The sequence below is a fragment of the Anser brachyrhynchus genome (assembly GCF_964034855.1).
Source record: "Anser brachyrhynchus genome assembly, chromosome: 3".
Taxonomy (NCBI): Eukaryota; Metazoa; Chordata; class Aves; order Anseriformes; family Anatidae; genus Anser; species Anser brachyrhynchus.
This window is the reverse complement of record NC_137696.1, coordinates 92,774,100-93,044,712: the sequence shown is the minus strand read 5'-3', so window position 1 is coordinate 93,044,712 and position 270,613 is coordinate 92,774,100. Positions and strand designations below refer to the sequence as shown.

At 39.5% G+C, this 270,613-nt stretch overlaps 4 protein-coding genes across 19 annotated transcripts; 1 reads left to right on the top strand and 3 right to left on the bottom strand.

The window, feature by feature from the left end:
* Window positions 1-8,063: 8,063 nt before the first annotated feature.
* COX7A2 (cytochrome c oxidase subunit 7A2) lies at window positions 8,064-11,805 on the bottom strand. The gene is made up of 4 exons (XM_080584067.1): window positions 11,675-11,805; window positions 10,513-10,602; window positions 9,098-9,182; window positions 8,064-8,285 (listed from the first exon to the last, which is right to left on the bottom strand). Exons 1-4 carry the CDS (start codon window positions 11,690-11,692, stop codon window positions 8,227-8,229), a joined length of 252 nt encoding a protein of 83 aa, XP_080440193.1. The 5' UTR covers window positions 11,693-11,805; the 3' UTR covers window positions 8,064-8,226.
* A 5,519-nt stretch (window positions 11,806-17,324) lies between these two features.
* TMEM30A (transmembrane protein 30A) lies at window positions 17,325-31,619 on the bottom strand. Its single transcript, XM_080584066.1, has 7 exons — window positions 31,140-31,619; window positions 25,715-25,831; window positions 24,967-25,074; window positions 23,824-23,911; window positions 23,219-23,362; window positions 21,411-21,617; window positions 17,325-18,822 (listed from the first exon to the last, which is right to left on the bottom strand). Exons 1-7 carry the CDS (start codon window positions 31,602-31,604, stop codon window positions 18,629-18,631), a joined length of 1,323 nt encoding a protein of 440 aa, XP_080440192.1. The 5' UTR covers window positions 31,605-31,619; the 3' UTR covers window positions 17,325-18,628.
* A 5,563-nt stretch (window positions 31,620-37,182) lies between these two features.
* FILIP1 (filamin A interacting protein 1) lies at window positions 37,183-167,305 on the bottom strand. 7 transcript variants are annotated; one of them, XM_080583766.1, is made up of 8 exons: window positions 167,208-167,301; window positions 160,340-160,509; window positions 97,904-98,182; window positions 79,976-80,149; window positions 78,033-78,211; window positions 50,206-53,011; window positions 45,166-45,223; window positions 37,183-38,005 (listed from the first exon to the last, which is right to left on the bottom strand). In XM_080583766.1, exons 2-8 carry the CDS (start codon window positions 160,376-160,378, stop codon window positions 37,965-37,967), a joined length of 3,576 nt encoding a protein of 1,191 aa, XP_080439892.1. In that variant the 5' UTR covers window positions 160,379-160,509; window positions 167,208-167,301; the 3' UTR covers window positions 37,183-37,964. The 7 variants fall into 7 exon arrangements, with proteins under 7 accessions (XP_080439892.1, XP_080439893.1, XP_080439894.1 ...); XM_080583767.1 differs by lacking the exons at window positions 160,340-160,509; window positions 167,208-167,301 and adding exons at window positions 113,373-113,513; window positions 141,518-142,041; XM_080583768.1 differs by lacking the exons at window positions 160,340-160,509; window positions 167,208-167,301 and adding an exon at window positions 141,518-142,041.
* A 164-nt stretch (window positions 167,306-167,469) lies between these two features.
* On the top strand, window positions 167,470-260,530 carry SENP6 (SUMO specific peptidase 6). Of its 10 annotated transcripts, none has more exons than XM_080583775.1 (24): window positions 167,697-167,864; window positions 199,946-200,039; window positions 206,496-206,559; window positions 207,730-207,872; window positions 212,984-213,085; window positions 217,105-217,125; window positions 224,873-224,943; window positions 226,102-226,241; window positions 229,267-229,669; window positions 230,787-231,019; window positions 233,486-233,656; window positions 234,342-234,384; window positions 238,506-238,685; window positions 241,603-241,829; window positions 242,428-242,531; window positions 242,624-242,740; window positions 243,593-243,715; window positions 243,968-244,060; window positions 249,030-249,463; window positions 252,449-252,552; window positions 254,638-254,726; window positions 256,898-256,966; window positions 257,046-257,196; window positions 259,333-260,530. In XM_080583775.1, the coding sequence occupies exons 1-24, from the start codon at window positions 167,810-167,812 to the stop codon at window positions 259,540-259,542; spliced, it is 3,441 nt and encodes a 1,146-aa protein (XP_080439901.1). In that variant the 5' UTR covers window positions 167,697-167,809; the 3' UTR covers window positions 259,543-260,530. The 10 variants fall into 10 exon arrangements, with proteins under 10 accessions (XP_080439895.1, XP_080439897.1, XP_080439898.1 ...); XM_080583773.1 differs by lacking the exon at window positions 167,697-167,864 and adding an exon at window positions 179,056-179,335; XM_080583769.1 differs by lacking the exon at window positions 199,946-200,039 and having other exon boundaries at window positions 167,470-167,864.
* The last annotated feature ends 10,083 nt before the right edge of the window (window positions 260,531-270,613 follow it).

The window sequence follows — 270,613 nt, the reverse complement described above, 5'->3', positions numbered from 1 at the left end:
TTGTCAGGCATCATACTACGCCCAATATGAAGGGTTCCCCACTAAAGGAATGATGATACACTGGGGAAACCAATCACTAGAAAAATGTAAAAAAAAAAATAAAGAAAGAAAATGTTTAAAAATCACCAGCCACTGGCTGCTACTTGCAGAACACAGAAGTCTCTGAGTTTGATTCAAGTTACGACGAAAATTTAATTGCCATGAGTTACCTTACATTTGGTAACCCTTCAACTCTTCCAATGTAGTCACTCCCTACAAAGAAGCAGATGATATTAATCCACATCAAGGTGTGAAATGGTGCAGTGCCAGGCTCTGAAGCTGAACATTTTGCTAATTCTTCTCAGAACATCTATATTAATAAAATACAATTATATACTGTGACAGCAGGGTCTGTGTAGGTGGTATGTAGGCTTATGGAAAAGAAAAGCTTGTGCCTGCAAGGACAAGACATTCAAAGTTCAAGCTGCATAACCTAACGAGTGACCTGATTACATTGTTGCAGACAAGAGAATAATTAATGATACTGGAGGAATTTTAAGGCTGAATGCCTTGTCATGAGGCTGGCCACTGACGCTGTCCTTCTCTCCCCAAGAGGCACAAAAGGCTTTAAGTGGGAAGGGATGCGGCGATTCCCCTGGCTGAGGAGCAGGTTGGAGCTGCCAACGCCCAGTTTGTGCTGCCCTCTCTTCCTGATATGCATCTTTCCAAGGAGGTTTAGAGGATTTACATGTCAGCCCCAAACTTCCTGCAAGTTCAGCAGGACAAACAGTCAAAGGCTTAAACACTCTTACCAGTGAATCTGATATGAATGCTTGGAACCGTAAGAAATGAGGCTGGAAATGATAATGAAAGGCCATTTAGTTCATCCCCCATTATTTAAAGTACACTAAGGCTGCAAAGAGAAATCCTCCATACTACTACACTTTGAGAAGCCATCTCTTAATGGCTGGCAATAGCTAATAACTTGTTTTGTCACCTATCACAGGAAACTCTTGTTGATGAGCATGGAAATTTTGACCTTTTGTGGGGAAAAAAATTCAAGCAAGCAAATCAAGAGTCAAGCGCAGGTATTAAAGGTATCTGCCTAGGAATCACCTGTCTGGACATTTATGAACTCCATACAAGCTAACTTTAAAAAAAAAAGAAATTTGTTTCTCCTGCACAACTCATAATTGTCTAGAAAATAAGGGGGAAAATACAAGGAGCAAAGCAATGCAGATTTAAACTGCTACTTTTTAATGCAGCCTTGTGGCTGCTGCTTCCCAATATGTTGAACGCTGACAGTTCCAAATACCAGAACATAAGATTTATTTGGATTATAAATAGATGTTGCCCTGTGCTTCAGTATCAGAAGCACTCTGTTGTGTAAACAGAAAACAATTGGGTTTTGTTTCTGCTATTAAAGGTTACTTGAAAGCTCCTACCCACACTGTGCTGGCAGCCTTTTTCACCTGTGTCTCTCTCATGCATCAACACCTCCAGAGTTTGCACAGAGCCTTCGCAGGACACTGTTAAAATGTCTCCTCTTGTGTGCCCTTTCCTCCACTCTCTTGGATGCTTTCCCTCTGGCCTCACTACTGTGTCAGTTTTTAGTCACTCCAGTTTACTGAATATGTCTCGTTTCTGGCGTTGTCCTAATTTCTGTTGTGATGTATTCTTGGTCTGCAGAAATAGGCTTGCTGCTAGCACTTTCTTTCTTGGTTTTACAAATAATAAAAATAATAATAATAATAATCTGCAATCCGCATAGCATTATTAAACAAATAGCTTTTCATGTACAAGTTACAAAGCTACACTCCGAAACACCACTCAGCTTTACTCCGTCCTGATCCTCTTCTCCAGTTAAGAACAGCAGCAGTTACGGGATGAAGTCCCTTTCTTTATGCTAGAAGTAGCTGTTGGGACCTTATTTTCTAATAAGAGCTGCAGAATCCCCTTCTCTAACCTCTGGAGAGGCTGTGAGGGCAGAGGTTGTTGTGCCCCCTGACACGTGCCTCACCATCGCAGTTTTGCTGCTCAAGGACATTGACTGCACCCATTACTCCGTCCTGCACCATCACCCCAGGTAACATTCAGCTCTGGGTTAAGACACTCACGTTTAGGTGCCTGCACGTGAACCCAGCACCTAAACTCCCACCGTGGCTGATGAAGACCCAGTTAACAAAACCAGCAGTGCCCGAGCAGTCTGGCCACCCACCGTCCACAGGACCTGGCTCAGCTGCTGATGCCCAGGATGCTCTGGATGGCTCCAGGGCCAAGTTTAGGCAACTGGATTGAGCACTTTTACTTTCTGTCTCTGGTATTTTTGTCAGCCAAGTCCTTTGTCCATGGCATGCTCTGCAGTCTGCTCATCTAAATACCTACTCACTGGGAACCTGAATGAGACCAGCAAGTGGGCCTGATGTTGATCAGCAGTTTGTTGGATGGTTAGTAGTGGTTTGCAGTCCCTACCCATCTGCTTTCAGCTCTCAGACCCCAAGAGAGAGGCAAGCATTGTGACAGAGGTTATGATAGCCTCTGTAAAATACATCATATGCAACTTCCACTGCCTCATCACACAGATGATGTGTCTCCTGCTCCATTCCCCAGTGTTGTGACTTCCTTTCAGAAAATGTGTTTACACCCCTCAATTAATTAAGCTGAGGTAACCAAAAGTTGCCATTCCCCTCTTCTTTTCCCAGAAATCCGGACACATGTTTGAGCACTAGTTCCAGAAATAATAAAATCCTTCAGAATTGTTGTCGTAAGATTGTTTCTATTATTTATATGGCTTTAATAGAAGAGAATTTCTTGGTATTGCTCTTCTAAAAAAATCAGGCTATTTATGTAAATGCCTGAATATGAGCTTAGGAAGCTAACTTCAGGCACTCGGTTCAGAAAATCGCCGCCAAAGGGAGAAGGTGCACCAGCCTCCCAGCGCTGTGACACAGTGGCCCCAGGGCCATGCTCCCCGCACAGCACGTATTAGCACACCCCACTATATTTAGCAAAATGTGCCCGGCTGCTCCTAAGAGGTCACTGAATAAACCTTGATAACAAAGTTGGCCTGGTTCCTTTGGGGCTTGTAGCTTCCCACTGGGCAATAGAGATCGTTAAGATGTTTTAATTATATAATTCCCTTTTGCATAGTGTTGTGGTAGATAAGATTGCAAGCGTGTGTCAGCCTTTCCATTATAAATTTCAGGTCCCAAGGCATTAGTCATCCAGAGTAAGTGCTCATGTGGAGATGAAACAACGTGGAATCGTTTTGATACTAAATAAACAGAGATAATTCAACTAGTTAAAGAGCACGTTTGTAGCTTAAAGGTCTCGCAGAAATCCCAGCCTCCTCCTTGCACTCCTGAAGGAACAGGAGCTGCTCAGGGGGATTGGGAGCCAGCAGGTGAGGCAAGCTCCAGCAACACTGAATCTCCCTCCCTCTCTTTTTCCAAAAAGCATCCCTGAATATCTATGCATAACATTACTGTCACGTTGATGAGAATGAAACCAGGAGATTTGCATAAACCTGCTTAGAGGGCTCTTCATTTGGTAGTACAAACATCAAGGGCAGATCGCATACTTCAGTTCCTGCACAACCCAGTTTTCTTAGTATAAATGGAAAACTTCTGTGGAAAATGAAAGACAGCCATCTACAAGTATTTAATTTTTTGCTGCTGTTTCAGATTTTGTTAAAACCGGACAACAAACCACATGTCTCTTTCAACCCTGAGAAAGTTCTCTACCAAATGTTTAATCCAAATAAATTAAAAGACAGTTCAAGCTGTTTCTGGGTCTTTGTGGCAGCTGACGCACTTTTGGATAAGCACATATAAAGCATCTCCCCTGAATACCTTATTGTTCTTTGCAAGGAAAACTTTCCTCTGCTGTTGCTGGTGCACAGGGATCTGCATCTGCAGGTGAACCTCACAGACAGCCTTGAGAAGAGAATTATTTCTTAATACAGCTCTAATAATAAAGATTTTTTTTTGTTAGACTGATATATCACAAGACACCCTACTCCACTCTATTTTACATCTCCGTTAGCTATCAAACGAGTATTGACTGCAGAGGAAAAAGAGCACCTATTCTGCAATATACTTATGAAGCAATACTCCAAATTCGATCATCTCATTTGGAGTTTGTAACAATCATATTTCGGAAGTCTTAAATCAGGTATCTCTAAATCTCCATACCTCTTGTTGTATTTTCTATTATAGTTTCTTCTAAATTCTGCTATATGTAAAGCTTATAAATCATTTGATCTTACTTGATCATTCCTTTCCATGACCACCAGACATCATCTCATCTTTCCTGCAACCAGCAAAGATTTGACAAGACAGGGTACAGACAGTTTATCCAGAAAAAAAATAAAAATAACAATAATAATAATAAAAAAATATTGGTTTTAACAGTAAAATATTGGGGAGGAAGAGGAAAGATAATTACAAGCAGGAGAGGAAAGATCCTTACCTTTCTGAGCGTTCAGATTGGTGGGCTAGAAACTCGTAGACAGAAGCCCTTTAGGAAAGGACGGGCTCATCCATCTTCAGTAGTTTTCTCTAGGACTCCGAAGGCTATCTGCAATGGGAAAGAATATTTTGGTCACAGGCAGCGGCACTCCCAGTGGAGCTGAGACCAGGACTGTTGGGCTGGGGACTGCGAGGGAGACAGACATCTCTCAAGTCCCTCATCAGCCCTACAAGTGAATTGAGCTTGCCACAACAACACGGGGATCCTGGCCATGTAGCTTTTGCAGGGTGGAACGAATCTTATTGAGAAAACAGAAAAAGCCTGTGATCAGTTCGCCTAATAGAAAACCTGTGACCAATAAGAATAAATGTCGAGAAACATTGAGACAAGACCAAAATGTATCTGACAGCTTGTCAGCACTGCCCACTGAGCGTAAAGTCCTGAATACTCACATTGAGAAAACCAGCACAGCACAGCCAAAGGATCCCTCTCAGGCTGTGTTTCTGGACTAGCCATTATTTTTACAGCAGCTCTGGCTGAGTACTCTAAAAATAAGTGAAAGGGCTCAGGCAAGTAAGATTAAAAAGGCGTTATTATTAAAAGGAACTTAAAAAAAAATCACAAGTATGCACATGAAAGATATGTTGGTTCTGACTTACTCATCACCTGCACACCTCATTTAGGGTCAAGTCAGGTCGATCAGATTGATTTCACGTGTCTTTGATTCATGCTGGCAACTATGAAGCTCAATCTCCAGCTCTTTCATTTGTAACAAAATTGGGAAAGAATGGGAGAATAACGAAGTATAGCTTAATGTGAAAGATGCCAAAATAAATTCAGCATGCCTGCTTCTTGTTCAGAGCAGCAATACCCACAATGTAAGCAACATTAGAAAAGTGGTATTTTTACTCTAGGATTTGGGAAAAGAGAAAAAAAAAAAAAAAGAAAAAAGCACAGATAAGATCACACACTTAGAGATCTCTGGTGTTTTCCTCTGAGTTTGTGAACATTTTTTTTCATGCTGTCTTTTAGGAAGCTGGCGCTGTGATATTGTGTATTATTAGTCATCAGACTTCAATTGGGAAATGTTTGTGTGCGCCAGGCCTCTTGGGTTTATACATACCTTCAGCAGCCAAGAAAATGCAGCCTAGGGCACAGTTCTAGGAGTAGATAGTCCTGAGCCACCTTCCTGATGGAGAAAGTAAAACATGGTCTGTATGTCTGGAGTCCCAGAAAGGGATGTTTAACCTAGAAAAACATTTTTTTGGATTTAATTTTCATGTTTCATCTGTCTGATTACAATTCAAATATCCACTTATCTTACAGTAGCATGAACATTTTTTTTCCTCCGTTCTGCCAAAGCTGGCACACTAGTAAGCTTTCTTTGTTAACCTTAAAACTATGCAAGCTTAACAAGTTAAATAATGAAAAATAGGGTGGCAGAAATGGCGTACTCATCGCCTATCCAGCAGAAGGCATTCTCTGTATTTTCGGGGTGACATTTGGAATAATCCAGCTCAGTGGAGGCCAGGACAGTGTTCCCTGTCCTCAGCTCCAAGAGGCTTTCCCATCTTCTCAAGTGTAACATCACCAAAATCATAGCTACCATTCCCAATGACATGAAAAATTAAAAATAAAGGTTACATGAACCAGCAGTTCCCGTTTTGGGAAACCGAAAATACTCCGCACACAAATCAAAACAGGGCTGCAGTAAGGTAGCAATATTGCATATCGGCTTAATGCCTAGCTCCAGAAAATACTGATGGAAGGGCAGTAACCACAGGCTGAACAGGGGACGGGCATTTCCCTGCTCACCATCGGTGGTCCGGTGGCCCCGTGGGCTGCTCCCACCACTGTGGCGCTCCTACGGGGGCACCAGCCCAGCACCAGGACCGCGATCCCCTTCAGTACAAGAGTGTCCAATCTGGGCCCTTCATTCTTTAAACAGTGATTCCCTTGCCCTCGTTGTTGGCCTTCAGTGGTAAACATTTCCCTCGTGCCTGGCTTTGCTTTGACTTCCGAAACAGCCTCTTGTCAGCAGGCAGCTTCTGGCTCAGTTGCAGTAACACCAGCAGGCTCCGTCTATAAATCCAGGTGACGTTGCTGCACAAAGACCTTTCTGCTGGCTTGCTTTGCGCTGCTCCCCAGCAAAGCTGCTGCAACAGCACCACTCACAGCTGCTGAGCTGCAAGAGCAAGGATGGCTGCATGGTCCGCTAGGTTGCACACAGAAACGCACGTTTGGCTGCCAACCTCATCACAGGATCCTTATAATTTATGCTATTTTAAAACATATTCCCACACCCCAAACCCTGCATAGAGACTACCATTGAGGGGTAATCCCTCACACACCTTTTCTTTTCTTTAAGATTTTTAATTCTGCTCAAGTTCTGAGCATACTGCCACTTCCCTTCCCGGTTGCCTCAAGTTTACAAGCATATTCTGGTTCTCCAGGAGAGCAATGAAAAGTTTTCAAACAATTTAATCCAGAAGAGGTTTAAAATAGCACTGTAATAGGAAGCTAGATTTTTGTGCTGATTGTCACATTTTGGAAGAGCCACTGTTTCTTGGAGACAATGGTTTATTTTTATTTGAGAAGCTTTTTTTGTTGCACAGTCAACATCAGACTAGCAAGGATGTAGAGGGGAAAGAGAGGATTGTTTGTTATTGTAGATGGCAGTAACAGAGGCAGACACTGACTGGAATTCTGAGATTCCACCCCTGACATGTGCCTCTCACCTCCCTGGATTATTAAAATGTTCCACACGTGGAATCGCACGGTGATCTTGGGGAAAAATCCAATATATGCTATGAGAATGGTGTTTCCAAAATATACCCTTCTGGGATATGGCCCAACATTTCATTTCCACCTCAGAGTGTGGGACAAGCTGAAAACACTTTTGAACGCTGCGCCCCTGCCAATTATCTGGATTGTTTTCCTTCAGACAATCAAGACAAGTTCAAGCACACATAATGAAGCACAGGTAGGTAGCAACTTGACAGCAAGGTTACAAAGGTACATTGTGTTTAGGAACATAAAACCGAGCTAGGATGCACAGCTAACACTGGTTCTCAGAAACGCTCTTCCTCAGTAATTGCAGTAAGAGGCATGAGGGTAGCGTTTAAGTGATTCTCATGTAACTCACCAACTTAAAGATGCTTCCTAGAAGCAGTTTTTTTTTTTATACCAGGCATTCCCACCAACAGCATTAGCTACTTCACATATAACAGTTGTCCCTAAATACATGATAACAGCCAATAGTTACTACTGGTTATCTGTGGGAAATCTCCCAGCAGCTGGAGTTGTTAGCAAAGATGCAGAATTATCAAATCCTCAACATTAACTTCCATGTAGATTTAGTCTAATTCTAATAATTTATTTCCAGATTAATTTGCTCCACTAAAGCAAGAAGATAAAATTCCAGTAATAAAGACAAGGTATCACTTTCTCATGCGGATTCAAGGCATTTAACTCACCTTCGAAGTACTAACATAAACCACATAAACGAAAAGATGCTCACACAATTCAGAGCTCTGCATACTGATCAATTCAACGTACACTTCCTGGAAGTAAAATCACTCTAACAGAGAATACATGGTACAGACCACACCACCTCAAAGCAACATAAGAACTGCTTTATTGATTGCAGTTAACATGTTACAATTAAATTATGATTTCAAGCATTAATTCAGATGCTTATAGTAAGTATAAGCTGCCATCATAGTCACATGGAATTGGACGAAGAGATGCTAGTCACTGGGACATCTTGAACTGGAGTCATTTCTGCTTCTTGGGCATTGAAGCTACCATCAGCTCATAAAGAACATACCCTGTTCCTGAAGAAAGAAAGAAAAAAAAAAGATTTTCATAATGCTAAAAGAATAACAGAATTTCTTTCAAGTCAGCTTTCCTTTCCCAGTTTGTTCGTGAAAAAATATTTACAATAAGCGATTTGTATTTCAGGGGAAAAAAAAAAGTCTCTCCACAGACCGTATGAAAAACAAAGGCATAGAAATAAAGAAGTAGGGAGAGGGATGTTTGCAGAACCTACATAGATGATAAGAGTAATGGTTACTCATTCTTAAGGTAACTCAACAGAAAATCCTTTGGATATCGGTATAGTTAATTACAGGCTATTACAAAACCATGCAATAAGCAACAAAGAACTTAAATATAGGCAGTACCATGACGTTTGGCTATATTCTGCTAGTCTTCACAGCATGTGAAACCTCAGTAATTCAACTATCACGTAGCACTAAAAAGAGTCTAACTAGTGAGAAAACCGGTATATGTATAACTACATTTTACTCCTTTTCAGAGTAAGTTTTCTTAGTTATTTGTGCTTTTTCTAACATTTTTACATGAATTCTGAAGGAGTACTCGGCACATAGCACTATTAGTCAGGGTGGGGGGAAGGTTTCAGATGAGAAGACAAAACTGATAAAACAAATACATAGTAGATCTAGAGGTTTTTTTTTTTTTCTTCTCTACACGCTTTTTGCATATTCTAAAGAACAAACTTAAGGAACCAAATAACTAATTTAGAGAGGAAGGGTCGGCCATGTTGGAAATAATACCAAAAAAGTATTTTTAGTATTAGAAGGTCGGAAATTGTACTAAAGCGTAGATGTTTTAGTATTAGCCTTACCAAAAACTGAGAGACCCATGGTGACTCTATACAGCAGCCCATCCATTGCACCACCTTTAAGATACACTGGGAGGCCATTATCCTCCTAATGGAAACAAGGGACAAAATGAAACTAGTTAAATACAGTTCTTGCAATATTGCATTAACGTAACTAGAATTACGTGGAACAAGGATTATTTCCCAAAATTATCTTCACTACCCACAAAAGACTCTGAAAATCTTAAAAACTTCATATAGATTCAGCCTTGTCTTTCAAGTTTTCACTCTGCTATCATGTGAACACTTGCTATGCAGGTGTAGTAATGGTGTGCGTGTTCATTTTTAAAACAGTGACCAGCATATGCTTGAACAATTGAGACACCGGTTGCCAGCCCCTTCGGGCCCACAGGTTACAATTTCCACCCCTAGAAACTTCCCATCAGCCTCCAGAACAGTCAGGCCTCACTACAGGGAACAGAAGCAAGGGGAGGAGCCTCTCTCTACTGTTCCTGCTATCATACAGGAAACTGTTTTGCTCAACCTGAAGTGAAACTCCCTGGACACTGGATCCACGTGATCTTAACCCTTGCTGGCAAGTTTATGCTGCTCTGGAATTCCAGCCTGCCCCTAGTGCTGGTGATATATAGCTCTGTCCAGCTGAACTTGCTGCTGCACAAGAAAGGAACTGCAGGAAGAAACAGTTCTTGGCCAGACAGGTGACAGACATAATGTAGAAATCACCCACTAGCAGAAACAGAACCTCTGACCTTCCCCATCATCAACATCCTGCTTCTCCCTAGCTGTCAGTGAACACTGTGCTCTTCAGGTAGTGTCCCATCAAAAATGGCCTTCTCTTTCAGGTGAAAGAAAAGCAACAAGACACAAAAGCTATTAAAATGTTAAACTATTTACACATTTCCCCTTTCACGTTCCTAAGTTCAGACTCATCTACCCTCAATATGAAACTACTGCTCCAGGTTGAGGCACACAGTTGTGAGTACACTCTTAAGTACCCACCGCTTTGGGATTTGCAGAACCACTAGTTCTCACTAGGTGGCCTATCAATCAAAAAGAAATGCATTCAGAAAATATTTTTAAAGATTCAGTATTTTTCTAGGAGAAAATCCAGTTCCCTAAAACTTTCCGTGTTTTCATAACTGGAAAATATAATAATGTCACACCCTCATTATGGGGCTCAAAGACAATGTATTTGCAAGATTAACAGTTTGATTTTTCAGTATAGTTCTGTCCTCTCAATGTTGATCTTTATTTGTTCTTAGTACCTACTCCTCCGGCCCATTTCAGAGTATTCTATCATATCTTTGTACAGTACCCACTACTCATAAGAAACTTTATTCTTTATAAGCAATATATATGCAATTACAATCTACCAAAATCTTGTTATTTTACAAGGCGATACAGTGTTCACTCAATACCTGGAAAAGCTTCTGCTTCTCAGGAACTCTGTTTTCAAGCTGCCTGCGTGAAGCAGTGCTTATGGTCCTCTGGGAAATCTGGCGAAGATTCTAAAATAAAAGATAAACAGCGTTTTAGAAACAGTGAAAATTTTCAGCTATAACCACAATGGCATGGAAGTGGAGGAGGCAGCTTCAGAATAAATTTAAAAAAAAAAAAAAGGAAGAAAAAAGCTTCACCAAAAAACACTGATTTGAAATTCAGTAAGTCCTCCAAGAGACTACTTAATAGATGAATTGACTGGCTACCTAAAAAGGAACAACTCGAAACAACTACTTTCAGTAAGAAACAACAGATTTACAGATCTGCAGCATACAGGTCTGCAGGTCTTCCACGTTAGCACCCTTTGGGGGGAAAAATCTCTGCCCCAACCCCTCAGACCTCAGTTTTAGGCACCGTTTGCTGTGACAGCCCCCTGACTCTAGCACTGAGGGCTGGAGATGATAAATATTTAAGACAGCTGTGTTGGTGCAGATAAGCATCTTCCCTCACAGCTGCAGCTCAGCAGCTAGCACAACAGCTGACCTTCAGAGGGCTGCAGAAGGCAACGTTACCTGCACAGCTCACAGACACTCAGCCAGGACGTGTTCCTGCTGTGGAATTGCAGAGGTGCTCAGGGCAGGCCACCAAAATGAAATTCTTCTGGTGGGTCAAGATCTGCCTGCCTTAACGTGCCACGTCTCAAAATTAATTTAGCTGAATCTTTCAAGAATCTCTATGCTTTCAATGGTATCCCCCGAACGGAGGAGGATCTATCTCCCTCCTCCCCCACGAAATAACACCACCACCCCTACAACACCACCACCCCTACAATAACCACCGCTGCCAGGGGGCAGGCGCATGGACGATGCCGGTTTCAAGTACAGGCCCTCTCCCCGTCTCCCACCCCAAACAAACACACACTAAAAGCTCTCCGTTTTAAAAACAGGCAGGTTACGGCAGCGGCCTAGACCCAGCGATGAAGCTGCGGTCCCCTCAAGCGCTCAGGGCCGGTCACTAGGTGGAGCGAGCGGGACGGGACCCGAAATGGCACCGGGACCGCCGCCAGCAGCTCACCCCCAGCTCCCAGGGGAGCCCCCTGCCCCTTCCCCCGCGCCCCCCGTGCCGTGCTGGGCCCCTCACCATCAGGCTCCGCCACATCGCGGCTGTTGGTCCCGTCACCTCCCGGCGGCAGCGGCAAGGGCAGCGGAAGGGGAGGCGGCCCCGGCGGGAAGCGGCCGGGCCCACAGCACCGCCCCGCCGCGCACAAAATGGCGGCTTCCAGCGCCCGGAGGGTGAACGGGGAATGAGTGCCCCGGGGCTTTTCCCGGTCCCCTCTAGGTCAAAGGTGGTCCTCGGTGAAATTATCGATGCAGGCCGGCACCGAGGAAGTTTTTGTTAAAAAATTCTGGACCTGGAGAGGGCCGGAAGGGTAGCCTGGGAGGGTACCATACAGACACCCTAAACATCCTCGGGGGTGCCCCATCCCTGGAGGCGTTCCAGGCCAAGCTAGATGGGGCTCTGAGCAGTCTGGTCTAGTGGAAGGTGCTCCTGCCCATGGCCGGGGGTAGAATTAAATGATCTTTAAGGTCTTTTCCAACCCAAACCATTCCATGATTCTATGATCCTCCTGGGGGCAAGGTGCTGAGCTAGCCTCAGCTGTGGTCAGATCCAGTCAAGTGGCTTGTAGGCTCCTTGGGATAAACGCAACATCCCTCGTTGAGCTGCAATACATAGGAAGAACAAAACTAAAACACACACCACCCACTTCCTCGAACTTTATTAGTAGCAAGGATATTGAGTATTCTACATAAAAAAAAAAAAAGTTCACTTTCATGATTTACAATCAGAGACAGTGAGGTAAAGCCAGATTTGTATGAAACGCAAATCTATTTGAACCTAAAGCAAGCAGCTGTTTGCCTTTTAAGTAAGCCCTCTGACAAGCCTGTTTTCTGCATTGCAGATTCATCCCTTTAACTTCATCTTCTCACGCTTCATCTTGACCCTGAAATAATGCTGTCAGGAACACTACTTGGTGATTTTGCTGCAGTTGCAGCGCACTCCAATTTTGGCATTACACTGCTTTTTGCACTGGTGCCAAACCTCATGATGAATAATGTGTGTCAAAGACAGCAAATCAGTGTTCAACCTAGCATAGAAATAACAAGGATCATATCTCAAAGCACAGCACTTCTCAGTCTGATGAGATGCCCCAGAGAGAAGCTATTTAAAAATGCAAAGATGGAGGAGTATTTATAGATACAGCCTTAGCTGAGTATGATATTAAAAATACCATTTAGATAGCATAGTCAGGGAAAAATGATGCATTGTAAAAAATAACTTGGATGCATTATTTATTAAAGTTTCCAAACACTCAAGCAGTGTATTATAGAATAACACTTAGAATACATTACTACTACTGTAAGATAGATTTCCATTCATTACTCGTGAAATCTTTCATAAGTGCGTAATTCATATTCTGATTATTATATACTTGGTTTTATTTAAATACTAGTTAAATTATCATAATTGGCAGAGCAATTATTATTATTCTGCTGTGTGGACTATCTCCTGATATGTTTGAATATTAGCTTTAGTGCTATTGCCTAGCAAAATACACTTTACAACAGAAAGGCCACACTTAAACTTGGTATGTGGGTTAGATACCAATCAAAGCTACAAGAGTGTTGCTTAGAGCAAGAACTATTGTTCTGTGTTTGCTGTTTTGAGAAAAAGAACTTGAGTGAAAGGAAGAGAAATGGCAACCTGCAGGTAGGGATATTTCACTAAAAGATCAGACTGCTTTTCCTTAACAGGCTAGAGTAACCTTTGCATGTGTTTTATTGAAGAACAATGAATTGTTAATCGTCACTTATTGTTAAAAGTTCCATTTCGGTTTGAAAGAGCATGGCCACTAATCTATTTGACTAGTAGTTACTAGCATAATTTTATCTCTAAACTGGTAATGGAAGGTATATTAAAAAAAAAACACAGCCAAGTTAGCATTCAATCTGCCTGTAGAAGCAGAAACCCCTGGCAGAATGATAGGCGAACATGACAATCTTTTTTTAAAAACTTCTGGAATCTTGCCTGCCCACTGGTTCAACTTTTTTCTTGCAAACAAAATAATTGATTATCCCAGTCAAAATCCATGTTGCCTATGAGAGAACAAATTATTTGCTAAATTATATTTAGTTGTAGAATACACTAGAACTGCATTAAAAGAACTTGATGATGTTACAGTGTAAGCTCTGCGTTGAGGTTTGTGTGGGTGTTTTCTTTTGTTGGACTGACTGGCAGTATATCATCCTCCATTCTTAGATCAAGTCCACAGCTTCCTAGGAAACACTGCTTTAAACACTGCATAGGCAAGAAGCTTTCTGGGATGTTGCTGCATGGAATCTGTTTTCAGTGTCAGAGACAGCAGCTTGAAAAGACAGCAAGCAGGACCAGATATGGCTCTGAATAGCCTAACTTGGACCTAACACCAGTCTATGATTGCAGTCAGAAGTCAGTCAGAAGTTCCAGTGTAGTTAGTACTTGTTTTCCCCAAGACAGCAGCTTTGTATCATGATTAACAGAAAGACAGGAAACTTCTAAGGTTCTTGGGGGAATGATCATACATGAGAGAACAAGGATTTGTTCCAAAGTTTACAAGCATCTACCGTGAAGCTTACACTAACTTCAACCACTTAATTCTGCATATATTCTTGGAAACTAATTCTGGACATATGGTTGGAAACAATTATTTTTTCCACTGCTAGCATGATCCAGTCTTACATACTTTCACAACAGACTTGATGTCATTAATTCCTGTCCCTTTAACACTACTTAAAACATCTCACCATTTCACTTTGTAAAATCCAAGCACAATCAATTATAATTGTACATAACTCTTTAGTTCAGTTCCTTCAGGTCATCTTTAACTGAAATCAGGGTTTGGGGAAAAAACTCTACCTACTTTCTTTCAAATAATTTTTAAACTTTTTGAGCTTCATTATTTATTGATTCATTATATTATTCCTACTCACTTTATTTCCAACAGAAAATGGGAACATTTCCAACAGCATCTTCAGACAGAGCAGCATTTGGCATTAACTCAAATTACAGATAGCATTATTTTATTTCAAATGCTGGTTGAGCATGTTTGGAACTGGAGACTCAGGGGAAGGCAGTTTCTTATTTGAGACTCAGGTCATATAAGGATGCTAATTCTCAGACTTATACTAGTCACCTGTCTAAATCAAAACTGTCAAGTGTTGACATTTAAGGCATAGAAGGAAATACACTAATTAGAACAGATTCTGTAAGCTGCAGTGCATGATATTTTTACATGAAAATACTTCTATATTTTTACATGAAAGTACTTCTGATCTGAGGAAGAGATGCAACTGGGCTATGTCAGAGCCCATAAATTGACTACACTGCTATAGAGACCTAGGAATAAGAGTAGCATGAAGATCCACATCTTTTCCTTCAAGTTTGGAAGAAGTTTTTTTTGCTAAGCTTTTCAACACATGTAGTCATGAAAGACTTTTTTAAACTCATTGACTAGGTCAACACAAACCCTCAATGGACAGGCTTGATTTATTTTTCTGGTTTATTTTGGACATTCCTGAAGGCCTTTGCATTGTTGCCCTCTTCCTTTTTAAGTCATTACAACTAGTTCAGTTGCAGGGAACAATGTGAGGTAATAAATGCAGAATTTCTGTAAGACAAAAGATAAAGGCTATGTAGGACCAAAGTTAAATCACAAATTTTCAGGCAAGATCAGTCCTTATGACATATAGTTTCTGAAGACAATCATTTTCAGCACTTCCAGATTACTCCATGGTTACAACCCGTTCATCTCCAGCTGCATTCCAATCAGTAGCTTTTTAAGTAATTGAATGTATATTCTACATTAGGCTTAGCCATATTTTTCCATGGGACATTTCAGCTGAATTCTGGACATGTGTCTACAGACATCATAATACTGATGTTCCCTCCCACCGCAGCTACAGCATTTGAGAAAGGTGCAGTCAGTAACACCTGCTGTGAATCCAGTGCAAACACCAGTACCTTCATTGTGCTATTTGACAGATTCAAGAAGATACATATGCCTGCCGATATTACTTAACACGAGATTGTCGTGGCCTTTCATCCCACGGAGATTTCTATAAAAAGATGAGGCTTGCATTCTTCAAGGTTTAACATTCATACTTAAAGCAAAACCAGGCTGCTGGGAATCTCACTTCAGTGCTGATGTGACCTTGGGAGGCAAAGGCTGTACAGGATCCTTCACATTCAAGTTATAAACCGTTAACTAACTCTTCTTTCTGACAGAGTGCAACCAACAGCTCCCCACATAGCCCAATGCAAATAAAAAATATCTATCCAAGGGGACAGCTTGTTTTGTTAGTTATGTAGACCACATTGTAGACACAAGACCAAAAGGTCACAAGAGAATTTGTTTGGAGAGCTCCTTCAAAAGACAGAGACATATCCTAGCTTCCCAAATTACTCTCTCCAGGAAAGATTCATTCATAAGCAGGCTCGCCTCGCACCAGCTTCTTCCAGGAAGCTTATGATCTCCCACACTTTGGGCACTGCCTCAACTGGATGAGGCTTGGAAAGCACGTAACTGGCACCCAGAAGGGAGAGGGGCACTGCTCTCTGTTTCTGAGCCCTAGTAGCAAATACCTCTGAAAGATGCTATTGAAGTGCCAGGTCACAGGTGGTCAAATAAAATACAACACATGACACTGAAAACTAGGACAGGAACACTGCCCTGACAAGTGTCAGATAGGGACACTGCAACTTCATCTTTGAACATGACTTAATGGCAACTTACAAGAAATACAAAATCCACAGATATCAAGTTATCTACATGTCACCAAGGCAAATTAGTCAGAGTAAAGTATGAGTTTACAGATTTAACCTAGTATCTTAGCTTCTATAATTATTTTAAGCTCCTCACGCATACTGTTCATCAGGAATATTGCCTGACAAGTATTTAGAGCTATAAGCTCTGAGAAGACCTTTATTTGTAGCAAGAACCAAACAGACAGCAATTCTTACCCCAGTGCACTTCATTAAGAAGATCCAAACAGCACTGACAGCCACATCAGTGGTCAACAAGAAAAAGGAAAGGCATTAAAAACATTTTAAGGTAGAAAAATATTTTGTTTTCAATTTTGAACACAGCCCAAAAAGCAGCATTCCCAACTTGGAAAAAGAAAAAGCTTATGAACAAAGCAAAACATTTACATTTCAAGTGACAGTTTTAAAAAGTCAAAATATTTTAATAACCAGTAATTGCAAAACATCCCCTTACTCTTGCTACATTTTGGACTAACAACTACTCTACAGATGAAAGCCAGCTTAAGATTGTGCAAGTTTTCTCCCTTGCAATATACAAATGCTATACACCCTTATCCTATAGTTCCAGCAACATAACTACAACACTAAAGTCTTGAGTATTTAAAAGGCCTATGGTGCGACATTGTACTGTGCAAACAGATTATTATATGCCATTACAGAAAGCTAGCACCCTGGAACATGGCCCCATTCCATAGTTTATAGAGCGCGATACACTTCAACTGCTAGCTGAAAAAGATTACACAAATAATTCTGTAAGAATAGTCATGCATTTCTGATAAATTAATAGTGTTGTTTAAAGCCAACTATAAATTAAGCTACTAAACTTTTTGTAACAAATACAGTCCCGGAAGTACAACTCGCTTAAACTGTAATTCTCAATGTCTTTTCATCCAGATGGAAATATGTGCATGTTCAAGAACAAAAAAATCTCTTAATAAATGGTTTGCAGAATTTATTAGGTCTTTTTAATATACTCAATACTTTATCAAGCTAGTTGCATATAATGTGATCTCCACCATATACATTACAATTTCTGTGCATCATCCTAAAAAAAAGTAATATTTTACAGATTACCATTAGTTTTGAATTTACCTAAAAGTGAACCTTTCTGGAGTTTGATTTAAGACACTAGCCTGCATATCGCTTCTAACTGCAATATTTAAATTACATTTCACAGCAAGCTCAACCTGCATTTGAATAACAGAGGTTACTGTCATCTCAACTTTTGAATTCCTAGTTTAGTATCTCAACACTGCAAGAATTTGTGGCATTTATTCCAAAGAACAAAACAGAATATTTCCTTTACAACAAAGCCTGCTCAGCTCAGAATACATATACTTCAAGAAAATTAGGGAACTCCTTCAGTGAAAGGAATTAACCCAAATCTGTGAACAGAAAACACATTTTAGGTTCATCTTGATTAATGCTTGGAGCTGCTCTTACAAAGCAAAACCAGCAAGCACAATAGGTAAAATAGTATTTGGTACAACAAAGCAAAGCAAACTACCAAAAAAAGCAGGTTCTACCTGCAACAAACATTTCCCTGTTTGGAACAAAATTTAAGAGGGACTCACACAGATAATTAACAAATAGGCTTTCTGATACCTTCATAGGATGCTAGTTTACTGGCCAGGCACATTTGTTGCAAATATAAAAGGAATTCCAAGTGTAATTCACACTGCACTTCAAGGATTTAACATAACAGAGGTGGGTAGGACCCAGGAAAAATATTTAACTTATATAAATATATTAAAATTTCAGCCAGAAATGTAAGAGTCCATGCACACAAGACAGTAAGTTGAAAAAACATTTAAGACTTGACTTTTCTTTTCAACAGCACTGACACCTGAAATCTGCTAAGTTAACAATTTAAAAGGTATCTTACAGTCTCTCTCCACACAGTCCGTATGTACTGAATCATCCTGACATTACACAGCACATGAACAAGCAGCAGATGCATCAAAGGAACCAGACAATGTGCATCAAGTGGCCTGCCCAGTTAGAGGCAAATATCAGAAAATTGTTTCTGACAAAGGCAGAGATGTAATCAATAGAGCTAATTGTATACCCGTCATTTTCAAGAGTTAATCCGCAGCAACGGGAAAGGGGACTTTAGATAAAAATTACGTACCCAGTCTCTAAAGTGAGATTAACAGAGATTTGCCTTTCAAAAACCGGGCCCATTCTGGACTGGCCTTGATGCACATGCAGTACATTTGCTTTCAGAATGCAAGATTAATTGGGAATGTCTGCACTAGTGTTTCTATTTCCGTATTTGTGATGGATGATCAGCAATACAACTCCTAAGAAGAAACATATGGACCCAACAGTGATGTACGCAATTCCCAGAAAGGGATTTTTGCCTCCCATCCATGAGATGGTGCTTAGGATCATCCTCTTCCGTCCATCAAAACTGTATACAGGATAATCTGAGACACGTATAGGAAAATAAGCAGCACATTTGCAAACTTAGCTTTATTTTGTCAGGCACATTAAAGTGTTTGACCATCTCAATCATGCTCCAAGTACTAACATCCTTCTTGGAATACTGGAAGTGAAAATAATAAAAATTTAGCTGATTTTTAGGCAAAGACTGACCTAGTCACTGTCATCTGCTCCAAGAACAATGTCACAGTACAGATGTCAAGCCCTTTTAAGGGAAGAGTAATGCATGATTTGTGGGTTTTTGAGAGCAACTTCAATAAAACGAGGGAAATCCAAACTAGTTCTTGAATATATTTCAGTACCAAATTTTTCTTACTGACTATATTTTGATTCAGTTTTATATGCACTCCCTGCTGTTTTGCAGCAAAGAAAAATACTGCAGTAGCTATTTAAATTATCATTAAGAGTTGTCTGATTTTAAGAATTCAGTAGCTATGACAACACACCTCCTCTAGTCTTCTGCACTTCGACCAAGTCTTTTGTTTGTCCTAAAAGGAATGGCTTACCTATACCTGATCCACAGCTCTGGCCTTTTTCTCAACTCTAAAGTCAGTCTGCCCTAGGTTACATATTGTCATTATATCATGACAATAACAGATTGAGAACGTATTCTCAAATTTGTAGGCAAATACCTCTGTTCTTTCCTGTGTTTCTCTCAGTTCCTTTACAGTATCCAAGCCATGTGATTTCCCCCTCATTATAAAGCTAGTAATTTAATTTCATGCATGGACTTGAGCAATTACACTGCAGAGCAAATCTACAAATAGATAGTAACCTGACAACAGTACACAGCCACAGAAAGATGCAAAGCAGGCCCCAAGGTCCTGAATAAAAGACAGGTAGTAGGGACTGCAAGGTTCCACAAACGAACAAGATGTGCAATAAAAAAGGTGAATGAGCCTGACCATATCCCTCTGAGCACTCAATTGTGCGAAGACAACACTAACGTCCTCCAAAATTTGCTGATATAACAGAAGGAAGGGATAACATGCAAAGGGACCTGACAAGCTTGAGAAGTGGGCCCATGTGAACCTAATGAGGTTCAGCAAGTCCAAGTGCAAGGTGCTGCACCTGGGTCAGGGCAATCCCAGGCATGAGGACAGGCTGGGAGAAAAACGCACTGAGATCAGCCCTGCAGAGAAGGGCTTGGGGGTTCTGGTGGACAAAAAGCTTGACATGAGTTGGCAGTGTGTGCTTGCAGCCCAGAAGGCCAACTGCATCCTGGGCTGCATCAACAGGGCAGTGGCCAGCAGAGCGAGGGAGGTGGTTGTCCCCCTCTGCTCTGCCCTTGTGAGGCCCCACCTGGAGAGCTGCATCCAGGTCTGGGGCCCCCAACACGAGAAGGATGTGGGGCTGTTAGAGCTGGTCCAGAACAGGGCCACAAAGATGACCAAGGGGCTGGAGCACCTCTGCTATGAAAAGCCAGAAGAGCTGGGGATGTTCAGCCTGGAGAAGAGAAGGCCCTGTGGAGACCTTATAGCAGCCTTCCAGTACCCTATAGCAGGTTTACAAAAAAGATGGAGAGTGAATTTTCACATGGGCAATATAAATGATAGGACAATGATAGGACAAGGGATGACAGTTTTAAACTAAAAGACAGAAGATTCAGATTAGGTGTTTGGAGGAAATTCTTCACTCACAGGGTGGTGAGGCACTGGCACAGGCTGCCCAGAGAAGCTGTGGATGCCCCATCCCTGGGGATGTTCAAGGCCAGGCTGAATGGGGTACTGGGCAACCTGATCCAGTAGGTGACATCCCTGCCCATGGCAGTAGGGTTAGAACTAGATCATCTTTAAGCTCCCTTCCAACTCAAGCCATTCTATGATTCTACAAAGTTTTACACTGATGTCTTCTCTAAGATTAACATCTCCATTGTCTCCTCTCAAAGGCCTCCTCTAAAGAAGGACTGTTTTTTTCCCTTTGTGGTTGCGGTCTCTTTGAAAAAGAAAGAACAGGGAAAGAAAAAGAATGCTTTCACCCTTGCTAAAGCCATAATGCAGTTCTATGTGAACTACACAATAGTTTAAGAACATTAAAATTGAAGTTGCACTTACATTAAATATAAGCCTAACTTTGAGTGAAGAAATTGCAGTAAGACTACTAACTTCAGTCATTCCTATATTTGATCATATCTGAAGATCCTGCAGCAGAATCCTTCCCCTCCTTCTCCTGAGGAATGTGATATACTTTCAGTTAAAAATGAAACAAAAAAACACCTCTGGGGCATCTCTATAGCATGATACTTTCCAGAAGATAATCTGACTGGTTCAGACAACTCCAGACTTCACATGGCTATCCTGAAGTCAAACTGACTCAATCATTTCCCATACAAAGCTTAAGAACTGGGAGAATTTCATGTTCTAACAGAACAAGTTAATTCAATAAACTTGCCTAGAAGTCAGTCAGTAATTTTGCTACCCAATTCTCATTACCAGTTTTCAAACACCACTCACTACCATCTTTTTAAGAGACGGTAAGAAAAGAAGCTCATTTGAGTTGGACTTTCACAGGTGAATACCCGTGTAATCCAGCCAACACCCTTAGCAGCTTTAAGAGTTTTTTCAAAGGATACTGTATGTGATTTCCAAAGAGTATTTTCCAGCCTGCAAGGTAGGCTGTAAGTTGTTCTTCCTTTCAATGAGACGATACAGCTTGCGAAAAGTTGGCAGAGCAGCAGTACGCATCCACACAATAAAGTCTTCGTTGATAAAGCCATTGTTGTCAAGCTCTGAGTCCAGCATATACACTGGCTTGGGCCAGTTTACAGGCTTCGTCGTGCCTAAAATTAAACAAAAATAAAGTATTGCAAACATAGGGCTAAGTGACACAATGGATCACCAAAATGCATTCTAGTATTACACGTATTAAGTTCTAAGTTGTATGAAAAGCCAGGTTGGGTCATTACTATTGCAATATTACTGGACTGTTCAAGAACTTTTTATTTGCACAGAATCAGGTTGGCTGAGGTTGGCAGGGCCCTCTGGAGGCCATCTGGTCCAACCTCCTGCTCACACAGGGTCCCCTGGAGCAGGTTGCCCAAGACCACAGTGGGGTGGCTTTTTAAGGTATCCAAGTCTCTACAACCTCTCTGGCAAACCTGTGCCAGTGCTCAGTCACTTAAATATTAGTGCATATCCATTTACTCTCACGTATTAGGGTAAGGTATCTGCCTTGTTAAGAGTAGTATCACTTGGTAATATATAATTTGTCTGTGACTAAGAAAGAAATCCACACCAAGTTAAACTTACAGCAATAGCTTACATACCTTGCATATATACACAAACCCTAGAGTCCTGAGAAGATTGGTTTTAGACACTACCAACTAAAGGAACTTTGATTTACCAGACTGTATTTAACCTAACAAATAAGAGAAATCTGTTGCTTCTAACCACAAAGAATCAGATTTTTGAAAACTCTGCACAACCTACCGGTAGAAAAATGTAGATGAAAAGTCTATATGAATAGTTCGGTTGAACAATTGCAGGATTTCTTTTCAAGTTAAAACCATAAAAAACCACAGCAGTGCACATACTAAGCTTTTCTCAGTATTCAAGGTATAAAAAGTTATCAGAAATAAAAAAGTCAAAGTATTATTTGATATTTCCACATCCCAAACAGCAACTAGTAGTAGAAATATCATTTAAGCCAGGAACCTTCTAACCATCATAAAGGAAATTGGACAAGCTACCAAAGCGAAATGCCAAAAGAGACAGAAAAGTAAAAACTAAGGAACTAATTGCCATGAACAGCACTAAGAAACAAAAGAAAAATCTATCCAATTGCTAAGTTTAAAAATAGCTTTCTATTTGAATACCTGTTGGAATAATGTCAGTGCAATCACTTCATCTGAACACATTGAATAATCATTACCTGTCAGATGTGTACTACTAGAAAACCCCCATCAGCTAATATATTTCTGTACTAATAACTTGAAAGCTGCAATGGAACAGGCTTCCCACCTCCTTTACATAATCAGGATAAAGCATAGCTGAGATCTAAATAGCCCATAAAGATATTAGAACTGAACAATACACAAAACAGGAGTAACTGGCCTAAGTTGATGTCTAACAATCAATCCGATGCCAACCGACTGAAACAGCTTTTCTGAAGCTTCAGAAAGATTAAATAAAAAGATGTCTTAATTTCACAGCTTTAGCTATTACAGTAAATTTAGGAAAAAAACATACTTTCACATTAAATTTGCAGCATTCATTGCTAACAGACAACTTTTCTAGATAGAGTAGTCCTTAGTTTGGGTTTCCTCAGAGAACCACAATATTTTAAAATTAGCATATTTACTAAAACACAGTGAGGTAAAAATCCATGGGAATCAGTATATGTTTGAAATTTTTCATTCTTAAAATTTCCCATCCTTCTTACCTTGGAAAAGTGCAGTTAAGTTATTCCCATCTCCTGTAGGATTCCTGAACTTTACATTTTTATCTGTCCACCATGCAATGCCTTTTTTAATTAAAGTAATAGGAGTCCTTGTGTCATTATCAATGCGGTATAATTCCAAGGTATCTAAGGAGAAAATCAAATTGGAATGCCAGATAGAGAAGCTTTCATTAGATGAATGATCCTGATAGGCAGTGAAACAATTATCTCCAGGAGAAAACAAAACAAAGAACCGGAACAAGGCATTTATTACCTGCCTGCCACAACCAAAAACTGTTCTTTTAGAAGCCATGTATATTAGATAGCAGTGTGTTAAACATATATAGTATCTTTAAGTCTATTCCACAGCTGTAACAGCCTCTCACAACAGATTTCAACCCCTTGCATACTATCAAATTAAATTAGTTATTAAATTTTGGGAAAAAAAGCAACAGCAGTACAAAACAAGATATTTTGAGCTATGAAAGAGCATTAATTCAGAAAACAAAAAAGCCAATGTCGTCTTTACTCAGAACAATCTTCAACAGCACAAGAAATACACAAGATCATGAAAACATTTAAGTAGTAACTTGGAAGTATTACCATACCATTGAACATACTGTTGGCAATAGCCCCACAGGGAGCAATGGGTTTGTCCTCATTCGTGCGGTAAGGCTCACATTCCTTGCTTGGATTCTGACAGTTAAAAAGAAAAGAGGCAGATCAGTCTGTGCTAGTTTATCTAACCAACCTGTTGTTTACTGCAATACCTCAATGTGTACATCTTAAATGTACCACGATCTTTTCACAAGTTAGATTTACAGATACCTCAGTGTTCAATGCTAGTCACCATGATTCATTTTTTCCTTTATAAGCAGGAACTTATAAACTAAAACGTGAATAAAGTCAGAATCCCATAATGGGCAATCCTAAAAAACATGAAGGCTTTGCTTGGAGGCTGTCAGGATTTTTATCTTTTAATATAAACAGTTTTCTAACATCAAGTACTCAAGTATTCGTTTAAAGGACTGTTTTTTTTCCAGTGTGCACCAGTGTTACAGAAAATAGACTCTAATAAGAAGCCAAGCATAGCAGAAAATGCAAAATGTTTCAAGGACTCCAATACCATGCCAATAACACAAGTTAAAAAAAAGCCCCCCAGAATCCAGTGTCAGTCACCAGCTGTAATTTCTGGAAACTATTCCCCATGCCTCCCCCCCCCTTTTAAAAAAAAGCTTACATATAAAAATTGAGAATAATCTTTGATGGAGCAAGGACCCAAATATATTTCCATTCCTTGCAAATATTACATTACCTAAACATTACACGGTGCTTTCAGCAGAATACACAGTATTCTCCAGTAATGCTAATGTTCAATATCAAACCTGAGTCTATAAAAACAGACGCGTTTAGCTACACTATCCAAACTAAGTACTAGGTAACTATTTTATACTGAAAATGAAAGCTTCAGACAGAACAGATACAGACAGGTAATACTGACTGAAGATAACATGACAGTTTAGAACTATTCAATTTTCAGAAGTGTTCAAAGTACTGCTCTGCTGTCCACTGAATGAAACAACTGCTGTGAGACTACAACATTTTAAATTTTCTGTAAATCAAATATGTATTCCTTATTGTTGTCTTCTAGTATGCAAAAATTCTAGAACCTCATTATTATTAAACTATGTGATGATTTATGCAATTGTCAGATGCTAATTGCATATTAATATTGAAGTATGAATACCTACAAGTAGTGAACTGTTATCTCCATTTAGTTGGCTGTCATCTCGAGATTTCACATAGCGACGATGATTTTGGTAGAAGTTGGAGAGCCCATAATACATGAACACATTACTCTACAAGACAGGGCAAGAGGGGTTTTAATTGACACAACGGATCAATAAAACAAACACTAGTTACCTAAAAGCTTAAACTGTGTTTTATCTTATAGCAACATTCAAAGTAGGAAGAGGCCCAATTCTCTTCACACTGAGTACACAGATTACTATTCCAACATAACCTGGCATTCTGAAGTCAAACAATATCAACACTCCATAAACCATCAGAACAATATTCATCACTACTAATTGCAGCAGTTATCTTGTCCAACGTTAAGCACATAAGCCTCATTATTTGCTTTAACTTTGCCAGAAAGCACACATCTGGTATTGCCAGCTCCTGCTGAACCCAGTTTAAGTTGTGCAGGAATAGCTGATCTACTTGCCAAGCACATGACACACACCTAGGACATGGCCAGTAAATCCAGATGTGTAAAACACAAGCATCCCATTTAATAGTGTACAATTCTGGATAAAGAGAGGCATTAAAAACATCTCATCTCTGCTACTGAAAAGATAAACAACAATCAGATCCAAATTCAAAGTACTACTGAAAATAATCCTTTATGGTATAAAAAAAGTTAATGCTATGGGGATGCAGCTTTCCCATCAGTTAGGAAATAAACCACACATACTGTTCCAATTTCACTTTGCATACCTCAAATGAATGTTCCAGGGTGAAATTGATGGTGCAAGTACAAGGCGGTGTGCTATCCCAGGAAACATTTAAACATTTGTAGCAGGGACTGGAAGGGTCTGTTCCTGTATAATCAATCTGTAACAAAAAAAAATCATTACCTTAGAGTAGGGAGAATAAAGAAAAACAATAAGCTAGAGAGTTGATGTGATATTTATTTTGCAACTTTATTGCACCTCAGTTCCAAAAGCCCTTTCAGACCTGCATGATGATCAAGAGATCCCTTCCAACCTAACAATTTTGTGATTCTGTCTATGTGCTTTAGGGACATGGTTTAGCAGTACACTTGGCAGTGGCAGGTTAACAGCTGGACTTCATGATCTTAGAGGTCTTTTCCAACGTAAATGATTCTATAATTCTACGATTCTACATATTCCGTTTGAGCCTCAAATGGATCTGGCCCCAGGGTGGGCTGTTACCACTGGGAAAAGAAGAAGAAAAACCAACCCAAAACACAAACACCAAATACTCAAGACAACATCATGTTTCCAAACACACACGCTAGATAAAACAAGCAGATTTGGGCTATTACTTGCCTTCCAGAGAAGTTAAGTTTCTACAAGTCTACCTAGATATTTAATAAAAAAGTTTCTCATGAGAGAACTTGCTTTGCTGCCCATATTCAGACATTGAATCGGTCAGAAGGATTTTCCAAAAGACCAGTTCTTAAAGACCAAGAACTCTCTTAAAATAGGGAAGATGAAGACACTAATATTGGTCAGCCAAGAACAGTAAAATCCCAGCAGATGAGCAAGACAATCACTTAATTTAGCTTATTAGAATATCTGTATTTAATAGCATAGCTACAAGAAAAAGTAGCCTGAACGTATGGATTTCAAATACCTATACAGTATAAATAACATATCCAGAGCAGCCATGCACTTATTACTTATTCCACAGCCCTTGCCAACTGAAGTCTCTTGACTGCATTAGCTTGCTTTCTCATTTACAGCTCCAAGTGTGTGAATGCCAGGGAAGAATTACCTTGTGTTCAGCAGGTTAGCTCCATGTGTAGGAGGAGAAAGCTTCTATCTGCCTATGAACTATGTACTTAAGACACAGGAGCTTCCTATCAAGAATTAAAACTCAGTCCAACACATGCCAAGTTAAGGCAACAAACTGTTTTACATCAGTATCATTTGAACTACAACTCCTGCATTTTTTTGAAAGACCACTGCAAGTGGTTTGTCCTGATTTATGCCTGCAGTCAAACATTACTGAGAATTAGAACGATTTATAATCTGTGCTAATGTCTGTATTAAGGTTAAATAAAACAAGTAGTTTCAAGGTTCAAGGAACAACTGAAGCCTATTTTCCTCTGGATCTTCTTCAAGGTCTCTCCTCCCGTAGATTCTGATATCTGTTAAAAAACAAGCTGCAGCCCTTCCTTCAGCAAAGACATTTTTATTAGCCTGTGTTCTGCTGCCAGACTTCTGACAGATGAGACCAATACCCTAAACAAGCCCAGCTGAAACAAATCAGCTTCAGAAGCTATTAGGTGAGGGAGAAAGACTCACCTTACCTTTGCCTCCTTCACCGAGCTCAGAACAGAGTTTGTGCTGACCTAGAAACAGCACTGCCTCAGCAGTCCGCAACAGCTCTGTTCAGCTACAGACCAGACCAACACAGCTCTAAACAAACGATGCAGCTGATTTGTTTATTGATAACTTGCTTGCCATTTTCCTGCTTTAGTGGGGGAAAAACATTTCCTTTAGAAAGACCTTAAGCCTCCGCATCCTGAGCTAGTTCTTCAGTTACTGCAGAAGTTTTAGATCATGAACAAAACTCCAATACTTGAAGGTTTCAAAAGATCTAAAGACTTGACTTTTGTCAAGAATTCACTACATCTGTGGAGTATGAAATTGTTGTATATCAAAATGGAACAGTGCTTCTGACCAATGCTATCAACTTCAAAGGTAACCAGAAGCCTTCCCGTCCAGTAACTGCAGACTTTTTTTTTCCCTGCATTCACAGTAGGTTACATTCAACAGGCAGCTAAACTAAAGGGACACAGGCAGATTTGCATCACCTGACAAATAATTAAACCCTTACTCTGAGAACTTAAGAACAGATTTACCAGGCCAAGGCAGAAATCCACCTGACCCGCATATACCTACTGGTTGTTATCAGTCACCCATGGCCTCTCAGGCTGTTGATGTCCTTCCCCCATCAATTTACATTTTTGTAGTGAAGTAACACAGCCATTGTGTATAAATATTTGCCAAGCCATCTGTGATTTTGTAGACTTCACACACTGTCACAAATTTATCCTACTTCGCTTGGCCACTTGTTGTGTAAAAGGCATCCCACAACCCTGCTCCTCTCCAATACCCCTCTCTGTAGATTTCATTTAGTTCTGAGTCACTTCTGAAATGGGGTTACTGGAACTGCACGCAGCGCTGAAGATGTATGCAACAGCCACGTACTTTCTTTCCTAGCTTTTTCCTTCTTCATTCCTAGCAATGCCTTTAGGTCTATTTGGCATTTTAATTACTTCTTAGCAATTTACATCAGCAGTCACAAGGATCTCTTCCTAGGCAAAGGATGTACAAAAGATAGACACTTATGCAGCTTTTTTCCTTATTTTTCACCCAAAGGAGCAATGTTCCTGATAGGCCCTACGTAAATGGTTGTTTATCCCCTTTGAAACAGTGAGAAAAAGCTTGGGAACAGCCAACACAAAAAAACTATAATCCTAGTGCATTTAAGCTTTTGGATATCTTCCACATTCAAATTCAGGAGAGCTTAAAGGAAATCAGTGGAAGAGCTACATTTTGCTGCTCAGTCCTTGCACCTGCACAAGAACAGCACAGTTCTCAGAGATGCTGATGGCTGCAATATCTAGTTCCAGGGGAGGGCTGGGGAGGATTTGAACTGTACACAAATAGGTATTTTGTGGACGTAAGTTACACATCGTGTTCAATTCCAACACTCCAAGTCTACAGGCAGCTACACACACACAGGCACTGAACAAGCTGGCTGTTGTCTGAGGTGAGTGTAAATAACTACCTCTGCTTCCTCCCCCAGTTACATTTTTAAAAGAGCTTAGTCACTGCACCCAGCTTTTACAAATAGCCTCCCAGCACTGAACTGACAGCTACTTGTGAAGAACACTGGGAGGTTACTACCAGAAGCCAGCACACCAAGCAGGGACCTAAGCTAGACATACAGGTGAGAGCTGTGTCTCGAACTGCATCCCTCCCCGGTGGCCAGAGCCACTTAGATGAAGTATTTTACTGACCAGTTTTGTTACTGAGACAATAAGGCCTTTTCTGATTTAAACAGCCCACCACCATCAGATTCATCTGGAGCTATCTGCCTTTAAAAAGGGAATCTCCTTTGCTGTGTATACCTACGTGTATGTAATACATATATATGCACAAACATACTCCTGCTCCCCACAATTTTTGTATAAAAACACTTTGTAAAAGATGCATGAATGAGCATCCCAGAACAGAACACAGGCTTCCTCCTTTCTACTTGCACATCCTGTTTGATCACGACATCAAGCTCAGAAGACAAGAACTCCGTTCCTCCTGCCCTCAGAACATTATGACCTGACTTTGGAGAGCTGCAGGTGAGGTGGACAGTAAATGATGAACACACTTAATAAAACAAACCCCTTTCCAACCTTGACTACCTTGAAATTAGCAGAAGGCTGCCACCTGCCATCTGGTTTCCAAATATAAATGGCCAACACAGCTTCATACAGACAGTCTGACTGCACAGGGGAGCATCAGTCATCCCATTTCACCTAGGGCTGTCAGTACTGTATGTGTTGGGTGGGAACATCTTGTTTGTGGTTCCTACTTGAGCTCCACAGGAGTACAAGACTGAGCTGCTCAGCAACAACAGCATACGACTGAGTTCATACACAGCAGGAATACAGTCACAAGGACTCAGGTGAAACTGTTGGATTTCCTGTCCTCACAGAACCACCAAGAACCAATCGTAAGGGAGATTTACCCACTTGTTTTATCTTACAATCAGCATAAGACTGTGTGTTCCCTTAGTAAAAAAAAATGGCTATCTTAAATGCCATTGTCAAAAAAGCATTAGCAAGCTTTCTTCTTCCTCAGTTCAGCGTCCTGTTGAAAACAAGCACTTGCACTACCCTTAAATACGACTATAACATGACATTAAAGGCCAACATGTCCATGACAACAGGACAATGCCCCCTGCAGCACCTGTGCCAATTTTCTGATGTCATGCATCTGAACATTTACTCATACTTCCAGGCAAGAAGGAACTGATTTTCATGAATATCCTTACATACAACAGTTAAACACTGAAAAATACACTCCAGATTTTCATTTTCCACTTCATCTTTTCATTGAGTGGAATTTTAGTTTTCACTGTAAAGAGAAAATGAACTTTAAAGTAGTTTTATTGTAACACTGCATATTCCAGCAAATATACAGAAAGATAATATAATTTGCTGTCTGCCTCAAGATTTTTTTAGTTAATTTACTTTCAGCATCACACTGACATCACTAGTCAAGCCGCTGCTTTGAACATCACTTACTGGGAAGAGACAGCTTACTCTGACAGCTAAAATGACTGTATCCACTAAATTGATGTTCTCCAATATGTCAATACAACAAACAGCTACAGATTTTATTCTGTGTTTTTCTACAATCAATCCTGGTTCCATTAACTTACTGGAACTAATAGCACCTGTCAATTTCCTTTTCAAGGTTGTCTCTGAGCCCTTTAGGTTGTTTCCTCACAACACAAACCGATTCTATTATCAAACAGACTTAAGAGTGATATACAGATTAGTTTTGGGTTAACCCTCAGCAGCTTTTCACAGCAGTGGCATGGTTAATTATAAAAGGCTCTTAGTTTTTATAGGTATAATTAGAAAAGGCTACACTCTCCAGACTTTGTTTTTTTCAATCCACCCCTGACACGCTGGCCTCCCACGCAGCACCTGAAACATTAAGTCATTTGTACACGTAAGAATTGGAGCAATACACTCACCGCAGAGTTCTACCTCGAAACTATATTACCCGGGACTGTTTAAAGATGTAATACCCATACTTCTAAAGTTAAACTGTTTAAAAACAAACTGTTTGAAAACATGCTACCCACTACTGCAGGACACCCCAGGTGGGGTGCGCACACTCCCTGTCCTGCCTCGCCGAGCTGTGTGTGGGGTTAAATCCAGGCGCTGACCTCCCTGAAAGCCCACTGGGGGGCACCGGCTGGATCACCACGACCTGTTTGGGGGACACTTGAAGCTTTTAGGGCGCAGATTGCTAAGGAGCAGGTCCGTTAGGGCTGGAAGGACCCCGAAGCCCAGGGGCTCGTTAGGGCTGGAAGCCGCCCGCAAGCGGCCTGGCCCAGCCCCCAGCCCCCAGCCCCCCCCCCCCCCCCCACGCACCTCGTACTCGCGGATGTTGTTGGAGGTGACGAAGATGCCGATGCCGATGGGGATGAAGATGAGCCCGATGACGAAGAAGGCCGGCAGCACGGTGCCCGCCGTCAGGATGGGCTGCCAGGCGGGCAGGCGCTGCTGCTTGAACGCCGTGTTGTCCGGCTTGCGGCTCTTCACCGCCCCGCCGCCGCCTCCCCCTCCTCCTCCCCCTCCCCCGCCTGCCCCCGGCGCCCCGCTGCCCCCCGGCGCCCCGCCGCCGGCCGCAGGGTGCCCGTCCGCCTCCTCCTTGGCGCTGTAGTTCACCGCCATGACACCCGCCCGCCCCGCCGCCTCCAACGCCCTCGGCACGTGACCGGCCCCCGGCACGTGACCGCCGCCGGGCGCTTCGTAGATGACGCAGCCCCTCACGGCCGCCCGGGGGAGGGGGAACGGCCGCGCGCATCCGTTTATGGCGGGGGGAGGGGCGCGCATGCGCAGTGCGGCTGGGCGGGTTTCCCGCCGGGCTGTGTGTGAGGGAGGGCGGTGTGGGGCCGCCAGTAATGACCGCTGCTCATTAGGCGGGCGGCTGATGAGGAGGAGGCGGCGCCAGGCAGCGCTGTGCTGACAGACTGTGTTTCTCGCTCTCGTCAGCACTTCCCGTTCAAAAATCCGCCCGGGCTGCGGCCAAATCCGCCCCTCCGCAGGCATTTGTGTGTTTGTGTGGCCTTAAGGAGAAATAAAATTGAACAGTTTCACAAGCACGTCACGCAGTCGGTGCTTTTTGGGTGCCTTTGGAACGGCTTTCCCCCAAATAAACGCCATGTGGCTTGTGGGGCCATCCGAAATACCAACGGAGAGCGCTAGGGGGAGCAAGTGGCCCGTGCCGACGGTGCTTGGGCGCCTTGGGTTTTTAAGCACCTAAAATTCTAAAAAGACTAACTTTGGGGCCTCAGCAATCATCTAGGGCTCCAAAATGAATCGTTTTCTTTGTGGCATCTGTGCCACAACTGTATCTCGTTCCTAACACATCCCTCACAGCTTCTGGTGGGCCTGCCTGCCATTGTCGTTCCCTGTAGACAAACCCTTCACCCTATTACAGCCCTTTTCTGTATTATCTTTTCTCTTCTGTCATCCGCTACAGCGGCTTGTGCCCCCTCAACCCCCCCAGAAAATCCAGTGAGGGAATAATACTGCTTGTAAACCTGTGCTGTGAGATGGGAGGTAACTGCTAGCCTCATGCTGCCAGGTCCAAGAGGACTGGCAAGAAAGGGCACATTGAATTCCTGTGGGAATCTGTGACTTTTTAACTTCTGCATTTTATTAACCACTCAGGAAAAAGCATTGAGGGCTGATCACCTTTCCCCCGTGCCACCCTGACCCTGCCTAGACACCCAGCATCTTCATGGCCTCCATCAGTGAAGGACCACCTCAACCACTGACAGGGCCGAACACAGCCACTGCAGAAACTTGGTGGAAAGTCGTCCATTCAGCCTTGCAGACACACACAGGGCACCACAAGCCACTGCATTTTGCAGTCCTAATTGGGATCGTGCTGGGAGCTTTGGCACAAGGTCCATCAAACAGGGCCTGCCATCATGGAACGAGACAACCAAATACACCTTCCACTCCTGTTCTGCAAGCAAGCGGTTACGCTGGGTACGGGCTCTGTCAGCCCATGGGAGCAGCCACATGAGTGATGCAGGGTGGTGGGCCTCAGTGACGAAATACGGCACCATCATTTACGTGGAACAGGCACGATAGGGGGGCACTTCCTAGAGGATTTTGCAGGGAGGTCCTCTGTCAAGAAACACAGGCTGGTGTGAAAGTTTTCCTTCAAAAAACAGCATACCGCCCAGGGGACTAGACTAAATCCAATCGAAGGAAACATCAAATTAGGACTAATGGCTGAGGGACCTCAGGCTGAGGGACCTCAGGCTGAGGGAGTTGGGGTTGTTCAGCCTGGAGAATAGAAGTGAAGGCTATGGGGAAGGCCTTATGGCGGCCTTCCAGTACCTAAAGGGGGCCTACAAGAAAGCTGGGGAGGGACTTTTTGTCAGGGAGTATAATGACAGGACAAGGATTTTAAACTAAAAGAGAGTAAATTTAGATTAGCTATAAGGAATAAATTATTTACTTAGAGGATGGTGAGGCACTGGCACAGGTTGCCTAGAGAAACTGTGGATGCACCCTAGAGGTGTTCAAGGCCAGGCTGGATGGGGCTGTGGGAGGTATCCCTGCCCATGGTAGGGGGTTGGACCTGGGTGATCTTTAAGGTCCCTTCCAACCCAAACCATTCTGTGATTTTATGATTCTAACGAAGATGTGAAAAGGTTCAGAATTTTCATGTACTGTTCTGCTCCATTTGTATCAAATGATGTGCTAATGGAGTCATAGCCACAAAGCCAAGGATAAAGCTGGGAAATGTGTAAAAAGGAGAGAACAGGAGAATTTCCTACTTTCCAACCCAGTAGAATCAGCTGCCTTTGTAATGCTGTCAGATTTTGAACTGGCTGCATTCAAAAAGGTGTAGGGTACACATACTTCATGGCTGAGTCCTGATTTTGGGACAAGTATTACCATATTGAAAAAATAACTGAAGTGAGTTGTCTAAACTAGTCTTTGCTCTCCATTCAGTATGATGTGAAAGAGAAAAACAAGTTAATGTACCATGCAGATCAGATCTTATGGTGAGTGCTACCACTATTATTAGCCAGTTATGGCTTTTTTTTTTTTTTCTTTTTTCCAATTAGTTGTATCACAGGGCATATGCTCATCTATAAGCTTAGCCCACACATATATTTTCATTGTAACAACAAAGTTAATTACAAGCATGTTTTTTTCTTTTTACCAAGATAATCGTATTCTCAGAACCTAAATATGGATACAATCACAGGGTGTATCTTAACTCCATTCTTTAGAGAAATAATATCAGCATGAATACTTCAATATATTGGCATTACTTTATTGCCCATAACCTAAGGTCTTGGATGAATATTATTCTGTAGTTTTATGCTAGGGGAAATTAATTTATATCCAGGCAAGTCCAACTAACATAGTTCGTGCTCATGAAATTTTACAGCGAGGTGCTGTGCAATATAGTGTGCCTCATACTGGTTTGTAGGCAGTTATAAGAAAAACAGATATGGAAATAAATACTTACAAAAACATACACTTATAACGCTCTTTTTTAATATATGGTATGGCAAATGGATTTGTTAGGCATTAACTTGGCAATGAGTGGTGCAGGCATATTGCATAGTCAAGACCTCAGTGTGTTACACTTACTAATCTTTAAGACAAGGAAGAAGCAAATACACATCAGACTACCTAAAACCAAATGCTGAAATTACAAAATTGGAATTTGAAAACTGAAGTATGATTTTGAGGGTACTAAATGAGCCTTAAAATTGTACAAAAATTACAAAAATGAATGTATCATGGTTAATCTAAACAACCATCAGTTGGCACTTACTTTTTAATTGAATTCTATTAAGCTCCCATAAATGATCTTCTTCTGACACTTACCCTATAACGTTGTCCATTTATTTCTGGAAAAAAATAATTGATGCTCTTTAAAATCTAAAGAAATAAAACTCCATGCTGTTAGAACAACTAAAGAATAGTCAATTAAGGCAAATAAAACGCATTAACTGCCGAATGGATTATTTCAGTGAACAAATATACATAGGTGAAATCAAGCATTAAATAAAAAGTCTTTGGCTTAAAATTAAATGTTACTGTTCAGAGGAAGAGCTAAAACGCAGCAATTCACAGTAGAAAGTGGAACATTCAGGGCAGTAACCTCAATTTTCTATTTATATCTTGTTTTCTACATTGCAGGTGGTTCTACAAAGCAGGTAGTTTTATCTCCTCTATGTCCAACTACGTTTCATGACGAGGCAAATGGAGAACTCAGTGGCTGTAAAAGAGTTTTCCTCTAGAAATCAAAGTATTTGAGATTTTTTAATAGACGTGATATTTTATCACTTATAATTATACTAACACAGGTCTTTCAATCCTCTGTAGACAGTAAGAGTTCCTTAAAGGAAAAGCTGATCTTTCACTGATTTTCAGTTGTTTAAAAGCTACTGGTATCTGTAGTCCCAAGTAGCCTCTACATTGTCTTAGTCTGAAAACACTGCATGATTACTTTCTTTAAAATTGTAATACTTGTAGAAATTAACCACATTTTCAGTCTACATTGATACATTTCTTCCTGAGAATTCCCAAAGTATCAGCTAATTATATGACTGATGCACTTACTTTACTTGTTTTAGATTCAAATCCAGATTAGATAAGTTAAAAAAAATGCCCAGGAACATAAATGCACTGAGGATGAAATACTCCTGTCAAAGCACCCTTTGCGCACAGGAGTTTTACTGACCAGGCATTTTAATGAAATAGTTTGCTGCTTGCCAGGTGTCAGATCAGAATTTGTTATTCTACCTGCATAAACCACTACTGATCTTTTATGACCAGCGTTGCCATTCTACTAATCTAAAAAGCTGCAGTTCATCTACGATATTTTAAAATCTAAAAGATTTCAAATACACCACGACTATATTTATGCTTTAAACAAGTCTTTATTTTTTAAAGCTTAAAAATGTAATGCATTTGCAAAACCATAAAAGTTTAAGTATTTGTTTAGGAATCATAAAACAAAAGGGGACAACTTGTACACACACTCATACTGAATCAGCTTTATATTAAAATCTAGACAAGGAAAATATTTTCTACTTTGATTGGAACTTTTTAAATCCTGTCTCAACTTCAAAGTAAGATTGTATTATATGTTGCTCATATGTAAAACTTTATTTCAGGCATGTCACTGTCACTTTCAGATAGCTGGCAGTTTCAATCCAGGTGAGCTCATGGGTAGTTCTGGATTCACAAGCGATGCTTTAAAACTAGAAGATTTGGGTCAGTACTATGTTCATTCCACTGCACAGTAAATTGAAACGTGGCACATACTAAACATGATTCACCCAAAGCTCTATTACTCTCTGAAAGCTGGAATTCTTCTCAACTCACTCTAAAATTTGACCTACAGACACAGCTACCTAATTGGCATACATTGTCAGTTGTAAAAAAAAAAAAATTAAAAAAAAAAATTAAACTTGATGTACCAGCTGAAATCCTGGTGTAGTCAAAAACTATACCAACAAATGAGTTTGGCAAGTATAAACAGCATTTATTTTGTTTAGATTACACAGTAGAGCTTTATTGGCTATCTCCTCCCAGTGCAGATCAACTCCAAGAGAGTTCATACAGGTCCCAGAATATCCTGACTCTCTACAATTTAAACATTTGATGCGGAGCTCATATCTAGGAGAGAAAAGAGCTCCCATGGTTGGCAAGCAAACTAAAGCATGAAGATCAAATTGGCTACGTACCAATGCGTTATTCCAGCTTCAAAGGTAACTGGCCTACTCATCTCAGTGGGACACTGAGTTAATGCACTTTTTCTGGCATCCCACATCATATCTCCTGCAAGCAACGCTGCTTTCTCTTCCAAAAAATAGTTTCTCCCAGTAGTTTCTACAATTAATAAAAACCTGTGGTATTTTAAATATGTGCCCATGACTTAGATTAAAGATAATTTATTATGAAATGTGTAAAAAAAAAGACCTGGCATGGGTTTTATCCAGCTTTACGTGTAATTCATTCAATAATCATTTTAAGTGTAGCTGCCACAGAAGTCTCTGGGTGCTATTTGAAAAGCTACAGCCACCAGTGTAAAACGCTGAGTTCACCACATGGCATCTCATGTATACAGTCCTATTAGTCTTGCACTAAACAGTCTGATCATATCAACCAAACCTATCTGCCAAAGCAGTGGAAGCACCAGGTTAGCACAATTATGTCATTGAGCACTTGGTGATGGATCCCTCTTCGTATCATAAACAGTATTATAGTCAGTTTTACTAGGTGTATCACTGTGATACTGCAGTGAAATACCCGTCAGAAAGTCACTTCCAAAGCCATACATTCTGTCTCTATAAACAAATGCGTATGCAAAGACTGTCAACATTAAGAAATTAGAGTTAAAATTGAAACGCTTACATTTGCATAGTTGTGAAAATTTATTAGTTACAGTGTAGTGAAAATCAACTTTTTTGGTACAGGCAGAATAAAAACATACATTATATAGAAAAAGAATCACAGCTTTAAAAACTGGCTTACATTGTTTAAAATGAGTAAATCTGGTTGTATTTCAAGACATTGGACTTTAACAGTTAATAGTTTTATGCCAAACCATCACACAGTGCAAGAAATATTCTGCAATAGTACAAATTCCATACAGCAGTCTTCAGAGTATTTAGTCTCACAGAATTGTATGGTGGCAAAAAAATTGCGCTGAGTTATTTTTCCATTTAAAAACAAAACATTGTTGAAGTTAAATTTTTCTTTCTTTACATACTCTATATTACAAAAATATCGAATTGTGAATTTGACAGTGTATTCTACAAATAAATGCGCCATGGACATCAGGAATTGCAACTTCGGGATAGTTACTTTACAAAGTGTATTATAAAAATAAATTATATAGCAAACATCAAATGAAATCAAGCGCGTGCCTTAAGCTTTGCAAATAAAAGTGAAATTCAGCTGGCAGAAAGGCTGCTTTTCTCCCTGTATCCCGGCCTGTATCTTTCAAAATATCAGCAAGGCCCTTCGTTCTTAAAGCTCTACCAAGATAAAATACATAAAATGTAATGGAAGCAATAAAAACTTCCACGACGAATCAGTAGCACAAGTGACCCTGGTGTTGATGGTAGAGAGCTTCTCCAGTGATCCATCCAACTGGTCAGGAGGGCAGTGCACACAGAGAGAATCTACTGGGCTGGTAACTCATCTGGAGCTCATGCGTAACTGGTGAATGATGACGCTCTCTAAAAGAAAAGATAGCAAAACATTTGGTTTTATGAAGCTGTAGACAAGTTGCAAGTTACTATAAAGAAGAACAGTTACGTCGGCAATGCATTTATCTTCAAGAAATATCTTGCAGACTTAGTCTCACATCCCTGTTTGGTTAAAAGTGCCCTGACTAGTGCTACAAGGGGAAATTCTGTTTGTACCAGGAGCCCTCGGCTTCCACTTCAGTGTCAGGACCACCACTTGGTCATCCATAGGGAAAAAGAATAATATAGTTGAATATTGTATAGTTGAACCACAGGAACCCAACAGTTCCAGTCCCACACCTGCATCAGGTAGAGGATGGGGGATTCTTGCATCCCATCTGAGCAAAGCCATCAAAAACCAGCTGGCAATTCTGAAACAGGGATGAGAAAGACGTATGGGCTCATTTCCTGTTTTTAACTGAATTTTGCATCAGAAACCTATGCTGATTTTATTCAGCAGGTCTGCATGAATTACGCTATTGACTTTAATGCACACAAATTCCAACCACAGTATGCAAAACGAAGTGTTTGCCTTGTCTTTGAAAGGCTGGGTTTAACGTTGCTCTGTGTAACACGGGAGCTCCCTGATTAATCTCTAGACTCTGCTGAAATACAAGGTGATCACCTGGTCTTTGATTCTGAGTACACTGCTCTGACAGGCAACATTTTCTTTCTCAATAGCCTGAAGATTTTTCGAAAAGTATGCAACCCAAGAAATTACATTAACCATGTCTTTATTCCCTTTTACATTTTTCTTGACTTTTGCCTTTCCCTGCAAATATTTGCAAGGTGCTTGAATTAGTTACATTATAAGAAGGAAGAGAATCGCTGTTTTTCATGTACTCGTCATGCCAGATCTTTTCCACTAGATGGCAGATTCCAGTTATGCTTTTCACCCACGTTGAACTAGAAAAGCAGGACTTAAGGCGGCATTCAAGAAAGTACGGTATGTCAGATGAAATAATAGAATTGCCTAAGTAAAAGCATTTCCTTTTTATATAATCTATCAGTAAAAATTATTTTCAAAAATATAAGTATACCTGTTCTCAGAGATTCAAGCAATGAATATGAAAGAACCACAAACTACAGTAAAAAAAATTACCTTACAACCAGTGCTGTTCTCTAACTTCAAGCTCGTGAAGATGATGGAACAAGCTGCATTTACTTAGTATCAGATTATAACCTCAGGTGAAATCTCCCTTTTACTTCAGTGGGAGTCATATGAACTCTATAAAAACACTTCCTTAATATTCAATTTGCACATTCTCTATTAATCCAGAGTTTAGTTACAAAATTCTAAGAACTAAATGGGCTGCAGAAAATATCATCTTCCTTGCAAAGGCTCAATTACTGAATGAACAGCAAAAATATAATAGGTTTCTGAATCAGTCTTCCTCCTACAGTCCAAATATAACAATTTTGCAGAAAAGAGTAGGAAAGATATTTAAAAATATATATATCCACTTCCACTATTAATTTGTTCATTAATTTCTTACCCACATGTATATGTTTGCAAGTATTGTTTTTTTCTAATAATTAATTTTGTGTTGAAATGTTATATATGTAATGTATATATATTACATACATACTGTAGTAACTAAAATAGGTGCCCAAACAGTTATTAAACTGAAATTATAGGAGGGTAGATTTTGTCAGAGTTCTGCAGGAGTAACCTCTGTGGGAATACGATATCTGTAGGATATGATTACATGGATTTTTCTAGGGTTATAGGTCTGAACATTTCAAGGTGCTGTGAATTCACTTAAATGCATCTGAATTTATTTTAATGACAGGAAAAGAGAACCAAGGTATGTTTATGTAAAAATGCTAATTCTGATTTCAGTCTCCCCGATGTAAGCCGGAATTTCTCAGGGAAACACAGCATTAACAGCTGGCCTATCAAAAACACCAATTCTCATAATGAACCACATCAACTGATATAATTTTTATATATGAAGTTTAATTTCTTCTTACAATATATACAAACACCACCAAATGATACAGAAATGTATGTACCACAGAAAGTGCACACCCAAACAACAGAAGCAAATCATGTATCAGCATTTCTATTTTTAAAATCCTGTTGAAAAGGTTTTTTAAAGGGAGAAACCATTTATACCTGAATGATTTGTACCTGAATCTCAGAGCTGACAGCTCTGAATCTGTGAGTATTTAACCCTGATTGCATCTTCCAAAAAGCCAAGTTAAGAGCAGTGTGCAGGTAGCAAGAGAGATTCAAAGTGAAGTTAATATCTATGATTAGAAATGTTGGATATGGGTCTGAAAGAATGAGCTCAGTCAGAATTAAGGGAAGAGGATAACTCACAGTGACAAAGGGGAAAAAAACATTCCCCTAAATGAAAACGAGTTCAAAGGATGAGCTCACAGAAACTCCTGCCAGCAAACTACAGGTTTCAAACTGACTCAGTGAAATCGGCCACTGATGTGTGATAGGAACATGTAATTGGTCTGAAAATCGTCCTGACTGCTGCAGCTTGTGCCAAGCACCTGAAACGCAGCAGGGTGGTGACTTGCTCTCTCTGAAGACACATGCTCCAGTTTCTGATCAGAACCACCGAATAGCCGTGTAAATACTGAGCGTGTTTTAGAACACATGTAGCGCGTCTCAGGCAGTAACATGAATTTTCAGTGGTGACCGGATTCAAACGAGGTCTTTGGCACTGCTGTGACTAGGCAATGGGAGGAGGCATGGCAAAGAGGAGCTTTTCTGCCAGCTTTAAATGTTCATGGCACCATGGTCTTGCTTTTGCCAAGCTGGCTCCTCTACTGAAATTAAGAGTTATGTATTTGATGCCTTGTCATCTTTATCACCCACAGAGAGCACGGAACTCAGCACTGGATTCAGAAAAAAACAGCATGCTGAGCAGGAAGACACTTAAACCCAGCCAAGAGGGTAATGCTGAGGACAAAGCTGTAACTTCTGAATCCTGCCCTACCTCTGAGGTTCAGGTGTCTTGCTAAGCCTTGCCAGAGGCTCCTTCCTCGGTTACACACTCATAGGCCATAACGATCTCATGAAAACAGAAAATCAGGTCTTTTCTCTCAATGTCTTTACAATATTTGAAAATCTTAAAAGACAGGGAAAGAAATAGAAATTTTCACTTCTTACACAAATATTCCATGGTAAGCGAAGTGTTCCATAATATGTGGGCTGTAGGTTCAATTTTACCTGGGCCTGAAGGGATTCAAATCTGTGTCTCCCCTGTTTCAAAGACCACTGTAACCACCACTACTACTCTGAGGTGAATGCATTTTGCTTCTGAAACTGTTCCACTTCATTAAAAAAATCAATATAGAGAAAAAGGGAAGGGAGAGAAAGCATGAGGATGAGTAATCCCTGATGGTCACCTGGCCAGAGGAAGATTGGTTTCTGCACTGTAATCCAGTTATGTAAAATACACAAAATGAAGCCCTGTAAATAAAGGCCTGAATAATTTCTTATGGATTTGTTTCTCACAGTCTGATCCTTTGGTACCAAGTGAAATCTGAGGTCTGAGCAAAGCTTGTCCTTGTGGCATTTCTGCCGTCACTCTCTTGTGTTTGTTCTTTGATATTGTGTGAAGGTGAGCTCATGCTACATTCTTTCGTGCAAGGGGGTTCTGCTAAGGTCTTGCTCCTTCTCTCAGTCACCCTCTTCATTAAACTGGAAGAACTTCCTCTTGAGACCTCTGTTGCTTTGTCAGGTTGAAAGTGGTTGATATGTTCAGTGTTGTTCATCAATGGAGGACAGGTGGAGGGATGGGTGAACACAGACAGATATTTCATCTTATAAACTTTCTTTTCACAAAAGGTCAGGCTCAAAAAAGCAGCCTCTGGAACAGAGACCAGAAGCTGGGGCGCTCCCTGATTCAATATCCTGACCACTCAACCACCACTCTCTTGTTTCTGCTCAGTGAATTCTGAAGTCCTCCGTTCAGCACAGCACAGCCTTTACAGGAGGGAATGAGAATGCCATCTTCTTCCCCCTCAACTGTCTGTCAGTGCTATTGGTGAACATTTGGAGATGATCTAGGTTTGAGTCTTCTCAGATACCGGTGAGAAGGGGGACCTGTCTTGTACCTTTGAAAGACAGGTTCAATCAAAAGCTTTTTTAAATAAGCCATCTATACCCCTGCGAATAGAAATACCCCCTTCACACCCCTATTGGGAGTCTTTCACGGTTCTACATCCACTTTAATGCAGCCACCGGTTTCCTACACCTTCCCTCTTTCTTTTTCTGGCCCAAGAGCCTTCAATTATTAAGACTTCTAAACTATAGGCTCTCTATTTTTTTATTGTATCATCTTATTTTTTTCTGCCTTTAAGAAAGAAGAATCTCAGGTCAATTAAAACAGATGTTAAAAAATGTGCAGTACAACTAAATACATATTTTTAGCTAACAGTCAAAGTAGTTGCCTGATTCCAACTCTCTGGACTTCTGCTGGGTTGGCTATGGAGGAAAAGTTCCTTTTTGTTGTGCTGCCCCTGGGAAAAATAACAGGATCCTTGGTCTGACCTGTCTGGAATTTCTCAAGTCTGTCTCATAAAATCCTACTGACTCTACAAGAGCGGTTCTTAGCTTGTGCCTGCAGTTCTGGTTCAGTTGTGCTGATTTGCGTGTCCTGGATTTCAGGTACTTTAATTCTGGCTTCTTTCTTCAGGTGAATTAATGTTTTCGGATGTTATGCAAAACAATTTTTTCAACCACAGGCACACATAGAATATTGTCCTGGGTATGGCAACAGTTAACTAAGGAATAGCTAGTTTCTTTGAAAAAATTATTTGAGAAGGAGGGCTTAAGCCAGCTGTAGCTCATCACTGTATCAAGCCACATTAGCTTGGGGCTCATGTTTGCAGTATTATTTAAATGACTGTTTTGAACTAAAGACTTGCTTCAGTGCCAGTATTTAGAGTGACTATCCAGCTAAAAGCTCTTAATAACGTGTTTTCTTCAAATATCTGCTAAAAAGTCTATCCTACAATAAGAACAGTAAGATCTCAGCAACCATTTATTGACAAATTGAGGCTTTTAAGTGATAACACTTAGATGAGAGGATCTGATGCATTTCTGGCATGGTAACCCACACCACTTGATAATTCCAGTTTCCAAGTTTTATCCAAAATACTCGAATGTTATGAAAAATGCTGCTAATATGAATCTGATTTGCAGATGTCATAGGATCCAGAACCTTAAAATTAGCAGGTATTGCAGGTGCTACACACATGTAGAAATGGAAGCCTGTTTCTTTTTGTATGTGACAGCAGCTTTTACATCACAGACAAAGTGTCCTTCATGTGAATCAAAAAATGCCAGCTTTACTCTGGGATAATGGCCATATCTGGATCTTAAATTGGAGAGCATTGCAAAGCGCAGACTGAAGACTAAACATTGCTTGGATTGAATATAATTTTGCTGACCTTCTGTGGCAGATTCTTCCATCTAATTTCTTCTCCCAGACAGAAAGCCATTTAATATTTCACCCACTGGTGCATTTTCTTTTCTGTGAATTGTATTTATTATTTATTCGTTGTCTTCCTGCCTTTCCTTCCAAAAGCTATTCCTAATCATTGGGTCCTTTACAGTCTTCCGTGGTGGCTGAGACATACAGGCTTTAAAACCCTTATTTATCAGCCTGCTCAGCTCAGTCTCTTTTGTTTGCAACTTTCTCCTGTGAAAATTGATCACTTAATGGAAATGCTCTTTAATAACTTTAGTGTTATTAAATAAATAGTCATAACAATCATCAACATCCACACCATTTCCATGCTGGAACAATTCCTTAAAACATGCTTAAAAATGCAAACATGTAAATGAAGAAATCGCAAAGAGAGAAGAAAGATGAATCTCCATGGTATTCTTAGGTAGTCTGTATTTAAGGCAAAATATTTCAAACAAATGAGAACTGAGAATAACTCACATACCAAACCCTATCTCTCTGACTGCCCGTACACAAGCTGTGTCTTTAGATAGCAATTTGCTGCCAGCAATCTGTGTTGACTTCCCCTCTAACATCTGTGTTGACTTCCCCTCTAACATCCCCCATAAGGATGCCTGGGAACTCAGGTTTAACTATAGAGCACAAGTCCATCCAACAAGGAAAACTGCAAACCTAATGAAGTCAACTGAATGACTTGCTTCATAGACTTCTGTGGTCTTTCAAGCAGGTACAAATGGACTGTATTGATTTTGGCCAGATCGATGTTTCTCTGAAGCTCTTTTTAAAGACTAAACACTTTTTGGCTCACTTGCCTCCATCCAGCCTCCAGAGCTGGCAGTAACCCAGTCAAAGTCAGAGAATGGAGACCCTGACTGTAAGCACTGACTGCGAGCGTGGACCCCACTAGGGAAGAAATACACTGCTGCTTAGTGCTGCTGCTGCCTGCATTGTGCAGCCTCCATACCCCCTTGGATTGTGTCACCGCCTTGAGAAAGCAGCTCACAAGTGAGAAATGCTTATTTATAGGAGAGATTCCTAGAGAGAAGGCTGGTCACAAAGTGTGGTCCTTTCTCTCTGCCTCTCCCTCCTGCACCTGAGGCACGAGCTTTTATTGAAATAAAACCTCAAGGGCACTGCATCCTGGCATTGCATCCCTGGACAAGGCAGCAGCTCAGAAATGGCGTTACAGGCAGGTGCTCCACCCAGTAGCCAGAGTGGGAAGTGATCTGTTAAGATGGGAGACAATCTGTTAAAAGTGACCGATCTTCCTTCAATCTATTTAAAACTGATCGAGCCTATCATTAAGAATTCCTGGGCTGGATTAATAACTTGGTGTGGTTGCCCGTTCTCCCAAGCTGAACAAGTTCCTGGCATATACCGGTGGCTTTTTCCCCCCTTCATGAAGGAAACAAAAGGATGTTGTTACTGAAGTAGTCAACGCACACACTCATTAGTTTGTTGTAAATGACCGGGCTTCGTTAGTATGGGCAAACACAGACAGGGGGCTGAGTTCGTGGTAGCAGTAACACCTGCAGAACATACCATACCCCCTGAGCCACCGTCATCAGCCCTGACCCCCGCCCAGGGAGCCAGAGCTGCTGCCTGAAGATTTCTTCAGTTCTATTTTCATAGACTGAGTCTCGGCACGAGGCTCGAATTTTGTCACATTTCCTGCTCCTGGGGCTGCCACTACTGGCTTTCCTGCTTTCATACCTTTTGACACAGGAATGCGGGTGGGTGTAGGTCTCGGGGATGACCCATCCTGTCCTGTCTGCAAAAGAGAGACATAGAGAGAGAGAAATGACGTGAACTGAGGATTTTTGCTTCTCATATGTTCTCATCATACACCTTTCATTTACCTCTCAAGCAACAATGTCACAAATCATGCCTATTAGCAAATTAATGCTCGCATTTGAAACCTGGCAGCAGCAAATGCTACTAGAGCGGGGCCGAAGGTACAAAATCAGGGTGAAACTAGTTTTCCAGAGCTGAGGTGCAGCATTTTGGATCAGGATGTCCTAAGGACGGGAATCCCTGCAGAACTGATTCTGCAGCACAACACAGTGCAGGGCTCACTCAGAGGCTACTGAACCACTGGCTAATGCTGAGCCCTGACTAATTGCCGTGTTTTCAGAGGTGGGACAAGATCTCTCAGCCACGTAAATAAAATTGAACTTTGCTCTCCCGTGGCTGGAGCCACTTACTTCTGCACCGGGAAGTACGGAGGCAGAAGGAAGCGAATAGGGCCAGGGCAGAGACAGGGCAAAGATTTGGATTTCCTTCTCCTGCGGGAGGAAGGACGTGGGAGCCATAGCCACGACCTGTTGACCTCTGGCAAAGGAGAAGCAAGCAGACCGCATTTCCAGGCCTACCGCAGGGCAGCATGGAGGTGGTCACTTTTGCCTTGACTACAGCCTACCTAGCACACTGATCCTCAAGTTAGGGGACATCAGAGAAAAAAATTAAAAAGGCCCAGAGCAATTTTTAATGTTTATTTCTTCTGGAGGGAAGCTGGTTGAGGGCCCGAGCCCTCTGCACGGGGCTGGCAGATCCAACACAGCAGCTACCAGGGATCTGTGCCCATCCGCAGTGCCAGCTGGCGGCCAGGCAGGCTATCCCACGGCTTTGAAAACGGCAATCCACAGATCGGTTCAGGCAACCAAATCCCACTGTGTAAACATACAAGGAGCACTTGGATAGGACAAAAAGACTCAAAAGAGCCAACTGGTCTTTTCTGGCCTGATGATGTTGGCCAAAACTGGAAGCTAGCCCTTATGGACCGCGACCTAAAAGAAATACCTGCAACCATGACAGTCCTGAGAGGAAAATGTGCATTTACCTTCTGTAGTTTGCAATATAGACACACGTTAACAGGGACAACTTCTGTATCAGCTGAATGTCAAATTTGGCTTTTTTCTTTTCAGACAGCAGTGAAGATTTTGATCTCACAAAAGGCAACACTTTTCATAAGATCCTGAAATCCTAGCGAGATCTATTTGCTAAATGACTAAATTCTGCAACTTATGGCATATAAGCAAAATAACACTAAGCTGCTGAGGAAGATTGGATTAGGGGATTCTGTCAATTGTAACACGTATTTGCACATTTACTTTAAAATGCTTTTTAAAAATGCTCCACGAAGGAGCATTTTTCTCTCTCGAAGGATTTCCAGCCAGTAGCATCAGAGCCGTCTGTCTGCATCCTGAGCATTCAAAGGAAAGCCATTCCTTAATCTTCTAAGACCAGTTCAAAACCCTATGTGTACACAAAAAAAAAAAAATCACAATTGGAAAACTTGAATGCTGTCTGCCTGGCAGGAAGGAAGCCATTTTCAATAACTAAAAGCAACATTTACAATAGCAGTCTAAAGGCTAATATGGAACTCACATGTAGATGTCAAAACAAGTTAGGTCCATACAATTCTGTAAGGCAAAACATGCAAATGCATTCCATCAGCCTTGGAAAATATGTCAACATCCCAGGGAACCCAAATGACAAACATCTTGTGCTCCCTGAAAGAGCTCCACAGTGTGTAAACATGAGGCAATCAAATGAAGTAGCTGGAATCTCAGGCATTTCTTCAGCTTTATTCGCATGTTAATTATTAGCTAAGGATTTGGGTGCTTTCAAGTTACTCATTTCAAGCCTAAATCACTCAAAATCACTTTGAAAAGAACTCTTAACTTGTTTTAAATTTTTTAGTTTCCTTCATTGTGGCATACAAACATGTTGATCATGTGGAAGCTAATGCCCGCTTCACAGACGGCTGCAAAAGCATTTTGTGTTTGCTAAGCAAAGAAAAACAGCACAAAGGTGGCTCTTCAGCAAGACATCCCCTTGTGCAAGCAAGAGTGACGGCAGAAGCAGGCATGAGACGCTGGGAGGCTTCAGTCATGTCTGAGGCCGAAACCCCAGAAAATCCACTCGATTCTTGGGCAGCCAGCACGAATTGGCAGTGAAGCAGCTCCAGAGGAAAGCAGGGTGAAGTTGCCTGGCTGTGAGCTGGCTGTGCATGGTACTGGAGCAGTGCAGGCAGCCAGAGCCAGGCCACTGAACACATTACTGCATTCTGACCACGGGACGAATACGTGCAGCCACCAAGCTGTTTGGGTCAATAAGCAGAGCTCACTTGCAAGTGCATTAATCAGTGAGGTTGGACAGTTACATTAAAGGGCAAAAAGCAATTTGAATGTACACAACATTTACTGTGTTTCAGTGGTTTGTAACAGATCCTGCGTGGTGCGTTTGATGGATACACAAAAAGAGAGCTTTCATGCACATGTTCACTTTGGGGATATTTTAATAACAGAGGTGCATTTTCAGCATTTGTTCTTGATCAGATCGGGGAGCTGCTTACCCTGGACAAAAACAGTTCAGTTCAGCGGCTGACACAAAGGTATCCAGTGCAATTTGAGATGCTCTGGGCTATTCAAGCTATCTGCACAGGGCTGGTAGATAAGAGGATCTAAGGAGACCTGCAACCTCTGATAAAGCAGCTGGAAGTTAGGCAGCCTACTTGACAGCACTTTAAATGGCATGAAAGAAGTATGTTTAGACAATTGAATACTGAAAGGGTGGGACTTGAGACCTAGGCAATAAGTGCAGCCAGGGGAGCCCAATGGACACCTACGAAGAGCTAAATTTAGATGCCGATCTCAACCTAAATGCTGCCCAAATGAGAGTAGTCTTATAGCTACTTTAATGTGTGCCCAGTGAGCACTGGCACCCAACAGCCTCTCAGCCGTGCCCTGTGCCCTCGGTCACCAGAAGAGAACCAGAAGAGTTGCTGTAAATCAACAGTAACGCCCCGTAGTCCTCCACCTGCCTACCTGCTCCACCACAAAACCAGTCTCTGGCTTTGGACTGTGAGGCAGGCAGACATCACAGGTCAGGCTGAATCTTTGAAAGTACCATGTGTGCACCTTAAAATTAACTGCTTCCGTGCCTGCAGTACAGAAGATGACTGTATAACTTCAAATTGGAAAAAGAGTCACATGTTTTCAGATATGAAAACAGTAACTGCAAATTTGTTGTAGCAGCAGGTGAGAGCTAGAAACTTTGAATTACTTTCCCCTTTGGATCTTGGTACTGTATTAGTACATTGTACAGAGCATCCTGTGTGAGGAGAGCTTAGAAAAAAGTAAAACCTGTAAGCTAAGAAAGCAGCTTTGTATTGGTTTGTCTTCTTTGATTTTATGAACTCACCCCTTCAAAATGGGATCAATGTTGGTTTCTTCTAGTGTTACTGAGTAAATGATTACAACTTCTTTTTTCGACACGTATTGCACGTGTTTATAAAGCAGCCATTTGCAAAACAGATGGTGAATATACAACTCTTCTTCTTTTTTTATTTTTTTTCATAGGGAGGAAAAAGCACATTTGGGCTTGTTAGAAGTTCCCTGGTAATTTGATTAGGGGTCTTAAAAAACAAAGGAAAGCATAAGATAAAGTAAATCGCATCGTTGAGCTATTTTCCTTACATTCCAAATCAGGGATGAAGTGAAGAAAGAAGCCGCTTTTTAGCCAGTTGAAAACAAAACAAAACATTTTTATGTGTTATGGTTCAGTGCATCATCACAGAAGGGACAGACATCCAGTAATAAAGAATGAGGAATTCTTTAAAAAAAAAAAAAAAAAAAAACACTCTACCACAGTCTATTAAACACGAAGAGGTGGCTACAAGCTCTGGTTCAGAAAGAAGTACCCACCTATAGCCAAAAACTGGGAACAGACACTGAGGGAAACATTAATCTATGTTTACTCACTTAAAATAATTCTACCCCAAGCATCTGCTAGAAGCTACGGTCTAGCTAAATGAGATTTTGGACTAATTCAGTACTGCTGCTTTTATATTTTGGTCAAAATCTTCTTTCCCAACTAAAACAATGCAAAATGATGTCCAAAGCCTAGTAAACCTTGGAGGGAGGCCTATCAAAAAATCTTGTCCGATGTGGTTAAATACAGAGGTGAGAGACTGATTTAAATTTGATTTTCTATGAAAAAGAAATTAGGGAACCACCACAGAGACACAGAGAGAAAGCAGCAAAAAATAAGGTCCCTTCCAACCCGAGCCATTCTATGATTCTAATATTGTGGAGGAAGCACCATTGTAACACAGCCCATATAAAAGCTGAGAACGTCAGAGGAACAGAAAGAGCTTTAGTATTCACTGGCTGAAAAAGACTTGGAGCCAAAAGCAATGATACCATGTCTGGCTATTCATTCCTTTGGAGTTCAGTACAGCAGATATTAATTAAATTATAAATGTAAGGGGATTCTACCAAAGAAATATCTGCCTGCACGATCAGACTCTAAAGACTCTCCAGCTGGGCCAAAACCCATTAGAAGTATTTTCAGAAGTCAGAATTTGCACTTAGGAAAAATAAAAATATAGTTTCTTGCTCTGTCATCTCCATCATTCTTTGTCCCTCTCTTTCTTTCAGTTGGAATTTTACACGATTGACATTATTTTCAGTAATTTTGCAGGAACTTCCTTTCAGAGTTACTCATTTGGGAGATAATGCCAAAAGTATACTAGTGTCCAATGCTGGCATAAAAATATCCATTTCCACCAGAGAGGAATCAGGTAAATTCTGAATTTATGTTTAAGCTTATATCTGAAATACATGTAGGGAAGTTAAGAGTTTTTCTCCTCTTCCCACCCTTTCCCTGCCAGTGTCCCAAACCCAAACTATGATCTCCCTTCTCCTTAACAGAGACTACAAAATGAGACTATGAGACCATGCTGCTTACCACTGACTGTGTTCCTCGTGTGGAAGACGTAGTAACAGGAGTTATAGTGATAGTACTTGTCACCTTGCTCGCTGCAGGTCGCGAGGACAGGTTGTTCCGGGGCGATCGAAGGACGGTTCCAGTGACAACTTCCTTCTCGGCTGCTATGTTCACTGGTCTGACTGTTATCACAGGACTTGCACCATCCAGCGTGGCACCAGGAGAGCGTTTAAACTGGGAACCTAAGTGGATGTGGATTTTGTTGTCTTCTGTTGTAATAATGTTGGCATTGGCGTTGTATTTCCGGATTGGAGTTGGGACGGTTTGTTTTTCTGGTGTAACTTTGAAGACAGCCCTTCCCATGGTCGTATCTTGTGACTGAGGAGAAACAGAGATTTCTGTTGGTGCTGCGGATGTCGATACTGTCATAATCTGAATCGGTGATGCAGGTCTGTCAACAAAGGGTGCTCTCCCTCCCTCTGGAGACTTTTCTCTGGAGAATGTTGTTATAGTGACGGGAGACATAGAACGGTCTGGGCCCATTGGACTTTCACTGCCTTTTCCTTTTTGGGGCATAACATTTGGAGAAGGAATGATGGTTATTCGTGGCTTCTGATTTCCCAAAGTAGGAATGACAGTGGTACTTGAAAAAAACTCCTCTGAGGTTGGACTGGTTATCTCCAAAGTAGCTGTGCTGTTCTCATGATCTGGTGTCACCCGAATATGAAGAGGCTGACCTTGTTTTGGAGAAAGGACAACCTCCCCAGGATGTGCTGGACTACCGTGGGCTCGGGTTCCTTTATCCGGAGTTGCCTGAGCCCCAGTTTCCCTCTTTCTCATCCATGGTATCCACGATTTCCTCATTGCAAGTTCATTTGCTGCTGGAGGATATCTCTCAAGGACTGAAGAACGCTCCATGGGTTTCTTCAGACCTACCTGTCGCAGATTGCTCATGATGTGATTCTCTTCCTGGAAGGATTTACGTATAAACACAGCTGGAGTTTCTTCTTCTGCTGCTTCACTGCTTACAGCATCTGTTTGCACACCAGTGGATGTCACAGGAACATCGACTATTCTTCGTCCATTTATGCTGGGCCTCAGAGCACGGCTGTAACGCTTAGAAAGCTCTAACTCTCTTGTTAGGTTCAGAACTTCCTGTCCCATGCTCTTGTTTTTATTTTCTTCTTCCATAAACCTCTGCTGCAGAACCGAGTAATCAACCTGAAGCTGAGAAAGTTGGTCTTCTTTGTTCATCAGCTCATGGATTTTCTCCTTAAGAGCTTGAACTTCTGCTTTCAAATCTCTGCTTTTAGCCTCTTCCAAACGAAACCTGTGCCTCAACTCTGCCTCCTGGCTCACTGCTTCACCTTTTTCTATTGCTTTGTTTTTGGCAATCTGGAGCTTCATCTCCTCCAGCTGTTGAGAAAGTAAGTTAGCTTTATCCTGTTCAGTCCTAAATTTCTGCTCTAGCTGATCATATTCATCTTCTGTCTTCATCAAATCTCCTTCAACCACTTCCAATTGTTTGAGACGTTTTTTCAGTCTTTCAATTTCAATGGTAAGCTCCTTAATCTTGTTGTCCTCATGACAACCATGCTCTGGTCCTTTTCTGGCTCGACCTCTCGTAATTTCTCTTTCTACTTCCTCCATACCATCAATCCTTTTCTTTAACAGGTCAACTCTGCAGCTTAGTTCAGACGATTTTTCTTCTTCACTTTTCAGTTTGCCAATCAACTCATCCCTTTCCTTTGTCAAACTAGACACCTTATCCTCCATTTCAGATTTCAGTTTCAAAAATTTCTTACTTTCTTCTATCAGCTTCTCTGTTACATCCATAACTTTCCCTTGTTCAACTTTAAAATTCTTGTTTAGACCCTCAACCCTTTTTTCCTCCTGTTTTATTTTTTCCATCATATTTTTCCGTTCATCAACCAACATTACAGTAAATGACTTCAGCTTTGTAAGGTCATCTTTTAAGCTTATTTCAGCCTTTTCCAACTTACTTTCTGATGCCTCAAGGTCCTTCACTCGAGTCTTCACCACTTCCAACTCATTTATCAAATCCTTAGTTAAATTCTTTTCTTTCTCCAAGTTTATGTGTAGCTGGGTGCATTCAGACTTACTTTTACTGAAAGCCTCTTCCAGTTTCTCCAGTTCTGACATTCTCTTCTGCAACTTTTCCACTTCAAGTTTCAGCTCTTTACTATGGTGCTCTTCCTCTTGCAGTTTATTTTTCAGCTCTTTACACTGGGATTCGGTTTTTGTGATCTCTTCATCTTTTCCCTCCATTTCAAGCACACGCTTGCGAAGGTTTTCCACTTCTGCCATTAAGCTAGAGTTCCCACATTCCCCTTTTGCTATTTTATCTCTTAGTTCTTGAAGTTCCTCCTCAGCTTTTTGAAGACTTCTGTTAGTTTCTTCTAACTCCTCTATTCTGCGAGTCAACCCAACCAACTTAAGCCTTAGCTGTCTGTTATGTGACTCTTGATTAGCCAGTTTAGCCGTCATCTCCTCATGTTCTTGAGAAAATGATGACGTTTTGTGTTCAAGTTCTGTCTCTAACTTCATCAGTTTTTGTCCATCCTCTTTTGTTTTTGCAGTAATGATTTTAAGCTTTTCTTCTTCTTCCTTTAGTTTTTGATTTAAATCTTGTATTTTCTGGCTCTGTTGACCAAGTTGTTCAATATGCATTTGTCTTTCATCCACCAGCATGAGTGCAAATGACTTGAGCTTGACAAGTTCTTCTCGTAGTTTACTAAGTCTCTTTGTATGTTCTTTCTCCTTACGAGCTTGATAGATCTTCTCCTGCTCAAGAAGTTTCTTCAACCTGAAACAAGTTATTACAAAGGCATTAAACTAAAATATATTCATATTTGGCACATTTCTCAGTTTGGTGTTTTTCTCCATTTTTAACTAACTTTCATTTTATTAGGATTTTTTTTCTCCATTAATAACTTAGGTAGTCTTTCAACAAGTAACTACCTATCAAACTTATATTCCCCAGTCTATTTTAAATTATAAAAAAACAGAATATTATACAAAGTCATCTAGAATTCTGAAAAGCAGTGAAATTTTATATATGTATACATAGCAGACACATCGGTTTTTAACTCCTTTACATTTATTTCTCAGCTAGGATGACGTTGATAAGGGTATATCGGGACAGGTATATCTATTCACCAATCCATTTATACTGAACTTTTTTTACAAGGTGATTTCCTCAATAATGTCTTACATACATAAAATATGTAAAATAATAATAATAAAAAAATAAAAATAAAAAAAAAAAGAAAGAAAACTAACGCAACCATAGATAAATGGATCGGTCCTGGTTATAAATAAACCAGCTGGACAAAAGATTATGTTAGCACATGACTGATAACCATCTGGGCATCCCAGGCATAAGAAATCAGCAGTAAGAGAAATTTGCTAGCACAGCAATTAGTATGTTGAGGTTTGTTCTCCCTGTTGCATTTCCATTTCCAATAGCAGATTTTGACTGCAAGGGTCAGACTTATCAAACCTTTGGCTACAGCTAACCATAGTTGGAAAATGCTCTCCTTTATAGCCTCTAAAGCTGTATTTTCAGACAATATAAAAACACAAATCAGATCTATCCTCAGAACGATAATATAGACCTACATTTTCCAGCATGGGAAAATGCATTACCCATTACCTATGCAACATTTCAATGGGAAAGTGATAGGTATTTTGTATCTGTGATTAATAGTGAGAATACATTGACATCAGCACAAGACATTTGCATTGACAACTGCACATATTATAAGCACAGATTTATGAGGATGGTGATCCTCAACTGATAAAGAGGTACAGATAACACAGGGATATATCCCCTACTAATATAAAAGCTTTACTTTAAAAACAGCAGTATGATTTAGAAAAGACACAGGTATGCATGCTGAATTTACCGTGAAATTACATGTTTTTCAAACCACTGTCAAAGCACCTACAACTCCCATATAAAGAAGCATAATGTTTCAAGTCCACTTGCTTTGCTCACCCTAGGCCTGAAACATTTAAACTTCTTTTAACTGCGACAAACAATGAGGTGATAACAGGAGAGCAATTTGCCACCACAATTTCACTTGTAGTAACTGAAAGATCCAAATCTTAGCAAAGACTGACTTTAATCAGTACTGCTATGTAAAATGCTGTACTGTACGTGGCGGTGGTGAAGCACAGGTACACACTCCTCTCTGCTGCCCCAGCAATGAAGTGGTGCAGGGAGCTCCGGGGCACAATGCAAAACACCAGCGATGTCTCCCGGAGCGCTCACCTGAACTCTAAACTCATAAAACCAGCCACATTCACTTGGTTTTCCAGCAACTATTAATGTTTCACTCCTTGTCCCTCAGGGACCAGAACGAACAGGAACTAGAATGCAAAGCTATCAGAAAAGAAAAGGAAGTCAGAAAGCAGGACAGGATGCAGTAGGTAGGGAAGGAGAAGGCTGAAGAATGCTTTTGAAAACAAGAGTCGGATAGGATGTGGGAGTAAGAGAATAGTAGGAACCAGCAGGAGAGGGAAAAACAAACAAACCTTGCAGCCAACCTTGCTGGGTCACAAAAAATCTCTTTAGTTTTGGCAACTCTTTGGAAAGGACTGAAAAGACATGCTGGCATATGCCTCACTATGGGTCACGTTAGAATGTCAAAAGGTAAAAAAAGACCTGCTGCCACTCACAAAGCGCTCCCTTTTCACACCGAAGGAGGAACTTTATTAGCATGAAATATATTCCCTCCACTCCATCACACTGCTTCATGCAAAAGTTTCTGCCAAGAAGCCTCTCTCTCTCTCCCAGGCTACATTTATAAAGAAATAGGATGCGTGCTCTCACATTTTTTTTTTTTATTTTTTTTTTTTTGCCACAGCAGAACAGTGGGAACTAGCCTGGTGGAGCTCTCAACGACCCAGCTCCCAAAGTCATGAACATATAAACAAGAATGTGAGATCTTTAAAAAAAAAAAAAAAGAAAAAAAAAGAAAAAAGAAAAAAAAAAGAAAAAAGAAAAAAGAAAAAAAAAGAAAAAAGAAAATTTTAAGGTGGCCCTAACAGAGGACTCTTTTGTTCTCTTTTAAAAAATCTTCCCTTTTGAAAGCCTATGATGCTCAGAAAATCGTGTATGATTTTGAATTCCTCAGCTGCTCATAAAGGGCACGCAATTTTTACCCAGCAGTTGCTACAAGTGGTACATTGCAGCCAGGATGCTATGCAGAGTGCAAAACAATTCACTGGCCACACAGTTATTTGAGAGCCTAGTGGGAAATGCTGCTAAGACAATCCCTCTTTGAAAAAAACAAACAAACACACAAAAACCAACACCTGATTGATAAGCTAAGACAAAGAAATGCCAGGGATGAGATGGAGCAACTGGAGAAGAAAGAACATTAGCCCTGTCACTGCCGTGCTGCAGCTCTCAGGAGAGTCAGCACTGTGGAATAACTGGACTTGCACCTCTGGGAAAAGCAAAAATACCATAACTGTGCTAATACAGCTAAGTAAATTAGCTTACATATTGCATGTTGAACAAGGTAGGAAGCACCGTGGAGCATTTTATTCTGCCTCAGCCTTTAGACAGTGAAACCAGACTGCCTAGGATCTGGCAAGTGAGGTTTCACAGAAGTACGACGATACTTGATGACACTTCTGTTTTCCACGGCCAGGGAAACTGCTTCTGTGAGGGATGGATGGGAAAGCTGTGCAGGTGCCAAAGGAATAAACAATATCTACAGCTTTTCAGTGAAATTTCTAACCACTATAATAAAGTTGACTTGAAGCTCACTCCTGCTTTTGTCTGCTGTACAACTCTCATACCTCAGTGGCTAAACTGGAATTTCAGCAGGACTGCAAAGTGATGTTGCCCCATCTTGACCCTCAGAACTGCTTTGCTACCAGGCTTCTCATCTGACTGCTGCTGCTGCTGCTCACGTTTGCTAAGTGATGCCGACCTGCGTGAGCTCCAATGCAACACTGAAAGCACCTCAGAGACTCAGAGCACGTGTGTCCTTAATGTATTATCCGGAGCAACTGCATTCTGGGTTGTCAGGAGGTTGAAAACACCTGCACTCAGGGTCAAAATAAGCAAAAAAGAAAAGAGAAAAAAAAAAGGCAAAAAAAAAAAAAAGCAGCATTTTAATAATGAAATGTGAGCTAGTCAAAACACTGACAAGTCAACAGTTTGGTACTCTGAGTCCAGTCCCTGTATTTTCTGTCTTGGTTTGCCTTTTTTTTTTTTTTTAAGATGAGGAGAAATATTTTGATAAAATTATATAACATGCATTCATCAATAAGAGTATGAAGGCCTCAAAAGACAGACCACAGTGGGGATGAAGGGAAGGCAGATCTGCTCAATGCCTTGTGACTGCTTCACCATAACACCTGCTTCTCAGTGGAAAGTACTGATGAGTTTGGCGCAGTACTCTCCTTTCCCCTTTACAGTAAACTCGGTAAATACAATAGCAAATCCTTATGCCCAATTACGTGCAAACTGTTAGCTGCCTCAGTTAAAAACATCCTGGGACAATGCCATTCCCTAATTTTGTACCACAACAGCAGATGCACCTGATCCTGGTGCCGGGGCAGGACGCGGGCCTACTGAAGCTTCTGGCACAGCCTGGCATGGTTTGCGCCATGACAGCACAAAAAAGACCACAGGATTAAGAACAGGAAGATTTTCATAAATCAATCTCAGCTTGCAGACATAGGAGTGGAGGAAGAGCAGCTACAGACTTGATTTTAACCTCCTCCATGAGCCATGTGCTGGAAACAGTCAGCAAGGGTGGAGGTGTAAGCGGGTGGGCACCAGGCCCTCCCTGCTCTCCTTCCTGCGGGTTTGGTGCTGAAGCATTTTATTGCACGAGGTCTTTCTGCTTCCCCTTCCCTCCTCCACACTTCAGATTGTCAGAAGTGGGCTGGGATGCTGATATCTGCCAAGCCCTGTCCCTCCAGGGATGTCGCTGCACTTCTTTTGTTATGGTTATATGTCTATGCTTTGTCCTACCTGTCCCAAATTACTTGCTCAGGCTGGGGCTAATCACTCCTTCAGGTCTAGAAGGCATTTTTTCCATATAGGAAACCTGGCCAAAACCATACAATTTTCTCCCCTCAGCCAGATGCCTGCTGCCAAAAAGTCTGGCTATTGTGTCAATGTCTTTGTAAGAGACAGTTCTGGATTACAGTGCAGACTCGGTTTGTAAAGACGCACGTTGGGTATGTTGTGAAGAGGTCTCCAACACAGGCAGGGCTTCAGCCTGCTGCAAGCACTGCTCCTGCCTTATGGGGGGGCCCTGACTGTGCCCCGAATATGGGTGACAAAGGACGCAGACGGCTGTCCCTAGTCCTTCCACTGAGGAATGAACAAGGGCTGAAGGGCTCCTTGCTGGAATGTGCACTGGATTAATGCTGCTGGTTAGCCATCAGGGTGGTTTAACGTTCCTTTAACTCTGATCAATTAATTGAATCACTAAAGCTACAGACTTTGTTTAGCCATATACGCTGTTTTTGCTGGTTTATTTCTGCATATTTGGTCACTCGCTGAGACGTGCAGGAGGAACCCCACAGTACCATTTTCACAGCGTCTTGTCTCAGACTTGAGTGAGACTCCAACACAAATTATAACTTAGACCTGGAGAACAATGTTTTGGTGGTTTTGAAAGACACTGCGATAACTTCATACCAGAAGAACTTAGATGAGCATTACTGGATTTTAGATGGGACTTTATTTGTAAATGGTAGAAGAAGTAACAGCAGCAAGACCTGAGCCAAAATCAAGCATTAGTTCTTGCCTACATTTGCAAAAAGATTGCAAATAGTGATCAGTAAGCATTTTCTTGCTTTCTAAAGGACCATAATCTTTATGAATGTATTTGAATTATAATCAAAATAGCAAACTGGGAAGTATAAAAGCCCTTCCTAGCACTGACAGCTGATAAGAGAGCAATTCTTCAAGATGGCTTACAATCTTTTAAGAAAATACAAAGAAGTTTCAGTTATCCAGGGCAAGATGCTCAGTGATTTCCAATAAGCCACTTGTCCTCTTATGGAAGCATTCACTTGAGAATGTTTAAAGCAGAGCATGTAAAAGTGAAAAGCCCCCAAAACATTTATTGAAAATTATACCGGAGTTTGCACTGCATTTTCCATTTCCATTTGTCAGAGTACTTCCATCAAGGTATGAAAAACATCACCAATGACTGCACAATCTTTCCCACCTCTAGGGCAGAAATGGGCACTCACCTATGCGAGGAAACCCTGGTAAGGCAGAATATGGTGGCAGAAATGAGCGGTTCATGTGTGCATCAACATTTTGGCACCACACTTCAGCTGTGCTAGCCTAGTTTAGCTCCCCCCAGTGCAAGAAGACTAAATAAAGCTTTCAAGGTATCTCCAAGTGTTTAATGAAGAACCCACAAGAGGGACTAATGCAGAGAGTAACCCAGAGAGATGTGAAGAGGTATTTCCTGCACTGTCAAGCCAGGGGCACCAGAGGGAACATCAGATAGAAGGATGGGAAGGAGGATGGGAAGCAGGTAAGATCTCTGGAGCACCTTTTAGCTAAGCTTATACGTAGCCTGGAGGTCCACAGAGCTCCTCACTGCTGCTCTAGCACAAAGCCACCTCGGATGTCCTTCTCCTGTAGTACCTCCTTCACCATTTCGACTCCTAAAAGCTTGTTGTGATGCGATGTAATGACTTCTACCCTGTTTTGTGTGTGGCTGGGAAGTGAGGGTTAAGAGAAGCACACTAACGAGGATACAGTCACTCCAAGGATAAGCTGACTGGCAGCTGGTGAAGGCTGCTTCCTCCACACAGGGCCAACTGCACCACTTGGCAGCATTTCTGCCACTCACACAGCTGTCCTGAGGAAGCACTGGGCAAGCAAACACCTTCACAAGCTCCTCTCTCCTGTCTTCCCACTTGAGCCCTCAAGAGTTTGGTACTGCATTGGTGCAGTGTTAGACAGACCAGACAACTTCCTAGCAAGAGCTCAAAAGCTGCTGCCCATTAGGTGATGTGAGGGGCTGAGTGCTAGAATCCAGAGAGGACAAACACCACCAAGAGGTGCTTTAACTTAATAAAGCAGTTCCCTCTTCATTTTTTCTTTTCTTCCTTTTTTTTTTTTTTTTCTGTTTAATGTACAACAGCTGATTTTGAAGATTATTTCTATGGCCACTGGGAAATTCTCCACTTCTCCATTTCTGACTGCCTCTGTGTCCCAGCCACCAGGCTGAGATTCAGGGACTCTGAGCACCTACAATTTCAACTCAAACCAAGCAGAGGCCGAAGGTGGCCAGGCTCCCTAGGAAGCAAAAATCAGGCCTAACAACACTTAAGCTGAACAACTGAAAATTAGGCAGCTCTTTCAAATCATCAGCTTCAGGCCTGATTGTAACTTATACACTTATATGCATCTCAGCTGACAGAAGAAACATGTGAATGAGATCAGGTCTCAGGGCAGGAAAAGCAATAAACAAACTACATTTGTGCTCCTTTCTCCTTTCTACTCGTCAGACTTTAAAGCCAACTAACAAAGAGGCATCTGCTTGTTTTGCCTTGCTACAGAACTTCCCGAGATGCTGTTCTGTTATCACAGGGTCAACTATGAAAACAAATAAAACTTGTTAAAAAAAAAAAAAAGTTATCAGTTCTAGTGGACCTAAGGACACGTTTTTGTGGCTATATACTATGCAAAATTAAAGCATAAAAAAACAACAAATGTATTCTTCACTGCAGAATTAACTTTTGAGAAGTGATTGTATAAAATTATACCAAAAGCAAATTAATCCTCTTGCTATTTCAAAACTACATGACAGTGCCCAAATTATATCATGGAAAACATATTTTTTTATGATTTATGAAACTGATTGTCTTACATTGACATTGATTGTCTCACACAATGATCTTTTCCTATTTTTTTTATTTGTATTTTTATTTTTTTTATTTCTAACCCTGATTTTGTACAAATGAAATTCCCCTGTGCCAAAGCAGTCCGTCGGTGCCGAGGCTGTCTGTCAGTCCACACGGTGAGTAAGGCAGGAGAAGGAACCCTTACGAGGTTCAGTGCCCCACCGACCTGCCCGTACCTTCTCCAGGTAAGGAACGCACCAAAGATCTCGACGAACAACAGAACAACCAAAACTTGCTCAGGGAATGAAACAGCATTACAACCGGACAGGCACTTTTTTCCCACCCCCCCCCCCCGCCCCCATCCCAATTAAGACACCCCCGTTAATTTCCCAGCCGGGAGGGAGGGCGAGCAGAGCATCGGAAAGGAAGGCGCCGCGCTCCGCTCAGCGATCGCGCTCGCCAGCCCCGCGGTTGTCCTCCCCTGACCCCTCGGGGCTCAGTCCTCCCCAGGAAGCCCCAGGGCACCCCTCGGCACCGGGGGGGCTCCCCCCCGGCCCCAGAAGCAGCTCCCAAAATTCCCCCTCCCCGGGCAGCCCCCGCTCCCTGCTTATGCCGGGCATCCAGCTCGCGAGTGGAGTGCGCACGGATGGGAGCTGCTCCAATTAAAAACAGTAATAATAATAATAACAATAAATAAATAAAATAATTATTAAACTGGCATTATCTTACCTTATATATACTTTTTTTTTTTTTTGGTCTTTTTTTAAGCTACCGAAAGGAATAGCCCGCAGCCCCCGGCGGGTCGGAGCCGTCGCTCAAGTCCCCCCGCCGTGTCCGTGCCGTGTCGCTGCCTTGTCCCCGCGTTGTCCCCGCGTTGTCCCCGCCGTGTCCCCGCCGCACGGTGCCGGCCGCGGCGCCGGTCGCGCTGGCTCGGGGCAGGGGAAGGGGTGGAGCGGGGAAGGCGGCGGCCGGGCTGCGGGGCCGGGGGTGCGGCGGGGAGAAGGGGGGTGCAGAGGGGAGGGGGCTGCCCTGCCCTGCCCTGCCCTGCCCTGCCCGGCCCGCGGGAGGCTTCGGGCAGCATCTCCTCTTAGTGGTCTTTTGCCGAGCTCAGGACCCGACAGGCCCCCTCCGGGCTTGGGGTTGTGGGGTAGTGGTTAAGGATCCTCGGGGAACCCTCACCAGGATGCTTCCTGCTGCTGGTAGGGTCAGCTGGTGGAAGCACGAATACCTGAAGACAGTCCCCTGTGGACTTACTGTGTGTGCCTATCTGTTCTCCAAAATTCATGCAGAGTAGCAAGGCCAACCGAGAGTATGCATAAAGTCTGCAAAGCACCATTCTGCCCACTCCTGGCATTAAAAAGCCCTGCAGCAGCACCTCTGTTCCCCAACCAACATAAAAAAATTCGGGGATTCTTTCCATTTGCCATATGACTCCCTAGATTGGCCATGGTCACCTCTTCAGTCTTTACCAGGAGAACTAGAAACCATTCTTCCCTTCCCTTGCGCTTCCCATTTCCCTTCTCCTTACCCCTTTTTTTCCTCTTCCTCTTCCCATTCCCTTTTCTCAAGAAGCCTGTAATATCCCAAAACACTGACAGCTTATCATGTCTAATATTATTATCCACAAAAATGGACCAGTGTGTGTCTACATTTTTGGGAAACTATTTAATTCCCTGTTCTATCATTATTTTTACTTAGGACCGTTGCCTCTCTGTATATGGGTTGGGCAGTGCTCGTTCGCAAAGCGGGTGCTTAATGACTGATGTTATAGTCTTTATTCAAGGCCCTCTTTACCACACGCTCATCAGAGTCTCAGCTGAGCACAGAATTGCCAGAGAAAACCACATACACAGTGGGAAACACTACAATAAATATCCGCCGTTGGCACCCAGAGGGATCGCCAGAAGCATTTCGATCCTTTAGATCACCTGCATAAAAGTCTGCAACCTGCGTTAGCAAAATAATCAGTAGCAACAGCAGGTTGGCAGCCTTGAGGCAATCCGTACCAGAAAGGTGCGGAGCACTTTGCAAGCAAGTTGCTCAGCCATCTGCTGGTGGACGGGTTGGACCGCGATCAGCAGCAGAGAGCAAGGCCTCTGAGGAGGTTGCAGCATCACAGAATGCTACCACCGCTCACCCTGGTGCGAGCAGAGTCCCAAGGAAGCCCACAGCATCCTCTGGAGGGTGCTAAATCATAAAAGAACAGAACGGTCGAGGTCGGAAAGGACCATGGGGACGTTTAAGAGCAGGTCCAGGCACAGGGCCTGCTCTACCTGAGTCTCAGGTGCCTCCAACCTCTCTGGGCAGCCTGTTCCAGGGCCTGCCCAACCGCATGCTGGAAGATACTGAAATTAGGTCGGATCACCGACACAAGGCGATATGTACCACATACACTGCCTCATGACAGTCACTGGTGGCACCTGTGACCACCAGCTTGCCCCAGAGGGCTCTTACCCCAGACGACCAGCTCTCCCAGCTTACTCCATGACTTAGAAATAAAAGCGCAGGGAATGGAACCCAGACACACAGAAGTCATCTGGTTGTGAGCCAGCAGATGCGAGACTTGTAAGAGAAGGCACAGCATGGCAGTGGCATGCCTGCCCAGCCTGCACTAGCTGAGGTATGTCTGTGCCCCCACTGGACCTAACAATTAAAGTGTTCTCCACCACCAGGCCAACTGCTCCAGGTACCACCACTACAGCAGTGCCAGAGGTACAGAAAACATCATGTAGGATGTCACAGCAAAGGCCAAACAGGCCTTCAACCTCCACAACTTCTACTGACCGGGAATTGAATTGTGTATATACATAAGTATAAAGACACTTTGTGTGTTATTATTGCTCAACAATACCATCACTTTTAAGTCACATTGAAGGCTGGAAAAATCTAACTTGCTCCCCAGAACGTCATGTCTCTTTTTGTTTATGCTTTCATTGGGATATTGGGATGACGTAGTCCAAGAATTCCTGACTAAAGCAGCACTTGCAACATGGTGAGGCCAGATAAGAAAAAAAAAATTAATAATAATAAATATATAAATGCAGGGGACGAAATAGCTAGGAATCCCAAATTCCAGCTCACCTCTGAAAGTCAGAAGTTGTACTGTGCATCTGGCACTGTCTCTGCCATAGAGGAGAGTAACTGGGAAGCAGAAGATGGAATTGGTTTAACTGTTTAATGATGTGCTAATAGACTACACATTTCTTTGATATGTTGCTCTCTTTAAAATTCACTGAACTGTGCACAGCAATAGATTTCTCTTGTAGATCGTAGAGACTTGTAACAAATGATTGCCTTATTATAAAATTCTCTGTAAACAGGGCTTTGTAATCTTTCCAGCAGACTACCCTACTCTCTGTTGGCTCTTTATCTTCTGTGTAGAAACATATGTAACATTTACAAGGAAAGCAGCCCTTGCAACTCTCTCCAAGTTTTCTATCATCTAACAAAAAGTCCAAATATTTTTATTTGTACAAAACAGAACAAAGCTTTTCCTGAGTTTGTGTTTACTTATATACATGAAAAAGTACCTTGTGTAGCTTGCAAGACTGTTTTTGTTGTTGTTGTTGTTCATAAAACCTCAAGAACAGTGAAAATCTTCCATCATTTTTCATTTTTTCCTTTTGGTAGGTCAAACTCATCTGTAAGTCAAACTTATCCTCCAATTTCTACTCACCCAGTTGCCTCCTCTGAGCATAACATACTAATATGAGTTCAGTGGCATCTTGATAAAATGTGAAAATTTCAAATATCGAGGGAGGGGAGAGGTTGATATTAATTTGCTGCTGAAGATATGGTGAACAAGGTGATACACTGTGCCTTCTGAACACAAATAAATAATGAAGATAGATGTAATAAATTCTTGAAACATGACTTTGTAGGAAAAGCCTGAGAAAAAGACTTCAAGCTGGACCCTGTGCTGTTATATCTCAGGCAATACATTTTATATGGCTTACGTCATGCACACTAAAAACTTCATTTGGTGAGCTGCACTGACAACTGGCTTTGTTCACCTTTGTTCTTATTTAAAACAGGTTGTTCCATGCAGCTGTTAAAAAAAAAAAAAACTGTGCACGCACACACACATGCACACATTCACACACAGGCTTTTTTATTACTCCCCAGATCTTTCTAAATATGTCATGCTGATTAGATTTAAAATTATTTTTCTCTTTGCAGCATGAAAATTGCCCTACACTAGGGCATGCTGCCTTTTATGGAAGCATGATTCAAAAGTTTAAAAAAGCAGTTCTGGATTTGTTTTTCTTTTCCACTTTTTTTTTTCTTCTGCTTTTCTACTTCCATAACACTTGTGTGTATCCTCTTGGTACCTGGGAAAACTTAGTATCTGCAATATTTCATGCGTGACTCAGATATTTTAATAAATAAATAGAGCAAATTTAACTGCAAACCGTAGATGATTACAGAAATGCACCACACAAGGTTATAGTACTCATTTCTTCTCTCCGTGAGTAGCAAAATCTGCATTGGTGGGGCTCACAGAATCCCAGAATGGCTGATGTTGGCAGGGCCCTCTGGAAGCCATGAGGTCCAACCCCTGCTCAAGCAGGGACACCAAGAGCAGGCATCCCAGGACCATGTCCAGTTGGCTTTTGAAGGTCTCCAAGGAGGGAGACTCTAGAGCCTCTCTGGGCAACCTGTGCCAGTGCTCAGTCAACCACACAGTAAAGAAGTGCTTCCAGATGTTCAGAGGGAACCTTCTGTGTCCACCACCAAGTGGACCCCAAGTCCTTCTCTGACAGGCAGCTTTCCAGCTGGGTGGCCCCCAGTGCATACTGGTGGATGGGGTTGTTCTTCCCAGGTGCAGGGCTTGGCATTTCACGATTTTGCTATCAGTCCACCACTCCAACATGTCCAGATCCCTCTGGATGGCAGCACAACCCTTTTGTGTTATCTGCAAACTTACTGGGGGTACGGGTACGCTCTGCCCTCCTTGAAATAAAGATGATTACAGATGAAAAAGGAGACGTTTACACTAGTTATACCTAGTCAATGACACATTTTTATAGTACATTTTGATCTTTATGTTGTGAATAGGCACCAATACTGTCATAGAAGCAGGCTGTGACCCTTTGACCAAAGCGTCTCTGGAGTCAGCATCAGAGGTGTCCAGGACCTCAGAGAAATGCCACATGTCAGGATGGTTCCTTGCTGCCCCCTGTAGACCTGCCATTTTTACTGACAACTGTGCTTAATCAGAGCATCCTTTCTGCTGCGTCCCTATCATTTCTCATACTTTTCTAATTTACTCACTTTTGATGTGTTAAGTGTTCATATGGAAAAATGATGTGGAGGAGTGAGCTTGAGGCTTTGAGAACAGGGAGAGTCGTGGCTTTTTGCAGATTACCAGGAGATATACTTCATCTTTTGGTGGTGTCTTGGCCTCTTTTGCTTGACTTGGGTCTGGGACACGAGCAGCTTCACAGTTCTCCTAGGGCATATGTGCCATGGCAAACTATGGTCTCAGAGAAAACCATTTTTTTCTTACGAAACCTTAGTGATGGAGGGCTTTTAATGCTGGAACTTAGAGACAGCAAGCCACAATGGCCCAGGGTGTGGGACCAGGCTGACGTGTTTCCAGAGACTCTCTTAAAGAGAAAATTAATTGTAGCAGCCATACTACATTTGCACACAGCAGAACCCAGCTTCTGCTCCGTCACACAGCACCTTCTCTCTCTCTCCATAAATGTTCTCCCTCAGACCTCCCATTTTAGAGCAATTCTTTTACTTCAGAGTGGCATGACAAATCTCAGGGTCTTTCAAGCAGCTCTTAAAACTGACTGTTCCTATTCTGTATTTGTACAATTCAGCCTCCTCAGATGGCAAAGGGTCCCAAGTACTCCTACAATATGCAGCGTAAGAATGATGGTGGCTATCACAAGAAGAAAGAATGATATTAATAACAAAGGAGTAGGCCTGACTGATTTTCACCCGTGAGTTGCTTTTGTTCTGTTGATAGCTGGCTCTGCTGTCGCCCCTTCGTTTGCCTCCCTCTCATCTGACTTCTCTGAGCATGGGGTTACAGAAGAGAAATACTCCACCCAGACTTAAGGGTCACATTTTTAAGCATGAAACTCATAAAGAACTGTAAATAACTTTTAAAGCAAGCAACTCATAAAGAATTGCAGTGAATATCCCCTAACTGGAAACTGAAAATCAAGATAGAAGTATTTTTTTTCCCCCTAAGTGTATGATCTTCTGGTGCAAACAAGTTCTGGGAAGTCCCATTGCCTGTGCTATTGATCATGTGTCAAACAACATGATCAATATGAAGACTTCTGCTTTATTTCTGATGCATCTCTCTTTAGATATCTTCCTGCATTTCAGTCTTGCCTTTGCTTGTAGCTCGGTCTGTCCTCCATCTTCACCCCTTCACCATCTTTCTTCCCTCTGTCATCAGCCTGGCAAGCCTACAGGACTCCGCTTCCACCAACACCTCATTCCCCTCACCACTCCCTTGGTTCTTTAATTCACATTAAACTCTAATTCACATTCACTTCCAAAATTCTTTGCTTTGTAGCTGCCATCCTCTGCCTTAAACCTGCCTTCTCGCTCTTCCTCATCCTTTACCTTCCTGTTCCATCTGTTCAGTTCTTGCTCCTGAAGGGATTAACTGCTTTAACTCCAGCTCACCTTTTTTTTTTTTTTTTTGACTTCATTTTCTTTTGTGCTTCTTCTCACTGACCTCTCCTCAAAGAAGTGTGATCCAGTGACCGATTGGGGCTGGAAGGCAGGCACACCTGAGTCCTACATCTAAAACTAAAAGTTGTCCACCTCACTGCTTCCTATTTGATATGTCACTGAAATAATGCATTTGAAAGAGTTAATAAAACCAGTGGGGAGGAAAAATGAAAGATAACAGGCTCCAAATAATTACTGATTTCTTTTTTAACATCAACCAATCCAAGCGATAGTGTCACCATGACAGGGTCTCAGCCATGGGAGGACTGTTTACAAATAAAAGAGTGAAGAGATTTAACAATCTACATTTAGGAAGCAGCATCATTCAAATAATTGCATGCACTGTGCTAGTCAAGCTTGTTCTCCAGCTGCTTTGTACAACAGCTATGAAGCCTGAGAACAAGACTTTGCCCAAGTGGGGTCAGTAAAAGAACCTCTCTCCCTCAGTTCAGGGTCTCAGATTTTCTTAGAAATGCAGGCTATGCTTGCACTGTTTTATATTACATTTTGCCACCTCAGTCACAGCTTGACGTAAAGATAAAGCAGTATGCACATATAAAAACAGAGAAAAATAAATCATCTCATGAAGATTCGTTCCTAGTTTTTAAACTCCAAACTTTGTGATTTAGCAAATAATGGATCCTCAGTAAAAGCTTCAAATGCTGTGCAAGAGCAATCAGCTGCTCCTTTTATGACCTAAACTGAGACTGATAGATTTTAACAACATCAGCACTGAGTAATCCTGGCTTTCACCACATCCTAATATGCCATGTCCCAACTGTCAGTCTGAAGAGCTAAGAAGGTATTTGTTAACACTCATGCCAGGACCCTCAGCTCTTGCCCGGAACACAAAGGAGCACACACATGCCCACCACATCTGTCTCACAACCATAGCCTTGCCAGTGTTTTCTGCCCCTGTGTTCTGAAGGTGCAGCATAAATGAGAAAAAGAAAAAAAAAATCCCTACACTTACACAAAGCTTTTCTACCACCACGCAGCTAATTGATATAGCTCATGCATTTGTCGGGTTTGTTGCTTGTATTAGATGTGTGTCTATTGAGAGGCCATTGCAGCAGAGAATGCCCTTGCTGTATACCCCACAGCACTCACCCAGGGGCTGGACTCCCCCAGGGTTTGAGCCTGCTATTTTAACCTCATACTTGTATTTGCTAAGACCAAAAAAACTGGGAGTCTGGATTCCCAGAGCCCATGGCTCTCCCATAACGCCAAACCCATCAACCCATCTTGCAGCTGATGCAAGACATGAGACCAATCTCACACAGTAATTGTGAATTGCAAGATGCTGTTCCTGCCTCTGCTTGCCTTACAGTTTCTTTTCTACCATCTCTGCCTTGCCCTCTGAACAACTGCACTGCCTGTGTGTCCTGGTCCCGCTGATTTCTAATTGTGTATTTGTTTTTCAGCTGTCGACTTCCACTGAGCATCCCTCACTTACAAATTGCTATTATTTTTCAAAATGTTGTAGTGATGTAAGTGCAAATGATGCCTCACACAACAAGAGAGGCAACAGTTTGGAAAAGCTTACAGCTTCCTTGGCAGAACCAACAGGCGATAGTGGCCAAAATAACTCGAAATATACAGACACTATTTGGCTATAGAAATTATTTTAAAATAGTATGGTCCTAAATGCTTATTATCCTGAACATAAATGTAGACAGAGCTTATATAAAAATACAATCATAAAGGAAATAAATATTGTTGATGCGTTATTTTTTTGGAGAGCAAACTCTTATTCAGAAGCTGTAACTCTGCTAACTGCTGTACTTGCTACATTTATATATGCATTTTTGGAGTTCCTACTCTGAGCCTCATTTATCCCATTAATCAAGAAGAGCTCTCCTGACTTCGAAGGAATTGCACCAGTGCCAGATTTGTGCTCATGAAACCCAGAGTCAGGCTGGTGTTTTTACGGATTAGTTATTTCCTAAGACCCAAAGAAGCTGGATGCAGGGAGCTCAGTGTGCTAATGATGGGCACAAAACAATAGTGCCTGTCAGTGAAAGCAAGTTGGACCAGCAGCGCTTGGCCTGTCAGGTGAGGACACGAGCCAGTCAAACCAGGACACGGTCTTCTCTGCCGAAGGATTAGTGGCACACAGAAGCACGAGATGTGCAACAACTGTGAGCAGCAGAGCTCTACCAGCCGCACCATCGGGATGGACAGTGCTCTGCCCCTGCCGCTTTTGGAAACCGGGTGGTATCCCGTCCAGTAATTTGCAAAATAAAAAACACTGAAAGCTATGCATCATTTTAAAATGAGTTAAGTCATCCAGGAAAAGCCTGATATGCAAATGTTGAAAGAGAATACTTCCATCCATTTCCAATTCCTCCGAAAATAAACATTTCATATGGAATTGTAGAGGAACTTTCAGCCTGTGATATATATACTTGTCACCAAGAGGCACTTTTTCACCTATGACATAATTGCTACCATCAGAGAAGCACTGCTGCCGCTCTGCTGTAATTTAGCCTCATTTTCTGCTCATGTCATTATCCTTTCTCGTTAGGGCATTACATATTCAGCTATGTTACTATTAATCTTTTCCCAACATAAGCAACTGGATAACAGAGCTGTGTGAATAATTGATTTTTCAATTCCTTAGCTGATCTAAAACTTCAACAAGTAATTATCAAATGAAATAATAATAATAAAAGCTTTATTTTTCTCTCTCATTCAAGAAAAAATGTGGATTTCAGTGAAACATTTGTTCATCTTGAATAAGCCATTTCATTCCATCTTTGTCATTTTAAGAAAAGCAGCAGGCAGGGAGGCAATATCTTGGCACCATTTGCCAAACCAACAAGTGAGAAATCCTCCCTTTCCAGGAGACAGAGAGTCCCAGCCCAGTGAATTCCTGCGTCTGGGGAGTCTGAATGCCCAGGCACTGACCTACAAGGACATTTTCACCCCTTGGGTGGAAAGAACTCAGAAAGCATGTAAATGATTTGTAAAATTGGAAAAATTTTACATGGGAAGAGTGGGAACAGACCTCCCCAGGTGATGCAACACGGTGACCAGGCTTCCTCCAAGAGGTGACTTCAGATCCCATCAGGGTGAAGGGAGAATTGAAAGTCTCCCACAGTCCAGGTGAGCAGCATAACCACAGGGTTATTTGGTATGGTTTTTGTTTGTTTGTTTGTTTGTTTGTTTGTTTTTTGACTAGCTGGTCTTATGAATTAAGCCACTAGATTTCCTTTGGTGATATTTCTAACAGTCTTCTTACACACAAAGTGGCCTTTGTAAAACAAAATTTTAAATAATTAGTCCAAATGCAAACTATGACAACTCACTATTAGCATCATAGGTGCTTTATAAATACGTGCTCAATTATACATATTTTATTCTACATTCCTTCTCCCTTACATTTGCAGAAACTATGGAAAGTTTCATGAGAACATTTACTTTGGATTTTTGCATTCCCTTGTTCTTTATTTTTTTTATTATTTTTCATTCTGCCTTAAGATTTTTCCACATATAAGACTCAAAAAGAAACGAAAACTGAAATGACGCAAACATAAATCTCATTATTGGTATTCTCTGCTGCTGGTGGCATGCCTATAATCTATCACCTATTATTTGCCAGCATTGTCCAGAGGTCTTAAATAATGTTATTGCCTCATGGTACTTGGCACTTAAACTCACAAGTAGAAAGGACTTCTGCCAAAAGGCTCTTCTGGCTTACACAGATATGAGAACGTAAGGGGAACTATACTGCGTCAGACTGGGGCCAGTTCTTCCCCAATGTTGTGTTGTTGATTATGGCTGGGGAGACGATACCAGAAACAGCACAGAGCCAGGGGTCCTGCCTGCAGCTTTGGGTCACCCTGGCAGCTTCAGCAAAACAGGGATGCCTCAAGTTCCTTCCAGGCAGTTGGGATTAATTCACAGCCATGGAGGTAACCTTTACCAATTATCCCGTGCTGGTTAGATACATACTCCTGTGTGGAAGGAACAAAAATGTGGCATGAAGAGGTGAAATGACATGGTAAGGGACCAAATAGCAGCATTACTGTTAGGATTTCAGTGGAACCTGTTACTTTTACTGAAACCTTGTTTTGGTCTTCCTAATAAAATAAATCCTTAGGGGAGACCTTGACTCAGTTCTTGTTTCCCCCAACAACACAGCAAGTCACCCTCTTAATTATGCCAAACAGAGATTCGCTTGCATCCATTCCTCTCCCAGTTCTCTTCCTTCTGCCACCCCCTCTCTACCACTGCCCTCGATTACGTTCTCATATCTATAAGGAGAAGGCGCCTGAGATCCTGGCAGGAACAACAGCAAAGGATGGAAAAAGCATTGCATCTTTTTAGGGTTGGGACAGCTCCTTGCATAAGCTCACTGAGTCAGAACAGCCCCCCAGATCAGATGAAATCCTGAGGTTCTTCACACAAGTTAGTGAAAGTTATTTGATGGTGTAGAGCATGTCTTGAATATCTGTAGGACGTTAATTAACATAGTATGTCATATTCTTCACTAGTCATTCTGTACATCTCTGCAGTATTAAACTTCCATTTATACATAAAGCAAATGTCCAACATGTTCAAGCTTGAGTGCCTTTTTAGCATATATTTATACTTGTAAATAAGTGGCATCTGTCTAAAATGTTTAGAAATTCAGTGAAACCTGGCACGTTCACTAAAACCTGTTTCTAATCTTTCTGAATGAGGAAGCAATTTTCCCAACATGACCCCGATTCAGTTCTCATTTTCTTTGCCTAAAAAAATGACAACTTAAAAAGATGGCCTCAACAGAACTGTGAACTGATATTTATTTCAGTAGTATAATAACTCTGAAACATGCCAAAGACCCCTTAAATGTTCAAATTGTTACCTATTGCACCCTGGACAGAGTTTGGGTCCGTGAGTAGATTTTGAATGAAGTAATTTTTTCCCCCCCCATCTGACCCTGGGAGCATTTGAATTGATGATTTTAGCAAGCAAACTAGGTAGGAATAATGAACTACATATAGTTTTGTATAATAATTCTCTCTCAAGGGCTGTGAAGCTGATGCCTACTTAGAAATAATTTTGGAAGAATAGCTGAAACAACACATGATGCTATTTTATATAATCCCAGAAGTGACTGAAAGACTGGACAGTTTTGAAGACTATCCAAGTGTGAAGAGATGGATTTGGATTAGTCCCAGCTCATGGCAAGCCTCACATTGTGTAAGACTCACAATACTTTCACATTGTTTCTCCACAGTTCGATGTGGCTGTTTGTTCTCTCATTTTTAAACTACCTTTGGAGCTGTTTTGTTGGAGCTTGAGACCAGAATCATTAGTTAAAACATGAGCTTCAAGCAAGTTGCAGGGAACAGCCACGGCCTTGCAGTCTTTACAGCTAGAACTGTAAAACAGGACCTGTAAAATGGATGACCTTCAGATTTACTTAACTGTGCAGAACTGGTATTTGTCACTGCCAGGTTTATTCATTTATTTATTTTAATAGACTACCACAGAATTTGTAATCTGTGATCTACAAATGTATTACATTGGAAGGAAAAAAAAAAAAAAAGTGTTTCCAAACAATAAGATAGCATGTCAGCTTAGAAGAAAAGAATAAAAACTGTTTATTTTTTTTTATTAAACTATAGCCCTTGCCTTCTACATTATAAGATTAAAGGTTTAGAAATGCAATTACTGAAAAGTAGACAGAGAGTGACTCAATGCTTTACTACAGCCAGTAATGTGAGGAAAGATGAGTAACTACTGTAGGCAATGGTGAATTGCCACAGTCCCATTGGGCTGGCTTTCCCTTTTTTTGGGTCACAATTTGGAAACTAGGACAGAGAAACAAAGAACAGATGAGAAAACCTAAAGTCTGGGTACAAATACGGCTAAGAAATCTTGGAAAAAAAGAAACAGCAAAAAAAAAATGTGAAAGATCTTAATTTCCATACTTTAAAGGATCCACCAACAGATTACACAGTTACAGGCCAAAGTCTGTGCTATCTGTTTGTACCATACACCTCACCCCAATATTTAGGAATAAGGCTATTCTTATCACAGCATTTGGCCTTATTCTGGTAAATCACAGAGATTTATTAGCCCTGAACACTTCATACTTTTGGCTTGATTGTTCCCTATACAAGAGATGAAGGCTCTGCCCTGTTGTCTTTCTGCCAGCTTCTTTATTTTACAGTCTCAATAAAAAATCAAGAGAAAATGCAAACTGGAAAGGTAACATACACAAAATCTCCAAGCTCTTTCTCACTCCAGCCTCTACACTTGCTTGGGTCCAGTAAATAAAGGGAAACAAAAATGCAGGCACTCCCCAGTGAAAGGCTTGGTGCTGCCGTCTCGTGGGAAGAGGAAGAAGGGGAGATTGGACAAAAAAAAAAAAAAAGAAGAAAAAAAGCAGAAATGTAAAAAGGGAAAACAAAAGAAGATTTTCTAAAACCTGCTAACATCAACACTCCCATTTTTGTTTCAAGACGGCTGTGTGCTTTATTGCTTGCAGATCGGTTTCCCCTTTGCAGGTGATGCGGGCCCAGAATTACATCACCAGCAGAGCAGCCAAGAGCATCTCAGTGCCAGGATGACCGAAGCCGAGAGGAATGCATTATCACAGACCGCGGAGGGACTCGCCAGTGCATTCCTTGCTGGGGGTGCTGTAATGGGGGAGGCAGAGAGGAGATGATTTTACGCAAGGACTGAAAGGAAACTTTGTAGAGGAAAGATCTGGGGTCACAGTCCTGCTGTCTCCTCTAAGCAGATCTAATTATGGTTGTGTACTTCAAAAAGAGGGTTTAACTAAAACCAGATTCAACAGGGCATTGCTTAGGGAGTACAGAATGAGTCCTCTCAGCCCTGCCTTTGAGGAAAGCGCAAAATGCCTCAGTGTGCAGGGAGCGCTGTCCCTTTGGTTGTAAAGAATAACTTGAAGCCACAGCAAGAGAAGCAAGAACCAACTTAAAATCCTCATTGCTTCGATGAAGCGTTCCGTAAAAATGTGACCATATGTACTATCAGTGCATCCATACGAACAACGCTTACGTTAGATACTTAGTGTGATTTACTGACACGCTGTGTGGTGCAGTAAAAGTCTCAGCAGTCTCGAGGATCATGCTGGAAATGATCAAATGACTCACAAAGCTGTCGCACAGATCACCCTCAGCAAGCTCCAACAAAGCCTTGCTGCCACATCGCACCATGTATGCAGCAAACAATGTCCCGTGCATCTGAAAGAACACCCCCCACACACATTTGGAAGACTTGCAGGCTATTTCTGCCATCCCGCGGGACCGCCGCAGCCGTCCTCACCACAGGCCTGTTTCTGAACCATTAAAATCAATGGGAGCTTTCCAGTGCTTTTAATAGAAGCAAAATATGCTGTCAACAAACTGGATTAGAAGAAGAGTACAAGACAAATTGTTCAGAGATTAGCACCTCTGAAAATGTCAGGATTTCAAACCTCACCTTTTAGGTCGAATCAAGAGCTTGAAGCAGTACCAAGGTTGCGCAGGGCTCTTCCCCTTTCCAGGAGGGAAAAAGGGCTGCTGATCAGACAAAAACATTTATACTCAATCCTAAAGTTTTACTTTTTCCTCCCCTACAGCTCCCTAAAGAAGCCTGAGGGCTGGGACTCAGCAGCCCAGAGATCAACCAAATTTAACTTCATGTTCACCCAGCTTTGTACAAGAGTTTTTGGGGGTATAGAAGTGCCCATAGCTGGTTCAGCTGTGGCCAGATCACCCAGTGACCAAGCTCATGCCACCAGCTCATTCCCTAATGTGCCACTGAAAACCAGGAGGGTGCCTGTGCTGAGAGGACTAACTTCACCATTGCAGCTGCTGTGGGATCTCCTGATCTTCAGGTGTCCAAGCCACGTTGTCAGTGCAGCTCCACACAGACCCCTCATTCTCCACCAGAGACTCCTCACCCGACCGTCTGCCACCAAAGGTCTCTGTGGAGGCCCAGGGGGCTCCAGCTCTTCTTATTCCTCAGCCTAGCCAGCAGGCTGCAGGGAGAAGGCTGATTTGCAGTCCTGCGGAAGGGAGATAAGATGCCAAAGGAGATCTTGATGGTATGGAGACAGTGGCTGAGGCATACAGGCGTGGAAAAGGGGAATTTTGGTCAAATGGTAAAAATTGAAAATACCATCCCTAACTTTCAAGACATACTCATCTTTATGCAGTGACTTTAGCATACTATAGGGAAATTTGCAAAACACTTCAGCCACCATGTTTATAGAAGAACCTTCCACTAAAGGCATCAGATTTTGTTCATCTCTATCTGGCAAAGGGTTGTCATTATTTTCTACCATTTTCCTGTAATGTGTTGACATTTTCCTATAGCCTTTCTACAGTTTACTTGCAGAGCCAACACCAACAGCCAAGCCCTCCTCACTGCTTCATTTTATTCCTCCTAGCTGCCTACATTTCGAATATCCTTGTGTACAATTTTCTCTTTTTTATACCTTTCATGCATAATTATTCTTGACAAATTATGTTTTTCTCTTGCTTCTTTCTCGCTGTGCAAGGCTGGCCTAATAATTAGTTTCACATAGAGACTATTAGCTTTCATATTATGTTGTTGTGGATGGATTAGAGTTCATGTGTGAAAGTATATGCAAATAAATATTCCAAAGTAAATGCATGTAAATGAGAGTGCTGGAAATGCATTAGAACCAAGGGATATTTCTGCTCTTAGAGAATTCCCCATTTTATCTCGTTTGAACTCTCACAGGACAGCAAAGCAGATGTGGCTTCTAAAAGCTGGTGTGGACGACATTAGTGAGGAAAGATTGGCAAAACACTGCAGAAATTATTCCTTGCAAACAGGACAGAAATTATGGCTGCTGTCATTGTACCAGGCGGCTGTGAAATGGCCGTCCCACAGGACTGTTCTTCCTCCTGCTCACCCTGTCTCATTAACGTTATAACTGCGCGTGTAGCAGAGCGGCTGACGGGCAAAGTTCACCTTAGTGTCCCTTTCCTTTTTCATGGCGACTACAAGTCTGTTCAGCTCTTAACAAAGTATCCCTTGGGCCTCAAAGCACAACAATAAAAAAAATATGTATATGGTGATACTTATAAAACAAGAATGCTAGGCAGGAGCCTATGAACTGCCTTTAGGCAGGCCAGTTCTCTGTCCCACTATGCACATTAAGTGAGCATGGTGTTGTGTTTATATATATATATATATTAACCTATCACAATGTAATCTTTCTATTGCAAACTGTCATTTTGACAAAAATCTCTTGCTGGCTGCCATTACAGGGCTTTCCTGACAAGTCATCCCATCGTCTGCTCTCTCCTGGAAAACAGCCTTTGAAGCACACTACTTCCAGTTTTCAAAACCTACAAAGATGCGGGTGAATCATGAGTTTTATGTGCACACAGCAAACAGAGATGAGGAGTTGAGGTCATTCAGAATATATGCTAGTGAGTGGTTTCCAGGCCATCCTGGCTTTTCTAACCCGCTCTGTAAAGGGATGCAGAAGGAACAGCCTAAAGAGGGAGGGATGTGCATGCTGGCTTTCCACGTTTAGTCATGTGCCATGTCCTCTCTGCTTGGTTGCTACTAAACGTGATGTGATTTTTCTCATTAGTGCCTTGGACAAAGTGGATTAAGTAGCAAACACCAGGTTGCTCTGGTCACTCAGCATAAACCAAAAGCACTGCAGCTCTTCATCTGCAACCACCAGTACAGAGGCACTGGTGACTAAAGCTATAGGATTTGGTTATTCTCAAAGATTTCAACACATGTTCAAACTCAAATTCCCCTTTTTTATTGCTGTTTTTCCAAAAATTGTACGGTATAGGAAAACTGGGGTTTAAAAGACACAGAAGAGCAGGAAGAGTATGTGAAAATGCCCCTGGGGATGGGAGCTGATATCCTAGCTGTAGTAGTGTGAGGCAGAAATATTTTAAATCAATTCATTAAAGGAAATTGGTTCAAAGCAGTTTATAAACTTAGGCTGTTTAGTGGCCTTCAGAAATTCAGCTGGAATAATAAGGAGGCAGCAACTGATACATTACACTGAATTTAAAATGTAAAGAGAAATGTAAATGGTATTTTAATACAGCCTTTACTTTTGTAGCAATTCAGTTGCCTGCATCTCCACACATACACAGATATTCATCATAGAGAAAAAATGACATCTAAGAGAATCAGATATGAAATTACTCCTTACTTGGAAATACAACAGATTTTTTATTTTCTCTTAAGGGAATAAAATTGTTAATATGCAGACACATTTTTGTCCTTTAAAGTTTGCCAGTCAACACAGGAAGACAAAGAGCCAGAAAAACAGCAGCTATTAAACAAGGAAATATGGTCACTTTAGCTCATGTGCCACCTACTCAAAGCTGGCACTGAACAGAGCTCAGGAAATTCACTAAACAATTTAGCTCCTGGCTTTTTGAAAATGTCTGCCACCAGACTGTGGTTTCCTCAAAAGCATTTCTTCTTTGAACTTGCCTTAAGTATTCTTCTCAGAGCTTTTTTTTTTTTTTTCACCAAACTTTGTGGTTTGATTTCAAGTAGTTTGGTATGAGCATGACATTTCATATTGCAAAACTCAGACTGTTGCCAAGTGCTCGTTTTTCACCTAAGCTGTGTTGCAAAAGGTGTCCTCTTTTGACTTAGAGGACAAACTACTCCTACAATGAGGAAAAATACTTGAAGGAAAGAAAATGGAGCATTGAGCCTGTTAGATAAAGAGCTTCAGGTAGTCCATCACAGGCTGGGCACATTTTGTAAAACACGAAAATATTTTCTTCCAGGGGGATGTAGATCTTGCCTGAGGCATACTCCACCAGAAATATGAAAAATAATGTAATTTTTTTGAATCTTTCCAAGCCTAAATGTGAAGGGCATGGCAAATTCCCTAACATTTGTGTGCCAATATCCAAACAGGTTGTTTTCCTTATCCAGTCCTCCTATGGTGACACAGTGCCCTGTCCTTCACAAAATGCAGTGCTCAGCTGAGCAAGCCAGCTCAAACTTTAGCCAACATAAATAACATCTGATCTCTCAAAAGCTATGAGGAGATGAACCCAAAATGGACATGAGTAATTCAAAACAAATTCATTTTTAAATTCAAGCGCACACTGCAGGAATGTTCAATGGTATTCTTCCAGCTCTAGACTTGCACAGTAATGTACCACTAACGTGAGAGGACTGACTTTTACAAATTGTTTACATGAGGTTAGTGCCATTTAAACACAGGAAAGACCAGACCATGTCACTGCTGAACTGAAAGATATTGGGATATCGAGGGTATTCTTTGCACTGTTGTGGGTACTCACCTCTCCCGCTCCTGCTCCAAGAGGTTGGTAAAGTCATCGCTCTTGTTCATGTAATCTGTATGTTTATGCTTCTCATTTTCAAGCTCATAAACTGTGCGGCGATGGCATTTTTCTGCCAAAAGAAGCTGTTCCAGCATGCGTCGATATGTCTCCTTCTGCTTTTCTTCAAGCCTGTCCAGCTGGGTTGTAGGAAAGGAGAATAGGTTATTTTAGAGGTTTCCTTGCTTACTTCATCTGATTTATTAACAAACAGTGTCATGTTTGGTAAATGCAAGTCCCATAATTTTACATCCTGCACTTTACATAAAGCAGTGCCTAAAAATAGGAGTAACTGTCCTGTAAAAATAATGATTTTTTTGGACAATGCGTTTGCAATAAACATTTACATCATTCTTGGATACACAAAGGACAGGGCTTCATGTGGTTTTAGAGTAACAAACAATATTGCTGCAGTGCAGAATGCCTCCCGTGACAAGGTCCTGCATGCACTTTCCTCCTTTCACATAGGAAAAGCAGTAACGAATCCCCAGGAGGAATACATGCTCTCAGACCCTAGGACCCCAAGTTCAAGTACCTCTATAGGGACATGGACACCTATGTGAGTAGCAAAATATAAGCTCAAGGCTGAAATTTGAACTTCATCTTCAACACAGTTGTACCTGTAGGACTGCTGAGATAAAAAGTCTGAGTGGAGCCTGCTCTGCCCACCCGCTGCTCAGACCCTGTGGGAGTTGCATCTCCCTCTGCTCTGGCTTCACCAGAAAGCTGCTGTTTCACAGGTTGCCTCTGCAAACTGTGGGAAATGGCAGAGCAGGAGGGCTGCAGCTGCTCTCAAGCAGCCCTCCAGAAGCTGACCACGACAGTCAAAAAGAGTCGATCCATTTTATAAAGGAACCAGGTTGGGCGCAGCCTTTGAGAGTAGATCTTTTGCACCATCCTATTTTAGTTCCCACATAACCTCTGTGGACCTAGACATGACAGAAGTTACTGTAGACTGAGGTCCCTGTCAAATTATCATATTCTTTAGACAAAAGACCTGCTAAGCTCTTTTACTCTTGATAGTCAGTATTTCATGCATACTTCCAAATGCTAATGTTTGCTTTCCTTATTTAGTATCACCCCTCCAAAATCCCAGAAGATACTGCAACAAGGGTGCAAAGTATAAAGACACCCTGTGGTAGATTCAATTCCTGGTAAAAATGTAAATGTTCTGAACCAAGGAACTATGAAGAGTTGGACAGATGCTACGGTGTACTGTACGGTATGTTATTGCGTGCTCTTTCTCCATGCCCTGGACTGTTAAGAAACTATAACCATAAGCAGTGGTTGCTTATTTTGGCATTCACACTGGCCTCAGACATTCCCAGGTCTATTCTACATTTATTTATTGCTTAGATTTTAAACCAAGGGTTTAAATCTTTGGTTTAATGTCCTGCAGATCTCCTTAAGGGGCTGAACTGACTTCACAGCCCTGGAACTGAAGAGACATAAAATGATTAGGGATTTGTGATCCTGTAAATATGGTCAAAGTCAATCTCTGTTGGTCTTCTTTTCCTAACTACTGCTGTGATAGTGCTCTAGTGTGCCAAGAAAGTCACAGAGCACTTACCAGTGCTGTGAGCAGTAGTTTGGAGCCTATAATTGAAAGAAATTTAGAAAACAGAAACGCAACACCCAGAGATTTTGTTGTCACTTACCTGCACCAGCCCTAAGGAGCATACAAGGTCTATATTGTTTGTGTTCAAACCCAGTGATTTTGCTTATAATTTATTCTGCTGGTTGAGAGAACAAGAATATCCATTTTTTCTTCGATTTTGTGTAATTTGCACAAGAATTGTATTATCCTTTTGTGAGCTTTGCACACATGCAAAGTACACAGAGCTTCCCTTTTGGTTAGGATCCCCCCTGCACAGACTTGTAGATGTAAATCAAGAAGTTATTACCTCTGAAATTGGTTTCTCATAGACGTCTTCCCCTATAGATTTTTCTTGGGCAAGGATGGCATCTCTGTGTAGCACTCGCAGCACACTCTCTGGAGCAGCAGACCCATAATGAGCTTCTAAAACTTCAGGTTTGGTTTTCTCTGTCTTCAGCATGTGGATCACATCCTCTCTTGCCTGTAACATGGCAAATCAGTACCATAAGCCAACCTGCTAACCAACAAGGGAAACAGGGAAAACAGGGCCATTTCATATGTACAGACTGCATACACAAAAATAACATAAATGAGAAGAATGCTGGGCTGCCATTGCAAATATAAAACTTTGGGAGATACCAGAGTAAACACAATCTGTGTAAACCAAATTTAGTCCCTGCAGGCATTAATTATTCTATTCATGACTGTCACTACATTTGAATGCAGTGGGTTTTTATCTGGGTTGAAAGTAAAGCCAGGGAACATCATTAGTCTTCATGTACTTTTTCACTTATTCCCTGCCCATGCTGTTTACTGACTGCAGTAGGGGGATGAGTAAAACAAGCAGCACAAGTGGACTGAATTAATATTTCTCAGACAGCCTCATGTTAAGTATTTCCTAGTAGCCCGCTACCTTACTTTGTGACTACAGGTTCTCTTCAAGTAGATTTTAAAATAAAGTTTTCTAACTTTAGTTTGCTTAAAAAAAAAACACCACCACCACCACCACCAACAACAACAACAACAACAAAAAGTAGAAACAAAACCCACATGGGAGCTCCTTGGTTTGCCTGGAGGGCTTATCTCCCACAAGCCCAAAGGGATACAAAGCAGAAGGGTACAGGCACCAATTTTTCTTTTGCTTGCCTTTCAGATACTCAAACCATGTGAGCTTGGGAAGTAAATTAAGAGCTAAGGAAAAGTTTGGATATTTTAGAAAAAATCTCTTGCAAATCCAGCCCCTATGTAAGCAATGACTGTTTAGAATTTATGAACTGGCCAAAGCTTCATGCTTTTCCAGTGTTCGTAATGGCACTCTGTATTATCCCTGTAGCAAATCTTAAATCTTTACCCAATACCACAGAGACATCACAGCTCTACAAAACCATCTGCTTTTAAAATGAGCAAGGAAATAATTTCAGGAAATGACAAAGACCATTTAATCTTTTCTTAATAAAATAGAGTAACATGAAAATAAATAAAAAATGAGCTTGAGGCAAAGATCATGCCACCCAATTGAGAGCTAGATGAATTATAAACAGCTAACTGTAGGGGCTTACCCTCTACAACATTTTGTAACCTTAAGTAAAAGCTTTACATGTTGCTCTGTCTGCAAGATACAAACAACAGACTGGAATGGTATTAAAGTTTTTCCAGCATGAGTGTGGGAAGGGTGCATTGCTCACAGATGTCAAAACTACAAGTGAATTATGCAGGCCAGTCACAAGGAGTGCCAAGAGAGCCTGTCCACCTCCCTGCCTCATGTCCTGGGAATATGCCACTCTCAGAACAGAAGAAAAAAAAAAAAGATATTTTAGGAAAGTTTTAGACAGTTTCAAGAACATACAGTATTTATATTCCTGTAGAAATAACAGTTATCTTAGTGTCTTTGTCACTATGAGGCTAGCACTTCTAGTCTGAGAAATGTTTTTTTCCCTCTGTGGTGAATGAATGCAATAACCATTATAGGCTCTGGCAAGGCAGAGAGTAGGAAACCTCTCTGTCCCGTCACCTCACTACAATCAACAGACAATGACTACGCTGGGTTCCTAAAATAAATGGTTGACTCTTCTTGTTGGCAACTAACTCTTCTGGTTAGTACCTACTGCTGAGCCCACTAAATGGCACCTGAGGACCTTGGCCTCAGTTTCCAGGCCATGTCTGTGTCGTCCCAAGGCATGAACTTGGTGTCCCATTGCGGGCCCCACACTGCAGGCATGCTCATGGGGGGCACTGAAAATACGGGGACGAAGGAGGCAGCACTTTTTGCCCTGTGAACCAAGGGCCACGGACACAGCCATGCTGAAACCTTGGCTCATTTTAGTGCTGAGCACAGGGAGCTCCAAATCCCCACTTGTCAGGAACAAGCCCACCTGGGAGCCTCAGCTACTGGGGGGAAGGGGGGAGGAAGGGAAGGAGGGTGAATTCATTCACTCCTGTTGCAGCTGTCGGGCCTCACAAGGCATAATTAAACATTGACAGGTAAAGCAAACAGAGACAACTCCGGTGTGGTGATTTAGTGTCAGCAAAGCTGACAGAGGGACCACACTGCCCTTCCCAGCAAGTACGTTAGTTCCTGTCCAGTTATATACGGCTGTGCATACTTTCCTTCCAGCCTCATTAGCCTTTAATCATTGACAACTGAAGTGGAGCAACATTAGCAGGAGGGAATGAGAAAGTCCCTGAAACACCTTAAAATTTGCCAGTTAAGAGAAGTTTCTGGATGCTGAAGGCTTGGGTCCCCCAAGAGCCATCTGGAGAGATGTCAGGAAGCAGCTGATGCTGAACAGAGGATTGACACCCCAAGTGAGAAAGGGGAAGGTGTCCAAGCTCAGGCAGAACTTTGAAGGTTTGAAGGTCCTTGTTCACAGAACCACAGAACCACACAATGGCTGGGGTTGGTGGGACCCTCCGGAGGTCATCTGTTTCAACCCTCTGCTCAAGCTGGACCACCTAATGAAGGGGTCCCAGGACCATGTCTAATTATTCACTTTGTCATTTTAAAAGAAAGCTGTGACATGCTGAGCTCCAGAGCACAGGGCAGAGCCCTGGAAATCCTGAGCAGAGAGGTCCCTTGCTGCAGGCCAAGGGAAGGGTTGCCAGCCCGTGGGACAGGTTGGGTGGCACCTGCCCCCTCATGTTCCCCTTCATGGGCACTCGGGACCTGGATGACGGTAGCATGGCAAGGTGCCTTCTGCCTTTTCTGGATTTGGCCAGTGCTCTGTCATTATCTTTTCAAGGGTATCGCCTACTTCACCAAGTACTCTGTTTCCATGGATTTATGATAACAGTTTGTGAAAAGAAAACTAACAAACAGACACTCAGGTTGCTAGGAAGCACTGGAGAAAAAAAAAAAAAAAAAGAAAAAAAAAAGGCCTTGTGCTAATAATAAACTGGAGGGAAATTTCCTTTTATTTGGTCAGAGACAAAGCCTCAGCACAGAAAGATTCTGCCGTGCAACTACCCCACGTCTGGGTAGTTACATCCTAACTTTCCATCAGCCTTGGGATTTGCAAACCCCGATTAGCCTCTCTGAAGCTCCTTAGGATAAATGTACAGGGAAGGAGCTGAAACTGCAGGCCTGTATAATTCATGATTTCTTGTTTCCTCCAAATGACTAATTGTCCACTGAAACTAGAAGACCCATAAGGAGATGTTTACTTTCCATGTATGGGTTACAACCATCACTGTATTAAACCTCAGGACACAGAACATTTCCAGATAACAAGTCAGAATAATCCTTTGGAGGAACACTTGGGCTACTTCAACACATGTACTTGCAAAGAGGTACAAGAGGTCCCTCTTCCTAGCTAGGAAGAGCTATACTGGCAAGCTGTTCCTACTGATGGACATCTACTTTATGTGCTTCCCTTGCCTCAAAGCACAATGCTGTTTAGCATAAATCATAAGCTAGGAGACAAATAAAAGGAAGAGATTTCAAACGGGAAGTAAACTTGTATATAAATCACAGGCTAAAGTTGTTAGCTATTTTAGTGGCAGAAACATTGTGCTTGGCACGGGAAAGCCCTCTCTCAAGTCCACTTTTTTTTTTTTCTGGTGGTACTCTGATTAGAGAGAATACTCCAATTATTTGTGTAAGACCAGAAGATTGCAAATAGCCAGAGAAGCTCTTTAAAGCCAAGGTACAAAATTCAGAAAATACGTGCCTTTTCCTCTTCAGTATGTCATGACTTAAATTGTCCTCCAGAAAACTTGAAGATAAGCTTATATTTTCACTGTTGAGATTGTGGTTTCTCAGAAAATAAACACATTCTTCTGCTAATAAAGTGCTCTCAAACAGTTCATCCTCTGAGCTGTAGGAATGATCAAGTCAGATGAATGAGCATGTCACTTTTACCTCCTAGAAATACTCCCAAGGCAAGAAACACAAATGGCCATACAGGTTGAGAGGTGTTTTTCCACATTCGTTTTCTTCAGGAGCAAAGCCTGCTTAGAGCCTCCCTGACCACCAAACTCCTACTGTCCCTGCTGAGAGAGAAACTGCAATGTCAAATTGTATCATCTGTCCAAGCCTCGTTTTGTCCTTACTGGAGGTGCCAAAATCTAAAGGATGATGGCCTCAAATCTTTAGCACATCCACAGAGGGTCTGAAATTCAACCAAGCACTGCTGTCCCACACGGCTCCTCCTGCTCTCCTGTCCCACTTCTCTACTGCCCAGTGGTTGCAGCACCTACTTAGGTGACAGGGTCTGTGTTTCTACCTGGGAACAGGAATTCCGCAGCACAACACTCTCCTCCCCTCAGGCCTGCACACTGGCAGCCCAGCTGGAAGGCCGACGAGAGGCCACTTTTCACACGGTTACCCTGAAATACTCACTTTTTGGCAGAATAAAAGAGAAGGGCTTTCTTCTGCTTACAGGCTTGAGCAGAGCAGGGGTCTGAGTTCCAAACCTCACTTTAATACGTGCCTAGTAAAATATTTAAATGATATAGAAGGGATGTAAAGAGGTCCCTGCATAAAATTGAAACCATTTAGGAAACAATAGCATGACTCTGCTGCTTGTAAAAGGGGACTGGCAGCCTAGCAACCAAATTCTTGGTCAATGGAAAGACTGTTACACAAGCCCAGCATTCGGACGTGCTTCCTCCTCCTGCCCTGCCCTGCCAATTTACCACAGCCCTCTCTCCCCATTCCCACAGTCTTTGGCCTCTCCTGTGAGACTGTGAACAAAACTTAGCACCCACTAAACGGGGAATTTTTGCAATAGCCCATTTGTCACCTGGGAAATGGGACTGGGCTGGTCAAACTCGTTTCATATAAGGCATCTAGTAAATTGGGAAAAAAATTCAGTTGCATTCAAGATGGGCCAAATGGATTCAAAGTAATCACTGTCAGATGAGAGGAAAATCCAACTTGAGATCCTTTGCCAGGCCGTTTCCTAAACTGTTCTCATGAATTTTGTTTGTTCATAAGTTGTCTTCCTGCAAATTCACAGTGTTACTGCTCTCTAAATCTGTAATCATGTCCCTTACAGTTCAGTGTTCAACCTAAAATACATCTAATGACTTCAGAGTGACCTAAACACTTCAATAACATGATGAGATTCCTCTCAATTTATTGAAAGTAGTTCTGAAAATTCAGGACCAGGAGCAGAGCTAACAGGGAATACAGTAATACAATATTTTGAAGTTCTGATATTTCCATCTTTTGAGTATTTCTTTTCCAGTTATCATGACTGCCTGTTATGCCTGCACGAGTGAAAGCACCAAGTAACAGAGGTTTAATGTTTATGAAGTCATGTTTTTCTTGCTAGTGATTAATGGCAAGAAATAACTATAAAACCACAGACAGGAACCTTAACTTGTTACTTGTGGTGTTGTTACTTGTGTTTCACACAGTTCAGGTTATTAATAGTGCAACAGCTGCCCCGCACTGCATCAGAAACTAGATAAGGTCACAGGTTCTCTGTGCATCGTTGTGATCTTCCCAGTGGCTGACTTCCTAAATTCCAGTAGACTTCACAAACTTTTCACCTAGAGCTAAGAAACATCACGACCAAGGCATGCCTCTAAAGGAAATTGGGAGGATGCTCTCACACTGCTTTCTGCACTATCCAGGACACGCTCATGTTGTGTCACAGCCAGCAGGAATAGTTTTGTTTCTGAAAATTCCCATTAGAGACCTACATCATGTTTGTTTAGTTTAATTAAATGAAGACAGCATCTTCGGGCAACAGTAGTTGAAAAACTCTATCTGTAAAACTTTCCTAACACTAATCCGCATGTTTATACTCAGTAACTTCCCCTCTTTTCTTACCTTGGAAGGAAATTCAAGCAATTAAAAAGAAACCAAACTTTATTCATTTTGTATTGTGATGCTATGAGCACAAATAGAAAAATGAATAAAACTTACCCTGCCTACTAGAACAACACTTTTGCTACAGGCTTGCTTCCCCAGGCTATCCTTACAAACTGCTGCGAGGTCTGGGTGGAAACGTATTTTCAGGTACAGATGCATTTATTGCTTTAAAGTTAGGAAGTTAGATGCTTTACTGTATATTGCATCATAAAAAGCTCATTTTTGCTAGAAACTCAAGAAATATTTTTGTCTCCTATACTGGATGTCTGAAGTAGCCATGTTTGTATCACTCACCTAATGGTTCTAGCCATTGGAAGTGGTAGCTAATGACATGTATGCATCGTTTTTCTTGCAAGGAAGACAATGTAAGGTTTTTTCTTTCTTGTAATCTTAGCTAAATTCCCTGATACTTGAAACTGGGGAGTTCACTTGCACTGATTTCTTTTTTTGGATTCAGGTCTTTGTAAGTGATTTGCACTGGAAGAGATGAGTTCAGTGCTGAGAAGTGACCTCCAGTGCTTTTTGTACAAAAGTTTAGTGTAATATACCAGGAAATGCAAGCGGTGTCTTGTGACACTGGTGATATAAAACAGGGTTGTCCCTGTCTTGTTCGCACTGCACAGAACTTTCTGGCCCTGTACAAAGCCCTTGGAACTACACGGTGTATCTCATCCTGCTGTGAGTTATCTTACAGTGATAACACAGAAAGTCCTCCTAAAATCAATACTGAAGGAGAAGCACGTGATAGACCAGCTCATAAATCCTCTGAAGTGGCTCCAGAAGAATTAATTTGGCCTCTTATGTTTAAAAACATCCGCACTAAAGATTGGAGAGCTGGGGAGAAGCAGCACTGAACAGTATATTACTTCTTACAGCAAGCTTCGAAACAGATCAAATGAGCACTAGAAGACATCTGTCTGTTATTTCCTGCCCACACAGCTTTGTTCTGCTTTATTGCCAGAGAGCTCCATGGATGATGTCACTTTTTTTCTGAAGAAAACAGGCCACCAGAGCCTTTCACTGACATAATTAATTATCTGTAGTCTGGGCCACAGCCAGAAAATTCCCATGGTAAGGCCCCGAGAAGTATTAACTCCACACTGCTTGATGTTTTCAGAATTATTAGGGTCTGGGTTATCCTGCTTTTTCACACTGAACGAGCGTTTTGGTCGATATTATCAAATCGCAGGGCAGTTACTACAGCATGAAGAATTACAGTGTCATGATTTAGTCGGCACGGAGAGACAGACACAGGAGGTCACCTTCAATTATGCGCACAAATCTGCATGTTGGGATGTGCTTTACATGATTCAGGAATGCACCGCCAGGTCTAACCCCGCTGGTTAGGGTTTACCATATCCAGCCATTCAGACCATATGTCTCAGCCAACTTTAAGCGTATAATAACATTTTGCACATGACCTGAAGCCCGGCAGCAAGCGGAGGCCCCGCATTGATGCAAGCAGCCAGCAGGGAGAAGGAGGAACATCTGTTAAAGCACCTTTTTGGACACTTGAGCAGGGAGAATAGTTAACGCCAGCACAGCGACGACTGCTTTCACAGTTCAGGGCTGGTATGTGGCCGCTGTGTTGTGGTGTGCAACTTAATAAATGAGGTAATTAACAAAGCAGCTTAAGATCTCTGAGCAGCTGGCAGAGTCACCATGACACTTGCAAAGGCAGAGGAGACCCCCTGGTTGTGGTACGTCAAATCAGACATGGAAAGCTCCAATGGCTAAGGGCCTGTTCTGCCTTTTTCATGCTAAGGAAATGATCTGCAGCTTTCCACATCCCAGGTGAATGGCAGATCATGAGGCACTTTAGCAGTAGAGGAAATCAGTAAAATTGCAACATGTTTCACACACATTAAGGTGTTGTTGTATTGCTGGACTCGTGTAGTAAGGTGCCTTCCTTTGAGACCTTCCCTTTGTAACCACAAATTATTTTATGATCAGTTAGCACATATTTAAGAGGGGGGGAAAAAAAAAGATGACTTATGAAAGGGTAATAACGGGAAAAGCATTTCTATTCCTCTTTCTTGTGTTATAATCTTCCCTTTAATCTTATAGTACCAAGTCTGGACCATAACTCAAGAGATCCACATTCTGTCCATTGACCTCTTTCCAGTGCTTACCACATTTAATTTAACCTTCACAATGCTCCAGTTTCCGTCCTGTAAAGGAAATAATACTTCCCAGAAATGCCATGAGGCTTAATTCATAAATACATACAAGATCCCCAGGTTCTAAGGTTATGAATGCTACAAAAATACAGCACTGTGACATCAATATCATTGCTCTTCTCTTCATTTCACTGTATTCCTCTATTTCTTCCATGTTTATGTATTTCTACGTTACCGTCCAATTTGTTGAAGTCCATGGGAAACTAAAAAGCTTCTTCGTTAGACATGCAACTCAGGTTCTCCAAAGTGCTTTTCGGAATTGCTTTGTTGACTCTATAAGGATCTGAAGCACTTGAAATTAGATGCTTTGACCTGAACATCAGGTAGGTACTAGAAGATGCTAGTGTAAGTACCTCTTGGTGTTCCTCCAAGAGGAACAAACCCAAATAGGTATTTCTTTCTGCAGTCATCTAGCTGGCTTCTGGCAGGAATGAGCGTGCGTGGAGCAGGTCAGAGTGAGAGACAAGCTGGTGCCACTGGGGCTGTAGCTGTCAGGATGATGAAGTTCAGAGGAAATCCTTCTGCCTCCTCTGCAGAGGCTGGAGCCTAACTCAGAGCAGGATACCAACAGCGGCAAGCATGTATACATGTGTAATAAACTGTATACACAACTTTCTCTTGTCCAAGCATTTTGTTGGCCTCAACAAGCTGTTTTTCAGTGCTCTGTGCTCCACGGATATGCATTCAAGTTACTGATGACTGATGAATGGGCAAGAATAGTAGGGCTGCATTACAGCGAGCACTTACCAGCAAAGCCAATTACTTGAGCAGGGGAATTGTCAGAGGAGACAAGGGAAGTGGAGTGAGCTCTTAGAGACAAGTGACTTAGCGAGGGCAGACAATGAAAGGTGCAGAATGAGGACTCTTGCCCATGCCCACAATGTCCTCACAGCCTCCCACTTTCTCCAGAATCCCCCTGATTGTGCTCAACATTCGTCCTTCCTCTTGTCTTCCCCAGGCTTCACTCAGATGTCCTCTCCCTTCTCCATCTCCCCATTGCATTCCCAGGAACAATACCAGAGCTTTCAAACTGCCATTTTTCCCTAACTGCTGAAACTGCCTGGGACAATCTGGGGAAATGGGCTTTCATTATAAAGCTGACTCCATCAACATTTCTGCTCCCATCTTGTCTAAATGTAAAGGCCACAAATGCCTGGAAGTTACCTTCTAACTGTACTTGGGTGAGTCAGTTCCACTAATTTTGCTGGCTTGGATGAATTTATATTGTTTTTATTTTTTATTTTTTCCAAAGAAAAACAGTCGTTTCCAGGGTAAGAAACTCTTCATTTGCAAAAATGTAAACCATTCCTGTCTTAGAAAAGGACTTCCTCTAATAATCTCTCAGCCCTGCATCAGTTTGAGTGCCGTGTGTGCACAGCTCTCAGAAATATGTCACTGAGCTCGTTTTACTTTGGCCCTCATGCAAAATCCTACACTGAAGCCAGCAGTTTCGCAAAGATGTGGCAAGACACAGGATGTTCAGTAGGACCAGCCGTTTTCTGTATTGAAATATTGCATTTCTCTCATTTTAGTCAACCAATAGGTGGAGCCTTTAACCCTAGAAACAAGACACTTTCTCAGATAGCCATGTTCTCACAGTTGTTATATAAAGGCTTATATTTGCTTTTATTAAAACTCATTTTGGATGGAAAATAATCATTTTTGCTCTCAAGAGCTTATCTGATTGTCAGCTGGAGAAAGGAGACACAAACTTAATAAATACACAACAGGGACAGCAAAGTTAATAAAACCAGACTTAGCTACAACTGAAATGTTACATTAACAACTGGTGACTCAGAGGACCGGACAGCAGTATGACACATAAGAGATATGCTCACTGCAAGATCTCCCGAGAATCCCAGATATTTTAAAGCCAGAAAGCCCATGCATCTAGCATCTATCACAAATGGGTTGGCCATGTTCTTTCCCACAGAGTGAGCCTTTTCCCAGGAAAATGAGAAATGACATAGATGTTCTCATTATTGTTGCACTGAGTGTACAATTGCTATTAAGTAAATGAAAAATCAAAACAACAAAAAAAAACCTAGTCAAGTGACATCAGGTGACTAAAATGATTTGAAGAAGATTGCAAAGGAGGATCGGTTAAGGACACTGATTCCAAGACCAAAACTTAAAGTTGATCTGGGGCAGTACTTTCTGTTACATTTTGTACAGAAGTACATTAATTAAAAAAAAAAAAAAAGCTGCTCATCCTCTTCCCTCCCCTCTAGACAAGATGTTCAATGGATCAGAGACAGTTATTTCAGTATTCCTTCCTCTCCAGCTGACCCTCCAAGTCTAAACAACATGATAGATCTAGCTCTGGTGAGTGCAGCTCAGGCATTAGCAGAGAAGGATGTTAAAACTTCTCTGTGGAAGTGGTTAAGTGGTTTTCAGCCTACAGCTGTCCAGTGATACTGACATTTTATTAAGGATAATGACTTTGAAAAACATGTAATTCTAAAGCAGTTTTATTACCAAAGAGATGATAGTATCCATCACAAAAGTGTCCATCACAAAACCATCACAAAAAGTAATGGTTTTAAATTAAAAAAATGGTAGATTTAGATTAGACATAAGGAAGAAACTCTTTACTCAGAGGGTGGTGAGGCACTGGCACAGGCTGCCCAGAGAAGCTGTGGATGCCCCATCCCTGGAGGTGCTCAAGGCCAGTCTGGATGGAGCTTTGAGCAACCTGATCCAGTGGGAGGTGTCCCTGCCCCTGGCAAGGAGGGTGGAATTAGATGATCTTTAAGGTCCCTTCCAACCCTAACCATTCAGTGATTTTTTCATTACTATAATTGATAGTACCTCTGCCCCTGATTTCAAAGGGAGTAGTAAATTGCCCGAATAGCACAACTTAACTATATTTCAGTATATTGTCTTATCTTTTTTCTTTTTCTCTCATAAACCAGCAGGATTCTATTTTAAAATTCATAATTTCTGTGACTTGCTAGACAAACCCTGTATTTCCTGCGTTTTGCACAGCGATGATTGTAAATTGCAGAAAAACACGTTATTCTAGGCAAAATTCATCTCTGGCTATAAATTATTCAATGAAAAAAAAAAAGAAGAGAGCATTTGTGGTCTGAAATCTACTCTAGATTTTGTCCTCCAATAGCCTGCTCCACCAAGAAAACGCAAACAAACAAGGAGTCAGTCAGACAGGAGAGAATTGTTTAACTCCTTGTAGTGATATTCATATGCCAGGCATTTTTAGGATGCAATGTGGATACCATCTGTCTCCTGACCATCTTGTCATTTCTACATCCCCTTTCCACATCTCTAGCTCAGATCCATTTATCACTATTGCATCCCCCTTTCCTTACACTCTTTTTCTTCTGTTGCCCAAACTCTACTCTCACTCTATTATCCTTAAGTCACCTCTCTCTCCTCAGATTAACCCCATCCTCACTTTTTCCCTGTAGCTCTGTCTATACCAATGTTCTTCTGTAGGGGAATTTGAATTTTGTCTGTGTGATATGTTCAGAAAATACTAAACTCTTTCAATCCAATTAACAAGATTTCACAGTTACAAACACTTATGCAAAGCTACTCTACACACACTTTTCTGTAGCTTTACCTATCCTTTACTTACTCAAGCTTCTCTGCAGGTAACTACAGCTTCTCAAACTGGGAGATATGGCTAGTGACCATTTAGAAGCTCTTTCCTCTTCACTGTGCTTTGTCCTCTTCCCTCTGGATCGGTGTTGCGTGTTTTCCCAGATTTCTCTTGCAACTTTAATATTTCCCAAAAGAAACACTTCTGATTTCCACCCACCTAACTAGAGTATATCCAGAGCTTGAGCTTTTGGGGAACTCAGTATTCAGTTGTATTTATTCAAGAGTATCAAGAAAGTCTCTGAAGAAAAAAGGAGTTTGTATGGTGTTTTTAACTAAGTAATATCGAGATGTCTGTCACAACAGTGTTTCAATTTCTTAGGAAACTCAGGTTTCCTTGACAAAGCAGTTCAACAAACAAAAGCAGTTTAAGGCATTGCATGAAAGTTTACACATTGCAGCAAGAGGAAGAAGGGACAGAGAGAAAATAATATAACTACAGCAACAGAGTCAAACCATTTCATATATCAATCATATTATCAAGGGATGGAAGGGCCAAGTAAAGCCATTTCAGCATAGAAAATGAAATATGAAAACCAATGTTTGGGACACTGTGCAGTTCTAGCTGCAGACATTTAGGAAAGATGAAGCTAGAGTGCAACTGGCACTGATCAAGGGGCAATTGAAACAGTAGGAAGCCTCTTCTGCTAGAGGAGAGTAAACAAAGGTGGCAAGGCTAGCACAGTGAAGATTCAAAAGGTGTGTGACTGCCATCTACAAACACGTCAGGTATTAAACAGTAGAGAGAGAGGTAAGCTATTTAAAACATGATTGGTGTATAGCACAGTTTCATAAGGATGTCACTGGACATAATTACAATTGGACTGGAAATTAAACAAAAAAATTGCTAAACATCAAAGCTTTTCAGTTCTGGTACTATTTTCCAATAGAAGTAATCAAGGTAAATAACCTACCTAGTCTTATAACACATCCTGATAAACTCATGACAAAGGTTAAATGAAGTGGTTGTCTAAAGAATTAGTGGGAGGGAACTGATTTTCAGCAGATCTACAATTTTTCATCAAGGATTCTCAGGAAAATGGGTCAGTGAATGCATCCACAGTATGAGGATGAAGAAAACCTGAGTTAGGAAGTGACAAAAAGGTAGAATAAGGAAAAAGGTCATAACTGGAGAAATAAAGAAGGGAAGGAAAGCAAAAGAAGGAGGGGAAGCCTCTCTTAGGAAACAGAACAGAACAGAGTTATCATAGAATAAAATGTTTTAATAAAATATGTACATATATAAAAAGGGAAGAAAGCAGAAAGCAGAAAATGGAAACAGGAAATAATTTTCCTTTCACCCTTTACATTTACAAAGCTTAGTCTTCTGATAGAAAGGCAGGTGGTAAAGTGCTAAAATGTCTTTTAAAATGTTAACATGCTCTAGCTACTATATTACCCATGTGGGAACCAGCTATTTGAGTTTGTTATGAGAGAGGATTTCCCTCGCAGCAGGATGTACAGCCGCTTGTACCTAAGTATTTCCCAGAGAAAACACAACAGAGCCCTCAACCACCTCTGCAAACCCTCCCCTGAAATGCCCAGGTCAAGGAGAATGTCTGGAAGCAGCCTGAAGGCAATCTCTACCTGGCTCTGTCAAATAAAAGCTAGAAACCTGTCCATCTGTCCTAAAGAGTGCAAGGGACCTCACTGGGTGAGGCACCAGAACGGGTGGCTGAGCTGCAGGGGCTGAGGCCATTTCTGCACTGCAGAAATGCTGTAAAGCACAGACTATAACAAAGGCCTTGAGTGGAAAAGCTGGTCCTGGTTTAATTGGCGTGAAATATAGAAAACTGACTCCCAAACTTAAAGTTTCATCTGTCTGGCAACAGGCATAGAACCTAACAAAGGAATGATTTTTCTTGAAAAATTCAATAATTTGTAGTTTGTAAACAAACTTTTAATTTTTTTTCCCTGAACTTGCAATAAAAGAGTGCATGGCAAAAATGTATGAATACTGCCCCTCATTTCCTCTCAGACCCCTAATCAGGAAATGTTGAAAATCAGTGCTGATATTGCTGGAGAAAAATAGTCACTGCTCAGAAAGCATACAGGACAAACACAGGGGCTGTTGGACAAGAATCTGTGAACCACAGATAGGATTATGTAGTCATTGTAGAGATTCATGCTGCCTGTGCTGCTTTGCAATTAGTAATAATTACACGTTGGTTTGACTGAAACCACTGCAACAATCAGACAAATTAACACCGTGGTTCATGGTTCAATTTATTCCAATGGCATCAGATTTTTTTTTTTCCATATATATGAAGAAAACACCTTCATGGGTCTTTTACCTCTGTGTATCCAATACGTGTTTAGAGACCATGTAATCACTGGTTTATTATACAAGCAGTGGGATCCCTCAAGAAAAAAGACCCTCTACTGAGCTACAAGGCCTTTCAAATCAATTCCTGTCATCAGTTCATTTGCTTCTTGCTCTCCTCCAGAGAGGCTGTACTTAAGAGCTCTCCTGCCATGTATATTGGGACACATTTTCATCACTGCAGCTTCTGTATACTTTTTCTCCCCTTTTGTTTTCTTACAAAATAAGGCCTAAGCCCCAGTGACCTCAGCAGTTGATGAAAACCTTCTCTTCTCTACTTGCAGTAACAGCACAGGGCCCAGCCAAGAAATTTGACGACAGGCAAAGCCAAGTCCAACTTGGCACTGGAAGCTAAAACAAAGGCAAGCTACCTGAGGTCATTATAATAAAGAGTAAAAAAAAAAAAAAAAAAAAAAAACCATAAACATCACTGCTGGGACATGTCTTCACAGTTTACTGGCACTTTCACCTTTCAAAATTACAGCTGGGAGATCAGGTCCCAAAGTAAGGACTCAGAACTGATACTTGGAGCAACATGGCTTGTGACAGTGTTTGCTATGATGTCAGATGATAATAGTGAACTAAGAACATGAAGCATATGTAGAGATTTTAATTTAATCTGCTGAAGCCCATGGTTGCCATGACCATGGCATCCCCAGCTGAGCTCACTGTTTGGAGTGTGCAAGGCAGTATCACCCTGCACACTGTTCAGTAGTGCAGATGTGAGGCCTCTTCTGCTGATGGCTGCTGAGTAAACAGCGTATTTTACTGCACTTTTTTCTTCAGAAATTATTGGATGACCCTATAGGTATGGCCCACTGTTATTCTCAAAACAAAAATCTCCTTACATGTGCCTGTACACCGTTTGCTTTGCCAATATTGAAGTGGCTTCAAAATAAACCCACAGTCTGATTTGCCAGTCCAACAAAATGCCAGGCAGCCACCAGTGATGTCTGTACGGATCTGTAAATGAAAAGCCACAAAATGACTCAGTGTATTAGGTCACTGTGACAGCCAGGAGGTAATACCAGAGTATTTACTTGGCTGGAGTCTGCCTTGGCTCATCCTCGTTTGCAGTGTCAAAGCCGGGCTCTCATCTCAGGCCAAAGAGCTGCAGCTTGCCCACTTCAGTAACGGTTCAACACAGGTACCAGGTAAATAACTGCCTCAAACAGGGGGTTTTGAAATGAAATTAAAATCTCCTATGGCTTAAAAACATAAATGATTCTTGTTCCTGTCTGTAGGGAGCAGAAGAGGAGATGCACTTTACAGCTGTCAGCGTGTTTGTCCTCAGAAGCCTCCTGTGACGCTGGGATGCCTTAGCGCAGCCTAACATCTCTGTGGGGCTTCTATGTAGGAATATCCCTAAAAGTATTGTGTGGGACAATGCGTGTATAACCTTGGTGAGGATTTTCAGCCCATATTAACAGCAGATGGCAGTTATCTCCATCTTCCTCATAGGGATAATGAGAATGTGGGCAGCCCTTTAAAGGTTGTATAACTTGGCTATGAAGTGGAGGACAAGGGCGAAGAGCCACAGCTCCATGTGAAACCTTTCTTGAACAAGAGAGTTACTCAGAGATAAGAATAAAGACCACATTTATTGTCACCCAGGAAGTATTAGTGACTTTCTTCACATCCCCTTTAAAGACCACAAAGGTGACTTCACAGAATCACAGAATCGTCTAGGTTGGAAGAAACCTCCAAGATCACCTAGTCCAACCTCTGACCTAACACTAACAAGTCCTCCACTAAACCATATCACTAAGCTCTACATCTAAACGTCTCTTAAAGACCTCCAGGGATGGTGACTCAACCACTTCCCTGGGCAGCCCATTCCAATGCCTAACAACCCTTTCGGTAAAGAAGTTTTTCCTAATATCCAACCTAAACTTCCCCTGGCACAACTTTAGCCCATTCCCCCTCGTCCTGTCACCAGGCACATGGGAGAATAGACCAACCCCCACCTCATTACAGCCTCCTTTAATGTGCCTATAGAGAGCGATAAGGTCGCCCCTGAGCCTCCTCTTCTCCAGGCTAAACAATCCCAGCTCCCTCAGCCGCTCCTCGTAAGACTTGTTCTCCAGACCCCTCACCAGCTTGGTCGCCCTTCTCTGGACTCTCTTGAGAACCTCCATGTCCTTCTTGTAGCGAGGGGCCCAAAACTGAACACAGTACTCGAGGTGCGGCCTCACCAGAGCCGAATACAGGGAGACAATCACTTCCCTAGACCTGCTGGCCACACTGCTTCTTATACAAGCCAGGATGCTGTTGGCCTTCTTGGCCACCTGAGCACACTGCTGAGTACTTACTTCAGGGTAAATCTTTCTGAACTACATGAGAACAATATCTTTTTAATCAGGTTTGGCTCTATTCACCCCCAGAGTTGCATGCTAGCTCCATATTTTAGGAATTAACATATACAAGGTTTTATATAAAGTAAAATGAAGTACTATGGCTATGACTACTGTTCTATAATGATACAATTTTTTTTCATAGCAAAATTGCATTCAACAGATTTTTTTGCTTTTTTCCCCAGTTTTTCACTGCCAAATGACTGTTCTTGGTCTTTGTGACACAACTATTTACTTTAAATGCATATTTCCCGAAACTTGAAAGTCCTTTCTGACAACCTGAAGTGAGATGAAATCACAAAGTTGCAGTAATGGTATAACTCAGATGACTCATATGCCAAAGAAATGAATGGATCACTTCTAAAACAATTGCTTCCCTTAATCAGATAAAATGATAAAAAATCCAAAATTGAAGTAACAACTTTTTGAATGCAGGTTTCATGGAAAAAGTAAAGCCTTATATGAAATGCTAAATAATGATGGTTAGGTGGAATTAAGGCATCACAACATAGCATGTTTTCACACAGGTTGGGCAAGTTTTTTCTGCTTGTCCACAGATGCACTGAAAAATAGTATTAGAGTGGAAACAAAAGAATGTATAAATTTGGCAAGCAGTCCTAATGCAGAGGGGGATAAGTTGTAAAAAGTCAGAATTCTTCACACTGACTTTTTCAAATACTGTGTTTCAGGTTTTCATTTTGAAATTGCATTTTCCCTAATGGCTGAGACTCCTGAGAGTTCAGTGATTTATTATTATTAAAGAGAACCCTTGAAACTGGATGGAAATTAGGGGGATGTGAGTTAAACACAAACCCAAGCTGTCTCACGTAGCAGACTTATTACTGGGCTAAATAAACATGCAAATCAGGACAACTGAGAAAACTTCCGAGTGAGCACTGCTCCAGGAAAGAAAACCAATGGGCCTTTGCAAGGAAGGGGATGTGCAGAGAGTGCTGGAGGTCAGGTGGGACAGGCAGAGCTTTGGCTGAGACCTGAGCAACACTCGTGAGTATGCACAAGGTCCTGGGCCATCTTAAGTCCTTTTCCAGTATTAGAGACTTGTGGATTTCTCCCTTGAGTATTTGTATTTAAGACTGTAATTGCACTCACTGTATTTGCTTGTCTTTTTCTGAACTGATTCTCCTGTGGTTGTTTTGTGCCTCTTTTCAAGCATTCAAAACCACCAGACTCCCCTTTCTTCATCATTTCTGACAGGTGTTTGTAATTTCACTTGCTTTGGCAGCTGCAGATAGACATGGTAAATAAAGCAGAACTTAAAACTGTGACTATCCTGATAGAAACCAGCTAGCACTGCTCTCTCCTTATGGTCCTTTGCCTTACATTTGCATGTCACTGTCTCTTGAGCCCCATGATTCTTGGACAGCCTAAAAATATATGGATAAATAGAAAATACAGTTTAAAAAGTTGTTTAGCTTACCTGCAGTTCTCCTTCCATGATACTGAGGAGTTTGATCAAGTCCTCTTTAGAGAGCTCTATGGACTTCTTGTTCTTTCGTTCACTAGGCCCAGGTGATCTTGAGTGCCGTTTGACAGTTGCTGAAACCATGACCTCATCTTCCTTCCGATGAGGTTTGTTCTTTTTCTTGGCATCATCCTGGAGTTTTTCGTTCTCTGCATGGCTGATGACAGGCTTGGAATTGGAGAAGTGCCCGTTAGACGAGCTTTCTCCACCTTGGTTTCGGGATCTCATCCCTACCTAGAAAGAAACATAAAGGTGCATTTTATAAACAAAACTATTTACAAAAAGCCACAGGAGAAATACTGCCTTTTGGCAGAACAACAGTCTTCTAAATACAGAAATATACTGTCATGCTCAAAGGAAGGGGACACAAAGCTCAAATTTTTCAGTAACTTTGTGTGTGGCAGACAGTGAATCCAGAGCACTGATTATAAATTTAATGGAGTCCTAAAGTAAGAGTAACCCTGCTTGTCAGCATGCCAGGACACTGATATGAGCTATAATGTATGGAGCCTAAAGTGATGCAGGAAAATAATAACAAACATTTTCCAGGGTGACCTTTCCAAAAGTCAACGTTTTGATCATTTGCAATTAACCACTACTGAACAAAACAGCTTGTTGAAGTAGGCCCTATTTTAACACGAGGTTTACTTGAAAGGCAGAAATGCAATTTAAATTTTCAAAAAGTATGTTCCCTATGTATAAATTCTTTATGAGAGAGTGGAGTGACAACGCATGATAAGCAATGGTCACTCTATAGCTCCCCTCAGTGAAGCACTGGTTTTGTTCCAGGTAACTAAGAAAACTTGGGAATGCAGACTAAATCAAGTGGTAAACTGCATTTTAGGATAAATACTGCATGAGATTACTAGGCTGCAAGTGCGATGAAAGAAAGCTGAAAAGAAGTTTGAATAAGAAGCGCAAGAAGGCACGAAAACACTAAGAGGTAAATGGGCATGATCAAAGCAGTCCTTCCAGAAGATTCACTGTTTCTGCAAAATGTTAGGTCTTGGTTATTGAACACTCACGTCTCTGTTCTCTTAAAGCACCTACACTGCACGCTTAGGCTATGTCTATCCCAGGACATCAGTGAAGCAAATGTTACTGAGCTCTGACGCTTGACCTTCTGTATTATCAAACTATTTGCAGATCCTTGGCACACTTCTGGTCCAGGGGAACTGCCACTCTCCCAGCCAGTTCTCGTCCCACACCAGGGATCAGTCCAAAAGGCAGTGCAGATGCAGCCCCCCTGTTCTGGAACACAAGAGCTCAGTAGTGCGAGCATGGCCAGGTTGTGCTATTTGACCTCACGGATAGAATGGGGCCCTGGGACCGTTTAGTTTACAAGTAACGTAGCTTTGGTGTCACATAAAACACAGCTGCTAAAATCATCCTTTCTGTGAATCATCTTCATCAAAGATGATTCCTTCTGCTGGATGCCGTTCAGCAATATCAAGTTAAACAACTTGCCCTTGTCTTCAGATTTTTTTCACAGTTCTTTCTTATCTGTCATCCCTTTTTGATTTATCAACCATGCAACACACTCAACTAAAATTAGCTTAATCTGCCTGTCCATTTTCTCCTCCTGTAACTGTCTCTCCTTTTTCTCCCTTGACCCTGCAGACTTGGCTGGGGATATTGACACCCCTTAAAATCCCATTTATCTTGTAAAGTTTCATTCTCTGTCACTAAACAGCAATGGCAGAAGACAAGATGGATTCAACCGTGTGTATTTCATTACTTATCAGAATTAAAAAGATGTACAAGACATATTCAGACATGCTTATATATGGACCCATATTTCTATCCTGTGGCCTTCCTGTGTTGAAGTAGGTCTTTGTAATTATTGTCCATGCTTAAATGTAGGTGGCCTTGATTGTTATTTGGGATCAGGATATTTCTGCCATATGAAATAAAAAGGCAATAGTGAATTTAGATTTGGTTCAGTGTCAAACTTAGAGGTAAAATGTAAGGCAGTGAAAATTTAAATTAAGTTGGTCTAAAAATTCATCTTACTTGAAATTGCTTGTATAGCAGTCAAGGGAAACCACCAGAAATTTATGTTGCCTAACTTCAACTTAATTATGTGTATGGTCATATCTCCCGCTACCTTCATTTTTACTTAAGTCTCGTTTACCCAAGACAGTCTAAGAATACTGGAAAAGTAAGATCTGTACAGAGATGTATCTTGTTTTAGTTGCCTGAGCAAAACAAATGGAAGAAAGTTGAAGAAGGGTCTGTATGTCTTAAACTTGCCCAGTTTCTGTATCAGTAAATCTAATGAGGAATATTCCTCTGCTTCCAAATCTTTCTTTTCACTTAAATTCACCTCTGAATTTAGTTTGCAGCTTGTTCATTAATCAAACAGATGCTTCTCAACATCGCTAACATCGCACATTTTGCTGATAAGGATCTCAGAGCAGCAGATCAGTAGTGATGGGGCAAACCGTAAAATACATTGACTAATCTGCTTGGCCCATGTTATGCTGGGCCTGCTAAGGCTTGCTACTTACTTGTCGTAGGCCAGTATTATAAATCTCCTACTCAGATTAGCCTTGCATTTTGGTAGTTTCACACTCAGCAGGAAGAATGGCTTTTTATTATCATTGGTTACTCATGTCTTAACTTCATTAATTCAGTGGAATTCAGCCAGCAGCATGAATGAGGAGTGAATTAGGCCCAATGTTTTTGAGTGAGAGAGTTTCATGATGAGATTCCTTGCATTGTAGGTCAGCTCCTATCCAAACAATGTGTGATACAGGTATACAATGGCCTTTAACTTCCTGAATGCTTATGCAGTGTGTTTTTCATCAAATAGTTTGGATTAAACACATGAATTACACTTTCTAAAAACAGATCTCCATTATAACCCTGAACAATACCTGAGAACCTCAGGAAATCTTTTAGGTCTCAGGTTTGTAATGGAAAAATAAACATTGTACTATGTTTCCTCTCAGATAGGGCTTTTCAATTTGTTTAACTTTAATGGATTTTAAACTTTCCAACCATGCTTCCTCTCAGGAGAGAGCACTTGGGATTCAAGCTGTCTGTATTTTCTGAGTATTTCCTTCTGAGTCCCTGTGGGCCACAGCCTCCAGCCACTTTCATCTCCTAACCATGGCTTATTTTTCATGGCTTACCGTGAATGGCCTCGTGGCTCTAGAACATCCTACATGTTTTAAGAATAAATATTGCAAGTGTGTCTTACACATGTTTTCCAGTGGAAAACAGATTATTACATTACACTGCTTAGTAACATCTCTCCGTAGAAAGATGACTCAACCTGAAGGTGCACAACTAAATTTAAATTTAACTCATGACGAGTTGAGACACAGTATCCACCTCAAGCACAGCACAATCAAACAGATGCACTCGGGTATGTTAGACTTCATGAAAGCTGGTGTGTCACCCTGTCAAATCATAACTCAAGACAGCCACTTTGATCCACCAGTCCCTGTGGGAGCAGAGAGAGCTGCTAGATAGAATGCATATTTAAAGTGCACTTTAACTTGGTGTTGAATGAATATAGGTAATACAGGCCCAGAAGGACAGATGACAAATTTATTTTTTTAACTCATTAATACAGCAGCAGAGTAGCTTAACCAATTAATCTGGAGCTTTGCATCAAACAGCTAATTAGACTATGGCTGTAACTAAACGAAGTCAAACCTTTGAGGTTTTTTTTTAAATTTCTTTAGCACTTGTAGGTTTATTTTGCACCAAGTCTTACATCACAGTAAGTGTGGCAGACAGCCTGTTACTCTCAGGGACATTACCCTTAACAGCCTTTCTTTGTGTAAAAGCTTGCCAAAATCAGTGCTACGCAGACACCTACTCTGTCTTCAGTTATAATGTTGATACTTTTCCAACATGTTACCCAAATGAGAAGGTGTCATATGCTGAAGCCAGAGATGCAGGTCAACTCAAGCCTAAATAATGACAGAAAGGGCCAAAGTTTTGATATTGACATAGTAATTTCCAAGCAGTTTGAGGGCCAAAGTCAATGGCACGATCCAGCTATTCTGCACTGCTCTAGGAATACAAAGCAGCTGTAAGACTGACTGAGTTTTAATTGGGAGCAATGTGAAGTAGCCAGAACATACCAGTGATCTTGGCCGAAACACTGTATGTTGGGAATGAGAGCTCAGTATTATCATTTTGGATATCCATCTGCTTTTCTGATACCATCATGATAAACAAGAAAAGTTTCTGATCAGTTGCATGACATTATTTTGGTATGCGAATATCAAACCTCCAAAACTTTGCCTATCTGTTGTTTTACTAAGGTTCCACAATTGGTTTGGGGGACACTGCCAGTCTAATGCTGGTAACAAATGTCCTCCTCCTGTCCACCCTGATCACACCTCTGTGTCTTACAGCATTCCTGATCTGCTGAAGAAATAGCTGGTATGATTTATAATGACTTTAGCATTTAATATTTAATTCTGCTGTTTTTTTTTCCACCCTTCATCATATTGCACATTAAACTGGAAACCTTTCCTAACAGTCGCCAGTCAAACAAGAAGTTTTTATGTGATCAGTCACCTTGATTTCAACATTTATTGGCTACTCATTTCGATATGTGCTCACAGTATTGGTACTTGGCTGGGAAACTTCAGTCTCTCCTCTGCTGCGTTTGTCTGTGAAGCTTTAAGCATAAAAGAAAAATGCTATGATTATTTACTTGAGTCTGTACTGTTGTTTTGGGCACGGGTCCTTTGGTTTTCACAAGTTAGCAATCCACACAAAATTTTATGAAATAACCTTTATGTCAGTTGTACTGACACTGGGAGGAAATCTGTGAGGAATTTGCTGAGTAGGATGTCAGGAGAGGACAGGCTGCATGCTGTTCCAAACGTTTCCCCAGTCGACGGCAATTTGTTCTCCCTATAGCTCTGAAATGATGGGTCAGATTAGGCCCTGCTATTTCTGCTATTAGAATCAGATAGTGCAAAAGGGTTCTTTAAACTTAATGTGCATTCCCTCCTGCTAATTGGACATGCTGATTTTGGCTCTGTACTGCTTTCCCTTATAATAATAATAATACTAACAATGTTATAATACAAGAATAAATAAATAAATAATGTTGATTTACAGCCATGATATGGTTGTTGCCTTTGGCTGTAAATTTGTAGTCTGGAGCTCAGTTGCAGATTTAACTGATTAAGATATCACATGAAAGTGCTGGGTTTCTGACAGACTAACAATTGATGGTAGGGTCAGTGCCATTGTGTTATTACTGAGTAAAAACTGGAATTATTTCTAAGCTGTGGCTTTGGGAGCTACATGATGGGGAACTGCAACTTTCAGCAGCTCTGCTAGACAGGCCACTGGAGCAGGGCAGTGCGTGGTGCAGAAGGACCTGGTATATGGCAGAGATCTCTGCCCAAAGACTGCTGATCTGCAAAGAGCACTAAAAGTGGAAGGTAATTTGAAATATGCTCTAAGTGAAGACTGAAGAAAATATTAGTCTGTATCTGCAAGCAGTAGGTACCAACAAAACAAAACAAAAGAAGACAGAACCTTTTCAGACTTCTGGAAGAGAGGAAGATAGGGACACCAAATTGACCTTGTTCTCTGAAAAGTCTTCAGCAAGGACCACTCCAGACGAGGATGGATGCCTTTAGCCCCAAGAGATTAGGATAGACAGAACAAAGGCCTCAGTAGTGTGGTGGTTACATGAAAAACATTTACAGACACAACTGTTCACACCACCTCAGAGACTGGTTAAAAGTATTGCTGCATAGGCTGTTTTCCTGAACTCTGCAAATGTTCACTATTGTTGTTTTGACTGACCTGAAGAAATAAAAAGGATGGGGGTACCAGTGCATTCCCAAAGGAGCTGGTAGGAACTGACGGCTGTGCTGTGTGCAGTTGGACTCAGATGCTGCACAGAGCAGACGTGTGTCAGACTCCGGACTCTGCGATAGCCAAGCGATGCTGTGCCAAGGGAATGCAGACCTCATTCTTGGTTTGCTTTCGCAGATGACTCCAGTGTTTGTTTCAGTCATGCTGGTCAGAGGAGAGTGTCAAACCAAATGACTAATACAATGAAGAACGGAACAAATATCTCCCCTTTGCAGTTCTGGAGTTTCCTGAATTTCTAAACATTCGCAACTGGAGCACTAATCATTGTACTCTTTGTCAAGAGAGTCCCCTGGTCTCTTGTCCTCACACACATGACTTATCTGCAAAATCAGACAATGAGAGGTCTCTGTTCCTTCTGGCCTTATCATACATTATACATGTTCCTTTTGTGAGAGTGTGTGTTAGCTGCTTGTCCTCAGTGTTAGAGATTGGCACAGTGGTACCTTGTGAATAGGGGCAATTCTCTACTCAACGAACAGCCTGAATAACCAAGCCATAGGGCCCTAATCCTTATACAGACTAGGAGAGCATTTGTGGCTACTACACAACACCACTGCTGCCTTCATCCTTTCATCTGGTCCACTTGTGGAGCTGGAAAAAGCACTTGTCGCACCAGAGTTAGGATGAGCAGAACCCAAAAGCACATGTGCTGAGCCTCCTGCACCAAAGACGAGATGTTCATGTTCATCTTCCTGCTGATGCTACCTCCGTAGCAGGGTTTGCACCGCCTGCACTGCAAGTGTTGCTCTGCAGGTTCCTTCCCACCCCACAGGACCCTTTGCCAGCTGCATCCACTGCCTGAGCTCATGAGAGGGGAAGAGGCCATGGAATCGCTCGGAGGAGCCCACGCAGGAAGGAGACGCTGCCTAATGACAGACAGCTGTCACGGTGTCTCCCTCACTTCTTGATACACATTGTTCCATGGGTAGAATAAATTTGAGTAGCTTTAACTATCAGAAAAATGGAGAATTTGTCTCTATTATCGCTGTCTGACAAAAATGCAGTGACTGATTTTAATGCAGGACATACATTATTTTCTTCTATCGAGTAACTGCTAGCTCATTATTCCCTAATCCATTTTGGTCAACTTTTCTTTTTATGCTGCTAGCAAATAGGGTAGAATATTAGCAAAGTTATAGCAGATACACTTGTAGAGGTACAGCATGAGATTCTATAAGGCCTTTTTGTTTTATCAAAGATTTATTTTATGGCTTCTAAAATTGATTCTTGTAACACTGGAGCATAACAGCACATGGATTCTATTCACCAGCGATTATGTTCATAATAGTTCCTTCACTTGGAAAAAGAAAGGAAAGGGATAAGCGTGAGTGTTTTTAAAGAAGAAAAGATTTTTGCAAATTCCATATCCAGTTGCCATTCTGAATAGGTGTAATCTACTTGAAAGCAGAAAAGAAATTCGCAGAGCTAGGAGGAAACCCAGTCATCACTAAGGCAGATTTACACTGCTTTAACACCATTTTCTTAACTCCAAGATAAACTCTTCTCTGGCTAAATTATGGCACAGCTTTACAAAGAACAGAGTTTATGCTGGTATAATTCCATTAACTTTGTCATTTTCAGACAAACTTGTGGTTTCAGCTGGAACACTTTTTCTTGAGTAATGCACGCTGACCGAACTAAGGAGTAACATAGACTTGTTTCACAGAAATTCATGTTTCCCAGGCTTCATCTGGAAAAACATCTTGGATGCATGAGACATGAGGAATGATAAGCTATTAGATCATCATTCAGTCAAAAAAATAAACTTTTATATATCACTCCATCCGTGTTTTGATTACTGTGCTTCCCAGCTGCCAGAAAGTACAAACAGGAGTTGCAGAGAAGCCAGCTCAAGTAGCTGACACCACTAGACAAACATGCCTCTAGGTCTGACGAGGGTTTAGTTATTTATTCTCCAGAGTGGCTGAAAGGGACTGGCCAGGAGCAAGCTAGGTGGCAAGAGTGCTAGCTGCCTGCGGTGCGGCCTTTCTAGCACGTTTCAGCCGGGCTGAAAGAGATGGGAGGAGGTTGGCTCCTACTCAACCCTCTTCACGGCCTGTTTCCACCCTGCTGGAGTGACTTGTGTCCAGGACTACTCCTGACTTGAACGAATCTTTGGAGGAGATGGCTTTCTGGGACCACATACCTCACACCTAGCTGATGGGGCCTGTGGTTGCCCAACATCTCTCTTGAGACATGGCCACCCATTGAGGGCTGGATGAGCGCTGTGCCTTGTTGTGGTTCATTGCATCTTCTTTTACAGCTTTCAGCCCTTTCGGTTATTCCATTTTGAGTGAAAAATCAAACCTTGAGCTTCACATGAAGATAAAGCTGGCAATGTCACCATCAGTTTCAGTTTGAACCTACTAAACATTTGTTTTATCATCTGACAGCCAGAACGCGCCTGGAAAATGGTAAGAGAGGTGATGCAGATTAGCTGGCCTACCAAAGATTCTTCATTGCTGCAAATGGGTAATCTTTGGTGTTAAGTAAACATTAGTCATTTCTGTTTTGTTGACACCATAGAACCATGCTTACAACCTGCAAGATCAAATATACTGTGGACTCATGAGCCATGCCATACCTCTTTTAAGTAGTTTTTAAAGACCGCTGCTCCATTAACAGTAGTTTTTCTGCTTCCAAGGTGGCAGAAAACTGCTGAAAGTAGCAACAGACAGGAGCTAGTTGATAATAATCACAGCTTTGTCTCCAGGTTCCTTGTCCCTATCCTTACAATGACCAACCAAAATACCTAAAACCAATGTATCACCAAGGGAACACAGCATGGAAAGTAAAGTCAATCTGTCATCCTTGCAATCCTGCCTTAACCTAGAAACGTGTTTTGGTAAACCACATGACAAATAAGGAACACTCTTAGGAAAGGAGGCAACTATTATTAGCTTTCTACAAAATATATTTCAACTTTTCACTTCAAAATGATACCTTATTATAAAATTGACTTGGATTTTAACAAGTGTGAGACAAGACAAAAAGCTAAATGTCCCAAAAGCAGATTTCAGGGTTTGGGTCCAAGAAAGTGTTGCTGTCTCTTGCTGACCAGACACAAAGCCTGTTTTCTTTTCAGTAGCTGTGATTTGCACAGCTCTGGTTTCACAGAAGCTATTAAACAATTATAGCTATATTTTATATTTGACTCATTTTAATTTCTTTTGTTTTATAAAAATAACCAAAAAGAACTAGGATGTAGATACGCTCACAGATTTTACAGCAAAGGAAAAAAAGAATTATACAGAGGACCTGTATCTTCTACAAATAGTGTCTCCAAGAGACAACAGTGCAAAAACACATCTGCAGCATCTCAAATTTCAGCTGTCAACCAAAGCAGGGAGCAAGTTCCAAATCTCTCTCAGTGACTTCTTTGTGGGAAGCTTCAGTTGTTGATAGACATAGAGTACCAGCTTGCACATGCATGCCTGGCCTATTGGTGAGAGGTGAATTTAACCCCCTGCTTTAAGATGGGCTGTGTTCTGCCTCCTGAAAGGTAGAACTGTCAAGTCTAACTGGTAACAAAACAAGAAGTTAAAAAAGCCTCTGATGCTAAACCTGCCCTTGAGTTTCACTATCAATTTTGGTGGGTTTACAATAATATCATTCTTGTTGGGGAAAAAAAAAAAAAAGGAATTCTCTGGCTACACGCACACTAGAGATTAACCATGGCCAGGGCTGCTCTCTGACTGTGAGGCCAGCTGTCCTGGAAAATCCTTCAGGCTCTTAAGCCCTCTTAGCATCCATAACATGCTGGCTGCATCCACACTGCCCACTGGGAATAGCTCCTAGCCTCTGCTGACTCCCAAAGCATGCTCTCAAATGGTTCAGGAGGGTGTTAAGTGGCCAGGCCAAAAGCGTGCCATGGACCACTCCAACTGTTTAAGAGAACAGACATTCACCTCCCAGTATCCGTGCTCATGCCCTGGCACTGCTTAATTTCCAGCCTTTTTCTCTCCTCCACAGCCGTCTTCTTTACAAACAAAGGAAATGGAAAACTACTCAGCTCTGCACAGGGAAAGTGCAACTCACCATAAATACTGAGTTTACAGAGGGAAAATAAGCTCAGGGTGGTGGGAAAACAGAAAAGAAAACATATTTTTCTCCAGCAAGTTAGGTCAAGGCACGCAAAAGCATACTACTTATTCTAGAGGTGTATTTTTAAGTCTGTACTGATGGATAGTACAGCAGTTCAGCACTGATCACTAAGAGACACCACAGTTGAAGGATAGAGGTGGCACAACATCCCTACTTCACACCGGCCTTTGCTGAGCTTGGTGATACAAAATTTGAGCTCTTCTGCTACACGTCACCGATAAACAGACTAGCACTGTGGGGCTCCACAGGCTCTTGCATTATTGAGAACCTTGGCCTTCAGTTGTCATTACCATTTGTAAAGAGGTAAAATGAAAGGAGAGTCTTACTTCATTCCTGGCAGTGCCAGCCCAGTGACTGTCATTATTTCCCAGTACTCCTGCAGGCTTTCCACTGACTTAAGAACACATGGCAAAAAGTAAAGGAGTAAATGTCAGCCTGCCTGATTTAAATAATACCAATGCTTTATGCTGACAGGGAGCAGCATAAAAACTTTCAGAAAGTTCACCTGGGCATTGAAAATGGTCTCATCCACTTTAATAGCTGTCAGATATAGAAACCGTATTTAGGTGGCTCTTCTAATGCCTTGGTTTCAAAATCCCTAGACAATTTCTTCACTTGAAAAGAATGAAGTTAAATAGTTAAGCTGCATCTACAGGTTGAGCAGATTTGATTTTTTTGAACATCCTCTCACTGTTAATCTGCTCAAATCTTCACTGGGCTTTTTAGTTCACAGCAAAAAAAAAAAAAAAAGTCAGGCTAAGCTGAAAACATAGCATAGCTACCTTGGGTAGCAGAGGAAGAGAGAAAAAAGATGCTAATGAATACCCCGGCATGGTCTTGCATTAACAAAACTAAAATTACTTGCTGCCAGATTCACCTTGCTTTAATGTCTGTGACATCTTGAAACCCAATTTCAACAGGGATAAAATCTAAGTCAGTTTCATTTGCCTCACTGCGAATATAAAACAAAATAGAAAAAAAAAAAAAAGAATTTTCTTTTTTTTTCCACTAGGGTAGAGTAAAAAAATGTTAGCTGTTTTCTTAGAAAGTAATTTCAGTTCAGAGCCATGGAAAGATATTAAAAGGAGCTTCTACAAATGGAGTGGGTGTTTTACAAGCCTACATGAAGATAAAATCATCTGCACTGGCACAAAGTCACACTGCTCAGCTTTAAGCATCTCACTTGTGTGACTGAACTAGGGCTCTAGGTTTCATTTGTAATCTGCAATGTCTTTGAAATGGAGCCCGAGCTCTCTGAGGCTATGTCAAGACTTCAGGATTGTCCCCATCCTTGGTCATGCAGCTTCAGTGACCACCATGGCTCCTGCCTATCAGAGAAAGCATCCCCTGACTTTCTTTCCATGGAAAAAGGTGGTGGGCAGAGGCCAGTGATGCTCCAGCATCCCTGTGAGAGGACTTGGCTGGAGGACACTGCTGCATCCTGCCCCTGGGAAGTGCTGGGAGGTCTCAGCTTTACCCCTTAGGGCCACCACTAATGAGGCCGTGCCCCTAATTTGGGCACTTCTGTTGGCTGGCTGATAAACTGGAGCTGGATATATAAACACAACATCATGAAGGCTGAGTTTGCTGCTGGGCAGGGAGGCAAGGGCACATGTTTGGCACCTCATTATCAGCATCTGACAGAGTGCCTACTTGGTGGCAAAAGTTAGGACATGGCAGAAGTCATGCTCCCCTTTCCCCCCACAGTCCCTGCTATAATCACTGTGGCATTAATGAAGTTACAAACAGTGCCTTTTGCTTTGGGGGTGGATTTTCCACGAGGCATCAGCACACAAACCGCTGTCTCAGGGACACTTCTGGCCGAGAGGAGTAGAGAACCCAATGTTTCTAAAAAGTATCCAAAAGAGCCAAAAGCTCACTCTTACTGGGTTACCTAAATAGGAAAGCAGCTCATTTGACTATCCAGCCACAAGTCCTTGTGCTGAACTCTTCTTTTGAGGGAAAAACTTGGGGCGGGGGAGGAATTTGTCTATTATTGTCCAAAACAAATAATTTCAGAAACAGCAATAAGCAATGGATCTATGTTAGATTTTATTTTATTTTAGTTAGTTAGAGCAAGTGAAATACTTCAGAGACTCAGTTTTGGCAATGAAGGTAAATCTGAAAAAAAAATCATCATAGATTTTTCAAATGCCTGTTTCTTATGAGGAGACAGATGACAGAAAAGCTATTTGGTTCTCAGTGTTACTGAAAGAAACTGGTGGGTGCCTCTGAATATCATAGCCTCATTGGGTCTCTTAATGCAGATTGAAAAGGCTGACTTGACTTTTCATAAAGATGCCAAAAATTTGGTCATTACCCAAAAAAGCCGGGGGGAGGCATCTGCAAGTCTGATTGGTAAATCAGGTAAAGAAGTCATGTAAGAAAGTGGCATATAAAAAGAGGAATCTGTTTCTCTTCAGTTACTGAAAAACAGTCTGAGAAAATATTTTTTCCCAGCACTTATGTAATGTCTCAGCATTGCTTATTTGTTTACTTAAATACTTTTCAGCTGCCTTCAAGGAAGTGTAGGTGACTGAGAAATTACTTTGGGCTGCTTCTCCGGTGTGCTGTGCGGCGGACCTGCGGCCTTGGCAAGGTGGTGCCGTGGTCGGGCGGGCAGCGCTGGCGGCTCCGTCCTGTCTTGGTTGCACGGGGAGGGAGCCAGCCCCCCTGGCCCAGGCAGTGGGATGCTTCGGGAGGCAGAGATTTGTGACTGGCACGGGACAGCAAAACCCTGCGGCTTGTGAGGAAGGCAGAGACCGTTGGGTCCCCTCCCCAACAGTGCCTCGGGACAACCTCGAATAAAACTCTCTCTTTCCCAAATTGCTGTTGTAACAGATGGGAATTCATCTTAAAAGGCAATAAGGATACTGAAATCCCATTGATTATGTGCAACAAGAGGTATAAATGCTGGTTATGATCAAAAGCCTAATTCAGCCTCTGTCTGAATTGCTCAAAATGATATTGTTATTGCTTTTTAGCTTCTCACCTGGGGTCTGGAGAAAGGAAGATTAACCTGTTTTCCTCCTGTGAGGATGGAAGTTCATCTCGTCATATTATTGTGCTCTTTTAGCTATCTGAAGAAACAATATGTAACAGAAACTATTCTCACATGCTCATTTTTTGCCACCCCCACAATTTATTCCCAGCTCTCTCATGTTCCTATACATCATGCAAATGTCTAAGTGAACTTTGAGTACAACCTCTTTCCTGTTGCTATTCCTTGCATGGCCCACAGATAAGAGCTTTTCCTTATCTGTATTTGTTCACATGCACACTGCAGGAATTTCAGAAGTGAAAGATATTTTTTTTTTTCAGACCTGCCCAGCTGAGAGTTAAACCACAGCTCAGGGCAGCCAACTGGTGAGCACGACAGTCCAGGAAAAGCATGCTCAGACTAGCCAGATGAGCCTCTGCTGAATATATGCTGAGGATACTTCGAAAGGATTTCAGAAAAGTCAGGACAAAGTCCTCAAGTTAAATAAATATTTCCTTACCAAATTATTAAGGATATTTTATATCCTTAAACCTGAAAGACTGCTAAACTAACTGTAATTTGAGGAATACATGCACTTGTTTATTATTAAAATATTTATCAGCTAGGAAGCTAAATTAAATTCATCAGTTCATGTTCATTTCTATCCAGTCACACTTTCTGGTTTTCTTTAATCAGCACAGACCTTTAGTATTTGTATATCACTGCCTTAGAGTAATTGTAAAACTCAGTCAAACACCCAAAATATTACTGGCCTCCACATTAAGTTCTGTAACTCACTTAATCAAAGTTAATTTCAAAAGCTCGTATCCTACTATATCCTTTAAATTCCTCCCACACTACATCGAGTGTATGTCAAACAAACAGCATAAATAATAAAAATAATCATTCAGTAGTTTGCCAGTTGGCTCTAGGGCTATAAAACTGACCTGCGATGAAATGGCAATATTTAGAAAGTCTCTGTATAGCTGTGAGTTTGCCGTGTGATTGACTTAAGATAGCTAACGGATTATAATTAGATGGATAAGAAAGCCTAGAAAATAAAAATATTGTCAGAACCTAGAATTTAGCATTATGCCACAGACTGGTGTGCCAGCAGCATACACATCTCCCCTGCGCTCAAGGTGGGGTATGAAAAAATGTGCACTTGGCTTCTACAGGTAGCAAAATACATGGCATTATCTCTATTTAGGTTAACAATAACAAGACTGGACAGTTGTGTATAAAACCTTGTTACTTAATGATCTCTTGTACCTTGAAGAGGTATTTCTAAAAAGGCAAACAAAACAAACAAAAAAAAACACAACAGAATTGTTCTTCCCATTGTATCTTCCTAAAAGCTGAAAAGCATAACTTTATTAGGCTTTCCCAAACCTCAGAGAAACTGTTCCAAATGCCTAAAAAGGTGAAGGATTAAATAAATGGTTTGTTCAAGTAATGGAAAAGATATTGAACTTCATAACACATGCACATTTTTAAATAAAACAGAAGATACTGTGTTAAATCTGATTTAAAAATCTATTAACTAGAAACACATCAAACTGTACTCGCATCTGCTTTGTGCCAGAGAAAAATAAAATTTTCTCTATGTAGCACTGTTAGGTAAAATAGTAACTATATAAATTTAAGATAGAAACTTAGTTATGCCAAGTTAATGGAAATTAGCATTATGAATGACAATTTAAAGAGGATTATAAGATGTATTGCAGGTTTCAACCCACTAAAAATAGAAAAGCTATACAAGCCACAAAAATTGCACAATGTACAATTTTCAGTTCCAGGAAGATTGTGTTTGCAATCCTTGACTACAAATGGAGCTGCTTTCTGATTGTTAAGATAGATCTTCTGGGGCCGTAATTAATATACACAATCCCGAACTTTCCAAATGAGTCAGACATTTCAAAATATGATACGATACTGGGCTTAAAGTTCTGAGATTTTTAGAAAACTAGTCAGTGGTTACCTTCCAGGTTTTGATCTGGGTTCTCAATTTCAAGGTACATTCCAGCACCACAAGACATTTTAAAACTGGAAATAAGAGTATAGTATAACCCATATAATTCTAGCAACAGGGCTTTTAAAAGATAAGCAAAATCCCAAACAATATTGAGGCATCCGATGTGGTCATTAGAGTCTGTGGTGCCTGCTGAAGGGTTCATCCTTACACTAATTCCTTAACTCAGGATGCTTATTATGAACTAAAAAATATGCTAAAAGATTTCAGGGAAAATATTGTACATTCAGGATGTCCTTGGTAACCCTCAACAATTCCTGAGGGCTCTGACAGCCCTGCAATTCCAATGAGCCTTTGAAAGGCAGCAGATGACACAAGTTATTTTGTTCACCTCCTGGAGCTGACATCTGCAGGAAACTCAAGAGTTGCTTTCCAGCCATGCTATTGCAACTGCAACTCCTAAATGTTGTGTTGGCCAGGCAGCCCGTGGTGTGCAGCAGTACCTGTATTGAGGGATGCTTCCAGAGCAGGGGCTTCGCTAGAATCTAGGTCCGGAGGGGGTAGGAGGGGGTCGAGGATGGAGCTGTCCCTGTGCCATCGCTCTGCTGCTCCCACCTGGGGCTGACTGGGGTCCCTGCTGCTCCCTGGAGAAAAGATAAAGCTCAGGGGCTGACAAAAAAATGACAAAACAGAGAAGCAGTATCTTATGCTTGCTCAGCCCCCTGGCCACCAGGCCAGCTGGAAAACACAGGTTGCCAGATTTAAAATGGCTTGAAAATGTATATATATATATATTTAATTTAAAGATTCCCTCTGACTTTATCTAGGTGTCTCAACAGCCAGAGCGCATAATTCAGAATATACCAGGTGATGCACTTGAAGATATGATACAGAAATACCAATCCCGGCAGTAAAACCTTGCACTCCTGCTGCTTCCCCCTGAGTTGGTGCCACAAGTTGCAGCTTTTTGCTCTAACTTAGCAATCAATACCAAGTAAAACTCTCCTTCCAAAAGAGAGTAACTGTAACAAGTGAAATAAAAAAATGGTAGTTAATATGCTGGGTTCCTCACTGAGTAGACTAGCTCTGCAGAATATATAGAGTGCAATGCAATGCAATGATGAAACAACCGCAGAGAAGTAAGCTCTCCTGCTTGTGCCATCCAGTAATCACACTGCACAGAGTCCACAGACTCCCATGTCTGACTCCCTTGGCTGGCCAAGCTGGGCAATCAGCAGCACAGCAGGAGCTGCAGACCAGTTTCTTGCACAGCCTGCAAGGCAAATAAAGCTGGGGCAATGGTGACAACTCCAACAATCATGGAAGTATGGAATTAGAGCAGATACTGAGAGACCGACTGCTATTTAAATCATTTATATAATTCTCCTAATAGCAATGCAGACATATGGGGGGATTAACACTTAAGGAATAAAGCAGGACCACTATAGTGTCTAAGCTTAAAGCAGCTAAAGCAGTGTATGACACATTTCCCCATTATTTCTCAACAAACTGTATGTGAATTCTTGCAAAATAGTAAATATCAGCTTGGCATTTACAGATGGCTTTTGTCCCTGCTCTGCATTGACAGAACATGATTAACTGGATTATGAGCAATGTAAGCATAGACACAGTAAAGATGTCTTAACCAGATGTAATGACAATTAAACTGGTGCAAACCCTTTAAATTAAACTTGACTTTATAGATTATTTCATTGACAAATATTTAAATTTTCTTGAAAAATTGTTTTGGAAACGTCAGTCTTGAACAGCAAGTTCTAGAACAAAGTAGAGCATTTATTTATTTAGTAATTTATTTATCACACAAAACATTTGCTACAAGCAAAAGGACTGGGGTTATCTCACTGTTATACCTACAAGCTCTGAATCGCATTTGACATGGCAGTTTACAAACGGCAATTTGGAGATAATTTGTATGAGGAACATGGGATTTACAGAAATTAATTTTTTGCCCTACAAAAAGATTGTCCTTCAGAAGAGTCAGTGAAAGTTTAACTAATTTGAAAAACAAAGCAGCAAGATTATTGTCTTTAAAAGTTAGCATGCAACTATTTAGAGCTGATAAAAGAAAGTGAGCCATGTACTCATAATGAAGAGCCTAAATTTCAGTGCGATTCACAAAGTATAAGAAATAAAGAACAGTTTTGTGTCAACTAGCTCATGTTAATCTATTAAAATTAAAAAAAAAAAAAAAAAAGTGGACCAAGGCATAATGGGCTAAATTCTGACTTCATATTTGAAGAGTCTTGACTCTTCTGAGTTTACAAAATCACTCCAGATTTTCATCAGCTTAAATGATTTTAAAACCTGATATACTCAATGCAAAATAGTGGCTTGGTGCATGGTTTTCAAAAAAACTTGCTCACAGGAGATTTGGTTTAAAACCATGCCCTTAAGAGTAATTTGCTTCCACAATATATAGTTTTAAAGTCATCTAAGTGCAGTAGCTACTCCTAAATCTTCCCAAGAGGAGACATTGCCATAGACTCCTAAAGCCACTCAGCCAGGATCATGTCCTGGTGGCTTTTGAAGGTCCCCAAGGAGGAAGACTCCACAACCTCTGTGGGCAACCTGTGCCAGTGCTCCAACACCTGCACAGTAAAGAAGTGCTTCCTGATGTTCAGGAAGGATTTCACCAACGTTGATCATACAACCACACCAAAACCACTCCTAATCACCCACTGGGCTAACCAAAGCAGCAGCTTTGCTTGCAGACTTTGCCCCCTGGCATCTCTCACCCACCAGGGCTATGAAAACATCCCACCCTTTCACAGCAGGATGCCTCTTGGGTTCCTCTGTCCCCCGTTTTTCCATGCCCGTTGCTGAGGGTGTTGATCCCATGCACCAACTGTATAAGCGCATGATATCAAAATATGAGGTGTGTAAACATCACAATTTAACTGAATAAATGTAAATTGGTTATTTTTTGTTTGTTACTCTCTACGTAGTGATGTGAAGCTACAGATTCTCTATAAGTCTGTTTTGGAGAAACTCTGCCTCAGCTGTCCCCTTTCACATATACATATCCCTTTCTCCCTGGTGGGGAGAAACCATGGACTGGGGTACCAAATTAAGCAGGAGGAAAGATGAAATCTTCTTTGGCGTTTTGACCACGATACTCTAATGACAGCTTTGATGAAACTTCCCTTCTTACCACTGCCTGCTCAATCATATTGGTGGTATTTTGCATCATATGGACACGTGTACAAATTCTGTGGCTTTATTTTACCCTGTTACTGCTAGAAATGCTTTCGACAACTGGCACTCTATGTAATTTATCGTCAGGGCCCCAAGGGCCCAGGATCCCAGTCAGCCCTGGGGCTGTCACCCCCTGCCCCAGTGAGGCTGCAGCAGGGCCGGATGCAGCTCCCCACAGCCCAGCCATGCTCAGCCATGGGCCCCACTGAGCCAGGCCCACCCACGGGTCCACGGCCTGTCCCCGACCCCAGGGAGGTGCCAGGAGCCCACCATTCCCAGCCCCTGGCCACCTGTGCAGTGCCCTGACATATATTTTCTTCAGCATGTATTGAATTGCTCCTAACCACGGATGGGAATCCCCTTTGCTCTCACTTAAGAAATAGCTTGTGTTTTTAAGAGCATTTCATTTTCACTGATATTTGTGTGCCTGGGTACCAGCTAAAAGTAGTGCTTCTCTTTTCCTACAGTGTATCATGAAATTCCTTTTTTTTTTTTTTTCTTTAGAGGACAGAGAAAAGCTAAAAGGAAATTAGTGTGTTAATTCCTTAAAAAAGAAGGATTTCAGTACAAAAAAAAATCCCTCTCATCTCCAAACTAAGATGCATCCTACACACCAGTGACTCCCCAAGCTGTGGGACAGCAGGCTCAGCACAACTAGGAAAAAGTTTCTGTACAAAGCTACCCATTAGACTTGATGAAACTGTTGGTTCAGTAAGGATTAAAAAACAAACAAACAAACAAACAAACAAAAAACAACGGATAGCTGTCACAGCCTTAACAGCTGGGAGTCATGAGTTTCCTGAAGATTTCCAAGAAGCTATCACACAAGAAGCCAGGGGATACTGGATGTGATCAAATATCCTTTTCTCTACCATCCTGGGAGGTGGTGGGATCAGTTGTCCCCACAGTCTCTCTGCTTTACAGTGCCTGTCCTCAACAAGGACCCCACTCTGCAGCACTCACTCCAAGGAACCAGCCGAACTCTTCCATTGAAATTTCTTAAAGACATCATATGAATACAACTGTGGCTTTTCCAGGAAAGATTTATCACGTTTTATATAGCATTCACAGGAATTTTCTCAGTTATTGTGAAACAATCTTTGAAAATCTCAGACCCCTTTCTTCTGTGATTGCTGTCACAAGTCTAATCAACTGCATACTGAGCTGGCTGAAACTCTCAACCAAATCATGATTTTCATTGATTTCCCAGCTTTTGATTAAACCCTAAAACATTTTATACTGCAATTTCAATCAACTGCTTAGATAAAAGCATTCTTTCTAATAAAGATCCCCTTAGAAGATTTCAAAACCTTTACTCAATCTCCTAAATATTTGGCACTGCACATCCTTGCAAGCCTGAAATTATTACTCTGTTTGCTATAGCTTCTTTTATTACACTATTATACAAGACTGTTGTACTTTGTCATTTGTAGCACATTACCTCAGACTTGTTCAGGTACAAAGATGGACTTCTAGGGTGACTGGGGAAGAGGGAACCTATCATATGAGAAGAGATAATGAAGAGCTTGACTTGTTTAGCTTAGCAAAATAAGGGCTGTTAAGCGATCCAGTTGCTGTCTATAAATATATCAGGGAGGAAAACATCAGGGAGATGGAAGAGCCATTTAAACTACATGACAGTGTTGGCAAGGGAACCCAACAGCACAGATTGGCCAGAATTTATTCTGTGCTAGAAGGTAGAAACAGGTTCTCACCTGGAGCACTAAGATTTGGGAACAATTTTCCAGTTGCAGTAACAGCAGCAAAAATCCTAACGACACTTACAGTGAAACCTGATAAACTTATGAAGGGGATTTATAAAGTGTGATTTCTACAATATTAGGAGAATAAATTTGATGATCCATTATACCCTTTCTAGTCCCATGTTCCTATATAAAGCTGTACTATATAATACAGATTCTGTAACCTTCTAGCATGCACACTTCAGAACAAGATATTACAACATATTGTATATGCTTTAAGCTATTTAAAACAACAAAAACAAAACACCAAATACACAAAAACAAAACCCCCAAAATAGTTCAGTTTAGTAAATGTACTTGTTTAGGGTAGTGGAAAAACTTAAATAATTTTGTCTCCCAAAATGACAATAAATTCAATAGAATCTAAGTGTTTTACAAGATAAACATCTTTTACATGCAGTTCTACATCACTGAAATTCCTAAGATTATTGATAATTAGTTTTATTTGCCCTCCAGCACTATTTAAGGTTTATTACAAATTTCATACAATATTTTATCCATGACTTTAAAACCTTTGTATCTGAACTTCAAGTGTTATTTCTGGTATTCTGCTCTAAGCTATAAATTAATTAAGGACAAGTACATTTTTGTGCTAATGCATTTTATGTTGGAGGGTTTCCAAAAGATATAGCCAAAGGAACAGAATTATGATTGTTTCTCATTTACTTTGGTCATAGCATGGGTTGTACATGTGAGAGGAAAGACATTTTGTAAAAAGAGAGCTGTCTGTTGTCTGTTTTGGGAGAAACTGTACAGAACTTCAGTTTTCTCATGCTTACAAGATAGCTTATGCTGAGCTTGAAGCAAAAAGCCGTGAACTTCTACAAAGCAGAAAACTTCTTTTTAGGGAAAAAAAAAAAAAAAGGAAAAAAGTTTGGAAAAAGTCTACTTTTGACAAAGCCAGTAGCATTTTTACATAAAATCAATCATTTACAAAAGGTATTTTTTCTCAATGCACAGACACACATCCACCTTGAATGGAACAAAATTACTGCTGCAATGCAGCTATGTGTATGTTCGCTTTCCTGCCACTCCTTGACAAAACTTTTACAGGAATTACCAGCATGCTATCTTGATATAAAGTATATTATCACAGTGAAGGCAAATTTTATTATGAAGATGCCCAAAACATAAGATTTTGTTTATCTTAGTCTCACTCACCCTAATCCCACCTAAAGTGGGTTTGTTATTACCAGTTCATTCATCAAGTAAAGTTAAAAATCTCTCACCAGTTTCTTGTGAAAATGCTAGTTTCAGCTCTTCAGATTCAGCATGATATGCTCAGAAAGAAAGGATCCAGTAGAATGGAAAACATCTCTCCACTGTCATCAGTTAATGGACGGTTTAGGACTTGCATTATTGACTTCTAACATCTTTCCCTGTCTTATATAAAAATTCTTTTGAAAGCACACTAAGCTTCTGGCTTTAATCAAGCACTCTGAAAAACAAGCACCCGTTTATGTATGTGTTTGTCTACATAGCTTTGCATGTTGTTCTGGTTGTTGTTGTTCTAATTTTGTTGCCTTTTGCTTTTACCACATGTATGTTCACTCATGCATTGTGAAGGAGCATCCATCCATCTTCAGCCTCCCCTTATTCAATATCCTCCCTTCATGACTCCTTTATACCTTTTTCTCTCAACAAAGCAATCCCAGTTTCACTTTTAATGCTGACAATGCTAGTGACCTTCATCGTAGCATCTGTTTCTATTCTCATTATATATTTATAAGGATACAATCAGAAAGGATATGCATTTTTCAAGTTCCCCATTTACCTCAGCATTGTACGTCATGTATATACATCTCAACAATCTAATTTCCTCTTTGAACTGCTACTTTTACCTCAAGGAAAAGTAGTCCTTGATTTGAACAGAAACTGTCCGTGTGCTCCAAACACTTTCCGAAACAAACTTGTCATGAATAAATGGAAACTGATGAGCTTTCAGCAGGCTGATGTTCTTGAACATTTTTTTATACATAGGGGAAAATGGCCTCACCAGTTTTAAGAGAAAACTTGATGCATTTGCAGAAGAGATGTTATGTGCTGAATTTATATTTTCTTACTGTGGTTTCTGAATTTACATATCTGCAATTCAAAACTTTTTCTTTTTCAAAATGTATTCCTTTGATTTTTTTTTCCATCAGACTGCTAATTCTTATTTTCTTCCTCTCACATAATAAGTAACATAAATCACTGTCACCTAACAATTTAAAGCAATGTCCAATCTCTTTTCTACTTTTCCACTACTTTATCACAAATACACTAATGTAGTTCTAAAACAGTAACATGTTGACTTATGCTAATCGTTAGCTGAAAATTTATAGATTTTTCTTAGAGTCTTGTAAAAAAAAAAAAGATGGTTAGTCATTTTCTACTTTTCTTTCTCAATGACTAATATGCATTTTACTGTGTAAATAGGCCGATTTCCCTAATCCATAAACTAAATAATTTCCATGTCCAATAAAACTGGATTGATTCAGAGAAGATAACTTAAGCATGGCTGCTACACTTAGCAAAAGCTGATTAAAACAGCATTTCAACATGCCTGTGTGATGATGGGCCAGGCTGGTAGTAAACAGAAGTCCGTATTTTCTCATGACTTCTCTGTTGTTTCTGTGGAATGAATTAGTGGTTGTGGTGGAACTCCTAAAAGACACAAATTCACATAACAAAAGCACCGGAGTGTCTTGGCACACAGACCCTACACGGAGCTGCTGAACACTGACAAGGCAAAGGTCATGAACTAATTTCATAAGACAGTCAATGAAGAGATGTCAGGGCCCTAAGAGGTGTTGAAGAAAATCCTAGTAGGCCACATTATTTCACTGAGGTTTGTTTATCAGATATAAAAGATGGCTTCACTAAGGAATCTCCAGCACTACAGCCTTTAAGTCCAATTTATGGCTAGTTTAAGCACAGTAGAACCTCCCTAGGGACTGCCGTTGTCTCTAATCCTCTGAAATATTGGAGGTAAACACTCTAGGGGTGATAAAAAAGTTTAGAGTACTAATTCTAGATCTTGACCCCATGGGAAGAATTCACGTGCAGGCTTTTTATTCATCAGGAAACCTGTTCTCAACAATCCCACTGGTATCTGATCATTTCTGTGCATCGCAAGGGCCTCGGCCTTCACACTTGCTCATCCAGCACTCAGCAGAGCTCAGTCTATGTCTGGGTAGGAGGCCAGGAGGGCATGTAACTGACACCTTTCCAACTGATAGAGTCCTAGCAGAAAATTAATGCATGCTCCTGTCGCTTCCTGGCACCTGCTCGCTTTGGCTGGTTATTTTTAGTTTATACAAGCTTTCAGAAACTCTCTGCAGATGAACAAAATGAGGTGGTTCTTCTCATGCTGAACAGCAGATCTGAAGAGCTCCTTGCCTCTGGATTCAGAAGGTTTCATGGCTTGGAGGGAGACTGGAGAAATACTTGGGAGAAATACTCACTTATTGTTGCTGTCAGATAAACCACATCAGCTTCAAGTTGAAAATATCTGGAGGCAGCAAGTGCTCAGAATAAGTTTTGTATCCCTGCCCTGTACTTGCTCTCCCTGGCTATCTGCTTTCGGCCATCAGTCTGTGTGTTTGCTTCTTTGTTTGTTTGTTTTTCCAGGGCAGAGCACAAATGCAGTACCCGGCTGCCGCAAATTATGCTGTGGAGTTCCTTCAAGTTCACTGAATTGCAGGGGTTGGCCAAAAGAGAGTGCAAGGCTTAAACGTTACCTTGGGAAAATTTGTCAGTGGCTTACTGCTAATTTAGCAAACTTCTCTGTTTTCATCTGATTGCTTATGACAGGATGCGGAGCTAAATCTGAACGACTTGATGCTCAGCTCTTTTAAATTACTATGGCTTGGCTGGGACCCTTGAAAGCAGGCTCATTTATCCCGCTGCAGTATTGACATGAAAAACATTGTTTTCCCACCAAGGATGCTTTCACTGAATTCTTTTGAAAGTACATGTTATGTTTGCTTCGTTGTCCGAATGCAAAAGACTTCTACTTTTAGAATAAAAACTATCATTCATACTCTGCAACTATACAAGCTAATTGTATCCTCAGCTGAGGTACAAAAAAAATCATATCTCCTGGCAGGTGCTCTGGAACTGGCTCACGTTAGCCTTAAACCACAAGAATTTGTTGTCATTACTGGGCAGTTCAAATGAGAAAGCTGTTCTCGCAAAACAGTATTTAATGGGCCTGAAAATAAGAACAGAGCAGCAGGGAACTGCAAAACATTATCTCAAAAGCAGTTGCCTCACCCTTCAATTAAATCCAAAATCAACTCTTCCCATGGACAGAAAGAAGGGTAGAGAAAGTTGTTTGTCACTGCAAATGAGTTGCATGCCACGGCTCAGATGTCACAGCACTCTTTTCAGTAATAACTTTAAGCTTTCAGTAATGCCTTTAAGCACCTAAAAATTAAAGGTGAGTATCTTGAACAGCAAGGATCTTCATAACATGTATATTCAGACAATTATATTTATTTATGCAACATTTGCTTCTCAGAAACTTTTCAGCTGCATTAGTGCTGGAGTTGTTGGTTTTAAACAATTTGTATACAAATTTTTATTATGCCAGAAAGACTACTTAAGATAAAAGTAGTGGAAACATAGGGCACATTTTCCAAGTTACAATTTAACAGTGTATTGAATTGCTTCAGAATAGTCTAATATCTGAAATCATTAGCAACGTTCATGGTGTATGTCACAGCTAAAATTCCACATAAGCATATTTTTAAAATTATGTCTTCTTTCACTTTGCAGTTTTGTTCAAAAATGCCATTCTCATGGCAGAGTTGGTAAATTATGCATCACTCAAAGCTCTGCAAAGAATACAGCCTCTGCTCTGCTTTATGTCAGATGATTTCATCAGCTCTTGGAGAAGGATCTTGAACAAGGATGTTGGCAGATAAAAGCCCTTTTGCTTTGATTTAGAATTGTGATCTCTAATGTTAAGAAAATGTGCATTGTACGTGGGGCATTGGAAACATTCAAGTAAAGGGGTGGTGTTTTTGACTTCGTGTGATCACTTCAGGACAGAGTTGCCTCTGAGGTTCTGCTTCACAAAAGGGAACAACTCCTGGGGCTCTAAGGCACTGACTCTGTCCTCTCATGGGGGAGAAGGGCAAGGGATTCAGCCGGCATCAAATCCCTGTGAGGTACTGCACACCCCAATGCTCTAGTCCTGCATGTAACAATACAGAAAGCTTCGCAGAGCGTGACATTGCCACTACCTAAAGCTTTGTGCTCACTTCTGATGAAGCCAAGAGTACAAACCGGTTACTTGAGTTTCTGGTTGGCTTGTTGGCTGTTTCCAGTTTAGCCTTTGATGTATCAAGGAATTATTATTGTTCTCTTCTCTGACAGAGCTTAGAATTGCTTGTATGAGTTTTTTATGGTACTCATTGAACTGCAGTTCAATAAAAGTCAGTCCTCCAAAACTACATATGGTTAAAATAAGCATTTCTGCAGACATTTTTTCCCTGCTTACATTTCCTGTTGAAAAGAGGTAAAGCCAGTCCTGAGAAATTCTGTGCACAACTGTGCCTGTAGCTGTAAGCGCTGTTTGTCCATGAAGAACTAAGAAGACCCAATGGAGTGTTATTAGCTTTGTCTCATCTGACTAAAGTATCATCTGCTATGCTCATTAACAATAGCTCAGGTGGAAACATTTGTCCCCAAGCTGTATTAATTTTTTTTAAAGCTCATCTAATGAAAGGAGGACAAGGAAACAGACATTCAAAGCAGAACAGCAGAAAGCAAACAAAGGTGCATTCAGAGGAGATAATAAAATAATGCCTAAACCAACTCAAAAAAAAAAAAAGGTTTTAAACACGTCACAAAATTTTTTCCAATGTTAGAATTTTCCAGTGTTGGATGTTCAAAATATTCTTGGAAAGCAGTCATTCTATCTGTGATCTCAGAGAAGTCTGATTCAATAATAATAAAATATTTCTTTATAATGCAGAAAAGGTTTCATGTGATTGTTCAGACAATCCCAGGCATCCGATGTGCTCAGATGAGTATGACATGAGGATTATGTCTAAACTAGCAGGATAAACAGTGCCAGGGCTCGGGTAAAATGCTGGCACAGCCCAACCAGCGGTCGTCCTGGAAGGGTTCTGGAACTGGCCCTGGCTGGGGACCAGCCTTGCTGGGGGCTGGCAGACTGGACATAGCCAACCTGCTCTGAAGGCTAAGGAGGTTTGAGGACTAGGTATGACCACGGAGTGACAATTGCACTCAGGGTCAGAGAACTGGCACTGGCATTGTCTAATTTCCTGATAACAGACATAGCCAAAGTGTCATCCATAAATTCTTAACAGTTTCTGTATGGCCATTACCACATTGCTTTCAAACAAAGATACAGCTGTGACAAGTGGAAACGCATATTGTTGCTCTACAAAACCACAACAGAACTGCAAAGCCCTGTTTTTTGAGAGGGGGGCAAGCAAATGAGAAGTGCTCAGACAGATGGTACAGTCAGATGGAATGAATTCCTGAGGGGGAGCACAGCAGAGAGAAGTAGAACAGTGAGCATGGCAAAATATGGGAATAGCAGCTGCCATAGCTGCTCCTACACAAGTAAAACAGGCTGAGCAAATCACCTCGGGAGCATGCCCCGTGCCCAAATCCAAAGTGGAGAACTGAGAAGACAGCCTTGCAGGGAAGTGTGGTGCCATGCAGATGGGTGATGCTGGGCTCTGAGCTGCTGCAGCTGTTGGAGAGGGAACGGAGAAGAGCACTTCTAGAGCTCATAGCTGGCAGGTCAGTCAAGGTGGACACTGAGACCCGGAGGGATATCCAGCTTGGTGGGCAGTGGTGAGTGCCAAAGAGAGCAATGACAAAGCTCTGACCACAGAGAGACATGAACCGAGATAATGTTGATTCTGAATGAGTCAGTTGAAGGCCCAAATAAATTGCCAATAGAAGCATATTTGTACAGTGTTTCCATCCCATGGCAAAGGTGGTGGATGATACCTATCACTAACAAAGAGCTCCTGACTGACAGGTACAAAATCTTAAACAACATTTTGTCACAATACTACTCCTCTCCACTCTCCCTTCCCAGTGGCACGGGTAATCATGCCATCCACACTTTTTTATTTTTTTTCCCCACTGTGTCACAAGCTGTGCTGAGGAAGAATTGTTGAAACAGAACGAACAAGGTCCATCACCTCAGTTCCTGCACTGTGGCTTCAGCGGTGGGAAGGGCACTGCTTAGCCCCATACCCCTGAGATGGGTGTGTTTTCTGGGAACGGTATGTGCACAGGGCAGCTGCAACAGGTGAGGTGTGAGCAACTGGACTGGCATCAGCATACACGGGCTATTCTGAGAATTCAGCTACCAATCGCTACCAGGTGACCTTCGTGAAATGTTTTTTTTTCAGTGGCTCTTAGCCTGGCATAATTTTCGCAGGGATGGCAAGAGTCAGTTCTTGCCATTGAGCAGTACCCCAGCTGAACCTCAGTAGATTGCTCTGGAACACGGAGACATTAAAACTTCAGCAAAATGGTTGTGGGATTGTTTTAACATGGGCAAACAACATTTTTTTTTCTCATCTCATTCTTGGAAATGCTTGAAGCATTTTAGTTGGAACTTCCAAAAACAATTCAGACTCAGCCAGACGTCCAGCCTGAACAACTGAAGTTTGGCAAAGTTGTAAGCAACTGTGTTTCATACAATACTAGATATTTTAATGAAAATTGTCAGGCAAACTTAGATAGACGTCTTGCTATAAGTTTGCTCTGTAGTATTTCTGCTCTTCTGTGTCCCAGCTTAACATCATTGCAAGTCAATTGGCATACATGGCTTTTAATATAGCTTAATATCTGCTCACATTTATACTTCATATTTTTATCTCTTGCTAATTCAGAGCTGATTACCTATATTTTGCTAGCATTATGACAAAACAGAGACTAACAGAAATCCTTTAAATGCCTCTGTTAACAGAGTTTCAGATTATTTTCTAGGTCAGAGAAATCTGTGTAAGCCTCACAGAAGTATTTGGATGGAACATCCTGATTTTCCCAGATTTCCCATGACTTTAAGGAAGGACTCGCACAGAAAATTTAAGATAAAGCAACTGAAGCAGTTCACTTAGATCAACTAATTCTCTTGCTAGAATTAAACAGATGAGATTGAGAATGTATCTAGTTGTGTTCATAAGACTGCCTATCAACAAATGCATTCCCTTCCGTGTTCAAAAAAACAACAACAAAAAAACCTTTTAAAAGATGCTAAAATAAAGACACAGCTTTTGTTAACACAGTTCATATTTTACAAATATTTTCATTTGTAAATGAAACAGAAGCAGTGTATGTTCTCACATTCACTATCATATTCTCAGTGGATTACGTGATTTCTTAGAGTGTACATGAAAAAAGGACAGGGTTTGAAGATTGGTGAGCTGACACAGACAGTACATTTTCAGATGCCCTTAGAAATGTCCAAATATTCCTTATAACAATTTCAGCCAAGCTTACTAAGTTTTTTCCTTTATTTGATCTGCAAATGACCTATTTTGGCAGCATTCTGAAAATATATAAAAAAACAACATAACATCTGCAATTTATGTTTTCCTGCCTGTAATGCTCTATGACAGCATTTTTAAGATGAACCTATCTGACACTCTGCCAGATTTCTCTGCGATGTCCTTGGGAATTCTGACCTATTAAACTACAATGAAGCTTTAATGCAAGCTGTTTAAGAAAGGCTTTCTTTCCATAAAATAAATAAATAAATAAATAAATAAATAAATGTTTTGGTTTTAGGAGTTGCATAGATGCAACACTACTCTTCAGTTAGAGTCTGAAAGATTCTGCTGGACTGAGCGAACTGCATGAAAAAATGCTAAAGTTTTACCACCCTTGATAAGCCTGTGGAAAAAAAGAATTCTACCAAAGAAGAGATTTAGAATAAATCAAAACTAAAACACAACAGTACATGCTCTAGGTATTTCTTAGACTGTCACAGGCTACATAATCTACTATCACCACTGGATTCACAGTGGCTCAGGAAACCTAGGTTTTATTGCTTTGTTGATAGCACGATGACACTGTATTATCTATTTGTACTGGTAGATATATTTTTTTTCAGTGATAACTTGTGCTTTCTTCTTATATCTATGGAGAGAAATGGGAATACGAAGTTAATCTCCAAATTTTCTAGTGTCAAGTCCCGTGGCCTAGAGAAAAGCCAGAGCACCTGCACGAGGATTCCCACTGCAGGGGGACTGGGAGCAGAATAGCCTGAGTAGATGCTGCAGCTGAAATTATGCTGGGTGATATCTTCTAGTAAACAACTCATCCCACCTAAAACCATGGTTTTGAGTACTCTGAAGGAGATTCGGGTTAAATTCACTATGTAATTTCAGAGAAAAGAAATGAAAACGTGGTGTATGAACTGGAGAAACAGTTCCTTTTGCTATGTCTGATCTTTTTTTCCCACACTAAAGTCACAAGAAGCCAGAGGTACTATCAGAGTGAGGCTGAAAAATGGTAAGAAAATGTTTTGTGTCCTCTTCTTTCACTAGTCCCTATTCCCTTTCAAGGCCAAGTACTGTTTAAAGTTCTTACTATACAGAAAGAAACTGTTGTTCAAATTGTCCACATGATTCAAACCAGGTATTTGACGTGACTGAGTGTTGGGTCGCATGGAGTAAGGAAAACTCTATGACGTTGCATTTAACTTTGAGTCTCCCCAAGTGTCTGCTCTTGCTCCAGTAAATACTTAAGTATTTCATATAAAGTAGAAAAATATTCTATGCAGAGAATGAAGCAGTCATCCCAGAATAACTCACATTTAAAGTATTTTCCTGGGAGGTGGAGGACTGTGATTTAATCCCTATCTCATAGTAAGTATCCTAACCTTTTCCTTTGTGGGTTGCTTTGTGTTTTTTTTTCATGGTTCCAAACTCCCACTTGCCTTCCTGTTCTTTAAATTTTGCTAGAGGAGCCCCATAAGAAAAACAGTATTTTGCTGTCTGGTAAAATATTTAAAGCAAACAAAAACTAATGTGCCTCACTGCAAATCCTGAAAAAATATAGCAAAGCATTTATTTATTTTTATTTTTAGGTTCAACCATTAATCCAAAAAGTACAAAGATATACATAGACTTAATCATAATTAATTTTCCTGGGAATCCTTTAAAGGACTAACTGAACAGTATCTCCCTCCCACCATTCTGTCTGGGTTTCTCTCTTGCTGTCTGCTTCTCAAACCTATCCTCTACTTTCTTCTTCCCCTCTCTTACATCTTTGGAGGCTCAAGGGCAGAACTGGGAGCTCTGCAACAAGTATATTTTTTATTTTTTATTTTTTATTTTTTTTGTCTAGGAGGAAAGGTCTTATATTTGTGAAAAGTTCATTTTGTGTGCATCACAGTACTACTGAGTGATTACTACCCAAAAACTTTTATGAACCGAGAAATCAAAGTTTGTTTTTTAGCAGATTATGCATTAAGATGGAGAAAATATGTTTTGTATTAACAATGGTAATGAATATAAAAAACTACCTCGATAATATATATATATCGCAACAACTAATGTATGGCAACAAATAACAATTGACATATTGCATGTCTATGTACGCATTATTATTTTTATTCCCAGATCCAGGAGCATATTTTCTTAGAGTGTGGGAGGGGAGATGAAACAAGGGAAAGACGAGGAGCTGTTGCTGCACCATCAGCAATCGTGGTATGGCTCATGCACTCCCTCAGAACATGGCCTGGCTGCTGCCATAATGCTCACCCAGGCTGGAGCTGTGCCTGCCCCGAGGCTGGGAAATCCTCTCACACTTTGACTACATGAACACCAAGATGTTCTCCCTTGGCTAGAAAACTCCTGTCTCCTCTGGTATTTCATAAAAATAAAACTCTTAACTGCAGCCTTTTAGGGACTGACTGTGTTGTAAAACACTGGCTACTTTATTCCTGTGTCCCCTTCTCGCTGAACTCACTCAGGTTCTCCGGTCTTTGCACCTTGCTCCCTGAACCTATTTTTCAGTGTGTTACCATCTATCTATATGTGCCCCATTACAAACGAGTGATATGACTAATTTCATAGTCACACAGTTGTGCTGCGATGCAGGTAAAGCCATGAGGAAGCCAGCATTTTCAGCCTAAGTAAGGGAGCCTTCAGATAGCGTTGATGTTGGGGTGAACTGAAATGTTATCTGTCAGCTGTAGCTGTCAGCACAAATATTAAAGAAAGAGCAGCTGCATCATGCCACAAGCAGGGGAGTGGAGCAATCGTAGCTCCAAAATAAACCTTCGAGTCAGACAGAGTTTTCTTTTAATGAACCCCATTAATAGCCGTAGACTGTTTATTTTCAAGCCTACTTTGAGCCAGTTGATAATGTTCCTGCTTTTAAAATGTTCAAAACAAAAACCTGAAATGCAAGTAAAGATCAATTTAGAATGGGACTTTTTGAGAGGTATGTTATTACACCTATACAATGCATTTTTTTCCTAGTAATTATTTTCAGCTTCTGCATCCCTAAATTTGCCTGCAGTGTTTCAGTGCGTAAGTGCTGATATGACAACAATATTGATAAAATAATATAAAATCATAAGCACCTTTCTCAGTTGGAAGAAAATTCTTATCTTATTGTAGCTTCTGTAGGATTTTCTTCTCCCTTTTCAGAACATTTCATTAATAAGATACGTATCTATCCTGAAAATATTTATTAAAAAATAACATCTTGCAGTCTTTTTGGGTAATGATTAAAGAAAATAATAAGCTGCAGTCTCTTCGGGATCCTGAATTCCAAGATAAATGTAATAAAGCTTGTGGCAGAGTGTTATTGTTTACTGCTTGGAAAAACTTATGCAACAGCATAATACTGTTCTGATTTTTGAGCTGCTGCTAACGAAGTACAACCAGACAGGGTACATTGCCATGAGTCAGGAAATCTGGATGTTCCTGGACAGAGGCCAAGGGAGCTTAGACACATCAGAGATGTGATGTATATGTATCCTCTGGGGGAGATACATGGAGTTGTTTTCAAGCATCTCAAGCTGCCTGATTCAAGAAGCAACCAAATGGCCACCCTGAAACGAAGTTACAGGCTGTCCATTTCTCAGAGTCCCTTGTCTGAATACCAGGAAAACAAGAATGAAGTAGGCTTTCCAGGGGAGCTTAGAGATTAGATATTAGGCTCAGCCTTGGGACGGCAGGTCCAAAACCCTGCAGGTTTTACTTTGTTCTTTCTCTATAAAAGGAAAAAAAAAAGAAAAAAAAACACCCCCACAACCACCCCCCCAAAAAAAAACAAACCAAACCCACAACACACACACACACACACACACACAAGAGACTAAAACCGAACCCACAAAATTCAGAAAACAAACAAACGAAAAACTGATATGATGCGATTTACTGTAGACTTTTAAACAAATCTTCTGGACACATAGTGTGTTGAAGAGTGATGAAGGCTCTATCACAGCCTTGTAAGAGCATGGGTGCTGCTGTCATACACGTGGGGAGGAGCTCCCCTCACCACAACAATAAAGCGTTTGCTGAAACATTGCTCCATTTCTGTACAGCACTACAATACATATACTGCTTCCTAGCATTTTTGCAGACCTTAAAATGTTGTTACCACGGGAAACATTGAGGGAAAATAACTGTTTTCCTAAAGCTAGCTGGGGATCCTGTAAAAGGGTGCTGCTGGTTTCTTTTCCTTTCCACTCCCTGCTCTTGCAGGTTAATATAACCAACCCAGGAGACTTTCATTTTTCACTCTTCCTTTCTTGGTAGCTGTGCTTTCCTTCTCTTCCCACAACCTTTCCCCACATCTTGTCCCAGGGGAGGACTACAGATGCCACTGCTGCTTGGGGCAGAGCAGGGCGTACAGGGCAGATGAACCCCTGTCACTCCTTTCCTTCCAGGTATGTGGTGGCTTTTTGGACTTCCATGTTTTGCACCTTTTATTTCTACCAGGAGAAGCTCTTACGATAAAGAGCTGATCTTCCTTTTACGAAATCCGTGGAAGGGCAATTTATTACCCAATTCTTTCCCTCCACAGGAAGGCTCTCAAGTAAACTAATAAATAATGCCAGATCTCCTACCTCTCTCTCGAGTAGCTTTGGGCCCTTTGTCACAGTTGCTGCTGCCATTAAACCAAGGCAGGGCACAGTGTGACAGCCCTGGGCTGCCTTCTGCTATATTTTGGCAGCTGTGCCTGCAAACCTTGGCCTGCTTCACGTGTGCCATGGCAAATAGATGAGTCTTGGACTCCTTCCTCCTCCTACACTCAATCCCCTGTCTAATGGTATTGCCGATTGTGCTCGTACAAAGTTTTGAGTCAAGCTTGCAAAGCCATGGGTTCAGGAGATTTTAAAGCAATACATTGCGGAATCTTTTCAGTGGCCTTCTGGTGTCAGATCCAGAGCTTGTAGCCTTCAACTCTTGAAGCTGTGAGGGCTGTGGTGTTTGTTTTTGTTTGTTTGTTTTTCTTCTATTTTTTCTCTGTTTTTAATTAAAGATGAATCATGTAATGTTAACCTAATTCCTAGAGTAAGTCCTTATTGAAAATGCCAGTTGCTGAGAGAGCCGTCTGAGCTGCTACCATTGCTTTGGCCAACTGGGCAGGCCTAGAGACCCAAGCCGTCTGCTGGGCCTGCAGGAGCCAGGCAGCACCACAGGCTGCTCCTGTCTTCCAGGAGCTCTCTCTTCCCCCAGCCAGTACAATCGGTCAGTGGGGCCTGTCCTTATCCCCATGGCAGCTCTGGGGATGCCCCACCACCAGCTGATTTGGGACAGCTATGTGCCAGACAGTGTTTCCCCACATATCCACCCCTTCCCTCAAAGGCACCAACATTTTCCCACCAAATTGTTTTTTTTCCCTCAGCACCCTCCCTCTTGTACCAGGCTGCTTGTCCTGAACACTCTCTGTCCCTTCCTTTTGACACAAAAAAGCAAACAGACCACCACCGATACCACTAGTACTCATGGGGACTTCTGTTACCTTCAGCTCCGTAGCAGTTCTTAGCAAAATAACACCCCCAGGAGCTGACAGCACTTTCTCTGCCCTGTGAATTACTTCTGGTACAACTGAATCTGAGGGAATGTTTTTCTTTTTCTTGAAGCCTTTTAGTATTGACACTAGTTTGGCTCCTATTTTGGCATGTTTTTCTTGTCATAGCATCCTGGTCACAACCCTGGTCCTTCTCTTTCCTTTTTCTGCTGCATATGGCTAATTGCTTGCTACCCACAAGTCAGGGCACAGCTATGCTTCCCTCTGGAGAGCTCCTCTAAAAATACATATTCTTGTCACTCACATAAATTCAACTGCTATTCCTACTTCTCCCAGTAGAATCTGGTTTCCAAGGAAGGCTATTTAAATCTCCTTATTCAAAGCTGTTGACATGATGTTCAATACTGCAACATCTCAGGGTGTCAAAGTCACTGCTATATTTATCCTTGTAACATCCCAGGTGTTATTAAAAGTACTGAAGTAAATAGCTTGCTGGGAGTCGTACAAGGAGTCACTGATGTGAAAGCTAGCCATTTAACCAGCCTTCTTCTCCCCACGGCATGTATCTAACACCTGACGTTTTATAGTAAAACTACCTGAAAGGGATAAACAACAAAATTCAAACATGACACAAATATTTTGGAGATGAAACATGAATTTACCAGTGTTTCTCATTAATAAGCAATCTATCAGATGTCCTGTCACTCTTACAGTCTATTCCCTGTAGTGCAATTTAGTCTTTGTTTATGTAACTAATGCTGGAGGTATCTAAATTAACTCTCCTTGCGTGCAGTCACGCTTGCCACATGCTTAAGTACTTGCTACTGCCTTAGAGGGATTTTTTGAGCTGACAGTAGTGGCCTGCAGAATTGGTGTTCCTGCCCTGCTTATTTCTTAAGAAGCTGCTACAAACTGTTATTACATTCAGGGTATTTACTGGACACTTTCATAGATTATTCAGTTTATTCCTGATACATTCCTGTGTTTCCTTTGTACTACTGGAGCTAAAGAGAAACTTACTACACTGTCCATAGCTAGCTTCACAGATTTTTCTGGTACTTCAGTTCTCAGAGAACCATGGCGCTATAGGTGATGTGGCTCATAGCAGGGACTGAGCAGGGACAAGAAACCGGTATTACTGCTGGGAATTTGTTTTTCCAGAACCAGGCAACTTTCACATTCACAGAGCGGGCCCTGAACATGTCCTCCTGAGCCCTGTCATGTACCACAACAATCCCGTCCTGCATTTCCATTTACAAATAGATCAATTCTGTCTCAAGGCTATTGACATTGTAGCCCCTCCATCTTTCTCATAAAAGCTGTTCAAAAATCACAGAATCATAGAATCATAGGATCATAGGATCATAGGATCATAGGATGGCTTGGGTTGGAAGGGACTTATGGACCAACTAACTCCAACTCACCTGCCACAGGCACAGATGCCACCCGCTAGATCAAGTTGTCCAAGGCCCTATCCAGGCTGGCCTTGAACACCTCCAGGGATGGGGCATCCACAGTTTCTCTGGGCAATCTGTGCCAGTGCCTCACTACCCCAGTGAGTGAAGAATTTCTTCCCAGTGCATAATCTAAATCTATCCTCTTTTAGTTTAAGACAAAATAATGTTGTGGTTAGGAAAGTATTCTCTGAAAGTAGGAAAATCAGTTTAGTTAATTTTTTCTCCAACTCATAAACTATTAAAACCATTGGCCATATGGATTCAAGGCAGTGTAATTAAAGATGCTATTATCTGGTTAACGTGATTTAGATGCCCTAAGCTTTAAAACATTACGCTTGCTGGCCTTGTGCTGAAGCACTTCTTGTCTGTCCTAATCCACTCTGGTGTCTTTCAGAACATGGTCCCATCTTCCTACATCACAGTAGCTTTCTCACTAACTTAACCCCTATGGTTGCATTTGGGCAGCCTGTATTTAAGAAGCTCCAAGGGTAATATGTATGACCTCTGTGTGTGCATGTGATATTAGCTCAAGTTCTTCTCTGTAGCAAGTGCTGAGTTTGCTCTAGCCAAACACGGTGGGATCCAAGACCTCTGTACAACACCGGCAGTGAGAATTCCCTTGGCTTTTTCCACTCGTCTCTACTGATGACGGCAAAATTCTAGTTACAGCATCCAGTTTTAGGAATATTACTTGCTGATCCCCCTAAAGAGAAACAGAATACCTGTTTCTAGGTATGAGAAAGGTACCATAGGTGTGAGAAATCCTGTATGGTAAGACTGCTTGTCCCACCCCTTTGAGTTCCACAAGACCACTGCTTTGCCTTTGCTTTATGCTACAGTAACCACCACCAGGTAAATCGAGATGCTTCCACAACTAAAAGATTTTCTAGACCAAAAAGAGCCTAAGCTCTTCCCAGGTTAACCAGAAGTCCACCTAGGAATCTTGTTTGCCATAAGTGTATCGCTCTGTGTTCCTGATTAGGATACAATTGGAAAGAGGTTTTCAATAAGAAAAGTGAACTCAACAGCTGGCGGCAGTCTCCAGGGTTTCCTTCCTCAAAATCTCTGTTTTCCTTCCTTATTTGCTTATTCTTTACTATCTCTATGCCAGTCTTTCAGTTTATTGGACTAGCTGAAAACATAATGATGAAGTACACTTGACATTTTTTCAGAATTTATTTGCAGAAAGGTGTCATCTTAATGGCATAATTCTAAATGTTTGGCTTTGAAACAGAATGTGTCATGGAGAAGGAGGAGGGTATACATTTTAATAGCTGATATAAACTAGGGTAGCAAATTACAAATGAGATTTTTGGTTCTTATTATGCTTATTTAAGGATATACCACAGCAAACGTAACAAAAACAAAACAAAACAAACAAACAAAAAACAACAGATATTTCATCTTCTGCAATTCTGAAAGTGTCAACCAAAGGACCATGATTTATGTTATTTTCAACCATCTCTCCAGTCATCTTGTATTACAGCACATGGATATGACTACAGTGATTATCATCACCAGCAAAATATTACTCAGCTAGCCATGTTCAAAACTTTGTGAACCAAACAGGACATGAGACCTGAAAGCACTTAAGATAACTGAAAATAATCAAAGCCCTGAGCAATCTGATCAAACTCTACAACTAGCCCCGCTTTGAGTGAGACTGGATGGCCTCTGGCATTCCCTTACACTTAAATTCTGGTCCTGGAATCCCGTAAGTGGCAGCTCCCATTCAGAGGACACTCAGCTGTGACTCCATCTTTTACTCTTTGCAATGTGATATCTCTTGTCACTTGGATTTCATTTTTTTCGTTTCTGCCACTCAAAGCAACAGTGGTTCCCACTGCCAGCTGCCTCATACCAACATGGTTTCCCTGGCACTCAGAAGATCTGGTGCCATGTGTGTCCCTCTGTGCAGAAGGGACATCTTGTTCTGCGCTGTTTGACATGCTTGAGGGCATCTAGCATGGTCATGGTTCCCTTCCTTCTGCCTACTACCCAAAATCAAAAATCAGAATGTCAATTTTTCTCTATTTTTTTTTTAAACCAGATTGAGGAATTGAAATCCTTATCTACTGAAATACTATTCAGGTTTCTTTTATCATGTGGAATAATAAAAGTGGGAAAATTGAGATATAACAGAAGACCTCCTGTAAACTTTACCTTAAAATTTAGATCCAAAATGGTTTGTGATTAAACATGTGGGACAAGTGAGATTTTGGGAGTAATTATGAATCACAGGCAAAGGATTTGAATAGGCTTAGCATGATAAGTATATGCTTAATTTTTTTATTATTACTTTTGTCAGCTCAACACTGAACCAATCATGGTTAGCCACGTGTGTCTTGCCACCCTTTCATGTATGTTCTTGCTTACGGTTTTTAAATGAGTATTTTTTCCAAGAATCTGAATTATGTATTTTAAAAGTTAAGAATATACTTTGAGTAACATAACCGGGTAGTATGAAGCTTTATGAATAACCTATCTACTATTTTCACAAATTTGAACTTGAGGATAAATCGTGTATGTTTTCTTTAGTGTATATTTGTTGTCACAGTAACTGTAATTTTCCCAATAAATGGAAATTGCATCGTTTCCTTAAGCATTCAGGTTATTGCACTGAAATAGCATCATGAACTCACCACCACTTCTCCCTTCCTGTTGTCTGGCTAGATCTCATTTAGTTACAGGAACAGGCACTAAAACAGGTTAGTTTAGATATGTGTGCATTAGAAAGCTTGAAGCAAGCCTGCTTAGCCCCATTACATCCTATGACTCATGCATGTGTGGGAAAGACCTTATTTTCACAGAGATCTCTTAGATAAACAAGGCAAGTTGGCAGCAGTTCGATTACACTGATGTTAAGAGTCTCCTGCTTTCCGTTGCATTCATTTGGTTTATATTTTCTGAAAAATGCAAGCAGTCTGATAAACTCTAATGAAAATTCTTTTACCAAGGACACATGACCTTTCATTTTCCTTTACTTTTTTTTTTTTAAAGAAGCAGCCTTAAAACCAGTTCCTAAAAATTCCCTATTATTACAGTAAAATCCACTTTTTCTCAGTTTTTGAAAGTTCGTTAGTGAAGCTGTAGCTCTTGCTGTCCACAGCCATAATGCACTAGTTAGATAACTCCCCGCACCTCCCCAACATATAAGCCCCTCTGGACTTCAGATAGAAAGCGGATTTAGCTTCCAAAATATTACTTTTGCATATGCACTGGAAAAATTTTTTGAACAACATAAATCACAAAACATTATACTCTTTGACACCATTTCCCCAAAAAGGAAAAGCAAAGAAAGCAATCCTTACTGTATTAAAGAGCTGTTAAAGTATATAAATCAAACTCAAAACGTTTTTTTGCTAATCCAGTGAGGTGTTTGCTCTTTTTCTGAAACCCCACTGCTTTCTATCTGGATGAGTCTATTCACATAATAAATGATCAAGATTTTAATTGCAGCTTTTTCATCTCTGAAATGAAACTTATTTGGACATCGTACAGCAATCTTTTAGATTCACACACCCCTTTGGTTGTGTCAGCTAACAGCAACTAGACGGGTTGCCCATTTAAGGGAAAAAGTACAGGCTCCAGCCCATTTCCCTGTACTTCGCATGTGTTTGTCCCACTCCTTCAGCAATGCATTCTCTAATGCCAAAAAACATTTCTGCTCTCACAAAAAGCATGCACATGTGCACACACATATGCACTTTTCTGATTAAGCTTCAGCTCTCGTAGAGCCATAAAATTAAGGATGTGGATGTTGGAATTCTTTTTTTTTTTTTTTTTTCATTTCTATCATACCACATATAGTGATTTTCTATTAACTGGAAAGGAAGAAAAAAAGTAATGCTATTTCATTACCTCAATAACACCACTCTCTAAACAGCCCTGGATATATCATGTATTTTAACAGCTGTGTATCTTTAGAAGAATAATTCCAAAATAGCCCATAATTGTGCTTTTAGGATACATGCCTTTAATTGTAGGAATTGTTTCATTCTCTGTAATTGCAAAGTGTGTAAACCATTTTGGAGGCAATCACAATCTATGTAATTTTACATATCGCCTTTGCATCTAGCATTTGCATGCTTTACTTGGAGAAAGTATAAGCAGAATGAGAGTGATAGGGCAAAGCCATCTTCGATTAAAAAAAAAAAGAACACTATGTAATCATTAGAGCCATGATTTTCACAGATACATTAGGCATCATACAACCTGCAACATCAGAGACTCTCATAGCCTCTCCTCAACAGGAAACAGGTACAATTGTTCCTGTCCTTTGGATGCCAGTACCTCAAAGAATAATTAAAGGACTCTGCTAAAAATGCCTTTTTTTTTTTTTTCCTAGTAACACTAACTTTGTACAAATACTAGCTACTAAGTGAGAAAAAGAGAAGTTAAGAAATATTAATTATTAGATCCAGTATCAAGAATAACTTTTATGCCCTAGATAATTCTGACTTCTCATCTGTTTTACATGATAACTGACCTCTGAAATTATGTATCTGGCATTATGTATAAAATCAGGAAACAACCTTCAGCAGGAAACACTGACAGAAATTAAGAGAGAAAAAGCTAAAAAGAAAACCACCAGAATAAGATGGTGAAACCGAAAATTACAGGCACTTGTGCTTCTTACAAAGAAGCATTTAAACTTTTCTATGTAGCAGATAACATTATCTTGTCACATGCACATTTTTCTCCTTCTTGATTTCAGTTCTTATCTCAGGTTTTAAATACTAAATATGTTTGTTGAAATAGGAAGTATCAGTAGATGGAGTTCTTTCTAGTTTGTCTTGTTTCATATGGCTTCTTCAAACACATTATAGCTGTTTCTCCAAATGGCATTTCAGATATGCAGTAGGGCAAAATCCCTCCCCCAGATTCAGATTATGTATTAAAACAGTATGGCAAACTGCAACAGTAGCTCCTTGAGAAAGGAAGGGAAGAAACAGGAAATGAGAGAAAAAGTAAGATGTCTCTTGAGAAAAAAAAAAAAGGACATTAATATAGATGATCTCTTTTGGTAAATGCTCTTGAGGGGACTGGAAATTTGTCTATTAATTATTGAACACTAAGACCTGATCTTATTAAACTTTTAGGAAAACTCACTTTGAATTCAGTGGCATACACTTGGCCTCTGCCTCAGTGCAACTGTGAGGCACAATTTTAATTTATGCCTGAGGGCACAACAACTAAGTTAGATGAGATTAGCAAAAGCCTTAAATTAAGCACATATGGAAATCTGTGCCAACAGAATTCCTATCAGCAGGAGGTTTACTGATACATTTGTATCAGTAAAAAGCTTTCAGTATGGAAACAACTACACTGGCAAAGTTGTGATCCAGAGGACCAAAACAGGAGATGCTGGAAAACGTAGAGATTTTCTGACATACTTGTGCTTACTTTCAAACTGCCACCAGGAAACACAACTTCAGGAGTCCTACCTCGGTCAGCCTAGCTTGGTTTGTAGAGAAGTTTAGTCTTTATGTGACAGTAGCACCAGGTGATACACTGAGAGGCACAATAGAGAATTTATTCACTAGATCAGTCTCAAGCTTACTGAAACCGGTGGCATAGAGGATGGACCAGTTAACACCACAGTTGTGATTAATTTTCCACCAAATACAAGTGGGAGGAGTAAGGGTAAATCACAGCAGATACAGGCAGGGGCAGAACTGTGGTGAGCCTTGAAGATGAACTTCAGGTCTTTGAATCTGGTGTTAAAAAGAACCAGACGTTCTATAAAGAGATTGAAAGATGGGGGTGATGACAAGATACTCAGTTAAGATGATGACTTTAACTGTGACTAGATTGGCTAAAAGAGGTCATAAATTATAATATTGCTATAATGAAGGTGGAAGAATGAGCCACAGGCAGAGTCTGGAAGTGGATTCAGATTGGGAGGGATACACAGTCTTTAGCACCACGAATGGTATCATTCATTTTCCACAGCTATGGGAATATAAACAAAATCAAAATAATATAGAAGAGGGAAAATAAAAGAGTGTGCTTGTCTTCCAATAAAATCTCTACAAAGGAGAATATTGCCAAAACCTAAATTACTTTTTGATTTGATATAAAATTGAGCTTGGTTTCACTGTAATCATTAGTAGAATTGGCTATTCTTCAAAAATGAAACCATCTGTTGAATAGCCACATTGCATATTCCACAGATCTGATTGGAAAATCTCAGAGCCTCTTTGTGGACACCTGTTGAGAAGAGTAATTTTAGCCGCCTTCTCCATTTTGAAATGGAGAGGAAGACAGATGTATGTAAAACCACAACTCCATGTGTTAGAGTTAGAAGTTGCTATCAGACTGTTCCAAAGTTTCTTCATTTGATAAAATTTTGAGGCTAATAAATTTCCCCTTTTCATTTAAAAGCTTTGCTAAGCAAAAATTCCACAAGAAAACTAAAATTTTTAAATTGTATATCATGCTGAGCAACAACTGAAACCAAAAAGCAGTTGGTAATTAGCATATTTTCCCACATTTTGTCATTCATATGTATTCAGAAGGTGAAGTTTGACATTTCTCCACAGTTTTTCTTATTTGTAAATTAATTAAATGAAAATAAGAAACAGTAACTTTCACTCTAATGTCAAGAAGACAAAAACTGTATAAATCATATTGTCTCAGCTTTATTTCTTATTGTACAGCTTTCTTATGAAAAAATAACTTTCTCAGGATATGTCTACATTAAAAAGTAATACCAAAGTTTCCTTTTGAGATTTAGACTTGGGATACCATAGTGCTGTAGTAATTCCACAGTAATCATTATCACATTAAATCATGGCCACCAAAAATATTCCTATTTAGTGCTTAAGTAGGATGCCTCTTGCTATGAAATAAAAAGCAAACTATATTACCTTTGCTTTTAAGAATTTTTCCCCATCCTAACACTTCATTTATCTTATTGTTTCAAAGGCAGTTACTTTCTCAGCCACCCGGTCAAAGTAGCTTCAGAGCATTTTGTTTCATCCAATCTGCAAGCATATCATTGCTAAGATGTGGTATTGATGTAATTTACATAGTATGCAGGGGTGAACCTAGAATGATTTAGCTAAAGCAAGACCTTCTCCGCTTCCTGAGGCAGTCCCTGAGTCCGCAGACTGAGTGTCAGTGTAGACAGTCAACATAGACTCAGTCAGTCCCTTCCTTAGGACAAATATTTTTCATCTGAGACAATTCTACATAAATCTGCAGAGAGGATTTTTGCACGTGTTAAGTGCATTCTTTAAATCATTGCCTTCATAACTAAATTCATATTACAGATGAATTCATAATCAGTGCATCTTTTAAAAAATAATGGATAACAAATTTATTTTATTTGGAGAAAATGGGTTTAAAAGACCAAGGGAAATTCATTCCTCAATTGACCAAAGAGCTTTTGTTAGTTTAGACAAAGCAAATCATACTGAGCAATTACTCTCCTAAGTTATATGACCATTACAAGACCATAGGTTATTCAAACAGATACACAGGCTTCTGCTGTGGTGTCACGGTAGAAGATCTGAGAACTTATTTCTCATTAATTTTGCTAAAAGGAACAAACACTTTAAAAACAATGACCCAGCTCAAGCACACCTGGATATAAGAAACATAAGGTCAGTTTTTAGGAAAGTTGCCTTATGCAGATTATGTAGCTAATGAATCAATCAGATTAATACTCTCTCGGTATAAATAATTACAAGAGGAAGAACCAAGAGCTACTGGAGTAGTACTAAAGGTACCAGGTGTGCCTGCACACTGAAAGTTATTAAGGACACAAAAAGTACAAATATGCTAGGTCACAAACTACGCAGTGAATTCAGTTACTGAACGGCTATTTCCTCTTACTTATCACACAGGCTGTCACTGTTTTTTAATAGCTGCTAAACTATCACTGGTAAGGGGTGATATGTATTCTATTCTTAAATCTTCGTTTGTCTTCTGTCAGCATGTGAGCAGATACAAGCAAGATACATGTCAAAATCCACACACATTTTTTTTAACTATTACTACTAACTACTTGATTATGCTTGTTCTAAGAACTGAAAAAGTTATTTGAGCAACGTTTTTCAGTGATGAAAGCATTAAACTAAACATCCAAGATGTTTATCCCAGCTTTTATCTACTAAAGTTTGCAAATCATGCAGAAGATTGGTCATAGAAGGGAGCAGACAATAATCAGTAGCAAAGAAGCTCACTTGTAAAAAGAATTCATTAGAGTGGTTAGCTCAGTCTTACCTGTCAGCAAGAACTTAGGAATAGATCCTTTACACTGCCAGATCGCAGTAGCTTGTCCGACAGTACTACCACAGCAGTAGCCTGATCCAGCCCAGGAGAACACAAAGACAGAAACTTTTCCCACTATTCAAGGTCTACCAACAGCTGAAGGAATGAAGGAAATAAGGTAGAGAACAGAGGACTGAGTCGCTTCTCGCAGAAATCCCAGGCAGGAGAAGTAGGAGGTATACTCTGTCTGTGTCTCACCCAGACTTTTGTTTAAAAGTTTTTTCAACTGTTGCTAGGTGGTGTTAGGCTTTGGCAGTTTAGTTCTCAGATTGTATTTCCCCTCTTCTGGTCTCTTCACACAGTGTTACAGCAATGACTTTGTTGAGCTCAGCTCGCTTGTGCTATATTTAACCAGTGTTCTCAGCAAGTCAAGCCTGTCAACAGCTGAGAAGTTTGGAGCAGGCTTTGCTGAGTTCCTCAGCTGCTGAATTATCAGTGGATGTAGCACTGCACAGCCCAGCTACTACATTCACTGAAAAGATTGTGAGGAAACCGTCAAATCCTTTTAAGGGCTTCCAGTGACTTCACGGGAGTAATTACTATTTAAAGCACTAAGAACAAGATGTGTATTTAGGCATATATTTTAGACTGCTAGAGAAAGAATACTTGTGTTCACAGCAGATGAGTTCAATTATTTATACAGTGAGGATTTTCCTAGGACATGTAGGAAGTTTATAATTTGAAAGGTATGCACTTCACTTGAGGAAAAATTACACGTGGGGAGAACTTCTTGCAGCATAATTTTTACAGAGTTTAAATTTGTTAAGATGACACAGAGAAATTAATGAAAGGCTTAGGCTGGAAAGTTTTCAGCATGATGTTTATTCCAAAGACAACCTTCTTCCCCAGGACCAAGAGCTTCACTACTCTGTCTCTAACTCTCATTGAAGAAGAAAAGGAGAGCCACACAAACCTCGATTTGCCCGATATGAAGCAGGCAAGAACGAGTATTAGGAACACATCACTCAATACGTTGCATACGTTTTGGTGTATCCACGCTTGTTTCTGAATCTAATTATTGATGCTAATTCCAAGCCTTGTCTCCAAATCAACTGACCAGGAATATCATTGGGCAGTCTCAGACTCTGGAGTGAAGTTCTACCAAGTCATGGCAGAACAGCCCCTGTAAATGTCTCTGGCAAGGAATATTTCTTGCCCTAACAACTCTGTTCTGACCTGAGATGTGCTTCAGAGTGAAATGCAAAATGGGCCTCTTTTGGAAAGCTTTACCCCAGTGACAATTTGCCATATTCATTTAGGGTTAGATGAAGAGGCAAGAAAGAAAGAAGGAAAGAAAGAAGAAAGTAAAAAAACATTTTTAAAATTACACATCCATATTTGTACCTGGAGACATGCCATCTGTTCGGAGCAAAAGCAGGAGATTCACACTAGTCGTAACAATACCCTCTGGTGATGCTGGGTCACTGTGCAGATAGCAGGGGGGAAGCAGAGGGGTATCGTGCTCTTTGTGGTGATTTCAACATGTAGGATCCTAACTGGGCACAACTATGTGAGATGCCAAGGGGTGAGTACGAGCCCTCATGGGATGCAGCTGTAGGATTAGCTGTAGCTTGGTGCTCTATACCTGTCTCTGGAATGAGACAGGTTTACATTCTGCTTGAGCTGCGATATTTTCTAAACAAGGAAGGAACAGTGAAGGAAGACTTCCATTCCCAATGAGCTTATAAAAAGAACATGTAGTAAATACTAGGTATTATGTCACATAACTGATATTTAGACATTGATGGTAGATTTATAAATGTCCCAAACGCTTCCATTGTATCAAATACATTTTATTTTGGAGACCAAGTAATAAACACTAATTTCATGTTGTCTGTTCAAATATTTAACTTGGACAGAGTATCTAGAATGTACAAAAATATAAACACTTCTATTTTACAGAAACGGCTATTTGGAAGATTATTGTAGGAACAGATAATATATTGGCACAAAGCTTGGTGTTACATACTTCCACTTTGAACTGAAGTGAGTTATGTATATCCACATTCTAAAAAGACCATGTGATTTTGTTCCCTGGTACAAAATTGAGGTATTCCAAGCAGATGAGTAACTTTTTGACTATTCTGGCCTTAACTTCTTGCTCAAAGTTCAATATTAATAGTACTTTATCCATTCACCTACAACAAATTAGGCGAACAAAACAATTAACTAGGTTCATAAATCTCAGAGAAACTGAGTGATTCTCAACATTTCTCTCCCATTAGTTAGTGGCATATTCACTGAGTGGAAAACAATGCAACTTCTTAGGAGGCAATCTCTGCTGCCAGCCCTTGTGGGTGGGTTTCAACAGTGACCTGCTGATGCAAGTCTGCTCATTCTTCTGCACTTGCAATCATACTCGCCAGCTGTGCTCCATAAATATTTATCCTATAAAACAGTGGGAATTTCAGAAAAAAAATGGGGAAAACAGAAATCAAAGAAAATACAAGCACTTACAGCATAGATAACAGCGCAATTCCTGAAAGTGTAAAATTTCTAACGTTGTGTGGTATAAAAATGGTTCACATTTTCATGTGTATGTATGTATGTATTTTCCCTTCTGCTTTGGGAGAAACTATAATTATAAAACATAGGTTGGGGAGGTTGGAGAATAGTAAGATAAGAAACTGAACCACAGAAGAGACTTTTTAGTTTGACATCCTACATGAGGTCTTAGTGTCAACATACAGCATCATCCCAAGGCCTAGTGACATCCTACAACTAAATCTAGAAAGTATGATATCTTCTAATTAAGCAGCCAGGATACTAGAGTCCAGTGTAAATACTCCCAAGAAAAATTTTAAAGGAAGACGAAGCTCTCAGCATTATTTCCATCAAAACACCAAAGGCCAGAGCCACGCAAGGCAAAAGGGACCGAATGAAGCCCTAGAGAGTGAAGACCAAGAGGTGCAGGATGTGTTGCCATCTTTGTAGATCATGTTAGTTACAGATATAGAAAAGGGATTGCCAATGTCCACACTGTCCTATTTCTCTGTACCAACTTCACTAGAAAACAGAAAAAAAAAAAAAAAGTCCTGAGCTGCTCTAGAGAAACCTGTGGTTTGAGGCAGAAATTACCAGCACAAAAAAACATGTTTTTTTTTATTGACAAGATCAAAACAGATGTCTTCTTCTGACCGTACCAGTCCCACCTGACTTGAAAATGTCTGTAAATAAGCTCCTTCTGGAAAATATACATTAGCATTACTATATAATTTTTATTTCAACTGTCCATCACTGCAGTGAATAACTGTATCTCATTCTCTAAAGCCACGGGGGAATCCAGAGTTAGTGCTTTATACCTTTTTTCTTTTCAAATATTGTACATCATAATTAACTGGCCCAACATACCAGAAACAAATTATCCAAGTGGGTTTAGAGTTTCTTCACTGTATGTTCGGAGAAGCTCTACTATGGGTAAATTTTTGTAAGAGCAACTACAGTCAGTTATTCATTACTTTGCTCCTTATTGAAGGGTACTGAAGAGAACAGACGGCTCTTCACTGAAGGGTAAGGAGTCATTAGTATTTTAGTTTCTAAAAAAAATAATTTTTTATTTGCTTGAAGGGTCTTCTGTCATCTTGGTTTTATAAGACTTTTGTTCACTTCCATAAAAGCTGTATTATTTTAGATTGCACTGCTGCTTTTAGCTTTGTTTCGGCTTTACGGTGTAACTGGCAGGGAGGATGGTTGATCATATTTTGATTAACCTGATCTGGGCTGCATCCCCTCAGATCTATATTTTGAGAAGGCAAGGTATTTTTTTTCTGCTTTTCCAGGTACTATTGTCACCTCATAAAACTGATATTGCTTTTTAGATATTAGATTTTCTATATCCTCAGTTCAAGCACCTGCTTTTTTAGAACCAAAGAATAAAACATTTCTGCCACCTAGTTCATAGATTTCATTTAGTTGTCTATTTTATAATCTTGCCAAATTAATGAAACTAATAAAACTTTGTGATATTCCACAACTCAAATATTTTGCCAGATACATAAATTATTTTCCTAGGTGTAATTTAAAAAATTATAACACTGTTATAAAGGCTTAAACCTTTTACTCCCTGATTTTTTTTGACATCTGCAAAACATATGCCATTAATCTTAATTTTATTCATTGTAAACACATCACATATATCTAAAAAATCAGTGACTTAAGATTCTTGCCACAGCCACACATTTCCAGGAACTCTTACTGGAGTTTTATAATCTTTTCTGTAATAGTTTTGCATGCTTTATCAGTGAGATAAAAATAGGGTGTGTTTCATTTTGTTTTTTCATATGATGTCTTGATCTATATTTTTTTCTTCAGAAATAATTTCTTTTTAAACTATTTTAATGAAAGAAACATGTTAAAATGCTTGGGTATTTCAATTGTTTTAAATTTGATATTTTTCCATTTTGCCAACAAAAATATCAGCATTTCATAAGTCTTCTCATAATGAAATAGGCATAATTCTGAGATGACTACAGACACACAACCACATCAAAAATGTCAAATGGCCCATCAGACTTAGAGGGGCACACCACTGTTTATGACAAATGACAGGAAAAAATGGTGATAAGATTAGTATCAGAATTGGACACTTGAGTCTGAAGCTCCAAAACCTGGCACTTGCTAACAGCTGGGTCAAATGGAGACAGCCTGAAGCGTAAGTCTGGAGGAAAGTGCCAAGTCAGGTCTCTGGAAATGGAGCAAATCATCTTATTTGCTCCACTTCCACACCCCAGGAGTGGTATGTAACTTGCTCAAAGACTATGATAAAAATGAGCTGAGCATGGATTAATTGCTTTTAAGGCCAGAATAAGCTACTTTGATAATCTAATATTGCCTCCTACACAGGAAAGGCAGGGGAATTTTCCTCAATCAAAGCAGCAACTTGCAGTGAATTAAAGCACATCCTTCAGAAAGATTACTTAAAGCAAATATGGACAATCTGCCAACTCAACATAGAATCATGGAATCGCAGAATGGCTTGGACTGGAAGGGATCTTAAAGATCATCTAACTCCAACCCCCTGCCATGGGCAGGGACACCTCGCACCAGACCAGGTCACTCAAAGGCCCATCCAGTCTGGCCTTGAACACCTCCAGGGATGGGGCACCCGCAACATCTAATTATTCTTACTATTTCAAACTAACCAAAACTTTGCAATTTATTTCCAATTTGCTATTAGCTGACTTTAGCTCCCAGCCTGTTCAATGGCTAGTCAGCAGCCTTCAACCTCTCTCAATTTCTGGAATCCTAAAAAATTTCCTGTGGAGATTAATACACCTGCAGAAAAAGTCTAAGTATACAGGAGGTAGCCTTGTTTTTTTTTTGTTGTTTGTTTTGTTTTTTTTTTTGTTTTGTTTTGTGAACCCCTTGGAAACTGCACAGATGTCCTTGAATCACAGAATGAAATTCTAAATCACTTCTCCCTATGCAGGTTATTAAAATCCAGTTGGTTCTAAGCCTTCTCTCTTATAGACTAAATTCTGTGAACTTTTCACTATCCTTTAGCAGATACTTGCATATTATGAGAGGACCTGCTCAGGTTGCATACAGTTGTTAAAAAATAATCAAGCAATTAAACAAGCACCCTACCTGAGTAAGCCTGTGACATAAAATAAAAATAGAATATATTTTGAGGATTCAATATCTTCTTGAAAAGTCACCTAGAATACATTTCATGAATAATCCCACTGAATAACAGTAGTCCTGTATTTTCTCAAGATTTGTCTGTGCACTGTTCATCCCTGAAGGGAGTCCAACGGATTTGTTACCAATTACTGTAATGTAATCCACATATCACCTTCCATTTACTACTAGTCTGAAGCAAATTTATGTGAAAAAACGCTTGGAAAGAAACATGAAGGTATCAACTGCCAGTGGTAATTGTTAGTAGCACACGTGAAAAATCTTATAAACATTTGCTTTTAATGAAACATACACAAACTTCACTTACACTTTTTATGGAATATGACCAAATAAAACATCCTTATCCTGTAGTTCAGCTTAACTGTTTTCAACCCCCTTAGTACCTCATGCTTTTCAAAAATCTAACAAGCTGTGAACCAGAAAACTGTAGCTTCATTGCTGTCAGTAGATCAACAACTGTTTTATACCACTGAAGGGCCTGGCCATTTATCTTTAAGATGGCTTCAATTCTGCTGCGTTGCCTTCATTAGTTCAAGCAGCTTGTAGGCAAAGTGACATTATCAAATAGATGTAATTCCCTCATTGCAATTATGTAGCAGTACAGACATCAGAACTTGGTAAGATCCCTCTGCTGTAGAGGCACTTTTTACCAGAACTCTCCCCTCTCTATGAACGTGTCATCTTCAAATGAAATGCAGCAGTCCGGGGTGAAACATGGCAGACTTTGTAACCTATGAATACTTAACAATAAATACGTAGTCCAGAAGTATTTATTTCCTCCAAACAAAACTGGCCATCTGATATACATTATTAAAGCTGCAACACCCAAGGACTCGATCACCAAGAACAGCACCTCTGTCCTTGCAAACAGTGCCATGCTCTCCTGGCTGCTCACAGAAGGGAGTTCTGGTTTTGACATCTCCAAGAACACAGTGCCACCTATCTGCACGTTAGGGTTAATTCAGGGGAGATGGTGGGAGAGGACCAGGAAGGGGCTGTTCTCCTTGCAGCCATTTCAGCAGCATCCGTTGTTCCCTGGCTGGGTTTCCTGCGGGCTGAGGGAAGCTGCTTCCACTGCACATCCCCAGACTGCAGTTGCATTTCCCACACCACGATGGTTTCTGTCACCAGCTCAGTTCCATGTACACCTGTCAGGTCAAGTGCTGACTGGTCATACCAAGTTTACTTAAGGCATTTTAAGCTAAGCCTCTTACATCATTTGTAAGAGCAAATCTCCAGCAGATTTTGTTGACAGAAGCCCAAGACTGCTATTATATTATCTGTGGATCTGTAGAACTTGAATTGCTGAGGAGAAAGGAATGGCTCAAACACATATAACCAGCCCATGAGGTTCAAAATTGGTACCCACAGGAACTTCTGTACCTAGCAAAGGGTGGGCTGACAGGAGCAGCCTTTCCTCATTTTGCCCCAGACATGAGCCACCAATGCACTCCTGATGTAAATTACAGTCTAACTACCTTTTCCATGAAGAACTGTCTCCAGTCCCATTACCAAACCGGCCACATACGCCTCTCAAAGACAGTCATTTGCAAGAATAATTTGCATGCACTGGGGAAAACAAGAGGGAAGGGATAAAGTATTTACAGTCAGGCACAAATCCATGCTTGAAGAACATCTCTGCAAGGGGGCGGATGCAGGGCTTTGAAATCCAAGATTATATTCTCCATGAAGTATCAAAGACCTTGAAATATAAAGAAGAGGAAGATACGTGCAAGCCAGCTTACTTCTATCATACTGTTCAGCAAACGACAGGCCTTGTTCTTGAGGTATCTCTGTACATTTGCCATAAATCACACTTTGTGGTTTTACTTTCAGAGTGTGGGGAAGAGGAATCTGCTGAAGCACTCCTTTCTATTTCCTATTATTTAAGAATTTGGTGAACAATAACGAGGCGGGCTCAGTTAAATTGCTGTTCCCCTCATTTGCATGCGGACAGTTTGCCAGTGATACTCAAAAATGAAATGGTCTTTCAAAACGCCTTGTTTTTAAGCAGCAGCGTTGAGGACAGTTCTCTAAGAGCACAGTCCACTTGGGAGCATTAGGAGAGAATTGTTTTGCCTTTTTTATTGACCACTGGAAGAGAATTTAGATAGCAGAATTTTAACAGAAGGATGACAATAGGAATTTTCTTTTTTAAAAAAAATGCCACCAAGATGATGAAGCTCTTTGAGGAAAGGCTGAGAGAGCTGGGACTGTTCAGCCTGGAGAAGAGGAGGCTCAGGGAAGATCTCACCAAAGTGTATACATACCTGAAGGGAGGGTGCAGAGAGGATGGAGCCAGGCTCTTTTCAGTGGTGCTCAGTGCCAAGACAAGAGGCAATGAGCACAAGCTAGAACACAGGAGGTTCCTCCTGAACATCAGGAAGCACTTCACTGTGCAGGTGGTGACTGAGCCCTGGAACAGGCTGCCCAGAGAGGCTGTGGAGTCTCCCTTCTCAGTGATCTTCAAAAGCCACCTCGGCATGGTCCTGGGCAGCCTGCTCTGGGTGGTCCTGCTGGAGCAGGGGTTGCAGCAGATGGCCTCCAGGGGACCCTGCCCACTTCAGCCACTCCATGATTCTCTGATATGCTCATAGTGCTGAATAGCAAACTGATGGAATATGCCCCTTTTCTTCCATATATATTGACAACACAATTGCTTAGAAAATCCACCTGAACCAAAATCTGGAATGCACCTCTGATAATCTCACTGGACTACTGTCCAACACCTGCCTACTTATGCAAATTACCAAGAAGAAAAACCTTCCAAGTTAGAAGTTACTAGAGTTTCCTCTCAGCCCTTGTAAATAAAAATGCATTTTTTAGAGAAAACAAAATAGTGTGATGGGAGATGAGATGGGGAATCCCCGTGCAATAGTGAAATACGCAACTGCATGGTGCAGAAATCAAGAGTTGGGATACAGAGGGGAACCTGAGCCAGTGGTAGCATGAGCACTGCAGAAGGCCTAGCAAGGCATCTCTGCCTAGAAAATGAAAGGGAGACAAACAGAGAGAATACTTAAACATTCTGTATCCTGTAAACTATTGGCTTCCAGGATTTAAGCAACCTCAACAGAAGGAGGTACACACCAGGCCAAATGTAAGCAACAATCACCATTGCTAGCCATGTAGGTTTTCTTCCTTTTTATTATCAGGATTATTTAGGTAGCTCTACATTCAGCTAATTCCTGAGTATCCCATCTTTCAGTACTCAAAAGCATACCAGAACAAAGAGGGTTGCGCAGAGAAGCCAGAGCTACTACTGGCTCAAAAGATTTATACACAAATTATATTATTTGCTTTATTAGGCCACCTTTCTCTTTGCAAATATTGTTGCTTTCTACTTGCAATATTTATTCATTTATTTATTTATGTAAGATGGCACAGAATCATAGAATGGTTGAGAATGGGAGGGACCTCTGGAGGTCATCTTCCAGCCCTCCTGCTCAAGAAAACTGACCCTGAACAGACTGCCAAGCACCATGTCCAGACAGCTCTTGAGTATCTCCAAGGATGGAGTCAGCACACAAAATGAACAGTAGCACATCAGAGCAGATTTTGTCTCACCTAAATCAATCACTAAGTTAGGTGTACAATCTGAGTTAGTTCGCAGTGAATTGTTTCATCTTCAAGATATGATTAAATACTCATTTGTGATTAAGTAATGTCAGAAGAATCTGATCTCCAGCACAATTCCACATTTTATATTTATCATTTGTATAGAGTAATAATTTATATTAATGTCATGAATATATCTAGTAGTATTTTTCATGTGTTTATTTTATGTGAATGTAACATTTTCAAAAAGCAAAGTTGTTTTTTTTTTTTTTTAACTAGAAAGTAAATAAAGCAGATTTTTTTTTCCCCAGAAATTCCTACAGTTATAGTCATTTTTATGTTTTCAAGACTTCTTGTATGTCAAGACCTAAGTCTTCATGGTTAGTACATTGCTAAATAATAGAGGGTCAAGCAGCAAGCTGTACTGCTGGTTGTTCAAGCTGATAGCACTCTCCTGGTGATTTAAGTGACACAGGTCCTCCAGTACTGAAGAGCACAGCATCTGTTTTTGAAAGTCAGTGTTTATCTAAGAGAAGTCCAAAGAATCTCTTGAACTGCTTAATTGATACTGTGGAAATGTATGATTCAATTATATATTCACAGCTGATACACAGAGTATGTTATATTATCCCTAGAATATATATTAAGCCTAAGATTCCCTTAACAAGAAACAGATCTTTTTTTTTTGGCAAATATTGCCCCCACATTTCTCCTTTTACAGAAGGCGGGAGGCCAAGATCTGTAAGTGTTTTGAGCTTCCCTCCCACATATATACCTTTAAAAATTTACATTTCCTTTATATTGTCGTGTTTTTCCCACAACTCTTCCATATTAAGCAGGCTTTCTTTCTCCCTCAGGCCTAAATAAATCTTTCTAGAAAGTCAAGAAGACACTCATGAATCTCAAACTATTCTTCTATATTTCTGTCAAAAGGATGCCCTCCACATCATCCACTAAGGGCTTCTGCATTGTTTGTTTTTTAGTGTTACACGTGTGATGGATTGGGATATAAAATATTTCCAGCAGGTAACCTGTCTCCAAGACGCCATCACTAAGACTCTTCTAGGGACAGTTTAGCCTTCAAGAAAACAAGCAATAGATAAAAAAGCTAATACTCACCAGACCGTGGTGACATATCTGAGAATTAACTCAAGCAGAATAGAACTATATGACCATTCTAAGTTAAAAACAAGACAAATCAGAAAAACATTGCAAAACAAGTGAAATAAATCATTCTCAACAGAGGGTAACAAAGTACTGAAGCAGAACCTGAACACCTAAAGACAAGATTAATTCTGCTGTAGCTGAAGGATACGGCTGGTTTGTCACATAGAGTTTTAGTACTCTATAAAACAGAGAAACCAAACAAATAGCTTGCTTGTCAAAAAAGGAGGAAAAATCTGATAAAGAGAGCTCTGCATCCTTCACCTTAAATATCAGTAGGAATTGTACCTTCTCTGTTGAGGAATAAGCAAAAGCCCAGAAGGGAAACAGGCAAACCAACCAACCAGGACAGGGAAGAAAAGAAACACGTCCTAATGCTAAAAAATTTTTAAAAAAAGAAAAAATGAAGAGCTGGGATAGATATTGCTCAATGTATTGTAGCATAAATAAGGAAATTTCAGTGATGAGGACAGTCTAAGAACCTAACAAGACATAAATGACTGTTCTGCACAATCAGTTTGGCTTACAGTGCCAGCTGACGGACATTGTTAAATATACGTCTCTCCAAGTCCACGGAAAATAAACACTCTTCAGTATGCATATGAACTCCAAGCCTTCACCTGCACTGAGGTTCATTTATGGCATTTGTAACAAAGCCAGGGACTTTAACATAAGGCAAGAGACAGCCAGCAAGGCAGGCCTTTGCCTACAAATATGGTGATTCAATTATTTTGATACATTTATATAGAAAGATACATATAAAAAAAAATCAGTTTGCCTCCAAATATGTAAATGAACTTCAAAAGCCATTAAAACAAGACATAATCATGGTCTGTTGTAATATCACAACAGAAACTTGATGAGAAATAATAAAATAGAATGGGATTTTAAATAGTTTTCTGTGCTGATTGAAATTGAAGCCAGTTACTACACTGAAGTAGAAAGCAGCTTTCTATAATAACTCCAGCTTCACTTAGGCCTTTAACTCAGATATTGAGATCTGTCTGGGGGCAATATTCATTTCTAAAAGTCCAAATATGGCATGAGTGTTGTGTCTTCAGAGCATTTTCTTTTGGAAGGGAACAAGAGAGGAAGGGACAGTATATCTCTGTGTGTGGTAAAGGTGTTGGGCAGGCAATTTGTATTCTTTCCATCTGTTTCTGCACATCTGAGCATCTTGTCATTCACACTCTCACCCCAATCACTGTGATCAAACTGTGGAAGAAATATTCTTTGCCATCCTTCAGGGAGTACAGGAAAAAATACAGAGAAAAATAAAGAAAATAACTGTTTTGTATTTGCTGATCGGCATGTTTGGAGCAGGCCCTGGGAATACCAGAGTGCATCAGGCAGAAGCACAGAGGGTCAGTGGAGCTGAAAGGGGGACCTGCCTGGTACAGCAGCTTATCACAGGCCTTGCATGTCCCATGAAGACCTAGAACTGATGACAAAGTGAACCTGGACAAATACTGTATTTGGGAGCAGCTGGCAACCGATGTGACACTCCTGAGCTACCACACAAGTAGCCCAGTTACTTGTGTGGTTAACTGGGTTAACATCTTAAGTTATCGGGATGCAAGAGGTGAAACTGAGGCGGGTGTAGAGTGAGAGCTACATATGAGAAGTTTTCTTAGGATGGTAGGAAAAGTCACTGCTCCTGACCAGCTGCTTGCTGCACATTTGTCCTCTTGACTGTAAGGAATTTACCAGTAGTCAAGTACAGTCAACTCACGTAATAGCAAAGGATGGCCAGGGTCTGAAGTTACAAGTACTGCTCAACTGCACAGAGCAAGAGAGCCTCCACCCTGCTGGGAAGAAGGACACAGGCAGGACTAGTCACAAGCAGGAAAACGCTGTACCCTAGAGAGAAATGGACTCACGTCCCAGCGAGGAGACGTATCTTCTTACTTTGAGACCTTTCTGTATCAAATCCAGTAAAATCTTTACAGGCACACAGTGGGAAAAAGTCCTTCCATTGCTGTTGTCAAGTCATGGACAGAATAGTGAATTCAGTGAATATCTTCTGACTGGTTAGTCACATTTTTGTTACCACTGATGGTACCTGTTTTTTTTTCTTTAATCCTAGCTAGTGCATGTCCTTTTATTCTGTCCCCTCCCACCCCCCCCTTTTTTTTTCTCCTGGATACATTACAAGAATAAATGGAAAACAGGCTACTCCAAAAATAAGATCTGTACTTTTGAGAGATTCCACAAAAATAATAAATAAAATAAAATAAAATAAAATAAAATAAAATAAAATAAAATAAAATAAAATAAATAAAATAAAATAAAATAAAATAAAATAAAATAAAATAAAATAAAATAAAATAAAATAAAATAAAATTCAGCCCAAACATATATGGGTCAAATAAACTTTAAATGTATTTATAGAAGTGAATATGAACATCTCCCTGTTCTTTATGTAAATATTTCTGACATCCCAGATCTTGCCTCAGGTTTCTTCGATGAATATGTACAAGAGAAAGCAGCAGAATAAATTTTTCATAGTTCCATTAATTCTCCAACATCATTATTTTTGCAAATTAGAAATGTATAAATATTATGAAATTATCTGCTTGTTACAACCAAATAAGCACACAATATTTATATAGCAAACAATATTTATAAATAACAACTTCAAAAACAAGACAATTTTTTCTATATTGTTTGAATAGGATAAAAATAAATGAGTTAAAGCATATAAAAGGAAAAGATGAAGCACCAAAATGTTGTTCCAAGAAATCCCTAACGAACAAACCCTCCCAAATTCCTCTTCTTTGACTTCACCACAATCATTGAATTAAATCCTCTGGAATGTAAGCAGGTTTGTTTTCTGTTCAGCTGCCATCAAAGTAAGTCAGCCTTCACCTGACCTTCAGAAAAAAACGGAATTATGGTGATACCCATTCTCCTGGACTGCCCACACCTTCCCAATCTTCTCATTCTTTCTATGGAACACCTCACTAATGCACTATTTGTTAAAAAACAAACAAACAAGCAAAAACAACAGCATGGCGCTTCCGCAATTAGCTTCTGTTATTTGTCTAACTCCATCAGTATAACAAACTATATATTGCAACCTTTCAATATATTATAATATAAAAACATTGCTCCAACTCTGCCCCACCTCTCTGGGACTAGTTCAAGATACTGGTAGTGGCTACATAGAAATGCATCACTTTTTTACTGGTCAGAAGTAGTCCAACAATTGCTCTTCATACAAGCAGTATGACTCTGAGAAAGCTGATACTTGAAGAGAGGACACTTCAGACTAGATAGTCCAGTGTTAGGAGGACTTTTTGTAACTCTGGGCTTCAGCCAATGAACTTCACATAAATGGAAGGAAAACACATCCATAAGGAGCTTGAGATAACTATGTATTATACTGCAAGAAGAAAGATGTTAATAAATTGTATATAAATACTTTACCCAGTTTATTCATTTGGTACCAAACACCTATTGGTTTAAGAGAGTTTTATATCTGAAACCAGCGGAATTTCTAAAGAAAGGAGAGACAAGCAGGGGCAGGAGCCTCTTTAACCCACACTCTCACCTCAGCTGCTAGCGAACTTTCCCATCATTGTGGTATCTACACTATGGATCATACGCACTATGATCAGCATGGGATTCAGCTGTACTAATATAGAAATCTATAGCGTTCATGAATGCTTTTGAGCCAGCTATCCAGACTCCCTGTGGTGTCGAGAGAAACAAGCATTTCTAAAGTGTAGTTCTTCTCTTACTAACACAGACAGTGAAATCACTCCCTAGAATTATTTATTTCTCTCCACTGGCAAAATGGTGAGATTAAATCAAACCTCTCTGATGTCTGAAATTCAATGATACAACATTCACCCTTGCTGTCTTAACTGTTGCTTCTAGATCCCAGGTATCTGTTTACTCCAAAAACACAATTGTATTTCCTTCACAAACTTGAAGTTTTCATTTCAGCAGCTATTTCAAACAGCTAATCTTCTGTTCATGGGCTTTCTCCATTTTCACTACATTTAGTGGCCCTGTGTTTTTCATTTTTTCTTAAGCTCTTCTGTTTCACCAGAAAATCATGCCACAGATAGTGAAGACTGCTGAGACCTGTTGACTAAGGGTCAATAGAGAGATGTACCTCAGGAACAAACGCATTTAGCAAAGCTAGTAAAGATTTTCTCCAAATTTTAACCCAACTTTTCTACTTGAACTTGAAGTAAACTATCTCTGTGGTCATGCTTACAACAGCCGAAGCCAGTATAAACAAGGAAGGGCCTAGAACAAAACATTAAAACCTCTTGAAAGCATCCTGGTTATCTCAGGGAAGTTTTATTAATAAAATGCAAGCCTTATTTGCATCAGATCTTTATAAAGAACAGTAAATCATATTCAGTGTGTAACAAAGGAAAAAAAAGCCCCCCCCCCCAAAAAAAATCTGCCTCAGGGATAGTTCTGTCAGTATCTGACAGACTTATCATGCTATATTAGCTACATTTGTATGTAGATGTAGTTCATTATAGAACAGATCTTACACTAGTATATTATGCGTAGAGTGAAGAGTGAATGAGTGCAACAGGTGAAAGAACAGGTTACATTTCTTATACCTGTATTTGAATGAGATTTTGTTAGGTTAAATCTAAAAAGAATAAAAATCAAAATAATGTATACTTTTATACCTTATACTCACATATGCTAATGACAAATACTAAAAGCATATGGGATGGAAATCTTCTTCCTCGAGTAATCAACTACAGAATTTGCCTGCTCAGGCACTAAAATGGCTGCCTGCAGATTTTGGCAGCCTCCTTGGTCTGAAAGACACCAGTGCCACAAATGGAGGAATTCCACCACGAACTGAAGACTGATGTATCTCTCCACTTCTTGCCAGTACCATTACCAACAGACCATACAAGCTATGCATCAGCAAACTCTATCTGTTATTAAGACTCCTTCATTTAGAAAAACATGTCATACATCAAAAACAGTGGGAAATGTTTAAAGGAAGAGCTCCCTTTCTTGTTTTGTAGGTACTACTGGAGAACAACACCTGTTTTCTTTTGGCAGACCTGTCAAGTACCTTACATGGAGCATGATCTTCATTAGACAGGAGTTTCAGGTTCTCCCACTGCTGCAGCTGCATCTCAAGGACCAATAGTCCTGTCACTGCCACTCTCCTGCCCCAGCACTGAGCACACCACGTGCAGCTGGCTGGCCTGTCCCAGCTGTAGTTTTGCCACACTGATGTGTACATGCAGCAGACATATCACTTAGTGCAGTCCTGGGCTTAGAGAAGCAGCACTGCTAGGCATGGTTCCAAGCTAAAACTTTATACTTGAAGCCCTCTTACCCTATGACAAGCTGTGCATTTCATGGACTTGACAGTTAGGCTCTCCTCTAATCCGGAAATGTAGCATCCAGATGCTGACCTACTGGACAGCAAAGAACCAAGACAAAGCTTACCTTTTTCTCACCATAACTAGTGTCAGGACTCATTAATCTAGTAAAGCGGAAAAGGACTACACAGTTTGCTCAAGGTAAGTATTGTTTCATCTGTTTAATAATACACTTCAGAAATAAGAAATTTTTAAGAAACTTAAACTAAAAGCACCTATAAATAAAACTTACAGATAAGTAAAACTCAAATTTTTATCAGAATTCTCAAGAAATTTAAAGACCAAATGTGCCCTAATCTATAAAGATGAATCAACAACAGCTATAGGCCTGGTCAGAATTGGTGCCATTACTAATGAGACAATCCTCTGGCTTACATGCATTGTCTGCAGATCTCAGGCATTTGAAAACTAGTTTCTCATGGATATTTTCTCTCATTATGAAGCCATCATAGCAACTGGTAGACTGAATAGACTTTGTTAAAAAAGTCCCAAGGGCCACAGTACTCTTGGTAGAGAGTGTACTAAGGCTGCACATTTTGGATCTGAGACTGGATTCCAAGCACACTAAAGATTATGAGTAATTGGTTCCAGGAGCTAGTCCCATTCTAAATATGGGGAACATTTGCAAAATTTGTAACTGCAAATGAGTGTTGAACATCATCAGGGTTTGGAGTTATTCACCTCCAGGGTTTTAACCAAGACCCATCTGTAGTTCTAAGTCAAGGCTGGATACAAATGGAGGAACTGCGGAAAAAAACTTACACTGTGTGAGTGCATTGTACTCACAAGCCTTTGTTATTTGTCCCCTTTTTTAATATTACTATATTTTCTATAGAAATCCTTTTAAATGCATATTAATGAGTTAATAAACTAGCAATTACCAGCATTCTGTTAGAAAAACAATATTCAAATTTTGTATCTTATGTCTTGCTCTTGCAGTGATACCATTAAAAAACATTATTACTACTTGAAAACAAAAAGATTTATTGTGGTGCAGTAATTCTTACTGGTTTTCACATTATCTGTATGGGTCGTCAGCAATCTATGCCTTTCCACAGTTATTAAATGACTACATAATGCCACCTAGAGGCGTAGGGCTTCATTTCTTTTGAAAACTGCTGAAGTTTGTCACTTAGGAGGTCTAATTGTGCAATTGGTGACCAAAACTATCACAGTTCTGATGTTAGTGTTTAAAATAAACTTATCTTCTAAACATAAACATTTCAAAGCTTATTCATTTAGTTTTCAAAGCTTATTATTATCCATTTATAGCAAGAAATAGCTAACTTGAGTTAGCTAGAGTCTCAGGGCAAATATATAGCACCCATTCTGACGTAAATATATTTTGACTTTTAGCAAAAGAAAACATAAGGTGCATGACAAACACCAGAAATAACTTGATTATATATTTATAACTCTTTACATTTCACGTATATGCTCCACCTGTGAAGATCACACCTCAAAGCCAGTGCAGAACAGGCTATGTGGCACATAGCACCCAGAGCATAGTCCTGTACCCTGTAAAGCAAGATAAACCACAGGGGCTCTCATTCTACTGGATGTTTTATATGACTCCTTTGGAAATACACCCTTTCATACCAGTCTTTACATGTCTCCATTTTACCAGCTTAATTATGCTGAGTCTGGGCTTGTGGCTTCACCATCCCTGGCTACATCTGTAAATAATACTGTGCCCACATGGCCCTCCTCTACCTGCTTCCAGTCTGCCTAGTGGGAGTCATCCCTGGCCTGTGCTAACCTGAACCTTTCCCAGGCACTATCTAGGGAAGTGTTAGTGTGTACAAACCAAAGTTGTCACAGGGTCTTGCTCCAACAATTTAACTGTATAATCATATGGCAGTGCTGAAGCCATTATTTTGGACCAGCTTAATTTACCAGTAAAGAAGTACCCTTCATTTTTTCACAGCTGTTCTTTCAGCTAACTTCCATAAAGCTGAGTCTCTACTAGAGAGCTTTCCACCAGGCAGGAAGCCAAACTTCAGATGTTCTGAGATGGGGCAGCCTCTTCAGAAATAGTCATCAGCTGGAGCAATAAATGACGTTTTAGCGTATTAAGATTGGGATGGAAAGAAATGGTTTAAGAATATTCCAACAGCATTATGTTAACTTTCTCAGGCCTACAGCACAACCGCAGTGCCACTACACAGCAAAGTTCCCATCTTTGTACCTCCACTCGGAATTGAAATTTAGGCACGTGGAGCATTGCACGTTCATTTCCTGTTTCCTTTTCATTACTTAGAAGTGGACATTCTCTCATACAGTCCTAAAGACATGAGCAACAACCATCTCTCATTGCTCTTTCTTAAGAAGTTATTAACACTTTTGGGCTTAGATCCCCATTTAAAATAAGTGGGTAAAATGAACCATACATATTTCTCATAAAAATAATTCAGAAACTTTTTCATTTTCCACTTACACCCTGTGTCCTCCACAGAGATTATAGAGGGAATAGATCTGATGCTCTGTGACACAATGTTTCCTGAACATCCTTTACAGACTAAGCTTTCACTTAAAGATGGTTTCTAGACATTTTCACTGCAAAACTGGGTAAGGTGTAAAACGCATGGTGCCCTTCTCATTTTTAGTGACTTTTCCTAAACTCTATAATTTCCATTCAGTTGTATGCCCTCTTTCTTCTTGTAGAAATATATACAATATCAGTAAAAGTGATAAAAATACCTTCCTAAAAATAAGATAGAACATAAATTACTTTTTTTCTAAATGCAATAAACTTACAAAATGTCATGCATTTCACATGTATGCATATACTACACATTTATGTATCAGTATATATCTCTAGAAAATCCAAGTCAAACAGCATAATCATTAACAACAGAATAGACAATGTTGAGTCTTCATTCAAAGTGTTTAGTATGCAGTCAGTAAAAATTAAACAACAGAATAAATTTATCCACTGAATTAAGCTTCAAAATTAATTTTCTAAAGTGTTTTTCTAGCATTATAATACAAATCTGAATTTAAAAAGAAACAAATAACAACAAAAAACACTTACCATAGCCTTTGTCACTGCTTTCCAAAGATTTCTGGGCATTACACTTTGTTGCTGAATTCAAAATTAAAGAGAAAAGATCTGACAGAAATCCTCAATGGTGTTTTAAAATGTATAGAGAGTAGAAAGTCCATTCACATCCAGAAAGATTTCTTAGAGGGCTCAGCTGAAATCTGCAAACACAGTATGCTGAAAGTTTGCCATCTGGTCTGTATCACTGGTTAGATTCTACAAAATGTCTTAAAGAGTACTTTGATTCTGTGTAAGTGTGGGATGTACTGTCCACAACAACATTATGCATACTTTTCCCTTACATAATGTCCTGGATACAATGAATAAGGTCAGTACACACTAGATTTACCAGTAGGAGTAATGGCAGCATGGAATAAATATTTGGCATAATTAATACATTTCTGTTTCTCTCATTAACTATTACCAAGGGACACTTTAAAACAATAGAATTGTACATCATAATTATGTATGTTTAAATAACACTGTTTTGATGTAGAAAAAAAGCAAAGGCCAGTTGAAATCTTGTTCTTTTAAAAATAGAGTACAAATTTCAACAAAGTTTTTTAATGCCTTTCTTTTGATCTCAAAACAATTACCACTCTGTACTCCATCCCATGTATCTTTGACCTGCAAACTGAGAACAGATATTTAAAGTATTTGCTTATTTGTAACAAAACCTGACATCTGAAGATACATGAATATATATTTATGAAGATTTTAATCCTATTTAAATAATTTGGTTTTGAATATGGGATCAGAATTTAATGTGCCAAATATTTTAGTCAAATGCCAATTCCTTTGAAAGAACTGTTACCACAATACATGTATATTTATTTATACAGAGAGAAAGAGAAAAAAAAAAAAAAAAGTGGTGCTACTAACTAGATTCTGTCTTTGGTTTCCTATAGCATTCTCATACCTTAAATATTAAATCTGGAATTTTCTACATGTGATCTCAGTGTCAGACTCTGGTTATTTTTATTTGGTTTGAGAAATTTTATTTCATCGAAAAATTCTTCCCACCTTCTAGTAAAGACTGACTGCAACTCTACTAAAATTAAGGTTCATTTTTTCCGTGTTTCATCTTGTCTTACACAAGAGGCCTGATACTTCTGAAGGCAGGTTGTATTTATGCTTTAAAACCACTATTTGTCATCAAATTGCAACCTTCTGAATTGTCTTATTTTGAAAATGCTTAAGAGGCAAGTGCTTAAAATTTTATTGCTTGTTAAGAGTTTGACAGATAGAAGTTTCTGTCTGTACAGTATTCCATGCTGTGGAACACAGGATTTTGGTTAAATCCATCCCTGAAATTCAGGTAGGCTTCTTTTCATATCATCTGTTTTTCTTCTAATTTCCTTTTGCCACGTGACAGTGGTCACGTTTCTGTTATATGTGGTCAGAACTGGCTATTTTTATCTTTTTTCTGGTAACAAATTCTAAATATATTGATGTATTGTTTATATATTTATTTTGCTACAATCATTGGTATTAAAAATGAGATGTTTAGTGCATATATTCTAAAAATATTTGCTCAAAGTGCTACAGTACATGTCCAGTCTACAGCTTCTCAGCACAGGAAATATTCTCATGCTACAACAGAATTCAGGGAAAATTTTACCAGAAATACAAATTTGGCCTTCCTTTACAGCATACAGTGTATTCAATAGATTTATTTCTATTTTTCCTCTCATACAAAAAGCACTTTTCTCTTCCTAGATCAAAATGCAGGGGATCCTTTCAAGCCAGGTACTAGCTTGTACTATGTGTTTAAGGTCTTGAGCACAGCCTTATCTTGAAAGATCAGCCTTATCTTGAAAGATCTGTAAGCTGGAGCTCTCTTCCTCTTTCAGTATACATATGTATATGTAAACATAGTGAGGCCCAACCATAACAAGTAAGATTGAATGCTGCTGCTTTGAATTTGGTGAATATCAAAAAAGGAAACCTAGAATGTTACTTTTCAGCAGAGAATGAAAAGCAATGAATGAGTAGAATCCATAAAAGAGAGAAAAAAAGACTCACAGGAAACGATGAACATTCAAGTTAAATTGGTTTACATCCTTCAACTGAGTGGGCTATTTAGTTATCTTAGTAGCAAATAAACAGAGGGATGCAGTTTGAGGTAAGAATACACTGTTTGCAAAAAGTGAAGGGTAAAAGAGAGGTTTGTTTTTTTAAGAAAGAGGTGTATTTCTGGAACTAAATTTCTACCTTTTTAATTTACCTTCACAAATCAAATTCATTTTTAAGAGGTACTACACCCTATTATCACAGAAGTACCAGAAATTGTGAAAGAGACAGAAGTTTTGGAAGCAAGCTTTAAAGAATCAAATGTTTCTCATTTGCATTTATAAATTACATGATACAAAAGTGGCAATAGCTAACCATTTGCAGTGTTTGATAGTACACTATGTGAACAGTGAAATAAGTAGAGTGGAAAATCCATTATACTGTATTGTTTAATTTGATTTCTTGAATTTAAAGGTTACAAATACAATCTTCCAAATCAAGCACTCATTCTGTAATCAAACTATTTCAGTAAAACCCTAATAATTCAGTAATCATGTTAAAATTAAACTGTATGCAACAATGTACTTCAGGATTTCTCAAATTATCAGTCCAAACATACATCTTTTGTAGATTGCTACTGCTGATTGTTAGGGGAAAAAACGATAAACTTGAACAGTACTGATCTGCCCCCTTGTGACAAACTAAGAACAACTGTTGGATCTGTAGAATCCTTGAGTCTTTACATGAAAAAATTAATTGACAATTCCATGTGAAACTGAAATCAAAGGTGGGCTAGGCTATATCAAAGCTTCTGCTTGCTATTGTGAGAATACAGCATCACTAAATGCAGTCCACTAAAACTCACTCCACTATAAAACATCCACTAAATGTCAGTCATAGAAAAGCTCTGTCATCAAATAGTGCTATACCTCCTGATATCTTATACTGACTTGGGCTACTTCTGTCCTCATACTGTGGATCCTTGTATTACAGAGTTCAAGGACATGACAGGGCACTTTTATGAGATTTGTAAATTTTTCTGAAGAGTGAAATATTGATACATACTTTCCATAGTTCATTTATCCTATTTTAAAGATTAAGACTGACAAAACAGGTGTTTTTTGTTGTTTTCTAAACAAAAGTATGTTAACAGCACAATCTGGCCAAGATAAGCAGCATAAAAATGAAAGTATAGTTCTAAAAGAATGATTTGAAAAGGTAACAAAGTCATCTACAAGGGTACTTGCTCTTTTATTACTGCACATACCTAGTTCAGAAAACCAAGATTGCCTATTAACATTTATAGTAGGAACTGTTCTTCAGCTGACTAATTAGAACACTCCCTCAAAAACCTGAAGAGAGACATTCTGCTGTTTCAGCTTTGTAAGGGAATAAAAATCAAAAACCATAATCCTTTGACTTACTTTCTAAATGTTTTTTGGAAGGACAGTGTTCCACCTCACTCTCATGCATGAATAAGTTGTCTACAAATCCATATCCTTGCTTAAAATTTTGTAACTACCTTCATCAAGTGCACAGGACAGCACTATAAAACATGGCCATAACCATATAATTTCACAAGATGAAAAAGTTATGAAGAAATTTTCAGTCCAGAGATGGCAGAAGAGATAAATCCTAACTAAAACTGATTAAAGATGCTGCTTCCACAAGCAAAATGATGTCTGTGTGAGACAGGATAAGGAAGTTATTCGCTGGCTACAAGTTCCCTGTTCCCAGCAGACAACACAACAGTTAAGGAAAAATGTCATGTAGCTGTTTACACGGTAAGTGATTAAGTTAAGAAAAAGGGTGAAGAATAACATGGATGCAATGCTTATAGATGCAGATTGCTATGTGATGCATGAGGTGAAGCTGTCTCTTGAATTTCCTGGAGAGATTGACGCAAAGTTCTTGTAAAGGCCATCCCACTGCAGGATCTCAGCCTTACTACACCCCGATGAAGGTATGTCATATCCTTTGCCCAGTATAGGACATCCTCTAATCTTAAACACTATAATTACGAGTTTAAAATTGCTCTTGTTGAGTTACTTGTTACTCACACTAGTGAACATCAAGTTTTGGCTCTCCCTATCTAGAAGACTAGACACTAGTTTTGTTAGAGTTGTTAACTCAGCTGTATCACACAGAAGAAAGAAGAAGCTATATATTCACCAATTCCAATACATCACTAGCTCTTTTCTATTTTACTTACCCTATTACCTGCTCTAATACATAATGATAATTGTAGTCAAACAACAAACAGACTGTGTAGCTGCAAAAATTATAATAACAATAATAAAAGCAGATGGAAGGGTTCTACAATTTCTGCAGCTCTGTCTACATGTTGTACTTCAGACAGGCCCCTGATCACCCTGCCTGTATTCTGTGCTGACCAAGAGATGTGTGAGTGCAGTAAATGTCTCACCGTGCCAGAGCTAACAAGGTTGCTGTCTGGCACAGTTAATTAGCCTAGGCTGTGCACAGAGCGAGCACACTCATGGCTGGCTCAGAGCACTGGCAGTGTGAGTTTGTATTAGCTTTCAGCACAGGCATAGAAAGACTGTGCCTACTCACAGCACGACACGTAGGCATATTCTGAACATAAACCAGGGTCCAACAGCATTAGAGAAAAGAATCTGCCCAGGAACATCAATGAGGAAAGGAATAAAAAAAATCAATTAATATTTGAGACACGGGATGTGGCACAGAAACATAAAATTATCAAATACTCTCCTTCTCAGGACTGGGGATGTTTGTGTGATTCAACTGCTACTGTGGAACTCAGATAGCCAGCTTATATGATTCACCTAATCAGAGACTCCTATGCTATAGAAATTTACATCTGAGCTAGGCATCTAGATTCCCTTTACAGAAAATGGAAAGAAACAGATTTGATGAAACAATTCGCTCCAAGTAGACATCTAAAAATATTTGAAATAAATCACACTTTCAAAGTACCTGTTTCTCTCCATTAAGCACAAAAGAAGGGCAGACCACTAGCTCACATGTACACTAGTTCTGTAGTCATCTAAAGACAAGAATGATGAATCCCACTGTCTGTGCCTACGTTCCTTTAAGTGAGGATAATCATATTTCTGACTTTGTTAGAAGAACTTTAAGGCACTAGAGGCTGTGGATACCTCAAAGACTGAATTCTCATGGTCCAGGTAGCTATAACAGCATTTTATTTTTATAATAGTATTTATTTAAATTATTCTTATCTCTCAGGGTAGGTAATTTGAGATAATATGTATATAGGACACTTCGTTATTAATAGCACCTCACTTCATCCACATGTTTTACAAACATTAGTCTGTATTATCAGTATTATTGCAGCTGTCTCCTAAAATACAAAGTAAGGCCAAGTGCTGATTTTCTAGTTTCATATTAAATTGACCAAGTAAATTGACCAATCTTCCAAATCATTCACCAACTGGTCCTGCTGATGGATTTAAAAGCTTGATTTGGATCTTCTCCTCTCTTACATATTCTCATCCAGAGTATTTTTCTCTTCTCGGCTTGGGCTCTACTCTTTCCAGCACTTCAGATTCCTTGCTTTCATAATTGAAAGAGATTCTGTATTTGACAACTCCTGTCTGAGACCTGCCTAAATTACCTTGATCAACTTTCAAGGTAATGTATTAGTGCTTAATTTGAAATTGAGCAAAAGACTAAGTTTTTTTTCTCTCTTGCAGGTGACTGATGGTTCTTAACTTTCTTGATGGTTCATTAAAGCAAAAAATAGCAATCTAAGGGTTAATTTATCACATGATGCCAGGTAATTGTATCTTGCAGCACCGATAGGTCCTTGATAATACAGATAATTGCTTATTACCTTTATGGTCATATGAGAAAAAAAAAAAAAGATTTAAAAGTTATATTATTGTAAATAGTAATCATTGCACCAGAAGCTCCAATAAAGATTTAAACATATATTTCCTCAGCAGTCATGCTTCAGACAATCACATATGGTAGATCATAGAATCACAGAATGGTTCGGGTTGCAAGGGACTTTAAAGATCATCTTATTCCAACCCCCTGCCAGGGCAGGGACATTTCCCACTAGACCAGGTTGCTCAAAGACCCATCCAACCTGGCCTTCAACACCTTCAGGGATGGGACATCCACTGCTTCTCTTGGCATCCAGTTCCAGTGCCTCACTACTGAGTGAAGAATTTCTTCCCTATATCTAATCTAAATCTACCCAATTTTAGTTTAAAGCCATTACTCCTTGTCCTATCCCTACACTCCCTAACATAGTCCCTCCCCAGCTTTCCTGTAGGCCCTATTTAGGTACTGGAAGGCCACTATAAGGCGTCCCCCACAGCCTTCCCTTCTCCAGGTTGAAGATCTCTAGCACCCACACAATTTTTATGTCTGAAATGTATACTGCAAATTTCCAAGTTCATTTATCATAGTTAGAAATTGTGGTTATTTCTTAAAATGGAGAGTTCTGTATCGGAACGCCATTACAGGGTTCCAAAATGGTTCTATATCGTGTATGCTCACATTTCCCATGGCATTATGGGTTGCAAATAACCCGCAGACAGTACACACAGAGCATAAAAGCATCAAGAAAATCTTTGTGAGCCAAGAAAGGCAAATGTTGATGATAATGCTAACTTTATTCCCTTGCACTTACCATTGTAGGTTATTATTACATGTTCACATACATTATAGGCAAGTGGAGATATCCTTTGATACAGATTTTGCTCATTACCATTTTATAGAAATTGAAATATTTGTTGTTTGCAACCCTAACATATTTTTATATATTAATCTAAGTGTTTCAAAACAAGTACCATAGTTTTTATACATTAAACTAAATGCTGACCAGGATACTTACAAATATCATATGTGATGAGTAACACTGGAAATGTAGACGGTTATGAGGCCCATACCAAACAACTCAAGTAAAGTAATAATGCCTTGACCCCATTGCCTAGGAAAGAAAAGAGGCTTGTGAGTTTTCTAATTGAAAATAATGGTTGTGCCCACAAGATTTGCAAATGGCTTTCTTACAGGAGCACACGGCTGGGTTTAACTGTAGCTGTAACCCCGGGTTTTGTTACACACACACTTTTTTTTGGGGGGGGGGAGGGTATGGAAGGGGTGGCTGGCACATGGCAGCAGGCAGCCAGCTCCGAGGGCGATACAAAAGCCACCTCTGCTCGCCACACGAAGCGAGGTCGCCCCCTGAGGGGGTGGCCGGGCCCCGGGGCCACCCAACGGCCGCCAACGGTCAGCGGCGGTTGGGGGCGGCCGTTGGGCGGGTCCGGGGAAACGCCCGAACCCCTGCCGCGCCCTGCCCTGCCCGCGCTGCCCCCGAGCTCTCAAAGTTGCTAGAAGGTTCCCCGGCCGAGGGAGAGCTGTTTCTGGATCAGAGGCATTGCTTTTATCTCTTCGCACCCGTCGAGGCTTTTCCTTCCTCTCAGGAGCGCAGGGAAGATGTTCTCCTGGCCTTTTTCAAAGCCTGCTTCCTCCAGGCAGCTGCTGCTAGCCCGTAAGTAGTTGTTTGTGGAGAAAACTTAAATGCATACAGGCTAAAACCCAGCAAGGGAACAATGCTTTCACCTGTAGGTGAAATTAGCCCTCACCAGAGGGCTGATGAGGGTCTGTTTCAGGCTGCAGTTGGCTGGAGCATGTGGTGTTACTCGCACCCAGGCTGTGCTAAAGGCTGGCTGTGCTCTCCTGGGAGCAAGGAGCTGCAGTAACTCTTGTCTCAGGAGGGAAAATAATGTGCTGTTAGCTGTGAACTTTGTAGTGCGTAGGTTAAAGGTGTATTGACCTGTTATAGGGAATGTTGTGGACTTTTTCAGCTAAGAGGACAAAGAGGTCAAATGTCCTTGTTGGTGCTCTGTTTACTTAAGAGAATTTGCAAGGCTCTACTTCCTTGGGTATAAGAAGACTTAGATAACTTAGTTCCCCTGTTCATAGTGTGAAAAACCACTTCAGCATGTGCTCTGCCTTGTTCTCCTGATTTCAGAGGTCATACACATATTCTTTATTCTTTAAACTTCCAAGCTTTTTTTCTTAATTATGTTTTTCCTTTTTCTTTTTTCATTTGTTTCTGTTTTCAAACAGAGCTACTTCTCTGTTGTGCCTACTGAAATCTCTGTCTAGATGAAAGCTCTTTGTGAAGACGTTAAGATCTCAGGCATTTACTTTTTCATTTGGGTGAGAATAACCTTTTACTATCTTAAGTGGAGGTTTACAATTAATGTGCTAGTTTCAACAAAGTTAAATCCAGTCTAGCACAATATGATTACTGCTTTGTAATGTTCTTGTGAGCCAGAAAAAGGATATTATTTGAATAGTTCCTCGTTATTATTTCTCTGGGGAACTATTCAATATTTCAGGCTGCTACCCACTTCTATTTGGACACATTGTCCGTTATTGTTCATATATTATTATGAGAAAGGAGATGCTTCAGGGACTTGCTAGTCATCTCATTGCTGAGTGTCAGATTTCTTCAGAGCTAACAATGGTTGAATGCTGAGAGTATCCACCTGCTTGGATGCTAACAACAGTCAGAGCGTTAACCAGGTCTTTAAGCTTGTTTACAAAGAAGCTGAATGTGGAAAATCTGTGTTAGAGCACAACTGAGGAAACAGATGACGTTTCTCTCATTTGTGTCAGGAGTATTTCAATTATATTTCTTATTTATCTTCATTGCATTATTATTGTTTTGAAATCCTCTCCAAACTAACCAGTTGCTGTCTGTTTTGCAGAGTTTTGTATCAGTGTCATACAAAACATTTTCAATTCCAAAAACATACTTCGAGATTACTGGTAACTTATGAGGGATCTCAACTTTCTTGCCTTGCTCTAGATCTGGTAGAAACTTGGTGTTTCATTCGTTTTGACCAGCAGTGCCTAAACCAGCATCCAGAGGTAGAAATCAAAACTCATGGGTTGGGTGCCTTATTACTTTACCTGTAACAAGATATTCTTAGGTTCTCTGAGACAGTTTTGCATGAAAATGTCACAGCTGAAGAATGTAAAGTGCAGATTTGATGTTAAGGTGGCCCTGAAGTCTGACTGCATCGTTTGAGTTCCTATATACTTTTAGGTAGTTACCTACTCTAAAAAATAATCCCTTAAAATTGAAGAGTCTCCATGTATAGAAAGGTATTTTTTAAGAAATACCAAAAAATCCCTCGACTTTATCTATATACAGGGAAATAGATAATCGAATTTTTGGCACGTTTGTAGTTATGCCACTGGCAGGCATCATTTATATTAATGATGTTGAAGCTTACATGAAAATTTCTGCTAGTGTTTATATACATACAGTACCTCTGCAAGCCACACTGATTTAATTTCCTTTGAAGACACACAGACAATTTTCTAAGTCCTTGTGTAGTTCACTTACCTATTAAACTGATGTTCTATTTATGGAATAATACAGCACATTCTCTAGCAATATGTGGTCATGTAAAAAAAGACCCTATCACACAGACACAGGAGGAGATAGAGTAAGGTTGCTATGGGAACCTTAGCTCTAAATGGTCTGGCTTTTGTTGGCTTAAAATCTCAAACATTGTGTTGCATTAATTATGTTTTTGTTGAGGTTCTTTGCACTGAACATGAAATTTGTTGGGTTGCTGTTCCAGTCTTACATGTCTGCGTGCAACACTTTTAAAAACAAAATGACTTGTGTTAGCTAATACAAGAAGGGGAGAATGTGTTTTATTACCAAACTGAATTACAGTACTGAAGAAAATATACTCAATAAATAGTGACTAGATTTTCTTTTTATTCATCTAGCTAAAATTCAGCTATCGCTATCCTCAGTTAGTATCCATGAGCCATATTCAATAACAAGCTAATACAGAAGAACCAGCAGTGGGAGGGAGTCGTAACAAAAGGCAGGAATGGGGTAGCAATTGTGGAGGAAAAGAGTTGGAGAAATCTCTGTTGGAAGCATGGGAGGGATTTTGGTACTGATTTTGGTAGGAGGAAAGAAGCTCAAAACAGAAACTGAATAAAAAGACAGATTGAGGGAAGACTGAGGGAAGAGAAGAACTTGAGCAATGACAGAGAAGTTGAAGGATTGCTTTTAGTGCAGGAGCCACAGGGAGGAGTGAGACAGGAATGGATAAAGAGAGCCTGAAAACAAGGTGAGTCTATTTGGGGAAGGGGAGATGGTAGCAGGTGGGTTGCTATTAAGTGGTGAGGACACTAATAGAATTCAAAACAAATATCCCCAAATTGTGAATATATTAATCAGATCGCACAAGTTATTAACCATAAAGTCGTCTTATTATATGTTAATATATATAGCATATGTATTCTCCTAAGGCCTCTTCAAACCTTGAACTGTGTGAAACCAATCAAATTTCACACAGTAAGAAAGGAAACATTCTATAGCATTGAATGTCTTCCCAATACTTTTCTAAAAGTGTCATTTGATTATTTTCCTCTTGGAAAGCTACTTAGGGGTAATGAATATGATTTAATTTTCTTTAAATTATATTACTTATTCTTAAGAAGCTTATGTTTCATTTGCTGAATTTTCCACAGAACGATTTCAGTCTTCATTCATCCTTATGGGTGGTGCAGAGAATGGAATTTTTATGATGAAAACTGATACAGCACTTTAAAACTTTTCAGTACTGAAAAACAATACATTTGGCATCTATACCACAAGGCAGCAAATAGGACAGACATTAATAGTAGGTATGCTCCACTCTACATGGCCTCATATGGTAACTGTAATTTAAACAGTTAGCTAAAATTTCACATTGTTTTAGCAACTGTAAATCCTCAGTCAAAGTACATACATCTTCAAACTGCTGAAAAACTGTACTTTGCATCTGTATTTTCTTTAAAAAATAAAGAGAACAGTGCTGGTGATCTTGGTGCCTTTTACAGAAACTTACACAATTCCGTATATTAAAGTAAGTAAACTTAATCACACATTATAGAGTTTTCTCAAAAAAGAAATAAATGTCTTCATAATATTCCAAGGAACAGCATCTGTCTTCTGAGCACTAAATTGACTGAGTAATATGCTTACATGTTCACAGCATACCTGTTTCTGTGGACCTCATGCTCCCAGAGAAGATGAATAACTACCAAAGTAATTCTCATGAAATTTTAACAGGAAAAGTTAGCAAAACATTAAAACCAGTCTAATCCCCCACCCCCAATCAAAACCTAGAGGAAAATCACACGCCAGTTATGCCCATAGCAGTTAACATCTCTGTAGCTTTTGACAAAAATCAACAGCGATAGTAGTGACAGGTTTATGTCACGTGGGTGTGTCACATCAAGGGGGCTCCATTGGTGTCTAGTAGGACTCAGAATGGTAGCAGCCATTCCCTGCCCCCAGTGTGTCCCAACCTCTTGGCCTTCTGCTTTTAGCAGCCTCATGTAACTGCTTGAATAATGTAACCTGTTGGTGCCCATTATGAACAATACACAACTGGATTCATTCATTTTTATGCATGCAGCTAATGCAAGAAGGATGACAGATGCCTGGAATGAATGAATCAAGGATGGATACGTAATGACAGACACTGTCATTTATCAAAGAGCATAAAGACAGTGAGACTCTTTAAAAATTAAAAAAAGTATGTGATGTGCTACGTAATAAACTGTGATAGCTTGCTAACAAACACTGCAAAACTCACTGCGTTAGCACATCCCAGCTCACTGAGATGTCTTCGTATAATATAACTGTGAGCACGAGACAACTCCAGTTTCTTTAAGCTCCCCTCTCTCAGGGCCCATGTTGCTTACAGCAGTTAAAGTTGTCTACACTTCCACCAGAGCAGAGGCTCTACTCCATGGAGATGTCTTATCTTTGATTTCACAGTGATTATACAGGGCCTAGTTCCACACAACTCTGGGGAAAACTTCATCTTCCCTGAGCCTTCCAAACACATGTCCTATCATTTGACAACTGCTGTATGTGTAACAGATTGAGTCCTGTGGACCTATGTTACTAGGATACACTTACAATAAAGAATGTACACAACATCTTCAAGCAATGGACATCCACAACCTTCTGTTAGAGGGAACAGTGTCTGAGAATAACACCCCCCCTTATGTGGGTAAGGTTAAAAATACTAAGAAGAGCAGAAGTTTAAAGTACACATATCAAGGTCTTCTTACATGTCTCTTGGACTTATATTCCAATCTGCTGTTCCTAGGAATAACTGCAAAGCTCTGATGTCAAACTACAGTTTTATCCATCCTCAGTGGGGTAGTTGGCATATGGGATTATTATGAAGAGAATGCAGGTGATACTGATCGTACTAAGACTTCAGCCGTTGTCCTGTGTGACGTCTTAAAATTGACCTAGGAAACAGGTTGAAAAAAGGTAGTGGGTGTGAGAGTGGCATTTGATTCTGCGCAGGCTTATCGTAGCCGTAATTCTGCTCGTATTTTCACTGCCATACTGCAAGTACTGCAAGCCCTTGCCATAACAGGATTGAGTTCAAGGTGATCTGGATAGATGAAGAAAATTATCTAAAACCAGCAAGATAATATGTAGTGAAGGCAAGTACAAAATCACAGACTTTAGAAGGAGAAATCAGACGAACTAATCCAAAGTGAGATACAACTGGCTAGGGAACAACAGTATAGAAAAGGGCTGGGGAGTTATGTTGGATTACAAATTGACCATGATCTAACTGTAATTTTGTTGCAAAGTATTTTAGGACATATTAAAAGGAATTGTAGTATGTCAGAAGCAGAAGACAATCATTCTGCTTTACTTGACTTTAGAGAGACCTACATTAGTGCTGCATCCTGTTTTGAATGCCCCACTTTAAAATGCAGGCGAGTTAAAGGGACTCCAGGGAGAAGATTAAAATAATAAGTGAAGGAAGGCTGAAGGAATTGTAGAAAAGACTGAAAGACATAACAGCAGTCTCCCAGTATATAAAAGTTGTTCAGAAGAGCACAGTGACCTCTAATTGAGGTAGAAGAAGAAACTTATTAGGAGAAATGTTCTGATATGCTATCTGTGGAGACTGAAGATCCATTTTAAACTGATTTGTAAGGGCACATACTGGTGACATTGTAAGTCTTTACAACTTGTCTCTGTGTAGGAGGACAAACTAAATGATGCCTTTACATCTTTCAAATCCTTATTGTGTGGATTCTATTCTTTGCAGTATGGTTATTCCTACATATGCTTTTACTGGTTCTACTTCACAGATGAGAATGAGTTCACTACTATACTTAACCAGTGAAGTAGGCAGACAAAAGCACATTCATCATCATAGTCCAGTCTCTTCTCTCTTTTTTACCTGAGAAGCAGGTTTAGAGGCTCTTCTGATGAGAGGGAAATTTGTAAGAAACAAATACATACATACTCAAACGCATACTTTAGTATGTATTTCTGCTTGTATGTATACAGGTTAGTATTTGATGTTCTACGTGTCCTGGATGTAGTTTATTTTTAGGAACATAATTCAGATACATACAGAAGTTACCTACATAAAACCTGTAATAACTTGTACTGAAAGATTGCCTTAATTGCTCTGAAAAGTAATTTTCCTTTAAGCTTTATACAAGTAGGTATCTTATGAAACAGGCAGAGGAAAGGTGATCCTACTCCAAAATACGTGACCTTGCTGAAACAATTTTGATTAGATGTTTTCTGTTTATTATACACATTAGCTTAAATTGGATAGTTCTGCTGGCATGAAAATCTGGAGGCTAATGATTATTTACAAAGCATCTCCAAGGACTTCAGCTACAAATCGGTTTCCTTTTCTGATGGGTGTGAGACCATTACAAAAATAGACCATCTACAAGCTCTGTTTTCTAGCTGGCAATTAAGAACACTTTTTTCCATGTGTGATTGTGAGAGTGACTTAATATGAACCAAGTTTCAATATTTTTTAAACATGTTTAGAAATACATTCAAAGTTGACATAGGCATATTATGCGTTGATTTGAAAAGCAGGAGACAGGATCTGACACTGTGCATATATGCATAATATGTTTCGTATGTGGTATGTTTTTGCATGCCTGAAGTGTCTTCAGTAACAGTTTGAGTCTTACTGAGCTTTTAGTTTTATTATGGTAAATTTTTCTATAATTTTGTTTCCCTGATTACATAGTCTTTGATTTTAGTATTTTATGCTGTGGATGCATTCATTATCTTCTTTTTGTTCTCAGATGAAAGGCTATTGTGGTTATGCCATACTACTTATGTTGACAAATGCAATGTTTTATATTTTGCTTCCTTTAAATCAGTTAGAACTTCTGTTCTTGTAGTAAAATCATGAAAGAGTTCTGCTCAAAGACAGACAAGAACAGAGTTATAATGTTGCCTACTGATAAAGCTTGGATTGCAACCAATAAATACATTTGATAAGTTTGTATGCAAAAACTTATTGCCATTAGAATATCACAATAAGAATGCTGGAGAAAGGGAAAATCTTATTTCAGGTTAACAATAGAGTTGCTTCAGGAAACTTAGCAAATGTGATAAAGTGAGTCAAAATATACTGAGATATCTTTTATACAGACATTTTGAATATATATCAGAAAATATATTCTAAATGTCTCAGAACTGTTATATTTTCTTCGGCCTTTTATGTGTTCCCCTTAACATTTACAAAACTACTACCAACGGTCTTGTTTCTTAACAGTCTTCTAAAGCTTCTTTTGCTTGGTCAACGATCAATCCTTGCCTGAAAATGTGCAATAAAATAGCTACACAATGTAATTATTAAGGAATAATTTAAAATACAGAAGATTATTCCACATTTTTCAGATGGGATGTTTTACATTTGAGTTATAAATGATCATTTCTTCTTTTGTATGACTTCGTGTATAAGTTTTAAATCATTCTCTTTTATAAATTTCTTCTCATGATTAGTATTATAATTATAGTTAGGAGAGGTACTGTTTCCCAGTCTCTGATACAGTGGTTCTGGGCTGTGCACCAAATTCTATTTTCTTCTTTTTTTCCAGAAAAAAGGGCCTTCCAGAGCCCAGACCCTGCAGAAAGAAATACTACTTCCTAAAGTACTCTCTGATGCTGTGTTGTGGCTAATGATGTGGTACATTTCTCTCCATCAGTCTTTTAGGTCTACAACTCTCACTCTGATGCTTGATGAGTCATAGCTTTTTAGTCTAATACAGTTGCTTGATCTTACTGTCCAACAAGAGAACTTACAGATTTAAGGCAAAACTGTTTCTCTTTGGTAATGTAGTAATGACTAAAATGGTGCAGCAGATATTTAAGCAGCAACCATAGCAATGAAAAACAGGATTTTTATTTTCAAAAGGTTTATGGCAGTAACAGAAGATCTAATAGATTCTTGTTCGTTATGGTTATTCTGCAACAACACAATGTTGCGTTTTGAGGTAGGCAAGTCAGATTTAAAAACGATGGCTCCTTCAAAGAAAGAATTAAAAGAATGTTTTAGTGTAAGTCCTGATGATGTTTAGCAGCCTGTACTTGTTTATTATCTACTCAGCAAACTATCTTTGACACCTAAATTTAACAAAAAACATTTCCAAATCTGGATGCATTGCTGTAAATCCTAGCACATGGACAAATTGTATTCTTCCACTTGTGAGTATTCTGGAAAAGTTTATTACGGTATGCAAGCTGTCCTGAAATAATATCTGGTAAAAAAACAAGCAAGACCAAAAAAAAAAAATCCAACAACAAAAACTAAAAGTGAAACAGTACGTTTAACAGCAAGAACAAGACAAAGTAAGCACAAGAAATATATCTGATTTTGCTTTAAAAACGCAGAGGAGAAACAGGCATCAGGTCAAAAGGACAAAAGAAAAGCTTTTATTTTTAAAATAGAGAGCATAGATTGTGCATCTGTAATACATTCAAGGAATAGTTCTAAGAACAGCAGTGGAAAACAATGACAAATAATTCAGTCCATAATCATTATTTTCTAAAAGGTGTTACTGTTAAAAAACGTCAAATTGTAGTCTGTAGAATGGGTTCATGGGTTGTAAATTACAAAAGGTTTGATTCAGGGTACCAATAAATTCCCTGTGATTTATGTAGCAGTAAAAAAAAAAAAAAAGTAATGTATAATGCCACAGCTACAGAAGGTGTGAAATTTTAATCCTAATTCTATTTTATTCCTAAAGTAAGGAAATAGTTTCTATGCACTAGCCACCCATTTTGTTGGCTAACCTTACAAAACACAGAGAGAAAAGAAATAATTGGAAAGAATCAGAAATACAAAGAAAAAAAGACATATTTGTCACTTCAATACTAAATTATCTAATTCATCTAAATAATCTAAATATCTATTAGTAACAAGCTTTTCATTGCGGAAAGAGAAGGAAAAGCGGAATTTGTTAAGGTGACGTAAAAATTGATCATCACCTAATGAAGTAGTCAGCTTTTCACTCTCTGCAGTGCTGTGACAATAGAGCAATACACGTTTGTAAATACATGTTTGTAAATTTAGGATCTTAGATTGGGTCCTGGGATCGTCACCTACCTGTAATGGAAGTGGTAAACTTCTAGTGGCTGCTAAAGGCCAGGAAGTAACAAACTGCTGTATTTTATTCCTGGGTTCTTACTGAGTGAAGACAGTTAACATTTGGACTTAAAAGAGAAAGAAAACTCAGTAAATTCTATATGATTTTGTCCAGCAGAAATAGGAATGCTACTTTTCTCTTCTCATTGATCATTCAGTTACGTCTTACACATGGACAAAATCCTCTGGTTCTAAGCAAAGCTAGGAGGATGCTGAAGAGACTTGACTCAGCAGTATTGCACTCCTTCACAAATACTTAGTAAACAAACAAAAAAATGGACTATGAATAAAAGCTTTATGAAAAAAAGAGATTTCACACAAAATACTAGCCGCTTGCATCCTTCAACGGTTTTAAAATAATGAGAAAAAAAAACCCAAAACATAGCAGCGAGATGTAATTTTGGGGCAGCTCTTCTCCATAAAATAAATAACGTTAAATTACCAATCAAAAAAAGTCTAAAATGAAGGATGCACCCAGATGAGTATTGGTAACTTCTTCCATTGCTATTTATACTTTAAAAGGTGTTTTCATCTATACTGTGCTCACTAAAAATAAAACTGTGAAGCTGCATTTGGTACCATAACTTGATCAACAAAAGCACAAAACTCTTATCAGACATTTATTCCAATAAATCAGAATCCTTAGTTTTTAAAAATCTGTGAAGAATTAGGTAGACCTGAACCTTTCTGGTCTCAGCTGAAAATAGGAACTTGTTTTTGCAGATTTCATGTTGTGACTCCACCATAAACCAACCCTCTGTCCAGACGATACCCTTCTGAGACATGATAGGGTATTTTTACAAAATTAGATTCTAAATTTCCTTTCTTCTGTTGTTCTTCTTTTTGGTCTTTTAACGTTAGGTTTCTATTAAGCACATATGGTCTTCTGGTTTTTGTATAATTAGCTTGCACTGAATTTTCCTAATTGATTCCTGTTTAATTTTATTACTAATGAAAGAATATTTTGCGATTCCTCCTTCAGAAAAAGTCTTTCTACAGAGAGGTGTAAGTTTGGCAGCACTGATCCAGCTTTTGGATTTTTTTCTAATTGCTCATTAGCTCTGGTGATGCTATATAGCATTTGGGGAGCACTGACATCTTTTGTGTCTTCCTTTTCTGCATCTCTTGCTGGTGTGCAAACTAAGCACTCTCTTAAGTGTTTGTAAACACATTGGCTTTTGAATGTGGTTGGTGTCAGTAAATCTGGGAATGAAAGTAACAAATTTAGGAAACTTGCAGTTTTCCTGTATCTAGCTTTTAATCTTCATAGGCACTATGTACTTGAAGCTAACCTATTTTAGGACTTAAGTGTGCGAAGTCTTGAGTTTCCTTAATTTTGGGAGCTCACTTTTCAGAGAGAAGTCATTTTAAAACTAGGTACTTTAAATCAGACATGAATTCCTCGTTTCTGCGATCAAAGTAGCATTGATAGTGTCAGATGAAGGCATGTGTCCAAGAAAGCCATCTCTAGCTTTTGCCAATTCCAGGCTGTCAGAATTTACCTTCCATTTTTTAAAAAGATGTTTTGGTGCTTTGGCTTCACGGGCAGGCCATTTAAAATACAAAACCCTACGTGCTAGACGAACGAGGATTTTTTCTTTTTCTTTTAAAAATCAGACACACCGGAGGCCATGACTTGCAATTTCTGTGCAGTCGCCTTGGCAGCGCCGTGTTTTTTGCGGGATCCGGGTCGTGCGGTTACAAACACCTCTCTCGGGCCGCACATAACGTGAGGACTCGCGAGCCTTGCTCGGCCCTCGGCGGCCTCCCGCGAGGGGCAGAGCAGCGGGCCCCCGTCCTGCCCCGCCGCCGAGTTCATTCATTGTGCGCGGCCCCGGCCGCCTCCTCACCTCCAGCCCTGAGCGAGGGGGGAGCGGCCGAGCCCCTGCCGTGGCAGGGCGCAGCGCCGCTGCGGCCATTTTAGCGTCTGGGGGCCCGAGCCCGGCCCGGGGGAGCCGGGGGGGGGGGCCCGGCAGGGCAGCGCCGCGGAGGCCCCGTTCATGGGGGAGAGCGAGGGGCGGCAGCGAGCGCAGCCTTCCCTCGGCCTCCCCCTCGGCTCGGAGGCGGCTCCGGCGGAGCCCCGGCCGGGCCCGTCTCCCCCAGCGGGCTCCGGCGGCGGCTGCAGGGCCAGGCCCGGCCGGCGACCGCGCGGGGGGCTGCGGCGGGCGGCCAGGGGGCGGGCGGAGCGGGGCGGGCGCGCTGCCGCCGCCGGCTGCCGCTGCTGCCGCTGCGCGGGGGCCGGAAGGCAGCGGGGCCCGGGCCGCCGGGAGCGGGAGAGGGCCGGGCCTCGGCGGTGCCGCTGCTGCCGCCGCTGCGGGTCGGGCAGCCTTCCGCAGTGGGGGTGGGCGGCGGAGCGCGCAGGCCGGGGGAAGGGCCAGGCCCCGCCGCCTCGCTGAGCGATGGAGTGAGGCAGCGAGGCTCGGCAGCGGGAAGATGGCCGGTGGCGGCGGCGGCGGCGGCTGCAGAGACAGCTTGTTTCTGGAAGGTGCGTGCACGGCTCCCCCGGGGGGAAACGCGGCCCGCGTTGCGCTTCTGGCAAGCGGCGAGGGGCGCGGAGCGGGCCGGGGGCCGGGGGCAGGCGGGTGCGTGTGTGTGTGTGCATCGGGTCCCCGTTGGGGGCCGACGACAATGAGAGGTGCCCCGGTGGCGTGGGGGAAGGGAGGGTGCCGCCAGGGCTGGCTCCATTTGGTGAAAAGAGACCTGCTTCGGAGGGAGGGCTTAGCGAGGGCGAGCCGATCCCTTGTGCTTTTTCTGCCTTTCTTTCATTTCCCGAGGCCGGGGCAGCGCCGTGTTTTGTTCGCAGGGGCAGAGCGCCCAGAGCAGCCGGGGCTTGGCGCAGCGCGGGGGGGCTCCGAGCCCAGGGGCGCTGGGCTGGCAGCCGCAGGGCGAGGGGGAAGCGGGGCTCGTCCTGCCCCTGCCCCTGCTCGGCGCCCAGGCCCTGGCCTAGGCCCTACCTTTCCCCCCTCACCGTGAAATGAGGCCGGGCTGCTTCTAAAATGCTACTTTCAAGCCTTGGCACTGAGGTTCATTTGGGGAGGGGGGGCGTTTTGTGCTTATATTCGGCTGTAATTTGTAAAATTTGATGATGAGTCTATCAGCTGTAACTAAAAAGAACCTTTAGCGTTTATAAAGCCTTGAGTATTTTTTTTTGCAGTGTTTTTTTTTCCTCTCTGTAAAGCTCTTAATGAAAAAAGTACACTGAATTTTGGATGTATTTAACTGTTGATTCTTTGCAGTTTAACCTGTGAATAAATCGTCTGGTATTGTAGTCTTGCAAAATTGCTATAAGCACATATCCGGTTAACATGGGCCCATAGCTGCTAAATACTTACACAATGATAAGAAAAAAATATATTAATTTGTTCTTCATAAGTGGAGTTTTTCAAGTCAGGTGTAAGTTTAGCAATGGTGATTTTGTATGATCTGTATAATATAGGTACTATCTCTTGCACATCTTCCTGCGGGATGTTGGGTTTTGTTTCTTGTTACTAGAGGTTCTGGAGCAGAAATACTGCATGAACAAAATACTATTTGCTGGTTTAAATAATTAATCTGAAGTTCTGATGTTCAGAAACGCCTTCTGGTTAATAACTGCTGTCACGTTACCTCCCTTCTACCTTTAAGGTGTTCGGTGGTGAAAGGAGGACTCTCCGTTGTGGACACCATTTTTTTTTTTCCTGAACTTTCTCTACAGAATACAGTGAGGTTTGCTTGTATTGCCCGAAGTGTCAGGATGGTGTTTAGTCACTGTCTTCTCTGCGCACCTTGGCTGCATGCTGGTTGGACAGGTGGCTAACAAAAGATAGGTTTCGTGTGCAGCACCCCCATTTTTTATTTTTGAGATCCCATTTCAACATCAGTATCAACATGACACTGGATAGCATCCCCCGTGGAAGTTTCAGTATTCCAGGGCCGATGGGCAGAGTAATCAATCAGGTTTGTGTTTCCTCTTTATTTGGGGACATGTTAATTTTAGGACTAATGATGTGATGGGATGCAAACCATAAGAGTGTGCAAGCATGCTCGCGTGTATGTGTTAGGAATCTTTTGTGAAGAAAACCTAATGGGGACAATGGTGACGAAAATTTACGAGGGTGGACCAAGTCCAGATAGGATGATAATACTATAACAGGTCTAGTAAGAGCAGGTAAACTTTGTACTGACTTGAAGCAAAGGAAAAAGAAGTGTTCAAATGTTACTTGAGAGGTTTACTTCTTATAGGGTGTGTTGACTTCATAGGAAAAAGGCATACAATGTATCTATGTGGATTATCTAGCAGTTTTAAATCTGGAAACGTATGACAGCACGTTAGAACAACCATTATTCATTCGAAGGTTGGACTTCAGACAAGCATGAGAGTTCCAGATTTTGTGAAAGAAGTACAACATGGACTAAACCAGGGAAAAACGTGCGTGGAGTAGGGAATATATCAACTTCGACTGCAAGGTGATGATTAGAATATGAGCCTAGAATTAAATCTCTGCCTAATCTGAGTCTATATATTTCACAGACTCCATTAGAATCTATGTAAGCAGCAACTAACAATTGTTTGCTTGATGTTTTCAGAAGTATTAGATTAAAGCTTGGTAGAGGGAAGAGGGAGAACTGAGAATTCTTCTGTCCATCTCTGCCGTTAATGCTCAAAACAAATGAATTAGGTACCAAATGCTTGTTATGTCTGTCACTGTAATTGAGCTCAATCTAATAGAAATTGTTCTGTTTAAATATGTACCTCTGCGTGTATATATGCACATGGAAAATTCTGGTGCTTCACACTTACATTGACTATCAGTCAGACTTCAGATAAACAATGCACTTGAATGAAATTAATTGCTTGCAAGTAAGATTAGCAATTTTGTTTTTGATTACAAATGTCCAGTAAGGTGCTGCGTTTTTCTTGTTTAGTGTATTAGACATTACCATACAGAAATAGCTTGTTATTCTATTGTTAAAGTGTTTTCTTTTAATATTTTCATTATTTTATTCTCCAATAAAAATGAAGGGGTCTTTCTGGAAGGGTGTTCCTTGAGTGATTTATCTATTGCCTTTCTGGTAATGTTGTTCTTCAGTAGTGTGATTCATACTAGCATTCAGGATTTTGGCCAGTCTTACATATCTAATGTGTCATCGTTTTTTATGCTGTATTGTATAGACTGTCTTATGGAAAATGTGGAAAAGATTCCTAGAACTATAACGTTTGACACTTTAAAACTGCATTAATTGAACTGCATTCAAAACCGCTTCTGGAGCGGTGGTAATAGTTTTTAGTATGTTAATAGACATCGTATCTATTGATATACATGACTTGCATGTTTACTTTTCTTGAAACGTGAGGACTGTTAAAATTGGAAGAATGGAAAGTACTGCATTTTTGTTATTTTAGCTAGTTTGCAAGTGGAATTGGTGAAACTTTTTCCTTGTTTTCTGAATTTACTTTCCTCCCCAGTACAGTTTCAAACACATAGGAAGAATGTGCAGAAATCTGTGCTAACAGAGTAGCCCTGTTGCATGGGAATTCTTTCCTGATTTGGAGGACGAGAAATTTAGTGAACAGAGATTTCTGTCTGCACGAATTCTTGTAGTTTTTACTTGATAGTCAGACCTAAAACGTAAAGCAGTAACAAACAAATCCATTTAGATTTAGGAGAAGGGGATGTTCAGTGCTTACTGTAGGAATGGAGAGTACTATTGATCATTACTCCTGTGGAAAAATTGTGGGAACTCTTGTTATACTCTGCCCCTTGGGATGTTACTGAGCTGCAAGGAGATATTGTCTGTCATCTATTGCATGGATATAGAGAAGCTTTTAATTTAAGACTGGAGAAGAGAAATGATGAACTGTATAAAGTATTCCAAAACACGTATTTTCCAGAAGAAAGGAGAAACCTTTTATTCCTCCATGTTTTCTTCTTTTTTTTTTCTTTCCCTTTTAAAAATCTCTTGGTGGTTACAGTAGTGATACTGGGGAACTAATTTTGAAGTTTCTGTTTGAGGACCTCCTCTCTAAGGAATGTTGCCAGTCCCTACCTTCAGAGCTGCTGAGAGATTTGAGTGCAGTCATGACAGGAATTTGCTCAATTTTCATTCCATTTTCTTGGCTACAGGTTTCCTAATAACAAATGAGAAAACTGTTTGGATTACCCATTAGCAGCAGCAGAAGAAACTTCGCAGTTGTCTGAGGACTCTAGAAGACTGCGTAGTTTTTCATTCAGCTCACGTATAAAGGGTTGTCTTCACAAAATGAAGGGCTGTGGGCTTGTGTGTTTTCTTAAAGGAGGCAGAGATTCTGGAGCAGCACAGAAACACAGGCCCTGCGTGTGATCCTGTGTAGATGCAGAGTTGCTATTTGAAGTGGTGGTCAGCCTTTCCTGCTTTTTCATTACTTTTATCTTGCTGTGAAATCTGATGAGAAGAACACAAATTAGGAGGGCAGAGTGGAGTTTATATTTAGATAGAATACTTGAAAATTTTCCACCTGCTATCCCTCTTCTATTTATTTTACTCTTAACAGTGAAATTACTAATTGTTTTAATGGTCTCTGAAGCTGTTTCTGACACTTCTATTGATGACCTAGAGGAGATAGGTATTAGCTTGGAACTGAAGGAGCATCATTCACCTTCTTCTGTCTTTATCAGAAGCTAAACTTCTTTATGCTGTTGACCAGACCACCCTGGTCTCCCTCAGCCCCATCAGTGTCTGGATATGTTCTGTTCCTTTCTTCTGTTTTTGAGAGTAGTTTTCTACCTGAAAGTGAGAAATTCATGACTCTAGTGGCTCTCTTATGTCTTCCTGTCTTCAGCCCCATTTGGAATTTTTTTACAGCATTGCATCTCTCTCTTCTCAGCCCATTGTTTCAGTGTCCTTTCCAACGTTTTTAAGAACAGGAAACCTCCTCATTCACTTCAGTGGCATTAACTTCAGGTATTGAGTGGGGAGATCTTAAACCCACTTGTTGGGTTTAAAATTGAAATAATCTTCATACTATCGTGTTTTTTGTCAATCTAACATCAGCGATAAATGGCATGAAATGTTAATAAAAAGTCAAACAGCTTAAAGCATGTGGAAAGATAGTAAAAAAATCGTAGTTTTTGAATGCTGTCTAAACGTGTTGTAATACACTCAGTAGCATAGTCTAAAATAATAGCCTGTGCCCAAGTCTGCTTCCACATCACCTCTTCCTGGTTAATTTTGAGATGGGATTTTAGGAGCCCAGACTTGTCCTTGGCTTTCTAAATTGGAAGGCATCTGTGTGCAATTTTCTGGGTTTTAGTTAAAAGCACATCTATCATTTGGTAGCTGCTGCTGTAATAGTTTTGCACTAAGTGGGACATAAAAGTTTTGGGTGTAAGTAATTGTGTTGTGCAGCAGGCCTCATTCGTTACTTTCTGGCACTTAGATTTGGTAGGAAAACACTACTTTTTCTCAGAAAAAGTGGAGAAATTCTACTGTCTTTTAGTGGCAAAAAAACAAAAACAAATCCAAACCAGGAACTTGGCAATCTTCATAGAATAGATCCTTACACTCTTCTTTATGTAAGGGTAAGTGTAAAAATAATAGTAATAACATAAATAATAGTATCAATATATGGCTTGCTAGCAAAGATAAGTCAGCATTTTGCAAATGTCTTGCTCGCACAAATACTTTTATAATGAGCCTATTTGGATATTTTAGTATTTTGCTGCTTGTTTTATGTACAGAGATAAAACACATAATGGATTATTTATTGAAATGATCTAAACAACTACTTTGGCTTTTATTGCTATTGTTTCTGAAAGACTACGCATACATTTCAGTGCAGTATCAGGCTTCCTCTTTTCTGTAGGGTTTTAGCTGCGTCTATAATTGAGATAACCGAGGGATGTCAAGGTGCTTTGTGTTGTAGCAGGTCCTGTAAAGTGAGACTAATTGCCAAACTCAACTTGTCACTTTTAAATAATGCTTTATAAGAGTGTGTGGTGTTTGGGTGGGTTTTTTTTAGCCATCATCAATTTGTTTCTTCTGTTCCTACTAACATCTTTTGAACCTCTTTGTTTGAAGAGTAGATACCTCACAAGTAAATAGATTGAGACTTTGTGAAATTTGCCCACTTTACTAATTCAGAAGAACCAAAAATTGGAGTCCTGCAAGCAAAGGCTTCAGTGTTTCCTCAGCATGGCTCAGTTTGCTGCAAAGTGATTTTTGTACCCACACTGGCTGAGAAGTCAGGGGCCAGGGGAGCAGGGGGACTCTGTGCACAGGTCAGCGTGTGCCTGCATGGATGTGTGTGTGTTGAAGAGAGGAGTGAAAGAGTGCAGGATAGCTTAAGATACTGCAGGAGGCTGAGAAAACAAGATAAAAATGGAGCTGCTGCAGTGGGGGAGGCTGTAGAGATAGAGGGGACAAATACTTTTGGGGCAAGAAGCACAAATGTAACTCTTAACTTAGTTGTTCTGGAAGACACTTCCATTGGGGGAAAAACAGAGTTGGAGTGTTTCGTTCTTCAGGCCCCACTTTTAGTGCCCGTTTGGTTTAAAGTTGGAGTTTTTGTAGGGCAGAGTTACTTTTCATAGGTTGAAATCTGTTTGATGCTCTCGATTAGTTCTTGCTTAAATATATATATGTATATTCTTATTCATTACGTGGAAATAAACACAGCGGTAATTTTATCTTCCTTAATTTTTAAAAGCATGTCTTAAGCCTTCTCTTACAGTATTCAACAGCGGTGAACGTGTAATATTTTCAGGTGAAGCTGATCTTAAGCTGTGGTGGAGTCAGAGTTGGTGTCTTGCGTTGGCCAAATCAGTTGCTTATGAATGTCACATTCTCAGGAGTAAATGGCACTTTTCTGAATAGGTGGGTGCTCTTCAGCTTGTGTTGGTGGATGCCATGGTCCAAAAAGAGTTACCTGGTAATCCCTATTGCCCTGTCCCTTCACAAATCCAAAATAAAAGATGTTTTTGATTCTGCTGCTGATGCCAAGAAATTTCTTGGCCTTCAGGAAATGTCGTGAAGATAATCTGGTGTTGCATAGTGAGTTAAAATCAAATGGTGTGGTTTTATTCATTAAATCATTGCCTAATTCAGTGACACAAATGTTGAGGATGGAAGTTTTTGTTTGAGAACTGCTGACACTATAACTAGAGCTTAGTTCCTTAGTACATACACATAGCTGTGAGATGTCTTTGAGTACTTTAAATAGAATGTAGTAAAAGTGTTGCAAACTTACTTAATTTTCTTGTATGGTGGTGTCTCCCTGCACAGAACTGGGGATCGTGCCAAATGGGATTCAGTCTCTGAATTACAGCGTAGTATAAATCAGAATCCGGAATGGCTAATGGTTATTTGGGTACTGTAACTAACAGGAAAAATTAAGAGCAAATAACTTGAGAAGTCTTCTTGGTTTCGTTTATGGTGTAATGTCTGCTACAAGTTAAAGAAATAACATTTTGGCAATGCTTTTGTTTGAATAACTTTTTCGAAGTAATCCATGGAAAGAATTATGTTCTAATAATGTATGGGGATAGTTGCTTATTAAAATGATTGTAATGAAAGCTTGAATACTGGTGTCTCGTAGCTAATGCACACGAGCAGGCTGCAGCTCACAGATACCGAATGTGAAAAGAATTCCTTCAAAATAAACTGTACAAAGAATGGTAAAATGATTGTGGTGTGATGCCATTGTCTGGTATAAGGTAACGATAAATTGTGTGCGTGGATTTCCTAAAGCAGTGAACTGTGACGTTGCTGCTTTTATCTTATCGTGCTGCAACTCCATTTTGAATGTAAAGCTGCATGCCAACTATTTATTGGTTCTCTTTGCAAGGCTTAAAATTATTAACTGGTTTAGGCATAGGGACTAACAGAACGTTTTAAACTGATTAAAGCATTACGTGGTGCAGCTGTGCTGCTCTGAGGGCCCCCTGCTGCAGGTGGGGGAGGTCTGCTGCTCTGTCCCCTCTGGCCTCCCCCAGCATCCAGCCTGGCAGTGTCTCACGCTGCCCACTGCCCCAGGGACGGAGCGGTTTATTGCCAGAGAGGTTGAATTTGCTGTATACTGTCCTGCCGGATCAGCGCTCTGCCAAACCTGTGTTGAATTTGCTTGCTGAAGGGTAAGCCTGAGAGGCAGGACAATGGATTGCTTTGAGGGGGGGCAGTCGGCCTCTTGCGTGTCAGGAGTAGGACGTTCCCCCTTCTGTCTCTGGTGAGCTGTAAAGTCAGCTTAAGGTGCAGCATGGAACTTAAACTTAAGAATAAATCCTCTTGTGCAACATCAGCTTTACTCTGCCGCGGGAAGTTCAATTATTTTAAATAACAGGTTGAGATCCGCACAGAACTCGTTGATGGTGGAGGCTGGAGGAAATAAATGAGCAAGCTGTGGTTATTCTTGCCTGGTTGGTCAGCGGGCCTTTCAGCAGGTTTTGGTAACGGGCAAATGCTGCGGGAGGCAAGAAAACGTTTCTCAATGCTTGTCCCAGTGACTCCTGTGAAAGAGTAATTAGGAGTGAAAGGAGTCGAATTCAGTGCATCTCGCTCTGATCGAATCTTCAAGTGATGATTGCGAAGCGCTGTGCAAAGCTTTCCCATTTTTGTTTGTTTTCAGACCGTATAAGCTGTAGCTGAAGCAAAGTCTCCCCGCTATTGTTATTTTTTTATTTTTTTTTAAATAAAACTTGCCACAGAGATTTTGGGGAATGATAAATAAGGATAACATTTGGCTGGCCTGGTAAAACACCGTGCTGCGTGACATGATTAATATTATTTAATTTTAGAAATTTATGTTTCTAAGAAACAGCTGTGAAAATATTTGTTATTTTCATGAGAATGTTTTTGTCCGCTGCAGTAAAATTGTTTTCTCTTGTACTAAAATTCATTCTGTTGATGTATTTTTATTAAAGTTGTAGGATATAATGTTGTGTTTGTTTGGCATGTCCGATTTTTATGGCTCATTTAACAAAATATGAATATCCTGCTGATGACAGAATTTAATACGACAGTCTAACAGAAAGATTATTCAAGAGCCCATTAGATGAGAATTTGAACTATGCAGTGGATGGTAGGTTTCATGTTTGCAATTGCCTTTGTAATTTCTGAGGCTCACTTCTTTTGGAAACACTGCAGTCCATTGTAATTTTATTTCTACCATGGCTTACTGCTCAAGAGCCACCCTAAGGGTCCTTTAAAATAAAGAATAAATTTTTAAAAAATAGACTTCCGGACTGCTCTGGTCCTGGTTATTATGACTGCATGTGCCTAGCACAGTCGGTTGGTAAGCCTTCAGGTGAGATTACTAGATGCTGCCATAAGGCAAGTTGGTAGTAACTGAACCTTTACCTGATGGATACCAGAAAAAAAAATCTCCATCATGCATGTAGTCAAAAAGCTGTTTGTCGTCTAGTGCAGTGCTTGCTAGATGGAGAAGGCACTGCGCTTGTTTGGAAGAGTGAGTTGGAATAGAAAGGACCGATAGAAACCCAGAACACACTTCCCTAGATCTTGATAGTTTTTTGATGAAGATAAATGCAGGTTGCATGTTCGGTTGAAGATGGCAGAAGCCCATCTCCAGCTGTAGGATAGTCTCTTAAAAGCCGAGTGTTTTGCTTCAGTTGTCTTTTGAGTGATAGCTCTTGAAAAGCAAGTTCAGAATTGGGTGCAGTTAGCAAGCTGACATGTGTTATTTTTGTTATATTAAAAATTACTTGATTGATAGTACTTCCTTGTTTTCGCTGCCATTAAAAGTAACGATTGAGAAAATGTTTGTTTTTCCAGGGATGTTAAAGTTTTTTTTTTTTAATTATTATTATTTTTTCCTTTTTAAAGAGAATTTTAGCATACTGTGGTTTAGTTAACAGTTGTCACTGTTCCTGAAACTCGTTGTTAGGTCTGTTTAACTTCAATACTTGCATTACAAAAATTTGTGTTGTAAATGTAATGATGCAGTTGCAATGCTCTGCCATTTTAAACCACCCCCCTTGCAGCTGCTAATCTGTATTGTCTCAGAGGAAAGAAATAGTGTGAAGAAGCTAGAATTCCTTTCTGTGGTGACGCAATAGAGAAATTTGCAAACATGTTACTGTGTTGATGTCGTCTGTGTGTGTGTGTGCACTTATGCTACAATATTTTCTTCAGATTTACTTAAACTTTGCGTAATGGGATTCAGTAAAGATACTTAAATGTAATATCCAAGCTTGCATTATACAGCCAGTGGAGCCTGCAGAGCTGTTGGGTGACCAGCTGCTCGATGTCTGCTGAACTGGTCTCTGGTTCCCTTGCCTTACAGCTTTGACCATGGAATTATTTGGGTTGGAAAAGACCCTTAGGATCATCAAGTCCATCCATCGACCTAACACCATCTGATTGCAAATGGACTTGAAGTCCTCTTGAAGTCCACAGAGTGCATCTAATGCATGCAGGAAGTTGTTGTCCATTCGTGTGTTGCACTTCTTTGATTTTTTTTTTGTATTTATTTTTAAAAAAGACAGCAATCTACTTTATTTCTAACTGTGTGTATGTGTGCAGGGTCATTTTGTAACCGGTAGAAGCCCCCAGCTGTGGGGCCGTACCATGTGGCCCTGCAAGTCCACCGCAGCAGCGATTTGCAGCTGGGCCAGGCGTACCAGCTCGGTGCTGCTGTCAGTCTGTCCTGCCGCCCCTCCCAGGGCCTGGGCTTGTGCAGCTTCGCTTGTGTCAACACCGGCGCTTCTCTGGCTTCACAGCAAGTTGGCTGGAGGAGCTAAGTTGGCAGAAAACTCATTTTAGATGAAGAAAAAGTGTTGGTGGAGCTAGCCTGCACTAGTTTTCAGCCATATTAGCAATCTAATCCAGCTGACTGCCCTCTTGTATGGGTGTGAAGGCTTACCAGTGTCACAGGGAATAGGGAAAAAAAACAGGTCTTTGGCCTCTACAGAAAGGTAAATGCAAACTGTTCTCATAGCCTAGAGTTTAAATAACTCTTTCATCCTCCTTTCATCCTTTCTTTGCTCAGATTTTTCTGAGATGTGCCCTTTTCATTTGACCAAATTATTGAGGTTTTCTTTGTTGTTTTCTTTTTGTGTGCTTTTTTTGCTGTCCAGGAGGATTTTGAACAACTGACAGCATCAAAGAAGTGTCTGGCTTTTTTCTCCTTGAATAACGTTTTAGGGTTTCTTCTTCTGTCATATCTTTGCAAGTTATTTTCTTGTCATGGAACCTTTCTGGACTATAGTTTTACAGGGGGGACAACACCTGCCCAAAATCCTCTTGCAAAGTTTTCTGGATAATTCTAGAAGTATAAATAATATAAATTCTTGTGTGTTTTTTTTCCCTTCTTTATAGTTATATAGGTATAGTGCTTTATTTCAATCTGAAGTTCCAATTATTGCATCAAACCTGGAAACCTTCTTGAAGCGTTGGTTGCCTGATCTCCAGGTAGTTAGGCTAGATGGTTAATCTTACTGTATCTATAACTGCCTTTCAGCACTTTCTAAAAATAGATGGCTGTTTGTTTAGTGCTGCTACATACTCTGTTGCACAAGCTTAGCTTTTTTATGAAGATAGGTCCAGCAGTGCATAACGAAGTCTGAAATCAGAAGTGTGCAAATCAGATGCATAATCTACTGTTTCCTGCCGCGTTTTGCTTATCTTCTAAAACTCTTCCAGTATTCAAAACTTGAGATCATGTATGATTAATGTCACATAGTGATTTGCCACAGGAATCACATTCTAGAATTCTTACTCAAGTGTCATCCTCTTTGAAATGGCTTGTTAGCTTTATATACTTTCACATTTTTAGAGTACATTGGCAATTCAGAAATTGTCCCTGCTCTATCCTAACCTTTTATTCTCCAAATTTTCCTAAAAAATGGGAAAGATAGATACAGAGAAAATATCTGACTATAAAAATACTGAAGCTTTCTCCTTCTTTTCTGATTTTTTGGTGTGTTTTCCATCTAGCAACACAGGTCTTACATAGCTGTATCTTTTTGCCTTTTGATGTTATTTAACTTCTGTGGAAAGATTGAGTAGGTGACAGGCTTACTGAGAGAGAGAAGAGAAGGAAAGTGATGGAGATACTTAATTCTGGAAGCATTTGTGATGATGGCGCAGTTCCTTGGGAGAAGATTTGTGCCCACAACTGATTACTGTTTTGAGTTTTGTCTTACAATCACATAGGTTGGGACCTGAGTGGCCGCTGGTCGGAATTAGGTAGGTTGGAACCTCCTGCCCAAACCAAGACTTATCACCCCCCCCCCCCCCTTTTTTTTTAAGCCTGAGTGAGCCCAGCTCTTTCATCCTCTCCCTGTATGCCATGTCCTCAGACCCCCAGCTGTCTTGACAGCCCTGGGCTGGACTTGCTCCAGTGTTTCAATGTCTTTGTTACACTGGCTAGTGCAAAACTGAATGCAGTACTCTAGATACGCTTTCACAAGTGCACTATGGAGAGGAAGAGTTGTTTCTCTTCACTGCTGACAGAACTTTGTCAGCTGTCTGGCTGCGCTGTTGACCTATGTTCAACTTGCTGTCTGTTGGGACCCCCAGATCCTGCCGAGAAGCTGCTCCCTAACCAGCCAGCCCCCAGCTGTGCCACTGCCCAGGCTTGTTCCATTCCTGATGCAGGCTTGCATCTGTGATCACGGATGCTTTTGTTGAACTTAGTAAGGGTCTTGTCAGCCCATTTCTCCAGCCTACCAGGTCTCTCTGAACAGCAGCCCTGGCTTCCAGAGTATCAGCTGCTTCCCCCGATTTAGTATTGTCTGCAAACTTGCCAACTGCACTTGACCTCAACATCCTGAGTGTTAGCAAAGACTTTAGGCAGTATTGGCCCTGGTACTGATTGCTGAGGGATGCAGACAGCTGGATTTGTCATCATTCTTTGATGGTGCTGGTTTCCGTTTGGTCCAGCTAGTTTTCCACTCTCCTTATAATTCACTACTTATTCCATGTCTCTCCAATCTAGATAAAAGGTCCCTGTGGGAGACCATGTCAAAGTCCTCCCAGAAGTCAAGGCATGCAACATCCATTGCTCTCCTGTTACCCGAAGAGCCAGTCCTCTTGCAGTGAAGTGCAGACAGTTTAGTCTGCCACAGTTTGCCCTTACTGAATCCATGCTGTTCATTCAACTTCTTGTCCTCATGTAGCTGAAGGATTCCTGGAGGGATACGACCCATACCATTCTCTGGGGTTGAGGTGAGGCAGATCAGCCTGTAGTTCCCCGGGATCATACTCACGGCCTATCTTGAAGATAGGTATGATGTTTTTCCAGTCATTGGGAAACTCTCTCAATTGCCGTGACCTGGTAGAAAAGTGTCCTAGATACTGGCACGCTTCCTCAGTGCCATCAGATGCCTCGTCTGATCTTTTGGGCTTATGTGTGTAGAACTGGCTTAAATGTTTATTAATTGTATCTTCCTTGACAGCTGATGGTGCTGTGTTCCCACAGATTCTGCTCGTAGAGCTGGGTACTGGGAGGTTGGAGGGCAGAACTTAGCACAGAAATGGGAGCAGGGGGAGGAGGATTGGGTTCCTTGGTCTTTTCTGTGACTTTTGTCGCTAGGTCCCCTGTGTCACTGAGCAATGTGTCCACATTTTCCTTAGCAGTCCTTTGGCTGCTGATGTAACTGAAGAGGACCTTTAGAAGTACTTCTATGTTGTTTTCTGATTCTATCCCAGTGGCAGCCTCCTATGCTTCTCTGTTGGGACAGTCAGTAGAAGGGGTCAAGGAAACACTGGCTGCCTGTCGTATGGTTACCACTGCTGTCTTACTAGAAAAACCATCAAAGAGGTTGTAAAGAAAACATGTACTTCAAAGCTGTCCTCCTTTGTTAGCTGTTGTTATCAGTTCTTCTCAGAAAATGGCAAAAGTTCAGCGAGTGTTTGTGCTTAAGCAGTTCTGTGTTGTTGGTTCCAATCATTCTGCACGATCCTCTGCGCTGTAAGGAGCACAGTGCACATGGAAGTTCTGGAGGGAAAAAAGGGCTTTGGTCAGGACATGGAGATGCTTTTCCATCTTTGAACTATGTACCTCTTATGAATGCTTTTTCTTCGCAGTTTTTCTTTTTGGTCTCGTAGTGGATGCTTTGTGTTTATCATTGGTTTTCTGTTCCCATAGCATTCCTAAAAAGTTTATTACTATTTTTGTGAAGTATCTGAGAAATGAAGTTGCCTTCATGTGTAATGTAACAATGTTGTGTCCATACTTTGTATCCTTTAGATAGCATCAGAGCTTTACCACTGAACTATGTACTTCATGGAGTATCTCACTATCAATTTATAATTGCTGCCTACTCCTGGAAGTGAGTTTGCATCGTTTTTGCATCTCTGGGTAATTTAGGAAGAAAGGTGAAGCATCTTTTAAACAATAGATCTCTGAATGTTTAGCTATAAATGCAGGCTAAGCTATGGTTCCATGGAGATTTTTTTGGCATCATTAGCGCCTAAAACAGTCTGGTCCTGTATACCCCTTACCTCTGCTGTGCAGTCACAGCTGTGCTGTGGTGGTGTGGCTGAACAGGTGGGAGCTGATAGGCCTGACAAATAATTCCATCACACGCACAGGCACACGCATGTGCGTGCTTTTTTTGCCCAAATTGGTTCTTTTCCCAGGCCTGCTCTTGGTGAAGAAACATCTGGGCTGCCATATGCAGGGTGCAGGGCAGGAGCAAGGATCCCCAGCTTTTAGGAAGTGAGGGGGGTGCGTAAAACAGTTCGTGCAATGCTGCTACGAAATAATGACAGTGCGGCCTTACTGTGGTTAGACAGTTGGCCTGTTAGAGCTGATCATATCAAACCTGGAAGATAAAAAGCTAGTTTACACAGAAGCCTATCTGAAAGAGTAAGGAAACAACAGGGAAAGTAAAAACAACCATAAATTACTCTAAATTAGTCACATTTTTATGAATAATCGTATTCTCTTATCAATACATATGACGACTTCCAATGAACAACAGATTAGCTCAGAAGCATTCTTTATACATTACCTAAATATGAGTGTGGATGAAGGGAATGAGTCTGAGTGCATTTAAATTAACTTGCATTTTTTATGTGAATGCTACAGTGTCTGCTAAGTTGTCTGCAGTTGTGATGTCGAAATGTTTGTAAGATAAAGCTTGTGTTATTTCTGGTTTTAGACCAGTGTACTGGGAAAAAAGTATGTAAATTTCAGGTCCTCTGGAAAAACTCCTTTGTCCCAAAGCAAACCTTTGGTTTAGGTTTTATGTGCAGGGTGTTGCTTGGACACACAGAAATACATGGGATCTCAGCAGACTAAAGACTTGTAAATGCTTCTGGGCATTGTAATAGAAACGTTAAGGTCTCTGGCTATCTAATGATAGGAACAAATAGCTTTCCTAGAGGAGTTAAGGGTGTTCTTTGTGTGACCAGTAAGCGTGTGTGGTATCACATCTAGAACAATATTAGAGGTATGCTCTTCTGGACAACCATAATATAGATTCACATGGAATGACTGGCCTTACACCACAGAGTACAAGACATACAACCAAATCTTCCAAAATGCCATTTTCTGTTGGACACTAGCGCTTCACTAAGTACTGCATATGCCACTCCTCACTTCACTGTTGATGGGCAGATTCATTTTTTTTTTTGCAAATGTGCAACTTTGCTCTCATTTCATAGAGATCCATTGCGAATATTTTTTTTCCTCTAGCTTAGGAATTATTCAACAACATTGTTGAATGATGGAAACTCCTGCTAAAGGAGTTTACAAAACTGTGTCAACGCTCAGTAACTTAGAGAGGTTAATCTGCTTTCTGCTGTTCTTCCAGCAGGTGTACTTTGTAATCCAAAATCTGTTAATTGGTTAAGTTTTAGCTAAAAAGGCAACATGTAGATTTTTAAGAGGATGGCTTCAGGATGTGGTTAAAAACAAAAGATTTAATAAAAACTGAAGTACAGTATTCCAGCAAATCTTGTTTAATTGGCATTTTAAAAATGGCATGTAAATGATAATTGTTTTAGCAAGCAGTGAAATACATTTGACACACCTGCATAAGATGTCCACTTAAACTCCATCTAGTTTCTGGGTCTCTAATCTTCCAGCTTGAAAGGGAGCTTGTAGAGAGAGGAATAACGATTTGTGCTTGATAGTGAAATCTGTTCCAACATGCTGCCTTTCTTGGGCAAAGGGAGAGTAATTGACTTCTGTTGGCTAAGTCTCTTATGGCCAGGTCTGCTTATTTGAATATTTTCATCTTCTGGGTATGAATCTGTCTTGCTGGCAGATGGTAGTATTCGTATGCATACTACCAGAGCCAGTATACTAGTAAAAACTGCAACATACAGGTTGCAAATTCAAGTCTTAGAAAATAGTTTGAAACAGCATTTCTGACACATGACATCTTACCGCTCTTTAAAAATACAAAAAACAATCCTGTATAGAATCAGGTCCCAAGTGACCATTTAGATCAAGTAACTTGGGTGAACAGTCTAGTTCAGATGATGATACACTTCTAGATGCATATTTTTGGTAGAGCCAGGAATGCTAGAGGATGTTAAAATTGATCCAGAGCCGAGAGAGCAGAGCTGGGGTTCCAAGGGTGTTCTTCCATGGACGACTGAGCTGGTCTACAGTGATGGACTGGATTAGTGCACAAACAGGTTTCTGGGTTTATGACAGTAGATGGAATCCATGACAACTTGTCTTTTGGGTACAGAGATGGTAAACTGTGTAAGATAGCTGAAGATCTGTAGAGAATGCAATAAAAGAGCTGGTAGTATTGATCCCTGTGATAGAAAACTTAGCGCCTTCTGTAGCAAGTGCAGGACCACAAAACCAGCCAATGTCAGAAAAAAAAAATGTGGGGAAGATGGATTAACATACATATCTCTTCTTAGGAGAGGGAGTTCTGTGCAGTGAGATGGATTTTCTCAGAATGAAAATAGAGCTGGTCTGTTGGCACCTAAAGAGTGAGGGGAGGCTGATAGAAGTGTAGCAGCACATGGTTTGATGTAACGTACATTCAGTACCAAAAATTTTGTCCCCTACTGCAGCTGGTAAAACTCAATCAGGAATGCAGGTATAAAAGAGTAAGTGCAATAGTCTGATCTAAACATAAGAAGCACAAAAAAAAAAATCCTGTAAGAAAAGTATTTACCTTATTTGTATAAAGGAACACAGAAAAATATATCGGGTAAAATGGGAGAACTGGAAGCTGGCAGAATGAACTTGAAATTAGAAGGAAAATAATTAAACATTGTGACAAATGGGGGCTAAAGGAGAACTAATGGAGAACAGATAGTGTTGGCTGAACAGTTAATGTATGTTCCGGACAATGTTCAAGTTAGATCAGACTCAAATGGCTCAAAAAGCTACATGGGATCCAGATGGATTCAAGGATTCAGCTCTGGTGAGGCCACACCTCGAGTACTGTGTTCAGCTTTGGGCCCCTCAGTACAAGAAGGACATGGAGGCCCTGGAGCATGTCCAGAGAAGGGCTGTGAAGCTGGTGAAGGGCCTGGAGCACAAGTCCTATGAGGAGCAGCTGAGGGAACTGGAGTTGTTTAGTCTGGAGGTGAGGAGGCTGAGGGGAGACCTTATTGCTCTCTACAATTACCTGAAAGGAAGGTGTGGGGAACTAGGGGTCGTCCTCTTCTCACAGGTAACTAGTGATAGGACTAGAGGGAATGGCCTCAAGTTGTGCCAGGGGAGGTTCAGGTTGGAAATGAGGAGACATTTCTTCTCAGAAAGAGCAGTCAGGTATTGGAATGGGTTGCCCAGGGAGGTGGTGGAGTCACCGTCCCTGGGGGTGTTCATGGAAAGGTTGGACGTGGTGCTTAGGGACATGGTTCAGTGGGTGACATTGGCGGTAGGGGGATGATGGTTGGATCAGATGATTTTGGAGGTCTTTTCCAACCTTAATGATTCTATGACTATAAAGGAAAATCTAACCACCGGAACTACTGATTACTTGACCAGGGTGATGCCAACTGTAACCTGTTAGAAATTTATAAGCTGGGTAGATAGTGGACACTGATAGCAGAAGTCTTGATGAAACGCTGCCTTTTGGCTCTCCTTCTAGAGGAAACCCTTGTGCACAAAAGGAAGTGACAGTATGCTTCATTGATTCTCTCATGTGAAATTGCGACTCCAGGATGTACTTGTTCTGCAGAATGTTGTGAGTGGTGGCGTTGGAAACTTTGCAATATGATCATATTTTGAAGTGCATAATATCCTGTAAAGATGCTGAATTTCTAAACCTGGAGGAAAATCATCCACTGTAGAAATGCTTAATGCAAAAGAAGACTAAAGAAACCCTTAAAATTCTTGAAAAGGAAGTAAAAGACACAGCCAGAGGGTAAAATATTTGCAGGCAGCTTGGGAGTTATTTAAAGACACCGTATTGAAAGCTTAGAGCAAATGCATGCTGCTTATTTAAATAGACTTCAAAAGGCCCCCAAAATGTTGGCATGGTTACACAGCAGGATACGGGTAGGTGTCTGAAATAAAACATTGTTCTTCTTAATTTTTTGCGTGAATGAGGAAAATAGAGATTAATAAAAATACAGGTGAATTAAACTTAAAAATATAACGTGGCAGTCAAAAAAAAAAAGAATAACTCTCAATTAGTAAAAACTAATGGTGAGTCTTTCTTCAGGCTCAGCAGAAGAATTTCTGGAGTACTTGTAGGGTGTGTAGACATGGAAGTTATAAAAGGAGGCTTTGGAGAAGATGAGGTCAGCCGAAAACCAGAATTGCTTGCACCCACTTCAACAACGCTTACAGAGGTCTTCATGCCAGAATTTTTCTTAAGAAGGAATATGATAGATTTATGTCTCAAAACAAAACATCAGCGGAACAAAATGTAGTACGTCAAGCAAACAATGAGCAAGGCAGCGGGGTGAAGTGGCATTTATCCAAGTGTTACAAGAGGACCTTGAGGATAAAGCAGGAAATGACCACAGCACGTTACTTCTTGGTTAGCATCGTCTTTCTGCTACCGGTGGAGAAGGTAGCTAATATGATACCACCTTTTTGAAAAGGTAGCAGGGGGTATTTGAGGAACTTCTCATCCGTGACCTTTGACCCTATGACCCAAATTTATAGAAGGTTAACGAAAACCAAATTAATTTGGTCATTCCTTCTGTCATTTCCTTTACCAAAGGCTTTTAGGGAAGCTAAGTTTCCTCTGGATAAAATGGAAGTCTTACATCTTAACAACTGACAACAGATGGGTAGAGGGCAAAAATGGTTCAGTTTTTTAATAGAAGGAATAACCAGTTGAATTCCACAAGGATCTGTGTAATGAATGCACAGGTAAAAGAAAAAGGGTTTGATGGTGAGGTGGCAAAAGTTTGTAGGTGTTGCTAGCTTTACTTGGGTTAGTATAATGTCTTGCGACTTCAAGCAAATTGCAAATGCTCAGGATTTGCATCCTGTGGGTTAAAAGTCATATATGAAATTCAGTGTTGGTACATACCAAGTACTGCAGGTGAGTGAGAAATGGGTAAAAGAATGATTTGTCTAAATCGTTGTACACCATGATTAGCTCTGAACTGGTTCTTACCTATCACGAGTGAAAGATGGAAGTATCTAGTACATAACATCAAAGCAGATCTCCATAGTAGTGAAAATAGCAAATCCAGTCTCACTATTTGTTGGGAAAGGAATAAAGAACAAAACAGAAATACCATGCTGCTTCTGTAGGAATTCATGGTACATTGGCATCTTGAATGTTTCTTGTAGTGTTGGTTACTGCTCTTCTCCATCTCAAAAATGATACAGTGGAGCTAGAAAAGGTTCAGAGAGAAGCACTGAGGGTAATTTAAAGCTATAAAACATCTTTTAAGTGAGAGAAAATTAAATAGACTAAATTTTGTTTGTTTTCTGCATGGGAAAAGGATGACTGTGGAATAGCACAACAGAGATGTATGCAATCATGAGTGAGTAGGGAAGGATTACTTATTACTGTCTTCACCAGTACAAGAACCAGAGGATTGAAGTACTACATAGAAGCAAAAGATGCCAGATTCAATCAGGACAAACAAAAAGGGGAGATACTTATATAATGTAAGGGAGGCACTATTTACTGCAAGATGCTGTTGATTCTATAAGGTAGTATTGATAATAATAAAAAAAAAAGCAAGCAGGGAAAACAATAAAGCTCAGCAAAGGCTGACAGTCATAAAAATATAATATCATCTGTGGCTCTGGAAGTCCTTGGTAGGTGCAAGTAGCTGGAAGCTGAGATTGGTTGCGATCGATACTGCATTGTGCACTGTTCATACTTTTCCCTAGACATCTGTTGTTGACTATGATTTTTTTTTCTTTTCTAACAAAGTATGGCATCACATTCATTATTTTTAAACGTATTTCCAACTATGTAAAGAAAAACATAGTAAGAAAATACACATTCAAATCGCACCAGAATCAAAGCTGCTGTTTAATTAGTCATAGAGAATTTGTGCTAAACAGCTCTTAGCCCAGTTTTTGGGGCCCAGGTAAACGGTGATTTAACCTTAATGAGTACTGCTGACATATTCTGGTTCTCCTTCACTTAAAAGTACCCTAATATCATATTATAAGAAAATCTCCATGCTATTAGATACTGCAATAGATAAGTTGGAGATCAGATACTGTGTGAATGTTCTCAGGAAGTTCAGGTTCTCACTTAATTGATTCTAACTCTCAAATTTCAGTTAGCATCAAACACTAAGTCATGTTGGTGTCAGATGTTGGATTAAAAAAAGCATGTTACATTGAAACTGTATTTGGGGTAGTTGAAAACTGTTGCTTTTATATGGAAAAATTAAATGCGTTTGGAAACTAGACATTTAAACAATAAAGATAAGGAGCCTTTGTGCATGTCGCATATAGTTCATATCAGAAAAGGAACCCTTAAATTTACAGCTATCAGTAAAACGGCTGAGTACCTCACTTGATAATTTTAATAGCGTGCTAACCTACTGCATTGCTAATCAAGATATTGACAGATAATTACTTGTATTTATCTAGGAAAATGACTCGCCACTGTGTTGCTGAACTTATTTTCTCAAATGGTAGTTAAATGTTGACATCAACAAAATAAATATTTGGGGAAAATATGTACATCTGGTTTACTCCTCTAGTTTGTGTTGATTAATAACCCAGCCTGAAATCAAGACTTATCTTAACTTGTTCTCATTTCAGCTTTGGATAGATCACAATCCAAGAGAGATGGAGGTTTTAAAAATAATTGGAGCTTTGATCATGCAGAAGAAAGTGAAGGAGATGCAGAGAAAGAGTAAGGATGCTTTTATCTAGGCTATTCAAAGTATAAGTGTCTATTTACAAATAAATATTCTTTTGTAATTTATTAATAAGAAACATTATAATATCTTTAAAATGTCAGTGATTAAGAGAATTATTTGGAAGAAGTGATTATTTTAACTAGTTTTACAATATAGAAAGTGTATTATAATGTAAATTTCATTGTCAATGTGGAGTTCACAACACAGAGCACAGTACACTTCAGAAGTGTTGCTACTGTCTTTAGAGCTACTGTAGAAGTCTAAGGAACGCAGACAAGAAATGCATTACATGTAAGATAAGGAAATGGAAAGTAGAGTTTCAGCTTCTTATAGTGGTGCTGTTTTTCAGTACATCACAGTTATGATTAAGGTATTTACAAAATTGTACGCCAACAGATAGTTAAAAAATCGTAGGGTTTTTCTCCCTCGTGTTTATCTCAAATGGTAGAGTTAAGGCTGTTTGTGTTCCCTGATCATTTATTTTTTTTACTTAATATGTTTGGATTTTTCCTAAAAAAAAAAAAAAAAAAAAAAAAAAGTATAATGTGTGTAGTTAGAATAAATCCTCTGTCCTTGTAACATTTTCTTGTTACTCATATGCTTTCTCATTCTTAAAGTATTTAATGACATGTTAAAAGAACAAGTTTCTTGTATGAAGAATGCATGTTAAGTTCATTTGTTGTTATTAGCCATTTGAAGTTTAAAACTAAATTTAAAAAGCTAGAGTTTTATCATAAGGAGGAAATGAATCCCATGGTTAAGTACAAAAATAATTCTTACATGGGTCTCTAGCTTGACCTCTGTAATAGTCTCAAGAGACCACCATGGAGTAGCACGGTAGTAGGTAATACCCTGCAAAGTACTGTGTGCAGAAGGGAGATAGGAAAGTGGACACTTAGGCTGCAGCAGCAGGCAGGCTATACTGTAGTCTTAAAAATAATAAAAATAAAAAAAAGTGATGTTTCAGTCATTAAAAAGTGAGTTCCAGGAGTTCAGTGAAGTGTGAGTTAAGACATTAAGAACTTTTGTCAAACCAGAACTGCATCAAAAGTTAAGGCCAATTTTTAAACTGCTCTCAAACTAGGAGCGCTTTAGTTTTATAAAACCAAACATGATTTTTTTTCCGTAGCAATTTTACATCCGTTTCTAGTGCACAGTAATATGTTTTAATTGTGACGGTAGTACATACAACAGAGGTAGTATTTGCATTTTACCTGTCTTCAGAAGTAAGTAACTCACATTTGTAAGCGTACCAGTTCGTTCTTCTAATCATTTACTGCTGTTTTACGTCTCCAGCTGATACTGACTCGAGCACAGAATGAGATACATACAGAGAATTATGTTTTTTTATTTAAAAAAAGTCTTCTGAAAAACTGATTATGGAACATATGTTTTGTATAATGGTAACTGATTTTAAGATGGTATTTTTGAATGATTTTTCATTCCTTTAAAATATTCTGTGTGATAAAACAGTTTTCCCATATCGAGCATCAAAATTCTATTACATCAGTAGTTCTTTTTTATATATGTGAATTATGCAAAGCCTTATCTGGAAGTATAGATAAAAGAGTAGCTGAAAATTGATTTCAACTAAAGATCCTGCCTTTTTTTGCTTATCCATCCTCTGATAAGCAAACATCAAGCAACTCTACCCCAACCCACCCCGCATGACTATAAATTTTAAGCTGTCCAAGTCTATACTTTTGGTAACACTTGTTTGTGTTTTGTTTTGTTGGCATTATAAGCTTCATGTTGAACACTTTTAAATTTTGCTTTTCTGATACAGTTCTGAATACCCTTTCACCCTTAGCAGAGCATTTCAAAGACTAGCAATTTCAGTTCGTACAATTGTTCCAGTATAAAACTTTGCTCTCTTTCCACCACGATTCTGAGCACACTATGCAATGAGTATGTATTCTTGGGATTCTTTTAATGCCACTTTTATTAGTTATGCTACGCTGATATTTACTAGCAATGCTTTTAACTTACTGCATATCTGTGTAGAAAAAGCTGTAAATCTGAAGCAAGCAGCTGGATGCATCTCCTGCTTGTTGTTGAGGCACTGGCGTTTTAGTGTCTGACCTTATCAGAGTTCTTTGCACTGTTAATGACAGACACAGAAAAAGTTGGGTTTGGACCAGCACAAGAATAACATTCCAGCACTTAAAGGATTGGCTATATTCTTAAATTACACCTGTGAGATCTGTGCTAACGTTGTTGGTTAATGCTAGATGTCTGCTTTGACTGTCTTTCAGGACAGTTCATCTTTTGAGATGAACACAAAATATGTGGCTAATGACTTTCTACTGAAGCAATTTTTAGAACAGGTAGAATATTTTAAGACTGTGCCATTTAGCTTATTTGGAGAGTTAGATGGGCTGTGTCATCATGGTAAGGTGTCAAGTAATGGACTCGTATTCAGGAATAAAAACTTTTATAAATTGAGGAAGATTTGGAAAAATAGCGCAATCACCCCAGCATAATATATACATTTCAAAATGCTGCTAGAGATTGTATTTGGTATGAAACTATTGTTACAGAAATTCAAAGTAGAAATTGGCAAGTACCTTATTGCGAAGTAAATGCTTACAGTTAATCTTCAGTCCACCTGAAAGAATAAAGTACCACTTCTGATGACTTACTAGATTTGATCTAGTTAGAATATCAATCAAGATGATGGCAGGTGACTTGAGACTTCTCTTGCTTTGCACTTGGAAATTACACAGAAGGAGAGGAACCTTTATGTAGAACAATCGGGGGAAAAAAGACCAGGCTGTCAGTTTAACAGAGTGAAGTCTGTGTAGACCATCGAAGAATAAATGACAGAAATGATATGTACCCTGATGTAGTAGGAGACATGAAAGGATTTTCTAATTTTTGTTTGCACTATGGTATCCTTTCTGAGCTAATGTTTTCTTTAATTTAAAATACATATATTTTTTTCAAAATTTTTTAAGGGAATGAGCTACTACTTCCCTTGTATTTCTGACTTAAAAAGCAATGATAATTCTTCTTATTCCTGTTTATTTTCTTTTTCAAATACTTGCTTCCTTTTAATTCCTTTCCTCAAAAAATATGTAGATATTTTTGTGTCTTTTTTGACCCTGTTAGTAAGGCATTTAATCCCTTGAAGTGATGAAGAACTTTCTGTTCAGAGCTCCCATTAAGTATAGTGGGTTTAGTTAATGTTACTTATAATGGTGTGGCATCCTGCATGAGTTAAATAATATTATCATTTCTCTCGTGCCTCTGATATTCCGGGCTTTTTAAATGTGTTGCCTACCACCACGTGATTTTAAACTATGGAATGTGTACAGTGTGCTATAAGGGAAAATATTCCAGCCTTTTGTTTTCATACATAAAAGTTTTCAGAAAGAGATTCCAGTTCTGTTTGAAACATGACTTGATCACTTGTAGCTGTGCAAACAAAACTGCGGGCAGCGGCTATTCCAGCAGAAGGTCCTGCTGCTATCCAGGCTGGAGGAGTGGGGCTCACAAGAAGCTCATCCAGTTCGACAAGGAGAAGTGCAACGAGGAACAACCCCAGGCACGAGGATGTGCTGCGGGCCACCCAGCTGGAAAGCAGTGTGGCAGAACAGGACCTGGGCATCCTGGGGGACACCAGCTTGGACATCAGCCGGCAATGTGCCCTTGCTGCGAAGGAGGCTGATGGTGTCCTGGGCTGCGTTAGGCAGTGTGTTGCCAGCAGGTCGAGGGAGGTGAGCCTTTCCCTCTGCTTAGCATTGGTGAGACCACACGTGGAGTGCTGTGTCTGGTTCTGGATACCTCTGTACAGAAGAGATATGGACATAGTGGAGAGAGTCCAGCGAAAGGTCATGAAGATGAGGAAGGAATTCGACCATCTCTCCGGTGAAGAGAGGCTGAGAGAGCTGGCACTGGTCAGACTGGAGAAGAGGCTCAGGGAGGACCTCAACAATGTATATAAATACCTGAGGAGAGGGTGCAGAGAGGATGGAGCCAGGCTCTTTTCAGTGGTCCCCAGTGCCAGGACAGGAGGCAGCGTGCACAAACTGGAACACAGGAGGTTCCCTCTGAACATCTGGAAGCATTTCACCACTGTGAGGGTGGTGACAGAGCACTGGCACAGGCCACCCAGAGAGGTTTTGGAGTCCCCTTTGGAATTCACTCTGTTTACCTAAATTACTTCACTAAACTTAAGAAAAAATAGAATTAAGGTATAAATTTTGTTTACCATAAAACTTCAATGGAAGTACAGAAAAGTTAGAAATGATTGTTCTAATGTGAAAATACAGATCTGTGGTTCCCTGTTTAAAAAGGGACAAAGTGTGAAGGCAAATAGTCTCCTCACAGCAGAACACTGAGGTTTCATTTCAGTAGCATTAAAATGTTACTGTTTGATATGCGAGAGTGTGGTATTTTTTTTTCCTATGTCTGTATAAATTGCATCTTTTAAGCAGGCAAGTGTAAGCATGTGATGCATGAGCAAATAGACATTACTCAGTTGCTATGTATTCTGCTCTCTGAAAAAACAGCCTTTTTGTTAGTGATGCATGTACTTTGCATTCCTTAAAATCTAAAAATACTGGTTCTTTAAAAACATCCAATTCCAAATATTTTTCTAGTCATGTCATCTTAGTTGCATCATAAGAGTTATTCTTGCTCAGTCTGATTTAGGGATTTTTTCAGTCTGTTACCTTCTATTCTCCACACCCACACTCATTGCTGTAATGGTTGCAGTATTGTGGCATCCTGAAGCCTGCAAAATATAGCCATTGAACCAGCGTATATTGAAAATGGTCCTGGTTTTTATACAGTGTGGAGCTAAAAAGGAAATAGTACACAGGGCAAAGTGGGTTGGTTAGGTTTACACAGAAGGTAAGTAGCAAGAGCTGCAGTGCTGTATCTGTTCTCCAGAATCCTGAGAACTTCTGAAATTGCTGCTAAACCCATCGTCTTCCGATGAAGGGTTGAGAAAGCTCAGTGAACCTCCCTTGAAAGAATAATCTATCCTGAAAGATAGTTAAAATAGCATCACAGTATTTTAAAATTGTCATGTTCATGGATAGTCTATACAGAAGTACATCTCTCCTATGCTTTTGACATGCTGTAATTGAAAATTAGTGAGGCTAATGATCTACTACACTGTTCTTATTACTATTATGTACCTAGAATTGTTGCAGTCTGTAAATGAAAGGAAAATACATTACAGTAGCTGTTGGCTTTCACATCATTCTTCCTGTATCAAAACAAGCTGCGTGCACATTCTTATCTCCTGAAGTTTTAGGGTCTTCAGTTAGCACCCTGTGAGTCAAGATTTTCTTGTTTTTTTTTTTTTTTTTTTTACTTCATTTGATATAAGGATACCTGTATTTCATAGGTTGGAGGAAATACATTTTAACATGAAGGGAATCCTGCTCATGGAAGAAGTTTTCAGGAAATAAGGGGGTAGGAAAGTACTGAGTGGTTACCTTTTATAGAAAGAGTCATTATGTACATTGTAGTCAGCACATCATACGTGCAGCTAAAAATGTTTCTCACTTCCCCTCCATCACTGTTTCTCATTGCTGTGACAAGCTACAGGTGCTCCTGGGAACTCCTGACATTACCGAAGTTATTCTTATGTAATTTCTGCCTGAATGATCTTAACTAAGAACCGCCCAAATCATGAAATAGCAAGTTGGCTAAAGGTTGTATTGTTTTGTCACAGCCAAGAGAGAAGTAACCTTACCAGGGATGTTGTTGAACAGGTTGCTTCAACTGGAAGCAAGAATGTTAGCCTAAGCTAGCTGCTATCAGAATTAAATGTATGCTTGTTTTTAAATTAAATACTTAAGATTTATTGAAAAGAGTACATTTTCACGGTACTGTGGGTTGTTGGTTCTTTTTGTTTTTATGTTCTCCATTACAGTAGTTGAAGATTACAGATACAGAAGTACTAAAGAAACACATTTTAGTGAACACTTAAGTCAAACTGAATGTGCTGTTTTTAGGAAGACATATTTTGGCAGTAATTGCTATGTGATAATACTTTGTTACACAAATTCTCCTCCCAAAGCATTGTGAATTTTGCAGTTTTAAACCATGTACTTCCGTTCATGAACAAAATAGTATATTTTATAGTTAAAAACGTCATTTATTTTATGCATAGGTTTATATAGAATTATTTATGATGTTAGTCCCATTGCCACAACTGTATTGAACGTTCAATAGTATTCTGTTTTGAGTTAATAATGTCCTTTTAAGTGTGCTTCTCCTGAAATAGTTGGATGTAGTCTTCAAGTTGAGGTTTGCATAATATATCCTAAGCACTGACTAACTACATTGCCCACTTTAATGTTTCTGATGAATTGGGCACATGCGTTTATGTGTAAAAAGGGGAGGGGAAAAAAAAACATGTTCAAAATGTTTTGTTTATGCTCTGTTGCATTACAACGTGTCTGCCTTTCTCTTCCACGCCTATCATCTAGTGAGGCAAATCTGCTCAGCATAGATGACAGTGATGGGCCCTTCAGTCCCAATGAAGATAGGAAGGTAAGTACTCATCTCATGGTGAAAATGGACCTTTTTAAAGCTTCTAAAATAATGTTGCACAGTCATCTGCACAGTATTGAAAATGAAAATTTGTGTTGGTTTAGCAACATAACGCTGAACTTGCTTATCTGCATACCCTTAATGTCTGCTTACTGCTAGAGATCTTGTTGGTTTGTATAGTATTCTGAAAATACTAGCATGAATATGTACTAAGGTTAGACAACTATCATTAATGGGTTTATATTATTTTAATTTGAAAATACTAATAATTAAATCCCATGATGCTTGCAATCACATTCCCAATTTTGTATGCATGTGTATGTATATATAAGCAAAATTTGTGTTTATTTTTTGAAGTATACCGAAATAGTTCACTACTGCAGAGATGCTTCATAATGCTTTGAAAGTACAACTATTTTGTTTAATAAGGAATCTGCTGATTAAGGGTGTGCTTTACTGCATTAATAGAAAAGAAACAACTTGAGAAATTAGATTAGACTTCATTTTACGTTTCTTGTTTCTGTGTGGCAGATCCAAATTTGAGGGTGATTGTATGGGGCACTTCTGTGCTTGCGAGGTGTTACCCACACATTGGAATGGCAAAAAAGTCATATTTTTCTGTTTGTTCCTTTGATTTTCATTTTGCCCAAAAGATGACATTCCTGTCATTCTGCATCTAAAAGGTGACATATCTGTGTCTAAAAGGTAGATAAGACTTTGATGTCAGCGTACTAGTTATGAAGCAGGTTAGCTTTGCCATGTATATTTTTTAATGTTGTTGTTCCTCTGAGAAGCATAAAGCTGTTTCACATGTAACAACATTTACCAAATAGCCTGCTTGGAGAGAAGAAATTGGAGGGCTTCTGATGCACTACAGAGTTCTGCTCTCCTGGAAGAAAAATCATGTTATACAGGAGAACTTTCAAACTATTGTTGATCAGATATAATCTTGTAATCTTGTTGGTACAGTGAGCATTACAAAACTTTCTTGGAGTTTTTAGGAGGACTTCTGTTGAAATTGGCTTCTGGATAGATTTTTAAATAAAATTTTGTACAAAAGCAGTGTGAAAATGAAACCAAAGTAGTATTTATATAAATATTCTGTAATTCATTTTCTTCCTTTTAACTTGGATGTAAGTATTGTAATGCATGTGAATTCTCTTGTTACAGTCACTTCGTTGTCGGCCTGGAGCTGTCGGCACCAGTGGTGATTCCATAAAAACATATGCGAGGCGAGGCAAGGCTGCAAGCTTGAGACTTTTTAAAGGGAATGCAATTGGCCTCAACATGATGGGAAATAGCAAGAAACTGAGGTACTGCCTTCAGTTTTACATTTACTTATCTATTTAATCATTGATAAAAAGCAGTAGTAAATGAGCACAATTGATAGAACGGTTGCATTACCTGCTGTGCATTTAAGGAAGCTACACTGTGCTGTATTTCTGAGCAAAGACAGAAGACTAGATTAAGGTATTTATTCTTCCAAAATCTTATTAAACCACATCAGTAAAATACCGGAAGATTATTAAAATAAATTGAGAGCTTTTGCTTTTGTACTTGTCAGTGTTGTCTGCATGACCTGTTGTTTCTTCTGTACAGTGCTAACAGATAGAAGAATATTTCTATTGACTCCATCAAAAATTTCTACCTTTCCATGATTGTGAATTGCCAAAGCTGTCTTAGGATGCATTTTCTCGTTTCCTTACTGCAAGATATCATCTGATTTAGGAGTCACTGACTACTCCTTTAAAGAGTTCATCAAGTAACTATACTCCTAGATGGTGGCTTGAGATTATTACTTGTATTTAGAGCTGAGAGGAACAGTGTTTAAACACTCAGTGCTGCACTTGCTTGTTACTACTATCCCTATCTTGTAACAGACTGATCTCTCAATTTAGTATATGTGAAGAAGTGATACACTCATGTAACTTTCTGTGAGAATTTGATATTGCTGAAGTATTACTCTGTTTGGATACTTCAGCAGGAATGAAAAGATCTCTAGGTAGCTTGCTATAGTTAGCCTAGTCATCAGATATCTAACCTATACATAGCTGTATGAGGAGTAGATCATTGTTGGTTTGTGGGACTATCTTATCACAGAATTGCTGCAGAAAAAATCGTAGAATTTCTTTGTGATGCATGTCCTCCCCTGTTCTTCTGATCTTTGAGTCTAATAGACAGGAAACAAATCCAGAATTACAAGTCTGAATTGATCCTTCAGCTTGATACAGAGGAATGAACAGATTAGGTCAAAATAAGGACTCTTCTTGTCTTCGTGCTGTAACTGTAACCTGTTAATCACATATATTAATATATCTTGTTAAATTTGAAAACCTAGATGGCACTTTACCCAGTATCTTAACCAACTGTGTGTGATACGCATCTCTCTAATTTGGTTCCTCTATAGCTTGTGGATGGGTTTAACTGTTTCCCGTGTTGTTCTCCTGGAAAAACTGTCTGCTCGTGGCTTTGGCAGGTGTACAGATCTCAGAGTGAAGAACTGGCTGGGTGGCCAGGCTCAAACTGTCATAGTGAATGGAATTCAGTCCGGTTGGCAGTTGGTCACCAGAGGTGTTCCCTAGGGCTCAGTATTGGGACCAGTTTTAACATTTTTATCAGTGATGTGAATGAGGGGATCAAGTGCACCCTCAGTGAGTTCACAGATGATACCAAGTTAGGTGGGACTGTTGATCTGTAGGAAGGTTCTGTAGAGGGATCTGCATAGGCTAAATCAGTGGGCTGCGTCCAGGTGCATGACATCGAACAAGGCTAAGTGCTCAGTCTTTCATGTGGGTCATAACAACCCCATGAAGTGGTATTCGCTCTGTCATAATAGTAAAAAAGCTTCCACATGCACATTGTACTTTGTTGTTTGAGTATACCTAATCACTTAGAATATGATTCCTGTAGTCTGGAAACTAGAATTTTCTTCTATCTAGCCATGGGATTTGTAATGAAATCCGACCATACTATTTAATTTTTCTACCTTTTGTATTCAAGCAGTTATACTTGACTGTGTGTGTGTGTGTTATTTCTTAAGTTCCAGAAAGGTGTGTGGGTTTTATTTTAAGGTTAACCTAAGACATAGTATGATTTATAAGTAAACTAAAACAAAATTAAATCTGTTGCGTGTTTTAGCTTAGTGAAAGGTCACATCTACTTTGAAAACAAGCATCCACCTTCTCTCTAGTACTGTGCTGCATGCTGAATTTAAATGGAAAATAGAAGTATCCTCCGTCTTCTTAATAAACAGTTGTTAATGAAGGAGTTCATTGAGGAAGAACGGGTGGGAGGAGGCCACTGTGACCTCTGTGAACAGTTGGCTTTTGATTAAAAAAGGTACTACCGATTATTTACTTAGTCCTTTTTGGAGTTTGCACACTAAATTTGCTTGGAAACATGATTATGCTGTAAGTGATTACCTTGATTTAGTGCCTTAACTGTGATAGCGTTGCCTCTTTCCTAACACACACATCACAACAAAATCCCCAAATAAATAAAAGTTTGTGATCCAGTCACTGTCTGTAGTGAAAAGTGGTAGTGTGTTAGCTCAGAGATGTTGTGTGACAGGTGCTTACTAATATCTTTTCAATATTTGAATTGCTGGACTAAAGACATTTTTGAAGATTGATCACACAATTAAGCTGCTAGATGAAGTTCGAGAAGATCAGAGTTGAGATTCTCGAGCATCTGTACATAGTGATTTGTATCACAAAGTTGAAGTTTTTCAACCTCATCTGCAGAATAGGGTTTAAAAAGTTTTCGTATTGGTGGATTGCATTAAGCTTTCTGAGGGCTTGACTCAAATCAGTATTATGACCCTGCAGTATTCCCTAAAATCCAGGAAATGAGAGAAAGAAGCTACTCAATGAATAGCAGAATTAATATAGTCTGTAATTGCAAACTGTGTTTCTGTAATGTCATGCTTTCGTTGCTTCTAGATCCATTCATTCTTTTTGCCCAATGCAAGATTCTTCTGTGCCTGGCCTTTCTAATTTGCAGTGTTCAGAACTTACTGGGATCAACTGATTTAATGTGAAAGTGTAACCATATTTTCTTCAGAGCCTAGACTCTAATTGTGTGGTTTCTGAGATAATGCTAGGAAGATACATATTGTCATTGTATTTTAAATTCTTTGAGAGTTCTAGAGCATTTGCTATTTGGAGGAACTTTGACAAATTTTAGTGCTTTATATTAATTTCCTTGAATCTGTGATGAAACTTGCAAAGCCAGTTTCAGTGCCGGGGTGCCCATATTGCAACTTTATGATTAAATTTTCTGGGGATTCTGTCTGCACTGGGTATGTTCTATTCGAAGACTGGGATTATAGAGCAGATTGTATTCTACAGCTGTCCTACTTGGAAGGATATCTGATGCCATATGAAACGTTTAAGTGTGTCATCTAGAACAGTCTGCTTTGACTCAAATCTAATCACCCAGCAGGCTGTGATACTCTATTCCAGGACCTGTCGGAGCTTCTCACTTGGGTGTGAGGCACAAAGCAGAAGCACAGCTTAACAGTTTTTTGTGCTGCGGAGGCACAAGACTTAAAGTTTCCAAATCACGGTAGTTTGGCAAAGCTTGGATTCAACAAATCATGAAACACGAAATAGGTGTGTTTCTAGACTTGCTTGATTGTTTTAAACTCTGTAAGTCCTTAGCATTTGAGAAGAAATTCCTGCATTCTGCTTGTGTTTTCTTGTCTAGTATCTCTTTCACAGAGAGAGCCTGGAGAGAAACTGGAAGCCAGAGAGGAATTGTGAGACACTCAAGTATTTAAAGCAAGTAGCTGTCAGCTTTTTATTTCTCAGGGGAACACATTAAACAGAAGGTTGACTATAAATTAGTCTAGATGATGGCTGACCAGCTGGAGTTGTGTAGTCTTGACTTGGAAGCATGTGGGATGAGTGTTTGTGTTTACTTTTGTGATGTTGGTGATTGGAATGTGAGACTGGTAGCTTCATTTATGGGAAGTTGAACTGCTAAGTCGGAACATAAATGATATTTCTAAGCTTCATGTTCTAAAGAAAGGTGTTTTACCATGTGGTTGGTTTTGATGGGTCTTGTTCTGTTATGTTCATGGTTATGCTATGATCAGTCAGATGATAACAGTCATGTTATGCTATGATCAGTCAGAAATGCTCTGAAAGTTTCTAATTTTGATTTGTGATATTTGATATAAGCCTTCCCAAAAGGGTAAGCTAAATAGAAATTAAAAAAAAAATCAAAATAGCGATTTTCTCACCTTCATCTTTTGGGGATGTATAAAGGAAGGATTAGGAATTGATGTGCAGCTTTATTGGGGATTCTGGGACTTCAGATCTTTTTTGTTGTTCATCCCAGGACAAATGGAGGGAATGGAAATTCTGCTGAATGGTGTTTCCAAGAAATATTTTGAATCAATCAGAATGCTTTTTCATGTTCTTATATTTAATGCAGTTAGAATTTCTGAGCAATTTTACAACCAAAATGTAAATGTTGCATTTCCGTTATTTGAAGCAGTTGGCATTATCAGCATTCTGTCTGTTGAAAACTTTATAGTTTTTGAACATTTTAAATGCAGTGTTGTGCATCCTGTAGTAACAGTGTGCAGGTTAACTGTTAGGGTCTAATGGTCTTCGAGGGAGTTAATGCATTGCTCGTTTATTGGATAGAAAATTGTATCTTTGCACACGCTTTTAAGAGACGATAACGGGAAACCATCCCTCCAGAATTACTTGTTTTATATAGTAATGAGGTTAAAGCCTCAAAAGGCAATAAATGAGGAAACCAAAGAAATGCTGAAGGACATTGGTGAATATGCTGTCTCTGTGCAGAGCCCTGTTGAGATAGTTGAGCACCTGAGAAGCCTTCTCTTCTACTCTTCTTCAGCTGTGGTGTATTGTTTCAGCTACCAGTCATCTTACCACCGTATATTTGCTGCATTTATTTTCCCCAAGGAGTAATAATATTAGAGAAATTCCTGAGTGTACAGTTCAGTCTGTTCACATCTCACGCACTTTAAATCTTCTTGATGACATTAATAAAATCTGTATATGGAAGCATAAAGTTAACTATAAATGATTGTAATTCATTTTAGAAAGGCAGTATCTTTTTGGAGTGAGGAGGTTGAGCAAAGGAGAGCTGGTTCACAGTGTTTTAGATGGTGATAAAATTCAATAAAAATCTTTATTTACTTTTTTTTTTTTTCCGGGGGAGAGGAAAAAGTGTGTATTCTTATTTGTCTATTTTATTCAGGGACTGAATGCTTTTATGACTGTCCAATACAACCTAACAAGTTATATTACCAATTCAGAAATACTTTGATTTTTGTTTTTATGTGGCTGTTACTGTAAAAAAACAGGACACCATGATTTCTAACTAAGACACTGTAGAAAATACAGTAGAGTCTTTTCTTAAATCATTTTTTTCTGTACTTCTGCAGTGAAAATGCTCAGAATATGTCTTGTCCTGTAACTGTGGTACATGGTAGACGCTTTCACCATGCTCATGCACAGACAACAGTAGTAAAAACAGCAGCCCAAAGGTAAGACTAAGCAGATTTGTTTATCCAGATGTCCCTGTTGTAAAAATCCTTTCTGGTTTTGTACGTAATTGTTTTTGTACATAATCGTTCACCTTATACTATGAAGTGTTTTAGGAAAACATAATTACATGGTTCTTGTTGATCATGAGCTTTGATCTCAATTACTGAAGTTTCATAAACTTTAGGATTTATATAGTCTTAGAAATCACTGATTTTAAAGCACACTGACATAATCAGAGAGCGTGAAAATGCTCTAATGGAAATATATTTAGGAAATACTTTGAAATGGGCATAGTATGCAGTAGAACTTCATGTAACTCACAACAAATATCAAATACTCATTCACAGAAACTCCAGCTGGTATAAAATTAATCTAAAGGTTAAGCAACAAATAGGACAATAATGAGTAGTCTTTAACTACAGCATAAAATGATTAAAGTGGGACATCTCACAGAAGTGAGGTTTTGGATTTTTATAAATACAGGAAACTGTGGAACTGTGGAAATTTACTCAGCTATGCTGATTTAAGCTTTGTTGTTTGGAAAACTTAAAAGCATATCAGACTTTGGTAAATATGAGGTGTTTCCCCCCCCCGGCTTTTCACACTCAGACGTTGTCACAAACATGTGAACTAACCATTGCTTTAAGATGTATTTTTTTAAATTTGTCCATTCAGAGCTGTATGCATTTCATGGATTTCCACTGGCTTGTCAGCATTTTGTAACCTCTTTTTCTGCCCCACTTTTTTTCTTTTCCTTTTTTTGTATGTGTGTGTGGTGTGTGTGTAGATTTTTTGGAAGTGGTGGGATCATATGTAGGCATTATCCTAATTTTCGTCCGATTTCCATCATCTTCGTGGCTGTCTTCAGAATAACAAAGCCTATGTACTAACGTGAATGAATGATGCGATCCATATATGTATTATGGTAATCTGGCATTGAGGAAGCAAACTGAAAATAGATTTTACAGTTCTGTCTCTGACCTACACCATTGTTGCCTCCATCCATTTCAAAGTCTGCTGTGATTTGTAAATGGAAAATAGCATGGACATTTTCTTCCTTTTAGTAATAGTGGATGCAGTAGCAAGGATCTTGCTTTTCTTTATTCCTTAACATCACTGTGAGGCAAGGGTGACTGAAGAAGATTGGCAGAGCTTTTCCCAGGAATAAAAACTAAAAGGCAATGTTTATGTAGCCAGTATAGTTTGGGCTGAACCAGCCTCTTTTTTTCTTATATACAGAAGAATTTCTGTATCTGTATTTCTATATATACAAATATAGAAATATTTATATCTATATTTCTTAGAAAAGCTGTTTAATGTTCCCTTAGGAAAGCGTTGGGAAAGCATGTCATTACCTTTCCCTTCTTTTTTTCTCTATTTCCCTTCTTTTTTTCTCTTTTTTTTTTCCTTTTTTTCTTAATTCTAAGAGATAAAAGCTAATTCAGGTTATTCAAAGTAAGCAGAAAACCGTCTGAGACAGCTCTTTCTTGGATCTCTGAACATTGCCCTTAAAGTTAGTGTACTCTATTAAACTTAGTTGTGAGATGGTTCTTTGAAACCACTTACAGATGTGGATCCATCTTACCTAGTTATGTCCTTTAGGCATCTTCAGCATGCAACAAAGTCCACTCAGATTTCCGAGTAGTGCCCTTTTTTTTTTTTCCATCTTTGTTGAAAGATGGTACATGGCCATTTACTAGCTTGGGCAGCTCAATCCATTGCCTAAATTTAGGAGGGCTGAATCTGGCCATAGTACCTTGATTTTAATCTTCAGGGGACATTTGACTTGCCTGTTTGCTGTTTATCACCTATGAGACTTGCTTCTTTATAAGCCTATAATATAATGTGGAGAAAAAAAAAAGTAGTGACTTTGCATGTGTGACTTGCAGAAAGAAAACTAATGCATAATGTAAGCAAGCTGAATATTGCATGAAGTAATTGGTTCATAGTCCTGTTGAATGTTTCTAAAAATTTTTCTTTTACGGTTGTTGTTTTACTTCATTACCATTAACAACACACAGATACTTCTTAGGGTCAGAATATTTTTGAAGTTTCAGAGGTGAGAAATAGTCATAAAAAGAACCAACGTGACTTGACTGATTGGTCTTTAGAATTTAAGGGTTAGCTTTTCAGAGGAATTTTGCGAAGGATATTTAATGCCAGTATCTTTTGCCAGTTGACTCATCTGACTACTCTTTAAAAGCTTCTAAATCTGTTTATGAGTTAGTGGATTGAAAATTAACAGAACGTGACCTCATGGCATGCTTCTTTGTCTTTTTTTCTTCCCTTAGGAGGTGGGGGTGGGTCTCAATGCAGCTTGATGTGAAAAATGTAGATTTATGAATCAGGAGACTATCATTGTTAGGAAAAAAAACGTCCTCATAAAGAAAGGAGTGTGTGCAGAAGATGTGGTAAACCAAGAATAAAATTCTAGGAATTTCCAGACAAAGAAAGGTGGTTACATGGAAACTGAGTTCTAAGGGTCTTTTGTTTGTTTGTTTTCCTGTACAAATTTATAGCCAGTGCAAAGTTGTGTTCTGTTACCTTGTTTGCATTTGTAGAATTTTTTTATGAAATGTTGATCAGTTACAATGGGGAAAATAATTTTAACAAACCTAACATAATGTTCTTAAGTCTGTAGTGGATTATTGAAAGCATAAATAAAATTAAAAACACAAATTACTTCTGAGTAGATTGCAACATTAGTGGCAGAGACGCAGACTTATTTATACATGGTTCTTTGAGAGGGGGTGGTGACACATGGGGCAACCTAATTATGAAAATCCATCAAGTTGAATTTGGAGCTTGTGATGTATGCTGTGTTCCTCATCTCTTTTTTTGACTTTGCTGCACATGCATGTTAATTTAAATTCTGGCTGAATATCTGTTGCACTGATATTTAAAATATATTATTTCAATACAACAAAATTGGTCATTTCAAAACAATATTTTGATAAATACTACCCATGGTTTTTCAGTGGAATCTGGGGATTAAGTTGAAATTTATTCACTTCTGATGCAAGAGATTTTCAGATACAGCTTAGCCTAATGTTGTGGTTCAATGTTGCTTTATTTAATGAGCACTCAGTCCTATCCTATGCTATTGACTGACTTTTCTCTAAGACTTGGCATTGGAATAGCGTGTTATGTACAGCATGTCTAACAAATCTTACTGCATGAGCTGCATGAAGCAATTTGGACGGACATTGCTTGTTATAATTCCTGGCTCTATCAAGGATTCTCGTCTCTAAATCCTTTTGAGATGCAAAAGTGAGAATTCTTTTCAGTGCATTACATTAATACAGGATTTTAAAACAAGCAAGCGAGGCATTTAGGGTGATGACTGGGCATTCTGGATTTTTGCCATCTTTAAGTTTCTTTAGCATTAAAATTTATCATTCTTAGTTGTAACTCTGCCATATTTGTAGACAGTTAATCTAAGCTATGGATTAACTCTACCAGGGATACACAGATACTGGCTATTGCTCCATGTCGAAGTGTTTTGGATCTGACTGCATTCATAAACTCAGATGTGACCCACCCAAATGTGACCTTTATTGTTTGTAAAGGCCAGATCCAGCTGTAAGCAATTTTTACCACTTTCCTGCAATATTGACTGAATATCCCATACCCTAAGTTGACATGTTCAAATTCAGTTTTGAATTCCTTTTACTCTCTTCCCAGAATCCTGAGTATTGTGTAAACTTTGATGCTTTGTTTTTTTGCAGAATTTGTTGACAATTAATCAAATTTTACACACTGAGAAGTTCTGAGGCAAAGCAATGTAGTATTTATTTAGCCCATTGACCTTTGCTATCTGTGAAGTAATGTTTGTGTATTTATAATGTTGCAAAAATGCTGTGCATAATAATAATACTCTTTTGACAGCTAGTGCAGTGAGTGCCAGAGACAATGAAACAGTTACAGCTTTTGTCTAATAACTTTTGAATTTAGTGATGTGTGCAACACATGTGGAGCTTTGCATCTTATGTTTTTTTTTCTTTTTTCATATTTTAAGCAATCTGGACCGAAAGGAAAGGTAAGCTTACTGTTGATGCAATGAGCATTAAGAAAATGAACTGAATGAGTGCTGTATCAATGCTAGTTAAAGAATAATCAATCCAGTCAATCGTATCCTCTCGTGTGCGAGGGGGGTTGTTTGTTTTGTTCTGTGTTTTTGGTAAAAGAGAATAAATGGACCATAAAACAAACCTTTACATCCATCTCTAAATAATGCCACATTAATGTGAACCTTGGGTACATTTCCACTGGAAATTACTCTATGTGTCTGTACATAGCTAGCTGACTAGATAGAGATATCTCCAGTGTGCAAATAGATAAATTAACTTTGGCTGAAATTTAAGAATTTACTGCTAACTCTTCGGAGAGCAAGAGATTTGTGTAATAGAATGGTTCTGAAGCATATCTTAGTTGGTTGTCTTAACAGCTTTTACTGTATCATCTCAGCTTGGTTTGAATAGCATTAAAGGTTTTTATTGTATTACTGTGTACATTCTGTTAAAGCAATTAACAGAAAATACACAGCACGAACAGACATACTGTAAGGCTTGTTTGTCACTCATTTTGCATGTTTTACTGATGTTAGTGTTTTTCTAGCAGTATGAAATACCGTACCTTTGTTTTTCTTTTGATATAGGTTACATTTATGGGTTAGTGTAAATGTTTGGTTGATAATGACAATTTGATTTTTTTTAATATCCTATTTATGTATGTGGTTTTGGCAGCATGCTACGCTTGATACCGGGTTGAATTGTTTAAAATGTCTATATAATGTTTATCCAATAACAGTGTAACACAGAAATCTAATATAGAGTTGTTCTTTATGAATTCAGGATTGTGTAGATTTATTTCAAATTTAGCAGTAAAACCAAACCTTTCTGTTTAACTGCCTTTGTTGTTTCTTAAGAGACCTTAGAGCTGTGGTCCTCTAATGAGGAATAGAGTAGAATAATTCCAGTTGGAAGATGCCTCTTAAACATGGGCAGGCACGGGGAATCGACCACCTCTCTAGGAAGCCTGTTCCAGGGTCTAGCTACCCTCTCAGTAAAGAAGTTTTTCCTAATGCCTAGTCTGAACTTCCCTGATGCTGGCTTGAGCCATTAAGGGATTTGATTATCCTCTCGCTGCCCTGGCTTTGAGTTTATGCATATTTTCTTGTTGTTCGTTGTGTTGCATTTATGTTACTAATTAACCATTTGGTTCTTAATGCTTGTAATTTGGTACTTCATGCCCTAGGAAAACTAGGGCTGAGTGTACTGGTGATCTTAATTTTCCCCTGGGGACACCGAGTTCTTCCTAGTCCAGTACAGTTAGATACATCTGTTTTTCCTTCGTTGCTGTCTTATCAGGGGAAAGTAATGTACACAGGAGTTGCTAAATTTAGATTTAATCATTACCATCATGATAAGCACAGCTGCAACCCTTGACTTTCTGGGCCAAATAGGTCTACTGACCTGCATACTAAAAATCCAACTCGTATGCTGCTGCTTCTCTCTTTCATAGAATCACAGAATGGTATGGGTTGGAAGGGACCTTAAAGACCCTCTAATTCCACCCCCCCCCCCCACCATGGGCAGGGACACCTTCCACTAGACCAGGTTGCCCAAAGTCTCATCCAACCTGGCCCTTGGTACCCCACTTTTCCTGTGAGACATGCTAAAGGTAAATCATACCTCTGTAGCTTGGTGATTCCTGTTTTATCATGCCTTACTCTGTTTTTGTGTAACGATTTTGAAACCAACAACCTGCGTGCTATGGTATACCTCCTAAGTATTAGCAGAGTGGGGCAGAGTGAGAACGGGCTGAATAAGACATACCCTGTAAGAGCCAGTCTGCATTAAACACAGCTCTTGTGTGAGCTTAAAAGGTATTGTAATCAAAACTGTTTATAATGGATGAGATTAAATGAGATGCCTAAAACAATTTAAGGCTCTGAGCATAGAGTCTTGCTCTTCAAGCAAAATCTAAATCTTGTAAGAACTATTTTTAGGAAACCTAACAGGCAAAAAACAAAATATTTACAATATATTATTCAGCAAGATGGCAGGAACAGCAATCAATATTGTATTTTCTTTTTTCTTTATTAAGCACAATACGTAGATAATCTTGTATCTTGATGTTTTTAGCTGCTTGATCCTTTCTTTATTCTTTTTGAAGTGCAAGATTGAGTTTGAGTTTTATTAATAGGATTTAACAGCAAAAAGGTATTAGTTTTGAAGTGCTTTGTTTTTTAATTTTTATAAGAATCTTTTATTTTTCTTTTAGATTTTTTTTTTCCAGAATAGTCCTTTTAAAGCTAGGTGGCATGTTGTTTTAAAGCATTGCTTTCCATTCTGTTTCTGTGTCCATAACAACTGTCGAGTATCCTGAGAACTGTACTGTAGAAAGTGTCAGTGGATCTGACACTGTTCAAACACCTAGAAATTTCATGCTGATGAGGGAGCCTTTGTTTTGCCATTTATAAAGTTTTGTGATGGTGGTCTCTGCCTTTTCGTGGGTTTTTTTTTTTTTTTTCAGTGCAAGGAAACTGGTAGGAGGAGCATCAAGTTGTTACGCTCTTACGAGAGGACTGTTACCATCTCTAAGAAAACATTTTTCTTAGATTAAATTTACAGTTGAATTATAATTGTCTTTGCTTTGCATTGGAAACAAGTGACTTCAAACCTGATCTTGAATTGTGGAACGAGTTAAACTGTTTTGGATAGTCTCAGCTGACTTGGAGCTGTTAACTTCAGCTGGTGGTCTCGGATGTGTGGACATGGCACTAAGGCACAGGGTTTAGTAATGGGACTTAATGGGTCAGGCTGGTGGTTGGACATGGTGATCTTGAAGGTCTTCTCCAACCTAGGTGATTCTGTGACTTCTTTATTAGTCTGTGTTAAGTCATCTGAGCTGGGAGTGTCATGCACTGATTGTGGAAGGATGCATTGAAGAGACATGGTGGGTCTGGCCAGAACTGAGCATTACATAATGCACTTATAAAATCTTTACCCATAAATAATAATTGCAAGTTTTATATATATATATATATATATATATATATTTGCTTCACTGTAAGTAAAATGAGCAAGTTAATGAATAATTAGAAAACATCGGAGAAGTAGGAGTATTCATTCCCACCATGAAGTTGGATGCTGCAGAACTGAAGTCGCTTTTTAAATTCAAGAATGAGAACTACTTACTGTTTACGTTGAAGTGATAGATTGCATGATGTCTTTAACGTGGGAAGACAGTCGTATCTGGTTGGTGTTGTCACTGGTCTTTTTGGCTTCTGTGGTCATGGATCTACCTTTGAGAAGCCAGGTCTGTTGGGAGCAGCTCATGGGATTCATCTGACCAAGTGGGGCAAGAGGGTATTTGCCAACAAGCTGGCCAAACTTACAGCGAGAGCTTTAAGCTGGACTTGATGGGGAAGGGGATGGAGTTTTGAATTACAGAACAGCCAGGGGTTGTTGATGTGTTCAGAGTCAACAAGGAAACACCTGTGAAATGCCTCAAGAGAATTAGCATGTGTTCCTCTAAAGAGGTGATACATCAGTAGGCCAGCTGAAGTCTCTCTCTGCCAGTGCACATAGCTTAGGTAATAAATAAGAGTAGTTGGAAGCCACTGTGCACCTAGAAAGCTATGGTCTAATTGCTATTAATGAAACTTGGTTTTCCCAATGGTGGGATGAATCACATTTGGAGCACTGCAGACATTGGCTTTAAACTGTTCAGAAGAGACAGGCAAGGAAAGCAGAGTTGGGGAGTTGTTCTCTGTGTAGAAAAATAGATTGACTGCACAGAGCTGTAACAACAGGTTGAGAGCTTATGGGTAAAAATAAGGGGCCAAGCCAACAAAGGAAACCTCATGGTTGGTGTTTACTACAAGTCACCTGACAAAGGGGAGCTTGTTGACTGAGTGTTCTTAATTCAACTACAAGAAACATCATGGAGGCTCTGATCCTGTTGGGGGACTTCAGTCACTCTTGTACCGGCTGGAAAAGCAGCACGGCAAGCTGTAAGCAGTCCAGGAGGCTCTTGGAGTGCATTGAGGATAATTTCTTAATCCAGGTGATAGCCCAGTCAGAGAAGTGCTACTGGACTGGTTGTTTACCAACACAGGAGAACTAATTAGAGAGGTCAAGATTGGTGACAGCCCGGGCTGCGGTGGAATTCGTGATCCTGAGGGCTATGGGTCAGGTAAAGAGTAAAGTCAAGACCCTGAGTTTTAGGAGAGCGATCTTGCAGTTGTTCAAGGAATTAGTGGGTGGGACTCCCTGGGAAACTGCCGTCAGGGGTAAAGGAGCAGAATACAGCAGGCAGGGTGCTTAAGGATGTTTTTCTTAGAGCGCAAGAGCTCTCTTATTTCTGTGTATAAGAAATCTGACAAGGAGGGCAGGAGATTAGCATGGCTGAGTATAAGTATACAATTTTCTGGCTGAGTAATAAGGAGTACGCTGGGAACTACTGACTAGTCAGGCTCACCTCAGTGCCCAGTAAGGTCACAGAACAGATCCTTCTGGAAGTCATGTTGAAACATACGGAAGACAAGGGAGTTGATTAGAGACAGCCAACAGGGCTTCACCATGTGCAAATTGTGCTTGACTAATCTAGTGACCTTTGGTAACTGAGCAACTGCTCTGTGGACAAAGGAAGAGCTACTGATGTCATCTGCCTGGACTTCTGTAAGACCTTTGATACTGTTCTCCTACAATGTCCTTGCCACTGCATTGGAGGGATGTTGGGCCGGAGGGTGGACTGTTAGAGGGACAGAGTTGTCTGGCTGGCCGTGTCCAGAGAGTTAGTCAACAACACAATGTCCACTGGCAAGTGGCATCCCTCAAGGGTTCATGCTGGGACTGGCACTATTCTGTATCTTCAGTGACACGGTGGGTTTGAGTGCACCCTCAGCAACTTCGCAGATAACACCAAGCGAGGAGGTGTAGTTGATAGGCTTGAGGGAAGGGCTGCCATCCAGAGGGACCTTGAGGGAGGCTTGGGAGGTGGGCCTCTGTGAGCCTCATGAAGTGTTCAGCAAGGCCAAGTGCAAGGTCCTGCACCTGGGTTGGTGCAGTCCCCAATATGATTACAGGCTGGGTGAGGAATGGGATGGAGAGCGGCCCTGCAGAGAAGGACTTAGGGTATGCTGGTGGATGAAACATTGGATGCGAGCTGGCAGTGTGCATTTGCAGCCTGGAAAGCCAGTTGTTTCCTGAGCCGCATCAAAAGAAGCATGGCCAGCAGATCAAGGGAGGTGATTGTCTGCCTCTACTCTGCCCCTGTGAGACCCCGCCTGGAGAAGGGTGGTGAGGCCCTGGCACAGGTTGCCCAGAGAAGCTGTGGATGCCCCATCCCTGCAGGTGTTCAAGGCCCGGCTGGATGGGGCTTTGGGCAACCTGGTCTGGTGGGAGGTGTCCCTGCCCATGGCAGGGGGGTTGGAACAGATTATCTTTAAAGGCCCTTCCAACCCAAGCCTATGATTCTAATGATAATTAAATCATGAGACGTAAGAACTCCAGTTTAACATTCCAGCTGATTCTTGCTAAGAAGATTAACTGAGAGATGTACGTCTTGTTTGCAAATGTCTGAGTTACAGGAATTTATGAAGCTCAACAAAATAATACAAGTAAGGCCTTGCTTGAGGCTGAGCACTCTGTTACGGAGAAAGCTTGAGACTGGCAGCATGATGAGGGCTTTTCTGGGGTGAAAGACAGTCTGGTCTTCTAGGTTTTACTTATGAGTAAAAATTTTGAACAAGCATTATTTAAAAACAGTAGAAATAAAAGCCTTAATATGTTTGCAGATTTCCAGTGATTAATGTAATTAACATATTCATAATGCATTTAACATTTATTTAAATGCTACTGGTGTTGTTTAAGAAATGATTAATTATTTGTTGCAATATTAACTGCTAAATTGTCTCTCACCCTTCCTTTAGTCTTGGTCAACTTTTGTCTTGGTTGCATAGGGTTATGGGAGTGCTCTCAGGTGCCTAATCTTGGATGATTAAGAGAATTTTTCCTAACGTGTAGTTGGATGTAACCAGTTCCTTGTGAGCATGAATAAAAGTCTTTTACTGTTGGAGAAGCAAGATACTCATTTAATGCTAGTCCTCGTGTATTTTTTATATCTCCTGTAATAATGTGTGTTTTTTTCCTACCCTTTAGTATGGTGTTTTTATCATTGGATTTGGTAGTAACAGCTTCTTGTTATATAATGCTTAGTTTGCGCTCTGCCTTACATTTCCCCCAATTTTACCTTTCAAGTAATCCCTTCTCGATTTGAACTTTTAATGAAAATATTAAAAAACTCGAATAATTTATGAACAAACACTCATGTCGAGTTTCTGATTGTGGTGCAGTTTATATGTAGAGCTGGTTAAAAAAAAAAACAAAACACAAAACTTGTGTAGGAGCAGGATTGTTTCAGAAATGCATTTGACGCAATAACGAATCAATCTAATCTGTAGTATGCTTGTGGGCACTAACAGTAAAGTACTGTACGCTTGTTTTTGAACCTTTTTTTTCCCTAAGTTTTTCTGCATGGTGCAGCTCTTCAGCACAGTAAAACTTGTTTGTGTTTAGTACAGGGTTAATAAATTTAGAGGGCCAGATTTGGTAAGAAGAACCCTAAAAGGCATTGTAGGATAATCTTGTTCCAAAGATGTTAATAATAAAGTGTGGGAGGCCCTGAGAAGTATTAGCTAGAAATGCAGGATATTCAAAGGTCTTGACATTCTGCTGCAGTAAGACATTATTTGCTGAAACAAATAAAGATTTATTCCTCGTTTTGAAATCTGTTTCAGCCATAGCTGAATCATTGTCAGGTGGGCCCTAAAGATTTAGCTGTGCTTGTCTGAGATGTTACTGCCTACAGCTGTTTACTTTGCTCCCTTTGGTGCTGATTTTTGTCCTTGTATTCAGAGATGGTATTATGGGATGCATGTGACCCATTTGCAACCCAGAGCACTGACTTAACTTGGCAATAAAAGCAGTTTCTGTTGAAGTTGTAGACAACGCTTCCTGTGTTTCAGGTGCATGTCATGTCATGTTCTAACAGTAACCTACAGCTGCAGATTAGAGTAAGAGCAGAGAAGGACAACTGCCATTAACAGTAACGGATGCAGTATCAGGAATCTTAATTTGATTTGCCATGCTTTTGTGTAAATTGAAAATATCTTTTAGGAGACTCAAAATGATAATGCTTAATATGAACAAATATGTGATAAATTATGCAAATTATACCAACTCAAGTTTTCTTACCAACTAATTTGTCTGCATAATGTTATTTTCTTAAACAAAGATATAAGTTGTTTCTTCACTTGCGTTCTTTTTATTTTTTGGCCACGCAATTTTTGACATCAGATGTCTTTCCTCTCTTTCGCATTTTCTCGTCTTTTTTTTATGTTGTGGAGTTTAAGATGTGGAATCTAATATTGTTAAAGTAATAGTTGTTTCTATTTTTGGATTTTTAAAGTATCTATGTTATACTTCATGAATATGGAGGAGGAGATACAGTCCTTGAAGACTTTGGTCTGAAAGTAAGACTTAAAAACTATTGATTATTGTGAAAAAGGATTTAAATCAGAAACACTTCTAAGACCTTTACTGTAGCAGTTGCTAGCATTCTGATGATTTTTTTTAAGTGTACACATAGCATGTTAGAGGAGATGTTATTTATTCATAACTTTAAGGTGCAGTTCAGATTTATTTTTCCATCTGTAATTGTCGCAAAAATACAATGGTCTCAGTTGAAAGAACAACTATATCTAATTTATTTTCCAGAAAAGAATATCCCCCTCAGCTTCAGAAAGTAGAAGCAGATCACATTAGGTTACCACGACCTCAAGGAGTGGGTAAGTTATCTAAGAATTTTAGAATTCTCATGTATTTTAAGCAGAGGTGTGGGGTTTTTTTTGTTGTTGTTTGTTTGTTTGTTTGTTTGTTTTCCTATCGCTGCTATGGGCAAGTATGTTGCCAACCTTTGAGTAACCTTTAGTATATCTATCCTTATATAATATTATTGTAGTTTTATACAGGTTTGTGCAAGGAAGACTTTTTTTTTGACAGATTTTTGCAACCTGTTCACTAATCCTATAATAAACTTTAAATTAGGCGTCAGTTATTTTAAATACAAGTGGAACTGGGAAAATTTAGAGTAATAAAATTGTTGGGTCCAGAACTAATGATGTTCATTTCAGATTTGTCAGTACTGATACAGGTAGTCTGTGAACCAGCAAGACTATCTGCACATATTGAAAAATATTTATGTTCATATATGTTAAAATTGTAGCCTTTAAAAAAAGTTCCAGGATGGAGACTGTAATTAAACTAGTGAGTCTAACTGGCATTTTTGCATTAAATTGAAATATAAGGCACTGTTGTACAACATACTAAAAAGCCCCTTTTATAAGGAGATCTCACTCTGTACACTGTTAGTTTAAATAGAGGGTGTGTTTCTTTGTTCCTGTGCTCTTCTAGTATTTAAATTAACGCCCCAATATAAAACAAGATATGGTGGTATAGTTCAGTGTACTGCTGAGTCTTGCACTGATGGAATAAATCCTAAATTATGCAAAATACTTTCAATTGTTCTGGATTCATTCACCAGCAATCTTTTCGTGAAAATTACCAGCAGCAGCATCTAGCAGATCCTCACCTCCTTTCAGTAGCAAAGGCTTCATTCTAGTTGTCATAAAGTCTCCGCTAAGGCCAAAGAGAGACTTTGGCCTTGAGACTCTGCGAGGCCAAAGTCTCCTCTGAAGATGTGAAACTAGAAATTGTAACCAAGAGACGCAAAAATAGTAGTAATCAAACAAAATCTTAAGTATTATTTTAGGGATTTTTTTTATTTATACAGCAAGTCATAAGACACTTCTTAATGTGAATGAAACGGTATAGTTTGTTGCATGTTAAAAAAAAAAAGTTCAGATTAGTGTTTGTAAAGAAGTAAGTTGACCATAATTGCATCTGAGCAGACATTTCTTGTTAATGTTTGTTTTTTTTCCTCTTAGACAGTATAATGGAAAACACAGAAGAGTCGGAATCGGAATCTGAAATTAAAAGAAAGGTGCAACAGAAACGTCACTGCAATTCATACCAGTCTGACTTGTCCCTATCTTCTTCTACAAAAAAAGGCTTAACCCAGTTAAAGGTGGGCTGTGTTTTTTTTTTTTTTTTTTTTTTTTTTTTTTTAAGTTTAACTGTTCTAAAAATCCTTCTAGTTGGGAGAAGAATGTAAACATTTAAACTAAAAAAAGTTATGGCAGTGCAGATATTTGTGTTAATACTGATGCCAACTGTGAAATAAGTATTTTGTGAATTGAACAAACAGATGATGCACTGGAAAGCAGAAGAGCCTGTGTTTAAATTGATTGGGGAATCTGATCCATGCTTATTGGGATAAACCAGGAAGTGACACCTTTGGTTTGCTATCTATGAAGTAGAGGAATAATATTTCACACTTTGATGGAATTTATTTAATACAAAAATGCATAATTTTCAGTACTTACATTAATAAGGTTAGTGTCCTTGAGCCAGACCATGTGTAGCTGACCACAGTGCTGCAAGAAACTGTTCTCTATCTCCCTGATGGAAAAGGCGTTAGACTTCATTACATTGTTTCAAGATCTTGATTTCATTTCCAAAACCACAGGACAGGTTTCACTTGTAAACAAAATTTAATAATTACATCTGGTACTTTCTCCCATGAGTGCTTGCAGTAAAATGTTCAAACAGTAAGCTTAAAAATGAGAAAAAAACATGTTACTAATCAGAGTGTATTAGGAGATTGCAAAAAGAGATCAACAATGATATAGCCTCACAAATTTTGTCAAACAGTTACATTTAAGTTCAACCTCTGATAAGTGCCTAAATTGCTGATTACTTAAAGTTAGGGGGATATGTCCTTACTTTGTTCCCTGTGCTCTCAACGAGCCGCTGTTAAAAGTACAACACAGGGCTGGATGAACTTTTACTCCTTTCCCCTAGGAAAGTTATGATTCGGTAAGGTTGCATAGTTTGTGGATACACTTTCTGGATATAGGACCTATTGTGTTAATCTGAGCTTTGTGTTTTGAGTAGAAACATAACTTTTCAGCAGCTTAATAGCTGATTAGAGGGGAGAAAGTATGGTTATGGACATATTAAGGGGATAATTATATTGCTATAAATTACAAATTCATAGATGAATATGAAAAACCAACAGAAATCATGCTGCAACTGATTTTATTAGCAGAAATCTTTGTTTCTTTTTAAACAGGTTAAGAGTTTAATCTTTTGCCTTAAATCAATTCAGTCCTTTAACAGTGTTTTATGCATTTGTTGTGAACCATATGCTTTTTAGTGAAGCATGCACTGCGACAGTATGTAGATGATCCATATAGGTGTTTATGGAACCTTTCAACAATTCAAATGTGTTAATTGTGGTTTTATGCCAGAGGAATTACAGACAACCAGCTGCTTGTCAGGCAAAGTGCAAATGGTATTCATCTTCCTATACTGTAACAGGTTGTATTTCTTAATTGTTAAAAATTTACAGAAGTTTTATAGGAGGGAGGATTGCGTTTCGTATGTACTCAGTGAAAAACAAAAGCTTTGGATGCTAAAACTTACATAGGGCAGTCATAGAATATTTGTATTTTGCATATGATATATTATTCAAGTCATGAAGCAGATACAAGATACATTAGGTAGAACTCACCTGCTTAAGTAGTTACTCAAAGTCCAGCTTAAAAATAAAAAGCATATGTCCTTTGGAATTAAACATGGCTACCCCTACCATCAGAATGCCTGCTCTCAAACCATGGAAGGGAATTTATATTCAATTTTCGGTTTGTGCTTGAGGCGGAGGACTGCAGTTATTCTGTACTTAAGGTCTTTGAGGTATGATAGGCTTTGAATATTTTCATGTCTGATTGAAATTCTTCCATGTGATCAACTGTATCTCTGTAAAAGGTACATTCTGTAACTCAGCATTGAGACACAGCGCTGATACTCCTGTCACTTGCTATGTTATCCTACTACTCATATTTAAAGGTCTGATAGGCTTTTTATACTTTTTTTTCATCTGTTTTGCTGTGGTATATGTAGCTTTGTTAAATTGCAGAAATGTTGTGGAAAATAATATGTTCTCTTTCTATAACTTTTTTTTGTCTTGCTTTTAAAAATGAGGACCCTACACCTCAGGAAATCCTCTTTATTGTTGTTCATGGCTGGGGATGGGGTATGCAAATTGTAGTAGATATGTTTTGAAAACAGGTTCACAAATTTGTTGTGGCTTTTAGAAGGTTAGCGTCTTCCATAGTTCACAGTAGAGTGAGCTTCTGAAAGTGTCATTTGACCTCAGTGCTGCAGGAGACAATAATGTACATTAAATTTCAGTTCTAGGGGTGTCCCGTATTCAGTTCAGGAGATACTCAGTAGCTTACATGTTACTATCAAATACACTTAGACATGGAAGTCCAAGTTTCGCACTCAATAGGTAATACTCTTTATTACTTTTAATTAAGTAGGCTGTAGTAGATGTGAGAGAAACAAAACCCATCTCTTTGCAGTAATAATGATACAGTCTCCTTTTTTGTAGCCTGTTTCCTCTAGAAAGTCTGGGAAACACCTTTTCCTCAAGTCCTGTTTTCTCTTCTGTGATACTGGACTGTAGATCAATGTATTTCATTTTCTTCAAGTTTTTTAGAGGAGTGATTTTCTATATGGTTTGCAAGGCCATTAGAAGATGTCTTGGGAAGACATATGAACTTAATGATTGAGGAGACTGCTTCTAGTTCTTAGCATTGCTCTGTTGATCCTCAGGTTACTTTATTTTTGTCCAATGTAACTATTTTTACAGAAATGATGTAACTAGACCTTCTTGCTGATGATGTTACATATGAACTATGATGCTGATACATATAAGCAGGGTGCAACCTTTTAATACAGAAAGAAAAAAGATAAGTCTGAACTGCTGAACATTATCTTGTTAAAAATTGCCACATTGCCAAATTTTTAAATGAAGAAAATATAACTGAATTTTAACATTTGCTTTGAGTGTTTACTGTAACTGCTAATATACTGTTGTCAATTTTCATTCTGAACAGAAATTAAATGCAAACTTTGGAAATGATATCTTTGTTGATCTTAGTTACTGATTAGGGTTTGTTTTTTCCTTCCTTCTTCTTTTCTAGCTTTTGGAACCAATTGATTATTCTACTGATTGCCCAAATTGTGGGCGGGCAAATGAAAACCAGACCAAATGCCGACATTGTGAAAATGTTTCTCTTAAGGATTTGCAAAAAGTCTCCAGACAAACTGGAACATTAGGTGAATCTATGGGACCTTTATCACGTTCTTCAATACACCAGAATTCAACGGGGCAAAAATCTTCAGGTACAGGGTTCAACACAAAGAAGTTTTATAGTTCTGCTGTCGGGAAAGGTCCAGCGGATATTCTACTGGGTAATGAAGTTGTAGGACATTCTATGTTACGACAGAATGGAAAAGTTGGTCTTATAACTGGGACAAAAAATACTAAAATTACAGGAAGCTTAAGACAGAGGAGTACAAGACCATCTGAACTAAATGATCCAAGTAAGTATCATTTCATGAATATAGCCATAAAATGAAAATGCAGAACATCCTGTAATGAAGAAACCTTCCACACAAGCTTATGTTATTTACTTTTGCCTGGAATTTTTTTGTGGGTATGTTTTTGGGGTGGGGACATAACATATTTTTTAATGTCTTTTGTCATATGTGTTAATTGTGGTTTTATGCCAGAGGAATTACAGACAACCAGCTGCTTGTCAGGCAAAGTGCAAATGGTATTCATCTTCCTATACTGTAACAGGTTGTATTTCTTAATTGTTAAAAATTTACAGAAGTTTTATAGGAGGGAGGATTGTCATATGTCATTTTGTGAGGTACTCTTTGAGAAAGGTGAACACCGGGAAAAAAAAAACTGTTTTTTTTTTTTAAAGACTTAAACTTTACACTTTTTCTAAAAAGCATTCTTAGCAGAGTTGTCATCCATTCCCATGAAGAAAACAGTCTTTAACGTATTTTTTCCATTTTTTTTTCTATTTTTACTCATTCCTTCTCTTTTTCTTCTGAGCTATAGATATGAACACTGTCCAGGTTTTCTCATTTACTGAAACTTCGTTCTGTATAAAATGTTAATACTTGTTACTTTATCTGCGTGAACTCACATTAATTGATAAGCAGACAGGAAGTGGAATTTGGAAATTATGGTTCTAGTTCTGTGCTTAGTTTATTAGACCATTTTGTATTTTACTGATTTGGACAACTTAAGTTATAACTTCTCTGGTCAGTTTTTCTTTACATTACCTGTGTTACATAACCTTTTAAAAAATAAGCTCTTCAGCAAAGAGGGGCTTAAGTTAGACTTAAGCTGTATTGTTCACTGTCGGTTTTTTGTTGAAATAGGGCATGGATGACTTCATTTCTGTGTCTAGAGGGAAACTGATGATACACGTTTCTCGTACAGCTAGTTATGGGAAATAAGTGAGGGAGAGAGCACCTGTGAACAGATTACAAATAAATATTAATAAAAGTGTAATATAATGATAAATGTGGACTGTTTTTGATACTGCAGGACAACTACATAAATTACTTCTAAGCTATTGCTTGCAAAGAAATTTCTGTTAAGAAAAATGTAGTGGTTGAGAATTTAATATTTTCTGTTTAGTTGTTTTGTCTAGTGATGATGATGAGGAGGAGGATAGTGGCAGCACTAGGAGAATGGAAAGCATTTCACCTCGTCCTGCAGATTCAGCCCGCTCCTCCCCAGCTCCTTCTACAGGAAAGGTGGAAGCAGCATTAAAGGAAAACAGTTGTGGAATAGAACAGAGAATAGGTAGTATTACAACAGAAACAGAAATTGCAGTCACACTACCAAGAAAAGCAAGAATGAAAGATCAGGTACTATTTCATACTTTGTTTAAAGAAAACAAAAATCAAATCATAAACGGGAAATGTAAAGGTTTGTCTTGCATTGTTGTACATAGGCTCTATTTGATTGCTTATTTATCAGCTCAAATAATATCTCTGCTTATATAACACTGGAAACATAAGAAAATTTGTTAAATTTTTTCAAGAATTCATAATATTTGAATTATGCTTTTAACATAGATGTTTCTGTGTTGAATGCATGCTCTTTGATTCTGTATTGGGTACCTCTGTGAAAATGAAGGGCCATCTTAGTTTGCAGAAAAACATCAGTACTAGCTGTTTCTTGGTGAGACTTTGGACATAGGAAGTTAAAGATGAAAAAGAAACGTTGGGAGCAATTTTTTTACAATTTTTTTTTTTACAATTAAAATACTTTGACAACTGTCCCAGTTAATAGCACTTACTTGAAGGATTTCATGGTGGGGCTTTTGTTTTTTAGTTGAGCACTACTGCAAGAATTGGATAAACAAAGACAAAAAAAATGCACCATGAGCAGACTCCTTAAGTGCTGTCAAAGGGGACAGCTTTCACGGTATGTTAAAAACTTAACTACCTCAATAGTGAGCCAACAGGAAGAACAAATGCCCTGTGACAATTGTTGAATTAATACTACTGATTAAAATGATTCTTGGTTCACTTGTCCAGTTCCACTCTTGAGAATTCAGTCCAACAAGAGTATTTGATTAGATTTCCAGTCTCAATTTTTTTTTTCTGAGGTAGAACGCTAAAGGATGTCAAAACCTTCATGCTAGGTTGAGATTAAAAAGCCAACATTCTAGTACCATAATTAATGAAATGGTGTGTGTATAATATGGTGTACAGATTGTCATCAGTATAACTGTGAGCCTCTCAGTGTACTATAAAGCTGTGGGGCTAAAAGCTTGGGCAATAAAGTTTTGAATATCCCTTATTCTGACATTATTTGCTGGATTAAGGGAAAGTATTGCATCGTGAAAGCATGGGTGTCTCCTTTTATATGCACATGTTCCTCTTCACTCCTAAACAACCAAGTGTTATATTGGAAATATACTGCATACTTGAGAAAAAAGTAGAAAAGAGCTTTATTTTGAAAATGGGTATACAAATGTTTTGTGTGAAGCTTAACATAAACTTTGCCTTAATTCAAGAAAACTACCAAGAATTGTATCAGTGTGTTTGTCAGCCTGAATTTAAAAAAACAAAAACAAACAAACAAAAAACAAACAAAAAAGCTTTAGGATAGTTTGTTTTTTCTCTGTAAATATTAATTCATTCTTCATTCTCAGGTTACTCGAATATAGTGCCACTTCAAGATTTTCTATGTTACTGCTTGTCTGTGATTTGAGTTTTGAATTTTTAATAATGTTTAGGTAGTCCAGTAGACAAAGGGACAGCTATATTCAGTAAGAGTCGTAGGAAAATATTTTAATTGCAGGGATCTAGATTCTCTTCCCTCTTGTTTTCCCCCTGTATTTAAGTGAAGTATCCAAAAGAATATTATGAATTATGGCCAAGATAGGCTAGTGACTAGGAATGCTGAAATAACTCTCCAGATTTAATCGTAATAGAAATACTGAGTCCCTTAAAAATCCTTTTCTGTGGGAGTTGAATTGTATTTTGTAACTGACAAGAATGTTTATTAACGGACAGTTTTATGAAATGAGGAAATAAATACCCAAGAACAAAACTAGAACAGAAAATCCTTCAAAAACGTAGAGCAATTTAAGCAATGCAATAGATAAATACATATTCTTCTCGTGGCTCTCAGCCAGCTTGCTTTCTTTTAAATAGTTTTTCTTAAGATTGTTCTGTTGGTAGACAGGAGGCTTAATTGAGATTAAAGCTTCAGTCAGTGTCCAGAGATTTTCTTGAGCTAGAGCCAAACTCCACATGGCCTTTTCCTCAGTGTTAGTCTTCTGATACTGGATTCTGTCCTAAAAACATCTTAACAGTTCTGTAGAGTTCCTTCATGGATTTTTTGATTGTGCTTATTTATTTATATTTCTTGAAGAGTCTACTCCTAATGTTTTATTGCACTGTACTTAAGTAATAAATCAGTATTTTTAGTCACCATAAGTCTGTGCTAATTTGGGATGCTTGTACAGCATTAACGTTTTTATATAAATAAAAGAAGTACATTAAAAAAAAAGCTTATTTTGCTGGGCTGTACACTGTTTCAATACAAGTAACTAAATTGTTTTTTGGTGACTTTGAAATGTTAACAAAATGTCTACAAGTGTAAACTAACTTTTTTTCGTAAATCTCACAATATTAACATCAGGCTAAAAGCCTTTTAGGAGTTTTCAACCCTTTGTATATGGTTGAGATGGATATTACAATACGTAGTCCTGCTGGTTAACAAAAAAGTAGCCAAAAAATTAATCTGTGCTTTTTAACAGCCTGTTTTAGCAATAAATCATAGTGAAAAATTCTGAAACCTTGAAAATTACTTTTCAGTTTGGCAACATTGTGTCTAACACTCCAATAAAACGTCGTAAACTTATTTCTCAAGAAATTGTAACTGAGACTGTACCTCTAACTTACCAAAGTCCCTGTGAAAGTGTCATTCTGAACTGTCGAAGTATACGAATAGGAACCCTACGAAGAATGGTAGTGGAACCTGTGATTGTAAGTAATCTTGTTATTTGAAAAAAAAAAAAAAAAACCTTTCTGTTTTTGATTGTTATTTTCATCTGTGAACAATGTAGTATTTTGCCTTTGTCTGTGAAATGGCAAGTCTGTCCCCAATTTCAGAGGCTGTGATTCACAAAGACATGAGAACTATACTGTTGCATACTGTTTAGTTCTGGTGTTAAATAGAAACATCATGTTTGCAAAACGCTTTCCTTTTCATTTGTTTATTTTGGGGTGGGGGTGATGGGGTGAATTATGGATTAGTGTTACAAGAAAATTGAATGCAATACGTACCAAAAAAAAAAAAAAAGATTTTTACAGATGGGGGAAGAATTGTCTTTTTCTGCGTGTGTATAATTTTGCTTCTGTTGAACAATGTTTTTTGTTTTCAGAATTTTCTTTTGAAGATTTTATTCTCCCACTATTTTGTGGCATTTTTAAACCTTTTTGGAAACAGAGTACTTCAGAGACATCTGAAGTGTCAACAGTCAATATGACTGAAAGAGACATGGAAGAGCAAAGAATATGCGTGCTTCCTTGAGTTGTACTAATTTTTGAATTACATTTTACTTTTTTGTTTTAAAATTTTAATTACTCGAGTATTAAGTTGTTAAAAGGTATTGAGTCAGTTTAGTTACAGAGAAAAATTGAAATCTTATTTTTGTATTGTCTTCCACAGTTTTGTCTGGATTATATCAAAATACGCCTAGAAAGTCAAGAAGGTGAGTACTTTTGAGTACTTTTTTGAGTACTTGTTTTATGTTAATGCTGAATACATATTTTTTGAATGAAGTGACTTTACCTAAAGGAATTAACAGGTAAATCATAATGAAATGTCAATTCTGGTTTTTCTTTGTGTTTAATAAATTATATTCTATGCTAGTAGTCATCAGGAAAAAAAATAATAATCTAGATTATAAATCTGAGCTGAGCTGCCTGGTGAATAAAAGCCAAAACAACTTTGCATTATCTCTTCTACCTACTGACAGAAAGAAAATCCACAGATGGGAATTAGCAATTTGTGGTGAGCATGCAAATGGGCTTATTAGTTCTTCCCCCTCAACTTAGTTGAAGAGCTGTGGTGATTGGCAGAGATCTTCATTAAAACGGTTAATAAAAACCACAGGAAAGAAAAACCTCCTGTGAAGCATGTTACCTTTTTATTACTTTGAGTTCTTCTATTTCAAATACACAAATAGGGAGTAAAAACTACACAGGTGTCTTACACCTTTCTTGTGTATATCTCCCTTTAAACTTTTTTCTCTAGTGTATAGCTTGTATATTTCATGCTACTGAAAGAAATACAGTGGCATTGTTTAGGAAATGGCGAGCTTACAATTGTTTCTTTGTTTCCTTTTTTTAAAAATGTGGTCCTAGCTCAGTTTGCGATTTGATATTTGTAAAAGGTAGCCATTAGTTTTTGTAATTACTATCATATGCTAAAAGCTGCCTTTCACAACCTGTAAAAATAAATGTAGACTTTTCTCAGTCAGGTGATTGTTGCATCTAAGATACAGATGTATAGTTACTACTGTTTTTTTCATGCATTAACTGCATTAACCACTCAAACCTACTAAAATTGGTAGAACGTGTCTATCAGGCGTCTGCATGTGAAGTTATTTCAGTGTGACCTGATCCTTCAATAGCATAAAAATGGAGACTCCTTAAATGCTGGGTTAATTGGAACATTTAGCACTTTTCCATCTTTTTTGTTTTTTGAGTTTTTCATCTGTAGGAGGATGGGTGTATTCCTTGCTTCATTTCTGTTAATGTAATCATACCATGATTTGTTCTGATACAAGTTAAGGTCTTGAAATAAAAATGACACCAAATATTTTGTTTTTCTTGAGGTTGATTATGTTGGTCATGCTTTTTCAGGGAGAGGCAAATGTTTTGAACAGCTGTACGAACAGCAGTAGTGTCCTGCCCTGAGTTTGATTTTTGTGTGTATAAACACATGTCAAATTCTCAAAATGCTCTCTACATCCTTTGTCAGTTTTCTGCAATTCCCAGTTGGCATTTCAAGGAAGCAGCTTTCTATTTCTAAAGAGTAAAATAACTATTCACATTGCCTTTAGTGATAAGTACTGTTGTCTATCATGTATCGGTGTTACAGGAAAATATAGTACACAGGTTGAATTGTTTATGGTGAAATGTGTTACAAGATGCCTATATTAAGGTAAAAGAATGGATATAATTTAAATTTTTATCTGAGCAGTAGGTAAGTCTTCCTTTTACATGAAAGAGTTGCAATCTAGTGTTCTTAACTGTAATGCAGACACAGTTGCAAGGATAGAGAGATTTCTCCAAAGACTGAGCAGGTCATGTTTTGGCAAGGGCCTTCTATCTGGACATGGTTAGAAGTGTGCCTTGGTTAAATGGGGTGAATCGAGTTTTAAGTTAGAATTGTTGTTACTTTGGGCTACCTATGAAAGTTGGAAGTGAAATGAACCTAATTAAGGAAAGTGTGTGCGTTGAGGAAAGAGAAAACTGAAGTATTACTACAGAGGAAGAGGTATTACAGGCCCAATCTTAGAAAGCTATTTTGTTGTTTGTTAGAAAAGAGAAAGAACTCTTTACAGTCATTTATCCAGAGGGACTCAGCGAGCTGGAAAAATGGGCTGATAAGAACCTCACCAAGTTCAACAAGGAGGAGTGTAAAGACCGGCACATGGGGAGCAACAACCCCAGGCACACAGTTCATGCTGGGGGCCACCCAGCTGGAAAACAGCGTGGCAGAAACGGACCTGGGTGTCCTGGTGGACACCTAGTTGACCATGAGACAGCAATGTGCCTTTGCAGCAAAGAAAGCTAATGGCATCCTGGGCCGCATTAGGCAAAGTGTTGCCAGCCGGTCAAGAGAGATGATCCTTCCCCTCTACTCAGCGCTGGTAAGGTCCCACCTGGAGTGCTGTGTCTAGTTCTGGGCTCCTCAGAACAAAAGAGACATGGACAGACTTAAGGGAGTCCAACCTAGGGCCACCAAGATGATAAAGTTACTGTAAGATCTCTGCCATGAGAAAAGGCTGAGAGCTGGGACTGTTCAGCCTGGAGAAAAGAAGGTTCAGAGGGATGTTATCAATATCTAATAAATACCTGAAGGGAGGATGCAGAGAGGATGGAGCCAGGTTCTCTTCAGGGGTGCCCAGTGCCAGGACAAGAGGCAGCGGGCACACACTGAAACACGGGAGGTTCAGGAAGCACTTCTGTTCTGTGAGAGTGACTGAGCCCTGGCACAGGTTGCCCAGAGAGGTAGTGGAGGGACATGGTCCTGGGTAAGCAGCTTCAGGTGACCCTGCGTGATCAAGGGGAGTTGGACCAGATGATCTCCAGAGGTCCCTTCCAGCCTTGACTATTTGGGGATTCTGTGATAAACCTTCATTTATCTGCTAGCTTGATTGTCTCATATGTTAGTCTCCAGGGAGATAAAAGAGAGTCGGTGCAAGGAAATGGACTAGTTAGATCCATGTAGGACACATTTCTGCTGCTCTTCGCCTGATGAGATGGAAAAGTACTGTTACGAGCAATAAATCTTGCCCGGTCATCTTGAATGAAATGTGGTTGCTGCAATCTGACCCAGAGCTGGGCAGCTGCTTCTCCAGCTAGTTGGGGTAGGGGAAGGTTTAGAAGGAAAGGGGAGCTGCTTTGCTCAGCAGTAGCTGTAGGGGCCACCACTTCCAGTCTGCACTGAATACTACAGTGTGGATAACTGCTGAGCTGCAGGCTCCCTTTCTATCCAATATGGGAGAATGAATTCATTTGCCAGCATGAAGGGAGGATGTAAAGGGCTGCTGCTGCACATTGGCTGCTTAAACACCAAAATAAGGATAGGGAAAGAGTTCAGATGCCCGTCACTAATAATTAGTAAGAACTGTTAATAATGGTAAGGTAGAAAGCAATTATATGTCTTTAACAAAATAAAAAAGAGGAATCTGGTTTTATGCAGCTTGTTCAGGGTGATGCAAATTAAGCCTTTTAGGTTGTAACGATTTAACTAATTTTTATTCACCATCTGTTGGGTCATAAAATACAAGAAATTAAGAAAGGTCTTAGTTTATTCAGGAGTTCCCTGCTGTGTCTCTTCAATTTTTATTTGGAAAGGAAGAGGAGGGGGGACTTTGTTTCGCTGGTTGTTTATTAGAAGGAATTTATGTTGGTTCCATTTTTCCTTCTATCCTGTATAGGTATTGTTCCCTCTGTAAGGGGATATAGTTACTCGGGTAGAGGTTGCCATTAACCATGTGATAGAATGGTAGAAGCTGCCGCTAACTAAAGCTTTAAGTGACTCCCATTAACCATTTTTCTGATCTAGAAAAAATTACTGGCTTTGAATTTGGTGAAGAAAAAAAGTTGAAGGAATTCTGACTTCCCGTATTTTTCCTTCAATTTTTATAATTCAATAAAACCCACAAAATACTCAATATTGCCATTTGCAGCGTCAGATGTGTTAAAAACTTACTACATAGCTGCATTTCTCTTTTTTTGGTGGTATGTTGAGAGCAGGACTTTATTTCCATGGGCAATCCGATTATTTCTCTGCATGTGTTTTATTCTTTTCATTTTAAAGTTATTTTTCATAAGGAAATTGGACCAAGATAAATCTTCGAAGCAACTTTACAAACCTGTCATAAAATGTGTCATAGCAATATTTGCTAATTTAAATGATACTGGAGATACCGTTTTTCTGTAGAATAAGGACTAAATTTGAGTGAGAAGAAATTAAAACTTCATTTGAAAGTCAATGATCATGCTCTGAATTCTTGTTAAAATCCAGGGGGGAATTATAAAGGAAATCTATATATTTTGACCAGGTTTTGATATATTTTTCATGATTTTCTTCTAGAATCGGACAGTGATACTCGAGAGATCAACCTGAAAACTTCAGAACTTACCAAATGTGAATGGTGTAGTGTAAGAAAATTGCCAGTAGTTTTTCTACAAACAGTACCATCAACCTGTAGTAGCCTAAGAGACCAGCTGAAAATGAGTAAAGATAATGTCTGGTACGAATGTAAAGGAGACAGTAAGTAAATCAATTTTAATCAACTATTTTTCATTTGTATATGGGCATGTATTTGTATTACTATAACTTTTTTATATGGGCCTTCATAATTTTATGACTGCTTTTGATATACTTACCTCCGCTTTCTGTTCTGTTCTGCTTACAGGCCTCAGTTTGAGTAGAAACTTGTGTGGGTTTGTGTATTTTTTTTCCCCATATGATTGTAGTGATATTCTGATGTAGACAAATACCTGCTTGGAAAATAAGTGGATTGTCTTCATGTATCTTTAAATTAATTTAATTTCAACATCGTTTTCCTCAAAGGTTTAGTATGTTAATATACGCTCTATTTTTTAATTAGCTTACAGTCCTTTTCCCCTTAAATAGCCTTTTCTTTAGGTTAACTTTTGCGGTTATTTATACTTGCACTCAGCTTAACACATGCATGATACGTTCAAATGGAGGAAGAACTCTTTCAACAGTCTCACTATTGTGTGTTTCCACGACAGAATACAGTTAGAATAGCCTCATCCACCTTTATAAAAGTAGGAATTTTAACACTCCTTACAGCTACAAAAATAGTTAGAGAGCATGTAAGGGGATGCCAGAAACAATCCTGGTAGCAGGGATTTTGACAGCAGGCAAACACAGGTGTTTGCAAATGAACAAAGGAAAAGCTTCCTGAGGGACCTCAGGAAGAAATCCTTCCCTTTCCACATCTCTCAGCCTTTCTCCCTCTACCACTGCAAGCCTTTTTTCCTCTGAGACTATGGCTCTGAGCTAGTTTTTGCACCCAACTGCTTTATAGTCCTTGATACTTATGAATGCCTTACGATAACACAGTTACTATTTACTTTCCAAGCAATGTAATTACTTGAAGCCTGAATTCATAGCTGTGTAAGCAACATTGTGTAGGTGCCTAGTTCCCAAAACCCAGTTAGACATCTGAATTCGGAGGTAGACTGCTAAAGAACTGTTTTCACACCAGGTAGCATACTTAGTTAAGAATAGGAAAGGGTTGCGTGTGTGTCTGAAACTCTTCTCTTACAGAACCGGTCCATGCAGCTCTGAGTTAGCCTGCTACATGAGACTGGAATCTACAGCTTGAATGTTAGTCCTATATCTGGGTGCCTAAGTCATTCTTCTCAGGGGCTTACTGCCTTTTTTATTTTTCAGATGATGTGAAGAGGTAGCATTTATACAACAGCTGATTGATCAAACTCATGTTCCCCAACTTCTGGTCAAGGTGTAGGCCAGGCTAACCTGTTGAAGCTAAGCCACTGTACCAAAAGAGCATGAGAGAGAGGGGGATGGTGTTTTGTTCCCATAGTATTCACCTGGGGTAGAGAGGTTTTGGTTCATTTACATGATAGGGCCCGAAAGCAGGGTTACTCTCTTGTAGTTGATGAGCTCCCTTCTTCTGTGGGAGGGGTTGCAGATTCTGATCAGAGGGACATTTTAAATTACATTCCTTGTTAAGATTCATACTTTTTAAAAAGGAAAACTGGTTGCCAGTGAATCAAAGAGCCTTAAGAGATTTCTGTTGCTAGGGTAACCAAAAATCTGATCAGAGAAAAATAAGTGTTTCTTTTGTGAAATCGCCATCCCAGGCTTTTGTACGTTTTATGTACTCAAATCATATGTGTCTAGAATAAGAAAGCGTAATTTTATTAGAACTTTGTGCTAGTAGTGTGCAGCGTACAGTTCTGTATCCACTATTGAATGAAGCACCATGCTTATTTTTCCATCTAAGTCTTGAAACACCATCTCAGAAATACACCTTTTATTTGTTCTGTTTTGTTTTCTTCTCAATTTATTTTTCTAAGCAGTGGATTTAAGTTCTGTATCCTACTTGCGTGCTACCCTCAGTTAATTTAGATTTTTTTTTCAACCTGTCACTATTTCTGAGAATCTGATGTCTGAAAGATCTAACGTACATGTCAGTGCTGGGTACCCTCGTAAGTATGATTGTTATGATCTATTTAACTAAAAGGCTGAGGACCTCTGGGCTTGCATACTGTAATAATCTTCATGTGTAAAATTTTCCAAAGCAATAGTATGTTACAGCATAGCCTTCTGGATCAGGTAGGACCATGAATCTACCCCCCTGAATCATGGGGTCTCATACGCGGTTTCTCCTTTAATTCAGTATATGTTGTCTTGGTTCTCTCTCTCTCTCTCCCCCCCCGCCCCCCCCCTTCCTCTTTTGCAGTTACATCTATCAGAAAGCAGGAGAAAAACAGGCAGAACATTTTCTAAAACAAAATATTGTATAGGGGGCTAAGTAGGTGGATAAATATTTAATATTTAAAAATATCCCTGAAATGACTATATTTCTATTCTGTTACATATGTTTCATGCTCACCCTCTGTCTTTTTGCAAACCATTCGTATAATAATCATTGAGGCCACAAAAGCCCGTCTACATTCTTAAAATACTTCTTTCCTAATACATTTCCACAGATGAATGTATCTGTTGATTTTTGAGAGACTTCCTGTAGACTTCTTACAGTGTTGACCTAGGAGAAGTTAGTGCATGCAGTTTCCCTGTATGGACAGGAAATTATGCTGAATATGTAATTTCTGCAACTGTATTGGAATGGCAGCATAGAACTGTAATAAGAAAAAGAGGTATTGTTAACAGAGTCTTAATGTTAGTAAGCAGAGAAGTTCTTAGTTCAAAATATGGTTTGGCTTTGCATTTAGTATATGCTTTATGTAAAAGGTATAATACTTCATATTCCTAAAGGCAGAAGCTGAATGTACGCTTTTTGCAAACGTAGGTAGAAGGGATTGGTAGTTACCCCGTCAGTCTGTCTGAATAAGTGTGTGTTGTCAGATGAAAGCATACATGTGTTGGCCCATGGTTCTTTGAAATTTGTTTGTAACTGTGACATATTATTTTGTTACTAAATGAATAATTTTTTCTCTTGTTTTAGGTCAAGAAGAACAGTATATAATTCTGATTTTTGAAACTGGCCTTGATCCTCATGCAAATTCAATATTTGAAAAAATAATTACTGACATCGGTATTAGAAATAATATTTCTGACTTCTTTGTGAGAATTTCCTTTGAAGAAGCCAATGGCAGGCTTGTTGCATTTACTAAGTGCTTGGAAGACAATTCTAAAGGAAGCCCTTCTCATAGGGAAAACAAAATAAAAAATGTAATTATTTTTTTCTATTTTAGAACAAAGTCATTATATTATTTGGATTAGAAATATACTAAAGATAGTGTGCTAGTCACTAAACAAACAAAAAAAATCTGAGAATTTCTGCTGGCTTTATAATAAGGATTCTCAGACTGGTCCATCGTGGGGTATGAGGCTCTGGAAAACTGCATTCATGATACTTTTTAGCATGTTTACGTTGTTTATAAGTTTGTACACTGGTCCACAAATAATGTCATTTAAAATGATTAAGCGATGAGAAGTTTGTAGTATAATTAGACAACATCATTGTTTCCAAGCTCATCTACTGGTAAAATTTTGATGTTTCAAATGAGAAATTAAGTTGCAGTTCTGTAGTTAAATTTAATTAATGCTTTCTTTAAACAAAACTACCTCTTAAAGAATTTGAGAGGTTTGTGGTTCTGCAAGAAATGAGTGCAGACATTACTGTAATAAATGAACTAGGAAAGGAAAAGAAAATTGAAGTCCTTCTCAAAAGCAATGAATCTTACATCTGTGGATTTTGAAAGCTTTACTGTCTTTTTGATAAATCTGAGCACAGTATACAATTTAACATTAACTTCATTCTTGTAAGGTTGCTTCTGAGTCCAAAGTGCAGCAGCGAAATAAACAGTTATACTTTGATGATGAAGAAGAAATTGGAGAACCACATACAGTATTTATTGGTCCCATAGAAAAGTAAGATACTTTTCTTTGCCCTGTAACAATTTTCTGATCAGTATTATTATTTTGCATTTCATATTTATTATTAAATGTATTTTTTGTTTCAGGTTGATAGTTTATCCACCTCCACCAGCTAAAGGTGGCATTTCTGTGACCAATGAAGACCTCCACTGTCTAAATGAAGGAGAATTTTTAAATGATGTTATTATTGATTTTTATTTAAAGTAAGTTTTTATTTCAAACCAATTTTTAGTATTCTTTTACCTCGAAACTTGAAAAATTCTGACATTAACACTTCATAGGTCATTTGATAACACTTGGTATCCAGCTACATGTAATTCTGATTTTAAGGATTGTTTTGTGTTTTTGCAAGAAATTCTGGTTCATGTCCTATCCTGGTTTTGATGGTGACGTTGTTCTCACTTGGGGAAAAAAGGTTCCTTAAAATCGCTTTGTATCTGAAGAGGAAATTGAACTAAAGAAGGAAAAATGCCTTTTTAAGTTCTGGTTTTTTGTTTTTTTCCCCAGAGTATTTGTGTTCCTTAGAGCCTCATTTGTTTTGTTTAACATAATACATAGATTAGTCTTTTGGTGACACTGATGCCACAGATGTTAGAAGCATATTAAATTGTTATGTGCCTGCTGTGTTTATGCTATGCATAAGGTGTGTGTGTGTAATTTTCAGTATATTGAAATACTTTAGAGGTGAAAAGAAAACGACTGCAAAAGTCTGGGGAGTGTTTGGCGATTTAGTATCTCAATTAAAAAATATGTGTCTGTCTATATAACAAACTCATTGAAAAATTGTTTACTTGACATAATACAAAAATAAACAGAGCAGCAGCAAAACAGCTTGTTGCTTGAGCATATCGCTTAATACCTTTAAATACTGGCACAGATATTGGATTAATGAGTTCCTGTGATTAGTTAGCCCTGATAGTGTTATAGCTATTTCAGTTTCATGAGAGGCTGAAACAATTTGGTGGGGGTGGTACTAGTGTTGGCAGAACTTTGTACTCATAAATACTTTGAATTAACACCTCTATGACTTTTTCATTTTGTTTTAAACTAATCAGGTATTTGGTACTTGAAAAACTAAAAAAGGAAGATGCTGATAGAATACATGTGTTCAGTTCATTCTTCTATAAACGCCTTAATCAAAGAGAAAGAAGAAATATTCATGAAACTTCAAACCTCTCGTAAGTCTGTTGATAAGTCCATATTACCAAGAGCTGAATACAAGGAAGATTACAAGAACAGATGTGTTACAGAGATAAAATCCTTACTGACAGTATGATGCCAGCAGAACTCTAGGAAACATCCACACCTATATCAAATATAGAATATGTCTTAAAAATCCTAAGAAACTGTTAATGTGAAAATATATGGAAAGGCAGTCTTTCAATGAAAATAAATCACCCTACAAATCACATTTGGCTTTCTTCTTGCAGAATACAACAAAAACGACATGGGCGAGTAAAAACATGGACACGTCATGTTGACATTTTTGAGAAAGATTTCATTTTTGTTCCTCTTAATGAAGCGTAAGTAACCATACCTTATTACCAGATATACATGCTAAAAGCTTAAGCTTTGTAGTTCTAAAATAGAAAGTTATGTTGTAGTGTGACTTGAAATTCAAAATGAAGAGAAGAAACATCTCTTTACAATGATAAAAACAAAATCTTAATGTGACACACTGCAGTAGTACAAGAAATATTTGGCAATATAAAGACTAAGCAAAAATTAACTTTTCTGAATACTGTTCCCACGTTTTTCAGTTTCTTCAGCATTCATTCTTCTAAACTGTTGTTGTCAGTAACTTTTGAGTTTGCTTGTTTTCGGTCTTTACTTCTTCTAATAAGATCTCTTTGGTATAGTTAACATCATCCTCTAGTTACAAGAAACCTGTTGGACAAAAATATAATTTAAAACGTCTGAAGCCCTGTATTAGGGTTTTTTTATTATTTTTCTATTATTTTCCTTTATATCCCTTTGTCCTGATGTTTTCCTTGAGTAAGGAAGCAGACAGTTTGCATTTTAATAATTGTTAAGGATTGTTAATGATGCTTGCTTTCCTTGACATCAGGGCAAGTTGTCACAAACACGTATGTACGTTTCATGAAATGAATCCAAGCAGTCCTTAAGCCAAAATATTTAGGAAAGTTAAATTCCTGCATTTTAAAGATATTTAATAAAAATCCATTTTAAAAAAGGACAGAATTGTAACTGATGTTTTCATAGGCAAAACAAACTGATCTTATGCAAATTCAAAGAATAGTTTTAATTAAAAGTTCTTCAAAGAAACTTATCTGAATACCATGCTGTTGTGCGGTGGGAGGAAAAATTTCTGAATTTTGAGGTCAACTTTAAAGTTTTTTTGATGTAACTCACCATAGATCTTTCTTTGTTATAAAATAGTAAATCTCTTAAAAAGCTGTCCACAAACACTAAGCTTGGATTTTGAGATGCTATGACTTCTGTACAGCGGTAGGAAGACAGACAATCCTTACATGATGAAAATGACTAGAGATATGACATTCCTTCTATCTGCTGCAAATTTAATCCTTACCTCCTCTCCCTCTGAAGCTTTAAGTACCAGAAATTTGAAGGGTCTGTCATTTAAATTTTAGTTGCCTTAGATTTTATTATATATTTTCGTTCCCATCTTCCTCTCATGTCAGTCACAGGATTGTACTTTGGAGTAGGTTGGTCTCATGGACTCACCTGGTAGTGGTTTGAGCATGACAGGTGTACTCTTGGAGTACATCTTTAGGGTTAGTTGCATCTGGAAATGATCCTGTTCACACATTTTGGGACTGTCTTACACTGTCAACTGAAAGTTGGTTAAGTGGTGACAATTAGGACATTTGTTTCAAAAGCAGTTTCCTGATCCAAACTGAAATGCTAATAAAAATGTACTGCAAGAACATTGCAGAGCATAAAAAAACTAAGGGTGTGAGAAAGTGGTATTCTTGTGTTTTTGTTTTGTTTTTGACCTGCCTCCTGGTAACAAAAGCTTAAATCTTCCATATTACCTTTTAAATTTTAATTTATTGTTACTAGCAGATACTATTTTTCTTGGATGCACCTTGCTACTTTATCTCCTCTCAAACATGTCACTACCCCATCCCCCAAAACCCTGCACTCAGTTTTGAGGAAAAAAATGCCAAACTTTTCTTGGGGAGGGAGCTGATAAATAAATAATAATAAAGGAAATAAACAATGACTCAGCAGTGAAATAACTTCCTTCATGAATGATTGTTAATTGGTATTGCAGGACAGAGAAATAGGGAGCTGTTTGGGATGGGAAACAAAAAGCAGCAAGTATGAAGGCTTCTAGGCATCTATCCTAATAACAGAGCTCCTCACTTGATAAGTTTTCTCCTTTCATATATTGCCATGACACAGAAGGATAGCAATATTTTACTAGGCTACTGTCTATTTGACTACTCTTTTCCATATCTTCTTGTGCTTCAGTGCTGCTCAAGAGTAGACAGCTGGAGTCAGCTTAGTTCTCAGGTCAAAAAATATTTAAAGATTTCATTAAAGCTGGTTACTTTATTCCAAACGTCTTTCTTACGTTGATACACAGCTATTTATGTTGAATTGACTTGTAAATCCTGTTTTATCTTTATTTACTTAAATACCACTTCAGGTGCATCATAGCTTCTCTGATACAGAACATTTTATTTTTAAAATTAAACATACTGGTAACAAAAGAGGTAATAAATAGCAGTGTTGGTTTTTGCTTCTTCTAGATTTCTGTAGTTTAATTGGCAAAAAATACGAAGGATTTCTGATCTGGTTAGCAAATGTGGTATAGACCCTGTTTTGTGTAAGTTACAGTCTCATGTAGCATTCTGTTGCTGTGTATGTCGTGTGTAATAAAATACATTGCTCCTGGACCTTATCTGTTAATAGGACTGTGAAACCTTGCTTTTGTGTAAAACCACAAAAATGTTGCAAAACAACATTTTTAATACACTTGTGTTGTTGATTTGTATATTAGTTGCATTCTTAGTCTGCAGTCTTTCAGATATGCATGTCTTAAGATGAAGGCTGTAGGCTGGGACCTAAGGTCTGTGCTAAGCTGCAGGTTTTTCAGAAGCTCCCTCGTGTGACTTCTTTTGTGTTACGCAATTTCCCCACACTTCTCTTCCTTGCTTGCAAGGACTATCACACTTTGTGTTGACACAAATGGACGCGTTCAGATGCTGCATGTTCAGTAGAATAAAACTTCCAGCTACTGGGTGGTTAGCTGCCTAGTGTTTTTTTTTTGTAATCCGGTTATTGCCTCATAGCTTTCAGGGATTAACAAATACACCAGGAGCACAGAGAATCAGTGGTGAAGATGGAGAGCCAGTGGTGTGCAGAGAGCAAAGCATGTGCCATTCCATGTATTTTTGGACAACCATGTTTTCCGAATTTTTTCAACATGCCTTTGCCAGGCCATCTGTATGCGCAAACTAATCTGGTTTAATAATTCTTCCATCAGTTCATTCCTTGTCTTGATAGATTGTGATTATGTAACTCACATACAGCCTTGATTGCGAGTGTACTTTGGCTAGGGTAGTTGTCTAGTGTCTCACAGTGTTTGTGACTCAATGCATTGCAGCACTGCAGGTATTTTTTCAGGATTTTGTCACCTGTTTTAGTGCTGGTAACTAGTCCTTGCAAACAGAACTTTTTCTAAATGATACAACATCTCATCAAATGTACGGAAGAGTTTCTTTGCTTCCAGTGAGAGGTCTGCATCCATTACCATTCATTAACTGTCTCAAACCTGAATTTGTGGTAAATTAGTCAGTGGTTGAGAACCAATCTCAGTTTCTTTTTCTTCTTTGTGTCTTGAATTGAGTAGACTGTGAGACAAGTTATTCCAGGGTTTGAGAAAACTTGAGAGCTTCTCTCACATCATAGGAATACTGCTAATGGTTTCCTCTTGATAGCGCTTCTCTTGTGCTGCTTAGAACAATGTTTTCTTTCTTCTAGGACATGGCTGTTTATTCTGGCGTTTGTTTTAGGAGAGCGTGCTAGAAATGTTTTTTTTGGAGGTGCTTAACTTCAGCATCTACTTCTAGAAAGTCTTTTAGACTCTCCCACAACCATTAGTTTACGGAATGTGGGTTCACCTGAAAAGTTCAAAGAATTGCAGTAAGTGGAGGTGGCCAGGATGAATCTAGGGGAGAACTAATTTAAGAACAGAATGGCTGACTTGGCCATCAGTGTTTTTGGGAGTATATTTTTGTTCAAGTCTCCAGTGGAAATAGCTTGTTCCTTTAGAAGATGCAAGCTATTTTCTTTTCAAATCCAGGTTAATTTGCTACTCTATTTACATAACTGGTACATAAAGCATATCTTATAATAGGATATGCTCAAATTCCAAGGTTTGGCAATACTTAATAAATTCATTTACTAGGTGTGGTGAATCATTCAAGACAAAATGCCTCAATACTTAAGGTATTGCTTTCAAAAGCTGTTTGCTTGAACTGCCACTGACTTTTGATGGAATTTAGACTCATAATCATCTAACTAATTTTTTAATAGATCAGATGTGCGTTTTAGCTACTGCTTTTTCATTTTTCTAAAGTATATTGAAACATGGCTTTTCTGCATAATACATAGCTCGGTTCTGTTTTGTTATGTGCTGTAGGAAATTACAGGACCTTCAGAAAATTTCTAAATAGGGTCAGTATATCTTTACTTGCAATGCCACAATACCTGAATTACCTGCTGTTCCATTTCTGATTGAGTGGCAAATAAGTCAAGTCTGAAGTGGCAAGAAGATAAGGAAGGAGCTGGGGCAAAACTTATTTCCTATCTTCATTTGGTTTGAGGGATATGACTGGTTTTGATCCTGAAAGGGTTAGAACGGCAATTTTCTTCCTTGTAGTTCTGTGAAGGGTGAGTAAGACAACAGGGTTGTGGTTGATAGCATTACATGCATTCTTTTCTCCCCCTTTTTCTTCACTGGTGGCAGGATTGCTTTTAAAATGGGAAGTGTCATATAAAACTAGAAGATCTCACAGGTGGAAGAATTTGGGCAACTCAATTGTACCATTGACCTAACTACTTTTACTGTCAGTGGTGAATTTTTAGAAAACTTTATACAGTCATAAAACATGAACTCTACAATCTCTAATTAACGCCGTGATAAAGAAAACATTCAAAAAGAATTAAGCTTTAATTCAAAGGAGGAAGAGGATGTATAAACTGTCAACAGATGGTAATAATATTTAGACAGCACCTGTTCTCAACTAACTGCATCATGTTAATACATTTTTTGGTGACTGCTGGCATGGAATGATCCTCCTTTTAAAGAAAACTGAATGTTCAAGTAAAACCTTCACAGGAAAGTGAACAGCTATTGCAGTCTGTTGATTATGGGGAACAGGCTTCAATTTTGTGTGCTTGTATGTGCACAGCGTTTTTGTTTGCTTTTACCAACTTCAGGTTTAACACTGAATATTAATGTAATTGCAGGTTATTAATGTATTTTTTCCTTTGCAGTGCTCACTGGTTTTTGGCTGTCATCTGTTTTCCTGGTTTAGAAAAACCCAAATATGAACCAAATCCCCACTATCATGAAAGTGCTGCAACGCAGATAAAATCTTCCTCTTCGGATGGAGAAAGCAACACACCATCTCCTTTGCCAAATGAGTTTGATACCCAAAACTCGCCTTCCAAGTCTACAGCAAAGAAGACGTTGACCAAAAAGTATAATACAGCTTTAATTGACCCAAACACTGAAACAGAGGACAGTGAGTCTTCGTGTTGTAGAAGAAGCCCTTGTAGGGGAAAAAGTGGCTTCAAAAAATTAAGTCAAATAGACAGTGATGTGGAAGAACCTAACACTGTGGAATTAGCATGCCATAAACTTGACCATAGGACTCCAGATGAAAACGGTATACAGGGTGAATTCACAACTGCTAGCCAGTCTATGGGTATGTAATCGTAAAAACACAGATTTTAATGTATGTGATGTACACATGTAAATTTGGAAGCTTCACATCTGTTACTACATTTGCAATTGTGTAAACATTGAAAGTTGAGTAGTTTGTGGCTCAAGTTTGAAGGCTGGCAATGTAAGTAATTTACAGCCATTGTGTAAGAAGTTTCTGTGTTCATCTCTCATCGCATAAGACTGGAGAGAAAAGTTTACCCAAATCTGACGAATTTGTCAGTCAGATTATGTTTTCTCACACAAAATCATTTTCTAAATGTCACTTAATTTGCATCAGATGAGACTGGAATTGTTAGGGAAAGAATAGTAGTTGCTGATCCTTTGACCATGAACCCTCATAATATATATGCATGGGGCAGCTGAATTAAGATCATGAGGAACTTTAATTCCGTTGTCTTCTAGAGTCTGAGGTTTCACTTCAACAAGTTCTCTAATGTTCTGTTGGAAGGCATGTGAAAAGACTGAGAAGAAAACAACAGGAAAAAAAATTCAGTCATGTGATTTCCGTGTTACATTTAGAGAGGCTTCCTCCATGCATCACTTTGGTGGAGGCTGATAGCAGTAGTTTTAGTCATCTGGAATAGCATTTGTACAAAAATGAACAAAGGAGCTGACATAATTTTAAAGACAAATGAAGGAATTGGGAAAAGGTTGTTTTCTCTGCTCGCAGTTTTCCCTTGAGGCATAGAGTACAAAACAGCTGGTTGTGAGAAAACTTCTATGTCAGGCACTGATAACATTCCTACTGACTTAATTTGCACATAGTAAATAATTGTGTAGTTTATAGTACAAGGTCTGAAAAGACTGTTAATCATACGGTCTAATCTGTATACTGCAGGCCATTACATCCAGTATCTTTGGGTGTAAACCATTTCCCACTTTCTAGTCTAAATCTATTCCTGGCTAGTTTATTCTTCTTTTGTGGTAACATTGTCACTACTAGCAGCTCTATTTTTCTTCTTACAGGGAGAAAGGTGGGGAGTTGTTTGGATTGATTTTTTTCATTCTGTACATGATTATTGCAGTCTGGTATTGCTGCTGTATATGGTCTCACCTGCCTTGGATGCTACTATTGTTTCTCGTCTGTAATCAGTGAGGACGTTCTTTATGAAATATATTTTTGCTAGGATAGCATTTCTTTCTTTTTAATGGCTGCATTGTATTGGTGGCTGGCTGATGGTCATTCTGTCAAAAACTGAAACACTCGGACTTCGTTGCTCAGCTATGGCAGATGATGTACCATGTGATCAGTGCAGACATTGGTAATGGTCCCAGTCCAGGTTTAAGAGAGAGATTCAATTCAAAATTGACACTACAGCAATTAAATTTAGATGCACTACAAACCTGAACTCCCATTTATATCAGATGGAAGATGGGGTTGCAGGCCTTCAATATTCTGCTCAGTCTTCAGCTGTTGCTCTAGAAGGGTATGGGTCCTAACTCTTGACTGCCAAAGCTATGTGCTAGATATCTGAAGATATCTCAAAAGGCAGCAGCTGCCTCTTTCCTACTATGGTCAGTGAACTATAAGTGAGTTGTTCAGTTGAGTTGCTCTCTGCTCTGATTAAGGTCTCCACTGCATATTGTGAGACCGTAGGTGCCTACTATACATGGGAGCTTAAACATCTTGATCTCAAACTAATTTGTGGTGTCGGACTTGTATATCGGTAGAAGTTGATGCCAAAATAACTTTGAAGAGATCATCCAAAATATATATTTTTTTATTACTTAACTAATACCCCACTTTTTATTGTAGGAAGGTTACCCAGTTCTTCTTGTATGATCTGTGATTATTCCTGATACCATTTCTTATTTTTTAGGACTGTCAGCAGTAAGCCACACTAGTGTGGCCTACTTTCTGTGCTGAGGTCTTTTCAAAGACACCAAGTAAGATTAATTCCCAAGTTGGTCCCTATGGAAATCCACTGGTAACCTCATTCCAGACTGTTAGTTCAACTTCAAATGCAGATCTTCTCCGACTTTGTTAGCTAGTTCTTTGCCCTATTTACTGTTCTTACAGAAAAATCCTGGGTTGCTAATAGGTCCTTCAGTGACACCAGAACCAACATTTTCATTTTTGTGTTTGTTTAGATATAATATATAGCCCTTTCCTAAGAAAAGTTTTCTTAGGAAGTTACCAAGTTCTGTTGGTATGAGTTATACATTTATCATTTATTTTCACATAGTTAATTACTTTTCCCTTCAAAAGCTGTTCTGAAGACTTGCATGGTAGTATAGGAGGACTAAAGAGCCTGTAGCTGTCTGTTTGCATCCTTCACAGATTTAGCTATAACATTAATTGTTCTTTTTATTTTCTGATAGTTTTCCACACGAGTAAATATGTAAAGGTGTAGGGAGTGAATTTGCAGATATATTCTTTTTATGTAGCAAACAGTGAAGTTTCACAAACATTTCTCATCTGTTTCTCCCAGAAGAGCTGATCCTGCATTTTGCCCTTCCTAGCAGCATGTTCCCAATCTGCCTTTTACCAGCAGAAGTCATCATAAAACTGCACTGCAAATCTGACCAAGGAACTCATTCAAATTAAAAATACTGAGCTTTTGGCTGACTTTCTCAGTCTGGTCCACTGTGTGTGGATATATTTTGTGTCAGAGGCAAGGAGAACTACTTAGGGACAGAATGAGACTTCCTCTTTTGGTAGCAGGACCAATTATTGTTGTAAAGGCCTGATGGAACTACAGTGGTAATTTCATGGTGTAATTTAGTCTAGGTTATTGGAACTTTTTAAGCGTTTCACAAAATAAGGAATAATCTTTGCTGTATTACTTAGAAAAAACTTTTCCCTTTAGGTTTATTATTTACATGAATAAAATACTGCTTGTCAGCTGTAGAGTAGTTATTGTGAGCAACTCTTAGAAAAATGTCAGGTACTTAAAATTAGTTTGGTCTTCAATGATATGTAGCATTTGATGTTTAAATATATTACTGTCTGTGATTGATACAGATGGATTGCACAAAATCAGGCTAAACTACAGTGAAGACTCAGCTGATGGCAGTAAACTAAATGAAGATGAGTTAATAGATTTTTCTGAAGACCAAGATAACCAGGTAAAGTATTTAGCAATTTCATCTGGGAAAGGCAGACTGTTGTGTTTCATTTTCAATGGGTAGTTTAAAAGCTTTTATATACATTGTAAATGTGCATTGTCTAAAGCTAATTATCTTTACAAATGTCAAATCCAAAGCACTGTTTACCTTACAAAAATTTGGAAACTAGCAAACAGGAGAGGATTGAACATGTGTTCATTAAATTGTTCAGCAGGAAACTGCTGTTCTGATCCTGCATTTAATGTTGTGTGGGTCTTGTGCATTATGACAATATTATACAATGATTTTAGTGTAAACTCTGAAAGTCAGCAACTCTCTCTAATCTCCCCAACCCCCATGTTTACCAGTATACCCAAGAGCGAGTTACTCTTATTTTTATAGCTACATTTTTTGGTGTAAACCGATGCATTTATAAGTAGGTTTTAACTCTTCTGTTGCATTTAGTCATTGTTTTTCCTAGTCACATTTAAACAATGTGGGTTTATAATCAAGTAGTGTTCTTCAAGTTCAGGACTTTTGGATTGTAGAGATGTGGGAAGTCTCTGATCATTCATTGTCCTTCATTGATTCACTTCTAAGTATAAGAGCATGATTTCATAGACCTGTTGCTTCTGCAGTGTAAGTTCAGTGTGGACAAGTTAGAAGTTAAACAGTTGCTCTTCTTAATTGGCCTTTCTGTTCCTTGTTCTGGGTATATGACTCTTAAGTTGTCTGAAACAAAGAATCAAAGGCTTTCAAATGTACAGTCCAGAATTTATCTGTTTTTCACCTTTGAGTCCAGACAAAGCAGTTATTTTGCAAAGTCTGCAGCTATTTGTGATGTCTTCCAAATAGTCCGTGTGTGTATGTGTGCACGTAAAAACCGTCACTTTTTGTTGAAACCTAACTATGCTTTCAGACTCAACCCACCTGCTGTCATGTCACTTGCCCAAATAAATAGTCTTTGATTCTATCCTGATGAAGTGACTTTCTGTACTTCGTAGCAGAAGGCAGTGAAGAAAGCTCATGGTCTCCTGTGTTCCTTGAGGGGAGGAAAAGATGCCAGGTTCCTCGCTTGCAGTGTAGCTTAGAACTTGGCTCAGGCCGAAGCTGTTACTGATATCTTCTAGAACACACAAAGCAAGTATAGTACTGGTAGACCATGACAGGCTGAGTGTACCTTCATGTCTGCCAAAAATGATGTTGAAGCTGCAACAGAAGCAGGTGTATTAGGAACTAGGCAAAAGACACGATAAAATCTTAATGGTGTAACAGGAGGATTTTAGTCATAGGATCCTGTGTAGTAGTACACAAGTGCACAAATCATGCTGATTTCCTGGTTCCTGTTTTTGGAAAGCGTATCTTTCCCTGTAATGCAGCAGTCTGTGGTAGTAATAGTGAACTCCATAGCAGGGTGAGAAATCATGGATCACTGGTTTCCTTTCAGGTATAAGAACTTAGTGTTCTCGTTGATGAATCTAACATATCCTTCATAGCGATCAATACTGAAAACAAAAGGTTAAAGAATATTCCCAGGTTTGTGGTGTGTCAGTTTTTGCAATATGCAAAATCATGTCAATTTGCATTTAGATTTCCCTTGCCCAAAGAACCAAGTTGGTGGATTCTGGAGTAAGGATCAAGCTTTCCTCCTGAATTCATTGCAGATTTTGCAGATATTGTCTTGTTTCCTCTAGAAGATAACATAGATGAAATTGCTGAAGAAGTTCTAGTAACCAGTAGGAAGGGACAATACAAGGAAGGGACTATAACCTGCAGGGAGATGCACCTCTTTTAGGCCAGAAACACTTAAAAAATGTCAGTTGTGGTTTTTTGTTTGTTTTGTTTGTTTGTTGTTTTTCTAGTTTCAGTGGTCATTAAATACAACAGCACCATTCACTTCATGTTTTTCCAGCGTGGATTTGAGAAACAATATGAGACTAAAAGTTGGCAATACAAACAATGAATGGTGCAGGTGAAAGCTAACACTTCTTTATTAAACTTGATGTTATTGGTCTTGAATAAAAATAGAAAGTATAGCAATAATTCCTCTTGCATCTATTTAAAAACGTTAGCTTTTAAACGCCTGTAAACATGTTGCTTTTGTAGGAAGACAGTAGTGATGATGGTGGCCTTTTAGATGATAACTGTAATTCAGAAATGGGACAGTGGCACCTGAAGCCTACTATCTGCAAACAGTAAGTAGTGAAACAATTGAAGTGGATATTAATACAGTTTGGGAAATGAAAATTTCATGAAAGTGTATGAAATTTTAAGACAGTAATTGTGGGAAATGGTCATATATCTCTCTTCAAACAGTTTAGCCTGCACGTATTTGTGTTTGAGGGAGCCTTCTATACTCTGTAGTATCATCATCTTCAGTAAGCAGAAAATTTAGCAAATGAAACTACTGGTAAAATAATACCTTGTTGGTGTTTGTTAAGTCTGTGTACTTTTTCAAGTAACAGAAGATTGTTTCTTCAAATAAGGCTGTATATTCATATCTTGTGCTTAGATTCCTACAGAAAGAAGGTTGCAGAAGCACGTTTAAATGTATCTTTCTATATTAAAAGGCAGAATAATTTCTTCAAATTAAAAATGTAGTTAATACTAAATGAAACCTTTGTGGTCAGTCAAAGTATTACAGGAAAATGGGATCGTTTTTAACTGCTTCCATGCCTAATTTAAATGTATTTGAGTTGTTTTTTTTATTGTCTCTTCCTGTTTCTCGGTTAATCTTCTTTTCTCTAATGAGAATGCTTCACAGCATTGAGTTCAATTACAGGGTCTTTCATTGGCTTTTTTCTTAACCTGTTGTTCATTTGAAATACCTTTAAAATGTTTTGGATTTTGGAAACACAGAAGTGATTTATTAATGAACATTGACTGCAGTTGCCTGCATTTTGGTGTGACCAGAAATGTTATTCCAAGTCCAGAAACACTGTCACTAGTATTTTTGTCTTCAGAGCTTTCTTTGTGTTTTACCACATTTTAATTGGTTTATCCATTCTCACATTTTTTCTTTGTGAATGCAATGCTTACTAGAAAGGTAATGGTTTTCATAAGTTGTTTTTCTTATGGTGCAGGATAAAATTACGTATTTATACATTATATGAAATATGTAGGTAGTATCCTTGATGCATTGTCATGAAGGTGTAAAAATCCATCTGTACTATGAGATTTAGGAATATTTGGTAGTGCTATGGGCTTCTAATTATAGCTTAAATTTTTCTCATGCTGATGATGGATTATCTGTACGTAATACTTCTCTCCAGTCGTTATTTTAATCTGAATATGAAACTTCATAAGATCTTTGACACAGGTATCAAGAATCATTAAAGGCACTTAAAACTATGATAACAATGAAGTATTAAAATTATTTCTGTATGAGAAAGGAAATTCAATTCTACTCCTCCCTTCCAAAACCAAAAAAGTACTGGATTGTGTTTTTTGACAGTATTGCTTATTTAAATAATACCTTTCTTTCAATGAAAAATAAAAACAAGTATAAATCAAAGCAATCATTGTTCAAGTAATAATATGCTTGTGCCTCAAAAGTTGCGTACATGTAAGTTAATTTACACACACAAACAAACCTATTTATAAATTCATGCATATAATTAGCCTGAATTTACTAGTTTCCAGTTACAAAGAACATCTTGTGTGAATGCATGTGTGTATTATTATTAGGGGGGAAAAAAAGCATAGCTTTGTGATAAGTAGTTTGTATCCTATCTGTCCCTCAAAATACACCTTACGTATTTCTAATGCTGAGATTCTGAACTCTGGAATGAGTTGGCTCCAATGGATAAATCCAGCTGTTGCATATCAGGCAGCTGATACAGTTGTTACATTTATAGTTCCTGTTAAGACTGTAGCCTTTAGATTGAATGATAGGTTTCAGATTCAGCAGTTGGGACCACTTCTTGAACATACAAATCTAGTATATTTTTAAGTGCTGTGGACTGCCCCTATCTGTCCTCCAGCTGCTTCTCCAGGAGGATGTTTGTGGGTTCTGTGCCTTACTTTCCAGTGTCTTGCAGGTGTCCCAGATACCTTGTGCATCTAAAATAGCACTAGACACCTGAGGGGCTTTTAGGTAACTAGATTTCGCCTGTAACAAATGGTTTCAGTCTGACAGAATGCACTTAGAACTCTAGTACTGGAGTTCTCTGTACTTAGTGTATGGTTAAATTTAAAGATAACATTGTATTTAGCTATCCCAGTTAGGGGATTATAGCAGCACTGGTAAAATTTTATAGTACTGATCTGCTTTTGTTCAAGGTCATCCCACAAATCGCTAGCTTTGTAATGTATTTTCTAAGCTGTTGTAAAAGACTCTGTACTTTAAAATTATGTTCTCTTACAGGCCCTGCATTTTGCTTATGGACTCCCTGAGAGGCCCTTCACGGTCAAATGTTGTGAAAACACTAAGGGAGTAAGTTTCATAACTGTAATTTTTGCAAAATTCTGTAAGTGAAAAACAAAGTTTTAATTTTCATGGTCTTTTATCGTAGATATTTAGAAGTAGAATGGGAAGTCAGGAAGGGCAATAAAAGAAGCTTTTCCAAAGAAGTCATGAAAGGTTCCAACCCAAAAGTGCCACAACAGAACAACTTCAGTGATTGTGGAGTGTACATATTGCAGTATGTGGAGAGCTTTTTTGAGGTATGTATACCTATTTGCGTAACTCTTTGTTTTGTCCCCTGCAGCGATCAAGTATGTACTGCAATTATAAAAGGCTCTTTTAGCTTTTACAGCTATTTATTAGATGATGCATTAGAAACAAATTTATATGTTCTCATAGATAATAATGAATACTTCTTGGAAAATAAACAAACGGCCAATATTTTAATATCTGGTACACATGTGTACCAGATACCAGAAGCCATGGAATTTTCTGAGAAAATACTTTAAGGTTTTGTGTTGTTACAGTGCATGGCCTTTAAAATTACCCAGTAAGAGTTCAAATTCGAGTTCAAAATCTAAACCAAAGATGTACTAAAAGCTTGTTCTTTTCCCCATAAGAAGTGGCTGTGAATAAATTCATTAATATAACACAGCTAGTCTAGACTTTTGTAGCTTTCATTATAACGTGCAAGTAAAATCATTACAGCTAGAGGCCAAATCATAATTCCATTGAAGAAAATGATTGAACTTTTATTTCCTTTAACTGTCTTGGCCTTCGAGTTAAAGTACCTTTCTGAAGGGGAGGGTGGAACACCCTCAGGTCTGGGTTGGGAGGAGAAATGGTCAAGTGAGGTGTTGCTTGTATGGTACATTATCTCTACAGTCTGGAGTGCTTTAGAGCACTGTTCCTGAGGTGTCCTGTAACTACCCCTCTCCTGAGAAAGCTGGTGACTCCTTCTCCATTGCTGAACCCTCCCCTCGTTCATACCTTATGTGATAGCAGCAAGGCTTTAGAAGAGTGTATTCATGCAAAACAAAGGCCAAACATTCACTGTGCCTTAAAACACTTGTTATTAATTAATTAGCTTTTGCTTTTCAGAGCTTAGAACCATCCTAGAGAGCTTTCTGTTCTGTACACAGGAGGAGTGTGGAGCAGCCAAGTTTCAAGGACCTTAGCCCTTGGTTCTTGCCAAGTGCCTGCCCACAGAATTATGGCAGGCTGGATCTCTCGTCTCGGCCGGCCCCGCAGCTTTGCCTGCCAGGGAGCAGGGGTGAGGCGTAGATGTGTCTGGTAAAAAAAATTGCAGGGTATTCTCAGAGGTGACGCCAGTGGGAAAGTAAAACTTGTGCTAGTGGCACAGTACTTGAATATCTTACAGATATTGAACTAATCCATTGCAGCTGCTAATGTGTCTGAAAGATGCTACCAAGTCTCAGTTGTCCCGGCAGCTGTACAAGCTGACCTGGAGAGTATGGTTAGTTGTGTGTGTAGGGGCTATTCAGTCACATCTTCTACTTTGTGGGTTTATTTCAAGCGTCTTCTTTTAATAATAAGCATTAAAGCTGTGACGTGTAGGTCTTTTTTAAAACCAAGGCTCGCTTGACGAGGTATCTGGCGTAACAGGACGGCGGGTGCCTGCTGGGCCCCATCAGCTCGGCCACCGGAGGGCGCCTGGGGCCGCGGCCAGGCCTCCGGCATGGCCGCCCCTGGCTCTCCCTGTGGTGATGGGGGCAGGCAGGAGGGGTTCGATGAGAGAAAGCGCCGTGCCGCAGGCTGTGTTGTTGGGTCGGGGCGCGGTGGTTGTGCCTCACCACAGCCGTCCTGCTAGTTCTCCGAGTGAGTGACCTCTGGCAGGAAAACGGGAGGTAAGCACACAGAAAGGGCCGGCGGGCAGCCAGGTGCTGCTCACAGGTCCCACTTTTAAGGGTGGAATGTAAAGCTCAGTTTCCTGGTTTGTTGTGGTCCTACAGGTATTTAGAAGAACAGGACTAGAGCTAATTAGGAATCTGGTCTTGATTCTAGCTAACTTTTTTTTTTCCAAAAGAAAAGAAAACAAAAAACCCTGTATCTTGTATCTATTTATCTTTTACCTCTTAATTAGTACGATGTCTATCACACAAATGAATTCAAATACTTTGCCTACACAATACAGTAGTCTGAATAGATTATTTGGACACTCCTATAACCAGAACTGTCGTGTAGATGCATGACATTCATACCAAAGCTTCATTTATTTGACCTTAATTCTACATGTACAAAAGATATAAATGGTAGAAATTTTGTTTCATGCTGAGGGATGAAGTGGGGAAGAATGCACGTTTTCCACTACAGTTCTCCCCAGTCTTTTACGTTATAACTCCCTACTGTAATATCCAAATCACCTTTCTTTTCAGAATCCCATTCTGAGTTTTGAGCTACCAATGAACTTAACAGACTGGTTTCCACGCCCAAGAATGAAAACCAAAAGAGAAGAAATCCGAAAAATAATCCTGAAGCTGCAGGAACAGCAGAGCAAAGACAAGAAGGGACAAAAGGACCCAAGTTCAGCAGAAAGATCTTTGCAGGAAAAAACAGAACAACTTATCAACAGCGGCTCAGACTGAGTGTTGTATCTGTTGCATGTTAGCTCCACAATCAAAACTGAAATATACATTTTGTCTGCCCAGACTAAAGATTTGGCGTACTCTCTGCTCAAAGTTACTTGGGAATGTTCAATGCCTGTATAAATGTGTGTCATAAAAAGATTTAATTCCCACAAAGATGTGTATTAAGTAAGCAAGTCTGTACATATGTTAATGAGGCCAACTTTTTCAGCATTTGTAATTACTTTTTTTCCACTTGGTAGGGAGCTTTTGTTATGTATTTCTGTTAATAGAACTTAAATAGCAACTTCTAAACATAAAGCAAATAAAGAAAATATTTATAGGATAAAATGGTTAACTTTTTCTTTTTCAGTAAAGCTGTAATGTTACAGGCTTAAGTAACACATAGGGAATGATTTGGTAGTGAGATACATAATTCATATTTTGACCCTATTTAGTTGCCCTTTACAAGATTATTCTGCTTGCGCTACAAACAATAATATGGGTAAGTGTCTCAGTGTACCATGGCCTCAGAGAGGGTGATTCCCATCCTCACAGTATCTAAGTGTAGGCAGTGTAATAGTTAATAGGACTGCTTCAGATTTGGGGTTTTAAAAGATATGCGTTGCAATTAAAATTCCACACTTGCTTTAGTGGGACGGGCTAGAGAAAGGAGGAGAATGCTCTTTGACCAGAGATTACTATTCAAGCAGTATTATAAAAGTGGTTTCAATGAAGTGATCTTGAGTGATACTATTAAATCATATTTTGTGGATCCCAATTGTTGTACAGGTGTATTTTGAGACTTTCTTCATTATAAAATTGTATTTTGGTAAGTGTACTTGGAATAGCAGATTGCCCACATTACATTTTCTATGTTACAATTCTGAATGTTACATTCATATGTGCTTTATCTAAGTAATGAACATTTAAAAAAAGTGTATGATTACTATTTTTTGTAATATCCATGCAAAAAAAAAGAAAAAAACCAACAAAATATCAGTGTTCATTGCTTGCTTGTTTGTTCTTGGCTTTAGGTAGCATCAGACTAATGTTGGGATTTGTTTGGGTATTTCCAATGTATTTTGACTTTTAAAATAGTTTAAAATGCCATTGTTGCTTACAGTGCAAGCATCCTTGTTAGAAAGGCTTTGGTATTCAAATGAGAAAAATAAGAAATTGTTTTTGCAAGGATATATATATATATTCAGTCCACTACTAGTATGGATATCTTTGAAGGGATCCAGAAGCTGTCTCTTCCCGGGAGGAAGTCTCTCGGGGGACGAAGGGGATTTTCTGTCCCTCCTTGCAGAGAGTATTTTCTTGGCTGTTTTTTTCTACTGGGATTGTAATTTGTCATTCCCTTCTCCTCGAGAAGAAGAAGCAGAGACTTCCTTAGCTGAACTCTGTGTCCCCCAAGATCAGTTTTTATACAGAAGATCAAGCATACTTGAAGACCCAGTACTTCAGGCTCTCTGTGAGTTTTCATTCTCACTAAACCCTGAAAACATGGCTGTTAAGGGCGTTGCTGCCAGAAAAACTATCTCTGTGAGACTCTGTTTAATAGGTTCCCTGACCAAAACAGAGTGATTGCACATAGAGCAACACAGCCATGGGCTGCTAACCTTCTGCACAGGTAACCCGCGGGATTTAGGGGATTTGTTCATTCCCTCATCTCTTTCTTGTGCAGACCCTGTGCCTCATGGAGAGTATGTAAGCACCATATGTCTCTTACAGATGAGTCGATGCCTAGACAGGTTTCTTCTTGAAGTATGTGGGGGCAATCTTCTGGTTTACAAATTAAATATGTAAGGCACACGCCTAGGAGTTGTTTCCTCCATGGCATTAGTCCAGTATTCTTGCCATTGTTGCAGAAAATAAGTGATAAAGTAGCTTCAGATCGTTTTCCTGCAGCGTCTTGTATCTGGTTTCAGTGCAACTAACATATTGGAATAGCAGTTTTTACAAATGCAAGTAAATCAGTGATGGCTTGTAGAGAGGAAAGGAAAATAATCTCTTGGAAATACAGAAACCATTGCAAATAGAATGTGTTTCTTCTCAGTTTTTTTCCCCAATGATATGTTCTAATCCTATGGAATATATCCAAATTTGATCAATATAATTGTTTTCTTTTTCTAGCGCTTGTGATGCAGGTTCATAAGTTGATGATGTAGAACTATTTGGTTCTCTTGCTAGGAATGGCCTGGTGCTTTCTCCTTTTCCTTCCTCTATCCTGTCCTCCCCTTCTTCCTCCCTTCCCTTTTTCAAAGCTGTGAAGGAAGTGTTTGATTTATTATCATTTAATGTTAAAGGTCTTGAGATCTTCAGTCATATACAGCAAGCTAATATACATGTTAAATATAGGAAACTTATTTTTTTAATAAAATTTGATGTTAATAGAAAAACACAGGATTAAGAATGAGTTATTTAAAAATGTTATATTTTGGTTATAAACATTCACTACTACATGTACTTATTAAGTATTCGTTCTTACCATAGTTGTCAGCTACAATACAGTTTTGCGATTGAACAAGGAATTTTACTGGTGGCTTTTCTGAATCAGATTTAATAAATTAATGGAAGTTAGTGGGGTGGGGGCTAGATATTTTTATTTAATAATTATATGACGACAAATGCACTCTGAGGAAAGTGTAAGTTGCTTATTCCTTTATAAGATTTAAGATTGCAAATTGCTACTTTGAGTAGCATGACTGTTCTGCAGCGTAAGGTATCAGATGGCTGCCTAATTAAATGGATCTCTTTGTATTGTTTTTCAGGTTGGCTAGAATAACAGTTGAGAGCTCTTTTAAAAGTTTTAGATTACGTGGCATAAAAAATGCATGTACCTCTCATGCACATTTGCAGGATAGCTGCAAAAGTAGAAGAGACATCTAAGTAGTCCCTTGTGACATTCCTTTTTTTTCCTGCTGAAGTATACCCTTTAATGAACAGACTTGAGCAGAGGAACTGTTCAGTTGGTTTTTTAGGTTGCATTGCACTCTTGTCTTGGAAGAATCTATTTTCCAAAACATTCCGCAAAGAAAGTGTTGAAAACAAACAAAAAAAACTTTACCATGATGAGAAAACCATGCAGTTGATATTTTTATTTTTAATGTATGTACCATGTAGCAAACCTGTGAACAAACTGCACCAGCTTCTGTAGTTTAAGATCCACTATATTTTATTTCTCAAATCTTTTAATTAAACCGTTTTCAGTCACTGGTTAAAAACTTGCATTAACATCCTTGAATTGTACTTACTTAGTGCTCCTAAAGAACCTCTGTACTCTGTACCGGGATTCACAAAGGTGTATTCCATCTTCCTGAATCTTTTGATTATTCCCATCTACTTCTAGAAATCAAAGGGGAACTGATGTTACAAGCTACGACTTTGAAACAGTACCAATGAAGTAACAGCCATATTACTTGTCTTTTGCCACTGTATTTTGTATTTTAAAACTAAATCCTTTCTGCTTAACTCGAGTTATATCTGCTCGAAGAAAGATATGATGAAAGGTGTTCTGTGGGATCCAGCCTGGTTAGTGAGGATAAAATCTGCAAAACAACTATGTTGTGGTTTGTTGTAGTTTTCTGACAGGCTAGGTTTTACTTGCTTTTGGCAGATTTGCATGTGGACCCATGCAGACCTGTGGCTACAAAGGGAAACTTGGTAATGTACACCATGCCTTCAGGATTCTTTATTTGCTTATGTGAGTAATTGCTAGCCCTAACCTGGATTCAAAGAGCTGACCTGTTTCTTTGCTAGGCCTTTTTGTTCTTATCTTTTTTCCTCTTGTGTGGAGCTCTTAACTGCTGTTGCCAGAGGAAAGTAAACAGTGCTCTTTGTGATGTATGATGCTTAAAATATATTTGAATATATATGAGCAGAAAGCTATGTGGATTAAGAAGTATCCAAATTCTGGTAAACGTGGGATTTACCATGTTTACATGGTAAGTAGAGACTTAACTTGCTTGCATCTTATATTTTCTTCATCCCTCCTTATTTTGTTGGGGTTTGTGATTAAATTCTGTTCTCAATTATTTGGGGTATGACTTTATGCCAAACCAGTATATACCAAAATACTACAATAAACCAAAATCGGCATATAATGTTAAATGATTCAGGAGTGGGAAGAGAGACAACGATTACTATTTTTAAAAACAAGATTTATGAATATCAGGACAAAAAAAGGATATGCTTTTCCACGTAAATGGTTTATTTTAATGGAATAATCAAATCCACATACTATATGTGCTCAGATATGGATGACATTTTCAAATTCCAACTTGTGGACAGATTCTCTTTTATCATAAACTGACTGAATACCTTGAAGGTTAAGGGGAGCCAGACCAGTTTGTTGCAGCTGAGTATCTGTTCCCATGCAATCTGAGAGGAGTCTGCCTGAGGGAAAACCATCCTGCTTAGGCCAATTTGAGCTTAACTGTGTTCAGGGTCAGTTTCAGGGTCATTCTACATTTAGAATCAGGACTTCTATGCAGAGATTATCACACATTAGATTTCCCCAGTGGTTTAACTTGTATAAAAAATTGATAAATTTTACTAATACCACCTCTCTTTAACTGTATTTCTAACTTCGGAAACTTGGTTTACTTACGCACATATACTGATGTCAGCTAAATATATACATAAAATATAACTAAATACCACTAAATGTACTGATGACAACTCACAACAGTAGCTAGCAGACTTACACAAACCTCTATCCCCATTGTCCTCCAATTAAAACAGCTCTAAATCAAGCTCTGCGACAGTGCCTATTTAGCATCAGGTTTGTTCTTCCTAACTCATGTTTTGGGAGAATGAACGTTGTGCTTCCTTCATTTTTTGCACGTATGTAAGAATTATTGCAGTGGTAGCCTGGATAGAGACGTCAGCAAGTTTTGGACCAAAACCACAATATTCATTGTAGGAATATTCTCTCAGGAAATAATTGGGAATTTAAGCTCTAGGATGTTTGCCATTTATGCAGCAGGCTGAAAAAGAGCAGAATACTTATTTTATCTCTAGAGAACTTCATATTTTACCACTTCAGTCCTGGAAATTCGTGTCATGCTATACAACAATAATAAGCCAGATAGTGCGTGGGTTCTGCAACACAGGAAATTTAGATAGACTAGCCCCAGAAAAAACACTGCTAAAAACACAATGTGTTTTAACATAAGTTGTGCTGGAATACAACCAAATGGAGTATGTTTCTTATTTAAATGTTACTTGGTTAAACTGCTTCGTAAACAATATTGTAATAATATCCGTCAGTGTTACACAAGGGCAATAAAAGGCCATGAGAAATTGTACAGCTCTGTCCCCTCCTGCAAGACTACTGAAATTTCTAGACTTCAGACAAAATTTGCATCAACTCCTTCCACTTCAGATAAATATTCAGGTTCCAGAATCAAGAATACATATTGCACAAATGTCTGGATTAATGTGTTGCATGTGTTCATATAGATAGTTTGTGATGATGATGTTTGATCAGACAGTGATACTTTTTTTTTTTTTAGCTAGGCTTTTGTCCTGCAAATTCCTTGAATTATTAATTCTTTATATTTTTTAAAGGTTGTGCTACACCTTATTGTACAGTCATTTTGTGAGCTTTTCATGTTTCTGCCAATGATTCTAATACTTCTTACACAGTTAAGGAATTGGATGCAATCTAGTCAGACAGATTTGTACTGATCTAACAGCCTGATCTAACTTGTAGCCCTGTGTCTGAGTTGTCTGTCTAAACTAAGCAAGTTAGTTCTAAGCAAGTTAGTTCTCTGATTCCAAGGAGGTACCCTTTTATATAAAGACATTGTCTCATTCAAATGATTTTATTTAGACACATTTTTTTTCAGGCCAGTTAGGAGCTGGTTAATATAAATTAAAATAAATTAATCCTAAAAACCCTGAATGTAAAATTACATCCAGTTTGACATTCATTTTATCACACAAAATAAATGAGTAATGTTTTCTGTTTGCTCAAGATAAAGGCTGAACCTTTATCTTGACCACAATTGCTAGACGCCATTATTTCCACTTTGCAAATTGAGTGCTGAAGTTCAGGGAAAGAGGTGAAAAGCATTTTAGTTTAACCAAGCTAAGCTTCTTGCACTGAACTGCTGAGATTCACACTCCAGCTACTCTCACTTGTGGGTGTTGAAAAGTAGGCTTAAAACAATGTTCGCTGTTTATTTAGCCATTTGAAGAGAGAAACTAAGTTTGTGGGGAGGAAGACTGTTTGCCTAGTTTTCTTGACCTGATATTACCAGCAGTCAGCACTGAAGTGAGCATTTAACTCTGCTTTCCAATATTTGCTCTGATCTTTACACAGGTGAGTTCTTTCTACGGTGCTTTTACTGAGCTGTCAATTGCTTGCATTATTTTTGCAGATACTCTCACAACTCTGCCAATAAGCATCTCCAGTTGGGCACCTGAAAATAAGAACATAGCTGATGACCACTGGAAAATGCTCTTAAGTAACTTGCCAAGTATCAGATAATTTTCCTATAGCAATGGGTCATGCGTTCATGTCTGAAATTTAGTTATTTCAATGCATTTAGTTATTTCAATGAGATTTTATTTATTTTTTCCTTATCATACCTCCTAACGGAACAACAGAATCACACAGCTCATAGTTGCCTTCACTGTGAAATTTTCAGTTCCCTAAACACTGGACTTGGCATGCACTGAAAGAAGCGGTATTTGGAGGAAAACATGACATGCATGTACAAATTTATCATCACAAGTGGACTAAATTAGGGTTCCTCAGACAATTTAGTTTGTTGATGTTACCCACCTTTTGAATGCTTGTTTGTAACACTCTCTCTTAACATGTGTTTTGCATATGAGGTTTTCTGACTTTCATCGTCGGTCTGCGATGGCCACCGGTAGGACTAATTCTACAATACTCATTTCTGCTACTCTGTAAGCAGTTGTAGTACGCTGTCATTTTCTTGCTCACCTAGATGAAGTCATGATGCGTAAATCCCAGTGATTTTTCCGGTTGGTTGCCAAAAGCAGAGGAATGCAGGTGCACATCAGGCTTAGGGAGAGCTAAGTTTTGGTGGCTACAGAGTTTGTCCACTTGCTGTTTTCCTTCCTTCCAAACCCCAGATGAGTGCCTTTCTGCACTGCTTTGTTTTTTTTTCCCCAGTCTCTCTTGGGAAAGACTACATCCCACCGTTTGGATTCCTACAATGAATCTGCTCATGCAAGTAAAATGAAAATCCATGGACTCATGAAATGTTACGACTTGACGCGTTTGGGACCCCTCTTACCTCATCCCGTGCTATTATTCATTTATTTATGCAGGCCTGTCTTGTGTTCCTTTTTACCCACAACTGAAAATAATCTCTTTGCTTAATTTAATTATCCTTTAAGGTACGGAAATAGAAAAATGGGGCTGGTCTGGGAGACTTACTCCCACTCAAAAAAGAGCTTCAGAAACTGATGGCACATTGCTAGGGGTGGAAATGCAAAACAATCAACCTTTAAGTAACGTGTTGTCTGATAACACAAAGGAAGAAACTTCTTATGAATTGAAATGCAATAGGAAGACTTCAAATAGGAGCTGTTGCCTTAAGCCATAATATCTAATTTATTTGCATCTTGAATGAAGCAGCTGGATTATGGAAGGCCCGTGGAAAAGTCAGAGTACTGAAAAAAATTAGCTGTGGTCAAAAGAGGGGTTCATGCAAAGTCTGCGGGGAAGAAAGAGGGGAAAAAGATCTTTGCACAGCTGTCAAAATCAGAGAAGTATGTACACACATATAACAGTAAGTGAAAAGGACCAGATAAAAATGACTTACACACCTATTTCCAGTAAATAATTTACATGATATGGAATTGAATGGCTCTTATCTAGAGAAAGCTTCCTTGGAAAGAAAGCAAAGTTTGATTCTGAAAGGAACGTCATCTTGGAATCGGTAAGTATACTATTGCTGAAATCCCAGGAAAATTTCTTGTTCTTTCTTGAACTCTGTCTCTGAACATAAACTGCTAAACCTTGAGCCAGTTAGAATTTTTATTTTTATTTTTTTGCAAGCATCTGAGCAAGCTATTCCTTATCTAGATAAATAACTGATAAGTTGTGCTGGCAGGACTAAGTTGGCAGCTGGGATAGCTACATCTAGAAACACCTCATGGGTAACCCAAAACACTGAAAATCAGTGGGATGATAACTTCAGCATTTTTTTTTTCTTTAGAAATTAGTTGCAAAATTATAAAATAATTTTAGGGAGTATCAAGGCATTGCACTGTAGTTTACACTCAACATTACACTCAACAGGCAGGAAACTCCAATGGTTGATGGTAACAGGCTTGAGGTATTATAACATGCCCACGTTATACAGATACAGTGGAATAACATTACATTTATATATATTTGGCATATGCCAACAAAGCAGTGTAAAGTAAATGAACTTCTGGCCTCGTTAAGTTGTTGGCTGTGACTGAAGTCAATGCCCATGGACATTTCTACAGGCAGAACTTTACTCATTACATGCGTTGTTACACAGTTGAAGCTACGTGTAACCCACAGCGAAACCTAGATAATTACAACACAATTTAAACACAAGCTTTCTGTCTAAAGGCTTGTAGCTGATGTCAAACCTGATTTTTGCATTTAATTTTCCATAATAAAGTCTGCAGAGAGAATCTTAACAATCACAATACAAACAACTTGAGAACAACCATTTCAGCAGGGAAATCTCCAGCCACATAAGAGTGAGAGCCTTTACCTTTTGGTGTTTAGTCGGTCTAAATCTTACCAACTGAGTTATAAATAAGAATTCGCTTTCATAGAAATTTAAATAGCCAGGACGCTGCTTGATCTTCTTTGAAATGCAAACATGCATAATATCTTCCCAGGGTTTTTTAAGAAGTCACGTGGGATCCTTTACCTGCTTATCCTTTCAATACTCTGTCATTCACTAAATCTGACACAATAGAGCAGCCCATACAATTACCATACTATTTTTCTTTATTTTTTTTTGATGTGGCAACTTTGAAGACAGCAAATGTTTACTATAATCTGCAACTCCTGAATTCAAACTTAAATACTTTTAATATCTGGGTGAATTAAGACACCCTGGACATCTGGAATGTTGTCAGTTCTTTGTCAGTTCAGCAAGGAGGAACAGGTGCACTTTGATAGTTCTGTTAAAATATTGCACTGCCTCATCTTAGTAATCTTTCTGCCTTTGGTATGCTCATGGGATTCCTGGTAGGCTCTCTAGTGCATGTATCGCTTTTGCACGTTTAGGATCATAGGATCACAGAATGGTTTGGGTTGGAAGGGCCTTTAAAGATCACCTAGTTCCAAGCCCCCTGCCAGGGGCAGGAACACCTTCCACCAGACCAGGTTGCCCAAAGCCCCATCCAGCCTGGCCTTGAACACCTGCAGGGATGGGGCATGCACAGCTTCTCTGGGCAGCCTGTGCCTGTGACAACCTCATCATAAAAAAATGTCCTCCTTTTATCTAATCTAAATCTACCCTCTCAGTTTAAAACACTTGCCCCTTGTCCTGTTACTACAAGACCTGGTAAAAAATTTTTCCCCATGTATGATGCTTCTTGTAACCCTCCTCTGTACATTGAAAGGCCAACGTGAGGTCTCCTGAGAGCCATCTCCAGGCTGAACAACCCCAGTTCTCCCAATAGTTCTCCCAATTCTTCCTCATAGGAAAGGCCCTTCTCAGGACCTGCTCTAGCAAGTCCATGTCCGTCTTGCGTTGGGGGCCCCAGAACTGAATGCAGCTCTCTGGGTGGGATCTCACAAGAGCAGAGCAGAGTGGTACAATCACCTCCCTTGCCCTGCTGGCCACGCTGCTTTTGATGCAACCCAGGATACGGTTGGCTGCAAGCATGCACTGCTGGCTCATATCCAATTTACCACCAGCATACCTAAGTTCTTCTCTGCAGGGCTGCTCTCCATCCATTCCTCACCCAGCCGGGAATCATATTAGGGATTGCCCTGACCCAGGTGCAGGACCTTGCCCTCAGCCTTGTTGAACCTCATGAGGTTCTCACTGGCCCACCTCTCAAGAATGTCCAGGTCCCTCTGGATGGCAGCCCTTCCCTCCAGCCCATTAACCGCACCCCTCAGCTTGGTGTCATCCACAAACTTGCTGAAGATGTGCCGATATATTTCTTGTTCATCCCAACAGACCCTTGTAGAGCAATAGGTAACGTGAACCTGCCACTGGAGGACAGCTATTCCTACAAACGTCACCTGTGCCTTGTGACCTTTGAATGGGTACGCTGGTGTGGTTCTGCCACGTGACAAAGAGAGGCACAGGAAGCACTGAGTCACGGTACCGGCACCCTGGGCTTCCCCACAGACACTGAGCTGTGTCTGTCCCTTATAAATATCAGTAGTCTAAAAGAGCTTTTTAGCAAAAACTGGTTCAAGTCTCCAAGCTAGCCATGCTGTTCCTTGTGTTCAGTCTGACCAGCCTCTCTAGTTTCAGCCGAACTTTCCTAGGAATGGCATCTGAAATGCTCCCTGCCTACCTCCTTACCTAGAGAAAATGGTAACACTAAAATACATTTTCCATGATTTCTCTTTCATCCTTTTGTCCCTTTGCTTAGGTTGAAGTTCCTGCACTCATATTTTACTTGTGTGAATTTTCCTCTATCTCCCCAGAAGATTTACAGAACAAACACTGCTGTGTCTTGAGTTATTTTTAGAATTCCCAGGGAGAAGAAAGGGAGAGAGCAGCAACTCGCTCCTCCTCGGCAGGGAGGGGCAGCTCAGATCGTGAGATAGTCCCCGGCTCCGCAGCACTTCCAGTAGGATTGGCTGCCTTGTTTACACTAGAAAATATTTTGTTGACCATTTCCTGACATTGTATCCTGTTTTGCTAACATTTTTTTTTTTTAATCCAGTCATCAAATTTACATTTTCATTTAGTTTTTCAGCCATATACTTTACCCAGATAATAATTATTCTTATCTGTCTTCTACAGATAAAAGTAAGACTGACCATACAAAGTACTGCCCTAATGGTTATGACACAGATAAACTCCCATTCTCTACAAGTTTTAAAATATTTTGTCAAAATTGTTAAACATTCTTAAATTATGTCAAA

Coding starts and splice junctions, on each gene's coding strand:
- TMEM30A (XM_080584066.1), bottom strand. CDS start 31,604: ATGCGCGCCCCTCCCCCCGCCATAAACGGATGCGCGCGGCCGTTCCCC. Junction 25,075..25,714: donor CCCTGGAACATTCATTTGAG/GTATGCAAAGTG, acceptor CCTGTCTTGTAG/AGTAATGTGTTCATGTATTA. Junction 18,823..21,410: donor CTCTTTGGAAATCACATACA/GTATCCTTTGAA, acceptor TACGTGTCTCAG/ATTATCCTGTATACAGTTTT.
- SENP6 (XM_080583769.1), top strand. CDS start 167,485: ATGGCAGCAGGCAGCCAGCTCCGAGGGCGATACAAAAGCCACCTCTGC. Junction 241,830..242,427: donor GGGAAAACAAAATAAAAAAT/GTAATTATTTTT, acceptor CATTCTTGTAAG/GTTGCTTCTGAGTCCAAAGT. Junction 252,553..254,637: donor CTGAAGACCAAGATAACCAG/GTAAAGTATTTA, acceptor TTGCTTTTGTAG/GAAGACAGTAGTGATGATGG.
- FILIP1 (XM_080583762.1), bottom strand. CDS start 160,378: ATGCCCAGAAATCTTTGGAAAGCAGTGACAAAGGCTATG. Junction 98,183..160,339: donor AAGCAGTGACAAAGGCTATG/GTAAGTGTTTTT, acceptor GTTTCTTTCTAG/GTAGGGATGAGATCCCGAAA. Junction 80,150..97,903: donor TCATGGAAGGAGAACTGCAG/GTAAGCTAAACA, acceptor GCCATGTTACAG/GCAAGAGAGGATGTGATCCA.
- COX7A2 (XM_080584067.1), bottom strand. Junction 9,183..10,512: donor AGAAGCAGAAGCTTTTCCAG/GTATTGAGTGAA, acceptor TGTTTCCATTAG/GAGGATAATGGCCTCCCAGT. Junction 8,286..9,097: donor CATGGGTCTCTCAGTTTTTG/GTAAGGCTAATA, acceptor TTCTTTCTTCAG/GAACAGGGTATGTTCTTTAT.